General features: G+C 44.2%; 3 protein-coding genes across 4 annotated transcripts; 2 read left to right on the top strand and 1 right to left on the bottom strand.

Annotated features, from left to right (window-relative positions):
* The first annotated feature begins 5,405 nt into the window (after positions 1-5,405).
* Positions 5,406-92,401, top strand: LOC115460223 (factor VIII intron 22 protein-like). Of its 2 annotated transcripts, XM_030190036.1 has the most exons (12): positions 5,408-5,749; positions 17,044-17,090; positions 40,017-40,089; positions 50,623-50,782; positions 63,427-63,495; positions 65,097-65,217; positions 66,200-66,292; positions 73,877-73,941; positions 74,148-74,229; positions 79,198-79,244; positions 79,327-79,382; positions 91,137-92,401. In XM_030190036.1, the coding sequence occupies exons 1-12, from the start codon at positions 5,688-5,690 to the stop codon at positions 91,216-91,218; spliced, it is 957 nt and encodes a 318-aa protein (XP_030045896.1). In that variant the 5' UTR covers positions 5,408-5,687; the 3' UTR covers positions 91,219-92,401. The 2 variants fall into 2 exon arrangements, with proteins under 2 accessions (XP_030045897.1, XP_030045896.1); XM_030190037.1 differs by lacking the exon at positions 79,198-79,244 and having other exon boundaries at positions 5,406-5,749; positions 91,137-91,225.
* Positions 92,402-95,542: 3,141 nt separating this feature from the next.
* Positions 95,543-97,771, bottom strand: LOC115476588 (olfactory receptor 5V1-like; the record flags this gene model as incomplete). The annotated part of the gene is made up of 1 exon (XM_030213075.1): positions 95,543-97,771. A coding segment is annotated over one exon (1,035 nt), but the record flags the coding sequence as incomplete, so codon positions are not given.
* A 2,242-nt stretch (positions 97,772-100,013) lies between these two features.
* Positions 100,014-215,624, top strand: LOC115476511 (extracellular calcium-sensing receptor-like). The gene is made up of 8 exons (XM_030212958.1): positions 100,014-100,151; positions 115,769-115,915; positions 168,890-169,098; positions 174,637-174,931; positions 182,753-183,595; positions 184,749-184,976; positions 209,224-209,347; positions 214,705-215,624. Exons 1-8 carry the CDS (start codon positions 100,014-100,016, stop codon positions 215,622-215,624), a joined length of 2,904 nt encoding a protein of 967 aa, XP_030068818.1.
* The last annotated feature ends 27,917 nt before the right edge of the window (positions 215,625-243,541 follow it).

Genomic DNA, 243,541 nt, shown 5'->3' with positions numbered 1-243,541 from the left:
GGTATATAATACTACCTTTAAAGGACCCATTCCAGCGGCTACTGTAGGTTAGTATTACCTCGCTCCTCTGCATCGAAGGCAGGTATTCATGTATCCCTGGAGTTATTGATGCTGATTACACAGGCATTGTTAAAATTCAAGTATGGTCCTCATCACCTTTAACAATTTCTCCCGGGACTCGTGGGCACAATTATTATTTACCATATTTACAGCACCTATTCCTTCTACTGTCTCTCGTACAGGGGGCTTTGGATCTACGCGACAGGTAGTGCAGTTTTAAAACCGGTTTCTAATGCACGACCCACTGTCAATTTTTATTGCAACAAAGCCCTTGTTGTATATTAGATACCGGGGCGGATGTTTCTGTCATAGCTTATAAACAATGGCCTGTGGAATGGCCCATTGAAGATACTTCACATGTGACAGGAATAGGGGGAACTCAGTCAGCCTCCCAAAGTTCTCAATGGTTATCTATTACATATCTAACGATACCAAGGTTCTAGGACATATTAAGCCCTATTTACAAGTACCCTTTAATTTATGGGGTCGTGACCTTTTGGAACAATTAGATGCATCATTGATCCTACCTGATTAACAGTTCATAAATATGTCTTTTTCTCTTCCTTTGGAATGGAAACTGACAAAACCTGTTTGGGTAGAGCAGTGGCCGATTACCAGAGAAAAACTGTTGATTTTACATCAATTGGTGGAAGAACAATTACAATTAAATCACATTGAGCCTACCAATTCTCCATATAATACTCCGGTATTTGTGATCAAGAAAAAATCCGGAAAATGGAGATTTTTACATGACCTACGAGCTATTAATGCGATTTTAGAACCAATGGGCGTTACAAGTGGTTATTCCAAATCCTAATTTGATTCCTTATGATTATCAATTAGCTATTATAGATCTGAAGGATTGTTTTTTTCAATTCCTCTCCAGGGAAAAAGATTATAAACTTTGCTTTTACTGTACCTGTTTACAATAATGCACACCCTACTACTAGGTATTGTTGGAAAGTTTTGCCCCAGGGAATGTTAAATTCACCCTATTTGTCAATACTATGTTCATCAAGCCTTGCAACCATTTCGTGCCTATTTCCCTCAACTTTTGGTATATCATTATATGGATGATATACTAATTGCAGGGATAACTCTTCCCCCTTCTTGGAAATCTACTTTAATTTCTATCTTGGCCTCCTCAGGATTAACAATTGCCTCAGAGAAGGTTCAAGAAAAGGACCCTATTTATATCTAGGTTTCCGTATGACTAAAGCTGCAGCCCAACCTGTCGCTCCTCATCTCAATTTACAGTCTCCCACGACATTACATCAATTACAAGAGATTTTAGGAAATCTCAATTGGTTACGTCCCTACTTGAAACTTCCTACAGAATTTTTACAACCCCTGTTTCTCGCATTAAAAGGTCATAAAACCCTGCTGAATTAATTACACTCACTGCATCGCAACAAACAATTCTGTCACAATTGGATCAAATCTTACAAACAAAATGGACAGATAGACAGATGCATTTGCCCTTTTTTGTTTTTGCGTTCTCAAAGACCCCACCCACCGACAACCGTTTTGGTGTCTTATATCAAGATACAACTCCTCCGAAATTGATAGAATGGGTCTATTTACAGAATACTCTCCATTCTACTATTACACAATGGCCCCAGCAACTAGCCTTGCTGATTACTAAAGCTCGAGAGCGAGCAACATTCATGACTGGTTTCGACATTTAAACTCATCATCATTCCTCATTCTTTGTGGCAGTGGGAAAAAATGATTCAGTTCTCCGACGACTTGCAATTTATTTTAGCCACTTATGTTGGTATTATAGATTGCCACTATCCTAAAACCCTCGCATACAGGGCACATCCATTTTGCCAATCACTCTTCATGATCCCATTTCTTTACGTCCACTCCCTACTGCTCTCACCGTCTTTACAGATGGTAGTCCCACTCGTGGGGTGGTTACTTGGTACAATCTGAACAAATGGCACGTCAAATTTACCTCTCCACAAACCTCTGCTCAACGTTCAGAGCTTGCTGCCATCATCCTGGCTCTTTCTTTATTTTCAGATCAACCACTGAATCTTATTGTTGACAGTCAATATTGTGCTAATCTTGTCCGTCGCATGCCCGACAGTTATGTATCATTCAAAATGGATGCCTCTTTTTATGCTTTACTGTTAACCCTCCAAGGTTACTTGGAGAATCGCCTTTCTTCTCTCTTTATAGGTCATATCCGCAGTCATCAACCTTTTCCTGGTGGTCTGTCTGAAGGGAATGCTCGAGCGGATCGCCATCTTCATTTTTTCTCCACAGCACACTGCAGTCATGAACTTCATCATCAAAATGCACCTAGACTAGCTCGCCAGTTTCAAATTTCTTTAGAAGAAGCTAGAGCTATTATCAAAATTGTCCACAATGTTCCTTTCAGCTCCTACTACCTTTTTCCTGGAGTTAATCCTCGTGGTCTGGAAGTTAAAGCCTCTGGCAAATGGACGTTACTCACTTTCCCCTTTTGGTCAATGGTCTAAGCTTCATGTGGTTGTTGATACTCATTCTGGATTTTTGTGGGTCACTGCACAAAAGGGGAAACTACATCTCATGTCCGCTCTCATCTTCTCCAAGCTTTTGCGGTCATGGGTGTTCCTAAAACTCTCAAGACAGACAATGCCCTGCTTATACTTCCACCTCCTTACAGGAGTTCCTGACCCTCTGGCATATTGAGCACCTTTTTGGTATCCCCTATAACTCCACTGGTCAAGCTATTGTTGAACGTGCTAATCGCACACTGAAACTGCTTTAATCTGACTACAAAAAAAGACGGTATTCTCCGTCATAGAGTAAGCATTGATGAATGCTTAGCACAAATCCTTTACACACTGAATCATCTCAATCTCATCAATAATCCTGCTACAAAAACTTTTTCTTCCAGATTTGAACAACATTTTCGTACTTGCCCCACCTTTATCTCGTCCTTTGGTCATATACCGACAACTACCTTCTGATCAGTGGAGTTCCCCTGTGCCTCCCTTACCTGGGGTCGTGGTTACGCTGCTGTTCAAACAGATTCTGGCCCGGTGTGGATTCCAGCAAAGTGGGTGAAACCTCATGTCGTGGCATCAAGGTCTTCACAACCCAATTCCCAATTTCACACTCACCCTTCAAGGACCGCAGATGCAAACACGCAAACGGTCAGTGACTCGTCAACCTAATGCTCCTGTTACTTGGGACAAATTAAAGCCTTGAGTCAACAAGCTACAGAGACTTTAGAAAAAGCTCATATTGAAAAGACTGATGATAACTTCGTAGTGGCTATTATTGCAGCGCTTAATGCTAATTCCATTACATTGCTTCTACTGTGTTGTTGTTTGTACATACCTTGTGGACAGTCACAATTACTTCCCACAAAAACTATTTGGGAAGCGTTTGCAATTTCACTGAACCAAACTGATTTCTGTCTTTCTCATCAAAAGGCAGTTGGAGAAGTTTTGGCAACTTGCCTGATTCCAGTATGTCATGATCCTAAAGATATGCAAATGATACTTGGTTTTATTCACAGCTTCCTGTTAATTCATCCTATCGAAATGCTTCTTATGAATACCATAATTGGGGAACACAAACCCTGTTGCCGCCTACTTTGGCAATGCATGTGAGAACCAATCAAATAGCTAGTATCAATATGACATGTGCTCGTATGGTTAATTGTACCCGATCAAATTGTGTTAATTTTGGACCAACTTTGTTAAATTGTAGCTCCTACGAAAATGTTTCATATATTTTAAATTTACTCATTTACCCCCTGGCTGGTTTTGGTCATGTGGAATGTATACCTTTAATTATATTCCAGCTAATATATCTGATGGTACTACATGCTGTCTAAGTCGACTCACTATGGTACTTCCCAGTAAACATATTTTATTTTCTAACTCCTCACATATGCGATCCAAGCGTATGACCCTTGCTTCCAATTATAATGTTAAATTTCTGAGTCAAACTGAATATCTGGCACTTGCATTTTCATTAATAGGTGTCCCTGCATTGGCAGCGGCAAATGCAAAAAATTCGTGAATTAGCCTGTTGGGCAATTAAATCAATCAATGCAACCTCCACTGCTATTAGTTTACTTAATGCTGAGCAACAGCAATTACGTCATGGAGTTTTACAAATCGAGCAGCCATTGATTATCTTTTATTACTTAACCATCATGGTTGCGAAGAGTTTCAGGACATGTGCTGTTTTAATTTATCTGACAATTCAAAGGCCATTGACAAACAATTAGCTTTCCTACGGAATTTAACTACTCAATTACTATTCATAATAACCTACTCTCTGATGTATGGGATCAATTGTGGCAATGGATCCCTTGGACCTGGCTCCGCCCTATTATCCAGTATTTAGTCATTGGTATTTTTGTTTTCACTATTTTTTGCTGTTGTATACAATGCATTCCTAACCTTTTTTCTTTATGTTTTCCTCGTCCATTCGCTCCAACACGTCACTCTGCTCAATATGTTTATAAGCTATTACAACCATCTCCACCTCCATCTCCACCTGGCCCCCACGGAGATTTCATTAAAAAAAAAAAAAAAAAAGGTGGAGATGTAGATAGAATGTATTTGGATACAGGCAGCAGATGATGTTTTGTATATTCCTGAGAATCTAGCATGTGATGTTTTGTTCTTTCCTGAGAAAGTAGCAGAATAGCAGCTGATGTTTGTACATTCCTGAGCAGGTTCACGAGCTGTTCATGTAGAGTTGTTCTTGTAAGCAATGCATGATCATGGTTGTGTAAGCAAAATGTAACCAATAGTAATGATAATACATGTAATATCCATGAATATTCATAGAGTATATAAGAAGGGGATTGACTCCCAAATAAAGAGTTTTTTGCCCAGACACACGAGAGGAGAGTTATTTTGCAACACAATAAAGTCTGCACAGAGGTTTTTGGGCCGATGATGAGGAAGTCCAACCCGACTTTTCAGCTGTCATGAGGTTTCTGAGGCCTTTTCCTCTTTGAAGTAATAGATTTTTTGAGTACCTAATTAATCTTTGAATACAATTTCATCAGACATTTCTTAAGCGAAGCACTGGAAACTTTGTCAAACACAAGAGGTGCTTTCCTATTGCTCTCAGGTTAAAGGGCTTCAAATTAATGTACTGGCACAGGCTGTCGATTAAACTGGAAAACAGTTTTAAGCCAACCTGCAAATCTCTCATCTCCCGCCTCCCGCACTAATCTGCCACAGCCCAGAGTCTCTCTTTCAACCGGAAGACGCCACTCCGACCGAGCATGCGCAATATTGAGACACGAAGAACCCGGAAACTCTTGTCTTCTCCCCCCCCCCCAATACAGCAAGGTTTACCTCCTTGCAATACAACAGGGAAGCAGGCTGAGGGTGGCAGAAGCCCGTCTCCTTTTTCCCTAGTGGCGGTGGTGATGAACGTGGAAGCCAGAAGGGAGTGAATTGCGGGACATTATTTTAGTTACAGCACCGGGAATGATAACAATCAAAACAGTCTAGCATGTGCCCCAAGAGACTTAATAAGTCTTATTAAACTTCCTTTGTGCATGTGCCTGCCTGGCCCCAGCAATTCTGTTTCCGCTTTACGTCCTATCCGTCGGCTTTCTAATAACGGATGTGACGCAGTGACAGCACTCAGTTGCCATGGCGACAGCGGATGGAGACTTTCTACTGCGGTATCGGGCCGTATCCAGCAAATTGAAGAAGTGAGTGAGAGTTGCAACTGCAAGGGTATCCTCCTCGCCCTGTGGGCTTGTTTCAGTTAAGCGGCGTGCATCCCTTGAGCTCTGGCACATTGTCAGAGGCAGGGCCGGTCCTAGGGTCGCTGGTGCCCCCCTGCAGACTATCAGTTGGCACCCTCCCCCCCCCCCCCGTCTTGCATCTTCTTTCTCTCTTCTCCCACCCTGTCCCTTAAAAGGTGAAGAACAAGTTGAAGAACAGACTGTGCGACGCCACGTGCCTGAGGGCATAGGAGCTGACATTTCAAAACGATTGGGGATGCTGAATTTTTTTTTAACATGGTGCATTCCCCCCCTCCCTCTCTCTCCCCCCTCCCCTCTCTTCTGAGTTCCAGGCCCCCCTCCCTCTCCCTTCCTCCCTCCTCTGTTCCAGACCCCCTCCCTCTCACCCTCTTCCGTTCCAGACCCCCCTCACTCCCTCCGAGTTCCAGGCCCGGTGGCCTGCCCTCCCTCCGACTCGAGTTCCAGCCCGACCTCTTGTCCCACTCCCACAACAGTGCTTCGCCTGCCCCTCGCCTTCCTGCATGCCGCCCAGAATTTAAAAGTCATCTTACCGGGGTCCCGGCAGCAGCAGTGAAAGGCGAGCAGGCTCGGCTGCGAGTCGGCGCTTCAGCGGGCTGCCTTCTCTTCGCTTTCAGCTCTGCCTCTGGTCCCGCCCTCATTTCTTGTTTCTGCAAGGGCGGGACCAGAGGCAGAGCTGAGAGCGAAGAGAAGGGAAGGCAGCCCGCTGAAGCGCCGACTCGCCGAGCCTGCTCGCCTTTCACTGCTGCCGCCGGGACTCCGGTAAGATGACTTTTAAATTCTGGGCGGCATGCAAGAAGGTGAGGGGCAGGCGGACTGAGGGAGATGGGAGAAGAGGTCAGGCAGCGGGCTGGCTCCTGGCTGGGAACTTCCGGCTTCCGGTTCCGGCAGGGAAAATTGCATGATGTGGCGCCCTTGAAGGCAGGCGCCCCCCTGCGGTGCTTACCCCGCTTACCGGGTTGGGCCGGCCCTGGTCAGAGGAGTTGCTAACCGTTAGAGAAAAGAATACTGACAAACCTGACACATCAAAAAGCATTATGGGAGTAACTTTAGAAACCATTCTCTGTGTTTAAAGCATATGTGCACTTACAAAGACATATACTCATTTGTGTGGTTACTTGCTTATTGATTGGGCTGTATTAACTGCCTTAATGAAGAGATTTACCCAAGCTAGTGTACAGCAAATACAGTTTAACATAAAACTTACGATTTTGTTAACTGCATAACAATACTGAAATAATCACATGTAAACATAAATATAATCAATGAGGTAAACAAATGGCAATTGAATCCAAGAAAGAGGACTAACAGTATCAGAAATATACACAAACAGCAGAGTAGAATAATCATATAATGATACAAATCATAATAGCATGGAAAGCACATTCATAAAACTTATTATTATTCTCAGTGTCAGCATGCATTCCTGAGGGCATAGTTTGGGTGGAGCTACAACATACACTCATATGCTGCTTACATCTTCAGAACAGATATAAATTTGTGCAAGTGTTTGTGCTGTACTGGGAGTCATTGAAAGGTGTGGGTGCCTGTTATTTATTTATTATTGAGCCTTATGAACTGCCTTTAACAAAGAGATTTAGCAATGTTGTCTTTATAAAATATTATTCTAAAAATATTTCCAGTAAATATCACAATTTTTTCCATATCACTTAAAGAAATTCTTTAATAATAGACTGTATATTGGTTTACCACAAACATTGTTACAAGCTTTTTAAAAGTGATATGGAAATATGATATTTACTGGACGTGGTTCTTGAAGAATATTGTTTACAGTATCACTTCCTTTTTGACGTTTGGTTTGGTGTCTATAAAATAGACACCTTGCTACACCTTTCTGTTAATGCTTTATTATGAAATTTGGTCCCATGAGTAGTGAGGGCTTGTGTGACTGGTGCTGTAGATTCAGATTCTGCAAGAGTGGGGACCTAACTCTCAGTATGCAGGGTTAAATCTTGGCTTGGTAAGTTCAACTGTGTACAAAGTGGCAACAGTAAAACATGTCCCTACAATGTGAGATGGACAGTAAAAGTTTTGAAGGTTGCCAAAATCATTGAAATGTCTTGGCATCCATGGCTTCCAGATTCCTGTAGCTCTGTTTGTTTTCTTGTATAGTTTTCAGACCTTATTTTGGGTGGCAGCTAGCAGTAAACCAAAGTGAATTAGGTAATACTTATTCTACTACATCTTTTTGTCTATACATACTACTAGAAGTGTTTCTAAAATCAGGAAGGACTTAAAGCTTTGACTGTTCCACTAGTGCTTTACAAAGTTATGATATTTGAGATGGGGACAAGAGCAAACATCAGGGTGGAAAAATATTTAGAAAACATGGAGCTAGGGAATTTATATTTTGCTGTTTTTAAACTTGTTGTTATTTTTCTTCCATAAGAAATATAGAAAATGATGATAGATAAAAAGGTTATGGCCTATCCAGTCTGTCCATACACACTACAGTATTAAACTCTACAGTCCTCTCCCTCAGTGCTTGTCCCATGCTTTCTTAAATTCAAATAGTGTCCTCATTTCCATTACTCCACTACATTGGTGTCAGAACTGTGGGGGCGGGGGGGGGTGGGAAAAACCACACAGGTCCTGGCCTTCACCATTTTCCTGCCTTCTACCCCCTTTTCCTATTTTCCAGTCCTTTTAAATCACCTGCAAAGCAATGGGAGCTTATCTTCTGGCTGCCACTACTCTACCTGTCCTTAGCCAGCTGCGGCTGTTCATATTGCATGTTAGTTAAAATCAGAAATCAACTACTTCCTGTTTTTCAGGTGATTTACAAAAATTAGAATGGTCTGACGTTTGGCAGTTAAAATTTAATGCAAAGATGTGGAGAGTGATGCAATTAAGGTATAGAAATTCAAAGGAGCTATATGTGATAGGGATCAAGAGGCTGATATGTATGGACTGGGGAGGGACCTTGGGACAGTAGTGGCTGGGGATCTCAAGGTGGCGAAACAATGCGACAAGGCAGTGGCCAAAGTAGAAGGATGCCAGGCTGCATAAAGAGAGGCATAACCAGCAGAAGAAAGGTGCTGTAAGGGCCATTAGTGAGGCCCCACTTGGAATATTGTGTTTTATTTGGGAGGCTGTATCTCAGGACATAAATAGACTGGAACCTGCCGCTCAGTGTGCAGTGGCGGCTAAGAAAGCAAATAGAATGTTAGGTATTATTAGGAAAGAATAGAAAGCAAAATGAGAATGTTATAATGCCTTTGTTTTGCTCCATGGTGCGACCTCACTTCTCATACTGTGTGCAGTTCTGGTCACCGCATCTTAAAAAAATTAGATAAAGTACAGAGAAAGACAACAAAAACGATAAAAGGGATGGGATTTCTCCCTATGAGGAAAGGCTAAAGTGGCTAGGGCTCTTTGTCTTGGAGAAGATACTGCTGAGGGGAGATATGATAGAGGTCTATAAAATAGAGTGGAATGGGTGGACATGAATCGCTTGTTTACTCTTTCCAAAAATACTAGCACTGTTGGAAACAGGATACTGGGCTTGCTGGACCATTGGTCTGTCTTAGTATAGCAAAACTGATGTTCTTATGTTCAGTTTGGAGAAAGGTGACAAAAACGGTGTAGGATTTGTGCCAGAAGATGAATGAGAAACAGCTTGAAGATCTGACTATGTATACCCTAGAGTAGTGGGTCCCAAACCAGGTCCTGGAGGCACCCCAGCTAGTCAGGTTTTCAGGATACCCACAATGAATATTCATGAGATATGCATGCAGTGGAGGCAGTGCATGTAAATTTCTCTCATGAATATTCATTGTGGATACGCTGAAAACCTGGCTGGCTGGGGTGCCTCCAGGACCAGGTTTCGGAACCACTGCCCTAGAGCAGGGGTTTTCAACCCAGTCTTTGGGACACACCATGCCAGTCAATGAATTTGCATGAGAGAGATGTGCATACAATGGAGCCACTGCATGCAAATCTCGCTAATGCGTATTCATTGTAGCTATCCTGCAAATCTGACTGGCTTGTTGTGTCCCGAGGACTGGGTTGTGAACTCCTGCCCTAGAGGAAAGAAAGGGGAGATATGATACATATGCTTAAATATTTGAAAGTTATTAATATATAAACAGATTTGTTTCAGAGATAGGAAAGCAGTGAAACCAGAGTACATGAATTGAGGTTACTCCTAAATCTACCTTGTAACAACAGGAAATACTTTTTCATGGAGAGGGTGGTGGATGCTTGGAATCCCTCCTAATGGAGATAATGAGGACAAAACAGTGGCCAAAATCATATGGGATAAAAAAAAGGATCCCTGTATAGAAAGATGATGGAATCAGATAAAACTTAAATGACTTCAAACAGGGCATAGAGGAGATAAGCTGCACAGAGCAACAGGTAGAACTGGACAGACTGGATGGACCATACTGCTCTTTATCTGCCATTACTTACTATCTCCTTGTTGGAGTTTTATAATTGGTTGATTTCGGAATGTCATGTGAATGAATAATTATGCTGTATAAGATTTGACAAAATGTAAATCGGGGTGGAGTTTGGGCCCCGTAAACAGAAAGGTATACCATTGCCCCTGCTCCATGGGGAGGCCATTTCAGGCATCTCTCTGTAAAAAATTTTCTTAGATTACTCTGAGCCTACCCCTTTCATTCCTATTTTTGATCCCTTGTTCCATTAGCTTCCTTTCAATTGAATGAGGCCCACCTAATGCAAATTTATATTTTGGAAGTATTTAAATGTCTCTGTCATATCTCCCCTCTCTTTCCTTTCTTGAATTTATAAATGTAAAAAGGTGTACTGTAATCACTTAATAGCAGTAATTCAGCAGTCCTAAGCCAGTAATACCAGACGAGAAAAGCTTTATTCATAGATCACGATCTGGAAATGGAAATAATGAATGAGGTAATCCGATTTGATATTCAAAGTTGTTAAATCACAAGGGGCTTGTGAAAAATTGCAAGAGGACCTTATGAGACTTGGAAACTGGGTATCCAAATAGCAGATGATATTTAAAGTGAGCAAATGCAGTGACGCATGCAGGAAAGAGGAACCCAAATTATTACTACATGATGCAAAGTTCCACATTAGGAGTCACCGCCCAAGAAAAGGATCTAGGTGTCATCGTTGATGATACTTCGAAACCCACTATTCAGTGTGCAGTGGCGGCTAAGAAAGCAAATAGAATGTTAGGAATTATTAGGAAAGGAATGGAAAGCAAAAAGAGAATGTTATAATGCCATTGTATCACTCCATGGTGCGATCACACCTCAAATACTTTGTGCAATTCTAGTCAAAAAAGATTTGGAGGCATATTTTCAAAGCACTTAGACTTACAAAATTACATGGAGGGGCATAATGGAACAGAAACGCCTATCTCCATGGGCGTTTATCTCCGAGAACGGGTCTGTGAAGGGGCGGGGCGGATCGTATTTTTTAAAAGAAAAAGACGCCCATGTTTTATTCGTCAAGGTGTGAGCTGGGCGTTTTTGCTTTTCAGCGATAATGGAATATGAAATCGCCCAGCTCAAAAACGAATAAATCCAAGGCATTTGTTCGTGGGAGGGGCCAGGATTCATAGTGCACTGGTCCCCCTCACATGCCAGGACACCAACCGGGCACCCTAGGGGGCACTTTTACAAAAACCAAATAAAAGGTAAAAGAGCTCCCAGGTGCATAGCACCCTTCCCTTGGGTGTTGAGCCCCCCAAATCCCCCTCAAAACCCACTGCCCACAAGTCTACATCATTACTATAGCCCTAAGAGGTGAAGGGGGGCACCTACATGTGGGTACAGTGGGTTTGGGGGGGTTGGACGACTAGTAGCATTAAGCAGCACAATTGTAACAGGTAGGGGGGGGGATGGGCCTGGGTCCACCTGCCTGACGTCCACTGCACCCCCTAACAACTACTCCAGGGACCTGCATACTGCTGCTTGGGAGGAGGGTATGACATTTGAGGGTGAAAGTAAAAAGTTGTGAAACATCATTTGTTGTGGTGGGAGGGGGTTAGTGACCACTGGGGGAGTCAGGGGAGGTCATCCCCGACTCCCTCTGGGGGTCATCTGGTCATTTAGGGCACTTTTGGGGGCCTTATTCGTCAAAAAACAGGGTCCAGGAAAAGTGTCCTAAATTCTAGCTCAAAACTGTTCCATTATCGGCGAAGGGCGCCCATCTCTGTTCGCCCGATAACCACGCCCCAGTTCCGCCTTCGATACGCCCCCGTCAACTTTGTCCGCATCCGCGACGGAGTGCAGTTGAAAGCGTCCAAAGTTCGGCTTTCGATTATACCGCTTTATTTGTTTTGTGAGAAGAACGCCCATCTCCCGATTTAGGTCGGAACTTGGGCGTTATTCTCGTTCGATTATAAGCTGGATAGTAACCTATGGAACTTTGTAAGTCTAAGTGCTTTGAAAATGAGCCCCATAGCGGAATTATAACAGGTACAGAGAAGGGTGACGAAAATGATAAAGGGGATGGAACAGGTTCCTGTGAGGAAAGGCCAAAGAGGCTAGGACTCTTCAGCTTGGAGAAGAGATGACTGAGGGGAGATATGAGAGAGGTCTAAAAATACTAAGTGGAGTGAAATGGTAGATGTGAATCACTTGTTTACTCTTTCCAAAAATACAAGGACTTGGGGGCAGAGAACATATTTTGTCACTCAGAATGTAACTATACGCTGGAATTCATTGCCAGAGAATGTGTTAAAAGCAGTTAGCACAGCAGAGTTTAAAAAAGATTTAGACATGTTCCTTAAAAGAAAAGTCCATAAACCATTATTAAGATGGACTTCTGAAAATCCACTGCCTTTTCCCCAGACACTTGGCCGCAAGACAAGTGCAGAAGGGTAAATTCCCCTTCAGAGAGTGGCGCACCCCCCCCCCCCCCCCCCCTCCGTGGTCGGGCTGTGGGGATTCTGAGGGGTCTGGCAGGCCTTCGTGGTCTGAAGAGCCAGAGGAAGGTGTAGGATTGCCATTGGATCCAGATGATCCCACTGCGGTTAGGATTTTCCACCGCAAGGAGCTGCCAGCGCTTATTTCTGATGCCTTACAGGCCCTCTCTATTGAAGATCCTGTGATGGGCGAAGCCTCCTCTGGTTATCCGAGGATGGCAAGTACTAAGAAACCTGCTCGAGCCTTTCTTTTGCATGACTCCATCCAAGAGCTAATTTCGGCTCACTGGGCTGACCCTGAGGGGCCTTTGAAAGTTGCCAGGGCAATGGGGCACTTATACCCTCTCAGTGAAGAGCACTTGACACGCTTGGCCGTGCCTAAAGTGGATGCCCTAGTCACGCTGTGGCGAAAAAGACTACCCTCCCAGTAGAGGGAGGGGTCGCCCTGAAGAACATGCAGGACCGATGTCTGGAATCAGCAATCAAACGGTCCTTTGAGATTTCAGGCCTAGCCTTACGGGCATCTGTGTGCAGTTGTTATGCTGCTCGTGCCTGCCTCGCTTGGTTGCAACAGGCAGTGGAACAGCCCGGGGATGGAGCGGAGCCCCTTGCGGAGGTGGCACCGCGGATGGAGTCGGCCTTGTCATTTTTGTCTGGCGCCCTGTATGATCTGGTCAGAGCTTCGGCTAAACAGATGGCTGTGGTGGTGGCCACTCGCCGCCTTCTATGGCTACGGCATTGGCGGCTGACATGGCCTCTAAGCAAAGGTTGGTGAAGTTGCCCTTCCAGGGCCTTCTATTTGGTGAGGAGTTGGAGAAAATTGTTACCCCACGCTTACCCGAGGATAGGCTGTGGCCTTCTTCCAAGGGTCAGGCGGTTCCCTCCTCTTCCAGACCTCGCTTCCGTGAAGCTAGAAGGTACCGCCCGGGGCGTTCTGCTGGGTTTACTTCACGTGCCTGCTTTCAGCAGAGGAACTCCTTTCGCTCAGACAAACGTTCCGCAGCGGCCGGCTCAAGGCCTGGAGTGCAGGGGCGACTCTCTCAATGATGGTGCGCCGGCCCACTCCTCGATTCCTGCAGTTGGAGGACGTCTTTCCCTCTTTCTCGAGGAATGGGTCAAGATTACCTCAGATCAGTGGGCTTTGAACCTGATCAGAGATGGCTACAGAATAGAATTCAATGCCCCGGTGAGAGACGTGTTTGTGGAATCCTGATGCGGCACTGCCGTCAAACGGGCGGCGGTAGAGGAGACCTTGCAAGTCTTGTTGCACCTTGGGGCGGTGGTCCCTGTGCCTCCCGCCGCGATCAGCTACGGTCGTTACTCTATTTACTTTGTGGTGCCACAAAAAGGAGGGTCTTTTAGGCCCATACTCGATCTAAAGGAAGTCAACAAGTCACTAAGAGTGCGGCATTTTTGCATGGGAACCCTGCGCTCCATCATTGCGGCGGTACAGCCAGGAGAGTTTCTCACATCTCTGGACCTGAAAGAAGCTTACTTACACTTCCTATTTGGTCCCCACACCACCGGTTTCTCCGGTTTGCGATTTTGGGAAAACATTTCCAGTTTCGGGCCTTGTCTTTTGGCCTCGCCACAGCTCCCCGAACCTTTTCCAAGGTAATGGTGGTAGTAGCTGTCTTTCTCAGGCGAGAGGGTATCTGGGTTCTCCCGTACCTTGACGACTGGCTCATCAGAGCGGACTCTGCAGAAGAGAGTCATCATGTAACAGCCAGAGTGATCTCAGTACTTCAGTCTCTGGGCTGGGTTGTCATATACCCAAAAGTCACCTGACCCCCCCTCAATCTCTAGAATATTTGAGGGTCCGGTTCGACACAGCCTCGGGGTTTGTCTTTCTACTCGAGCAAAGGCGGTGCAAGCTTCAGAACCAGGTCCGTTTGCTCCTGAGGATGCCTCGCCAGCGAGCTTGGGACATTGTCCAGCTGTTGGGGTCGATGACGGCCACCTTGGAAGTGATGCCATGGGCGAGAGCGCACCTGAGACCTCTGCAGTGTTCCCTGCTTCAACGATGGTCTCCAATACCTCAGGATTACCAGCACAGACTCACGTGGCTCCCTGCGGCCTGGCTCAGTATGGAGTGGTGGCTCTCAGACAGCATGCTGCCCCGAGGAATGCCGCTGGTGCTTCCCGATTGGTGCCTGGTGGTAACAGATGCCAGCCTGCAGGGCTGGGGGCACATTGCCAGGGAAGGCATGCCCAGGGTCTCTGGACACCCGAGGAGTCGGAGTGGTCTATCAATCGCTTGGAGTTGAAAGCGATATTCTTCTGGCCTTTCACACGACCCTGGAGGGGCTGGCTGTCACAGTTCTGTCGGACAATATGATAGCAGTGACCTACATAAATCGACAAGGCGGCAGTCAGTGCAGAGCGCAGCCCGTGCAGATTTGCCACTGGGTCGAGCTACATCTGCAGTTTCTGTTAGCAGCTCACATTGCAGGTCAGAGCAACGTGCAAGCCATTATTTAAGCAGGCATCAAATTGACCCAGTGGAGTGCCAAATGGGGGACGCCTATAGCGGATCTTATGGTGTCAAGCGCAAATGCCAAAGTCCTGTGCTTTACAGCAGACGGAGGGATCCTTGCTCGGCGGGGTTGGATGCCTTGGCTCAACCCTGGCCTTAGGGCCTCCTGTATGTGTGCCCTCCTGGGCCCTTGATAGGCGAGTACTCCTACGGATTCGGCTACATCAAAGAGAGGTGGTTCTCATTGGCCCAAGTGACCGTGGTATGTGGACCCCCTTCCTTTGCCTCTGATACCGAACCTGTTGTCACAGGGGCCGGTAACCATGGAGGACGCCTGCCACTTTGGTCTTACGCCTGGCTATGAGAGGGCGCAATTGAGAGACAAGGGCTATTCCAACAAGGTCATCTCCACTCTCCTTCAGGCCCGCAAGCATTCCACTTCTGTTGGCTATGCTCGGATTTGGCGCCAGTTTGAAGCTTGGTGTGCTGCTAAAGCGATTACACCCATGCGGGCTTCGTCTCGCCGATACTTGACTTTTTGCAGGATGGTTTACAAAAAGGCTTGGCCTATAATTCCCTGCGTGTTCAAGTTGCAGCCTTAGCATGTTTTTGTGGGAAGGCGGCTGGCCTCTCCCTGGCTGCTTATCCGGAGGTGGCACGGGTTCTTAGAGGGGTGCTTCGGCTCCGTCCTCCCGTGCGGGCTCCGTGTCTGACCTGGAACCTGAGGTTAGTTTTAAAGGCCCTTCGGTGTTCGCCCTTCGAGCCGCTTAGGCGAGCTTCGGAGAAGGATGTGACCCTAAAGACGGTCTTTTGGTGGCCATTACATCGGCGAGACGGGTGTCTGAGCTCCAGGCGCTGTCCTGTCGAGACCCATTTCTGCAATTTCACCTTTTAGATGTGCGAAGGGCTCTATTGCAGTATCTGCGCATGTCAAATGCTTTCAGGACCTCTGATCACCTTTTTTGTTTGTTGTCAGGTGCTCGCAGAGGGTCTCCAGCGTCTAAAGCTATTTTTTCAGCATATCTGCTGTCTGGCCGGCCTTTGCCTGAAGTCTTTAAGGCACATTCCACAAGAGCGATATCCTCTTCTTGGGCTGAAAGTGGAGCACTCTCTCTTCAAGAGATATGCAGTGCAGCGACGTAGGCTTCTAAGCTCTCTTTTGCCCGACATTACAGGCTGGATGTGGCTGCTAGGAGGGATGCGCATTTTGGAGCACAAGTGCTGGCGCGTGGCGTGGCCTGTTCCCACCCTATCTAGGGATTGCTTTGATACATCCCATTCGTAATGGATTCATCTGCTTGGTGACAAAGAAGGGAAAATTAGGTTCTTACCTTGGTAATTTTCTTTCCTTTAGTCATAGCAGATCCATGAGCCCTCCTTGATTGATTGATTGATTGTTTGATTGATTAATGCTGTTTTGGGTTCAGTTTTTCCTGTAGATATGTTCCCTCATTGGGAGAAGTTGGAAAACAGTCTTCAGGATTTCTGTTCTGTTACAGGAGGTTGAGTTCGTCCCTCCTTTGAATTAATGCTCCTGTTCTGGGACGTTCGTTCGCTGTGAGGAAAGTTCATGTTATTCTACTTTGCGGTGTAACACTGCTTTGGAAGCTTCAAATACTGAGAGGCAGATGGAGCTAGCTGGCCAAGAGGCACTATGATTGTCAGTGCTCTCTATCTCCCCCTGCTGGTAGGTGGACACAACCCATTTGTAATGGATTCATCTGCTATGACTAAAGGAAAGAAAATTACCAAGGTAAGAACCTAATTTTCCCATAGTATCGTAAAGGCATTCGCCATGTCTGATAAAGAAACGGGGCACACGTATATACGCTGTATATTTGCTTATATTTTTGACCTAAATATGTTTTTTAATTTTTCTAGGAGATTTTTACGGAAGCCCAATGTTGCGGAAGCAAGTGAACAGTTTGGTAAGTTTCTGGTTCTATAAAGGCTTTCAACGCATTTTAACTGCCTGGTTAAATCATGCTGGCAGGCTCAGGAGCCTATTTTTCAGCTGCAGAATGTCTGCTCTGACTGGTGCAGCACTCTCCAGTTAGTACCAGGGCAATCAAGAGGCAGACTTGGGGCAGAGTCTGGAGTTATTTGGACACTGCCAATATTCATTGCCGTTTCCTAGATAGCTAACCTGGCAGACTGGACAGCGTAAAAAGCAGTCCTCACTTGCCCAGTTAGCTAGGTGGATATGGTGCTGAATATTGGTTTGTACCTTTCCAGGCACTCAGATATTCAGTGTTCATACTCTGATAGCTCTAGCGCTGAATGTTCAGATCTAATTTGCCACAGAATGAATATTGCCTTGAAAGTGGTAGCTTAGTGGTTCTGCTGGATGCTATCATGCAGCGGGTTCTTTGTCTTCTTATTGTTCTACAGTCCTAGCACTGGTTCTGATTGAACTGGAAGGAAAATAAGAAGGGCAGAAGTGCCATCCCCACCCCCTGAAACATCCCTGAAAAAATTAGAGCATAGATAAATGGCTGTATGATGGGATGTACATCCTGCCACTGGGAAATAGGTCCTCTGGATTAGAGAAGGTATCTTTAGCTGAGTATAGGAAGACCATTTGGGTTTAGTCCATACTATCATACTTAGGGTAAACTCCTGGGACCCTGCATGGGGTGGTGGTAGTCTGGTGGCAGGGAAAGTCTAACCCATTTCTAAAAGGCAGTGGAGTGGATTATTATCATGAGAGAAACTGAGGACATGTAGCGTTGACTTGAATAGTGATCTGCATTGTCATTTGCATACTCTTAATAACCAAGAGTTTGGACTACTTGAAAGTAATAAGAGAAAGGAAACTGGACTTATCTGGGGTGGCCCGGAAGAGTGTCCCAGAAATAGAGCTGTTTCACTCTGAGAGACAGGGACCTAATAAGAGTATTCAGAAACCAAAGAGGCCCAGAAAAAGCAGAACCCAATCTCTTTTTGGGGTCTGGATTTGTCTTGCACTTTCGGCAAGCAGCACTTTTGGATTCAGCAAGCAGTGGTTTGTAGATTCGGCTTGCACGTTTGGCAAGTGGTGCTTTTGACATGGGATCCCTCAGCCTACATTGTCAAGTAGGTGACATGGTTCACAGGCTGCTTACGTTCAGCAGTGAGATTCTTTTAAACCTCACAGCCTAGCAGTTTATCGGTTTTTTTTGGTTGTTGTTTCTTTGTACTGTTTATGAAGTACTGATAGAAATGTATCCAGATTCTTCCAGCATTTCACAGGCTGGTAGACAGGGTAATTTTGTACTTGATTAGACTACTAGTAAAGAAGGTCCTTTACTGAGACCAATGAAACGGGCGCTAGCAAGGTTTTCATCGTAGTGTGTATGTTTGAGAGAGTGTGTGTGAGAGTGATTGTGTGAGAGAGATAGAGTGAATGTGCGAGTGTGTGTGTGACATAGAGTGAGAGGCTGTATGTGTGAGAGTGTGTGGCAGGGGCCCCCCCTCCGTCTCCCGCTCCTTCCACCTCCCCCCTGTCTTCCCTCTCCTCTTTCCTTCCCTCCCCCCCAGCTCCCTCCATCCATATGCAATCTTCTGGTCTCGAGCGCGGCCCCCAAACACTGCCCTCTAGGCCTAGTGCCTGCCTCAGCTAACATACAGAACATAGCACCTCCAGTCCTCCCTGCATTCACCTCTCCCGCCACAAAACAAAACCTGAGCTGTGCCTTTTTCCTTGAAGCACTGGTCTGGACAGCTTCTTGAAAATGCTTTACTCTTGGCAGAGGGCATGAATGTTGCAGCTCGCTAGCAGTTCTCTTTATTTCTATTAAAGTTGTGTTATTTGTTGGGGGGGGGGAGAGAAAGTCGGGGAACATGGTGATCTGCATTGTGTGCTGTTGCTGGTAAGACTGTGCCTTCGTCTCGTATTTTTTTTTTTAAGTCCCCCCTTTTTGCTGCTTTCAATCTAATAATGTAGGCGACCTTGGCTTATGTTTTTGTGTTGTTTGGTTGGGGGGGGGGGGGTAGAGGGTTTTTAAATGATATGGACATCGTGTGTGTGAGTAATGTGAGCCGGCTGGCGGAGATCGTTAAAGAGCAAAGAAAGAGGTAGGGTCAGAAGTGATTGGTAACTTTTTCCGCGAAAGAGAGTGTCGCGTCGCCTGAACCTCTACACTTTGGCTTTTGGTTGACTTGCGAATTTGACTCACGGCTCACGCCAAAAGTGGGAGGGGAGGTGACTCTGTGAGGGCTTTGAATGGCTGGTGAAAGGAGAGGCACTGTAAGCAGGAGGCGGGTCTTAAATTGAATTTAGATTGGGTGTACTCTTGTTGAGTGTATTTGCTCCACCCTCGATGTCATCACGTTTGACGTGAGGGCGGGGCAAATGCTCATGTGCAAATTGTGGTTTCACCACCATGCAGTTAGAAACGTTGGGACTTGTGGAGGCCTCAGTATAACGTTGGAGGTGCGTTTTATATAGAGAGATTCTTGTGATATCAGAGAACTCCGCCAAAAGTTCATGACATAATGAAATCACAGAGGAAGTGGGAAAGTGGAGCATTATTCTTTAAGTTAAATGACATTCAGCAGAGCAAAAAAGAGATGCCTTAGGTTGGGAAAAATTGAATATAATTAATAAGCTTGGGAATTTGTTTCCAGCTGAATTTTACAGTCTGATTGTGGTGGTACCATCTTTGTTATGCACACTTGATGAAAACAGTATTTCCTTGTCATCAACAGCAGGGTTGTATCCGATGGTTGTATCTGCCTACCAGCAGGTGGAGATAGAGAATACTGAAAAGCACACGGTGTTTCCTGGGACGCCCAGCCCCCCCCTGCCTTCAGTATATCTCTATCTCCCAGCAGGTGTGGATGAAGTGGCGTACCAAGGGGGGGGGGGGCAGTGGGGGCGGTCCGTCCTGGTTGCACGCCGCTGGGGGGGGGTGCCACGCGTCTGTCGGCAACTCTCGTTCCCTGCTCCCTGTGGCCCGGAATGGGTTACTTGCTGTTCCAGGGCAGAGGGAGCAGGGAACGAACGAAGCCGACAGGCGTGCGGCACCCCCCCCCACCCCCAGCAGGTAAAGATGCACCCGGGGGGGGGTGTCCATCGTTTCGCCGTTGGGGGGGTGTTGCGCGTCTGTCGGCAATGCTCGTTCCCTGCTCCCTCTGCCCCGGAACAGGAAGTAACCCGTTCCGGGGCAGGGGGAGCAGGGAACAAGTGTTGCTGACAGACGCGCGCACCCCCCCCCCCCCCCCCAGCGATAAAGATGCACCCAGGGGGGGTGTCCGTCGTTTGCCGGGGGGGGGGGGGGGGGGTCGCGAGCTGCACCCAGGGGGGGGGCATCGGCGATCTGCCCCGGGTGTCAGCCACCCTAGGAACGCCACTGTGTGGATATCACTTCTCAGCTCCTGGATTCTGCCTCGGGTGGCTCCTGTGCTTTGCCAGTAGAACAGGGGGGTGTTGTGGCTGGTGGGTGCCCACTACAGGCATACTTGGTTTTCCCTGTCCCTGGCCTTGCCCATTCCCCCTCCTCCCGGAGTTCCTCTGTGGCTGCCTGCCTCGAATTTTCCTCACAGTAAAAAAAAAAATCTGAGGCTTTCTCCAGAGCTCCTGGTTCGGTGCAGCTTGACCGCAGCTCATTTGACTCGGTGGTCTGAGGTGAGAGTGGTGCCCAGCTCCTCCGGGGAGGTTCCCGCTGAGAGCGCTCTGTGCGGGGTAAGTTTTGGACTGGGTTGCCTCCAGTTCTTGATAGTCCAGCGTCTGCTGGAGACTTTATTCTTCCCCTGAGCTTTTGGCTGACGCTAAGCGTAGACGAGTGATACCCCGTCTGAGGGGGACTCTTCACTCTGTTCTCCCCCGTGGTCTAGTTTCGGGGGAGTCTGAGAGGTCTGGCAGGCCCTCACGGACTGATGATCCAGACGAGGGTGGCTGCTTGCCAAAGGAGGTGGATGACCCTAAGCGGTTCGGATTTTCCACCACGACGAGCTGCCAGCTCTCATTCTGATGCCTTACAGGCCCTTTGTATGAAGATCCTGACGAATGTGCTGCCTCTTCTATTATATCCTCGATTGCTAGTACTAAGAAGCCTTCTTGGGCTTTTCCCATACATGCGTCCATCCAGAGCTTATTTCAGCTCAGTGGTCCTGACCCTGATGGTCCCTTGAAGGTGGCCAGGGCTATTGTCACCTTTACCCTCTAAATGAAAGTCAGTTGGCCCTCTTTGGGATGCCTAAAGTGGATGCGTTAGTCACGGCTGCAACTAAAAAGACTACTCTCCCGGTGGAGGGAGGGGTCGCTTTGAAAGATATGCAGGACCAGCGGCTGGAATCCGCACTGAAGCGGTCCTTTGAAATCTCGGGCCTTTCCTTACGGGTGGCTATTTGCAGTTCCTATGCAGCCCAGGCCTGCCTTTCCTGATTGCAGTAGGCGGTTGAGCAGCCCGCCAATGGAGCGGGTTCCCTGGCTGAGGTCGGGCCGCGTATGGAGTCTGCACTGTCTTTTTGGCTGATGCTCCTTATGATCTGGTCAAGCTTCAGCTAAGCAGATGTCGGTGGCGGTTGCTGCCCACCGCCTTCTTTGACTCCGGCATTGAGCGGCTGACATGACTTCTAAACAAAGGCTGGTGAGGTTACCCTTTCGAGCCTTCTTTTATTTGGGGAGGATTTGGAGAAGATTGTTAAGGACCTAGGGGACTCTAAACCCAACGGTTGCCTGAGGATAGGCCGAGGCCTTCTTCCAAAAGTCCTTCTAATCCCTCCTCTTCCAGGCCACGGTCACTACTCCATCTATTTGTGGTGCCTCGAAAGGCGGGTCGTTTCAGACCTATCCTCGCCTTACGCAGAGTCTACGAGGCCTTAGGAGCACGACATTTCCGCATGGAACCCTGCGCTCCGTCATTGCGGCGGTACAGCCAGGAGAGTTTCTCACGTCTCTGGACCTCAAGGAAGCGTATTTGCATATTCCCATCTGGTCGCCGCTTCAGCGGTTTCTCCGGTTTGTGGTATTGAGCCAACATTTCCAGTTTCGCGCCTTGCCTCTTGGCCTGGCAATTGCCCCTCAGACTTTTTCTAAGGTGGATGGTAGTGGTGGCTGCCTTTCTCAGGCGAGAGGATATCAGAGTTCACCCTTATCTCGACAACTGGCTCATCAGTGCGGTTTTCGGCAGACGAAAGCCGACTTGCCACAGCCAGAGTTGTTACAGTTCTTCAGACTCTGGGCTGGGTAGTCAATATGCCCAAAAGTCACCTGACCCCCTCTCAGTCTCTCGAGTATTTGGCGGTCCAGTTCGACACGGCTTCAGGGTTCGCTTTTCTTCCCGACAACAGGCGTCTCAAGCTTCAGAATCAGGTCCGCCTGCTCCTGTGGATGCCTCACCCTCAAGCTTGGAACTTGTGTTTAGCTCCTGGCTCGATAACGGCCACCATAGAGGTGGTTCCCTGGGCGAGAGCTCACATGAGGCCGCTGCAGCTTGCTCTGCTTCAGCAATGGGTCTCGCGATTTCCAGGAATACCAAAGCAGTCTAAGGTGGCTTCCTGCGGCCCAGCGCAGTATGGATTGGTGGCTTTCCGACAGCATGCTGCGGCAAGGGATTGGTGTCTGGTGATAATGGATGCCAGCCTTTCGGGCTGGGGAGCTCATTGCCAGGGACACTATGCTCAGGGTCTGTGGTGCACCGCGGAAGCGGGATGGTCCATCAATCGCTTGGAACTTAGGGCGATATTCCAAGCTCTTCTGGCCTTCCACAGGACGCTGAAGGGTCTTCCTGTCTAAGTTCTGTCAGACAACACGGCAGCAGTGGCCTACAATCAATCGTCAGGGTGGCACTCAGTGCAGGGCCCTGGCTGCGGAGGCGTCTCAGATCTGCGATTGGCCCAAGCGCCACCTAGAGCTGCTGTCCACGGCTCACATAGCTGGTCAGAGCAACGTGCAAGCCGATTTCCTCAGCAGACATCAAATCGACCCCGGCGGAAATGGAACTGGCGGAAGACGTTTTTCTTCAGATTTGTGCCAAATGGGGGACCACAGACTTAGACCTCATGGCGTCAAGCGTAAACGCCAAGTCCCTTACTTTTTCAGCAGGAGAGATCCTTCGCTCGGTGGGGTTGGATGCCCTGGCTCAACCATGGGCCTTGGCCCTTGATAGGGCGAGTGATTCACCTGCAGCGAGGATTGGTGATTCTCAATCGCCCCGGTTTGGCCAAGGCGTCCATGGTACGCGGATCTCCGGCAGGTACATTTGTCCATTAGAATGTAAGCTCTTTGAGCAGGGACTGTCCTTCTATGTTAACTTGTACAGCGCTGCGTAACCCTAGTAGCGCTTTAGAAATGTTAAATAGTAGTAGTAGTAGTAGTAGTAGTAGGGCTGGTGGACCGCGCCTCTTCCTTTGCCTCGGATTCCGAACTTGTTAGTTCAGGGTCCGGTGATTATGGAAGATCCTTGTCGCTTTGGTCTTACGGGACAAGGGCTATTCTAATAAGGTTATTGCCATGCTCTTGCGGGCTTGCATGCGGTCTACCTCTGCGACTTATGCTCAGATCTGGCGCACTTTTGAGGCTTGGTGTACTCCAAAGGCTATCTCGCCGACTCTGGCGACAGTCTCGCTTTTGCTGGACTTTTTGCAGGACGGGCTACAAAAGGGCCTGGCCTACAATTCCCTTCGAGTTCAGGTGGCAGCACTGCTTCCAGGGGAAAGTCTCCGGCTTGTCCCTGCTGCTCATGCCGGATATTGTCCGATTTCTCAGAGGGGCGCCTCGTCTCCGTCCTCCTTTGCGGTCGCCCTGTCCAGCTTGAAACCTGGGGCTTGAGTCGAAGGCGCGCCAGCGATCTCCATTTGAGCCTTTTAAACGGGCTTCTGAGAAGGATGTGACTCTCAAGACAGTTTTTTTTAGTGACAATGACGTCGGCAAGGAGAGTGTCCTGAGCTTCAGGCTCTTCCTGTCAGGAATCCTTTTCTACAGTTCTCGGAATCTGGGGTGTCTGTTCGTACGGTGCCTTCCTTTCTGCCTAAGGTGGTTTCAGCTTTTCACCTGAACCAGCCCATTTTTCTTCCTTCCTTTTGTAAGGAGGAGTTTCCGGACTCCTTTGGGCAATTGCACCTTTTGGATGTCCGCAGGGCTCTGTGGCAGTATCTGCAGATGTCAAATGAGTTTAGGAATTCTGATCATTTATTTGTTCTGTTGGCAGGTTTCCAGCGTCTAAGGCCACTATAGCCCGCTGGGCTTAAGGAACCTCATTTTTTCTGCTTTCAGGGCGGGTCGCCGCCTGTAGCGTTTAAAGCACACTCTACGAGGGCAATGTCCTCTTCGTGGGCTGAAATGGTGTCTTTTCTCTTCAAGAGATCTGTCGTGCGAACTACCTGGGCTTCTCAGCTCTCTTTTGTGCAACATTACAGGCTGGATGTGGCAGCGTGGCAGGATGCGCATTTTGGAGCGCAAGTGCTTGCTCGCGGAGTTGCCTGTTCCCACCCTATTTAGGGAGTGCTTTGGTACATCCCATCGGTTATTGGATTCTTCTGCTGTTGATGACAAGGAAGGGAAAATTAGGTTCTTACCCTTGATAATTTCTTTCCTTTAGTCACAGCAGATGAATTCATGATCCCTCCCTGTCTGACTTTAGTTTTTGTACAGATGTTGCATACAGACATTGTGTCTCATCAGGAGTACTTGAAGACAAGCTATCAGTTACTACATGCTGTTTTATTGCAGGAGGTTGATAACGTCCCCTCCTTTGTTTGGTTATTGCTCTGGTTCAGGGGCGTTTGTTCGGTGTGAGGAAAGTTTATGTTATTTTGCCTTTCTTATTCACTCTGCTTTGGAAATTTCATATACTGAAGGCAGGTGGGGGCTGGGTGTCCAGGAACACCATGTGCTTTCAGTGTTCTCTATCTCCACTTGCTGGTAGGCGGATACAACCCATCAGTTAATGGATTCATCTGCTGGACTAAAGGAAAGAAAATTATCAAGGTAAGAAACCTAATTTTCCCATTTATGTCATGTATCACTTAATTGCAGGCAGAGTCTTGAATCACAATATCAAACCTGATGCAGTTAATTTCTAGCTATTTTGGGGGGAGGAAGGATGTAAGAGACGGAAAGTTGGAGTATAAACCAGGATTGGGCCGGTCCTGGTTTTATCACATTGGATCAAAGAAACCAAGTCTAGAAATTTCAGCTGGGGTTTTCATGTGATAGACATTTGCTTGGTGAATGGATTGTGCCTCTCACAATCCATGCAAGCACTTGAAAGGCTAACATGTATCTCCCCAATAGGCACCAAACCCCTTAATAGTGGGGAGAAGTTTCTGAGAGATCATTGGAAATAATTGTTCTTAAGTAAAAAGAAATAAATAAAGTAGATGTCATCCATGTCGCCCGGTGCAGAGCATTAAAAGGTATTTAATATGCCTTTAAGAGCACATGCTCGAATGCCTTCCCGCCCACTGAGAGAGTACAAGACCAGCAGTCTCTTCTCATTCGCTGTGAGGAGAGGACGTGCTATTCGCAGCTCCTCACATCGTCTGATGTATGAGTAGTCTTTTCAAGCATTTATGCCTTCCCTGGGAGATTTTCTTTTCTCCTGTTTTCTTTTTAGTTTTGTGTCTTTTTCTCCTTTCCCTTATTTTAGCTATTTTTTTCTGCCACTTTTTAGTTTTGTTATTTTTTCATGGGAGTCTGATGAGGATCACGGTACTTCTCGGAGAAAGAATCTTATGGTATTGCATCTGACCTCCCCCCCCCCCCCCCCCCAGGGAAAGAAAGAAGAAAATCACTATGTGAGAGCCTTTCCTTTCCATCTTTTTTCTGGGAAATGGTGGCTGCCATTCTTTCACAAGATCTGCGGGATGTTCAGGTGAAGAACTGAGAGTCCCCTCTGTAGGTCCCTGTCCTCCCTAAGAAGACAAACACGAGTACCGGATCCAGAGCTCCCCTGGGTTTGATAGATCCCAATTGCCTCATCATTCCTTGGTGGTGGAATCCATGCTCGAAAGAGCCAGAAAGTTCTGGAGACTTTGCTTCGATGCTTCCTGGTGGGGAAGCTAGAACCCTGGATTCTTTTGGGTGGAAGATGTAGCATAGTAGATGATGGCAGATAAAGACCTGTACGGTCCATCCAGTCTGCCCTTCAAGATAAATTCATTGTATGTGATACTTTATATGTGTACCTGTCCTTGATTAGTCCTTGCCATTTTCAGGGCACAGACCGTAGAAGTCTACCCAGCACTGGCTTTGCTTCCCCAATTACCAGTGTTTGCCACCCAATCTCCACTAAGCTTCTATGGATCCATGCCTTCTAAACAGGGTTCCTTTGTGTTTATCCTATTCATTTTTTAATTCTGTTACCGTTTTCATCTCCACCCCCCCCCCCCCCCCCCCCCCACAGGAGAGCATGCCAAGTATCTAACACCCTCTCCGTGAAAAAATACTTCCTAACATTATTTCTGAGTCTTCCCTTCTTCAGCTTCAATTTATATCCTCTAGTTCTGCAGCCTCCCCATCTCCGGAAAAGGTTTGCTTGCGGATTAATACCTTTCAAATATTTGAATGTTTCTATTATACCATCCCTGTTTCTCCTTTCCTCCAGGGTATACATGTGCAGGTCAGTAAGTCTCTCCTTGTATGTCTTGCAACACAAATTTCATACGATTAAAAAAAAAAAATTTATAATAATTTTACAAACTTTTTACAAGCCATACACTTGTCAAACAGGAACACAGCAGCTTCAAAAAGCAAATAAAGAAAACATCATATCACCAAATAAAGTCAGCTTTCTTAGACCACCATTAATTGGAGAGTGTGGCTGAATCATAGGAGATTATTCGTAAGGAACTTAAAATATAAACTTTATACAAAGGCTACGTGTGATTACCTCACCTATATTACTATTTCCAACATTATTATTATTATTTTTTTTAAATCAAGAAAAGCTTTTAGTTGTTTCTAGGGCCCTGATGGCGAACCTATGACACGCGTGTCAGTACTGACACGCGGCCGCATGTGGCCTCATACAGAGAAGCAGTGGCGTTCCTTGCTGACACCCGGGGCGGATCGCGCGACCCCCCCCACACGGTGCATGTTTACCCGCTGGGGGGGGTGCCATGTGCGCTTCTATTGGCTCCCTCCGAGTCCTCCGCTCATTCCATCCCTGCTGCTCCCTCTGCCCCCGCCTCCTGCACGGCCGTTAGGGGATCTTTGACCTCACTTCCGGCCAGCGGAGCAGAGAGCAGCGGAATGCCGTGGGGGACGCATCTCTGTGATCGCCATTACCAGCAACCACATAACCACAGCAACCATCATCCAATCTACTGTTCTGGGGTGTCGTGGATTTCTAATTGACCATCATTACTGAGATAAGTGAGGGGGAGGCTGGGAGAGGCGAGGGCATGTGCTATGGGTGCCGTTTCCCGCCATTAGAAATAGCGGCAGCCATCTTAATTTACATAAGGTGGTCAGTTAGGCTAGTTAACCCCTAATTGCCTGCAGGCTAACAGGCTATCTATAATTCTATCTTTCTGTCACTGCCCCCCTGATGGAGAACCAAAAAATAAAAACCAAGGTTAAGTAAAGGAAGTGGTAGTAGCAGTAGCCGACCCTTTCAAGAGACATGGACCGAGATGTATGGCATTATAGAAAAAAAATGGCAGATCATTTTGCGTTCTATGTACTGAAACGGTAGTAAGCAGAACGTGGAATATAAATAGACATTTTGAAACTAATCATTCCCAGCTCTTGAAAAAAAGTGAGGATTGAAAGGAAGGAATACATTTCCAGGCAGCTACACTTTTATAAGAGCCAATCTAATTCCATCCTTAAAATTTGTAAAAAGGTTCTACAAATTTAACATCTGCAAGTTTGAGCATTGCTCACTCCATAGCTCAGCATGGAAAAGCACTCAGTGAGGGAGAATTATTAAAGAAACTCTCCTAAGATGTGCACCCAGTTCTATTTCACAATATGCAGAATAAAGATGCAATTATAAGAGAATATCTGAGTTACACTCAGTAGAAATATCAATTGAAGATTTAGCCAATGAAATTCAGCAACAAAAAAGTCACTAATAGGCAGATTAGTAAAGAATTCCCCCTCCCCCTCACTTATCTTAGTTCCCTGCACCCCACACAAGTTAAATAATATCAAGACCAACAAAAGAAACCGACTGACAGATGAATAAAGAAGTCACTAAGCAGGTACGTTAAATAATTAGTTTTGGCTTTATTAAATACAGTTATATATTACAATTATTACATTTTTGTTATTTAAACTATAAATATCGCGAAATTAGGTTTTTTTTCTCGAAGTGACCACACCACCCGAGTTATGCTCGTTTTTTTTGGCGAATTTTGACACACCAAGCTCAAAAGGTTGCCCATCACTGTTCTAGGGAGTAAAAAAATATACTTCGTCTCTTCCAAATCGGACCCAAAACGTTTACATGGTTAAGCAAGGAAGAAAGTTTCTTCCCAGTTTCCTGTTTCATGGCCAAAAATATTTTTCTCCGTTCTGAGCAATTTGGTGACATCCGGATAAATCCAGATTTCCTCCTCCGAAGAACACATTTGGATGTTTTCTATTGATTGCTCCAAAATAGCAGATATATTATTCACATCAATATTTATATCTTCTCCGCCTCTGCCTTCTCCTTCTTTCTTCCTTGGATCTTAGGCAAATAAAAAATCTTATTAATATGAGGAATAGCGTCATGTGGTATTTTCCAAATTTCAACCTAATATCTTCTAAATAAATCCATAGGCAGAGTCTCAGGAACTTTAGGGAAATTCAAAAGGCGAAGATTCAAACGCCTATTAAAGTTCTCAGTCTTTTTTATGGAGAGCCAGTTTATCTTTAACCGTAGTGAACTTGAAATCTTGAAGCTGTTTCACTTCATTTTGAATTTGTTTGACCTGGATGGAGAGATCTTCTTTCACTGACTCAACTGTCTTGACCAAATTTTCAAATTTAAGATACAAAGCAGTTACCTCACCTGAGGATTTCTGGAGAGTTGAGTCCATCTTATTAAGCATTAACCAAATCTTTCCAAGATTTACCTCCATTGATGTATCTGAGACTCCAGTCAAACCTTGGGCCTCATTCTCCAGGCTCTTTCGCTGCAACGCGGGACCCTCGCCAGAGACCCTGCACGCCACACTTCCAGAAACATGTAGGCTATCTCCCGGCGAAGCAGCCGACGCCGGACATGGAGGAATGTTGGAAGCAGAGGGGGAAGAAAGAGATATTTCATGTCCCAGCAGAGGTTTCGCTCCTCTGATTTCCTCCGCAACGGGACTCACCTCCCTCAACTCACATGGAGAGGCTCCGGTGAGGAAACTATCCAATCTCTGCTGGATTGGGGATGATGCTGAGGTAGGCGGGGGAACAAACTTCACAGTCCCTTTTCTCTTTGTATGAGGCACTTTTCAAAGGTAAATTAACAGGAGAAAACCCAACAAGAGATCAGCGTCTCACACACCGCCATCTTGTCCACAAATCTCATACCATTTTAATAGCTTTTCTTTGCAGCGCTTCCAGTCTTTTTACATCCTTAGCAAGATACGGTCTCTAAAACTGAACACAATACTCCAAGTGGGGCCTCACTAACGACTTGTAGAGGGGCATCAACACCTCCTTTCTTCTGCTGATTATACCCCTCTCTATGCAGCCTAGCATCCTTTTGGCCGTGGCCACTCCTTTGTTGCATTGTTTCTTCACCCTCAGATCCTTGGACACGATCACACCGAGGTCCCTTTCCTGAGTCAAGCTTACCAGTCTCTCCCCACCTATCCTGTATATCTCTTTTGGTTTTCTGCACCCCAAGTGCATCACTCTGCACTTCTTCCATTAAATTTTAAATGCCAGATCGTTGACCATTCTTCTAACACTTGGAGATCCCGTCTCATGGTTTCTACTCCTTCCAGGGTATCTATTCTATTGGCTATCTTCGTGTCATACACAAAGAGGCAAACCTTTCCTTCTAACACTTCAGTAGTATCTCTCACAAATATATTAAACAGAATCGGCTCCAGCACCGACCCCTGAGGCACTGTACTACTCACCTTCCTTTCTTCCAAGCTGATTCCGTTTACCACCACCCTCTTTACCTGTTGGTCAACCAGTTTCCTATCCAGGTCACCACTTTGGTCCTAAATTCAGACCTCTCAGCTTATTCACGAGTCTTCGGTGCGGGACAGTATCAAAGGCTTTGCTGAAATCCAGGTAGATTACCTCTATCGCACGTCCTTCATCCAGGTCTTTGGTCACCCAGTCAAATAGGTCAATAAGATAAGTTTGGCAAATTTTTCCTTTGGTGAAGCCATGTTGCCTCGGTTCCTGTAACCCAAAGTCCACTATCCTTTCCTTCAGCAGTGATTCCATTATTTTTCCTACCACCATTGTGAGACTTACAGGCCTGTAGTTTCCCACTTCTTCCTTGTCTTCGCTTTTGTGAAGAGAAACCACATCCATTCATCTCCAATCCCGCGGAACCTCTCCCGTCTCTAAAGTTCTATTAAATCTTTAAGAGGTCCCACCAGGACTTCTCTGAGCTTCCTCAGTATCCTGGGATGTATCCCATCTGGCCCCATAGCTTTGTCCACCTTCAGATTCTCAAGCTGTTTATAAACGCTTTCCTCCGTGAATGGCGCAATATCCATTCCATAAGAAAAGCTTTCAGCTTAAACCACTGATTTTTCACTTCACCTACGCCTACCCACGCCATCAGTTCCTTCTTCAGGTATTCCCCCATTTTACCAAAATCAGTACGTCTGAAATCCAGTATTTTGAGTTTTGTGTATCCGCACTCTGCCTTTGCCCTTATATCAAACCATATTGTGTGATGATCACTATTACATAGGTGGGCATCCACCCAGATATTGGAAACACTTCCTTCATTTGTGAGCACTTGTTGTCTATAGACCCCGACACAATTGGAGGAACTAGATAAAGATCTGATCGCTGATATTCAAAAGTTGGGGAAGAAAAGAGAGGTGCTGTTGTTGGGAGATTTTAATCTGCCGGATGTAGATTGGAAGGTTCCGTCTGCGAAATCGGAAAGAAGTAGAGAGATTGTGGATGCTTTCCAAAATGCTCTGCTCAGACAAATTGTGACGGAACCCACAAGGGAGGGAGCCACGTTGGATCTGGTGCTCACGAATGGGGATAGTGTGTCAAATGTCCGAGTGGCTGCACACCTGAGAAGCAGTGACCATCAAACGGTTTGTTTTGATATAACGACTCATGTGGATGGCGGCCACTCAAAACTCAAAGTCTTGGATTTCAAGCGAGCTGACTTTAACAAAATGGGGGAATACCTGAGGAAGGAGCTGATGGGCTTGGAGGTCATACGAGAAGTGGAAGGACAGTGGTCCAGGCTGAAAGAAGTAATAAACAGGGCTACAGACCTTTATGTAAGGAGAGTAAATAAAAGCAAGAGAAAAAGGAAACCGATATGGTTCTCAAAGCAAGTGGCTGAGAAAATAAAGATTAAAGAGTTAGCGTTCCAGAAATATAGAAAATCTCAAGTGGAGGAACACGGGGAGGAATACCGGATGAAACTGAAAGAAGCCAAGAGAGAGCTACGTCTGGCGAAGGCGCAAGCGGAAGAACAAATGGCTAGAAATGTAAGGAGGGGAGACAAAACTTCTTCAGGTATATTAGTGAAAGGAGAAAGACTAAAAAGGGAATTGTGAGACTAAAAGATACAGCGAAACGCTATGTAGAAAATGATGAAGAAAAAGCCAATTTGCTAAATAGATACTTTTGTTCTGTTTTTCACTGAAGAAAATCCTGGGGAAGGACCGAGAGGGACTGGCAAAAGTACACCTGAGAATGAAGTGGATAGAGCACCGTTCAAGGAAGAGAGTGTGTATCAACAACTTGGAAAGCTAAAGGTGGACAAAGCCATGGGACCAGACGGGATCCACCCCAGAATTCTGAGGGAGCTCAGAGAGGTTCTGGCGGGTCCTCTTAAAGATTTGTTTAATAAATCCTTGGAGGCGGGAGAGGTTCCGAGGGACTGGAGAACGGCGGAGGTGGTCCCTCTTCACAAAAGTGGTGATAGGGAAGAAGCTGGAAACTACAGGCCGGTAAGCCTCACTTCGGTTATTGGAAAAGTAATGGAAGCGATGCTGAAGGAAAGAATAGTGAATTTCCTGGAAACCAATAAGTTACAAGATCCGAGACAACATGGTTTCACCAAAGGGAAATCGTGCCAAACGAATCTCATTGAATTCTTTGACTGGGTGACAGGAGAATTAAATCAAGGACGTGCTATAGACGTAATCTACTTAGATTTCAGCAAGGCTTTTGACACGGTTCCCCACAGGAGGCTCTTAAATAAACTAGACGGGCTGAAGATAGGACCCGAAGTGGTAAACTGGATTAGGAACTGGTTGACAGGCAGACGCCAGAGGGTGGTGGTGAATGGAGTTCGCTCGGAGGAGGGAAAGGTGAGTAGTGGAGTGCCTCAGGGATCGGTGCTGGGGCCCATTCTGTTCAATATATTTGTGAGTGACATTGCCGAAGGGTTACAAGGTAAAGTTTGCCTTTTTGCAGATGACACTAAGATTTGCAACAGAGTGGACACCCCGGAGGGAGTGGAAAACATGAAAAAAGATCTGAAGAAGCTAGAAGAATGGTCTAACGTTTGGCAATTAAAATTCAATGCGAAGAAATGCAAAGTGATGCACTTAGGGAGTAGAAATCCAAGGGAGACGTATGTGTTAGGCGGGGAGAGTCTGATAGGCACGGACGGGTAGAGGGATCTTGGGGTGATAGTATCTGAGGACCTGAAGGTGACGAAACAGTGCGACAAGGCGGTGGCTGTAGCTAGAAGATTGCTAGACTGTATAGAGAGAGGAGTGACCAGCAGAAGAAAGGAGGTTTTAATGCCCCTGTATAAGACGTTGGTGAGGCCCCACCTGGAGTATTGTGTTCAGTTTTGGAGGCCGTACCTTGCGAAGGATGTTAAAAAAATTGAAGCGGTGCAAAGAAAAGCTACGAGGATGGTATTGGATTTGCGTTCCAAGACGTATGAAGAGAGACTTGCTGACCTGAACATGTATACCCTGGAGGAAAGGAGAAACGGGTGATATGATGCAAACGTTCAAATATTTGAAAGGTATTAATCCGCAAACGAATCTTTTCCGGAGATGGGAAGACGGTAGAACGAGAGGACATGAAATGAGATTGAAGGGGGGCAGACTCAGGAAAGATGTCAGGAAGTATTTTTTCACAGAGAGGGTGGTGGACGCTTGGAATGCCCTCCCGTGGGAGGTGGTGGAGATGAAAATGGTAACGGAATTCAAACATGCGTGAGATATGCATAAAGGAATCCTGTGCAGAAGGAATGGATCCTCAGAAGCTTAGCTGAAATTGGGTGGCGGAGCAGGTGGGGGGGGAAGAGGGGTTGGTGGTTGGGAGGCTAGGATAGGGGAGAGCAGACTTATACGGTCTGTACCAGAGCCGGTGATGGGAGGCGGGACTGGTGGTTGGGAGGCGGGAAATACTGCTGGGCAGACTTATACGGTCTGTGCCCTGAAAAAGACAGGTACAAATTCAAGGTAAGGTATACACATACGAGTTTATCTTGGGCAGACTGGATGGACCATGCAGGTCTTTTTCTGCCGTCATCTACTATGTTAGTGTATTCCGTCACCATTTGTCTGAGCAAGGCACTTTGACAGGTGTCCACGATTGCCCTTCTTCCTTAGCGTATGCAGCAGATTAATCCAGGAACTGGTGGGTTGTGTCCATCTACCAGCAGGTGGAGATAGAGATTACAAAGCTGAAGGCAGTGATACCAGACGGTCAGCTCCTCCTTTACCTCACTATATCTCTATCTCTAGCAGGTGGTAGATGGTGTCTCTGCAGCTCCTGGATTCGTCTCTTGGACCTGCTCCTGGGCCTTTTGGCCAGTTGAGCTTAGGGGGTATTTGGGCTCTGTGCCAACTTTAGGGGTATACCTAGTGGCCTGGGTCCCTTCCTCACCCCGTGGTCCCTTTCCTCCCAGAGTTTGGACTGTAGCCTTCCTCATTAAAAAAGAAAGAAAAAAACCCCTGTAGTCCACAACACACCTCTGTTTGCTGCTGTTATCAGCTGTTAAAAAAACAAAAACAGCAATTTGGGACACAGGCTCTGCAGCTGTAACAAGGAAGCAGGTTGCTAAGAGGAGCCTTGGGGGCAGCGTCTCTGGAGTTGCTATGTGTGTGTGTAGCCTGCTGAGCCAGTTTGGTGGGAGGCTTGCCTAGGAGGTCCTGCTGTGGTGGTTATCCTTCAAATGAACCGTCCCATCCCAGACAGCTCTGATATAATGTTTTCTTGACCGAGGACTGGAGGATCTAACTTCAGACCCGGGTGCGCAGTCTGCTGGGGCGCCGAGTCCTCGGGCCTGGCAGTGCGTTCATGTCTTGGGCTCTGTGACGGCTACTTTGGAGGTAGTGCTGTGGGCTGTGCTCACATGTGATATCTACAGCTCTCGCTTCTCGGCAGGTGGTCGGTGTCCCAGGAGTGTCAGTGCTGTCTTCCATGGCTGTTCTTGGCACAGCTGTGCATGAACTGGTGGCTCCGTAATTCCTCCCTGTGAAAGGGATGCCTTAGCGCCTCTCCAGTGGATGGTGGTGGTCATGGATGCCTCTTTCTTACGCCTCCAAGGCGATGAATGACACAGGAGATGCTGTGGCTGATCTCCCGCCTGGACCTGTTTTTGGTGCTGTTCGTCCTGTAGCCTTCTAGGACTTGTTGTGGGCCAGGTGGTGCTTGTGCCATTGGAGAACACGACGGCGGTGGCTTCTTCTTCGACAGGGTGGGACTCAGAGTCAGGCCCTGGCCACCAGGGCATGTCAGCCCCATGGAGGGGGCAGAGGACCTTATGTTCCATTTCTCCATGGCCCACTTTGAGGGCTTTTCTTACGGTGAGCTCTCTCTTTCTGCCGTCTTCTGGTCTCAGCGGAATGGTTATTCCACACCAGTAGTGCTTCAGTTTGGGCTCAGGTAGAGAGCTCCAGAAGTACATCTGATGGTGTCCTGGCTGGACGCCGAGGTGCTTTTTTTCTTTTATCATCGGAAAGAGGGCGATTTGGCAGGGCTGGTTGTTCAGCTACTTCTTTAGCAGGAGGACGTTCTTCGATAATGTTTCCTCCATGGCCTCTCTACTACTCACAGAGGCGTAGGTATACTCCTTCTTGCCAGCCTCAGCAGACTCAGACCCAGAGCACTCATTCTTGTCAACAGCTTGCGCCCAAGGCCCAGACAACTCCCCAGTCAAAGCCAAGAATGAGCTTTTGACTGGCTCCAGCAGATCATAGCTGTAGTGAAGTGACCATCCCGGGTGACCTGCCGGTTGGGGGGGAGGGCTGAATTTTTTCCACTAAAGGTGGTCCCTTGTAACCTCCAACCGGTGGATTCTTCAAGTAGTCCGTCTTGATTATGCCATGCATTGGTGACAGAGACCACCAAATTGCCCACTGAGAGTGTCTTACTTAGCTGTCATCAGAAGGAGGTACTTGCAGAGGAACTCTCTCCCCTTCTAAATGTCCACTCAGTCAAGTCCATTCTACCAGGGGAAGAAGGGCAGGGATTCTGTTCCAGGTACTTGTGCCCAAGAAAACAGGGGGGATGTGTCCCATCCTAGACCTAAGGGCCCTGAACAATTTCCTGTTCAAAGAAAAGTTCAGGATGGTTTCCTTGGCACCCTTCTCCCCATGATTCATGATAACGATTGGCTATGCTCTCTGGACTTAAAGGATGTTTACACTCACATCCTGATACTTCCAGGTCACAGGAAGTATCTTTGATTTCGGCTGGGGACACATCAGTTCCAGTGCCGCGTGTTTCCTTTTGGCCCAGCGTCATCCACAAGGGTCTTCACCAAGTGTCTTCCAGTAGTCACAGTGTCACTACAGAGACTGGGAGTCCATGTGTTCTCCTATCTGGACAATTGGCTGGTGAAGAGCACATCGATGGTCAGTGCTCAGTAGTCCATTCTGAGAACTAGTTGGGTGTTAGAGCTACTGGGGGTTTGCTTTAAACTACTCCAAGTCCCATCTACATCCCGTTCAACACTTGGAGTTCATAGGAGCCTTCGTAGACACACAGCGGGCTTTTCTCCCTATGTTGAGGACAGACATTATCTTGTCGCTTTTGACACTCAGGTCCATGCCAGCCAGCTGGTCATAGCTTGACTAATGTTGAGATTGTTAGGTGTCATGGCCTCCCCCATCCATGTCAGACCCATGGCATGTTTTCACATGAGAAACGTCCAGTGGACCCTAGCTTCCCAGTGGTGTCAAGCCTCTGGGAATCTAGCGGATGTCATCTGAATGACACTAGAGTTGATTCAGTCTGCTTTGGTGGACGGTTAGATTCAATTTGACTGTGGGACTTCCATTCCTAATTCCTCAGTCCCAGAAGGTGCTCACAACTGGTGCATCCCACTTGGGCTGGGGAGCTCACCTAGACAGGCTTCACACTCAAGATGCTTAGTCAGCCCAGGAGACTGATCTCCACATCAACCTTCTGGAGCTACATGCAATCTGAAATGCTCTAAAGGTTTTTAGAGACTGGCTGTTCAACCAAACTGTACTCATTCAAACAGACAATCAGGTTGCAATGTACCACACCAACAAGCAGGGGGGTACTGGATCACGCCAGTTGTGTCAGGAGGCCGTCCATATGTGGCACTGGGCAGTCCAGCATGGGATGCTCCTGAAAGCCACTTACCTGGCAGGCAAATCCAACAGCCTGGCCGATAGACTGAGCAGGGTCATGCGACCGCACGAGTTGTCCCTCAGCATGGGCGTTGCCTGTGAGATCTTCTGAGTGTGGGGCACCCCCTCGGTGGATCTCTTTGGCACTTAGTTCAATCACAGAGCCCTTCAGCACTGTTCCAGGCTCCAAGCCCCAGGCCCGTGACAGACTAGTGTTGGATGTCTTCCTGCTTCATTGGGGGACTGATCTTCTGTATGCATATCCTCCCATCCCTCTTGTGGGGAAGACTTTGCTGAAACTCATTCAAGACCAAGGAACCATGATCCTGATTGTCCATACTGGCACCAGCAGATCTGGAGTTGTCCTCCGAAGAAACTTGGAGATTGGAGTGTTTTCCGACCTTCATCAGGCAAAACAAGGGATCTCGTCTACATCACAACCTCCATTTTCTGGCTCTCACAGCCTGGATGTTGAGAGTTTAGAATTTGCTTACTTGCATCTTCCTGAAGGTGTCGCCAAGGTCTTGCTGGCTTCCAGGAAAAATTCTACTAAGAGGTGTTACTTTTTCAAATGGAGGCAGTTTGCCGTCTGGTTTGAAGTCAAGGCCCTAGATCTCTTTCTTGCACTATACAGACCCTGCTTGAATATCTTATTTTTATTTATTTTATTACATTTGTACCCCACATTTTCCCACCTATTTGCAGGCTCAATGTGGCTTACACAGTACCGTAGAGGCTGTTGGCAATTCGGTTGATAACAGATACAAAGTTATATTGTAGTCAGATGAGGTAGGTGTGGATCAGTCATCAAGGGGGTGAAGGAAGTGAAGATTATAAATTGTCCAGTACGATCATTAGTTATGCTGGCCTTTTTAAAGAAGTGAGTTTTGAGTGATTTCCTGAAGTTTAAGTGGTCATGGATTGTTCTCACAGCGTTTGGGAGTCCGTTCCATAGTTGTGCGTTTATGTAGGAGAAGCTGGATGCGTAGGTTGTTTTGCATTTTAGTCCTTTACAGTTTGGATAATGTAGGTTTAGGTATGATCGTGATGATCTGATTCTGTTCCTGGTTGGTAGATCTATTAGGTCTATCATGTATCCTGGTACTACGCCGTAGATGATTTTTGGGCTCATTTTCAAAGCACTTAGCCTCCCAAAGTTCCATAGAAACCTATGGAACTTAGCCTCCCAAAGTGCTTTGAAAATATGCCTCTTTATGTACCAAGGTCTTAAGACCAACTCTGTAAAGGTTTACCTTAGTGCAATTAGTGCTTACCATCACCGTGTGAAGGGTAAGCCCATCTCTGGACAGCTTCTAGTTCTCTTCAAGAGAGGTTTGCTTTTGACAGTGCCCCCTGTCAAGCCTCCACCTGTGTCACAGGACCTCAACATCATCCTTACCCAACTGATGAAAGCGTCTTTTGAGCCACTCAATTCCTGTCATCTGAAGTACTTGACCTGGAAGGTCTTGTTTTTGGTGGCTGTTACTTCAGCTCGGGGATCCACCTTACACTAAGTTTCATCACAACAGAGTAGTTCTCCGCATGCATCCTAAGTTATTGCCTGAGTGGAGGAGTAGCCTTATAGTTAGTGCAGCGGGCTTTGATCCTGGTTTCAATTCCCACTGCAGCTCCTTGTGACCTTGAGCAAGTCACTTAGTTCTCCATTGCCTCAGGTACAAAAACTTAGATTGTAAGCCCTCTGGGGACAGATAAAGTACCTGCATATAATGTGTACAGTGCTGCATACATCTAGTAGCACTATAGAAATGATTATTAGTAGTAAGGTGGTGTCGGAGTTCCATCTGAACCAGTCGATTGTTCTGCCAACATTCTTTCCCAAGCCTTATGCCCATCTTGGCAAAGCGCACTACATACCTTGGACTGTAAGCATTGGTCTTTTACTTTTAGCAGCTACAATCCGTCTACCCAACTTTTTGTTTCTTTTGATCCCAACAGGATGGGGGTCACCATCAGGAAACACTCAATCTCTAATTGGATGGCAGATTGCATTTCTTTCACTTATTCCCAGCCTGGGCTGACTCTGGAGGGTCATGTCAAGGCTCATAATGTCAGAGCTATGGTGACATCAGTAGCCCTCTTGAGGTCAGTATCCATTGAAGAGATTTTCAAGGCTGCAACGTGGTCCATGCATTCACAGGATTCCTGATGCTATATTAGTCAAATTAGAAAGACAGTGCTGCAGAATTTGGGGTCTAGAATCCAACTCCACCCCCCTAGGGCCCGTTTTGTTGTGTTCCAGGCTGCATTCTCACATGGTTGCATATAGTTTATGGTTAATCAGTTCTTTTGCCCTCACCATTGCAAGGTCCAGTTGACCAATGGTGGTTGTTTTCTGTGAGCCTGGTAGCTAGGGATTCCCACATGTGAGGATATTTTCCTTCTTGTCCTTGGAAAAAGCAAAGATACTTACTTGTAGCAGGTATTCGCCGTAGACAGCAGGCCATTCATTCTCACATATCCTCCCACTTCCCCTTGGAGATGATTCCATGTTTTATTATTGTACTGCTGGTCCCACGCTCTCATGACAGCTGGGAAGTCACTCGTGCATGTACGGTGGGGATGCTATGCGTGCTCTTAAAGGCATATTAACATTTTAATTCTCCGCATGTGAGAATGAATGGCCTGCTGTCCTTGGAGAATACCTACTAACCTGCTACAGGTAAGTATCTTCGCTATCTGTTTTCATTCAACTTTGAAATTGCAATGCTTTGAGGCAAACTGGTATGGTTCCTGTTAGAAACCTGGGCAGCGTTGCCTGCCCCACACAGGTTAGAGGACTACAAGCTCCTCCTGGTGAGATTTTAATCTGTTCTAGATTAGTCTGGTCACTTGTTTCCTCTCTAGTGAGCAGAATGGTTAGCACTATTCTACTTCTGCTAGGAAGTCTGAGCCCCTACGTCTTGCCCCATCCTTGGCCACCTTTAAATCTAGACTGAAAGCCCACCTCTTTAACATTGCTTTTGACTCGTAACCACTTGTAACCACTCGCCTCCACCTACCCTCCTCTCTTCCTTCCCGTTCACATTAATTGATTTGACTTGCTTACTTTATTTATTTTTTGTCTGTTAGATTGTAAGCTCTTTGAGCAGGGACTGTCTTTCTTCTATGTTTGTGCAGCGTTGCGTACGCCTTGTAGCGCTATAGAAATGCTAAATAGTAGTAGTAGTAAGTCTGTCTCCATTTTTCAGGTCAGCTGGCAAAGGAGCTTAAACAACAGGACTGCCTTCAGTATTCTGGCTTCTGCAACCTTGCTATGGCTCGGTAAGTTTTTTTTAATTCTTTCCAACCCAATCCAAAGAATTATGCAAAATCAGTTAGTAAATGTGTGCCTGAGGGGGAGGGGCAAAAAAATTCTCACAAAATTTAATGGAATGGAATGTGGTAGCCGTGTTAAGGTTATCAATAGAAATCAAACAAAATAAAACATGGAAAAGAAAATAAGATGATACCTTTTTTATTGGACATGTATTAAGTTATGTCAAATAAAAAAGGTATCATTTTATTTTATTTTCCATGTTTTATTTTGTTTGATTTCTATGGAATGGAATGAAACCTGACTTGTGGGGAAAACTGGTAAAAAGACATATTCAGTTGGAAAATGGACTAAATTGAACCATCTGTACATAACCTTAAAGCTGTTTTCCTGGAGATTAGTAGCCATTAATATTTTAACTTGAGCCACCTCCATTTTCCCCCAATCAAGATCTTCAAAACATATGCTTAATTCACTGTGCCATGTTTGTCTATGCAATGTGTCTAGGTGTGGCTATCTCGTAATGATAGTTATATAAACTTGAGATTAATTTCTTAGTTCCCACAAAATCTTCACAAAAAATCCTCCCACAATATTTTTGATTTAATGGTTTTAGAAGTCGAAAGGTGCAGGAATTGAGTATAGATGTATTGGTTAATTGGTAACAGCTGATAAGTACATGACAAGCAGTCAAAAGAAACAATAACTTCCTTAGCCTCAGCAGCAGATGAATCCAGGAACTAGTGGGTTGTATCCGCCTACCAGCAGGTGAAGATAGAGAACACTAAAGAGAAAGCAGTGACTCTGGACATCCAGTCCCTTATCACTTCAGTATATCTCTATCTCCAGCAGGTGGTGGATGGATTTCTTCCAGCTCCTGGATTCCTGGGGGGAGGCACCTGCCAGTAGAGCTTGGGAGCATCTGGCTGATGGTGCCAACCTTGAGGACATACTTGTACTCCAGGTCCCTGTCCTACCCCGTCTACCCCTGCTCTCTGTGGGCTCCCTGGACTGCCTTTTCCAAGCTGCTCTTAAAAAAAAAAAAATTCTCACAATGCTGCAGCTTATAGCCTATTAAAAAAAAAAAAAAAAAAGTAAGCTCTAGGAAGAGCTGTTTGATCTCTTTGGTAAGAGGCTACCGGGCTGTGGGAGGGGAGTGGGAATGCAGTTTAGGCTCCCTCTGATAGCTGCCACTGCCTTCTATGACTTGGTTGCAGCCCCAGTGAGTAAATCCTTTTGTCTTTCCTGTTGGTAGGGTGAGTGTTCGGTTCTGGCGGGGTGGACCACGCTATGGCGGCGGAAGTAGTTAAAAGATGTTCCCGCTGTGGCTCTCGCCGTTCTTCAATGGGTGCCTGCATAGCTTAGTGCTCCATTGTGCTCTCCTTTGATGAGGGGCCTATGGACCCTGTGGGGGAGTCTTCTCGTGTATCGGAAGGTGCCACACATGTCGTGTTAGTCACGACTGAAGCGGTTGTGGAGCCCGTGCCTTTTTCTGCTTCTGAACCTTTCTGCCTTTCTAGTGCTGCAGACATGGCTTCTAGCATCAAGTTTATTTGATGAAGAGGGGATTTTGTTCTGTGCCCCCTCCCCTTCCTCAATCGTCCTTGGAGGGCAGAGAGACCCTGGTTAGTCAGGGTGACTTCGAGTCACCTCTACAAATTGAGGACCCGACTGTAAAACACAGAAGGTTAGCTTCTTTACCAGAGGGAGGGTCTTTGGGTCCCCATTCTCCTCTGCCTTCCATTTTGGCGGGATCTAGGGACTTAGCACACCCTTCTAGTGGTCTGACCCTGAGAGTGGATTGAAACTGGCTAGGGCTATGGTGTGTCTCTATCCGGTGTCTGCTGCTACTCTACATACCTTCTCTTTACCTAAGGTGGATGCTTTGTTTTTCTTTGTGACTGCAGTAACTATTCTTCTGGTGGAAGGGGGAGTTGCGCTTAAAGACATGCAGGATAGGCGTCTCAAAGCCTCTCTTAAACCTCTTTGAGGTGGCGGCCTTGGTCTTTCAGGCCTCTGTAGTTCCTATACAGCCAGAGCTTGTCTTTCCTGGTTTCAGCAGGGTTTGGAACAGGACCAGGATTCGACTTCTATTTCGGTTGCTGGTGCTCCGATGGAGTTGGCTGTCACCTATTTGGCTGACACCCTCTATGATTTGGTCAGGGCATCTGCTCAGTAGATGGCTCTGGCGGTTTCAACTCGCCGGCTGGTATGGTTGCACCACTGGTCAGCAGACATGGCTTCCAAGCAACATTTTATGAGGCTTCCCTTTAGGGGAAAGTTACTTTTCGGCAAGGATCTTGAAAAGATTGTGAAAGATTTGGGAGACTCGAAATCCCAGCATCTTCTGGAAGACAGGCCCAGGGCTAGTGCGAGGCCAGGTTCTTCAAGACTTCATTTCTACTACTACTACTACTTAACATTTCTAGAGCGCTACTAGGGTTACGCAGCGCTGTACAATTTAACAAAGAGAGACAGTCCCTGCTCAAAGAGCTTACAGGGCTTTAAGCAAAGACTTGAAGACGGGCAGGGAGGGGGCTTGGCGTAAGGGTTCAGGAAGGTTGTTCCAAGCATAGGGTGAGGCGAGGCAGAATGAGCGGAGCCTGGAGTTGGCGGTGGTGGAGAAGGGTACTGAGAGGAGGGATTTATCCTGTGAACGGAGGTTACGGGCGGGAACGTAAGGGGAGATGAGGGTAGAGAGGTAGTGAGGGGCAGCAGACTGAGTGCATTTGTAGGTAAGAAGGAGAAGCTTGAATTGAATGCGGTATCTGATCGGAAGCCAGTGAAGTGACCTGAGGAGAGGGGTGATATGAGTATATCGGTTCTGGCGGAATATGAGACGTGCAGCAGAGTTCTGAACAGACTGAAGGGGGGATAGATGGCTAAGTGGGAGGCCGGTGAGGAGTAAGTTGCAGTAGTCCAGGCGAGAGGTAGAGCGTGGACGAGAGTTCGGGTGGTGTGTTCAGAGAGGAAAGGGCGAATTTTGCTGATGTTAAAGAGGAAGAAGCGACAGGTCTTGGCTATCTGCTGGATATGCTCGCGGTCATAGTTTGTCCTTCCAGCATCCTAGATTCCAGCAGAGGTCATCCTTTCGGAGTGACAAGCGGGTGTCGGGAGCTGGAGCCAGACCTCAGGCTCCAGGACGTTCTGCCCAATCATAGGGCGCAGGTTCACTCTTCAGTTGTTTATGAAGTGGGCCAAGATTACGTCAGATCAGTGGGTCTTGGATCTCATCAGAGATGGCTACAGGCTATTTGTATTGCTCGTCAGAGACTCCTTTTTGGAATCTCAATGTGCCACGGTGGCCAGAAGAGCGGACGTAGAATCCACGTTGCAGATGTTGCTAGATCTTGGGGCGGTGGTTCCTGTACCGCAGACTGAGGTGCACACTGGGCGCTATTCAATTTACTTTGTAGTTCCTCGAAAAGGGGTTCCTTCAGACCTATTGACCTTAGGAAGGTGAATGAGTGTCTCCAGGTGCCCCATTTCCGCATGGAGACTGTGCGGTCGGGGAAAGTGTCTGTCCAGCTGGGACAGTTTCTCAAGGCTTTGGATTTGAAAGAGGCGTACTTACACATCCCTATTTGGCCTCCTCATCAGAGATTTCTATGGTTTGCCGTATTAGGCCGTCATTTTCAGTTTTGCACTCTGCCCTCTGGGCTACCTACGACCCCTCGCACATTTTACAAAGTGATGGTAGGCCTTCCTCTGAAAAGGGGATCAAAGTTCATCTTTATGTCGACGATTGGTTGATTCGAGCAGACTCAGAGCAGGACAGCTAAAATATGCAGGGTCATGCACTTGAGTCACAAGAATCCGAGGGACTGGTACAATATAGGGGGTGAAGTGCTTCTGTGTATAAAGGCAAAATTTCAACCCTTGAACTAAAGTCACTATACAGTTTTACAATTTTCATCCCTCCACCTTCCACCCTCCCCATTACCCAACTCTCACCCCATACTAATTTGATGTCCAACATTTTATGGCTCTACATTACATATGTTACTCTGTTTGTTACAGTATAAGAAAATGTCATCAACAAGGCACCCAACATCATATCACATGAGACATAATATTAATCAATACAGCATACCGCAAAGGGCCTTGTTTCTTATAGCCCTTCACCGGTTGCTATCGCCTCTGCTGGAGCTCGCTTATGTTTAGTATGGTTTAACATTTTATTGATGACTCCACAAGGAAAATACAGCCAATAACATGAATACCTTGATAGACAATGAGAACCAGACACTCACCGTCTCCAAAGCCAATCGTCCAATACTTTCAAAGCCAATCGCCCAATACTTTACACCCCCTATCCCCCCCCCCCCCAAAACCACAAAAAAAAAAAAAAAAAATCAAAGACGATTCAAAATAAAACTTGCTGCTTTAGGTGATAGTGATTGTATATATGGATCCCATATCTCCAAGAATGCTTTCCGTCTTCTCGGGGAGGATCCCACCACCCTACGCTCCTGTAAGAGCAGCTCATGCAGGCGATTCCTCCAATGCCAAAAATCTGGTGGCTCCGTCTGCAGCCACACAGACATGATAAGCTTCTTCCCTATAATACCTGCTTTGTGAATAAATTGCCTAGCCCCTCTAGAATGTTGCCCAAAAACCTCGTACCTATCCAGTAGAAACCCCTGTGGAGAGGGGTGGACCCTACCATGCACCATTGACTCCAAATATTTTATGATTTGCCCTCAGAAAGTTTTTATTTTTGGACATTTCCAGAAGGAGTGGAACCACGTGCCTTCTCCCAGCCCACATTTGGAGCACAATGGGTCTGGGACTCCTCCAAAGTGAAACACCTGATTTTTCGTCATGTATGCCCTATATAATATTCGATATTGACATTCACGCAAGGTGGCACTGCCTGATATAGAGAGTATTCTTGCTGTCAATTTCTGGAAGTCTACATTCAAGTTAGGTCTCTGGAGATCCTGAGGCCAGCATTGCATATATTAAGCATTTTAATAAACATAAACATATGATCCCAATCCCCAAAAAGGTTGACATGATAGAAGGACACAGGACAGGAGGTTGCCCCCCTGGCCCAACGAGGCAACCAAAGCAGTTAACCCAAGGGCACGGAGCCAACCATTGACTGCTCAAGACCCACCCATAATTTAATTGGGGAGTTTTGAAGCCACTCTATAGCTGCTCTATAGTAGAGCACTATGTTAGGGACATCCAGGCCTCTCTTCTTTCTATCTCTGTAGAGTAAGTTTCTATGTAACCTTGGCTTTTAGTTTTGCCAAACAGATTTAAGTAAAACACCCTGTAGTTTATTTAAATATGCTCTAGGTATCAAAAGAGGTAGGGCATGAAAGAGCGATAGTAAACAGGGTACTACATTCATCTTGAGGACAGCTATCCTGCCAAACCAGGAGAGGTAAGTGATCCCATTGAGCTAATCATTCCTAATAGGACAGACCAAAGGAGAATAGTTGGCTGTAAAAAATCCTTCATATGAGTCAGTGAGAAAGAACACCAGATATCGAGGAGGTCCCTGAACCCATCTAAAAGAGAAGCAGGCAGCAAGGTTCTGTCTAGTAGTTTCTAAAAGACTGATGTCCATAATCTCAGTCATAGATATGTTGAACTTAAAGCCAGAGACATCTGAATATTTACAGATCTTATGCATCATGTTAAGAAAAGATACCAAGGGCCAGGTGACAGAGAGAAGGACATTTGTCAGCAAATAAAGAAATTTTAAATTCAGCCATCCACACGGGCCCTAATAGTTGCTACAAAAGGCTCCATTACAAAGGCAAAAAGTAATGGCTAGAGAGGATACCCCCACCTAGTTCCCCTTCGCAGCTCAAACATGGCTGAATTACTCCCTGTGACAGAACAGTGTGTTTTAAACCTGTGATAATTGTTTTGCTATTTTCCTGCAATGTATTTCTCTAGTTTGGCCAGCAGGAGGTACATGTTTATGCTTAAAGCTGTTACAGAGAACTGGCCTTTCCGTCTTTAGTTAACACAGAGAAAGGGGAAGTGCCTGCAGTGATGTAGCCAGCTATTTTCAAATGTTGTTCTAGGGTCTGATTGGCTTGGAGTTTGAAGTTACCCAGGTGCTACTTGCTTTTGCTCCAGTTTCAGCCCGGGAAAAAAGAGAGAGAGAGAGAGAGAGAGCTCTTTGCTGAATTCCTGTAAAAACAGTTATATTTGATAACTGGTGAGCAGCTATATGTCCTGATTTCTCCAGGTACTACTTAGATAGTAAACAAATGTTTAGTTAGTGTTCTTTTTTTTTTTTTCCAAACGTCATACAAAGCATTAAAAAAAATAGTGAGCACATTAAATCAGCAAGTTACTGTCAGAATCAAAGGAGAAAAAACAAAATGCCCCAGATTGAGATCTTGCAGCCAAAGGCAGCTTAGTAATGACTTTTCCTTTTTTTCTTTATAGTTAGTGTTCTAATTGATCCATATTTCAGTTACCTGTTACTGTTTTGCTGATTGCACTTTTTCTGTTTCACTGTTCAATTTTTCAGATAATAAGCACTGTTAATTTGTTGACTCTGCTTGTTTGGACTGATAAAGAATCCTGGTGGTTTGTGTGTTGGGTCTCTGAGTGCTTTCTGGGAACTGTGGGACCACTGGGAATGTGGTCTCCAGTAACCTAGAAATCACGGGGGATAATTTGAGGGAGACTCGCCCAGAGGCGGTTGTGACCCAGTCGATGGGAGGAGGGTGCTAGTGTGGAGCACAAGTGGCAGGTGCAAGCTGACCTGAGCTGTGCTGGGGCTAGACACTCTAAGTGACTGCGGGGTAGCCCAGCGGGTGGCTAGGCATTTCGTGACACTGCACTTGAGTTCTAGGTGACTGATAAAGAGCGTGTACCCACTTCTGGAAACTTGCCTATCCTATCTTCTTCTTGAGTCATAAAGGGCCATTGAACTCGGTTGAAGATTTTTTTCTGCATCAGTGCTCACTAGGTAGGCTACCAACTTTTGGGTGCATGCCAGATGAATAAGATCTATCATCCTTCATATGTTATCTGAGGCCTGGCGTTTTATAATAAAACCCACCTGATCTGGGTGAATCAAGTCTGGAAGAGCTAGAGAAAGCCTTTTAGCTAAGAATTTGCCCAGGTAGAGTTTTAATAGCAGACAAAATCACTTTGATAGTAGTACTGGCTTCCAAATATGCTTGCTGAGCAGGGGATACAGAGTGAAGGGCCACCCCTTCTGAATATTCGCACATGTCAGAGTCCTGAATGGCTTGGTCTGCCTGACACAAAGATTGATATTCTCGAAACCTCTCCCTAATTAAGAGGGTGATGGTCATCAGTTGCCCACTAGCATCTTTAAGCTGAAAGACTTGCTAAATGAGCAGTTACAGTGTCTCTTGATGAGCACTGTATAAAGGGACGGCCAGTTATATATAATGGTAACATTCTGTTCTCCACAAGAGTGGAAGTAAGGAGGAGGTTGGGAATTACAGACCTGTCTCAGTGGTGAGTAAACTAATGGAAACACTTCTAAAGCGGAGGATTGTGAGGTTTCTTGAATTGAATGGAATGCAGGACCTGAGGCAGCATGTCTTCACTAGAGGTAGGTTGTGTCAGACAAATCTGATTGATTTCTTTGACTGGGTGAGCAAACAGTTGGACATGGGAGAGGTGCTAGATGTGTTGTACTTACATTTCAGCAAAGCCTTCGACATGGTTCCACACAGGCAACTCATAAATAAACTGAGTACCCTTGGTATGTGACCTAGAGTAACTGACTGGGTTAAAAATTGGTTGAATGGAAGGAGAAAGAGGGTAGTAGTAAATGGAGCTTGCTCTGAAGACAGGGATGTTATCAGTGGAGTGCCGCAGGGATCGGTCCTAGGATCGTCTCTTTTTAACATCTTGTGGGTGATAAGGTTTGTCTGTTTGTGGATGGTACCAAACTGCAACAGGATGGACACCCCGGAAGATGTGGATGACATGAGGAAGGACTTGAGGAATGGTCCAATATTTGGCAACTGAGAATTAATGCTAAAATATGCAGGGTCATGCACTTGAGTCACAAGAATCCGAGGGACTGGTACAATATAGGGGGTGAAGTGCTTCTGTATACAAAGGAAGAGCAGGACTTGGGGACTGATTGTGTCAGATGACCTTAAAGTTTCCAAGCAGGTAGAAAAAGCGACGGTCATAGCCAGAAGGATGCTTGGCCCTGTGTTTGCTATTATGATTTTTGTGTGTGTGTGGTATTTTTTCTAAATTTTGAACTTACTAAGAAAATAAGTTGGTAAAAAGTAATAATAAAACTATGAAAAGTATGAAAGTCTCTGGTGAGGCCCCGTTTAGAGTACTGTGTGCAATTCTGGAGACCTCACCTACAAAAGGATATAAACAGGATCGAGTCTGTCCAGAGGGCGGCTACAAAATTGGTAAGTGGTCTTGGATATAAAACATATAGGGACAGTCTCAGAAACCTCAACATGTATACGCTGAAAGGAGAGAGGGAGGGAGGGAGGAGATATATGATAGAGATGTTTAAATATCTCAGGGGCATTAGTGTACAGGAAGGGAGCCTTTTTCAAATGAAGGAAAAATATGGAATGAGGGGGCATACAATGAAGTTAAGATGAAATAGGCTTAGGAGGATCTAAGAAAGTATTCATTCACGAAAAGGGAGGTGGCAGCGTGGAATGGCCTCCTGGTAGAGGTCGTGGAGACGAAGATTGTGTCAATTTAAGAAAGCATGTTACAAGCACATGGGATCCCTTAGGAAAAGGAAGAGTTAGTGTTTACAGAGGATGGGCAGACTGGATGGGCCATTTGGCCTTTATCTGCCGTCATGTTTCTAGGCTGTTTCTCCACTAAGTATGCAAATCTGAGTTCTTAGCTCCTGCAAGCAACTGACACAAGACCCAAATATTATAAAAATAGAAGCTGCTTTCTTTACATGCAAGTGAAGCAATCGAATAAAACAGAAGTAATTAGTGTGTGAGACTGCTATGCACTTGCTAGATGGTTCATAGCAGAATAATACACAAACTTTCTTTGAACCTTTCCTGATAAGGGTTCACACATTCACATGTAAAGTAAGCACACAGCTTCCCTTAGGCCCACAACTATTGGACCACCTGCTTACTTCCCAATGGCAATAGCAGAGCTTGTGTTTATACAACCTGACAGTGCAGTGGACTTCACCTCTGTCAGGATGCAGGAGCGGGTGGCAGGACAGCAAATGAACAGCTGGCAGGGGAGCTCTGAGGTGTCCCGAGAGAGAGCAGGACAGTGCAGAGAGGTTCAGCAGAGTGGTGGTTTTACGAGCTGAGGAGACACTTCAGATAACAGCTTGGATCTGATGAGGTCACCAGATAATTTTTGATCTCTGGGGATACCTCTTTTATCTAGTTCTGGCCAAGGCACTGACCCCGAAGATAAGATAAACAATTAATTTTGTTCTGGACATTCTGACTTCACAAACCACAAACTTTTCCATTTTACATCGTTGAAGATGCAGTTCCTGGAATTCAGCAAAGGTCTCTGAACTAGAGAGTTGCACAGAAGCAGGGATAGCAGGAATCCTGGGGGATCCCCTCCAGGTCTGTGGGGATCCCAAGGGGATGGACCCAGGTCCTACTGGATCCCTGCGGAAGTGCCTTCCCTCCTCCGAGCTGCAGGGTGCCCTCCCGGCATATATCTCAAGGCACCCTGGTGGTCTAGTGGATTCTTTGGAGCAGGAAAGATCCCCACTCTTTCCTGGCCGCTACTGTTGATCCTCTTGCTGTCTCTGCTTTATTTAAATGGCTGCCAAGACTTCCAGTGGCGGCCTCACAAGACTCCAGTTGACATTGGAGATTCTGTCATCTAGTTGTAACCAACAGGTTGGTTCATATACACAAAAATATTTTTTTATTCATGTGTACTTCTCTAATTAAATGTATATTACTCTCATTGTTTTATACATACGTTGTGTTTGTTCATATTTTCAGCTTCTATTATTGTCCTTTTTAGATACATTGTTTTCCATCATTTTACATTTTAGTACTATTGTTTATGTTATAATACCATTATTTATATTGTTTGTTTATTGTTCTTTATATATTTACTTTTAAGACTCCTGAAGCAGACCATAGGCTGAAACACAGTGCTGTGTCGAGTCTTTTTATCAATAAATCTTTTCTAAAGTATCAAGGTTGTGCTTCTCATTTCTGGAGTCCACGGTTGATTTCCCACTTGTCTTCTGCTGCTCGTTTTCTTGACTCCATGCAATTAGGATGTTCCAATAATGTGGGCTAGTTGCCTTAACAATTGGATGAATGTTTTTCTTTATTATATGTTATTTATTACTTGTATGCATTTTCTCCAGTATGCTTTATTGCTATATTATATGTTTGTTTAAAGAAAACAAACAACTCAGCAGAATGACAGAGCTTATTGGAATGGTCATTTATTTGGAACTACCAGCTCACCCTGCTCTTCACCTTCCATGGAGTTATGTGGCCCAGATAACCTTTTTCTTTTCATTAGTGAAATCTAATTTCTCTCTACCTTGTGTTCCTTTATTGTGTTGCTGCCTGTGCTAGCTGTGAGCAAACCTTGTTTAACGCCCCTGGGGAAGCAATGGCTTTGACAGAAGCCGCACGTCTCTTCCTACAAGAGGAGCAAGGGACCCAGTGCCTGCAATGTCCCAGCTTTGAAGAACACTTGCAGGCAGCAATCAACTGCTTCAGTTTTGCCATCAAAGTAAGTTTTATATTTTCTTTTTCTTTCTTAAAATTTCAAAACATTTTATCTGTTTGACACATTCAAATAGAATCTCAAGCCAAATATATAAAAAAGAATAAATGAACATTAAACCATTTTCTTAGGAAAACTTGTGGCATACAGAAGACAGAACCTATATGTCATTTCTGAATTAAAGTAAAATTGAATTTTATGGGCCCTGTTTACTAAGCTGCACTAGAGGCACGTTAGACAAACTTTTTAGTGACGCTAACCATGTAGATGCCCATAATATCCCCATGGGCTTCTACACAGAACACGCTAAAAACGCTAGCACACCTTAGTAAACATGGCCCTGTGTTTGCTATTATGATTTTTGTGTGTGTGTGGTATTTTTTCTAAATTTTGAACTTACTAAGAAAATAAGTTGGTAAAAAGTAATAATAAAACTATGAAAAGTATGAAAGAGGTAAGAAACATAAGTATTTCCATACTGGGAAAGACCAAAGGTCAACATCCTGTTTCCAACAGTGGCCAATCCAGGTCACAAATACCTGACAATATTCCAAAATAGTACAAAACATTTTATACTGCTTTTCCCAGAAATAGTGGATTTTCCCCAAGTCCATTTAATAGTAGTCTATGGACTTTTCCTTTAGGAAGCTGGCCAAACCTTTTTAAAACTGCTAAGCTAACCACCTTTACCACTTTCTCTGGCAACGAATTCCAGAGTTTAATTACACGTTGAGTGAAGAAACATTTTCTCCGATTCGTTTTAAATTTACTACATTGTAGCTTCATCGCCCCCTAGTCCTAGTATTTTTGGAAAGCGTAAACAGACGCTTCACATCTATCTGTTCAACTCCACTTATTATTTTATAGACCTCTATCATATCTCCCCTCAGCCGCCTTTTCTCCAAGCTGAAGAACCCTAGCCGCTTTAGCCTTTCCTCATAGGAAAGTCGTCCCATCCCCTTTATCATTTTCGTCGCCCTTCTCTGCACCTTTTCTAATTCCACTATATCTTTTTTGAGATGCAGCGACCAGAATTGAACACAATATTCAAGGTGCGGTCGCACCATGGAGTGATACAAAGGCATTATAACATCCTCATTTTTGTTTTTCATTCCATAATACCTAACATTCTGTTTCCTTTCTTAGCCGCAGCAGCACACTGAGCAGAAGGTTTCAACGTATCATCAACAAAGACACCTAGATCCCTTTCTTGGTTGGTGACTCCTAACGTGGAACCTTGCATGACGTAGCTATAATTCGGGTTCCTCTTTCCCACATGCATCACTTTGCAGTTGCTCACATTAAACGTCATCTGCCAGTTTGACACCCAGTCTCGTAAGGTCCTCTTGTAATTTTTCACAGTCCTCCCCCGATTTAACGACTTGGAATAACTTTGTGTCATCAGCAAATTTAATTATCTCACTAGTTACTCCCATCTCTCCCATCTCTAGGTCATTTATAAATATGTTAAAAAACAGCGGTCCCAGCACAGACCCCTGGGGAACCCCACTAATTACCCTTCTCCATTGAGAATACTGACTATTTAACCCTACTCTCTGTTTTCTATCTTTCAACCAGTTTTTAATCCACAATAGAACACTACCTCCTATCCCATGACTCTCCAATTTCCTCTGCAGTCTTTCATGAGGTACTTTGTCAAACGCCTTTTGAAAATCCAGATACACAATATCAACTGGCTCACCTTTATCCACATGTTTGTTCACCCCTTCAAAGAAATGTAGTAGATTGGTGAGGCAAGATTTTCCTTCACTAAATCCATGTTGACTTCGTCTCATTAATCCATGCTTTTGAATATGCGCTGTAATTTTGTTCTTAATAATAGTCTCTACCATTTTGCCCGGCACCGACGTCAGACTCATTGGTCTATAATTTCCCGGATCTCCTCTGGAACTTTTTTTTAAAAACGGCATTACATTGGCCACCCTCCAATCTGCTTGATTTTAAGGATATATTACATATTAGTAACACTAGCTCTGCAAGCTCATTTTTCAGTTCTGTCAGTACTCTGAGATGAATACCATTCGGTCCAGGACATTTGCTACTCTTCAGTTTGTAGAACTGCCCCATTACATCCTCCAGGTTTACAGAGGATTCATTAAGTTTCTCTGACTCGTCAGCTTTGAATACCATTTCTGGCACCGGTATTTCAACCAAGTCTTCCTCAGTGAAGACCGAAGCAAAGAATTCATTTAATCTCTCCGGTACGGCTTTGTCTTCCCTGATCGCCCCTTTTACTCCTCGGTCATCTAGCGGTCCAACCGATTCTTTTGCCGGCTTCCTGCTTTTAATATATCGAAACGAAAGATGGATGCCCATCTTGTTTCGATAATATGGGTTTCCCCGCCCCTTCGCGGGGCATCCTGCGAGGACGCCCTCTTGAAAACCTGGGTGCTCTGTTCGATTATGCCCCTCTATGTGAATATGATGAGCAAGAGAGTTCTTGTGTCTTTCTGTGGTAGAGCTAGTGTCTTCTCAATAGAATTTTCCTTTAAAATGTTTTGCATAAGTCCACTGAGGTTTCTGTGTGCATACCAAGTGGAAGGAAGTTTTCAGTCTAGGAGCTATACCCAGCTATTTAATTACTTAGGTAAATTCCTTAGAAAATTGCCCTAATACTGTCTTTCAGAGACACCAAAGAAAGCTGAATATCATTTTGTGTTGTTTCTCCCATTTATGAAGCTTTTTTCACACTTACATCTTTCTAGATTTATACCTCGTAAATGTCATTCTTTGGCCTTTAATCTCACTCTTTGGGGCAGTCCCCTTTTAGTATCTCTCTGGTTTCTACTAAAGGAAACGGGATGAAAATGATTTGCTCAACTTCCCTGATTCTCGGTCCTGCTTCTGCTTAACAAAGGTCAGAGCAGTGTACAATAAAAAAAAAGTGTTAAATAGAAAGGAACTCCATAAAAATAGGGCAGAACATTCACAAATAAACAAGAGGATAGAGGGAAAGGAAAGGAGGAGGAGAAGGAATTAACTAGGTAAGTAGGTCTCTGCTTTTTCCCAAAGGGCTAGTGCTGAGTTAGGGTCAAAACCAAAGGCCTTCTGAAAAATATAAGTTTTGAGTTTTATTTTAAATTTAGACAGGGGAAATTCCAATCTAATATCTTCAGGCAAGCTGTTCCACAGAAAAGGGGCCAAGAAAAAGAATGCAGAATGACTTGTAGACTTATAATGGGCTTGCTTGGGAGAGGGTAATACTGATACGCTGTTTCTGGAGAGATAAAGTGTTGAGGGAAGGGGTCTTGAACAAAGATCACGGTGAGGAGGAGTGGACAATGGAAGAGTAAATGAGAGTAAATGGGGGTCCATGGTAGAGGTCCTCAAATGTATGACGCAATATAGTGATTTGTAAAAGCTATCCTTTGAAATCTGTTGTCACTGACATCTAATGGTTTGCAATATTATTACACTTGGTTTAATTTTGTTATTGTTTCCAGAAAATTTGGATACCACACCATTTAAGCAAACCCCCTCTCCTCTGTCTTTGATGTCAAAAACCAAAGACAACAGAACTATATACATGCATGGGTTAGAAAGAATTCCTTAGCGTACTGATCAGACCAGTCCAGAACCTTAGAATAGAAACAGAGAATACAGACTTGTGGTCTGCCTCATAAGGGTACTGTGCATACAGAGCACCTCAGTATTTCTCTGCCGCAAGTGTATGGTAGTAAACAAACCATGCAGCTTCTGGAGGGCTTGATTAGGCAGGCTTCTGGACCAGATGGAGAACTGGCACACAGTAGAGTAGGGAGATACTAATAGCAGTTTCAATAGAGGGTATCCAGTCATTCTCTCTGTTCTCATTTTTGACAGCTAAAAGGAAATACTGTTATAATTGGATGAGAGAGGGCATACTTCAAGTGTGTGCCCTTTTGAATCCTTTGCAACTATCCCTGCTGAATTGGTGCTTGATACAGTCTCGGTCTTATGATATTTGGTGGCCTTTATCAGCTCAACTTTGGGTTAAATTAAGTTGCTGTGTCAGTCTGCTCCAGTGCTGGGGGTGCTTGTGCCCTTGGTACCATCGATGGAAGCGGCAGCTGGCTCTATGCCTGTGGTGAGGTCCCCGACACCAGTACCGCCTGCGGCATCGGCGTCGGCTGCCACCCAGGTCAACTCCCCGTTGACATCGCTGGAGGGAGCTTCATCGCCGTCGGCATGGGAGTCGACTTCTCGCCATCGAGGACATGGTTCCTCGCAGGGGCGTATCTGGAATCCGGCGGTAGGGGGGGCCAGAGCCAGAGAGGGGGGGCACATTTTTGCCTCCCTCCCCCCGCCGTCAACCCTCCCCCGTTGCTTACTTTTGCTGGCGGGGGGCCCCAACCCCCGCCAGCCGAGGTCCGACCCGCAATCTCCATATTTCGTCTTCCTCCGTGGCCATGTGCTTCAAGGAAGTAACGCTGCAGTGCTGATTGGTTGAATCCAGTTCGGCGTCTGACTTAGAAAGAATGGAAGACTGCCTCTTTTATATAAGTGTATTCCTGAAATCAGATGTCTGAGAACTTGAGGGTGATAGTAGAAAGATGTATTTATTGATTTGAGTACATCAAACACAGTGAGGAAGCGGAGCCACTCTGTGGAACCAATGGATCTTTATTATAAATCTAGCAATCTAGCAATCACTTCATCTCTTCTCAGGAAATCTCATCTACCCCAACTTTTCATTTCATCTTTTAGATTGTAAGCTCTTCCGAGCAGGGACAGTCCTTATTCGTTAATTTGTACAGCGCTGCGTAACCCTTGTAGCGCTCTAGAAATGTTAAGTAGTAGTAGTAGTAGTAGAGGGGGGCCAGGGCGAAATCTGCGGGGGCCCAGGCCCCTGTGGCCCCACGCAGATACGCCCCTGGTTCCTCGGCGTCAAGACGGGCCCAGTTTCGGACTGCAGTTAAGGAACTCTTGTCCAATACTGATGAGGATGCCTCGTGGAATAAAGGGCAAGATCCCAGGTATTTCTCTTCCGAGGAGTCTTGTGGTCTTCCCTCTGATCCTACTCCTTCGCCGGAAAGAAAGCTTTCTCCCCCGGAGTGTCTTGCTTTCTCTTCGTTTGTCCGGGAAATGTCTGTGGCTATTCCCTTCCCTGTGGTATCTGAGGATGAGCCCAGGACTGAGATGCTCGAGGTCCTTGACTATCCTTCGCCACCTAAGGAGTCATCCACTGTTCCTTTGCATAATGTGCTCAAGGAGACACTTACGCGGAACTGAATGAAACCGCTAAGTAATCCCACCATTCCCAAGAAAGCTGAGTCCCAATATCGGATTCACGGAGAACCTGAGCTGATGAAGTCGCAGTTACCTCACGACTTTATGGTTGTGGATTCCGCTCTCAAGAGAGCCAGGAGTTCTAGAGATTTTGCCTCGGCGCCCCTGGGACGAGAACCTAGAAGCCTGGACTCTTTTGGGAGAAAGGCCTATCAGTCCTCTATGCTTGTGGCCACAATTCAATCCTACCAGCTCTAAACGAGCATTCACTTGAGGAACACAGTGAAGCAAATGGCGGACTTGGTTGATAAGCTCCCTCCAGAGCAGGCCAAGCCTTTTCAGGAGGTGGTCAGGCAGCAGAAGGCTTGTCGTAAATTCCTGTCCAGGGGTGCTTACGATTCTTTTGATGTTGCATCCAGAACCGCTGCCCAAGGTATAGTGATGCACAGACTCTCATGGCTGCGTGCCTTTGACCTGGACAATAGAGTCCAGCAGCGGATTGGGGATGTCCCTTGCCGGGGGGGGGGGGGGATAATATTTTTGGTGAGAAAGACGAGGAAGTGGTTGATCAGATCATGCAGCGAGAAACCGCTATGGACAATCTCTCCTGCCGTGCGCCTTCTGCTACTACCTCATCAGGTAGACGTTTTTTCCGGGGAAGGAAGAATGCTTCCTTTGCTTATAGCGAGCGTAGGTACAATCCTCCTTCTCGACAGCCTTCTCAGGCTCAACCCCAGTGCGCTCGTTCTCGTCAACAGCATGCACCAAGGCCGGCCCCTGTGGCTCCCCAGCAAAAACAAGGGACGGGCTTTTGACTGGCTCCAGCTGAGCATAGCCGCTATAAAGGTGTCCGTGACGGACGACTTGCCGGTCGGGGGGAGGTTAACATTTTTTCACCAAAGGTGGCCTCTCATAACCTCCGATCGGTGGGTTGTTCAAATAGTCTGGTTAGGATACTCCCTCAATTTGGTCTCCAGACCTCCAAATTGCCCACCGGGAGCTCAGTCCTTCAGCTTCCAGCACAGGCAGGTACTTGCAGAGGAACTCTTCACCCTTCTCAGCGCCATTGTGGTTGAGCCCGTTCCACCAGGGCAAGAAGGGCTGGGATTCTATTCCAGGTACTTCCTTGTGCAAAAGAAAACAGGGGGGATGCGTCCCATCCTAGACCTAAGGGCCCTGAATAAATTCCTTGTCTGAGAAAAGTTCAGGATGGTTTCCCTGGGCACCCTTCTTCCCATAATTCAGGAAAACGATTGGCTATGCTCTCTGGACTTAAAGGATGCCCATACACACATCCTGGTACTTCCAGTTCACAGGATGTGTCTTTGATTCCGTCTGGGAGCGCAGCACTTCCAGTATTGTATGCTGCCCTTTGGTCTGGCGTCTGTGCCCAGAGTCTTTATAAAATGCCTGGCAGTAGCAGCGTCGCTACGCAGACTGGGAGTGCATGTGTTCCCTTATCTCGACGATTGGCTGGTGAAGAACACCTCAGAGGCAGGAGCTCTACAGTCAATGCAGATGTCTATTCAACTGCTGGAGCTACTCGGGTTTGTTATAAATTACCCCAAGTCCCATCTTTTCCCCGTTCAGCAACTCGAATTTTTAGGAGCTCTGCTGGATTCACAGACGGCTCGTGCCTATCTTCCCGAGGTGAGAGCAGACAATCTTCTGTCTCTAGTTTCCATGGCCAGAGCGTCTCAGCAGATCACAGCTCGGCAGATGTTGAGACTTCTAGGCTATATGGCCTCCACAGTCCATGTGACGCCCATGGCCTGTCTTCACATGAGATCAGCTCAATAGACCCTAGCTTCCCAGTGGTATCAAGCTGCAGGGAATCTAGAGGATGCAGTCCGGCTGTCCACCAATTTTCACAATTCCCTTCAGTGGTGGACAGTTCAATCCAATTTGACCTTGGGACGTCATTTTCAAATTCCTCAGCCACAAAAAGTGCTGACCACAGATGCATCTCTCCTGGGGTGGGAAGCTCATGTCGATGGGCTTCACACTCAAGGAGTTTGGTCCCTCCAGGAAAAAGGTCTTCAGATCAATCTCCTGGAGTTGCGAGCGGTCTGGAACGCTCTAAAGGCTTTCAGAGATCGGCTGTCCAATCAAGTCATCCAAATTTAGACAATCAGGTTGCCATGTACTACATCAACAAGCAGGGGGGCACCAGATCCATGTTTAGGGAAGCCGTCCAGATGTGGCTTTGGACTCGCCGTCACGGCATGTTTCTCCAGGCTACTTATCTGGCAGGCGTAAACAACAGTCTGGCCGACAGATTGAGCAGGATTATGCAACCTCAAGAGTAGGCGCTCAATCCGGGCGTCGTAATCAAGGTCTTCTGAGAGTTGGGCACCCCCTCGGTGGATCTTTTTGCCACTCAGCTCAATCACGAGGTCCCTCAGTTCTGTTCCAGACTTCAGGCCCATGACAGACTAGCGTCAGATGCCTTTCTCCTTCATTGGGGGAATGGCCTTCTGTATGCATATCCTCCCATACCTCTGGTCGGGAAGACTTTGCTGAAACTCAAGCAAGACCGCGGAACCATGATTATGATTGCTCCCTTCTGGCCGCGTCAGATTTGGTTCCCTCTTCTTCTGGAGTTGTCCTCCAAAGAACCGTGGAGATTGGAGTGTTTTCCAACCCTCATAACTAAGAACGAGGGGGCGCTTCTGCATCCCAGCCTCCAGTCTCTGGCTCTCACGGCCTGGATGTTGAGAGCGTAGAATTCACTTCCTTGGGTCTTTCTGAGGGTGTCTCCCGGGTTCTGTTTGTTTCCAGGAAAGATTCCACAAAGAGGTGCTACTTTTTCAAATGGAGGAGGTTTGCCGTCTGGTCTGATAGCAAGGCCCTAGATCCTCGCTTTTGTCCTACACAGACCCTGCTTGAATACCTTCTGCATTTGTCAGAGTCTGGTCTCAAGACCAACTCCGTAAGGTTCATCTTAGCACAATTAGTGCTTTTCATTCTCGTGTGGAAGGTAAACCTATCTCTGGACAGCCTTTAGTCGTTCGCTTCATGAGAGGTTTGCTTTTGTCAAAGCCCCCTGTCAAACCTCCACTAGTGTCATGGGATCTCAACGTCTCAACGCCTCCTTTTGAGCCACTGAATTCCTGCCATCTGAAGTACTTGGCCTGGAAGGTCATTTTCTTGGTGGCTGTTACTTCAGCTCGTAGAGTCAGTGAGCTTCAAGCCTTGGTAGTGCATGCTCCTTATCTCAAGTTTCATCACAACAGAGTAATCCTCAGCACGCACCCTAAGTTCTTGCCGAAGGTGGTGTCAGAGTTCCATCTGAACCATTCAGTTGTCTTGCCAACATTTTTTCCCCGTCCTCATACCCGCCCTGCTGAATGTCAGTTGCACACCTTGGACTGCAAGAGAGCATTGGCTTTTTATGTGGAGCGGACAAGCCCTTCAGACCATCCGCTCAAATGTTTGTTTCTTTTGATCCCAACAGAAGGGGAGTTGCAGTCGGGAAACGCACCATCTCCAGTTGGCTAGCAGATTGCATTTCCTTCACTTATGCCCAAGCTGGGCTGACACTTGAGGGTCATGTCACGGCTCATAGTGTTAGAGCCATGGCAGCGTCGGTGGCCCACTTGAAGTCAGCCACTATAGAAGAGATTTGCAAAGCTGCAACATGGTCATCAATCCACACATTCACATCTCACTACTGCCTTCAGCAGAATACCCGACGCAACAGTCAGTTTGGGTAGTCGGTGCTGCATAATCTGTTCGGGGTTTAGAATCCAACTCCATCCCCCTAGGCCCATTTTTATTCTGTTCCAGGCTGCACTCTCAGATGTTCTAGTTCGTAGGTCAATCCTTCTTATGTCCTCGCCGTTGTGAGGCCCAATTGACCTTTCTTTGTTGTTTTGAGTGAGACTGGGAGCCCAGTCTTGAGAACAAGCAGCCTGCTTGTCCTCGGAGAAAGCGAAGATACATACCTATAGCAGGTATTCTCCGAGTACAGCAGGCTGTTTGTTCTCACAAACCCGTCCACCTCCCCTTTGGAGTTGTTTTCCTTTACTTCTTGCTTTTGGATATAACTGAGCGGGACTCTCGCATGACGGGCGGGAAGATGGCCGCGCATGTGCGGTGCGCGCACCCCGTGCACCAGAAGGTTCTCTCAAAGCTTTGAGATATTTTTGCTATGTTCAATGGTGGTGCCTGGACATGGCTTGGCATTGGATATCTGGGAATAATGCTGATAGCGGCTAAAAAAAAATGCTCACCACTGCCAGCTGAATACCAGCCCCCTAATGTCTGGAACCTCTAATTTGGATAGTTTGGCAGAGTAGGCTAGCCTGTTCTGTAGCAGGGTTTACGGTCACAGTGTTGTTACACAGGAGTTATGAGTAGTGTCAGTATCTTCCTTCAACCATCTGGAGTTGAAATACTACTACTACTACTACTACTTATCATTTCTATAGCGCTACCGGACGTACGCAGCGCTTCACACTTGAACATGGAGAGACAGTCCAAATCTGTTAGAAAGGCGCCCCTCACCTTCACTGCTGTCCTTCAAAGCAAGGTGGTGAGAATGTTTGCTTCAGAGGTTACTTATATCAACAGTCACGATGCCATGAAATACATAGCAGTGACCTGGGAGTCACTGCCTCTTCTTCTACTTTTTTTTTTTTTATTGGGCCATGCTGTAATGACTCAAAAAAATTGGATCTTTATCTTTGTTAATAAAGATAAAGATGTAACTTTTAAAAAATTGTATAAAAATATTAGGGGTAATAATCAGCTGCGGAGGTCAGTGTTTGCTTTAAATGCCAACTGCCACAGTTATTGAATACCTAGATATCCACACTAATTATCTGGGTATGACTTCACTGCCGGTACTTATGGGTACCAGTGATACTCAGACCGGTACCTGGATAGAACAGCTTTTTTATTTTCCTTTTTTTATCCAGGCAGTTCCCTGGTTAGTGGACTGAAATTAGCTGCTAATTGAGTGAATTCACACCCTGCACATGCTCAGCCACCAGACAGCCCTGGCACTACCCAGATAGTACATTTTTAAAATTTTTTTCTAAAAAACTAACTATACCTAATCTCAGTGCACTGAGATTAGGTATAGTTAGTTTTTTTAGAAAAAAGTAAAAAAAAGGTTTCATGATGTAGGTCTTAGAAACAAGTTGGTAGAAACCGGACAGCATTTAGCTGCCCAGGAAGAGTGTATTTGAACTACCCAGATAGTGCCAAGGCAGTCTGCTGGATTTTTAGCAGCATTATCCGGGTAGTGCCACTGAAATCCAGGCATGAGCCTCGTGGAAGGGAGTTACCTAGATAGGATCTGCTGCATCAACCTCATAATTTCTTGGGTTCCCACTTTATTTGGTTCTTTATTGATAGGAGAGTGAGGTTTGTAAGTGATTGGTGCTGGGAAGGAAACAGGGAAATAGTGAATAGGGGAAGGGATCTGGGTGATGGAGAGGGAATCTCAGAGGAAAAAAATGGAGAAGTGCCATCAGGGAGGATGGATAGAGGTCTCCCCACTTCCTTATTTAGATTCCCATCACTCTCTCATGACATATTCTCCCTCCCACATACAACCCAGAGTCCTAAGATACCCTCATTCACTAATTTGTCCCCTTGCTGTTGATTTTTTCTCTCTCAAATTCTGTTTTGCTTCCCTCATCCCTTTAGTTATTATTTTGTCCCTTCTCACTGAGTGGAGGAGCAGCTTAATGGTTAGTGTAGTGGCCTGAGAACCAGGGGAACTGGGTTCAATTCCCATTACAGCTCTTTGAAGAAATAGTGTGTTTTAAGCCTGTAAAATGTATAGGATATTTTCCTGTCTTAAATATGTCTGAAGTTTTGGCCAGCAGATGGTGCATGTTTATGCTTAAAGTTGTTACAGAGGACTGACTTCTCTTTCTTTTAGTTGGCACACAGATAATAGGAAGTGCCTTGCAGTGATGAAACCAGTTTTTATTTGAAACTTGACTGTTCTGGGCTCTGATTGGCCTGGAGTTTTGAAATTACCCACAGATACTGGCTGTTGCTTCAGTTTCAGTGTGGGAGGTGAGAGAGAGAGAGCTCTTTGCTGAAGTCCTGTGAAAAACAGTTATATTTGATAACAGGTGAACAGCTATGTATGTCCTGATCTCCCTAGGTACTTTCTAGGAAGTATGAAATATTTAGTTAGTTTTCTAATTGACCCATTTTTCCGTTACTTGTTACTGTTTGCTAATTGCTCATTTTTTGTCCACTGTTCAAATTCTGAGAATAAACATGTTTGTTTGTTCTGCCTGTCTGGACTGATAAAGAATCCTGGTGGTTTGTGTATTGGGTTTGTGAGTGCTTTCTGGGAACTGTGGGACCACTGGGAATGTGGTCTCCAGTAACCTAGAAATCACTGGGGGTAGTTTGAGAGTGAGAGACTTGCCCAGAGGCATTTGTCACCCATTTGGTGGGAGGAGGGTGCTAGTGTAGAGCATGAGCGGCAGGAGCAGGCGGACCTGAGCTGTGTTGGGGATAGACCCTCTAAGTGGCTGCGGGGTAATCCTAGGTGGGTGGCTAGGTGTTTCGTGAGAAGCTCCTTGTGACTTTGGGCAAGCTACTTAATCTTTCATTGCCCCAGGTATAAAGCAAGTACCTGTATATAATATGTAAATTGCTTTGACAGTAACCAAAGACATTCGGTATGTCAAATCCCAACCCCTTTCCCTTTCTTCCCCTCTGAACTCTCATTCATGCAGCATATGAGGAGGAAGAGGAGGACGATAGCGCCAGTGCAGCATCTCAGCTGTGTCCTTCCTGTGACTGGTGTGTCATATTTTGAACTGTGCAGGACACAATAGTGCTGTGCAAGCCAAAGTGTGACACTCTGGACCAGCAGAAGAGGGGGGAGGAGGTGGCCTGAGGAGCTTTACTGCTGCTTATTGTCATCTTCACAAGATGGATCGATGCAGGGAGGAGGAGGAAAGCAAAGGATTGCAGCAGCTACTGTTGCTGCTGCACACAGAAACTTGACACCAACCTTACCATGCCCCAGACCTTCAGTCTACCATGGAGGTTGGGGAATTCTATAAGGGCTGGATTTTACAGCTGATGCAGAAGACCAATTGCTGTGCCTGCCTCCACAGACCTAAAAGAAACTAGCATGTTTTTGTTTTCTGACTTTCTCTTAACTTTACAAACCACAAGACCACAGCAGATGCAGTTCTGTGTATATTTGTATGATTTTCTTGATGTTCTCTTCCTCCTCCTCCTCCCTCCCCCACATCTCTAGGTTGTGGCATATAGTGAGGAGCATCTAGTATGGCCTGACTCTTCACTGTAGGCATGCACTTAGCAAGGAGGATGCTTCTCCTCTGGGACATATGTATACAAATTGTAATTTGTGTTTATATGGAAGCACTTCCTTGTTGTTTTTATATGTTTGTTCTATTTGTTTCTACCCCTAGGTTTATATTGAACTTAACCAGCCTGTGATGGCAGCCAGCCTGTGCTTAGAGTTGGGAAATGCCCTGAAGGTTTGTATGAGACACACTATTTTTTAAATCCACCATTATTGTATTTCTACCTGCTGCTTCTTGTATCAAAATCCTTCTTCACAGTTTCTGGTACTCTTTCCTTCACTCCTAATGAGTCATACAGTAGCATTCTTTAGTGAGGCAAAAATAATGTTTCTTCATGAACTATATTGAACACTACTCTTTTGTTAGAGAATTTCTCTATTTATTCATTTAGTCACACTTGGAAACTGCATCTCTGAACCACTCTACAGGTGTATGGCATACAAACATTACAATTACAATCAGCCAGTGAACAGCCTCCCATCTGACAGGTCTCAGAACTAATGGATATTCATGTCTAAATTTTCTGCCATGTTTTTTTTCCTCACCAATTCCCTGCAATCCAGGTTGAATATCAATATTTTCTTTAATTAGGCACACAAATGGATGATATAGTCACATGGTGCCAGGATGAAACAGTTCTCCTGGAACTTGGGGCTTAAAGTTCTTAGCATGTACATGTCATCAGTATATCAATTTTTATAATACATCATTACTGACATGGTTTCTCTTTCTTATTTGTTTTCCATTGTTGTTTTTATTTGTCAAAAAAAAAAGAAATACAATCTGGTCCATATTTAAAATGATTTAACTGGCCAGAAATGGCCACTAACCAGTTAAGCCGCTTTTTTGGGGATATCCAGTAATTTTCAACCAGTTATCATTGCTGAAAATTAGCAGTTAGCACCTAAGTGAAAACCAGCTATTTTGGGGGTGTTGCTGGGCAGAGTCAGCACTTAACTGGCCAGGGTAACCGCATAAAACACAGTCTTGTCTTTATGCAGCCACCATGACCAGTTAAGTTCTGAATATCGACTTAACCAACTATGTGTTAGTTGGTGCAACATAAACTGGATATTCAGTTCCGAAGCCCAGACATGGCCTGGCATTGAATATCCTGGAGTAACTCCAGCAGTGGTCAGCAAAATGCTTACCACCACCAGCTAAATATTTACAATATTTTTGTCTTTTAGTTTATATTTATTTTTCTTGTGAAGAAGTTGTAGCAGATGAAGTCCAGTGTTTAACCATTCCTTCAATGTAGTAGAAAGCGCCAGAATGTTGACATGCACTCCATGTGCCTGGGCGCAGACTGTAACCAGGTTGAATGTAAACACTATGAACAGTTGCTCTGTGAGCTTGGAATTATTACCTTGATCGACTCTACAATCTTGAGGTGGAGAAGATAAGGAAGGAAGGAGAAAAAGAGCAGAGAAGGTCATCATCTGCATAGAAATCAGCTGACTGTGCATACTCTGGTAGCTTCTCCTCTGCGGATGTTGCCTCTCCCTTTTTGCATAGTTCTTCCTTGAAGGAGAGAGAGAGCTCTAAGCCGGCTAAGAATCATTTGATTGTAAACTTTTTCTAGTCTGAAAGTTAATTGAGGAGGGAGGGGCATTAGGCGGAAAGTCTGCCTAGAGCACTCAATACTCTTGCACCGGTGCTGGACCAGGAGCCGCCTTCCTCTAATAAATGCTTCCTGCTTAGTGTAGTTTCTAGCTCATACACTTGCTTCCTAATACCCTGCTCCAACAACAGATTTCCTGTTGTCTTGGCAGGAGATGAATAAGCTGGGAGAAGCAGTGGTGTACTTTCAGAGAGCTGCGGAGTTGCAGTCCCAGGTCCCTATCGAGTGCTTACTGTCTCTGGGATATGTGGCTTCCTGCAAAATAATGACACGTAAGTAGAGGTGTGGCTCGGTCTTTAAAAGTACAGGTGTAGCAGGAAAATTTTGCTGCTGGTATTTCTGCTGTTTTTCATAAATACCCTGCATTGTTCAGTGTGTCACTGGGTACAGTGACACACCAAGTGAATGTGATTACATGAAACCAAGCTTTCTGATGGATGGATTGATTGTTTTTATGTTAAACCATCTTTATTAAAGCATACAGTAATAGCATTCAAACAACAGCACAACCAATACAAAGATTTTCTTATATAACAGTATAGTATGTCCCTTAATCCTCCCTTCCTCTCTCATTCCCTGTCAAATTTTGCTCATCTGCTTTGGATGTTAAGGAGTACATTGTGCAACCATGTTGTTAATAAACCCAAATAGCCAAAACCCTTTTAGTCACTTTCTTTCCAACTTGTAGAACTGTTAATCATGCCATACGTAAAATAAATCATGCATAACATGCCTCCACAGTGCTACCATAGGGGAATCTGGTTTTTGATTATTTTTTAATTTGCACCAGCAGAGTTATTTCTATTAAAAAAAAAAAACCCTCAACACCAATGGGGATCAGCAAGCTAAGTTGTTAAAATTCTGAAGACTCTGCTGCCCTTTTCCTTTCTCTGAATTCCCTGCTCAGTTTGTCTGATCTGTGCATATTATTAAAGCTGGCATTACTATTAAAGTGTTTCACTAAATAATGGAAGCAGAAAACCGATAGCGAGCAGACTGTTTTTGCAGAAGACAGTGCAAAGTTTGAACTTGAATGGTGATGACAGTTACTTCTACATAAAGTACCCTGAAGTCTTCAACAGTGCCTGTGTGAATCAGGTTAAAGAGAACTGACAATGAGAATCTGAAACAAAACCGAATTGACATTATAGTTTGGCAGAGTCTGGATGTTTGTTCTGGTGATATGTTCAGGTGTCAGATGAAGGGCTCACAGTTGCAATGTGGGTAATTATTCCACCTCTTCTTTGCGTACAGGGGATTATGATGGTGCACTGGCGGTGTTCACAGAAATGCAGCTGTTGGCGCAAGACAAAGGACTTCATACATCTGGTAGTAATACCCCTGTAGGTAAGCAGTTTATTTGGATGATTTCAAGGACATAAGATTTCTTGATGAAATCAAGGACAGCTTCATGGAACAGCTAGTTCAGGAGCCGACAAGAGAAGGAAAAATACTAGACTTAGTCCTTAGTGGTGCTCATGATCTAGTGCAGGGGGTAACGATACGAGGGCCGCTTGATAACAGTGATCATAATATGATCGGTTTTGATATTGGCATTGAAGGAAGTGAAACTAGGAAATCAAGTACGCTAGCGTTTAACTATAGAAAAGGTGATTACGACAAAATGAGAAAAATGGTGAAAAAAAGACTGAAAGGAGCAGCTCGCAGAGTAAAAAACTTGCATCAGGCGTGGATGCTGTTTAAAAACACCATCCTGGAGGTTCAGGACAAATATATTCCACGTATTAGAAAAAAGGGAAAAAAGACTAAACGTCAGCCGGCGTGGCTAAACAGTAAGATAAAGGAAATCATTAGAGCCAAAAAACAATCCTTCAGAAAGTGGAGAAGAGAACCAACTGAAAGTAACAGGATAGATCATAAGGAATGCCAAGCCAAATGCAAAGCGGAGATAAGGAGGGCAAAAAAGGACTTTGAGAAGAAATTAGCGTTGGAAGCAAAAATACATAGTAAAAACTTTTTTAGATACATTAAAAGCAGGAAACCGGCCAAAGAGTCGGTTGGGCCGCTGGACGAAAATGGTGTTAAAGGGGCGATCAAGGAGGACAAAGCCGTAGCGGAGAAATTAAATGAATTCTTTGCTTCGGTCTTCACCGAGGAGGATTTGGGGGGGACACCGGTGCCGGAAAGAATATTTGAAGCGGGGGAGTCGGAGAAACTAAACAAATTCTCTGTAACCTTGGAGGATGTAATGGGTCAGTTCAGCAAGCTGAAGAGTAGTAAATCACCGGGACCTGATGGTATTCATCCCAGAGTATTAATAGAACTAAAAAATGAACTTGCGGAGCTACTGTTAGAAATATGCAATCTGTCCCTAAAATCGAGTGTAATACCGGAAGACTGGAGGGTAGCCAATGTTACTCCGATTTTTAAGAAAGGTTCCAGAGGAGATCCGGGAAATTATAGACCGGTGAGTCTGACGTCGGTGCCGGGCAAGATGGTGGAGGCTATTATTAAGAATAAAATTGCAGAGCATATACAAAAACATGGACTGATGAGACAAAGTCAGCACGGATTTAGTGAAGGGAAGTCTTGCCTCACCAATCTAATGCATTTTTTTGAGGGGGTAAGCAAACATGTGGACAATGGGGAGCCGGTTGATATTGTATATCTGGATTTTCAGAAGGCGTTTGACAAAGTGCCGCACGAAAGACTCCTGAAGAAATTGCAGAGTCATGGAATCGGAGGTAGGGTATTATTATGGATTAAGAACTGGTTGAAAGATAGGAAGCAGAGAGTAGGATTGCGTGGCCAGTATTCTCAGTGGAGGAGGGTAGTTAGTGGGGTCCCGCAGGGGTCTGTGCTGGGTCCGTTGCTTTTTAATGTATTTATAAATGACCTAGAGATGGGAATAACTAGTGAGGTAATTAAATTCGCCGATGACACAAAATTATTCAGGGTCGTCAAGTCGCAGGAGGAATGTGAACGATTACAGGAGGACCTTGCGAGACTGGGAGAATGGGCGTGCAAGTGGCAGATGAAGTTCAATGTTGACAAGTGCAAAGTGATGCATGTGGGTAAGAGGAACCCGAATTATAGCTACGTCTTGCAAGGTTCCGCGTTAGGAGTTACGGATCAAGAAAGGGATCTGGGTGTCGTCGTCGATGATACGCTGAAACCTTCTGCTCAGTGTGCTGCTGCGGCTAGGAAAGCGAATAGAATGTTGGGTGTTATTAGGAAGGGTATGGAGTCCAGGTGTGCGGATGTTATAATGCCGTTGTATCGCTCCATGGTGCGACCGCACCTGGAGTATTGTGTTCAGTACTGGTCTCCGTATCTCAAAAAAGATATAGTAGAATTGGAAAAGGTACAGCGAAGGGCGACGAAAATGATAGTGGGGATGGGACGACTTTCCTATGAAGAGAGGCTGAGAAGGCTAGGGCTTTTCAGCTTGGAGAAGAGACGGCTGAGGGGAGATATGATAGAAGTGTATAAAATAATGAGTGGAATGGATCGGGTGGATGTGAAGCGACTGTTCACGCTATCCAAAAATACTAGGACTAGAGGGCATGAGTTGAAGCTACAGTGTGGTAAATTTAAAACGAATCGGAGAAAATTTTTCTTCACCCAACGTGTAATTAGACTCTGGAATTCATTGCCGGAGAACGTGGTACGGGCGGTTAGCTTGACGGAGTTTAAAAAGGGGTTAGATAGATTCCTAAAGGACAAGTCCATAGACCGCTATTAAATGGACTGGAAAAATTCCTCATTTTTAGGTATAACTTGTCTGGAATGTTTTTACGTTTGGGGAGCGTGCCAGGTGCCCTTGACCTGGATTGGCCACTGTCGGTGACAGGATGCTGGGCTAGATGGACCTTTGGTCTTTCCCAGTATGGCACTACTTATGTACTTATGTACTAATAGGTGTGATCCATCATAGTTGCTGGCATTTTGCAGAGTTTATTTTTCACATGTGAATCAGGTATTTTTTTCTGGCTTTTCTTTTGTAGTTCTTGTCTTGTTCGTGAATTTGATAAAGTTCTCAGCATCATCCACTTCGACATTGACAGGTCTCAGAACTAATGGATATTCATGTCTAAATTTTCTGCCATGTTTTTTTTCCTCACCAGTTCCCTGCAATCCAGGTTGAATATCAATATTTTCTTTAATTAGGCACACAAATGGATGATGTAGTCACATGGTGCCAGGATGAAACAGTTCTCCTGGAACTTGGGGCTTAAAGTTCTTAGCATGTACATGTCATCAGTATATCAATTTTTATAATACATCATTACTGACATGGTTTCTCTTTCTTATTTGTTTTCCAATGTTGTTTTTATTTGTCAAAAAAAAAAAAGAAATACAATTTGGTCCATATTTAAAATGATTTAACTGGCCAGAAATGGCCACTGACCAGTTAAGCCGCTTTTTTGGGGATATCCAGTAATTTTCAACCAGTTATCATTGCTGAAAATTAGCAGTTAGCACCTAAGTGAAAACCAGCTATTTTGGGGGTGTTGCTGGGCAGAGTCAGCACTTAACTGACCAGGGTAACAGCATAAAACACAGTCTTGTCTTTATGCAGCCACCATGACCAGTTAAGTTCTGAATATCGACTTAACCAACTATGTGTTAGTTGGTGCAACATAAACTGGATATTCAGTTCCGAAGCCCGGACATGGCCTGGCATTGAATATCCTGGAGTAACTCCAGCAGTGGTCAGCAAAATGCTTACCACCACCAGCTAGATATTTACAATATTTTTGTCTTTTTAGTTTATATTTATTTTTCTTGTGAAGAAGATGTAGCAGATGAAGTCCAGTTTTTAACCATTCCTTCAATGTAGTAGAAAGCGCCAAAATGTTGACATGCACTCCATGTGCCTGGGCGCAGACTGTAACCAGGTTGAATGTAAACACTGTGAACAGTTGCTCTGTGAGCTTGGAATTATTACCTTGATCGACTCTACAATCTTGAGGTGGAGAAGATAAGGAAGGAGAAAAAGAGCAGAGAAGGTCATCATCTGCATAGAAATCAGCTGACTGTGCATACTCTGGTAGCTTCTCCTCTGCGGATGTTGCTTCTCCCTCCTTGCATTGTTCTTCCTTGAAGGAGCAGCCCCTGGGATCTTCTAAAGCATTGTGAATCTCTGTCAAGACTTCCAGGTCTAAAGCACAGTTGTCTTCAACACCCTCGCAGGTTTGAGTTTAATGACATTTCAAAACTGCCCTCTAAAGTGCTGGAAATGCAAACACCTAAGCGCAGCTGATCGTCAGTGCATAGTCTCTAAATGCAAATTAAGACAGATTTCTTCTGTGCTATCTAAGAAGCTTAGACAACATCATATTGCCAACCTAAGTCTTACAATCTCCATGCAGACACCTCTGCTGTCTCTCAGCTTAGAAAAAAAGTGCACTGCACACCAGATAATGATGTTCCAGTGCAACGCACACCAGTGCAAATTGTGATAGTTCCAGCGCAGTGCAGGAATCATTGCACACAAATCTGTCCAGCACTGAGCCAGTGCAGATGACATCTTGTTCTCCAGACATTGGGCAGGCATCTAAATTGATGATCATCACAACAGTCATCAACCTGACTTCTGCTGGCACCCACTCCAGTTGGTCACAGTAGCTGATGCATCTTCTCCCATCAGTTTTGCTGCCTCTACCAGAGCAGCCACAGTCATTTCAATAGAAGATGTTGTAACAGTTTTGTCAAGGACTACTGAAAAGATCTTACACTGGTCCAGGATTAGGAACTGAGTATAGCATGAGTGTCCCAATTCACAGGCATTACCCATGAGAGACTCATATTCAAGATCCTATAGTGTCTTTTCTATAGGGACCTGCTGTATCTCCTCCTTCACCACATTTGGAAATTTCTCAGTATGAGCTTGAGGTTTACCCAGATCCTGATTTCATGAGAATCTGATCTAGCATGTCTTCCTCCTCACAGTGAATCTCCCTATAAGTATCTCCTTTAGCCGAGATTCGTTTAGCACATGTCCAGAAAGATGCGGTTTCTGTTACAGCTGAAAGTATAAGATTATAAGTACATAAGTATTGCCGTACTGGGAAAGACCAAAGGTCCATCAAGCCCAGCCCTTCTGGAGAGAAGGTGGAGGAGGCTGTGGACCTCATCAAAAAGCACACTGATACCATCAACACACTCTCCTGGTAAGCACCTTCTGCACCCTTCTCAACCAGGAGGTTTTTGGGCAAGTCAAACAGGGTTCCCTATTACAGAGTCGTAAGTACACTCCTTCTGGCCCCATCAGTAAGCTTAGTCCCAGTGCGCTTGTTCTCATTAACACCTAAGCCTCAGCCAGCTCCCCAGTCAAAGCAAGGGATGAGTTTTTGACTGGCTCCAGTAGATCATAGCCACATTCACAGTGACTGTCCCAGATGACCTGCTGGTGGGAGGGAGGCTGAGTTTTTTTTCCCAAGAAAAGTGGCCACTTATAACCTCCGGCCCATGGGTTCTTCAAATAGTCCATCTCAGTTATGCCCTTCATTGGCATCACAGACCACCAAATTGCCCTCCAAGAGCATCTTACTTCAGCACTCATCACAAAGAGGTTCTTGCAGAGGAACTCCATCCTTCTAAAGGCCCATGCGGTTGACCCCATTCCACCAGAGCAAGAAGAAAAGGAATTCTATTCCAAGTACTACTTATCCCAAAGAAGATGGGGAGAAGGGATGTGCCTCTTTTTTATGTTGTGCCTGCCAGAGTGCCCTCAAACTCATTGTGTATGAGGTAGAATTGTTTATGTGTTGTTGATATTTTATTCTACCTATTCCGGATATTTGCAGAGAGGGGATGTGTCCCATCCTAGACCTAAGGACCCTGAACAAATTCAGGATAGTTTCCCTGGGCACTCTTCTTCCAATGATTTGGGCTCAGGATTGGCTATGCTGTCTGGACTTAAAGGATGCCTACACGCATATCCTGATACTTACAGGTCACAGGAGGTATATTCAATTTCAGTTTGGAACACATCACTTTCAGTACCATATGTTGCCTTTTGGCAGCTCCCAGGGTGTTCACCAATGTCTAGCGGTAGTCACACCATTGCTATGCAGACTAGGAGTTCATGTGATCCCCTACCTGGACGATTGGCTGGTGAAAAGCACGTAGAAGAATGGTGCTCAGGAGTCCATGCAGAGAACTATTTGGGTGCTTTTAGTGGGCTTCGACAGCAACTCCAGCAGTTGGAACATAAGCACTGGGCTGGGCGGACTTCTATGGTTTATGTCCCAGAGATGCCAATGAAAGACCATAATCACATTCATTGTTGTTTTAATCATGAATTGATAATGACTTTGACTGTTGGGCAGATGGACCGTTCAGGTCTATATTTACCATTACTTACTGTGTTACTATTAATCCTCTCTGCTCCCAGGCTGATGCGCAGACCTCAGCTCTGACACAGGCATGAGTATCAGAGGTCACCTGGCATGTGCATGTGGCAACCTCTTAGCACACTGTGCCAGTGAATCAGAGACAAGTCTTGCATGTGCGCACCAGAGTGTTCCAAGGTCCAACTTCCGTTCCATCCTTGCCTGCAGTGCTGCAGCTTGAACCCAGAAAGAGACTGAGAGAGCTGACCAGAATTTTTTTTTAATGTACCATTAAATTCTTGAAGGGACGGGTGGGGACAGGTTAAATTCTTGTGGGGATGGGTAAGATTCCAGCGGGGACAGATGGGGATGGGTAAGATTCTAGCATGGATGGGCGAAGACGGGTTACATTTCTGTCCCACATGCAACTCTCTACTCCTAAAATGGACCCTAGCATCAGGTAACTATGATTTGGATTATTTTTCCCAATGTGCATCAATTTATATTTGGCCATATTAAATTTCATCTGCCATTTGGATGCCCAGTCTTTCAGTTTCCTAGGGTCTTCATACAATTTTTCACAATGTCATGTGTTTTGACAACTTTGAATAGTTTTGTGTCATCTGCGAATATAATCACTCGCTCATCATTTCGATTTCCAGATCATTTATAAATATGTTAACTATCACCAGTCCCAGTACAGATCCCTGCGGCACTCCACCATTCATTTAACCCTACCCTCTATTTTCTGTCCAATAACCAGTTCCTAATTCACAGAAGTCATTGCATAATTTTATAAAAGCTTTATAACATAATGCCACTCCACTTATTTTATCTGGCCTATCATTTTAATGTAGTTTGTACCCTGATATCACAGTATTCCACTGGTTATCCTCCAGGTCTCTAAGATATCTGTTCTAGGTATATCATCATTTTATGCTATATATTCTAACTTTCTAGTCTTATGTTTTAGACTTCTTGCATTCACATACAGACAATTCATAGTATATTTTAAAAATTATATTCACATCAAAGGCAATTCTATAAGCTGGCACTTAAATTTTGGCATCAATAATGCAAGTAGGCTATAGAATATTAGTTCTTGTGTGATTAGTGCCAATATTTGAAAGCTTCGTGAATAAGTGCTAGGCGTTGTTCTTTAACTGATATGTGTAGTGTGCAAAGAGGGCATACATGTGAGCATGTTATAGGCATACTATTATTTCTATGAAATTTCCCACTGTGATAATATTCCTAACGATAGTACTTCCAATTACATATTTTTTTTCATCATTGCATTCACTAATACAGAATACTTTCTTTCTTTAATTCAGGGGTAGGAAAAGCCTCAGTGATATCAAGTAGCTTAAATTCAGCTCCCTTTCCTTCTAATCATCGGCTCAAAAACCTCCCCTTGTTTTATTTTTAAAAAATTTATTTTATAACTCTTCGGAACGGCTTTCCAATTATGTCAACCAGCTCAGTCATTACTTATTAAAATATATTGTCCATTTTGTATCACTTATATGCCATGGGAGAAGAAGTAGGAAAAAAAGCTCAGGACAAATAGAAAAAAAGAAATGAAAAAATAATCTAAGCCTCTTTCACCAATCTGTGTCTTTCTTTCCAGGGGCTTTCCTGGATGTCATTGTGAAGTGTGAAGTGTCTCGGGTACTGCTTCTCATGCTGTTGCAGGTAAGAGGCTCATTCACTTTTTTGTGACTCACTTAGAATGGGGATTCTTTAATATGAACCCCAGAAATGAGTTTAGTGTGGAAAGAGGAACATAAAGTTATAGAAAACTTGCACTTTGGTCAAGCAGCAATATAATTCAGCACATAGGTAGGAAAGCGCATGTATCTCAACCATTTTTCTTACCTATAACTATGTGTTTTCTTTAGCCGCCACCTCAAAAGTTGCTGCCAGAGCATGCCCAGACACTGGAAAAATATGACTGGGAGTCTTTTGATAATCATAGCCATGGTAAGCTCGCAAATCATTAGGTAATTTAAATATTTTTAGCATACTATGGCAGCCTTTTTAGAAGGATTGGGCAGAATTTGCACATGTAAATAACCTACTAATGTAAGTAGCAATTCTAGAAAAGCCACTGTTTACACATGTATATCCATAACATGCACGGAGAAGAGGCCTGAAAAGTATGCATCTATTTCTTGTTTTGCAATGGGAATACATGTATATTTTTTTGAAAATTGCCTTTTTACACCTGCTCTAAGTCACACGTAAGTTTCAGCTAACTGCTTGGTTGGACGTGGATTTGGAGGAGCCATTCAAAGTCACACGTAAGTTACAGCCAACTGGTTGGTTGGATGTGGATGTGAACTTGGAGGAATCATTCAGGGACTATTTTGCTTACCTCTAAGAGGTTTAAAAACCACCTCAGAAAACCAAAAATTAAAGTTTTGGAGCTCAACCCATTATTTGGCTTTCTTGATGTCCAGTTTTTTTTTTTAATCCAGCACTTATGTATGTAATTGCTGATACATACACATTTACTCTTTAAGTCTGTAAACTTAGCTCTTAAATGTAAACCCCATTTGTGCTCTAAAATTATAGAATACCAGTACTTACTCACGTGAATGTTATCTTTATGTGCATAATTGCTAGGTTCATGCTCGATGGTATTCTATAATATGAACTCACAAGTCGCATAGTGCTTAAATGCAAGGGGGCATGCACAGGAGAGGTGCAAGGGGGGGGGGGGATAGGTCATTTTGAACATTTATACACGCAGGCTATCAAATACTTGAATTTACATGCTAAAGTGCTACATTGAGGTATGCACAATTACCCCTGCTGTTGACATGATGTTTACAGAGCTGGGGCCACAGATGACCTAGATAGGGCCATAGCTCATGCTTCTTTACATTACTCTTATGCAAGATACAAACAGATCCTTAGCTTTATATTAGCAGTTGGTGATTTCATGCAGGTGCAGCCAATCATTCATCAGCAAACAATTAGATAAACAGGTCACAGAATTCAGGTGGACATAGCTATTTTGTAAATAATCACAAAGGTAATCACAGCAGACAGATACGTGTAGAAACAGTGGGGACTGTCGTCTGCCCCTGCCCAAGGGAATACAAGGGCAGCTGCTGATTAGACATCAGCTCTGATGTCGCAAGGCCATACCCAAGTCTCAGCACTGATGTTGGGAAAGTTCTGAGTCCCTGCAGCAAATGTTGTTGCAGGCAACCTAAGATGGGGTCTTGAATGAATCTCCCAAATGGAATGTCCCAACAAAAAGTCCCAGTAGGCAAAATCTTGCATTCCATTTTGTCACCAAAGGATCAGTCCAGACTAATGGGTTATGCCCATCTGCCAGCAGGTGGAGATAGAGAACACGTGTAAACCATTCTGGTTTGCTATGCAATAAGTGACAAATAAACAGTAATGAGATGTGCCATATAATGACCTGTGCAGTATAGCTCAGCCAGTATTCTCTATCTCCAGCAGGCGAATAGACGTTCCCTGTGCAGCTTTGTGACTTTTCTCTGTGGTCTCCTCCCCTGTTGCCAGGCTGTGCCTTGGGTGTGTGGTTCTAGGTCCCTGCCTGTGGTGCTGAATTTTTTTTTTTTTTTTAACAGGTGGGGCATTCCCCCCTCCCCCTCATCCCCGCCCCCTCCACCTCTCTCCGAGTTCCAGGCCCCCTTCCCTCCCAGTTCCAGTCCCTCCGAATTCCAGGCCCCCCTCCCTCCCCTCTCTCTCTCCCTCCCTCCCCTCCCTCCCTCCTAGTTCCAGGGTCCCCGTCCTCCCTCCCTTCCAGTTCCAGGGTCCTCCCTTCCTCCCAGTTCCAGGGTCTCCCCCCTCCCAGTTCCATGGTCCCCCCCTCTCTCCCTCCCAGTTCCAGGGTCCCCTCCCTCCCAGTTTCAGGGCCCTCCCTCCCAGTTCCATGGTCCCCCCTCCCTTCTTCCCAGTTCCAGGGTCGTCGTCCCTCCCTCCCTTCAAGTTCCAGGCCCCCTCCCTCCGAATTTTAAAAGTCATCCTGACTTACCTTGTCGGGGTTACGGCGGCCGGCAGCAACGTTAAAAAGCGTGCAAGCTCGGCACTTACTTCAGTTTTCCCTTCTCTGTCTCTCAGCTCTGGTCCCGCCCTCATTTCCTGTTTCCGCAAGGGTGGGACCAGAGCTGAGAGACAGAGAAGGGAAAACTGAAGTAAGTGCCGAGCCTGCACACTTTTTACCGTGCGAAGTAAGTCAGGATGACTTTTAAAATTCAGAGGGAGGGGGCCTAGAACTGGAAGGGAGGGAGGAACGACGACCCTGGAACTGAGAGGAAGGGGGGACCCTGGAATTGGGAGGGAGGGGCTTCCCGCCTCCCTGCTTCGAATAGTAACATCTCCTGACGTCAGGCAAGCAGGCTTCTACTGCGGGAGAGTGACGTCAGGTGATGGTAATGAACGCAGTGAGACACATTGGAATGTTGCAGGAGCAAATTATTATATTAGATTAGTTGAGAATTAAAAATTAACTCCCCCATCAAAATATAAATAAAAATCATAGCAATATTTACAGCAGCCGGCTTCAAACTTATGTATATGTACACTTTCTCACCATAGAAACATGACGGCAGATAAAGGCCATATGACCCATCCAGTCTGCCCATCCTCTGTAACCCCTAATTCTTCCTGTTCCTAAGTGATCCCACATGCTTATCCCATGCCTTTTTAAATTCTGGAGCATTTATACTGGTGGACTGCACCATTATACAGCCTGTGGTATTTTCCTTGCAATGTGCAGGAGGCTCAACTCATCTACGGAGGCAAATACAAATACTTACAAGTCCACTCTCTCAATCACCTTATACATGAATCATCGGCGGCACCAGTCAGTGTCTCTGTCTCCTCACACTGGACCGTCTGCATTCGCGGTCATCTGCACACCTTTCTTCAGTGCTGCAGGCACCACCCAGTTAAGGACTGGTCGGGACGTTCTATTCCATGTCCTCCACAGAATTGAAGGTCTACCGCCTGAGGCAATATCCCCTATCCCAATTGCTCCTTATATGGGGCACCAAAATGTATTATCAACCCTTTTGCCTCTAAAGGGAAGCTAAACAAAACAGAAGACTGAAAGAAAGCCCTTCTGGCAAAGGAAACACTCTAAAGATTAGTTTTTCTCTTTTATAATAATGCTAAAATTTATTAGAGTAAATAAATAGTTACAATAAAAGTTCTTTTATCCCAGTATTACAGAAAATTGAATTCTTATTTGTATCAGTCCAAATTTCAGTATAAGGAAAATAAAATCTCTCTCTCTTTCTCTCTCTGTGTTTCCTTTGGAAGCTATCAGACTCTGACTTGTACAAAACGTGCATAGCCAGAATACTGAAGCTTAATTTTGTCCAATCACTTAATGCCTTATATTTTCTCTCGTACTTATCTGGTATTCTTCAACTCTGACCTCTAAGGTCACCTTCACATAATTCAGCTTTTTATTTTTGGTATTTTTCCCAATTATCCATCATTTGCCCTTTGTAACCTCCCTCCCTCGAATACTTATCACTCGTCCTTCACTGAAAATGTCTCTGTGTTAATTCAGAGTCTGTTTAAAACAAACGGAGGTTTTAAAGTTTATGGCCTATTATTTTAGGCCAAGCAAACCTGTCTGTTAACTTGGCCCTGAGAAAGCCAAAAAGACACAGGCTATAGCTATAGATCATAGATAAGGGAATAAGTTATATGTACAAAGTTGACCGATCTGCAAAACCAGACAGCTTTATACTAAACAGTTTCCAGCGTTAAAGGCAGCAGTTGTTCTTGAGATGTTCTCCGAGCATTGGGAGGGAATACCAAATGACCTCGTTTACATCCATTTGACTACATTTGAATATGATTTGCAGCCATCTTTGACAAGCATGTTTCCTGCACTAGTACTCTCTGCCCACATTAATGCTGGCACTAGTCCAGTGCTAATTGCCTCTAGTGCCAGCGTTAGGTTTTGAGCATTGGGGCCTTAGATTGTAAACCCTCTAAGAACAGGAAGATGCCTACTGTACCTAAATGTAACTCTTTGAGCTACTAATGAAAACGGTGTGAGCTGAATCTAAATAAATAAATCCAGTAGTACAAGCTTATTGACGTTTGATAACTGTTACTTTATAGTGTTCATTCACTACAGACTCTTAGGAAAGAAATACTCTTTTGGAATCAGCTCCACTTTCTTTAGAATCTGATGTTTGTTTATTTATTGGGATTTATTAACCGCCTTTATGAAGAGATTCACCCGAGGCAGTGTACAGCAGGTACAGTTTAACATAAAACTTACAATATTGTTAACAGTATAACAATAGTAAAATGATTAATATAAATATAAATTAGTTAAACTTAAAAACAGGAAACTGAAACCTAATAATAGGACTACCATAAAACTGGATCAAAAATATACACATTTAAAAGCACTGGAATTCAAATAACAGAGATATAATACGATGTCAGCATAATACTAATTAAATATCTAATAAGCACACAATTAGAACATTCAAACAACACTGCTGTGATACTTATGCTTTTCTACAATACAGTTTACCATGTAGCCAAGGGGCCAAATGTCAATATATAGATGGGATCAAGATTTGTGGTACTTAGTCGGTTGGGATAAATAGATGGGTGGCTAAACTCAATGCAAGTTCTTTGTACAATTAAACAAGATATAAGGAACTGATCTAAGTTGCAGTGTGTGTAGCAAGCTAGTCCAAGTGCAGAATGAGTGTATTGTCAGTCACCCTATGTTCCTTGAAGGCCTTTCATCAGGGTGCTGATCATGCGATGAGAGCCTGCTTTAGCTCATAAGATCTCATAAGAGCGTGTTTCAGAGTTGTTGGGGTTCACTGCTGGAAGCGGAGTCCGCCTTTTGTGATGATGTCTGAATTTTTTTTTCTTTTCCTTCATTAGTTGTTTATTAATAGTTTGGTTATTTGCTTTTACTAGTGAACTATCTGCCAGAAGGCGTGTTTCTGCTGTTACAGTCTGTAGTGGTAAGTCTTGCAGTGTAATTTCTTCAGTGTTTTTGCTATTGTTTTACAGAACTTACATTTTCCTTCATAATTTTTTATTCAGATGGCCTGCCAGGAAAAGGATATTGAGTCACTAAAGGTTCTGCAAGTGGAACTCTGGTACGTGTTGTCACTTTAGCTACTTGCTACAAATGGAACACCTAAACATGTAACTCTTTCCCAGATTGAAACCACTTGTGATCAGCATGCATTACAAGACCCAATTAGGTATAGTATCATTCTCCTTTGACAAGCAGGATGTATGTAAACACACAAGTGGAGATGTCTTTTAACAAGCAGGATGAACTTCTCTCTCCCAGAGCTGTAAAACGTTTCTGGGTATGTGTGGGGAGTTTCTTCTGGACTCCAAGCCCCAAGGACAGTAAATGAGTATAGTCAGTGGCGTACCAAATGGGGGGCGGTGGGGGTGGTCCGCCCCTGGTGCACGCCGCTGGGGGGGGTGTCGCACGCCTGTCGGCTCTTCGTTTTCATGCTCCCTTTGCCCCGGAACAGGTTACTTCCTGTTCCGGGGCAGAGGGAGCATGAAAACGAAGAGCCGGCAGGCGCACGGCACCCACCCCCCCCAGCGGCGTGCACTCGGGGGGGGGGGGGTTCTTTGGCCAAGGGGGGGGGCATCGCGCTGTTCTGGGGGGGTGCTGCACCCGGGGGGTGGGGCGCATCGGCAATCCGCCCCGGGTGTCAGCCCCCCTAGGAACAAAGTACAGTATCGATTATCTGACCTTCGCTAATCCAACCATCCAGCATATCCGACAGATCCTCTGGTGACATCATCGCATTTCTATGAAAAATATTTGTTTTAGAACAAGCAGATATATAGTAATTATGTTTAGGGCTCCAATCATGCTGCAGAATGTGCTATAGTGTTATTAATAAACAATTTTTGAAAATTGGGAACTCTAAACATGAGTTATGTTACTGCCTTTACGGAGAGATTTTTGCATTGCTGAGCAGTAGCGTAGTAGCGGTTGTTTCAAACACGGGCAAAGTGATTTACACAGCAAAGGACACTGTAATCTTTGGATTCAAGTTTCCTTTTTGTCAACTTTGGCCTGACAGGCTTGTTAACCCCTGAGGCAGGCTCATACACAGAAACACGGCCGTGTCGGTTCCTTCTATCTGATAGCTACAGTAAAGGTCCTTGAGTATTGGATATCCTCTTGGTGTTCGCCTCATTCTTTTGTTTGGTATATAAAATATATTACATTTAATTCTAGAAGATTGTATTTTTAATGGTACCATTTATTTTGTAGTAAGTGTATTTGGACAATTTTGTTTCTCCGAGGACAAGCGGACCTTCCTATTCTCACATGTGGGTGATGTCATCCCGACAGAGCCCAGTGTGGACGCTGATTAGCTTAAAGTGTAGAAATTCTAGCAGGGTACCACTGTGCATGTGCTGATGCTTTCTTACCCAACGCGGGAGCCCGGGTCCTCCAGTCTTTATTTTTCCACGGAGCTGTGAGGACGTGCATTGTGTTCTCTCCTTTATGCTGCGCTCTTGATTTCAGTGCCTTCCCATGCGGGTGTTTTTTTGTTTTTCCCTCTTCAGGTACCTTCCTGCTACTTTTTTTTAAAGTTCTTTTTCTGCATTTTTAGGTTTCCTTTCTTTTTCATGAGTGACTGTGTGGTTAGGCTGCAGCCCCATCCTCGTTTTTTTGTGGCTCAAGATTGAGAAGCTTAATCTAGCTGACATTCTTTTTTCGATGTCCAAGAAGACTCCCAGTGGCTTCAAGCAGTACTCCAAGTGTAGGTGCGTGATTTCTGTCGCTGACGTGTACAATTGGTGCATCAAATGCCTTGGGCCATATCACCCTCTGTGATCTCTGTTTGCATTTGCAGGTGAGAACCCAGAGTGCATCTTTTTCGCTCTTCGAAGGCTAGACCATTGTCTTCGGCACTGGTGGCATTGACCTCCATGGCTGTTCCAACATTGGCATCGAGTGTGTCTCCACCTGCCTCGATACCGGGCGCTGTTAGCAGGCCCTTGGTCTGGTCAACATCAGACCTTACACCAAGGAGATGCTGGATTCGGCGGCATCCTCATTGGCACCGGGAGGAGGGGGGTGCCAAAGTTCTGTTTATCAGGGAAAGACCAAGAAGCATAAGCATTGGTCATCCTCAATGCATAGTGCCGAGAGCACCAAGGCATCAGATTCTCCAATGCCCTAGAATCGCTGGCATAGGGAGGACTTCTTTCTCTCTGTGGAAGTGGTGCCGGTATGCCTATCATCAAGCAGCCAGGTCCCCGCTTCTAGTTTGGCACTGACACCTTCTCAGACTGCCTGTGCCCCGGCTCCCATGCCTTTGCGGATACCAGCCTTCGATGAGCGGTTCCAGAGCATGTTCTGAGAGGAGCTGGCGCAGTTGCTGCAGGGAGCTCCTGCTTTAGGCATTGAGGGCATTTGAACCCTCAGCAGAACAGCCCCAGGCCCTCTCCAAGGCTCTGTCAATGTCAGCACTCAGATCCTCGACGCCAATGCCTCACAGTTGAGGTCTGGGCATGCAGTGCCCCCTCCTACAATGGGGGAAGAAGCTTCCTTGGAGTCTGATGGAAGGACTGCATCTTGAGGCTCTTCAGAGTGTGGATTTTGTTCCACTAGGTCGTGGCTGGTGCAGACTCAATTCCCTGATCCTTAATATGAGGAGTCGTCTGACTGGGACCATTCTTGGGACTCGGATGAGGATCCACATTACTTCTCGGAGAAGTCATATGGAATACCTTCTGAACCCTCACCTCCTCAAGATAGATGAAAATCTCCTCCAGAGGTGCTCTTTCACTAGTTTTTTGAGGGAGATGGCTGCGGCTGTCCCATTTAAGTTGGAGACAGAGGAGGAGTCCAGGGTAGAGATACTATCTGTTCTGGGCTATAAGTCTCCTCCTAAAGAAGGGGTTACTGTGCCATTGCTTCCTATCCTTAAGGAGAAGAACTGGGAATCTCCCCTCACAATGCAGGTTGTGCCCAAGAAGGTGGATATGCGGTACCTTATCCAAAAGGCTTCCAGATTTGAGAGGGCCCAGTTGCTTCACCCACTCTATGGTAGTCAAATCCGCTCTCAAATGTACCAAGAGTTCTCAGTCTTATGCCTCGGCGCCCTGGGGGCGAAAGGCCAGAACTTTGGATTTGTTTGGGAGGAAAACTTTTCAGGCCTTGATGCTCGTTGTCTGCATCTAGTCCTACCAGCTCTACATGAGCATGTACTTGTAGTCTCTGATAAAAAATATACTTAGACTGCCGGACTCTGTCCCTTCAGAACAGGCTGCTGAGCTTTGCCAGTTGGCCAACAAGCAGATGGAGTGCAGGCATTACCTGGACAGGGACGCCTATGATACTTTTGATGTCGTGTCCAGGCTCACTGCTATGTGAGTGGGGATGTGCAGACTCTCTTGGCTGTGTGTCTCTGACCTCAAACAGGCTGTTTAAGAGAAACTAGCAGTGCTGTGCCGAGGGGACAACTTGTTTGGAGAGAATTGGAGAAGGTCATTGACCTCATTAAGAAGCGTACAATCCACAGTCTTTCTCAGCATCCTCCATCTGCATGTTCTTCTACTAGAAGATTTTTGACCAGTCAGAGGGGTTGGTCCTACTACTCTCAAAAGGCATAGGTACCAGCCTCCTGATCACTCAGCTTGGGCAACTCAGGGCCAGCAACCCAGGCCTCGCTATCGCCGTCCCTAGAAGTCCCAGCCAGCTCCCCAGTCAAAGCAGGGCATGGGCTTTTGACTGGCTCCAGCAGAGCATAGCCGCTCAAAGAATATCCATCCCAGATGGCTTACCGGTCAGAGGGAGGCTCACTTTTTCCAACATAAATTGCTCTTTGTAACCTCTGACCAGTGGGTTCTTCAAATAGTCCGTCGTGTGGGTGCTCTGAATTGGCGTCAACAAGCTCCAAATTGCCCACCGAGAGCATCTTGCATCAGCTCTCAGCACAAGCAGGTGCTTGTAGAGGAAATCTCTGCCCTTCTGCAGGCCCAAGCGGTCGAACCCGTTCCACCAGGGGAAGAAGGGAAGAGATTCTATTCCAGGTACTTTCTTGTTATCAAGAAAACAGGGGGATTCTGCCCCATCCTTGACCTAAGGGCCCTGAACAAATTTTTGGTAAAGGAAAAGTTCAGGATGATTTCCCTGGGCACCCTGCTCCCTCTAATTCAGGAAAAAGATTGGCTGTTCTGTCTGGATTTAAAAAATGCCTATACCCACATTTCAATACTTACAAGTTACAGGAGGTATCCCTGATTTTGAGTGGGAAAATGCCACTACCAGTATCGCGTTCTGTCATTTGGCTTGGCGTCTGCCCCCAGAGTTTTCACCAAGTGTCTGCTGGTAGTTGCAGCGTGTACCTACTCAGACTGGGAGTGTGTGTTTCCCTACCTGGACGATTGGTTGGTCAAGAGCACACCTCAGGAGGGAGCAGAAGAGTCAGTGCAGATCATTATTCAGGTGCTAGAACTACTGGGGTTTGTCATAAATTATCCCAAGTTCCATCTTCAACCAGTTCACCAATTGGAGTACATAGGAGCCCTGCTAGATACAGTGCAAGCTCGAGCCTTCCTTCCTCAGGCGAGAGCAGATACCTTGGTAACGCTTGCCCCGCAGGTTTCAGCTTGGCAACTGTTAGATTCATGAGCCACATGGCCTCCACAGTTCATGTCACACCCATGGCACGGCTCCATTTGAGAGCAGCCCAGTGGACCCTAGCTTCTCAATGGTCTCAGGGAACCTAACGGATGTCTTTCACATTCGACAGGAGCTGGCTCATGCCCTTCTCTGGTGGACAATCCAGTCCAATTTGACTGGGATTTCCATTCCTAATTACATCTCCTCAGAAGGTGTTGACTATGGATGCGTTCAACCTGGGTTGGGGAGCTCATGTGTATGGGCTTCACACTCTGGGACCAGTGGTCCACTCAGGAGGTTCAGTTCCACATCAATCTCCTCGAGCTCTGGGCCATTTTGAACGCTCTAAAAGCTTTCAGAATTCGACTCTAGAAACAAATTGTTAACTTTCAAACCGACAGCCAAGTTGCGATGTTCTATGTCAGCAATAAGGGGGGGTACGGGATCCTACCTCCTGTGTCAGTGGGCTCTTCTTCATGGGATGGACCTCCATGCCACTTACCTGCCCGGTGGACAGACTGAGCAGGATATTGCAACCACATGAGTGGTCTCTCAACATAGGTGTAGCCTGGAAGATCTTTCAAGAGTGGGGCACCCCCTCGGTGAATCTTTTCACCACTCACCTCAACAACAAGGTCCCTCAGTTCTGCTCCAAGCTTGGGTCATATGGCAGACTAGCGGCAGATGCCTTTCTCCTGCATTGGGGACAGGTCTTCTGTATGCGTATCCTCCCATTCCTCTTTTAGAGAAGACTTTGCTAAAACTCAAGCAAGTTGGAGGCACCGTGATTCTGATCGTGCCCTACTGGCTGCAGCAGATCTGGTTCCCTCTTCTTTTGGAGTTGTTCTCCAAAGATCCGTGGAGATTGGACTGTTTTCCAACCTTCATCATGTAGAAAGTAGGGTCCCTTTTATATCCCAACTTCCAATCTCTGGCCCTCATGACTTGGATGTTGAGAGCATAGAATTTGGGTCTCTCAGATTGCCTGAGGGTGTCTCCCATATCTTGCTGGCTTCCAGGAAAGATTCAACTAAGAGATGTTACTCTTTTAGATCCCTTTTCTTTCCCTACACAAAAACTGAGTACCTTCTGCACCTTTCTGAGTCTGGTTTAAAAACCAACTCTGTAAGGGTCCATCTTGGTGCACTTTGCACTTATCATCATCATGTAGGAGATGAGTCCATCTCTGTACAGCCTTCAGTTGTTCATGAGAGGTTTGTTGTTTACAAAGCCCTCTACCAAACCTCCCATTGCATCATGGAATCTCGTTTTCTTCACCCAGCTGATGAACGCTTGTTTTGAGCCTCTGGATACCTGCCATCTGCAGCTTTTGACCTGGAAAGTTGTATTTCTGGTGGTGTTCACTTCAACTTGCAGGGTCAGTGAGCTTCAGGCCCTGGTAGTTCATCCATTTATTAAGTTCCATCACAACAGAGTAATCCTCCACACACACCCTAAGTTCTTCTTAAGGCAGTTTCAGAGTTCCATCTTAACCAGGCAGTTGTTCTTCCAATATTTTTTTCTGAGACCTCATGCCCATCCTGGCGAAAGTGTACTGCATACCTTAGACTGCAAGTGAGCCTTAGCCTTCTATCTGGAGTGGACTGAAGCCCATAGACAGTCCACTCAGCTTTTTGTTTCTTTTGGCACCAATAGGTTGGGGTGGCCAACAGCAATCACACACTTTGGATATCAGACTGCATCTCCTTTGCTTATACCCAGGCTGTCTGACTCTTGAGAGACAGGTCACGGCTCACAATGTTAGAGCCATGGCGGTGATGGTAGCCCACAAGATTAGCCTCCATAGAGTACTCCTGCAGGAATTCTGCACAAAAAAATTCAAAATTCTGCAACAAAGTTTACAAATTTTGCAAGTTTATTTGGCATAATTTAACCAATATTACAGCCATTCATATTTTTTCCAGACCCCCCCTGCACCCACACATAGCATCCTCCCTGTCTTCCTCCCTCCCTCCCCCCACAGAGCATCCCCCTTTTTTTGCAGCCCCCCTCCCACCCACTGCATTCTTTTTTATTTACAGCCACCCACAGCATCCCCCTTTTTGCAGCCCCTCCCACCCCTACAGCAGTCCTCCCTTTTATATAGACCCTCCCTCCCTCACACATAACATCCCCCTTTTATTGCAGCCCCTCCCACCCACAGCATCCCTTTTTTACAGCCACCCACAGCATCCTCCCTTTTTTTTTTTACAGCCTCTCCCTCCCCCATATCATCCCTCTTTTTTATACAGACCCTCCCTCCCCCACACTTTGCAGCCCACCCACCCACACCATCCTTTTTTTTTTTTACAGCCACCCACAGCATCCCCCCATTTTTTTTTTACAGCCCCACCCTCCAGCCACTGCCACACTCACCTGTGAAGGAGGAGCTGCAGTGGGAAAGCCACTTCGGGGCAGGAAAGAACCCCACTCTTTACCCTGCTGTCGCAGCTCTCTCGCTAGTGCCATGCTTTTTCCAAATGGCCACCAATGAGACTAGTCTCACGAGATTACCGCTTAAAGTCTTGGCAGCCATTTTGAAAAAGCACAGCACCAGCGAGAGAGTGGAAGCCACGGGGCAGGAAAGAGGGGAGTTCTTTCCTGCCACTCAAGAGGCCACTAGACTGCCAGGGCATGCTGTGCTCAGGTAGGCTGGGTCATAGCAGCGGGCGGGGGAGGTAGGCGGTAGCAGGTGTGGGGGGTCAGGCAAGCAAACGAGCGGGCATGTGGGGGTGAGCGCATATTCTGTGCAGAAATGTTGAACTCTGTGCAAATTCTGCGCTCTTCAGTCGCATAGAGTTCTGGCAGGAGTAATAATGGAGATATACAAGGCTTTGATATGGTCTTCAGTCCACACATAGTCGGTTCGGACAGGCAGTTCTGCAGTCTGTTCGGTGTCGAGTCCAACTCCACCTTCCTAGCCCCTGTTTTATTCTGTTCCAGGCTGAACATCCACACCTAGTATGTATATAGTTTTAGGTTGACCGAAGTTTTGGTCTTGACATTTCAAAACTCAATTATCCTAGCTTTCTTGTTTTCAGTGAGCCTGGTAGCTAGGGATTTCCACATGTGAGAGAATAGGAAGGTCTGCTTGTCCTCGGAGAAAGCAAAAATACTTACTGGTAGCTGGTGTTCTCCGAGGACAGCAGGCCGACTATTCTCACCTACCCTCCCGCCTTCCCTAGGAATTGTCTTTAGTTTAGGCTTTTTGCTTTTTCACTCGACTGGAGGACCTGCGCTCCTGTGTTGGGTGGAAAGGCACCAGCACATGCGCAGTGGGACACTGCTAGAAAGTTCTACACTGTAAGCTAGTCAGCGTCCGCACTGGGCTCCATTAGGATGAAGTCACCCACATGTGAAAATAGTCGTCCTGATGTCCTCGGAGAACACCAGCTACAGGTAAGTATCTTTGTTTTACTTACAGTACATGATTTCATATTAGATGTGCTGCTTCAATCAGCAGTAGTTTTTTTTTAGTTGTGTTGTAAATATACTGTTTGAGGTAATATAAATATTTGGGTCAGTGCTGTGTAATTATGTTATGATGATATTGCCTTAACTGTTTAAGGGATCCTTTTACTAAGCTGCAGTAAGCACAAAAGGGCTTACCATGAGATGTGCTGAGATGTCCCGTAGTGTTTCAAATGTGCGTGCACTACCCACGCACTAAAAAATATTTATTTTTTTAACAAGGGGGCGTGTCTGGGGGGTGGAGCAGAGAGTGCCGCACACTAACTGATTAGCACAGGATTAGTGCATGAATCCCTATCGCCTACAAAATAGGTAGCAGTAAGGGCTCACATGCTAATTTTTGTTAATGGCCATGAGCTAATAGCAACATTAGTGCATGGCCAATAATTCAGAAAATAGAAAATCGGCCATTTTCTGGCTGCAGCAGAAATGGCTTTAGTGCATCCTTACATGGGTCTTTCCTGCATGCTTTGTAAAAGGGCCCCTTAGAGAAGTATGCAGTGAATGCCATGTGTTATGTGTTCATTAATTTGTTTGTATGTCTTGGGCCTCTCCTAGAATTGAAGTGAGTTCCAAAACTTAAGTACATTTTTTTTTTTCCAAAAATGAGTTCATACTGGAAACACTGCCTTTATGGGAAGCCATAGGATGTGTGAAATTTGCACTAAAAGACATTTATTTATAAGGAATATAATACTGTATTTAGGGGCCCTTTTATAAAGGCGCACTGAAAAATGGCCTGCGGTAGTGTAGACACATGTTTTGGGTGCATGCAGAATCATTTTTCAGCGCACCTGTTGCCTTTTATTTACTTTTGCCAAAAATGGACATGTGGCAAAATGAAAATTGCCACGTGTCCTTTTTGGGGCTGAGACCTTACCACCAAGCATTGACCTAGTGGTAAAGTCTCACGCGGTAAGCAAGCAGTAATGGTCTATGCGCATAAAATGCCGATTACCACCCGTGCGCCAGAAAATAAAAATATTTTCCGGCATGCGTAGCAGATGTGCGTCAAAAATGAAATTACCACAAGGGCCACTCGGTAGCCGGGCGGTAACTGTACGTGGCTTAGTAAAAGGGCCCCTTAATGAAAAAGAAAGTTCTTATGTTGGATAGAATTCTTGAAAACAAAAACGTTCATTTATCCAGAAAATATCTTTTCATGTTTAACAGGTTTTGGAACTCATCTCTTCAGTTCTAGATAATGCAAGTAATACTTTGTTTAAAATAAGTAAATAAATGTTTAATAACATCTGCTTTGAGTCCTCCTTTGTCCCTAGGCACAAGTGAAGTGTATTTTTATTTTAGTAAGCTCTTTAAGCTGGAAACAAGTTAAAACCAGTTCACTTAACATAGAAACATAAGGGGTAATATTCAGCCTGAGGCAGTTAGCGGTTTTAAGCTGCAGGCCACCATAGGTTAAACTCAGCCCAGTTATTCAATGCCAGGCTATGTCCGGGCACCAACATTGAAAATCTAGGTCATAGCGGCCACTCAAAAGCTAACTGCAAACTGGTTGATATTCAGACTGATGCGCAGTTAGCTTGGCAGATAAAGTTAGGACAGTGTTTTTGCTCTCCTAACTTTATCCTCTTACTTAAACAGTCAGGGGACTGAATATTGATGCAAACTGGTTAAGTACCAGCGCTAACCAGACATGCTGCAGTGATCAGAGCCAATATTACATAAGTACATAAGTATTGCCATAGCCCAGCATCCTGTTTCCAACAGTGGCCAATCCAGGTCACAAATACCCGGCAAGATTCCAAAAATATACAAAACATTTTAGACTGCTTTCCCCAGAAATAGTGGATTTTCCCCAAGTCCATTTAATAATGGTCTATGGACTTTTCCTTTAGGAAGCCGTCCAAACCTTTTTAAAACTCCGCAAAGCTAACCGCCTTTACCACATTCTCTGGCAATGAATTCCAGAGTTTAATTACACGTTGAGTGAAGAAAATTTTTCTCCGATTCGTTTTAAATTTACTACATTGTAGCTTCATCGCATGCCCCCTAGTCCTAATATTTTTGGAAAGCATGAACAGATGCTTCACATCTACCCGTTCAACTGTCCAGCTAAGTGCTGCTGAATATCAGTGGTCGGAGCACTGAGCACAATTAAACCCAGAGAGGAGCCTCTCCTGCCCAGTTAAGTGACTTTGAGTATCAATGCCCATCAAAATGTGACTGCAGATTAAAATCAGGTGGTCTCTCTAGTCTGCCTATCAACACTTGCTCTCTCTCAGAGGTCTTCTGTGCTTGTCCCATGCTTTGTCCTCATCTCTGAAGTACATTAATTTTAGCTCAACAGGTTGAGCTCATGAACGACCATCTGTTTCTGTCTTTTCCCTCAAACCTCCCACGAGTCTACATCTCCTCTTAATAGGTTAGATATACTAAATGGATTTTCCCATTTTCTGGAAATCTGTAGCACTTGCCCCATGGAGAGCTAGTGTACTTAATGTGAGTTACATTACCCTGTATTCCCTAGGCACTGGGAGGGTTCCCATAGAGCAGTGATTTTCAAACTTTTTCACCTCATGGCACACTAACAAGGTGCAAAAATTGTCAAGGCATTATATCAGGTTTTTAAGGAGATTATATATATAATTTAACAAATGAGTATTAAGATTGTGTTTATAGTTCAGTAATTAAAAATGTAAATGTTATGTTATCTTTATAGCCACAAATAACATGCATTCAAAAACAACAGTTTTAAAGCGAATCCCTCCACCCACCTACGTATCACCCTCTTATCTTTAAAAAGAAAAATCAGTGGGAAATCTGTGCTTGGTGATGTTTCATGATGCCTCTTGTCTGAGGGCGGATGGTTGACAAGCATACCCTCAAATTCTCCTCCAGTGTTTGAAGCTGTGATCTGTTCTTGCTCTTCATTGTGTTCATAGCAGAGAACCCAGCCTCACACAGATAAGATGTTGCAAAAGGAAGAAGTGCTTTAATCGACATTTTTGTGATGTTGGGGTATTCTGTTCTGAGAGACGACCAGAATGAGGCCATATCTGTGGATGAGTGTTTCAGTTTCAGTGTTCTATTTCCGTCAGCTCATTTTCTTCTACACTAGTTAATTCTGCTGACTCGCATGCACTTAACATAAACGGATCTCTTACCCAGTCCAAGGAAGATATGTCAAGTGACAAAATTGACAAGATTTGTGTCCAGTCTGCAACTTTTTGTCAGTTCAAACATTTCAACTTTGTTTTCTTTTTTGATTCTGGCTCCCCACAGTGATGATTTTTCCTTAAAGGAGATAACTTTGTCAGTACAAGTAAGAATATTTTCATTCCTTCCCTGCATACTCTTATTAAGAGCGTTCAAGGCTTGGAAAATTACAGTTAGGAATGCAACTCTGTTGCACCAGTTCTCATTATAAGCACGTCAGCCAGGTCAGATTGTTCTGAGGTTAGAAGCTCTTCCCTCAGTTCATACAACCTTGAAAGCACCTGCCCTTGAAATAGCCATCTCACTTCCACATGCAGTAGAAGTTGTGTGTGAGCAGCTTCCATGGCATAACACAGTGCTGAAAACAACCTTGATTTTAATGGCCTACTCTTGATGTAGTTAACCATTTTGATTTCCTCAGCCAGTATTTTTTGGAGTTTAGGTACTATTGAGTTTGAAATGAGGGCCTCTCTGTGCAGGAAACAATGTGTGAAAACAATGTTAGGGTTAATATTCATTTATTGGTGATTGTTAATCCTGCTTCTTTCCATAGTATTGAGATTTTCTGCCTTTCTCTTCTCCTTAGGCCTCTTTTGACAGCAGAACAGAACCACTTGCTACACCTTGTGTTGCAGGAGATGATCATGCCTTCTGGGCAAGGCATTTGAATTTGCAAGAAGACTTTACCTTCTCTCCACACTTTATACTGTCCAACCACTGGAGAAAGATGGTTGTGAGTTATCTGAGTAGGACCTTGGTGCTAGAACATCTCACATAGTACCATTGTAGTGGCTCTGTGAGTATTTCCACAAGTCCTTTCTCAGAGGGGGAAAACTCAGCTTTAGTGAGTCTTTCTGTCACTAAGGTGAAAAGGAGAAAATGATGATATTGTAATGAAAATAGCACTTAAAATGGCACCCTCTCAAACCTCTTTAATTATAAATTGCATATAGTGCATATTTGAAAATCACAGTTACATTAATAAAAACTTGAAGTAATATGAATCCATACACAACATATACTTGCTGCAGTGTCTGTTCATTTTTGCATGTTTTAGACACTCGGGAAGCACTTTTTCTTTCCTGATACATTTAAAGTTCTGTGGCAATTAATCAAAAATGTTTCACTGTACTTAGTCATTCAAATGAAATATGAAATCTGACTTTTCAGTAGGGACTAAGTCAAAGGAATCATTTATAAATTATTCCATTAACATTCCAGGACTAGCCTGGCTGGGAGAATTGGATCATTTTGTGAATTACATTTGTATAAAATCATCTGACTGCATATAAAAAAATGTCTTAGACTTTGAGGGAAATATGAAACTAAAAACTTCTAAACTTTGTTTTATGTATTATTCAGAAAATGAAATAAAGTATTTTACTGTATTGTGCATTGCTAGTTTATAGGACTGGTTATTGCTTTCCATAAGAACTGAAAGATATTTTTAAAAATCCCTTCTGAAACAGATGGGAAAAAATTGCTGTAGTAGAATATATTTAAAACAGTACTTAGATTATGAGCCCACTAGGGAAATGTGCCTGTATTTAATATGTAAACCACTTGTGTTATATTACAGAAAGGCAGTATATCAAATACGTGACCTATACCTATATCTATATTTTCTTTCTTCATTGTTTTAAGGTTTGTGTTTGATCAATCATTTGTATTACACTCTTTGGGAATTTCTGCTTTGTAGAATGCAAACATATGACTTAAGAGACTTGTCTGTTTGTCTTTACTGTACAATTAGTAGACACCTTTCACCAGGATTTGTTTTTCAGAAGTCTACAATAAAAACAAAGTAAAGCAAAATGTTTGATCACTCAGAATCAGGGCATACCGAAGTAGCAAAAAAAGAGCCTGTGTCTATAAGAGGTATTCTGCTAGGTATATCTGTAGCTTCAAGATCCATCTTCCAGTGTAAGAACAAGTCTCATAATTTGTTTTCTTGTCCCCATGAAAACATATTTGGTTATTTTCTGTACTTTTCAGCATGGAGTGTAAATTGAAATGATGAAGTAAATGAAATTTTATCACAGACTAGTTTCCAGCTAAATCCAATGCTAGACTAGTGATATAGCTTAATACTTTGTAATTTTATATAAGATTTTCCAGTGTATAGCCAGTTTTATGCACAGAAAAGGGTATTTTATTAAATTGTGTAGTCATTTACGCATGTAGAATTTCACCTGTTTATACACATACTACCTTCTAGGCATTCCTAAGATGATAGTTTGAGCAGGGAGGAGGCAGAGTTGCAATGTATATCCATATGTTTTATAAAATACATAGGTACATAAGGTAGGGTACATGAACATATTTACAACAGCTTTGGAGCAGGTGTCAATATTTGCACAGTACTGTGCGTGGGTCTGGGAGCATATTTTAATAGAGGGGAATTTTGAAAGGACATCCAAATCAGAACACATTGAGCCTGCAAATAGGTGGGAAAATGTGGGATACAAATGCAATAAATAAATAAAACATCCCAGACAGATGTCCATCTCGCATGTATTTGCGAACAGGATATAGCCTGTTTGAAAATACGTGAGATGGATGTACATGCACCGGAAAAGTCCAGCATGAACATCCATTTTACAAACTGAAATGTTCAAATTTTGAACAGGTTAAAACAAGGGACATGGATGTCTGTATAGAAACATTCTTAGAAAATGGACACACAGACATATGTGCAGAACAGAGGGTCAGCCTAGTAGTTAGTGCAGTGGACTGTAAACCAAGGGACCCATGTTCAAATCCCAATTTAGCTCTTTGTTTTTGTAAATCTGAGGTCTCAAGGAACAGAACAATACCTACTGTACTTAAATGTACACCACTTCAATAGCCATTGGGCTTGTTGGTGGCTTATATATTTAGGTACAGTAGATAATTTTCTGTTTCTGAATGGCTCACAAAAAAGGAAAAAAAGCCAAAGTAGAATTTGAATCTGGGTCCCATGGTTTACAGTCCACTGCACTAACCACTAGGTTACTCCTCAGATCTGCTTCCCGTTCTGTTAAGAATGCCCATAATACCCGAAGCTGTCCTGGTGATCCCCTCCTGGTTTCACTTTCAGGAAGAGGGAAGGGGACAGCAACCATTGGGGGATTAAGGAGGTGTCATGCCTTAATCCCTCAAGTGGTCAGCTGCTCAATCAGAACACTATTCTGTATCCTGGGCATTCCTAAAACAGTTCTAAATAAGGATGCCCTTCTTTGTAGACATGAACATTTCTTCCCTTTCGGTAATTGCTGTTGGATGTCCAGATTTCAGGCCCTCCCTAATCCTGCCCAAAACATGCCCCCTTGCTATTTGGACATACTGCAATGTTGGACAGCCTTTGCAAAATCGGGATTTGAATGTTTCAAGCACATGGATGGCCCTTTTGTCCTTTTGTGACATCCATGTGCTTTGAAATTGAACACCATAGCTTTCCATCTTCCTTTTACAAAATAGAGATAAAATAGGCACTTTCTTGGACTTTCATCTTAAGAATACATTTGAAATTATCTGCCACATATAGATTAGGGTACTAAAATCCTGATGTTCTTATCCTGAGGAAAAAAAGGATTTAGAAAGTAAAAGTAAAATGTTTCTCTGCAAGAATATTCCCAATAACAATGTTTCATTTTATTGGAGGGTGTGAAGAAGGAATTTCTATCTGAGACTCTATTCCCATTCACTTACCAACAAATGGTTCTTGTTACCAGAATGTCAAAGGGAAAGTGGTTTCTGTCAAGCCTGTAATTATCAGGTTTGTGTGACATCTTTTTGCATTTAAAACTTTCCCTGAAAGTCCCTGTGGTTTTATTTGGCTGATGAAAGCCCTGACCTAACCTAGAGGATCACATTTTGATGGCAATCACTGTAGCCTGTAGTTGGTAATGACTGGATCATCATACCAAATTCCATCACGATGAAACATTCTCACCTAATACAGTGCTAGATTTCCACTGTAACCCTTCTATTGATCAACCAACATGTTCCCTTATTGTACCCAAGGGAAGAAACTGCCTTCAATAAGTGGGACTGAAAAAGAGCTGTCACTTTCTACTTAGAGTTGACAAGCTAGATGTACTTCTCAGTCCTCCCCTAGAGGCACACCTAGTGAGTCAGATTTTCAGGAATACCATAATGAATATGCATGAGATAGATTTGCATAACGTAGCTTTCTAACATATGCAAATATATCTGATGCATATTCCTTATGGTAATTCTGAAAACTCAACTGGCTAGGTGTTCTTCCAGAAGATTTTGTATAGCTGCAAAGGGGCTTATTCAATAAGCTTTCATTTCACATTAAAGCCCTCATATGCATGCTACAACATACATACTAAAAAATGCAGTAAAGTGGTGTGGAAATCCATTCACTTATCTGTATATGTAAATGAAGGAAAATCATGTGCAAACGAGGCTTTAGCATGTATAGAGTACAGAGCATATATTGACTTCTGATATGTTTTTCTGCTTGTTAGAAAATTATACCATACTATATTTTTATTGTTTTCATAATTATGATATATATTGTAATGTTGTCGTTATAATGTATTCTGTGTTGGATGTTTTTGAATTTCACTATAGGTTCTTGGGGTGTGGTGAAACATAAATGTGAGTATTTGTTAATGGCACGCTATTTAATCCTGATCTCATAGCAGGTGATAACTTCTTTATATGGCTCAGCTAACTACAAACAGAGGACCTGAAAAATGAAGGCAGTGAACAGGAGATATAAAAGTATAGCCATAGGCCCGTGAGGATTAATACAGTTTGAATCTCAAAACTTCTATTACATCACCAGTTGTTTTGGTTAGAGTGCAGAGCTCATTTTATGAGCTTTGAGGCAGTAGTAGACTGTTCTGATGCTTACACTACAGGGGATCAAGAGGGGGATTTGTCAGATGCTGCTAGTAGGCCTTCTGACTTAGGGTAACTTCTTCTTCTTTGGTGCACCAGTATCCCTTCTGTTCCCAGCCATGTCCCTATCATATTGCTCCTTATTGTTCCTTAAGGATACAGAAGACAGAAGGCTGTAAACATGCACTCACTTCAGTTTTTGTTTTCACTTCACTTCCTCTCCTCAAATGTAGTAGCTTTCTAATTTCTTCTCTCACCCCCCCCCCCCCCAATCTGCCAAAATTATATGCATAGCCTTACGAAGAAAGGAGGAGGAGGAGCCAAGAAGAAAAGAGAACCGAGCATGCACAGTTTAACATGGTCATACTACATATTTTATCTCCTCTTAGTAAGAAACATGGTCTTGTTATTTAATAAATACATTGTAGGGTTTCCATGTATGATAGGTATGGGTCATACATTTGATATACCACCTTCCTATATATAACCAAAGCAGTTTGCATGTTATATACAGGCACATTCTGTGAGCAATGCTATCGGAGACATTTTAATCTTATTGAATCACTGTTTGGTGGCACTTTAATATCAACTTTATTTTTATTTTTGTAAGGGAACAATTTTGTACAGGTTTTATTGCATAGGTCCTAGAATGAGAATAGCTCTTTAATACATCTAGCTGTAAAGCCCTGAAAACATTCACCTTATATTTAATTTTGTTTCTTTTGACACCAGTAAACCTGGCATTTTTGTGGGGAAATGTACCTTTTACAATGGTTTACAGATTACATTTCTCATTGGAAGGCTTGAAGGAAATGTCACAGCTCATGTTGCTTCAGTAATGATAACATTGGTAGTGAACCTTAAATTTTTATCTTCTGTTGAATAGCCAAAAAATGTTGTCATTTTTTTCTGGATTTGTTTTTCATTCCAGAATGAATGTCAGCAAGAGTGTGTGCTCTTTGAAAAAGAATCCATTCTGTCCCCCAGATTCTATGTAAGTCACCCAGATTTGGGCATGAATCTGAGATCTGCATGCAAACTAATTAGTACCATTGGCTGAATCTGGCCTTATGTGTAAAGAGGGTACGCTTTTCTTAAACAGTGCATACTGTGTGAAAGAAGGCTCACTCTTCTTAGAGCATGCACTCTTACCTTGATTGAGCTACATCTTAATCTGTACACACTTTAATCCTAAGAAATGATCTGCAAGATAGCTTTCATGCACTGGACAACTAATGATGGAGTCAGAACCGTTCAAGGAGAAGGGTGTTCAATATTATATAAACGTCAAAATGATATTAGTAATAGGAAAATGCTCTGTGTTGTATTTTATTTAATATCTTTGCATTTAAAGTGGTATATATTTGCAATCTTTATGGTCTTTGATATGATAGGTTTTCTGCACAATATTTTCTTGAGTGCACCTTTCACATCTTTGTTCCTCAGAGTATATATAATAGGGTTTAGCATAGGTGTAACAACTGCATAGAATATTGTTATAAACCTGTTATTGAATGATGAATAGATGGACATTGGTTGTATGTACACAAAGACACCTGTTCCATAAAATACCGTAACTACAATGACATGGGAGGCACATGTTGAGAAGGTTTTCTGCCTCCCCTCAGCTGAGTTAATCTTTAGTATGTTGTTGATGATGTAGCTGTAGGAAATGAGTATCAACAGAAAACAACTGGGTCCTAAAATTCCTGGGGTAGTAAGAAGCAAAATCTGATCTAAAGAAGTATCTGAGCAAGACAACTTTAAGAGCGGAAGTGCATCACAAAAGAAGTGATTTATCTCATTTGGCCCACAGAAGGACAATCTTAATATTAGCATTGTATGTAGAGTTGAGTGGATGAATCCACCTAGCCATGCAGCTGCTGCAAGCCGAACACCTGTCATCTTGTTCATAATTACTGGATATCGCAAAGGATTACAGATAGCAACATAACGATCGTAAGCCATTACAACAAGGAGGAACATCTCAGAACTAGCCAAGATATGGAAAACGTACATTTGGGCAATGCATCCACCAAAAGATATCAGTTTCTTCTCAGCCAAAAGGTTTACCAGCATCTTTGGCACAGTGACAGAAGAGTAGCAGATATCGATGAAGGAGAGGTTGCTTAGAAAAAAGTACATTGGTGTTTGGAGATGAGGTTCTACTCTGATAATTATGATAATGGAGGCATTACCTACCACAGTGATGAGATAGAAGAGGAGAAATATCAGGTAGAACAGAATTTGCAGCTGGTAGATATCAGATATTCCTAAGAGAATAAATTCTTCTACATTTTTCTGGCTATTGTTTTTCAGAGATGGGATGCCTGCTACCTGTAGAAGACAGATTAATGATGTCTGTTAAAGTGGGGTCTCTGAAATAAGTTCTTTAGGAAAAGGAAACATTCTGGTTGCCTACATGGAGTAACTTTATATCTTCCAGGTCCTACCTGGTCAGTTTACTGTTTCAGAATCCATTTTTTTTGTTTGTTTAATTTAATAAGAAACCTATACACCACCCTTCCATGTAAAAATCAGGTTAAAGTGGGTTACATTTCAAAACAGAATATCCCACAAAAGAACAAAATGAAATCAACTGGCTAATACAAGTTCCAGCATACAATCATAGAAAAAAAAACCAAGATATGTAAAGTACATTAAAAAATCTGTACATATTCCTTTACAGGGCCCTTTCTGTGCACATTCAGGTGATACACAGAAAGCAAAGTTACTTACCTGTAGCAGGTGTTCTCCGAGGTCAGCAGGACCGGTATCCTTATACATGGGTGACATCATCCCAATAGAGCCTGGTGTGGACCCTGCCCAGTGCAATATATTTTTAAGAGGCTTTTGGCAGCGATCCCACCGTGCATGTGCCTTCCCACCCTCAGTAACATAAAATAGCTAAAAAAGAATTCAGCTCTAAGGGAAGATGGGAGGGGTGTAAGGATACCTGTCCTATTGTCCTTGGAGAACACCTGCTACAGGTAAGTAACTTTGTTTTCTCTGAGGACAAGCAGGACAGATCTATCCTTACACTTGGGACTCCCTAGCTACCAGGCTAACCAAAAGCAACAACAGTAGGACAATAGTGCAATTCAAGACTAACTCGAATCCAATTAACCTCACACTATATAAAAAAAACTGGTTGTGGAGGTGCAGCGTGGAACAGAATAAAAAGGGCCTAGAAGGGTGGAATTGGATTCTAGCCACCAAACAAATCTGCATGACTGTCTGGCCATATGCTGCGCGAGGAAATAATGAGATGTGAATGTGTGGCCCAAAGACCATGTTGCAGCCTTGCATGTCTCCTCGATGGAAGCCGACCTCAAGTGGGTTACCGATGCAGCCATGGCCTTGACGTGAGCCTGACAGCCCTCAAGAGTCAGCACAGCTTAGGTATAAGAGAAGGAAATGCAATCTGCAATTGAACAAAGTGCATTTACCGATGGCTGACCCCATTCTGTTAGGATCAAACCCCCCCCAAAAAGCTGGGTAGACTGGGCTTTAGACCCCTCCAGATAGAAGGCTAAGACTCGTTTGCAGTCCAAGGTGTGCAGTGCACTTTCGCCAGGATGGGCATGTGGTTTGGGGAAGATGTTGGCAGAACAATTGACTGGTTAAGATGGAACTCTGACACCTCCTTAGGTTATGTGCTGAGAACTACCCCGTTATGATGGAATCTAGTGTACAGTGGATTACCTATTAAGGCCTGAAGCTCACTCACTCTGCGAGCTGAAGTGACTGCCACCAAAAACAAGACCTTCCAGGTCAGGTACTTCAGATGACAGGAGTCGGTTGGCTCAAAAGGTGCTTTCATCTTCTGGTTAAGGACAGCATTGAGATCCCATTACACAGCAGGAGATTTGAGAGGGGGCTTTGTCAGCATCAAACCTCTCATAAACTGTACAGAGATGGGCGCCCCCCCACCACCACCACCACCATCACACACACACACATGATGGTGATAAGCACTTATTGCAGAAAATTGAACCCTTACAGAGTCGGTTTTCAAACCAGACGCAGAAAGGTGTAGGACAAGAAATTGGAGCTAGGGCCTTGCCCCTCACACCAGATGGCAAACCTCCTCTACTTAAAGGTGTAATACCTCTTGGTGAAAATTTTACTGGAAGCCAGCAAAATCTTGGAAACACCCTCAGGCACTTGCAAATTCTATGCTCTCAATATCCAGGCCATGAGAGCCAGAGTCTGGAGGCTGGGGTACAGAAGAGACCTCTCGTTCTGTATGATGAGGGTCAGAAAACAGTCCATCCTCCACAGTCTATCGGAATTTAACTCCAGAAGCAGAGGGAACCAGATCTGTCTCAGCCAGTAGGGTGCAGTTAGAATCATGGTCCCCTAATCTTGTTTGAGTTTCAGCAAAATCTTCCTTATTAAAGGTGTAGGAGGATATGCATATAGGAGAGCCTCTTCCCACTTCAGGAGAATGGCATCTGATGTTAGTCTGTCGTGTGATCTGAATCTGGAGTGTAACTGAGGGACCTTGTTGAGGTGAATGACAAAGAGGTCCACAGGGGTGATGCCCTACACTTGGAAAATCCTGTGGGCTATGCCCATGTTGAGAGACCACTCATGCAGTTGCATGACCCTGCTCAGCCTGACTGCCAGACTGTGTGTTCCAAATCGCCTGAAGTTTCAGGAGATTGATATGAAGTGTTACCTCCTGGGAGGACCATGTCCTCTGAGTGTGGAGCCCATCTACATGAGCTCTCCAGTCCAGGTGGGATGCACCTGTGGTCAGAATTTGGAAAGGGAGTTCCAGGGTCAAATTGAACCAAATCAACCACTAGCAGAGAGACTAAGCTGTGTTATGACCTCAGCGACATCCGCCAGATTCCCTGTGGCCTGATGCCACTGAGAAGCCAGAGTCCACTGGGCTCTTCTGAAATGAAAATGTGCCATGGGAGTAACATGCACAGTGGAGGCCATATGGCCTAGCAATTTCTCTCGCTCTCTCTTTATTTATTTATAAGGATTTACAAATACCATTCCAAGATATAAACTCTTGCCACAGAAAAATATAGCAACCATATGTCACAATAATAAGGAAAATAAAGTCAAAATCAATTTATTCTATGGTGCTACATTCAAGCCCACAGGCATTGGAGGGCAAGTACACAATTCAAAGAAATTAAGTTAAATAGAAAAAAGAAAGGAAGTATTCTACAATAACAGCTACTTCTATGGAGTGGAAGTTGACATAAGAGGAACCGATCTAGGTAGTGAAATAGGCAATTTTGAATCCAAAAAAGTCTTTAAATGTTCAGGATCAAAAAAATATGTTTGAGTGAATTCCTTTTTATAACACACTTACATGGAAAATTCAACCAAAATAAAGCTCCCAACTGTTGAACATGTGGTCTTAGTTCCAAAAATTGTTTATTCCTTTTTTGGGGTATTTTATGAAAAGTAAATCACGGAGGAAGTGATGTCATCACCTCGGACAAAAGCTTGATTTCAGGCCTCTAGCCAAGTGATTTAATAATCAAACCTAATCCCCAGCTAGGCTGCATGCATTTCGAATATTGAACCTGCATTGGGTGTTGGAAATCATCAGCTCTCTGCCAGTACCTGATTCATAGACTGTGGGTGCGCCTGCCATTGTTTTCCTGGTGTCTGGCATTTCAGTGTGTGATTGAGGCTTCCATATGGTGCTGACCCACTTGGAGAAGTTGGAAGGAGACTCTAGTACTGATGCAGAGAAGAGAGATATTCTGCATGGACCTCTCCAAATGGCTCGATGGATGGCAGAGCTAAAAAAAAAAAAAAAAGAATTCTCCCTGATTCAGCAGGATATCTGTGCAGCAGTAAAGAACATTAAACAAGAGATTGCTGTGCTCAAGGAGCAGTAGGATGAGTTGGAACAAAGAGAAGTTATATGTGAGGAACAGGTGGATGATATTCGCACCCAGGGTGATTCACTAAGGGTGTTCATGCACTGCTGGGAGAAAACTGAGGACCTCAAAAACAGGTCCCGTAGGAATAACATCAGAGTGCAGACCAGCCCTGAGGACTCAAATCTATGCTAATTGTCAGCGAGTAATCCTGGATCTCTTTGGTTTCATCTGGGGTCTGGGAGGTTCAGATGGTGGAAACTGCGCAGGCCAGAGATATTGTGTATCTTCATGACTTTGCAGTGAAGGAAAGGCTGTTGGCCATATCTCGGGAGAAAGGGGTGCTTAATTGGAAAGACTTGATTGTTGAGTTCTACCCTGATTTATCACCATTAGCATTGCAGAAAAGGCGGGCGTTTCAAGGAGTAACTTTTTCTCAGAAATGAGCACCTTTAGTATAAATAGGGGTTCCCTGCAGGATTACTTTTTACTGTGCAAGGGGCAACACATTTGGTCAAGGATGCCAATGAGTCTTGGGATATTGTTCGTCACTTACAGGGGCTAAATCTTTCAGAAGAGATCTCATCAACTAAGGACAACTGTACATCTGCCTCGGCACAGCTCACGAAATGACGTGTGGACAAAGGTTACCGCCTATCTTGACTCTCGGATGACATCAAGGGGCATAAGGAAATCAGTTCAGTTCTCTCTAAGACTTGACACTGAACCTGAGGAGAGGTGTGTTTAGTGCACTGGTGACTATTACCTCACAGTTCTTTTGCTATTGGAATAAAGATGTCCTCTCTGAGACAGGATATATATTTTAGTGCTTACAATTGTGGTTCATGTATAATGCCTACTATCTATATATTCTCAAGGGGGGTTGGTTTATGTTTAATGTTATTAGATTAAAATGCAGGTTGGGTGGTGGTGCTCACCACCTCATGTGCTATTGCTGCTGTTGGTTGTGGATGCACAGAGGAGATATGGGGGATTGTGGGTTATAAGGATTCAGCGTTCACGGCATTCTGTTGAGGAATGAATATTGGGGTGTGTAAATTAGGGGGAGTGGTATTGAGTCTCCATATGGTCAGATTACGGCCTAGTGTGGTGACCACCCACGAGGGACATCATGTTGGAGACTTAAGAGAGTCTGCTTAAAGACGTGAAGGTCAGAGCTCATGTGCAGAAGATCTCTACGTATTTAGAATTTAACGATACAGGGAAGTGTCACCTTCACTCATGGGAAGGATTGAAGGTGGTTATCAGAAAGTTTCTTATTAAATGGAGCTTCAAAGAAAAGAAACAGTGATTGGAAAAAGAGCAATCCTTGATAACGCAATTAGAGGGGTTATAACAGTAGTATCAGAGGACTCTGCGAAGGGCGGATAGAAAGTTAATAGATAAAGATGGGAATTACAGAATCTTAGGTTAGCAGATGGGTTCCAATTGTGAAAACTTCAGCATCAATACTATGAACATAGTAATAAATCTTGTAGGCTTTTAGTACAGAAACTCGGGGAAACAGCAGGTGCAAGCTCAAGAGTCTTAAAATTCAGGATGGCAGGGGAGAGCTGGTCTAGCAAGAGCAGCAAATCCCAGAGCATTTTTTAGCCTTTTATTAAAATTTATATGCTCATGACTCTAACATTAGGGATGAGGATATTCATTCCTATCTTAGTGAAGTGGTGTTACTCTCTATTCCTGGAGACACTAAACAAGCTGTAGACATGGGTATTTTGCCCCAAGAAGATGTGGGAGTACTTAAGGGTCTGCTTGCAGGTAAGGCTCCAGGAATCGATGGCTTTTCTAATCTATCTCTTTTATAAAAGTTATAAGGTCTATTTGGCCCCCGTTTTAGCTAAATGTAATTTTTTAAGGGATGGAGGCTCTATCGCCTCTCATAGTAATACTGCAGGAATAACCATCTTATGTAAACCAGGGAGAGATAACACCGTTTGTGGGTCCTACCTGCCTATCTCATTGATCAATGTAGATTTAAAAAATAGTGGCTAAGATTTTGGCCAATAGGCTGCCCCCCCTGGTTACTGGGAGTTATTAATTCTGATCAGGTGGGGTTTGTAATGGGGCGGCAGACCATGGACAGTCTTAAAATAATTCTTCATATAGTGTGATTGGTGCATGCTCAATGGATCCCAGCCATGTTAGAAGGCTTTTGATCGCGTGCATTGGCCTTTCATGTTTGCTTCCTTTCAGACATCATCTTGCCCCATGGCCTAGCAATCTCAACATCTGCTGAGCTACTGGGCAGCAATTGTAATGAGATCGTCAACCCGATATTAGGTGAGAAAGGCTTGAGCTTGCACTGTGCCTAGCAGGGATCCTATATACTCCAATTGCTGAACAGGCTGGAGATCTTATCTTAGGTTTATATACCGCATAATCCAAAAAAGATCCTAGGTGGTTTACATAATTGAATTAAAGCCAAGGCAAATATACAAATACAAAAAGAAAATTACAATATTACAAAAGAATAATAAAAAGTGTTAAACAATTTACAATGTTAGCAATCCTACTATACTTAGTATAAATCATTGCAAAAAAAAATTATTATTATAAATAGGAAATTACTTTTACTAAATAAAATTATAAAGCAAAATATTTCTCAAAAAGATGAGTCTTCAATCTTTTCCTAAAAGAATAATAGGAACTCTCTAACCTTAATTCCAGTGGAGACAAAAAAAATAGAAAAGGAAGCCTTCCAATGCTTGCTGTATTTCAGACCTCTGGGAGAAGGAAAAAAAACATACATTGATTCTTGGAGTGGCATACATTCTCTGAAGAAGAGGAAGAATAAGTCAACTGGACAGACAGAGGAAGAGGTGCAAGACCATGTGTTACCTTGTAGATAAAACAAAGGATCTAAAGCATCACTCTAGCATGCACCGGAAGTAGTTGCAATCTGGCCATTAACCTCTGTGACTGGCCAATATATAGAGAGTTACAGCAAAACTTGGGTAGTTTATAATGAACCCTAGTAGCTCCAGCATCCAGATAGTTCTCCGCATTGATTCTTGAGCACCCTCCTGCAATGTACTGTTGACTAGCCAATCATCCAGGTAGGGAAATACATGCACTCTGTCTGTGAAGCAATATTGCAACTACTGAAAGACATTTTGTAAACTCCCTGGGCATGGACGTGAGGCCAAATAGCAGGACATTGTACTGGTAGTGGTATTTCCCTACTAGAAATCTGAGGTACTTCCAGTGATTGGGAAGTATCTGTATGTGGGTATATTTATCCTTCAAGTCCAGACAACATAGCTAGTCTTTTTTCCTGAATCATGGGGAGGAGGGTACTTAGGGAAACCATCCTGAACTTTTCTTTAACCAGATATCTATTCAGGCCCCTGAAGTCTAAGGTGGGACAAAATCCCCTTGTCTTTTTGACCATTGGTGTGTGCTCCCTGGTAGGATGGGCTCAACCAATTGGGCCTGGAGAAGAGTGGAGAGTTCCTCTGCATGTACCTGCTGATGCTGGACACCGAGGAATGATGCCCGTGGAGAACAATTTGGAGGTTTCCTTTGTCAATGAAGGGTGTATCTCATCCAGATTATTTGGAGAACCCACCGGTCTGAGGTTACAAGGGGCCACCTGTTTTGGAAAACATTCAGCCTCCCTCCTACTTGGCAGGTCATCCAGAACGAACACTTTGATGGCAGCTATGCTGTCCTGGAGTCAGTCAAAAACTCGTCCCCATTTTTAGCCAGCGTATATGCTGTGACCTTTGTTGACATTGCTGGTGGGCCCGGGGATGTTGGGGCTGGGTCTGTTGCTGACATTAGGCAGAAGGAGTGTATCTATGCCTTTGAGAGTAGTAGGAACTTCTTTGGGACCCACAGAGGGCGCAGAAGGTCGTCAGGAGAGAGACTGGATGGTATTAGTATGTCTCCACCTTGTACCCAAAGGGTTGTCACCCTGGCAGGGAGTGTCCGCTAATTTCTCCTGAATCAGAGGTTCAAGGTCAGAGACACACAACCATGAGAGTCTACATATCCCTCACATCTAAAGTGGAGAGTCTGGACGCAATGTCAAAAGTATCATATGCGCTTCTAGACAAATATTTCCAACACTCCTCCTTCTTTTTGGCTAGCTGGCAAAGCTTGCAGCCTGATCCAGTTGGAGAGAGTCTGTAAAGGCTAGTACATTGTGTACCAAAGACTGCAAGTATATCCTCGTGTAGAGCTGGTAGTCTGGATTCCTTTGGGAAGAAGATCCATCAACCCTTGATGCTCCTTTTCCACATCCAGAAGTCTGGGCCCTCTCTACCTGGGGCTGCCAAGGCATGAAACCTGGAACTCCTGGCTCTTTTGAGATCAGATTCGACCATCAGGGAGTGGTGCAGCAACTGGGCCTTTTCGAATCTGGGAGCCTTTTCGATTCGGTACATAGAATCTAAATTCATGGGTACCACTTGCACGGAGAGAGCGGTCTCCCAGTTCTTCATCTGTGTATCCCGGAGAACCCAATGCAGAGGGACAGTCACAGCGTCTCTGGGTGAAGAATCAAACTCTAGGACCTGGAACAACTCAGCCCTAGGTTCAACCTCCGTTTCCAACTTAAAGGGAATGGCATCTGCCATTTTTTGTTTTTTACAAAACGAATGAAGGAGAGGGGTTCTGGTGGAAATTTCCTCTGCTCATCAAGTGAAGAGGGATCTGAGGATGTGCCATAAGACTCCTCCTCTGAGAGATAGTCTAGCTTTGCCCCAGACTCCCATGAATGGTCCGTATCAGACTCACAAAATAGTCATCATGAGACATCTGAGTCTGCACCTGCCTTGTTCGGCTGGAATGATGTCCAGGTCTTGGGCCCAGGCACTTGCTCACATTAAACGTCATCTGCTATTGCTGGAAAAAAGAGGAGTTGGAGACCTCGCTTCCAGAAGGGGAGACGGATTTTGCAAGACCTGGGCTCCATACTGGGACACCCTGACGCCAGTTGCAAGAAGCAGACTTTTAAACTGTTAAAACTTATACTAGTAGGCAGGAGTATGTGTATATTTTTGAATTGAAATGCTTTGGTGTAAGGTTTTTATTTGTGTATACGAGAATCCACCATCCCGACGATTGAATAGTTTCCTAAAGAGAGGGAGGGGGGAGGGGAGGATTGGGGGATGGAGGTAAAAGAGGGGAAAACACTAGCAACGGTTGAGGACTGTATTGATTGTATGGATCGTGTCAACTACATTGTGTTACCATTATGACTGTATGTTTATTATTGTTGCTAATAAACAAGATTAAAAAAAAAAAAAAAAAAAAAAGGTCATTCTGCTATTTGGATGCCCAGTCTCCCAGTCTCATAAGGTCCTCTTTCAATTTCACAGTCCTCTTGTGATTGAACAACTGTGTGTCATCAACAAATTTAATTACCTCACTAGTTATTCTCATCTCTAGATCATTTATAAATATGTTAAAAAGCAGCGATCGTCACAGACCTCTGGGGAAACCCATCCTTCTCCATTGAGAATACAGACCATTGAACCCTACTCTCAGCTTTAACCAGTTTTCAATCCACAATATGACATTACTTCCTATCCCATGACTTTTTAATGTCCTCAGGAGTCTTTCATGAGGTACTTTGTCAAATGCCTTTTGAAAATCCAGATACACAATATTGACTGGCTTACTTTTATCCACATGTTTATTCACCCCTTCAAAGAAATGTAATAGATCGGTGAGGCAAGATGTCCCTTGACTAAATCCATGTTGGCTTTATTTGTTACATTTGTACCCCGCGCTTTCCCACTCATGGCAGGTTCAATGCGGCTTACATGGGGCAATGGAGGGTTAAGTGACTTGCCCAGAGTCACAAGGAGCTGCCTGTGCCTGAAGTGGGAATTGAACTCAGTTCCTCAGTTCCCCAGGACCAAAGTCCACCACCCTAACCACTAGGCCACTCCTCCACACCACTTTGTTTTTCTGTGTTCTTTTCTGCATTTGTAAACAAAGAACACAGGTAGTGGGGTCATGGTCAGGCCCCAGACACTCCACACAAAAATTGTGTGCATTTGTGCTGGAAGTCACCTGATTGCACTGGGTGCGCTGCTTGAAACCACTGGGGGGCCCTCTGGGGCATGTGAAAAAGAAGACAGGCTAAATCAAGAGGCTCGATGATGAGGCAAAAAAAAAGGGCTTACCTCAAATTGAGCTTGATGCTTGTGGCTAAGAGGGCCCCAGTAGCCATGAAAAAGGAAATACATCTTAAAAGTGCCGAAAAACCCCCCTAAAAGTGTAAAAGGAAGGAGAAAAAATAAAACCATGAGTGAAAAATATGAAAGAGATCCTCACAGGAAGGCACAGTTGTTGAAAAAGAAATGCTGAGGGGGAGATCCACTAGGCCATTGCTTGGCCCCATGGAAAAAACTAGACTGAAGGTCGTGCGTCGGGCAGGAAGGCACTCTCGCATACACAGTGGGACAGCTAGAAAAAGTCTCTTAAAGATATAGTGAGCTGGTCAGTGTGCACATCGGGCTTTGTCGGGATGACTTCACTCAAGTGTAAGGATACACCTATCCTGCTTGTCTTCAGAGAAGAACATTTACAGACATGCAGGATAGTTCTTTCTGGAACTGACATCATTGAACAATGTCCATTCTTTTGCCTGCTGATGTCAGTTCCTTCCAGAATCATCTGGAGGCTTGTATTCTGTTACATTAGAGGTTCCTTATCTCATGGAAGGGTTACTTAAGTTTTCTTATGCTTATTAATGGGCATTGTCTTGATGTTTTGATGTAAGGTACAGGGAAGTGATTTGTAATGCATTTCAGGTTTCAATGCCAGCTTTGACTGAAAAGCAACAATGCATTGACAACTGTTTTACATATAATTGCAAAAATCATTTAGATTCTAGCACACTAGCTGTTGATGAGGTGGTCTGCTGAGTTTCTGTATAACTTACTGTAAAGGGAGAAGAAAAAACTTCCAATGGCATATGGCATGGTAAGAGCTGAAAGGGTTACATTACCCTGTATTCCCTAGGCACTGGGAGGGTTCCCATAGAGCAGTGATTTTCAACCTTTTTCACCTCATGGCACACTTACAAGGTGCAAAAATTGTCAAGGCATACCATCAGTTTTTTAAGGAGATTATATATATAATTTTACAAATGAGTATTGTGTTTATAGTTCAATAATTAAGATTTTAAATGTTATGTTATCTGCAACTTTTTGTCAGTTCAAACATTTCAACTTTGTTTTCTTTTTTTATTCTGGCTCCCCACAGTGATGATTTTTCCTTATAGGAGATAATTTTGTCAGTACAAGTAAGAATATTTTCATTCCTTCCCTGCATACTCTTGTTAAGAGCATTCAAGGCTTGGAAAATGTCAGCTAGGAATGCAACTCTATTGCACCAGTTCTCATTAATAAGCACGTCAGCCAGGTCAGATTGTTCTGAGGTTAGAAGCTCTTCCCTCAGTTCATACAACCTTGAAAGCACCTGCCCTTGAAATAGCCATCTCACTTCCACGTGCAGTAGAAGTTGTGTGTGAGCAGCTTCCATGGCATAACACAGTGCTGAAAACAACCTCGATTTTAATGGTCTTCTCTTGATGTAGTTAACCATTTTGATTTCCTCAGCCAGTATTTTTTGGAGTTTAGGTACTATTGAGTTTGAAATGAGGGCCTCTCTGTGCAGGAAACAATGTGTAAAAACAATGTCAGGATTCTTTTGTTTGGCCAGTGCGACGAATCCTTTTAGGCTTTCCGCCATAGAGGGAGTCCATGCAGATGCTGATGCATGATTTACATGACAAATTATGAGAACTGAAATCGATGTTGACAACATCAACAATGTCTTGGCCTCTTGTTTCTGGAAGTGACTTGAAAAATAGCAGTTGTTCAATCTCCCTTACACACAAACCTGCTGAATGCTAGGAGTTGAGCTTGTCCAGTGATATCAGTCGATGGCAAAGGAATCGGCATCTTTAATGTTAGCTATCACTTGTGACTCAATGTCTTCAGACATGTATATACGCCAACTAACAATGTTATCAGAAATAGGGATTTTTAAGATCTCTTGTTCATATGTTTCGCTAAACATATTCACAATTTTGGAGCACACTGGCAAAATTACTGACTCAGCAATTGTATGTGATTTCATCTTTTTGCCATGATTTCAGCAATGGCATAGCTTGCTTCTTAAGCTTTGACAGAAATAGTTGTTATTTTGGTAAATTGTTCAGCCTGACATGTTCGATCAGCTCCAATCCTTTTAAAATAATCAACTGGTTTCTCACATAAATGTGAATGCTTTGTGTGAAGGTGTCTCTTCAGCTTACTTGGAACCATAGCTTGGTTTGCCAGTTTCTCATAGCAAACAACGCACTCAGGATGTGGCATTTCTTCTCCAGATAAAATTAATCCAAAGGACAAGTAGTTTTCATTATACTGGCGCGCAACAGTTTAAGAACTAACACTGACAGTACTAATGTGCATGACCCTCTGAACTAGTACCAGCCACACCAAATTCATTGCCTTCATCTAACTTACGTTTTTTATTTACAAATCTACCATGACTAAGAAGCCTTGGGGAAAAAAAATGTAATTAGGAAATAAATTCAGACCCTCACCAAATACAGGTCATAAATTAGAAATAGAAATAATAAAACAAAAATTGAACTGGTAACCCCATGAAGAACAAGGGTCCTGGCTCCCACCCAACGTCCAGGCAACTCAGAAATACCATTCAGCCATGAGGAACAGAAGCTAGAGCACCAAGAACAATTCAAGCCCCTGAATGTAATAATGTCAGCACCAGAACAGAATTTACTGAAATACTCCAGCTCTCAGCATTTTGCATAAAGAGGAATAGGACGGTTAGGGTGGTGGACTTTGGTCCTGGGGAACTGAGGAACTGAGTTTGATTCCCTGACTACTTCCGCGACAAGGTCCAGAAGATCAACCTTGAATTCACCACTAAACCTTCTCCTCCTCCTCATCCTATCACCAACTCCCTCAACCAATCAACCCTGGCCTCCTTCTCCTCTTTTCCTGATATCACCGAGGAGGAAACCGCCCATCTTCTCTCCTCCTCGAAATCCACCACCTGTTCCTCAGACCCCATCCCCACCAACCTACTTATCACCATCTCTCCTACTATCACCCCCCCCCCCCATCTGTCATATCCTCAACCTCTCTCCACCGCAACTGTCCCTGACACCTTCAAGCATGCTGTTGTCACACCTCTCCTCAAAAAACCCTCACTTGACCCTACCAGTCCCTCCAACTACCGCCCCATCTCCCTCCTACCCTTCCTCTCCAAAATACTTGAACGCGCCGTTCACAGCCGTTGCATTGATTTTCTCGCCTCTCATACCATCCTCGATCCGCTTCAATCTGGCTTTCGCCCACTTCACTCGATAGAAACAGCACTATCCAAAGTCTGTAATGACCTGTTCCTCGCCAAATCCAAAGGTCATTACTCCATCCTCATTCTCCTTGACCTATCTGCCGCTTTTGACACTGTCAATCACAACTTACTTCTTGACACACTGTCCTCTTTTGGGTTCCAGGGCTCTGTCCTCTCCTGGTTCTCCTCTTATCTCTCCCATCGTACCTTCAGAGTACACTCTCATGGTTCTTCCTCCACCCCTATCCCGCTCTCTGTTGGAGTCCCTCAGGGTTCCGTCCTTGGACCCCTTCTTTTCTCTATTTACACCTCTTCCCTGGGCTCCCTAATCTCGTCTCATGGCTTCCAGTATCATCTTTATGCTGACGACACCCAGCTCTGTCTCTCCACACCTGACATCACTGCGGAAACCCAGGCCAAAGTATCGGCCTGCTTATCCGACATTGCTGCCTGGATGTCCAACCGCCACCTGAAACTGAACATGGCCAAGACCGAACTTCTTGTCTTCCCACCCAAACCCACTTCTCCTCTACCTCCACTCTCTATTTTGGTTGATAACACCCTCATCGTCCCCGTCTCATCTGCCCGCAACCTCGGTGTCATCTTCGACTCCTCCCTCTCCTTCTCTGCGCATATCCAGCAGATAGCCAAGACCTGTCGCTTCTTCCTCTATAACATTAGCAAAATCCGCCCTTTCCTCTCTGAGCACACCACCCGTACTCTCATCCACTCTCTCGTTACCTCTCGCCTTGACTACTGCAACCTACTCCTCACTGGTCTCCCACTTAGCCACCTATCCCCCCTTCAATCCGTTCAGAACTCTGCTGCATGTCTTATCTTCCGCCTGAACCAATACACTCATATCTCCCCTCTCCTCAGGTCGCTTCACTGGCTTCTGATCAGATACCGCATTCAATTCAAGCTTCTGCTCCTCACCTACAAATGTACTCGATCTGCAGCCCCTCCTTACCTCTCAACCCTCATCTCCCCTTACATTCCTACCCGTAACCTCCGCTCTCAAGACAAATCCCTCCTTTCAGTACCCTTCTCCACCATCGCCAACTCCAGGCTCCGCCCTTTCTGCCTTGCCTCACCCCACGCGTGGAACAAACTCCCCGTGCACATACGCCAAGCCCCCTCCCTGCCCATCTTCAAATCTCTGCTTAAAGCCCACCTCTTCAATGTCGCCTTCGGCACCTAACCTCTACACCTCTACCCAGGAAATCTAGACTGCCCCAACTTGACATTTGTTCTTTAGATTGTAAGCTCCTTTGAGCAGGGACCGTCCTTCGTTATTATGTACAGCGCTGCGTAACACTAGTAGCGCTCTATAAATGTCAAGTAGTAGTAGTAGTAGGCACAGGCAGCTCCTTGTGACTCTGGGCAAGTCACTTAACCCTCCATTGCCCCAGGTACAAATAAGTACCTGTATACAATATGTAAGCTGCATTGAGCCTGCCATGAGTGGGAAAGCACGGGGTACAAATGTAACAAAAAAAATACTATTATTTCAGTATAGCACAGGCGTTCTCAATAATATTGTTTTACTTTGAATCATATATTTAATTTGTAGTCACTCTAATAATTGACTGCATTTTTCACTACACCAAAATATAGAAATCTTCATGCAAGCAAGGTGGATCATATATAAAAGGAAAGAAAATTCAAAAGAGAAAAGTGGAAGCAAAATTAAGTCATAGTACAACAAAGTGGAGAACATAGTACCAGAATAACCCACCGGAAAGCTCTGAATATCCAACACAAAATCTATACCATGTGTATGCCCCACCAAAACTATATCTGATGCATTCCACCTGCACAACATCAATGCCAAAAAAGAGCCTCGTCCCCGCAAGCTTTGTCCCCATCCATAGAAGCCTCAAATAGTTATGATATTATATTTAAATCTTTTTATTAAAGTATAAAAAGGAACAATATTATGTAGTAACTGTCATTTATAAATCACAAATAGAAAAAAAAAAAGATCAAGGATCAACATCCCCCTGTCTCCCCTCCTCCCCCTTCACAAACATCTGCTCCCCTATACTCCCTCCCTGCCCCACTTACAAAGGTGCCAAAAAGAGCCTGAGCTGTTATAGCTAGACTAGAGAATGACACCTAGGGTCACAAGGAGCTGAAGTCAGAATCAAAGCCCAAAATATTTAAAGAAACCACGATCACAGTTGGGGATAGGGCTGGGGGGGGGGGGGCTGCCTATGACAGAGCCATTTTGAATACAGATTACAGAAGAATAGATCACTCACTGTAAGGAAGCCTTAGTGTCAGGTCTCCAAGATAAAGCCCAATATTTAAACTACACAATCCTTAAGAGCAGGAAGATCACATTTGGAGGAAAGGCTGTTGAGGGGGGGGAGGGTCCTATGACAGATCCATTTTAGAGAGAGTACAGAAAAATAGGATACTATGTAGGACTAGAACAGCCTTATTGTCAGTCTCCAACCACGATCCTCCCAGCTCTGTCCTCCTTCAATTATGCTTCTCTCTGCTCACACACAGTTTGCCTAGCACTTACTGAAAAATATTTGCACTAAATATATCACTAATCACCCACCACTCTCCGCCACACACTACTAAACCCCACAAAATGGCCCATCCTTAAAGGCACAGATGTAGGAAAATGGCTAGCTGGGAACCTTCGTTAAAGGGCAAGGACAATGTTTCTGTCCTTGCCCTTTAATGCAGGTTTAGAGCTCTGGTTTGTTTTTCTTTTTGCCATGTCGGGTCTAAAAAGCACTTGGAGGAAGCGGCACAAAAAGGTTGGTGGAGGACTGGGTAGGTAGGTAGGTGGTAAGAGGTTCGTGAACCCCACAGGAACTACTTCTATGCCTGCGGGATTCCCGTGGACTCAGCTGCTGATCACAGTAAGGAGGTTCGTGCACACTTGGGGAGGGGAGGTCCCCAGTTGAGGGACAAGAAGTACACTGGGGGGAGGGGTGGTCCTGAGAGAAGGGAGGGTGGAACCTCACCTAACAGCATAGGAGCCAACTTTTCAAAATGATTGGGAGTGTAAACCCAATGGAAATTGCCCCTCCGTAGATACAGTTGCTCAATAGTGGGGATGCTCAAGCACCCACAGAGCTGACTTCTATGCCAAACAGCATAGCACTTATGCATAAGTGCAGCTATTAGAGCAACTGGTAGAAATGGAGGTGAAGCAGAGTACTTAAAAACTTTGTCTATTTAGAAAAGAATTTAGCGTGATAGGCAGGCAACAATTCTCTTTAAAAAGTAAGATAGACAACAAGGTAGATAAAATGTGTATTTAAAAAGTACGCTAAACAGCACAGTAAGTATAAAATCTCAGGTCAATATTTAGAGCTGTGGTACCAAACATTTTCAAACACTGACTGCAGCATTATAAAAAATCTTTACATTCCACACCACAGTACAGACAGATGGCAGTGCTGAATATACATAGAATACAGTTACCACTATGTATGAAGAGCAGTTCTATAAAGAGTGCTTATTTTAATGGGAGCATGCCTAAATGGCAGTTCAAAATGTACCATACATTCTTTAAAAGACAGGTGGGTGAACCCTTTACAAAACAGCTGTTCATACAGTAACAAATGTAAGCACACATTTATGGTACGGCATCTAGTGCTCGGCGAACCCACTCACAGGTGCATGCATGTATGTGATATTGCACTGACATTGCAGATGCAGGGACGCTCACAAAATGGCTACCACCATGAGAATCCCCAACTTTGGGGCAGAAGACACCCTCTTCCTAGCCAGATTGTTCCCTGTACCTTTCCAGAATAGTACATGAGGAGAACCTGGGAAAGGCTCCAAAACAAATTCAACAGGCAGTTATAATTTCCTAGAGAGGTAAGTGGCAAAATAGGGGTGGAGCTGAGAGGAGAGCACTACACAGATGTATCTGGCACTGAATCTATGCAAAAAATTGGCACACATGACATTGATTGGCAGATGGGCCAGAGGCATATCAACATACTTAGAGCAGGATAGGATTGGGGCTGGGAAAGGGATATGTCAAGGGTGCGCAAATGTCAGTCCTGGAGGGCCACAGTGCATGCAAATAGATCCCATGCATATTCATTGGGGAAATCCTGAAACCCCAACTGGGTTGCGACCTTTGAAGACCAACATTGAGCCCCCCTGTTATATGTGGATAGGTGAATGCAGCTGGGTCATACGCCCCAAGGGCACATCCCATCTCACCTGTCTAAATACAAGTTCCCACATGCAGTCACTCCATATACAGGTGCAGTCTGACAGCACACATAACCCTACACAGAGAGAGCAAGGAACCAGGAAGCACTGCTCAGATGTCTGCCATCTGCATGGTTAACTAGCCAGCACTATGCCCACACATCCCTCTAAATAAATAATAGGAAACACAGCACTGGTCCAGTGCCATACACGAATGATAGAGGAGGGTGACAAACTGGGAAAAAGGTCAACAACTTAGAGGACAAATGTGATGCATAGCAAAACCCTGATCTGGAGGAAGAGAAGGAGATGTCAGTGCCCTTGAGATGAAGGGGAGGATAGGTGAAAGTGGAGCACATAAGCTCGCAGAGACTACAAATGTGAACATGGCGATGAAGCACACGATCCATGTAGGGGCTGGCCGCAACCCCCCCCCCCCCCCCCCCCCCCCCCATGTTGCACCACAACCCCCTCTTCCCCCACTATCATGTAAGCAGTGTGTAAAAGCAAAACACACTGAGATAGATGGACCAAAAGGTACACATCAGAGGAATGTAGCTGGACAGGCTGCCAAGTCAATTCACCATGGCCAGGCCACCAGAGCCATCCCTGTACCACACATTGGAGCCGACTCTGTGGGTGCTGTGAGTGCTTGAGCACCCACAATATTGAGAAAATTCCTTGTATGTGTCCAGGGAGGGGTTATTTCCATTGGGCTTAGCACCCCCAATAATTTTGAAAAGTTGGCTCCTATGGTACCACATATGCACCAATGAGCTCCCTAGAAGACAGCACTAGGAGGCTGAGCCTGTACTTCTGCTATGATGTGACGCACTCTCTGTCAAGCACCAAAGTTCAGGGTGGGCCCAGCAAGGTTGCAGAAAGGAAACTGTGAGGTGTGAGTCGCTTAACCTCTCTCTCCTTTTCTGGACAGATTGCAGACCTGAAGAAGAGTGCCAGAAACCTGCACCATAGGAGACTGGAGCCATACCCAGATGCTAGTAGAAGCAAGTCAGTACCAAGCATTCACATATGCTACCACAATGATGTCACCACAGCTGACCTAGTCCTAGCACCATCTGTAATAGATACAGTGACTAATGATGCATTCTGCATCTTCTCGTGCTGTAGGAGATTAGGCACATGCATTGGCAAAGGAGATGGCCCAGCAACATAAGACTCTGAACTGAAGGCTAAGTGTCATAGAGGAACATACTGAGAGGATGGAGCAAGCTCTAGGATACTTGCTGGGTATGCTTGTGGACCTGACATTTGCCTTTGAGCACACTGCCATCATGTAAATGCCCTCCTCTCATCCCTCTTAGACCAACTGCCTCTGATACCTGTCCTCCTCTTCTCCTTGGGATGGCTGCCCTCCCTACTGTGACTTGTCCCCTCTCCCAAACAGATTTTATACTTTGGAGATAAATATTTATAAACATTTACAATTACAGTTGTCAAGTGTAGTTATAGCTAGCAAATTCTATTCTATTTCAATTTTATATTCCGCTAAATTCCACGATGGGATTTGAAGTGGATCACAAGAAAAGAGACCTCAACAATAGAAGGAATTACAGTATAGCCAGTAACAGAATAACAAAATCAACAATTGGACACAGTTTACAGTAGATTTATACTGCTTTATTTATATTGTGCAAAGTGCTGGGCACTTTTTCTATTTTTCTTCTCTAGTGTAGTGTTCTCTAGTGCTTGCACAATGTGGCTTCTGGGGGGGGGGGGGGGTTCAAGTTTCATTTCTGTCTACATATTCATCTTTTAAGCTTGTCACTTATTCTGTACTTGGCAAGAGTCAATTTGCGTTCAGTATTTGTGACCAAGACCAGGAATTCTGTATGGAGTTTCTATTTAAGCATCTATAATAATTCAGCTTGTTCAGTTTACCAATAAGCAATTGTTGTTCTAGGTCCCACTGCAATATTTACTGTTGCTTTTTCCTAGGTAGGGTCCTAATTCTGTTACTTCTGTAAGTTAGTGGTGTTGTGGTGAACTAGATTAGTTCTAAAGGTCCTGAGTGATTTTTATAGGTTTTATATTACAGGTACTTCACAATATACTTGGGATTAAAGAGGGTTTATATTTTTATGGAGATTACACCACAGTCAGAACTTATTTTGTAAGGTGAGATCCTGGGGAATAAAGCATTTATATTTGTTATAAAGCAAACTTGAAGAATATGTGCCATTGTAGTAATTATTTTGCAGGATACTTTGATGTGTGTTGAGATGTTGACCAGACACAAGTCTACTATAACGGCAAAGTTTACATTATGGGATAATTTGACTTTATTTAAAAATATCAGTGAACTCCCAAGTTTCTATAAGTGTGTATGTAGTTTATGTTGATGTAGGACAGTTTACTTAGAAATCCGTCATCAAGTGCACTCTAAGGCATTATTTAGGAGTATACCAAGCACTACTCATACCTATATACCTAGTGTCCCCCATGGTAACTCTGCTCCCCCCCTCAAATGTCAGGTCTGGTTCTTATGGTCTTATAATCTAGAAAAAAATTGATGTCCTCAGTGTTGATAGATAGATAGATAGATAGATAGATAGATAGATAGATAGATAGATAGATAGATAGATAGATAGATAGATAGATAGATAGATATGGAAGTTAATTAGTTGTCTTTAAAGCAAGAAGTGTTTATACCTGGGAGACAAACAGAAGAACAAAGAGGTAAATCCCATGTGATTGTAAGAAGAAGTGAGAGATGTGATCTGAAAAGTTAATATGAAAGAGGAAGAGATAGAGGGATCTCTAATTAAACTATAAAACAGATAAGGAGGAAAATCAGCTCAGCTAAAAGTAATACTAGAAAAGGATACTATTAAAAATTCATGAACTTGTACCACATAATCCTTGAAATGTTTTTTGGGTTGTTTTTTTTTAGTATATTGATAAAAACAGATCACAAAGGATTTGGGAGTTCACTGTGGGGGTCATTTTCAGAAGAGAAAAACATCTAAAATATATTATAAAGTGGTATTTGGACGTATTTCTTCTCAAAACATTAATTACTATTTTTGAAACCTGTTGTTCAGACGTTTATCTATTCAGGTCATCTGCAGTGCATCCAAATCACAAGGAGACGTGTTGGGGGCGAGATTAAGGAGTTCCTAACACTTGGACATTTTTGTGTCATAATGAAACAAAACAAAAACATTCAGGGCTACAATTTCAACGTTTTGGTCTATACCTGTTTTTCAGCATGACTAAGTCAGAAAAAGTGCCCTAAATGACCAGATGATCACTGGAGAGATTAAGGTACATAAGTACATAAGTAATGCCACACTGGGAAAAGACCAAGGGTCCATCGAGCCCAGCATCCTGTCCATGACAGCGGCCAATCCAGGACAAGGGCACCTGGCAAGCTTCCCAAATGTACAAACATTCTATACATGTTATTCCTGGAATTGTGGATTTTTCCCAAGTCCATTTAGTAGTGGTTTATGGACTTGTCCTTTAGGAAACCGTCTAACCCCTTCTTAAACTCTGCCAAGCTAACCGCTTCACCATGTTCTCCGGCAACCAATTCCAGAGTTTAATTACGCGTTGACTGAAGAAAAAGTTTCTCTGATTTGTTTTAAACTTACTACACTGTAGTTTCATCACATGCCCCCTAGTGCTAGTATTTTTGGAAAGCGTGAACAGACACTTCACATCCACCTGTTCCACTCCACTCATTATTTTATATACCTCTATCATGTCTCCCCTCAGCCGTCTCTTCTCCAAGCTGAAAAGCCCTAGCCTCCTTAGTCTTTCTTCATAGGGAAGTTGTCCCATCCCCGCTATCATTTTAGTCGCCCTTCGCTGCACCTTTTCCAATTCTACTATATGTTTCTTGAGATGCGGCGACCAGAATTGAACACAATACTCAAGGTGCGGTCGCACCATGGAGCGATACAACAGCATTATAACATCCTCACACCTGTTTTCCATACCTTTCCTAATACCCAACATTCTATTTGCTTTCCTAGCCGCAGGTATGACCTTCCTTACTCCCCCAGTGGCCACTGACCCCCTCCCACCCACCCCAAAGATGTAAAAGAAACAGTACATACCAGCCTCTATGACAGCCTCAGATGTCCTACTGGAGCAGCAAGCAGGTCCCTGGAGATGCCTAGTGGTCAGTGCAGTGCACTATAGAGAAGGGAACCCAGGCCCATATCCCACTCTAACTAGTACACTTTTGGTGGAAAGTGTAAGCCTCCCAAAACTCACCAAAAACATACTGTACCCACATATAGGTGACCCCTGCAGCCATAAGGACTATTGTAGTGGTGTACAGTTGGGTATAGTAGGTTTTTGGAGGGCTCACCATAACAGTGTAATAGTGAGATGTGTACCTGGGACCTTTTATGTGATGTCCACTGCAGCACCCCCTAGGGTGCCCCACTGCTGTGCTGTGATGACTGTGTGGCCAGTCTACTAAGAATACTGACTCCTCCTACATCCCAGTGGTTTGATTTTATGCATTTTTCACTTGTATGTGGGGGGGGGGGGGGGGTTGGAACCGGACCAAAAAGATATATACATAAAGCACAAAAACATCCACCATGTGTCCATTTTTGGGGAAAAAAAGATAGATGTTTTGATGTTTTGAAAATGCTATATTTGCCACTTGAATTCTGGACATTTTGAGTAAAATGTCCAAAGTCAGACTTAGACATAATATCAAAATACCCCTCTTTGTGAATGATATGGGGAACACAGTTATCAAGGACAAGAGCAAAGTATAAAACTTACATGGTTATTTTGCTTCAGTATTTATGGTGGCAATTCCATTTGAGGGAGGCAATCCAGCAAGGTTTTCTAGGCTTGAATATTAGGCACAAAGAAGTCTGCATAACCTAGGACTAGGGGACATGCTTATGCATTTGTATTTGAAGGTTTCAAAAAGAACTTGACAAAGAAAGGAGTGAACCATACAAAAACTATTAAGACACAAGAGTCAGATAAAAATCTTTCAAAAGTTTACCAATATCTATATCAGGAATCAGATACAGAGGAGAGGAATGGGTGAAGGGCATGTGGAATGGCCATATTTAAAAATAAATTTAAAAAACAGGTGTGACACTTGTAGTAGATCTGCACATAATGAGTTTTATTGGATGTGGGCACACAGATTTGCATATCAGTCTATAATTGAGATAAAGGGTGGAGATCTTGTTTGTAATTTTTGCTGTAGATTGCTATCTGGGATCATGGTTTCAAGATCTATTTTCTGCCAGACCAGAGAATAAAACATATGCTGGTTTTGTTGGCTAAGCCTTAAGGAAGAATCACAGAATCCCTTTCTATGCAGAACTGGGAGATTGGAGTCTTGGGAAAGAAAAATGAAAGGCAAAATTTAATATGACTGCAAACATTCACCATATCTGCACACAGGCACTCTCCGTTCTGTCCAAAAGTTGAAAGGAGGTACCAAAGTGTTATTTCTTGCTGAAAGAGCTTAAACAAAAGCTTAATTAAACATGATTTTCCATAAAGAATAGTCATGCGCCCAAACTTACCATGACTCCAGTTCCTGATTGCAGGGTTTTAAGGGTAAAACTCGTGTCTGTTACCCCAGAGGCAGGCAAATTAAACGTTCTATGTAACACCTAACAGTTAATAAAGTACGTTACACAGCTCAAATCCACTTCCTACAAGATAAAAGCTGAAGTCTAAACATGGTGATGGATGAAACAAAGGGTTGATGATCTCATTAGGTGGAAATATTTATACCTGCCGGAGATCACACAGGGCCTAATCTCTGGAGCACCTCAAACCAGAGCTTTAATTTGGGGACTGGCAATCAATACAGTGAATGCTAATTTGTTCAGATTAAAATAAGGATCACAAAGGGTATATCAACTTTCTTTTGCTAATTGATCAAACAGTATTACTCCAAACACCTAATACTAAATTACATGGTAGTGGCCAGCCTAAGGAAGAGTAATGGCCAATTCATCACTGCAGCCTACATAAACTGGACAGTTTTTTTCACAAATATTTGAGACTCAGCTAGCTGGGTGCGGCCAGTTTTGCGTAGGCTGCAGACTCTTCAGCCCATAAGAGGTTTACCAGTAATGTCATGGACAAGTATGAATTCTAAGGTACAATGGTGGAATGGGTAGTCTGCGGGTGGCTACTTTGAATGTGGATGGTATTCACTCTCCCATAAACAGGAAACCTTTTTTACAGTATTGCAAGCGTCTTAAAGTGGATGTCCTCCTGGCTCAGGAAACCCATCTTTCCCCTTTGGAGCACACTAAGCTAAAACAAGAGTGGGTGGGAGAGATTGCTTTTGCTTCTTTCAACAACAGGCAGCGGGGTGTAGCGGTTTTTATTCACAAAGCTTTGGATTTCACTAGGCATAAGTTAATGCAAGACCCAGAAGGGAGATTTGTAATATGGGTGGGGGTGTTGCAGGGTCAGTGGGTTGCCCTGTGTTCGGTATACGCCCCAAATGTGTATTCTCAGAAATTCTTCTCACTTTTGACAGCTCTAGTACCTCTGTGAGAATACCAACTAGTGGTAGGTGGAGATTTCAATATCACAGCAGATCCCACTGTTGATTGTAACCCGTCAAAGAAGAGACCCAAAGGGACAGGAGACAGGGGGATAGGCTTACTGCAGTCTGAACTAGGCCTGATCTATATTTGGCGGGTGCTCCACCCTGATATGAGAATATACATTCTACTCACATGTCCACAAAGTGCACGCTAGGCTCGATTACATTTTAATAGCCCCTCCCTTTTTTGACAGCCCGTTCTGCTGACATTGAGGCAGGGGCGTGGTTGGACCATACTATGGTATGGGTAAACTTAGGACTAATGGGAAGGAAGACCTCGGCAGGGTGGCGTATGAGTCCGACATTGTATCTGGACCCCGAGTTCAAGACCTTTCTCGTGGAGGAGTGGCAACATTATCTGCAGGACAATAAGCCTAGTGACATGTCCCCAATCAACTTCTGGGAAGCTGGAAAGGCGGTCATGAGAGGGAAAATCATAGAATACACTGCTTGAATGCACACAAAAAAAAAGATGAGGAACTATTATCCCTGCTTAATCAACTCCAAGCCTCTAGGGGGAATGCAGCCAGCAGGGGTCTGGGCAACAGAGACACCTATAATAATCTGAAAGGCCGCATAAATGAGATTTTAAACCAACGCACCCCGAGGGATATCCAACTATATAATTTGTATAGGTGGGGAAATAAAGCGGGCAGATTATTGGCAACGTTAGTCCGCAACCGGCCGGCAAGATAGGTGATCTCCCGTATTAAGTCAGTGTTGGGACAGCAATCCACACAAGAGAAAGAGATTCAAGAAGCATTCATAGACTTTTATAGATCTTTATATGACTCGGGTAATTGCGACGTTGCCCAGCGGGAGGCCTTTTTTAGGGGACTCCACCTCCTGTCTTTGACACAGGAACAATTGGATTCCCTAAATGCTCCTTTTAGGGGGGAAGAAATTCAAACTGCTATTAAAAAACTTAAATTGTCCAAGGCGCCGGGACCAGATGGGTTAGGCCCTGAATTCTACAAGGTGCCAGGAGCTCAGGTCATTGGCTCGTTTTGTGACCTGGGTCACACATTATGAACTCCTGGCCAACCTATAGGTTCTTTGACTCATGCCTCCATAATAGTATTGCCCAAGCCAGGACGGGATCCTGAGAATTTGGGTTCCTACCACCCTATTTCACTGTTAAATCAAGATATCAAGCTCTTTGCAGGAGTTATGACTGCTAGGCTAGGGAAAGGTCTCCCAAACTTAATACAAGATGACCAGACCAGTTTTGTGCCAGGAAGATATGCCTCTACGAACATTCTCTGAGCTCTAAACATACTTCATACCAAGGGGGGGCAAACTGGGAGATGACATAATTGTGAGCTTAGATGCGGAAAAAGCTTTTGATAAAATCCTATTGGATCACTTGTTTTGAATATTGCCACAGTTTGGCATTTTTGGGGAGTTTCTAACAGGGGTGAGAGCCTTGTACAGTAAGCCCACGGCTCAACCACCTAAACTGTGTCCTATTCTACAGACCACCATGTAACTTGAACGAAAGCCAGGCAGACTTCATGGACTTCGTTTTAAATATATGTGTATCTAACTCCAATACACTAGTATTAGGAGACATTAACCTTCACCTTGAAGACCCAAACTCTACCAACACACGAGATTGCAAGGACATCCTTCATCTATGTGACCTTACATGGCCACACATGCAAACAACCCATGTGAAGGGTCACACAATCGACCTCATCGCATACAAACCGTCCACTGATCAGAACCAAACCATAACACAAACTAGATGGACAGAAACACCATGGACTGACCATTACAAACTAAACCTATCCCTAAAATGGCGAAAAAGGGGTTCTCTCCACACAAGAGAACACATAACTTATACCACGAGAGGCCAAATAGACCCAGATACTTTCTGGCAACAGATATACAACAACGACTGGACAGCACAAACGGAATCCATATATTACCTCTCAGAATGGGACAAAAGATGCAGACACATACTAGACGAAATAGCACCCTTACAAATAAGAACTTGGCGTAGACACAACTCGACACCGTGGTTCAATGAAGAACTGAAAAAACTAAAAACACAATCTAGAAAACTGGAACGCGCATGGGAAAAAAAAGATGAACACACACTCAATGCATGGAAACAACTACAAAGGAAATACAAATGCACAGTAAGACAGACCAAAAGGTCGTACTACAAAACTAAAATTAGGCTGGACTACAAAAACACGAAGAAACTATACCATCTCGTGAACAAACTACTAGACACAACACCGGTCACCACAACCAACACTGACATCCCATCTGTAGAAAACCTTGCTAAATATTTAAATGAAAAAATCGTAAACCTGCGCAAAACCCTACCTCAGAACAACATGGACATAGAAAACTTCATTAATGGTCTAGACCCAACCCCTGGTGAATACCCTGCTGACCGAATATGGTCAAATTTTGCTCTACTCAGCGCCGACACAGTTACCCAGGTGATTAAACAATACTCAAACAGCCTTTGTCAACTGGACACCTGCCCCAGCCACCTAATACAATCTGCCCCCCACCGCTTCATAATAGATCTCACATCCCACTTAAATTTCATGCTTCAACAGGGTATCTACCCTCAAGAAAAAGGCAACATCCTGCTCACCCCAAAACCAAAAGACACCAAGAAAAAAACAAACGACATTACCAACTACCGCCCAGTAGCATCTATCCCATTAGTAGTCAAACTAATGGAAGGACTGGTGAACAAACAACTCAATGACTACATAAACAAATTCACTATACTACATGAGTCACAATCAGGATTTCGACCCCTACACAGCAACAAAACAGTACTAATTACTCTCCTAACCAAATTCAAGCAGGAAATAGCAATAGGCAAGAGCATTCTCCTCCTCCAATATGACATGTCAAGTGCATTCGACATGGTTAACAATAACATATTGCTAAGACTCCTAGACTACTTCGGAATCAGTGGTGGCACTCTCAATTGGATTAAGGGTTTTCTAACCACAACAATATATCAAGTGAAATCAAAAACAAACATATCGTCACCCTGGAAACCAGGCTGCGGAGTACCGCAAGGATCACCACCACTATCACCGATCCTTTTCAACCTTATAATAACTCCACTAGGGAGGTGGGAGTTAGGGGTAAATTAGGGACAGGGAGTAACATGGAGACGGACTGTTGTAATAGGTACCTATGTAAGTCATGTATTATTGTTCAACTAATAATAAAAAGAATTAAACATAATAACTCCACTAGCCAAGACCCTATCCACCCAAGGCCTTAACCCATTTATCTACGCTGATGACGTTACACTATACATCCCATACAAACATTATCTGGCGGAAATCACCAACGAAATCAAGCTAAGCTTAAACATCATGAACACATGGGCAAATGCATTCCAACTAAAACTCAATATAGAAAAAGCACAGTCTCATCATATCATCCCAATACAATACATACAAACCCACAAACATTAACACCCCAGGATACACCCTCCCTGTCTCAGACAGCCTGAAAATTCTCAGAGTAACAATCGACCGTAACCTATCACTAGAGACCCAAGCAAAATCCACCATAAAGAAAATGTTTCTCACAGTGTGGAAACTCAAACGCATAAAACCATTCTTCCCAAGGGAAATATTTTGTAACCTGGTACAGTCCATGGTACTAAGACATGCAGATTACTGTAATGGAATCTATGCGGGATGCAAGGATCAAATCATAAAGAAACTTCAGACTGCCCAAAACACTGCAGCCAGGCTTATATTTGGAAAAACACATTTTGACAGCACCAAACCACTCTGAGAAAAATTGCACTGGCTACCAATCAAAGAATGTATCACTTTCAAAATCTGCCCGACTGTTCATAAAATTATTTACGGCGAGGCACCAGGATACATGACAGACCTCATCAACCTGCCAACCAGAAACACCACAAAATCTGCAGATCATACCTAAACCTCCACTACCCAAGCAGCAAAGGACTCAAATACAAATCCACCTATGCAACCAGCTTTTCCTACCTGAGAGCACAATTATGGAACGCATTGCCAAAAGCAGTAAAAACTACGCTCGACCACCTAAATTTTCGGAAAACACTAAAGACAGACCTGTTCAGAAGAGCATACCCCACCGACCCAACATAAAAATACCTGGACACTTGCGACACAATGTAACCAAAGACCGTAACGAATATTACCATATAAAATCAATCTGTTTGCAGATGACATGCTAATATTTTTGAGCCAGGCGACGTGGGGGGGGGGGGGGGGGGGGGATCCCGGTCCTCATTGCTCTCATTCAGAAGTTCGGGGCTTTTTTGGAGCTCAAGATTAATTTTGAAAAATCAGAAGCAATGGCGATCTCTATTAATTGTGCATGTAAGCGACTACCTGATTTCCCTTTAGCCTGGACTTCAGGTCCTATCTAGGCGTATTTCTGCACTTGGATCAATATGTCATTTATAGGAAGAACGTCTGGCAAAAACTAGAGGCCATTCGGGGTCTGTGCCAGTGGCTGTGTCTCTCGGCGGCCCTGTGCGCCTGCACCAGCGCAGGCCACTTTTAGTAAAAAGGCCCCTCAAGCTCCACAGGGTTAGGTGTGGTGGGTGAGCAGTAGGTATGGTGGGAATTCTAGTCTATTTTATTTTGTGACTTATTTTCTGCTTTTATCTCAACAATTCAAAGCAGATCACAAAATGGCAACACAATCCTAATCAGAAAGAATTACCTCAGATATAACAACAAATTCAGTACATATTTCATAAAGAATAATTGAATCATTAATATAATATTCTTTATAAGACAAAAATAAGTAAGTTTTAAGAACTTTCCTAAATAAAAGACAAGGCATAATCAATTGAATCTCAACAGGCAAGGTGTTCCACATTCTTGCACAGTGAAATGAAAAAGAACGCTCCAGTAGTATTTTCTAATTTACTCTTCTGAGGGAAGATCGAGCAATAATGTATTTGAGCTTCTGAAATCAATTCTAATTTTTGGAAATAATAATAAGCCACCTCTCATACATGAATTTAATCTGTGGAAACATTTATAAATCAAACAGACTATTTTAAAATAAACAGAAAATTCTATTCTCAGCCAATGCAATTCTTTAAGAAGAGGACTAACCTTGCTATATTTATTCATTTTAAAAATCAACTTAGCTGAGGTATTTTGTAAGAGTTTAAGGGCCCTGTTTACTAAGGTGTGCTAGCGTTTTTAGCGACCGCTAAAAATTAGCATGCACTAACACTAGAGACACCCTTAACTAGACATCTTTTTTTTCTTCAGTGATTTAGCAATGCGATAACAAGGAATCTTTACCTTTAAAACATGCAACAGGCATAAGTTTCTTCTAAGGCAATACAAAAGGTGAGATAACAGCTAATTAAGTGGGAGGTGAGGGGAAAATACTTCACTCTTTACTCCATCCCTGGAGATTGCTCTTTCCCTGCTGTAAACTCCTCTGCTATAACCTTTGTATTTGGTACCCCTTTGAAGACAGACTTATGGATGACCCAGAGAAACCTCACCTTCCCCCTTCAGAGCAAATCTGACTACCTCCATCTCTCAAAGGGTCAACCTCTCTTTTCATTCTATTTTCCCAGGCCTCAGGAAGGTATCAGGTATCTCCCTTCTTGAGGAAGAATTTAATGTGAGTTTTTCAAATCTGCCTGCTTCTGGTTTGTACCTGTTTGCTGGGAGTTCTTGAAGTCTCCTCTGGAGTCTTCTCTGACTTTCCATTTGGCTACTAAAAAGGAGTTAGAAATAACACTGGTAATATGCCACTGGGTTTTCCATACCTGACAGATTCCTAAACACCTGCAACAGGTAACTTATATAACTCTGAAATTTTCTGTGGACTTGGACTTTCAGGGAAGACAGCACAGTGATCCATTCTGTATACCCTTGTACAATGGGAGGCACAAGTGAATTACACATTTCTCACAAATGGCGGGCATTCTCACTCCTGCTTCGGGAATTGGAGTTCATGATTGAATTTAGAACTCAAGGCCAAATTGAAAAGGGGAATCCACTGGGTAGGCAGCAGCTGTTTATACGATTTTAAATAGACAGCTGCCCATGTTACTGGATCAAGAAATCAAGTTCAAGATCTAACACACTGAGTAAGGAGTCTGATATGCCACTGATTGTTGCAATCTATTGCACTTGCTAATTAGGGACTGCACCTAGATCTGACTATGACCCAAGCACACTGTGTGTAAAGCAGCTTGCAGTCTCTGGAACTTTGAGAAAGCCTCCCCTCAAAGTATCCTGGTCCAGCTGAATCTCCACCCAAAGTTTCGTCTGGGCTAGCATCTCTAGATCTGACCCAGTTTCTAATGTAAGGCTCCACAAATGCTCCAAGGTTTCAAAGAACACTTGAACTACCTGATCAGTTTCTCTCTTTATGGAACAGTGTAGATCCTGTTCCTTAGCATACTCAATCTGCACTTGGGCCAATAAAGCCTGGGTTTTCCCTAACTCTTGCTGTTTCCTGTCTAGCCATAACACACACTATTCCTTCCTAAGCTGTAGCTCTGTGAGGCTAACCATAACCCATGTATAGTGATCTGCATTCAAAATGCTATCTACCATGGCTCTGTAGCCCACTCAGCTGCCAAAGGTTGTTCAAAACAACAGCTTTTAAAAGAAAGCTTATTAATGCTTCACCTAGTGCAAACTCTGAAAGCAATTAAACAACTCTGCCAGAGCAGAGAAGAAAAACAGATGGCATGCATGCCACTGAAAGCAAACCTTCAGAGTACAGATGTTATGCAAGGAACAGCTATATCAGTAAATTCCTCTGCCAAAGCACAGAAGGCACATGACTGAAATATCATAGCCAAGCAACACAGAATAGACAAACAAACAGCCCATGACATGGCCAGATCAGCACGGCTGTTTCAAAAGTGTTATAATGGCAGAAAACCAAGATAAAGCTCCAAAGAATGATACTTAAACACTCAGCTAAACCGTGCCATAACAAATCATTAAAGAGGGGAAAAATATACAAGAAGCACCATCCTTGAGTGGAGGAGTGGAGTGGAGGAAGAGTGGAGTGGAGGAGTGGCCTAGTGGTTAGAGCACTGGTCTTGCAATCCAGAGGTGGCTGGTTCAAATCCCACTGCTGCTCCTTGTGATCTTGGGCAAGTCACTTAACCCTCCATTGCCTCAGGTACAAACTTAGATTGTGAGCCCTCAAGGGACAGAGAAATATCCAATGTACCTGAATGTAACTCACTTTGAGCTACTAATGAAAAAGGTGTGAGCAAATAAATAAATAATATCTTGGTGGAACCTCCAAGTTGTGGGGACTAAACACTATTTCCAGGTCTTAGTACAGGACTGGCAATGAGTGAGAACCACAAATAAGATAATAAAGATATATTTAGCACTCTAGAATGAGATCACACACACTTCCTACTCACACAATCCAACTTCAGAACAGTCCAAAGTATAAACACTAAGAGGAAAGGACACAAGTCTCCTTGTGACTCTTAACCCTCCATTGCCCCATGTAAGCTGCATTGAGCCTGCCATGAGTGGGAAAGCGCGGGGTACAAATGTAACAAAAATAAAATAAAAATATTAGAAAAATAGAAAAGCTGTTTTATTAGATAATGGCAACAATTGTAATCAGAGACAATGTATTATGCAGAATCACCCAAAATGATGGTAAATTACTGAGCTTAAGTACCTGTCAGGGGAGTAAAGATAATGCACACTATTCCCTAATCCTGAACTAGATAGGATACCTGACACCTCAAGCACCACCAGGTAATGAGAGCAGTTCAATCTGACAGATGATAACTCAAACAATGGATCCATAGAAGAAGTCAGGAACTGGAACCAGAGGCTCAAGATCAGGCAGGTCAGCCCTAGGAACTCAGGATGGCCAGCAGGTAAGCTCTTCCCAGCTGGGCAAGAGCATGCAGGTAGGGGGCCACATGTCTTTAATGAGCCTTCATCATGTGGACAGCTTGGAGCCAGCTGATAGCAGCTCTCATATGAACTGCACAAGATAACAGCCAGCTAGCTGATAACAGTTTCAAGAAAGGGAGTCTTATACTCTTTCCTCTAGCTTGGTGCTGAGTTGATTAGAATAACAAAGTCTGAGGTTTTCAACATGTTGTGGCTTTCAGACCTAAGGACCCTGCTCTTGCCGTCATAGAGTTTTCCTTCTTATCCATGATGGTCTCCGGTAGCTTAAACAAAGGTTGTGGTTCCCTAGATTTTTTTGACTCTGTTAGCCTTGACTTAACCTTGATATATCGGCACTTAAGGCTCATTACAGTACCAAGCCTCTGCATGACACTGACACAGCCTAACTCTGCAGAAGTCAGGTTCACAAGTTAGAGTAGTGCTTCATGGTAGTACTATATACAAATAGGATCATGTTTAAAGTTACACTCTTTGTTCAAGTTAGTATTAGTGTAGCACCCCTAGTGGCTGGGTAAGAAATTACCATTTTTGTATTGTTATTAAATATGTCTTGATTGATGGTAACTAGGTCTCCAAAGTAAAAAAAAAATCATTACCAACCAGGGACTAGAAAAATTATTCTTCATTATAATTATTAGTATAAAAATATTAAAAGTTATCATCAGTCTTCACAAATCAAGTGGATATCAGCAATTCAAAAAATGATAATTCTAGCATAAACTTTCCAATTAGAATTCTATAGTTAGATGTTTCAATTAAAGAATTATAGATATGTTTCTTTTTGCTAGATTCTCAACTTATGTCTAATCTATAATCTCCCCTCTCTCCAAAGTATTTTCACCGTGGATCAGAAATTATGAGTACTGTATGTTGAATAAGTATCTTTAATATTGTCTCAGGAATTCTATACCTTAGAAATAATTTCAATGTGAATTTGATAATTTAAAGTGTTTTTCTCTGTTCCAGGTGTATATTCCCTTCTCTTAAACCACCAAAGTCTTTGTTCTGTTAAGCATATTCTCAGTGAAGAAGGGTAAATAGTGAGGTTCCCCAGGGATCTGTGCTGGGATCACTGCTTTTTATCATATTTATAAATGACCTGGAAACAGGAGTAATGAGTGAAGTGATCAAATTTGTTGATGAAACAAAGTTATTAAAAGTTGTTAAATCACAAAAATATTGTGAGAAATTATGTGAGGACCTTACAAGATTGGGAGACTGGGCATCCAAATAGGAGATGAAATTTTATATGAGCAAGTACAAAGTGATGCATGTAGGGGAGAGTCGTCTAAATTATAGTAACATGATACAAAATTCCACATTAGGAGTCATTGCCCAGAACATGGATTTAAGAAATTATATAGAATGTTAGGAATTATTAGAAAATGAAGGAGAGCAAAACAGAGAATGTTATAATGGCTATGTATTGCTCCATGGTGTGATTGCACTTCAAATATTGTATACAATTCTAGTCAATGCATCTCAAAAGATATAGTTGAATTAGAAAAGGTACAGAAAAACACAACCAAAATGAAAAAAGGGATGGGGCAAACATCTGTAAGAGGAAAGAATAAAGAGACTTGGGCTTGTGAGCCTACTCCTTAATACGCTGTCCTCACTTGAATTTCAGGGCTCTGTTCTTTCCTAGTTTTCTTCTTATCTCTCCCAGTGTACTTTTAGTGTATACTCTGGTGGATCCTCCTCTACTTCTAGCCCACTGTCAGTTGGTGTACCTTAGGGATCTGTCCTGGGACCTCTTCTTTTCTCCATCTATACTTCTTCTCTTGGTACTCTGATCTCATCCCATGGTTTTCAGTATCATCTTTATGCTGACGACTCCCAGATCTACCTCTCCACACCAGAAATCTCAGCAGGAATCCAGGTCAAAGTATCAGCCTGCCTGTCTGACATTGCTGACTGGATATCTTAGTGCCATCTGAAACTAAACATGACCAAGACTGAGCTTATTATCTTTCCACCCAAACCAACCTCTCCTCTTCCCCCATTCTCTATTTCTGTGGATAACACTCTCATCCTTCCTGTCTCATCAGCTCATAACCTTGGGGTCATCTTTGACTCCTCCCTCTCCTTCTATGCACATATTCAGCAGACTGCTAAAACCTGTCGTTTCTGTCTCTATAATATCACCAAAATTCGCCCTTTCCTTTCTGAGCACACTACCAGAACCCTCATCCACGCTCTTATCACCTCTCGCTTAGACTATTGCAACTTGCTTCTCTCAGGTCTCCCACTTAGCCATCTCTCTCCTCTTCAATCTGTTCAAAATTCTGCTGCACGACTTATATTCCACCAATGTCGCTATGCTCATATTAGCCCTCTCCTCAAGTCACTTTACTGACTCCCTATCCGTTTCATACAGTTCAAACTCCTCTTATTGATTTATAAGTGCATTCACTCTGCAGCTCCTCAGTACTTCTCACTCTCATCTCTCCCTACATTCCTCCCCGGGAACTCCGTTCACTGGGTAAATCTCTCTTATCTGCATCCTTCTCCTCCACCGCTAACTCCATACTCCGTTCCTTTTATCTTGCTGCACCATATGCCTGGAATAGACTTCCTGAGCCGGTACGTCAAGCTCCATCTCTGGCTGTCTTCAAATGTAAGCTAAAAGCCCACCTTTTTGATGCTGCTTTTAACTCCTAACCCTTATTTTAACATCCTCACTTTAATATTCCCTTATCTCTTATTTGTCCTGTTTGTCTGTCCTAATTAGATTGTAAGCTCTGTCGAGCAGGGACTGTCTCTTCATGTTCAAGTGTACAGTGCTGCGTACATCTAGTAGCGCTATAGAAATGATAAGTAGTAGTAGTTGTTTTATCTTTCCAGGGCCGTTCATGCATTGGCCTGCTTTATCTTCCATTTAGAGGTGCCTTCTTCGGAATGTTTACCTACTATCCTACCTTTAAGCAAATTAATAAAAAATACCTAACTCCCTAGAGCAGTGATGGCGAACCTTTCAGAGACCGAGTGCCCAAACAGCAACCCAAAATCGAATTATTTATCGCAAAGTGCCGGTACTCATTATGGGTGGGGTCACCACATATGACTCCACCCCTGTGATAGCCACACCCCTTACACCAGCCATGGCGCATATAAACAGACATCATTGAAAATATTATACTAGTATAGGAGAAAAAAATAACATGATAGTAGTAGATTTTCTTCCATTATAAATCATTTCTGTAAGCTGTTACGGCTCCAGTATACCCAGTGCAAAATAAGACAGCAGATGTAAATTCTCAAATTCAACATATTCCAAACACTAAAATGAAAATAAAATGATTTTTCCTACCTTTGTTGTCTGGTGATTTTGTTTTTCTATCCATATTGGTTCTAGTCGCTGATTCTGCTGCTCTCTATCTGTTCTCTTAACTCCATTTCCAGGGCTTCCTTTCCATTTATTTCTTTACTTTCCTCCTTTCTTCTTCATTTCTTGCCCTCCATCCATGTCCAGCAACCATCCTCTCCCCTCCAGCCACAAATGTCCAGCAACCCTCCTCTCCCCTCCAGCCACAAATGTCCAGCCACACTCCTCTCCCCCCTGCCCTCCCTCCCAGCACCCGGCAGCACCCAGCACCAGGCCTCCCTCCCACCCAGCACCCACCATCAGGCCTCCCTCCCACCCAGCACCCACCATCAGGCTTCCCTCCCACCCAGCACCCAACACCAGGCCTCCCTCCCACCCAGCACCCACCATCAGGCTTCCCTCCCACCCAGCACCAGGCCTCCCTCCCACCCAGCACCCACCATCAGGCCTCCCTCCCACCCAGCACCCAACATCAGGCCCCCCTCCCACCCAGCAGCACCCAGCACCAGGCCTGCCTCCCTCCCTCCCAGCACCAGGCCTGCCTCCCGCCCTCCCTCCAACCAAACAAGCAACCATCAACCCGCCCGCCCGCCCATCCTCCCTCCCTCCCTCCCAGCACCAGGAACCCCCCCTTCTCCTCTTAAATTTTAAAAGCGTACCTCCTCGGAGTTCATTCAGGCGGCGTGCGTCAGCAGCGGCAGCGAAGCATGTGTTCTTCGCTCGGTGCGCCTTCTCTTCTGTCCCTCAAGCTCTGGTCCTGAAAAGACAGCGCTGCTTCCCACTGCGCATAAATGTTCCAGCATTCCCCTGCAGCCGGCCTGAAATGGACCAAACATACCAGATCACCCCCCCGAAGGCCCGAGACCGTGCTCCTCTCCCTTCCGCCAACTTAAAACAACCATCCCCGTCCTCAGGCAAGCCGTCTCCCACCTCCAGGATGCCCAGAACCCCAGCCCAACGGAAAAAGACGGCGCTGCTTCCCACAGCACATTTCTCTTCCAGCGTTCCCCTACAGCAGCCCTGGAACGGCCAAAAAATACAGACAGACTAAGAATGTGCTCCTCTACCTTCCACCCATCTAAAACAACACTGCTGCCTCAGCACAACACAACCCCCCCCCCCCCCGAAAAAAACAATCCACCACTCAGCAAAGGCTGACCCCCCTACAACCACATTTACATTTCACCAACAGAAAGACCCCCCTCCACAAACCTCCTTGACAGACAAAGCCACACACACACAATACAACAGAAACACACCCTCAAAGCCACACAAGCAGAGCACAGCACATCCCCCAACCCCCCAAGCAAAAAACAAAACAAACAAACAAAAAAAAGACACACAACAACATGCACACACACCCCACCCTCACACACTCACACACAAAATAACTCTGTGACACATATACACACACAAAAAAAAAGCCACATGCTAGCACCCATTTCATTGGTTTCGGAAATGGGCTTGATGTAAATCCCGACACCTAAATTAAGCGCAGACTGGTTGTATTCTATAACAACACGCATAGATTTGAGAAATAATATTGGGTCATTTAAATCGCAAAACGGACCAATACTGTGCATATACGCCTTGGCTGTATATTTGAGGTGGGTGAGAGCATGTTAAAAAAATTATCCATTTTTGTGGCAGATTTATATCTGACCCTCCTGCCAAGCTGTTTGCCAAAGCATCCTTTCCGATCTCTAAAGAGGAGAATCAACCTTAGAAGGTCAAAAGGACAGTTTAAAATAAGGAAATCAAGGGTACCAGTTAAGGATTTGTTTAAACCTGTTCACGTAACTGAGGTGGTCTATAGTTTTAACCATCTGCTTCAGGTTTCACAAAAATAGAAGTTATTGTTCAGTAAGGTAAACATCATCATGTGCACATATTGTGTTTATCACAATTGGCTCCTTTGGACAATATTATTTATACAGTGTTTTGAAATTGGTAGAGTTAATTGTATTGGGAGACTAGACTCCACTGGGCATTATTAGTTGGTATTAAAGGCTTGTAATCATGAATCCTGCAAATAGGAAGCCATGGGAGTTATTAAAAGTTTGTGTTCAAGAGGGAACGGTGTAACAGAAACTTTTCATCATTGCTACTGTTTGTCCTGCCTAAGGTTGCCAACTGGATCCAGATTTTCAGGACAGGCCAATCCAGTCCTGGTTTTATCCCAAGGCCTGCATAGTGAATTTGTAACCTTGTTTTTCTTAGGGATATCCAAGAGGAACAGCAGGACTGGATCAACCTGTCATGAAAATCTAGATAGAAAAATAATACCTGGGAGTATACAAACTTAAATATTATCTGGTATGCTTATATGTAAACATCTCTAAACCAGAACTTTCATAATAAATTCTTTAAAAATTGTGTATAATTATATCTCAGAAACTTATATATAAGTTAACTAACATAAATGTGAAAAACACATTTCCAGCCACCAGTATCTATCATCGCACATTAGGCTTTGCTGAATGTAAAGTTCAAGAACTGTTCTCAAAAACAATCTGTGCAATGCATTCTTGAAGTGACTTATCTGTATCATGTAGTTCATAGATGACAAAAACTTCTCTCTTCAAAATCTTCTTCCAAGAATACAAGAACCTTGTCCACCAATAGATACTGGCTGTACTGCTACTTCTAAATATCAATCTCCAAAAAGCATATTCAATAGCCCAACTCAGATCCAAGTTTCACCACCTGAGTAGCTTCATCAGTGGAAAACTATAACAAATAAACCTTCAATATACTACTAAATAAACAAAATCGTCCAATTAATTATCCATAAATTAATTCACAGCAAAGGAGGCACTCCGTTACTTCAAGATGGCGGCTGGGACCCGGAGACATAAGAACATAAGTGTTGCCATACTGGGACAGATCAAAGGTCTGTTAAGCCCAGCATCCTGTTTCAAACAGTGGCCAATCCAGGTTACAAGTTACCTGGCAAGATACCCAAAACAGTGCAATACATTTTATGCTGCTTACCCTAGTAATAAGTAGTGGATTTCCCCCCAAGTCCATCTTAATAATGGCTTATGGATTTTTCTTTTAGGAAGTTATCCAAACTTTTTTTAAACCCACTAAGCTAACTGCTTTTACCACATTTTCTGGCAACATATTCCAGAGTTTAATTACATGTTGAGCAAAGAAATATTTTCTCTGATTTGTTTTAAATTTACTACTTTATAGCTTTATTGTGTGCCCCCTAGTCCTAGTATTTTTGGAAGGAGTAAACAAGCGATTCATGTCTACCCGTTCCACTCCAATCATTATTTTATAGACCTCTATCACATCTCCCTTCAGCCATCTTTTCTCCAAGTTCCTTTCCTCATAGGGAAGTCATCCCATCCCCTTTATCATTTTCGTCACCCTTCTCTGTACCTTTTCTAATTCTATTATATCTTTTTTGAGATGCAGTGACCAGAATTGCACAACGTATTTGAGGTGTGGTCACACCATGGAACAATACAAAGGCATTATAACATCCTCATTTTTGTTTTCCATTCCTTTCCTAATAATACCTAACATTCTATTTGCTTTCTTAGCCACTGCTGCACACTGAGCAGAGGGTTTCAATGTATCATCAACGATGACACCTATATCCCTTTCCTGGTCGGTGACAACTAATGTGGAACTTTGCATCATGTAGCTATTGTTTGGGTTCCTGTTTCCCACATGCATCACTTTGCATTTACTCACATTAAACATCATCTGTCATTTGAATGCCCAATCTCCCAGTCTAGTAAGGTCCTCTAGTAATTTTTCACAATCCTCTTAACGACTTAACAACTTTGAATAGCTTTGTGTCATCAGCAAATTTAATTACCTCACTAGTTACTCCCATCTCTAGATCATATTAAAAAGCAGCGGTCCCAGCACAGATCCCTGGGAAATCCCACTTTCTACCCTTCTCCATTGAGAATACTGACCGTTTAACCCTAATTTCTATTTTCTATCCTTTAATCAGTTTTTAATACACAATAGAACACTACCTCCTATCCATGACTCTCCAGTTTCCCCTGGAGTGTTTCTTGAGGAACTTTGTCAAATGCCTTTTGAAAATCCAGATACACAATTCTGTTTATTTTCGAACGAGAAGACCAGCCATCTTCCGACACAAATCGGGAGATGGCCGGCCTTCTCCTAAAGCCGGCCAAATCGGTATAATCGAAAGCCGATTTTGGCCGGCTTCAACTGCTTTCCGTCGCGGAGCCTGCAAAAGTTCAAGGGGGCATTTCGGTGGGGTACGGAAGGCGGGATGGGGGCATGGTTACGAGATGGCCGGCTCCGGCCGATAATGGAAAAAAGAAGGCCGGCTCTGACGAGCACTTGGCCGGCTTTACTTGGTCCATTTATTTTTAGGACCAAGCCTCAAAAAAGTGCCCCAACTGACCAGATGATCACCGGAGGGAATCGGGGATCACCTCCCCTTACTCCTCCAGTGGTCACCAATCCCCTCCCACCCAAAAAAACTTAATTAGTTAATGAGCTAATCAGTGCTGATAAATGGATGTTAACAAGCAATTATCAGCACTAATTGGCATTAGTTAGAATTTACGCATACTACCCGCCAAGCATATTCTGCAAAGGGATGCGTGTAAATTCTAATACGTGCTGCTGAAAAGGCTGTGTGGCTATAGGTGGGTCATGGGCAGTCTGGAAAACTACATGCAGGGTTATAAAATACACCTGCTCTGCACCTAACTTAGCCGCAGGTACTGTATTTACACCAAGTTTTACTTGGCATAAATGGCCACACCTGGGACCCTGTTTACTAAGGTGTGCTAGTGTTTTTAGCACGCACTAAAAATGCTAGCATGCCTACAGGGCGGGCACCTAGAGTTAGGCGCTGTCATGGCCGCTCAACATATTCAATATTCCAAGCGGAAATTTAGGCTTATTCTATAATGTACAGCTAAATTAAGGGGTACTTTATAGAATGCGATTAGGTGAATTTCATTTCGGCACTAAATTTTTAGGCATGATATAAAGAATCTTGTCCAAATTGTGTAAGATGTGCTCAGATTGCTATCACCTCACATGACGACATGAGACCGTTGCTGGATATACCCGTTTGAGCCAAACCAGGGATCTTCCCTACCCAGTATACAGCTATTTAATATATTTATTTATTATTCTGTTGGGTATATTTTGTATGGATTAGGATATATAAGGAATTGAATGAAGGTGTTATATTAAAAAGAAGTCTAGATTTGATATTTCAGTTGTGTTGGTAGAATAGGTGAGTCCTCCTGAAGAAGTAACTGACAAAACCCAAACCTGAGTTGGGGAATGCCATGAGGAACTGGTTTTATTGAATTGAAACATGTCTGACACAGTGGTGACACACTGGCTCCATGAGACACTTGATCTTACAAGCTTGCTACAGGAAACCACTCATTATTTGAACATCTGGACAGGGGTGTGCTGGTAAATTTTTAACAACAGACTCTTTCTCCAGACGTAGCCAGCTCTGCAGTTGGAAGGGCCAAGGGTGGTGGTGGTGGGGGGGGGGGGGGGGGAGCCAGGGCCGGTCCTAGGGTTTCTGGCGCCCTCCTGCAGCCCCTACCCCAGTGGCGGAATCACTATGGCTCCACCCCTACAGTAGCCACACCCCTTTTACCAGCCATGGCATCAATGAAAATATTAAACCAGTATAGAAGAAAAATTTTCATTGTAAATAATTTCTGTAAGCTGTTACAGCTCCATTATACTCAAAATGACACAAACCAAATTAGCATACAGACCATGAATTATGAGAACAGACAGTCTTTCCAACTCTGAAAAACAATGTGTTAGCAAAATCTCTGAATCTAACAAACAGTAGCACATATGACTTTATCTTGTTGGGTAGACTGGATGGACCGTGGAGGTCTTTTTCTGCCGTCATCTACTATGTTACTATTCAGACACTTGACCTTGCAGTCACACATGCAGAACAGAGATAGCCCTTCTTCAAATTCTTCAAAAATTAACCTGAAATCCTAAGAAGTTAGACTTTGCATGCAGCACAATATCAGAAAAACAGAAAGAAACACATTGCTATACATTGCAAAATAAGATAGCAGATGTAAATTCTCAAAGTGGACATATTCCAAACACTAAAATGAAAATAAAATGATTTTTTTTCTACCTTTATTGTTTGGTGACTTTGTTTTTCTGATCATGCTGGCCCAGTATCTGATTCTGCTGCTATTCCAGGGCTTCCTTTCCATTTATTTCTTTACTTTCCTCCTTTGTTAATTTCTTGCTCTATATCCATACGTAAAAGCTGGGTCCTCCGCAGACTTGACTGTCCAGTGGATCCAGCTTCTGCCTATTTTCTCCATCCATGTGCAGTTTTTCTCCTCTCTTCCTTTTCCCTCATCTCATCTCCTTCCTCTCTCTTCCCTCCCCTCCATCCATTTCTTCTCTCTCCCTTCCCCTCCATCCATGTGCATCTCCTCCCTCTGTCTTACCTCCCCTTCATCCATGTCCCCTGCCCTCCATTCATCTATCCATCCATATCCAGCAATTCTCCTCTCTCTCCCCTGCCCTCCCCTCCATGTCCAGCAATTTCTCCTCTCTCCCTGGGCCCTGTCCTCCCATCCATGTCCATCCTTGTCCATCGATGCTCCTCTCTCCCCTTCCCTCCTCCATCCATCCATCCATCCATATCCAGCAATTCTCCTCTCTCCAATGCCCTCCCCTCCATGTCCAGCAATTTATCCTCTCTCCTGAGCCCTGCCCTCCCATTCATGTCCATCGATGCTCCTCTCTCCCCTGCCCTCCCATTCATGTCCATCAATGCTCCTCTCTCCCCTGCCCCCCTCCATCCATCCATATCCAGCAATTCTCCTCCCTCCCCTCCATGTCCAGCAATTTCTCCTTTCTCCCTGGGCCTTGTCCTCCCATCCATGTCCATCGATCAATGCTCCTCTCTCCCCTGCCCTCCAGCTCCCATGTCCACCTGCCCGCCCTCTTCTCTGGTTCAAATCTTGTATTTAAATTTACCTCCGCCTTCGCAAAGAAATGACGTCAGAAGAAGGCGGGACACTGAGGGAACGAATGAGCGAAGGGAAGGTTAGAGACGTTAGGCAGCGCTTTCACTGACGCTGCGCAGCTGCTGCGACATCGGAGGTAAATTTAAATACAAGATTTAAATCCCCCAGGGCGGCGCAGGTACCGGAGCAGCCAGGAAACCAAAGACTGGGCTGCTGTCGGGGTCCGGGAGGTAAGCGGCGAGGGTAAGCATGGCGTGGCGGCGCCCTCCTGCCATGCTTACATCGCTTACTGGGTTGGACCGGCCCTGTGGGGAGCAACTCTTGCCTCTCTCTCCTCCCTCCCTTCGTGCGGGCACACTAGGCATACCTTTGCTGGCAGCCAACAAATGGACAGCTACCACTCCTAACGTCTTGCTCTGAGCAGCATGCTAAAACTTCTCTCTCATGCTGGAGAAGTCCCAGCCTGCTGCCCAGAGCTGGAAACAAGGAGCGGGGAGCAGCAGTAGTCTATTTACTTGGCTGGAAGGGCTCAGCATCCCCACCAGCAAAGCAAAAGATAATTCAGCAGGGGGCCCAAGCCCACATTTTGGGAGCCAGTTGTTAAAGTAGCCATGGAGGGCCCTACTTTAACAACCGGCTCCCAAAATTCTTAAAAACTTAACCGGCTCTTGCAAGCCTGTGAAAGCCTGCTCCAGTACACCACTGCATCTGGATATATTTGCATCATATGTATGTGTAATGGGGAATATTGATGTACTATGATGATTCCCTTTTCAAGTCTCATTTATCATGTGAGGTGATAGCAATCTGAGCACAACTTGGACACTTTATTTATTGATTATTAGGATTACATATGTTATTTTCTGTGCTATTTGTTGTATCGATTAGATGTTAGCCAAAATATGCACAGTTTATAGAATACTGTAATTTAACTACATATTTGTGTGCTCTGCCCAAACTGCACCCATGTGCATGCCCACTGGCAAAATACACACCATCAAATCATGGCATGTACTTTTCTACTAGGCAGTGTTCTATAAGAGGTCATTTACACATTTAAGTGACTAGAATACTGCCATTTACAAGTGTTTCTGCCACCTAAAACTAGGAGGCTCCTTATGGAATTACCTTCCCTGATGATTCCACATGGGATCTCCAAACCCATAGTACTTTCATCCTAGATGGTTATATGACTATATGTTATCCATTCTCAGATGAATTGCAGTCACTGATTTTCAGTTCCTACTGCAATTTGATGCTTGAAATGAACAGATAGTATAGCTTGATATCAGAATAAATACAGAAGTTCTGAAGAAGCTAATAATGTCAACCAGTGGTAGCTTATACATTAAATATTAAAGAAAATTGGGGATAATGAAAACATGTATTGGAAACCACACCTTACCAGTATAGAGCTGGAACAAGAGTTTTCACAAGTAACTATCAGATGAATAGTGAATGGAGCCAGCTTGCTACTCAGACAACTTCTACAGCAAGACCTCAAATTCAGCAGTGTGAAAGGCTGCTGAGAAACTGAGAAATACAAACATTGCTGAAATCTCTTTATTTTATTTATTTATGTTTTCTATACTGTATTCCCATCCTAGGACAATCAATGCAGTTTACAACCAATAAAATAAACTTTAAAACATAACAAAATTTTATAAAAGTACATCAAATATAATAAAAACAAATAAAAATACATTTTCCCTTCTCCTGATCTTCTACCAGGTCGTCACCCCAACATGCTTATCTATCTGCTGAAAAAAATAATGCCTTTAATTGTAAACTTTAAATACTCTTGTTCTATTTGCAACTCCACTGGGATAGAACCCACCACTGAGAACATCCCTACTCTGATCCTTACTTTCCCTACATCTCTAAATACAGTTATCTAGGACAAGAAAAGCTGATTTGATCTTAAGTTCCTCTTTGGTTGGAACTACATAATTTTCTCCTGCAAATAAATGGACCCTAGCCCCCTTGAAGCAAAAAACAATAGGCCTCCTATCTGAAATAGGGACCTAGTTTTCTAGAAGGCTAGTGTAAAGCCCATAGAAATAGTATACACAGTGCCTATCTACAGCCCCATGAACCCCCATAGCCATAGTATTTTGAACCATCTGTGGGTCAGTCTTTGGGTCAGTTCTACCCATAAAGCATTACAATAATCTAATTTTGGAAATGACTAGGGCAGTGGTTCTTAACCTTTTTTCAGTTGGGACACACCTGACAGACGATGCTCATGTATATGACACTGCATACATGAACCTCATGTTTCAGTATGGCAGTTCTTATGAATTAAATGCAAACATACTCTGCATCCACAAAAACCCTATGCCCCACCCCCAGCCAGGTGCAGATCATAACTAGTACATTTTCTTCATAGAAGATATCATACAAAAAATTCTGCTTCTCATTTCATCTGAGTAATAGAAGAGCAAACCACAGAAGATCAAATCTTCACAGGAAATACAAAGTACAATGGCACAGTTGAGAAAGCAAAAAATAGGATGTAGTTGGTGCCAAAAAATCTTTATTCAACTTTGTTCTGTCCTGGTTTTACAGCCTGCTTTACTGACACAGACTACTCAGTAATTACTGTGGATTCTTTTGGATTTGTATTAGGTAAATAAGACTTTTATTAGAGATTCTAAGATCTAAGATACACAATGATATATATATATATACACACACACACACACAGAGTACAGACCTGTGGTGAAGAGGTGCTGAAAGGAGAGCTGCTGTACCCTGTGGCTGCTGAACAATGCAGAGGGGAGGGGGCCCCCCTGCAGGAGGGCCCCAGGCTGAAAGGCCTAGCACACTTGGAGCTGAGAAACACTATGAAGGGGAGGCTTCCTCCACCCAAGCCCCAAGCATGCAACCAGGAGAACCAGGAGAGCCCAGGCCTGTGGACGGAGGAAGGACCAGAGCCCAGCAGCGCTTGCTGAGGAGCCAGCTCACCCTGACTGTAAGTCCTGGCCATAACATTCCTAAGCTGGGTGAAGAACAGGGGGCAAGAAGGCAGGGCCCGGGTTCCAGAGCAGGGTTCTCTGCATCCAGTATCAGAGGAGAGGTGGTGGAAGAGAATAGCGGAGAGTCTGAAGAGGACGTTAGTGAGGAAGAAGAGGAGGAGAAGGAATCCAGGCCTAGGGCCTGGCAGAAGAAAGAGGCCCAGCATATGACTCCTGAAGAGGTTATTAGATCAGTGAAGAAAATGAATCGAGTAGAAGGTGAAATAGAGGTACTGAGGAAGCGGCTGAAGCTAGCAAAAACTATGTGTAACCTGGCTTCCACTGGCCCACGAGACAAGTATGTTAAGGGAGTTGAAGCACTCCAGAAGCGGCTTACAGCAAAACAAAGGCAGCTGCAAAAACTAAAGAACTGCAGAGATAATCCCCTTCGTGAGGTTTTCCTGAACAGGGAACGCATGCAGCAGACCCAGACGCAGTCCCAGATCCAGCAGGAAGCAGAACCCAGAGACACACATGACTCCGTGGTTCCAGACACCCCAGAGGCTATGCTGGAAGGGACAGCAGGGGAAGAGAAACAGCAGCAGCCAGAAGGAGGGAAAGACAAGACTGACACAAATAATTCCCAGTTATCACCAGTATTTTATTTCCTACAGGATTCCCAAGAGCTAGGTGCTCCATCCACTTACCAGCCTTGTAGAACAGAGGCTCCTAGTCCAGTTGTGGCAGGTACTGTGGATAAGGAGGGGCTCCAGCACTGCATGCAGCAAGAGAGCCTGGCAAGTTTGGAACACAAAAGAGCTATGAAACTGAAAAAAATTCAAAAACGTCCCTTATACTTAGAGAGCTGGCAGGGCATAGCCGAACCCACAGAGAAGAGCTCAGGTTTGCTGGGAGAGACAGAGAAGAAAGACAGCCTGGAGAATCAGAACAGTTTGAATGCTGAGGAGAATCAGAACAGTTTGAATGCTGAGGTAGGAGAAGAATCACTACACACTGAGCAAGTACAGAAGTTACCAGGAACAACGGGAGGGAAAGTAGAGCAAAAACAAGGGGTTTTGCAGATGGAGACAGAGACTAAAGAGGATGGGAAAGTACAGGAATGGAGTAGTGGAGTACTACAAGAGATGGAAGAAGCTGAGAGCAAATATGGTGGACAGAGGGTGGGAACACCACAGTCACTCATGGACAGAATTGATAGGGCAGACCTCTGAGCAGGGCTGTCCAAGAGCTGCCATCCAATCTCAATCAGAAGTGCTGATGACATCATGGGGGAAGCTCAGTGACAGGCAGGGGCTCCCAATAGATTCTTCCACTCAGAAACAAGAAGAAAGAGCAGAAGGGAGCTTCTCAGAAACTCATGCCCATCAAAGCAGGAGTCCCAGAAAGGAGAGAGAGAATTGTGGAGAGTGTCAGCTGCACCAGGAGGCGGAGCCAAGACCCAGATCGAGTAAGACAGGGCATGGAGGAGAGTGTCAGCTGCACCAGGAGGTGGAGCCAAGACCCAGACTGAGTAAGACAGTGCCAGATACAGAGAGAGTACATGAAGGAGAGTGTCAGTTGCACCAGGGGGCGGAGCCAAGTCCCAGACCCAGTAAGACAGTGCATGGAGGAGAGTGTCAGCTGCACCAGGAGGCAGAGCCAAGACCCAGACTGAGTAAGACAGTGCCAGATACAGAGAGAGTACATGAAGGAGAGTGTCAGCTGCACCAGGAGGCGGAGCCAAGACTCAGACTGAGTATGACAGTGTCAGAAACAGAGAAAGTGCATGGAGGAGAGTGTCAGCTACAAGAGGAGACAGATCCCAGACCTGGTCTGAGTGGGACAGTTGCAGAGCAAGGGAACGAGTGCTGGTTGGGAACAGCAGCAACTGGCAAAGGACTGGAAGTAGAATATTGCAGAGGGGGAAGAGACAGAAACAGCACAAGTGAACTGAACATAGTGGGGTTAGTGGACATGGGAGAGGAGGGAGGGGAAGAGAGGGGGAGTGGAGGAAGGCAGGATGGGAGTGGGGAAGGGGGGAGCATACTGGTATCAGCCCCTTTATCCTTTGCAGCAGTAGTACGGGGAGGAGGGGCAGAGACAGGGAAGGAGGAGGGGAGGCAGGAGTCAGACATGGAGACAAGGGGAAATCCATTTTCTGGTCCGTTGCGGGGTCCCGGGAGCGGTGTTACCCCAAAACGTCGAAATGTTGTCCAGCTGCGTTGGGTGGGCACAGGGGTAGCACCACCTAGAGAGGTTGTTTTAAGAATGGTATTCTCCCTTGGCTTTATCCCTGAAGATTTGTATGCATGCATACACCCTGTGGGAATCCCTGAATATGATATTAGTTTCTTAACAGGGCGAGGTTTGGACCTGTTTTGGGAAAAGTACACAGAGGTGCAGCATCAGGGTAGATGGGTGGATTTTAAGGCTGTCCCCATCAGTAGACAGGACGCAGTCCAGATTACCATTTTGGTACGTAATGAGTCTCTTATGGCTGCAGACCTGTCATACTGGTTGGGACGGTATGCCGAAATTAGGACCCCATTAAGCAAAATACCAGACCAGAGTCGTGTGTGGGCGGGGGGGTGGAGTGCCCTTGTAAAATTAAAACAGGCAGGCTATGTCACCCAACATATACCTTCAGCCGCATACATTGGAAGGGATCGAATTCAATGCTTTTATGCAGGACAACCCAGACAGTGCTACAGGTGCGGATCTTTCCGTCACTTAAGCATGTCATGTACAGTGTTAAAGTGCTCACGATGTGGTAGTACAGATCATGACACCAGCGACTGCACTACCATACGCTGTAACCTGTGTGGAAGCTTGGGGCACCCTTTTAGCAAGTGCCCACAAGCATCGCACAATCAGGTAGAGGAAGAGAGGAGGGGGGAGGAAGGGGCACAAGCAGAAACTACAAGGATACAAGGACAGAAGCGGGAAGCATTAAAGGGATTAATGGATAAATCAAATACCGCTATTCATACAGAGGCAGGCACTAAGGGAAAGGGGGAGAAAAGGGCATCAGGTTTGGATCACATTCAAAGAAGGGGTATTTGTGAAAGGATGGAAGAAGGAGGTGGGGAGAAGGGGGGAGAAGAAGGGGAAGCATGGACCCTGGTAGGGAAACATGGAGGGAAGGGGGGTCGGAGGAAGGAGGGGAGGGGGCTAGCCCGAGCGGGGAGAACAGATATTCTGGAGAAGAGCCAGAGTAATCGATATGCAGTGTTTCAGGTTTCAGGTGAAGGAGAGGGTGATCTTGAGATGAATCCACCCCAAAGGGAGATTTTGGAGGAGAAGAGGAGGGAGGGGAGGGGAGCGAGGAATGAATCATCTGAAAGACTTAACAGAGAGGAGCCAGCAGTGTTACCCCCAAGTCTAACATCACATCCTACTAGTTTAACGAAGGGCCTCATGCAGGAAATAGAGGAGGGTAAGGAAGGGATGAAAGGGGAAAGGGCTGGTCCAGAGGAAACCAAGAAAAAAAAGGGTAGAAAGAAAGCCGGGGAAGATGACTCAGAGTGGGAGGATTTGGAATTAGAAGAAATTATAGAGGATCCTGAAGAAATGATGGGGGCAGGAATATCTGTGAAGAGGGATTGCGGTGAAGAGATGAGGAGGGGTAAGAAATTTAAGAAATAAACCATGGCTGCCTTGTCCTTAATCTTTGCAACTCTGAATGTAGCCAGCATAAAGGCAGAGAGAACTAGATTTGTCGCCTTTAGCGATTTGACCCAGTGCAAGGTAGACTGCATCCTGTTGCAGGAGACTCATTTGGATTCTTTGCAGCTCCTGCACCGGGCCAAGAGAGATTGGAAAGGGGGGCCCTCATTCTGGTCTCTGGCCAAAGAAAGATGCGCAGGGGTGGCTATTCTTTTTGCCACCCGAGAAGTGGAGATTACGAGGGAAATAGAGGTGGAGATAGGGAGGTGTGTTGTCTTAGACGTTTTCATTAGAGGGGTAGCAGTGCGAATCATTAACTTTTATGGGCCCCAGATTAGTTGGGAACGCAAGCAGCTGTTGCTCCGGGTGAAACCGTATTTATATACAAGCAAATTGGTGGTATTTGGAGGAGACTTTAATATGGTCTTACAGCAAGCAGATAGAAAGGGGTCCAGGCGTCAGGTGGGTTATGACAGCCTCCAGCTGGCAGCAATTGTAAAACAGGCAAGACTGGAGGTGGCGGGAGGGAAGGGGTTCACTTTTAGAAGGGGAGACACGGAGAGCCGTATTGACTGGCTCTTTGTAGGCGGGTTGGCTAGGTTTCAGGGGCAGCCGAATAGATGGACGGAATATTCAGATCATGCCTTAGTTTCCACAGTCTTAACAATATGCGAAGGGGCGCAGAAAGGCCCAGGATTTTGGAAACTGAGTGCAAAGTTATTAGAAGTAGAGGAAAACAGACAAATATTTGAGGGTTTTTTAGCAGACCAAGAAACACTATGGGAGGTGATGGATGATAAGGGAGCCTGGTGGGACATGGTAAAGGGGCGAGTCAAGGCCCTTTTCCGGTCCCTAGCCAGGAAGCAGAGTCAGGGGTTACAGGCACAGTGCTGTCGTCTTCGTAAGCAATTGGACCACGTGGTCTCCAACCATCTAGAGAAGGGAGAGATAGAAGCTTTGCAGGCCCAGTTGAGGCTGTTGCAATATGATCGATACGCTGCTTTGCTTCTGGAAAGGGAATATGGGCATCGGTATTCCCCGGATCCTTTCCAGAATTGCAAGGTAGCAGTAGGACACAAGGTCATTTATGCTATGAGAGATGAAGCAGGGCAGCGATTGACGAACCAACGTTCAATCGAGGCCAGGGTCATTCGGTTTTACACCCAATTGTGGGGGAAAGAGAGCTTGGTTTCTAACTTCATGCTATCATACGTGCAGAGTGCCCCAGGCTTGGAAAAGGTTTCGGAGGGGGAGATGGAACAACTGCTTAGGCCCATTACCACAGGAGAGGTAGATGATGCTATTGATACGCTATCAGCACGTACAACTCCGGGTCCCGATGGGCTGACCCCAGAGTTCTACAAAAAATTCCGTGTGGTCCTGATTCCAGTGTTAGCTGCAATTTTTAATAATTGTTTGCAGAACGGGCGTTTGGCCCCTTCACAGCAGTGTTCTATTTTGGTTCTCCTCGCAAAGAAGGGAAATCTGGAACTTATCGAGAACTGGAGACCCATAAGTCTTCTGAATGTAGATAGGAAAATAATGGCCAGGATTATTTACAACCGCCTGGCTGGGGCAGTGGGTGGTCTCTTGTCATCAGCACAGTTTTGCTCGGTGAAGGGGAAAGGGGCAGTGGAAGCAGTTTGTACCATCCGTGAAATAGTGGAAAGGAGTCAAGGTGGGACAAAGGGAAAGTATTTGCTGACCCTTGATCAGTCTAAGGCTTTTGACAGGGTGTCCCAGGAGTACCTATGGCTAGTGCTTCGGTGCTATGGGATACCCGACCAGTTTATAGGGTGGATCCAGACTTTGTATCGCAATGCAAGGAGTAGCACTCTAATAAATGGTTGGGTGGGCAAGAGCTTTGCAGTGAGGTCAGGGGTACGGCAGGGGTGTCCCCTCAGCCCCTTGCTGTACGTCCTTTCCTTAGATCCTTTCCTCAGAAGGTTGAGTGGAGGGTTTAGCGGTCAACTAGAGGGCATCTCTTTGGGTTCACACACATGGCGATGTGTCGCCTACGCAGATGATGTCACAGTAGTAATCAGTAGCAAGGAGGAAGCCGAGCGAGTTCAGACCTGGATGGCAGAATACACACAGGCTGCGGGGGCCCAGATAAACCAGGATAACAACTCCGCAATTTGGGTAGGACAGGGCAGACCAGCTTTCAAACTTCCCAGTCAGTACCCAGTAGCAAGGGATGAAGTACGGATCCTGGGTCTCTGGGTAGGCAGACAGGACTATGATACGATCAACTGGGAGAAGGGGCTGGGGAGAGTCGAGGAAAGGGTGGCCCAGTGGAAATCATATAAGTTGCGGTTTGTGGAAAAACTGCATGTCATTAAGACCTATCTGATACCCCTTCTCCTGTTCATATCCAAGGTCTGTTTACTGCCTATATCGTTACATGCCAGAGTATACAGCTTGTTTTTCCAACAGCTATGGGGGAACAGGATGAATATTATCCGGAGGGAGGTGACCTATTTGCCCAAAAGGGAGGGGGGGTTGGGAATGGTCAACCCTGTGGTACATTTTAGTTGTTTCTTTTTCCAACAAAATCTGGGAGGGGTCTTGCGGGAAGGGAGGCCGGCTTGGGCAGACTGCATGGCCTCCTGGCTTCAGCGGTACTTGAGGGATTGGGTGAGGGGAGGTCAGGCAATGCCCCTGCGAGGGAAGGCGGGATACTTGCCACAGTACATCTCACCTCTGTTGAGATTGGTGAAGAGATGGGGTATCACAGTACAGGAAATCCAGAAGGAGGACAGGAGGCAGCTACAACACCGCATTATTCAGACACACTTTTCAACACGTCTAGCCTTGAGGGACTGCCCAGGTCCAATACAGGAGGAAGGTCTGGCTTTCCTCAATTCATCACGCCTCCCCCGGAAGATTGCGGACATGGCCTGGCTGACTTTCCACAGCCGGCTTTATGTTCGAGCTAACATGAAAAATAGAAACAGCAATGATCGTAAGTGCCCGAGGGGGGAGTGCGTGACGGAGGATGAAACAATGGACCACTTCCTCCTCAAGTGCCCGTTCAATCAACAAGTCTGTCAGGCAGTAGCCCGCCAATTAGGGATTCCTTTCTTCCACCAGCTATCTTATGCAGAATGGGCCTATGGAGGGTTTCCAAAAGGAAAGGGGTGGTGTAGGGAGACACTGTATATCATCGCTGCAGCCCTTTGTTACTTCCTGTGGCAGGCACGCTGCCAAGCTTCATTATATCGGAAGTGGCTGTCTGTACAGGAGGTGGCAGGGGATGTGGTACATTTTGTCCAGCAGCTGGCAGTGAGGGAGAAGGAGCATTGTTCTGGACTACAGTGGGCAAGGCATTGGAGGGGTTTTTCGTTTCAGCCTCCCTGAGTGGGAGGGTTTGTTGAGGGGCGGGGGTATTGGCCAGTAAGGTTTTATTTATGTATTAGTTAGCGGGTTTTATTGCTTGTTTTATCGCTTGTTTGTATGCTTGGTTTGTCTTGTTGCAAGTTTCAATAAAGACAATATGACACACACAATGATTATAACTGAAAAGAAACAATACCTATAAACAATTATTACATCACTGGTCCCTACATCCAAACAATGCTAGGAGTTTCTAGACTAGGAAAAGAAGCAATAAACAATCATTATACATACATCCATCACTGGTCCTTACATCATCCAGGCTTTTTACATCAGCTGAGAGAAGCCCTTTTTTCAGCAAAACCGGAGTCTCATGACCAGAAGTCTGGTTCTATGTGATGCGTCCACCCATAGATGAGCTTCCAGCTTCACTATAAGAGGCTCCCCTTTTTTATTAGGCTTAGAACTCATGTTCAGAGCTAAGGACATGTTTTGGTAAACAAGCAATACTGTGGGAATGTGGTCACATGTTTCTCAGTCCAGGTGGACAGTCTGAACTTGAAACAGGCTCCACCTCTCCCTTCACATACCAAATTAATTAGAGCTGTGTCTTATCTTCTACATTCCAACTTATTTTCACACAATCAAAGTTAAACAATCATTTTAAAACAGAATTACTTCTAATCAAAAACAATCTTTAAATTTCACTTCTATTACAAACTTCTAGATGAATCGATATGAGCTGTGTTTCAGCTTCAATGCCTGTATCAGGAGTCTATGAATAAAATTGATCACAAACCATAAATAAATACAAACATATTAAGGCCCCCCCCCCTTTTTCAAAGCTGCACTAGCGGCTAACGGTAGGTTAATGCTGATACAGCCCATTTACTTTGAATGGGCTGTGTCAGCATTGCTTTGTGGTAGCTGCTAGCACTGCTTTGTAAAAGAGGGCCTAAAAAAACAATAAAATAAAAATTCTAAAAAATTATATATAAAAAACATTATAGTTAAAAATTAAACAATAAATAGCAATTAATAAAAACTAATAATAATATAATTAAAGAGGTGTCAATAAGTATCAACTAATAAATATATGTAAAATATGAAATGCCAATCATTGAGTAATATAATGAGGGATAACAAAATTAATGAGTAGCCCAAACAAAACAGAATAGGAAAGGCAGCACATGTGGATCCAAACCCTAAAAATCTTACATTAAAAGTCCTAAAAGATCTATGGAATGCCCAATGTGATCACCTAAATTCATAATAAACAATGCAATAAAAGCTATAAAATTATATGATATAGCCTATTGTTAAACTTCATAAAATCAAAATAGTAGGTAAGATATGCAATAAATATGATTCAGCTATAACATTTGGGGTGTGTAATCCACTCCTACCCTAGCTGAGATAATATTAAACCATCTCCGACCTCATGTGCAACTTTCTTTAAATTAATCACCTTACTTTCTAATTCTTCTTACTCTCTTACCTATCTATATGCTCCATCTTCACTTTACCCTTCACTATCAATTAAAATGTTCTATTATGTATTATGTTGACATTGTAAGTAGTATACTATACCATATTATTTGAATATTTTTACTGCTGTAATTGTCTATTGCTCATGTTTGATCTGTTCTTACTGTATACCAACTTGAGTGAATTCCTTCAAAAAGACGGTAAATAAATCCTAATAAATAAATCAAATAAATTAAATAAATGTGATATAATTATAAAATTTGGGATTTAAGCTATTACCTAACTCAGGGGGCTTTTACTCAGGTGCGCTAAAAATCAGCTGGTTCTAAATGCTGGGACACCCATAGGAACATAATGGGTATCTCAGTGTTTAGCGCCAGCTGATTTTTAGTGCGCGCTAAAAACCTTAGTAAATGTCAGGTTTCCCGGCAAACCTCTGGAAAGTGAGCCCTTGGACCACTGCCGAGAGGCGGCAGCGGCAGGAGAATCACCCAAACACAAGACAAGGCAAAACGGAACTGGAGCAAGACTTCACCTACACTTAGCCGCCCTTCACCAGGAGTTGAGCTCCTGGCTGCAAGCGGCAGGCAGGACTTACTGGACAGGATAGGAAGGCGGAACTGCAGGACACAGCAGTCGGCTGACAAACAGCAGGTCACGCTAGAAACACACTGGGATCCCAAGTAGGCAGCAAGCAGACAAATAGTCCAGAAACAAGCCGGGTCTGGGCAGGCAGCAGGCACAAGAATAATCCAACAACAAACCAGGTCTGGGCAGGCAGCAGGCAGGAGAATAATTCAACAACAAACCAGGTCTGGGCAGGCAGCAGGCAGTAGAATAATCCAGGAGACAAGCAGGGTCAAAGGCACAAAAGGGAAAAAATAACACAGACGCACTGCAACTACTCTCACCAAAGGAAACACCTCTGAGGACCTCTGTTGCAAGGCAAACTAGAGACCTACCCAGGTGGTTAATAAAGGCAACCTACAAGGGAGTTCACTAAGTACGGGTACTGCTTGGCTCCAAAAAACTCCCAAAACACTCTGGAAGGCTGGAAGATCCAGACTGGACCAGCATATCTTCTGGAACATGGGAAACGGTAAGCCATCAGTTCCCAGCATCCGCCAGGTTTAACCACCGGGGGCCGAGGTGTCTGTAAGCAAGGAACCTGGGCACAACCATGATAGTAAAAGACCCCCTCCGTAATATAAAGTTAAAAAGGTTAAAGAACAGGGGTGCATAGAGTACAGAAAGAGTCCAGAATAAATGACGTTACTAATGCTTATCTGACTGACAGAGGGAAAGAGTAACAAAGAGGAAAAGGAGAACCCACACCTAAAAATATAACAAACAGAATTCACCAAATTGCATCCAATGCTCAAAAACACACCAGTGCAAACATACACCTAAATATTCCAAAAAAATGCACATTTCAAAAGAGAATGAATACTATGTTCTAAAACCTCAAATGTGTCATAAAATATAAAAAAAGAGAAGCAAATATATTACATTGCAGTGTATTTCCAATAGAAACATATAAACCAATTAGTACAGTACAAAAAGCTAGCACCATATATGTAAAATAGAATATGAATATATAAAAGATGAAAAATAGTATATTTCTAAAGGTGTGACACAGAAACCAATCAGCACAGTACAAAAAGCAACCAATGCATTTCAGATAATAATAATTGCAATGTTCTAATGCCTCAAGTGTGGCCAGTTAACTAAGAATGATGGCCTCCAGACATCCTTTTGGTCGTTTTTCTCTTGGACTTTTTTTCAAAATGGTCCGAAAAGAAAAACAGACTGAACACAAAACTTCTAGAGAAAGGCATTCTTTGAAGCAAAAGGTAGATGTTTTTCAGTTACAAAAATGGCTATGTTTGCCACTCAGTTGCTGGAGGTTTTTAGCAAAATGTCCAAAATTGGATTTAGACATTTTATTTTTTAAAAAAACCCTCCATGGATCAGGGTTGGAATTATGTTTCCAATTAGGATTGCACTTAAGTTGGGTTTAGGACTGGATTTACCTTTAAGACTGAAAGTAACATAGTAACATAGTAGATGACGGCAGAAAAAGACCTGCACGGTCCATCCAGTCTGCCCAACAAGATAAACTCATATGTGTATACCTTACCTTGATTTGTACTTGCCTTTTTCAGGGCACAGACCGTACAAGTCTGCCCAGCAGTATTTCCCACCTCCCAACCACCAGTCCCGCCTCCCATCACCGGCTCTGGCATGGACCGTATAAGTCTGCCCTCCACTATCCTCGCCTCCCAACCACCAACCTCTCTTCAGAATTTGGAAATGTTTATAAAAGAACCACAACAATGTTATTTCAGCAAGCTTATAATGTTGAATGATGTGTTGTTTTAAGGATTTTTTTAGGGCCCTGCTTACTAAGGTGCACTAGCATTTTTAGCGCATGCTAATGCTAGAGACACGCATATATTCCTGTGGGTGTCACTAGCATTAGTGCGAGCTAAAAACACTAGCGTGCCTATAGCGCAGCTTAGTTAAAAAGGGCCCTTAATGTTATGAGTCTTATTGTAATGCTGGAGACAGTTATAAAAGATTTTAAAATGATGCTATTCTAGAAGATTTATAATGAATGAGAAGTTTTTTCTGAGCTTTTAAATTTGATTTTAATAATGTACATAAGTACATAAGTACATAAGTAGTGCCATACTGGGAAAGACCAAAGGTCCATCTAGCCCAGCATCCTGTCACCGACAGTGGCCAATCCAGGTCAAGGGCACCTGGCACGCTCCCCAAACGTAAAAACATTCCAGACAAGTTATACCTAAAAATGCGGAATTTTTCCAAGTCCATTTAATAGCGGTCTATGGACTTGTCCTTTAGGAATCTATCTAGCCCCTTTTTAAACTCCGTCAAGCTAACCGCCCGTACCACGTTCTCCGGCAACGAATTCCAGAGTCTAATTACACGTTGGGTGAAGAAAAATTTTCTCCGATTTGTTTTAAATTTACCACACTGTAGCTTCAACTCATGCCCTCTAGTCCTAGTATTTTTGGATAGCGTGAACAGTCGCTTCACATCCACCCGATCCATTCCACTCATTATTTTATACACTTCTATCATATCTCCCCTCAGCCGTAACTGTTTTATTTGTTTTAAAATGTTTTCAGAACTTATTGTCTTTTATGTTGCTATATATTCAATTATGAATGCATTACTTGTAATCCGCTAAGAATGTTTAGATCATGTGGACTATAAATAGTTTAAACAAATAAATAAAAATTTGCAGTTACACTTAGGTTTGGTCTTTAACAATTAAGGTAGGTGCTGGGTTAAGTTTCAGGTTAGGATTATGGTTATGGTTAAGGTCGCTCAGGATTACAGTTAGGTTTATGATTAGTGTTGGGGTTATTGTTATTCTTAGGGTAAAATTTAGGGTTATGTTTTTGTTAGTTTTAAGGTTTTAATACGGGTTTTATCTGAGTTACGGTATGAATAAGGTTCACAGTCAGACTTATGGTTTGAGTTAGGGATAACATTATGGTCATACTGAGGGTTTCAGTTAGGGTTAGATTTTCACTTATGCATCCACTTACTACTGCCAAATAGGAGAGAGTTATGAATTGATCAACCTGTTTTTATCTGTTGGATATTTCTCTCAAGCAATCCAGATTCTACAGTGTGGAAGATAGGATGCTAGTCTTGATGGCTATTGATCTGACCCTTTATGACATTTCTTATATTTTTATGTTCTTCTCCATAAACATTATAGTTATCAATTCTCTATTTATTTTAATTGTATTATTCAGCATTGCGAAGCCCCATGACAGAATTGCATCTCCAAGTTCTAAGACACTTGGGATGAACGTACCACTTGTACTTAATTTACTTGTCAACTTATTTCAATCATATGGTATGTTTACAATATAACGGTTTCAAGAGGTGGGCTTTGCAATTTAGGTTTGCATAGTGTGTAATTTCAAAAATGTTCTTTCCCTTTAATAAAACCCTAATGCATCAATTGCATCAGGCCTCCAAACCTATAATTATCCTTCCCCCTATTATTAACTGAATGACAGGTATGAAAAATAGGTTACAGCAACAACCCATAGGGCAGGAATGATTAATCAAAGATAACAGTGCCCCTGAGTCCCAAGCACTAACCACTCACAGCAAAAAGTACTATAAAAACCTCTACTATTTTCAATAACACTCATCAAAACCAAGCACTACTGCTGCCTCTGAATAACTGGAGGAAATTCACAGCTGGAGAATTTGGATTAATTTTTAACAAGCAGGTTACTCTGGGAGGGTTTTAACAAAAAAGCCATTTTCTTCCCTTCTCAAATTGTAAGTAGTCTTCTCATTTGACTGTCTCACTTCCTTAGTGTAAGGTTGCTGGTATATGCCATCGCTGCTATGGGTAGAACACATAACAAGACTCATCCATCGGTTTTTAGAGAAAAAAAGAATAATATACAGAAAACATTAAACGATGTTTTCTAATAATGTTACATTTACTTATGTTTTTTGATTTATTAACCACTTTTATGAAGAGATTCACCCAAGCTGGTGTACAGCAGGTACAGCTTAACATAAAACGTACAATTTTGTTAACAGCATAACAATAGTAAGAAAAGCAAATATAAATACAATGAGGGGTTCTTTTACTAAGGCACGGAGGTAACTACACGCACCCAATATGCGTCAAATTGGCACTACCGCCTGGCTACTGTGTGCCCCAGGTGGTGAGTCCATTTTGGCACATGCCCAAAACACGCAGTAGAAATTATTTTCTATTTTCTAACCTGTGGCACTTACCCAGCGGTAACTGGCAGTTTACATGCATAGAACGCTTACTGCCCAGTTAGCGCGTGAGACTTACCGCTAAGTCAATGGGTGGCAGTAAGGCCTCAGGCCAAAAATGGATGCACACCGGTTTTAATTTTGCTGCACGTCCATTTTCCAGGACAAGAAAATGCCTTTTTTTTTCCAGGTGCACTGAGGAAATGGACCAGTGTTCGTGCAGCGCAGGCCACTTTTAGGAGTGCCTTAGTAAAAGGGCCCCTGAATAAGGTAAACTTGGGGATAGCAAATTGAATCCTAGTAATAGGACTAATATGATAGAGTATCAGAAATATACACATTTAATAGCACTGTAGAACAATCATATAACAGAAATATGATAAACATACAAATAATACCATAATAGGCAGCACGGAATAGTATTTTTATAACATAGATACGATGTGATATTCAAGATATCAACGCAATACGAATGAAACACCTTAATAAGGCGTACATTAGAACATTCATATAACGGATATGATGCTGACACTGTTCATACAATACAATAAAACACTTTAATAGGTAGCTGAGGGGGGCACTTACAGTTCAGATTTATAAGAACAAAGTCATTGGGATAAATAGATGGGTGGTTAAACTGAAGACAAATTACATGTACAGTTTCAAGGTGTGCAGCAAGCATATCCAGGTGTGGAGTGAGTGGCTAGTCAGTTCCCACATATATTAAAGGCTTGGGAGAAGAGCCAGGCTTTCACCTGCTTCCCGAAGGAGAAGCAGTGTTAATTATGTGTAGTCCCTCTGAGAGTGAGTTCCAGAGCATGGGGGCTGCTCCTGAGAAACCTTGCTGGTGGGGATCACATAGTGCAATTTACTTTGATGAGGGTTTGGACAGTGATGCTCTAAAAACACCTAGCAGTTTATTCAGAATGGCCATAATACCTGCAGCTGACATAAAGGCTAAAGGTTTCCTTTCCAGTTTCTCTTTCAAGGGAGAGAGAGGGGGCTATGAGGAAAGGCTAAAGCGGTTAGGGCTCTTCAGGTTGGAGAAAAGGCGGCTGAGGGGAGATATGATAGAGGTCTATAAAATAATGAGTGGAGTGGAACGGGTAGACATGAAGCGTCTGTTTACGCTTTCCAAAAATACTAGGACTATGGGGCATGCGATAAAGCTACGAAGTAGTAAATTTAAAACAAATCGGAGAAACCTTTTCTTCACTCAACGTGTAATTAGACTCTGGAATTCATTGCCAGAGAATGTGGTAAAGGTGGTTAGCTTAGCAGTTTTAAAAAGGTTTGGACGGCTTCCTAAAGGAAAAGTCCATAGACCATTATTAAATTGGACTTGGGGAAAATCCACTATTTCTGGGATAAGCAGTCCAAAATGTTTTGTACTTTTTTGGGATCTTGCCAGGTATTTGTGACCTGGATTGGCCACTGTTGGAGACAAGATGCTGGGCTTCATGGACCTTTGCTCTGTCCCAGTATGGCAATACTTATGTACTTATAAGGAGGGCCATGCCTTAATCCCTCTAGTGGTCAGCTGCTCAATCAGAGCACCATTTTGTAACTTGGACATGACTGAAACAGGTCTAGGTAAAAACATCCATCTTTTTAGCCATAGACGTTTCTTCCCATTCAAAAATCGCTGTTGGATGTCCTACTTTTGGGCCCTCCCTAGTCCTGCCCAAAACATGCCCACAACAAGCCCCCTTGCTATTTGGAAGAGCTGCAGTGTGAAACATCCAAATTCTGATTTTCCATAGTAAAGACCTGCATAGTCCATCCCATCTGCCCAACAAGGTAGCCAGAGTTGAATCAGGCACTCTGCACAGGTTCCACTTCTTCATTATTCTTTGTCTCTCCAGTTATCATGTATCACGCTTATTCTTTCTGTCCTTTGCCTATTTTCCCCCTTTCTTCTTATACTTTCATCAGGTTTTCTATCTGTTTTCTCTCCATCAAAATGTTCCAGTTAACTGTCCAAGAAGGATTAAAGAAGAAATAGAGAAAATGACAACAGATCAGACTATAAGGCTCATGTGGTCTGCCCAATGTCATTGCTCGTATGTTGTCCTAGATCCCAGATGATCTCAGGTTTTCCCAAGGAGAAAATCAACCAGGAAGAAAATAAGGCGGGCATGAGAGGCTACTGCTGTTCAAAAGAGGAAATCCAATAGCTCAGTAACAGTGCTATGTGCTGGCACATGAGTTACCTGAGAATAATTTCCAAGCCCAGCATCTTCCCCTTCCCACCCAGCTGGATCTGTAGATGCTGCTAAGGCAGCATTCATAGTTCCTAGAGGGAGAGGGTCCCAGGCATTGGGAACAACATTGCGCACTAGCTAACAGAAGGGTAGACGTGCTGAGATCCAGCTTTGGCTTGTCTCTCTCAGATGCACAAGGCCAGATTTACTTATTGTATTAGGTAAACAAGCTAAAGCTAAAGGTCTCACATTACGAGGGACTTCACAATTTGCTAAAACACACACAAAAATTTTTTTTTAATGCATTTGTAAACGATCAAAATTACAATATAAAATCATCATAATTATTCTTTTTATTAATTATCAGCCATTGTTAGTACATAAGTACATAAGTAATGCCACACTGGGAAAAGACCAAGGGTCCATCGAGCCCAGCATTCTGTCCATGACAGCGGCCAATCCAGGCCAAGGGCACCTGGCAAGCTTCCCAAACGTACAAACATTCTATACATGTTATTCCTGGAACTGTGGGTTTTTTCCAAGTCCATTTAGTAGTGGTTTATGGACTTGGCCTTTAGGAAACCGTCTAACCCCTTTTTAAACTCTGCAAAGCTAACCGCCTTCGCCACGTTCTCTGGCAACGAATTCCAGAGTTTAATTATGCGTTGGGTGAAGAAACATTTTCTCCAATTTGTTTTAAATTTACTACACTGTAGTTTCATCGCATGCCCCCTAGTCCTAGTACTTTTGGAAAGCGTGAACAGACGCTTCACATCCACCTGTTCTACTCCACTCATTATTTTATATACCTCTATCATGTCTCCCCTCAGCTGTCTCTTCTCCAAGCTGAAAAGCCCTAGCCTCCTTAGTTTTTCTTCACAGTGTACACACACTGATGATTACTGCCCGGTTAACGTGTGAGACCTTACTGCTAAGTCTATGGGTGGTGTTAAGGTCTCAGGCCCAAAATGGACATGAACCAATTTAAATTTTGCTGCACACCCCAACTCTCCCTCTTCCTCTCTACCATACGTGAACCTTATTCTTCCACTATTACACCTTGTATTTGTTCATACCGGAACTGGCGAATGCTGTTACGGTACTATGTAAGCCACATTGAGCCTGCAAATAGGTGGGAAAATGTGGGATACAAATGTAACAAATAAGTAAATAAAATCAAATAGTTTTCACACATGTATGTGATCACTTAACTTTTTTATTACTTTTACATAAGTACAACAACTGAACACAAGAAGAAAGAGAAATAAAAACATCCAAAGCTATTAAGACATGAGTTACAGCGTTACATTATTCTGCATTAAAAAAAATATTCTTCCATAAACAGAAAATTAACTATCTTTTTCACATTGAATGGGGACTGGACACCAAATAAAGTCTGATTGTTTCCCAAACATGGGAGGCTGCTTTCCCCTGCCATAGATCTTGCACCATTGCCAGTTCAAACTTATGGGTCTTTAGCATTGAGTTTCACCAGAAGAGCATTGTAAAGGGATGTTTCTCCTTCCATAATCTTATAACCAACATGAGGGCAATAGTAACTTATCAAAAAATTTGGCTTGTCCAGCCAAAAGGACCACATCCAAGGCATGAGATTTTAGGATTATATGAGAAAGTGTATGGAAATATCTAATTTAGAGGTGATGATATTGGAAGGGTCATCACCACTAAATTAGGTATTTCCAATATCATTCCAGAAAGATTAACCTTTGTCACAAAAGTATAACATATGTGACAGAGTTCTCTGCTCTATCCACATATCCTACATGGGAGAGAAGACGAGAGACCCACTCTGTATTTCCTAAGTGGGGTCATAGAAACAGAGGGAAACTGCATGGAGAGGGGGAGATGCTGAATGGATAGGGGGAAGGTGGGAAGATGTTGGAGCTGGGAAATTATAGACCGGTAAGCCTGATGTTGGTGCTGGGCAAAATAGTGGAAACTATTCTAAAGAATAAAATTATAGAACACATAGACAAATGTGGTTTAATGGGACAGAGTCTGCATGGGTTCAGCCAAGGGAAGTCTTGCCTCACCAATTTGCTTCATTTCTTTGAAGGCGTGAATTGGCAAGAATCTCTGTTTATTTTTATTTTATTTTTGGCATTGTTTATATCTTGATATTATAGAGAACCAGTGAAGCACTGAGAACAAGGCTGGTAGAGACTGTTCAGGTGATTTTGCATAAATTAAAATTTCATCTGCATTAGCAACTTTTGATATCTAAATCCCGGAGTTTAATCCATAAATATGAGAGTTTTGCTTAATGGCCAAAAGTAAAGGTTTGACAGCTAATAAAAAAAGGAGTGACTAAAGGGGGCAACCTTGACATATGCCTTAGGATAATAAAAAGGAGTCAGGTAGCCCTACTGACCAAGATTCTGGCAGAGGGTTTAGTATATAACACTTGTCCTTTATCAATAAAAATTTGCAGGCACTCAAACCAGTCCATAACTCTAAAAAGAAAGCTCCATTCAACTCTGTCGAAAACTTTTTCATGGCGTCCGTTGCCAAAGCAAAGGCAGGAACCTCCAAAGTCTTTGCCAGATGTGATGAAAAAGACAGCATTATCCAAAATATAACTGTCAAGGCCTTTCAAAACGTAATATCTGTGAAGCTTTAATATCCTAGAAGTATAACCTCGGCACATCAGCACACACCTGAAACCTCTTTATGTTCTGAAATTTACTTTATTGAATACATATAGATAGTTTACTCACAGCAGTAGATCTTCAGAAGTATTGCCCCAAGGCAAGAGACTCCGTAATTCTGCGCTTTATCAGTGGTTGGAGATAGCAATCTGAAGAAAGGAAGCTTGTTGCAGAGGTGGAAGAATAGCTAAACAGATGTAAGCAGTTCAGAGTTGGGTGGCTGGAATATGCAATATCTTATGAGAAAGAATGAACGAGATAAAAATGAGTTTGTTACAAGGGGGGAGGGGTAGCAGGATATATGCTGTCTAAAGCAAGATGGAGAATGTCTTGTGGAGAAGGGGAGGCCAAGAAAGGGCTCACACAAGCCCAGGGAGGAAGAAGTAAAGCGACCAATAGGGACAGAACCTGTCATCAGGTAGCAGGGGTGGTGCCAGGAGGCAGTCCTCAATTGGAGGTAAATGTCATACCCAGCTGACCTCTCAGCAAAGAGATAGTAAGAATGATCAGGAAATGATAGCAGGTAGACAAAAGAGCCAAGCTTGGCTGAGAAAGAGAGGAGTTCTTTGCAGGAGAATAGACTGATAGTAACAGACTTTAAAAACCATTTTGAATAATCTTGGGGAGAATCCTCCCTAACTTTCTACCAGAATCTTAGCATATGCCAGGTATTTTGTAATCAACACTAAACAATGAAATAGGTCTGTAGTTGTAAACTAACAAGGGATCTCGGCCTAGCTTAGGTAACACCACTATAATTGCATTTGCAATATTCCCTTTCAAAGAATCTGAATGCTCCAAATATTGATAAAACTGTAACAGTCATAGAGATAGTGTCTTAAAAAAGAGTATATAAAATTCAACAAGCAGTCCATCTGGGCCAGGAGTTTTATTTTTTGCCAGTGATTGAATACCCTATTGGACATTTTCAATAGTCAAAGGAGCACTCAGTATCTTCTCACCATTTTGATCCAAATGACAGAGTGCAGAAGTCCTGATTAAAAAAAAGAAAAAAAATCATCTGTTTTGGCCTGACTGTCTACTACTTCAGATGTATAAAGAGAAGCACAAAACCTTCCAGAACTGCTCCAAAATACCTGGAAGAGATACAAGAAGCCTACAAGAAACTCCCCTAAGGGCCAATACTTTTGACTTATCTCACTTCCTTTTGAGATAGGAAGCCAAAATTATTTTCAAAATAAAAGCGTGCATTCTCCAAAAAAAGATTAAGAAACGCTTTGCCTGCACATTCACTTAAGAGTTGATAAGAGTGCTTATGGCACAGCTGCTCAAACAAATTATGCTGCAATAGTCTATCCCACGCAGTGGTGTGGTGGAATGGGCTCTCACAGGCTCACAAGAGCCATTTGTTAAGTTTTTAAGAATTTCAGGACCCGGTTGTTAAAGTAGGACCCCCCCCCCCCCAACCCATGGCTACTTTAACAACTGGCTCCCAAAATGTGTGCTCGGGGCTCCTCCTGAATTTTCTTTTACTTTGCTGGCAGGGATGCTGAGCCCTGTCAGCCAAGTAAATAGACTGCTGCAGCTCCCCGCTCCTTGTTTCTACTACTACTACTACTATTTAGCATTTCTATAGCGCTACAAGGCGTACGCAGCGCTGCACAAACATAGAAGAAAGACAGTCCCTGCTCAAAGAGCTTACAATCTACTACTACTACTATTTAGCATTTCTATAGCGCTACAAGGCGTACGCAGCGCTGTACAAACATAGAAGAAAGACAGTCCCTGCTCAAAGAGCTTACAATCTACTACTACTACTATTTAGCATTTCTATAGCGCTACAAGGCGTACGCAGCGCTGTACAAACATAGAAGAAAGACAGTCCCTGCTCAAAGAGCTTACAATCTAATAGACAAAAAATAAATAAAGTAAGCAAATCAAATCAATTAATGTGAACGGGAAGGAAGAGAGGAGGGTAGGTGGAGGCGAGTGGTTACAAGTGGTTACGAGTCAAAAGCAATGTTAAAGAGGTGGGTTTTCAGTCTAGATTTAAAGGTGGCCAAGGATGGGGCAAGACGTAGGGGCTCAGGAAGTTTATTCCAGGCGTAGGGTGCAGCGAGACAGAAGGCGCGAAGTCTGGAGTTGGCAGTCTAATAGACAAAAAATAAAGTAAGCAAATCAAATCAATTAATGTGTACAGGAAGGAGGTCTGCATGTGCAAGTCATCCCAGCGTGTTGCTCAGAGCCATAAACAAGCAGTGGGGAGTTGTGGTAGTCCATTTATTGGCTGCCAGTAAAGTTATGCCTAGCTTGCCCGCATGAGGAGGGGAGAGAGAGGCATGCGTTGCCCCCTCCCAGTCCACCCCTGGCTCTGCCAAATTGCAGGGCTGGCTACACCGGAAGAGAGAACCCTTTGTTAAAAATTTACCAGCACACCCCTGATCCCACCTAACACAGTGGTCTCCAAAACCTATTGAAAAGCTGACCTAGGTAACAAAGATTTCAAATTGCTCAACATTCATAATTTAAATTACGAATTACAAATCAACAATTGTATCTGTGGTCTGAAAGAGAGCCCTGAATATAATACAATCCCTATGGTTACAACACACATAAGCTGAGTCTTCTGTACATTCAATTTCAATCTGTTCTGAGTTAACCACATGAGAAAGGCATCAAACACTCCTTGCAATTTATGAATTGAATTGTCATCAAAATTAATTAATGGAAAAAAACCCTGAATATCGTCAGCATACAACTGGTATGACACACCCAACAACTGTAACAAGTGACACAACAAGAGCCAATAGATGTTAAATAACTATGCTGAGAGTGCTGAACCCTGTGGCACCCCTGCACATAATGGGTGCCACAGGATGTAATGCTGACGTGGTGTCTCACAAACAGACCACTTGCTTCTAATTCTGCAAAAAGGACTCAAACCATTTCAGGATGGTGTCCCCAAGGCCCAAAAGAATGGAGGCGTTGGATCAAAATTACATGATCCAGCATATGAAACGCTGCAGAAATATCCAACGAACAAAACAAGAATTTTTTCAACTATCCAATCCCAACAGTAGCAGCAATCAATGCCATAATATGAAGTATTATGTTCCCATTGATGACAACCTGCAAGTAGCCACACAGCTATATTCTGTATTATCTGCAAGACCATGAGATATATTTTTGGGGAGTTCAATAAACAGGTTACTGCAGTAGTCAAGGGTTACTGATTGCACTATTAATCTCTCAATATGATCAAATATTTTAACCTCCAAATTGGTCTTATTTAATAAAAGGCCATACGTACCATCTTAGCAAAATGACCCTTCATAGAAAGTTGATCATCCAGCAACACTCCCTAATTTTTAATTCCCTTTGCACCTCATAACCATTTCCTCAAAGTAAGGGCTCCACTCTGAGCCCATCCTGCTGATCAAATTTTAACCACACTTTCTTAGTTTTCTCTATATATAAGACCAGCCATTTCCCTGAACCACCCCTGCTTTTGTTCCACTACTTTCCCAAAACTCAACAACTCTGTATCAATTAGCTCTTCTTTCTTTGCTCAAGAGGAGGCAGTGAGCTATCAGGTTAGGTGCTGTGGTGTACTCCCCCCTTTCATATCCCTTCCCTGATCCCTCTAGTCATATATGCTAACCCCCTCTCAATGCTATCCAATCCTTACCCTTGCACTCCTCGATGAAAATATTCCTTATATGGAAGGATGACCCCTAGTGGTATTACTGCGAGACTACCACCAGAAGTAACTGGTGTCATTTTGGATTCCTGCACTTACCCGGATAGCAGTGAAGAGGGATTGCTGCCACCTGGGACCACTGGCCACCAATGCAGACCCCCAGAGTGAATCCTGGGGGGGATGGAGGGCTGGGGTGCTGAGGGAAAAGTAGACAGGGGGTAGACTTTTACTGGCAGGGGTCAAGGTGTTCCAGAAAAGGGACAGGGTTTATGTGTCACAAGGCTGGTTGTTGAGAGGAGGGACGATCTCCTGATCAGGGGAGCGGGAGGGTCTTTATGTTTGGATTTGGAGTGCAGGAAAGTTGGTATGTTAAGATTGGAGGTTGGGGGTTAGTATGTATTCATTGGGGGGGGGTGCGGGGGGGGGATTGGGTTCTGTTTAGGGAGTAGCATGACTGGGGGGATTGGGGGGAATGATGCAGAATGGTAGGAGAGCATCACTGCACCAGAACTATTTATACATTTATGTACAGCTGTCTCCGTCCTACATTGCATGCAGGGGCAGGTAGCATAGATACTCACCTACTATCTGCAACTACACATAATGCAGTACCATGCGGTGTGGTATAGCAAACCCAAATAAACAAACACAAGCGTCTGCCCTGTGCAGTAAATGCAGGGTTGAACATGTCTCCTGCATTAACCACAAAGACTTTGCAGTTAACATGTGTTAATTTTTGTGTAATATGTGTGGTAACTGCAAAAGCTACTGTACTTTAGTTAAAGGGCCCCTTAATGCATAAGTTAACATACATTAAGTTGATTTTGCATGCACTAATGTTTTAAAGACACATTACTGGACCAAATGCCCATTAGAGAATGTACATTCCTAATAATTAGGATGATTTTCAAAAGTCTAATATCCTAAACTTAAGAGATAGTTTCTACTTTTTTTTTAATTAAAAAATTACCCACATCTCAGTGCCTAATGTAGGGGCTCATTTTTGAAACACAAAAATGTCCAAAAAGCAGCGCAGAGCGGCAGATGGACTCTTTTCTTGCAAAAACATCCGCATCGCTATTTTTGAAATACATTTTAAAGAGGTTTTTCTAGTCATTTCAGTTCATCTGCGGTGTGTCCAAACCACAAGGGGGCATGTTGGGCGTGTTTGGGGGTGGGATTTCAGGCTTCCCTAAACTTAGACATATTTCTGCCATGTTGGATGTTTTAGTATGGACTCATTTAAATCACGACAAAGTCTTTAAAAAAATGCCCTAAAGTTACCAGATGACCACTAGAGGGATTATAGCATGACCCCCCCTTACTCCCCCAGTGGTCAATGATCCCCTCCTACCCCCTAAAGATGTAAAAGAAACAGTACATACCAGCCTCTATGACAGCTTCAGATGTTATAGCCAGTCCTATTAGAGCAGTAAGCAAGTCCGTGGAGTAGCCTAGTGGTCAGCGCAGTGCACTGTAGAGAAAGGGACCCAGGCCCATATCCCACTCTGTTACACTTGTGGTGGAAAGTGTGAGCCCTCCAAAACCCACCCAAAACCTACTGTACTCACACATAGGTGACACCTGCAGGCTTAAGGGCTATTGTAGTGATATATAGTTGGGTATAGTAGGTGTTTGGTGGGTTTTGGAGGACTCACTATCAAACATATAAACAGCAAGTGACCGACTCACCTGCAATTGCAAATGCGTAGTAGAGACTTCCCTCTCTGTCCCGCCCTCGTGTCAAGATGTGATGACGTCAGAGGGCGGAACAGAGAGGGAAACGGAGTCAGAGTCACTGTTGGATGCTGCCGCCTGGAAACGAACATCGCGCGCACCAACCTCCACCCTCCCCCCATCCCCGCCACCGCTCCTGCCCTCCTCCGCATCGGGCCCCCTGCACTGACCTGTCAGCGCCTCTCACCTTGAGAGGCGCTGTCAGGTCAGTGCAGGGGGCCCGGCACGGAGGGGGAGGGAGCGGCGGCGAGGAGGGTAGCTGGAAATCTCGTCCGTTTTTACGAGCTTAATGGCTAGTACAATATAAGAGGGCAACAGTGAGACGTGTACCTGGGACCTTTTATGTGACATGCACTGCAGTGCCCCCTAGGATGCCCCACTGCCCTGCTGGGATGCCTGAGTGGCCAGTCTACTAAGATGCTGGCACCCCATAGGTCCCAATGCCTTTTTTTGTCCGTTTTCCTTTAGTATATATATATATATTTTTTAAACGGTCACAAAAGAAAAATACACTGAGCACAAAATGTCTAAAAACATCTAGGAAATGGCCATTTTTGAAACAAAACGATAGACTTTTTTCAGGTTTGAAAATGGCCATGTTTGCCACTTGATTTTTGAACATGTTCAGCAAAACATCCATAGTTAGATTTAGACATATCTAAAATGCTCCTTATAGTCACCTTAATGGAATTTCTATATTTAGTCTAATTTTGGGAGTCTCAGATGTAGACTCATAAAATGAAATTTAAGTACCAATTTTCAACCTAAGATTTAGGTTCCTAAATTTGACTGAAAATAGCTGCTACATTACCTTCCTTAGATGTCTTAACTGAGGCCTCTCAGCTTCCTTTCAGTATCAGGCTCAATGTGATTATTTCTAAGAGGCAGACTTTGGCAAATGCATTTATTTTGGAAACATTGAACTTAGATGACTTGAGCACGGTATGAATGCTTATTCATCTAATACAGTCCTCTCTACTCTTTTTTTTTTTATTATTTATTTATAGTTTTATTATACATTTAACAAGGTAATCCTTGCTAGAAACACAGACAAATGATTTTTTACACCATTACATTCTCATCCAATGTTTTGCCAATAGATAATAAAAGGAAAAACTTAGAAGAAATTAAATCTTGCAATGGACAAGAAACTTATACATTTAAAGAAGAAAAATAATTTAACCTTCCTTAGACCTCTAAATTGAGGGGGGAGTGATAGAATCAGAGAAGTTACAGGAAATAAAAATCAACATTGTTACCAGGTAAAAGCTGCTATTACTCCAGGTTATAAATCATTTCAACTGTTTCGCTTCTAGGAATGATTTCAGTTGTTCCGGTGAAAAGAAAGTATATTTAGTTTGACCTAACTTAACCACACATTTTGCTGGATATGCCAAGAAAAAAGAACCTCCAATATCAATTGTTCTCTGTTTCAAAATAAGAAAAGCTTTTCTTTTTTGTTGTGTCTGTTTGGTTACGTCTGGAAAAATCCAGACCTTAGAACCACAAAATTGAGCCTTAGCATTACGAAAATACAATCTTAATATATTATTATAGTCTTGTTCAAAGACAAGAGAAATCAATAATGTGGCTCTATCAAGTATTGTTTCAGAGGATTGTTCCAAAATGTCAGAAATATCTTGAAAATCTGAAATGATATTTTCTGTTCCTCGCATCTCCCCTTTTGGTTTAGGAATGAAGTAAATTTTATTCACCGGAGGAATAGCTTCCAGGGGAATTTTGAGGATCTCATTTAGATATCTTCTGAATGTTTCTATCGGAGTTGCCCCCGAAAGCTTAGGAAAATTTAACAGACGGAGATTAAGCCGTCTGTTATAATTCTCTAATTGTTCAATTTTTCTTCTTATGTCCATATTGTCTTTAATAAACATAGTCTTAAATTCCTTAAATGATTCAACTTCTTTACCAAGATCAGAAACTTGCTTTGTTAAATTATCTTTGAGAGAGTCAACGTTAACTTTTAGCTCTTCCAGCTTGGCATTTAGATTTAACACATCACCTGAGGTTTTTTGTAGTGTGGAGTTCATCAGGTTCAACATCACCCCAATCGATTCCAATGTCACCTCCGGATTTTTTGCTGAGGAAAGATAAACTCCCTCAGACATCAGCGTCGACTTTTCCATGCCTGGGTCCTCGCTGGTTACCCCTGCCGATACACTTCCGGAATCGGCGGGGTTTCCCTCCAGGGACGCCGTCGACGCTGGACACGGAGGAGTCCGAAGTGTTGATGGTGGTGAAAGAGAGGTTTCCTCTCCCAGCGGGGATCGCGCTTCTCCGGGAACTCCCGCGACGGGATCCTCCTCCCTATGGAACCTGGAGAAACCGGTGAAGTAGCGCTCGAGAGACGCTTGGACCGGGGAAGACGTCGAGGTAGGCTGAGGATCTAACTTTAGCTTCCCCTTTCTTTTAGAATGAGGCATTATTAGAAATAGGAATAAGTTTTTCTCTCCAAACGCTCAGAGCTCTCTATCATTCAACTGGTTAGGCAGCCATCTTGACACGCCCCCGCCATCCAGTCCTCTCTACTCTAATAGACATGGGGCTATTAATTCCATATTGTTCCACCAGAACTTCTATCTGATGTCTTCAGAGGATTATTTGGGTTTTTAGTTTGGTTTGGGGGAAGAGGTTCATCTTTTGTTGTTGCTGCTGGTTTGCTTTTATTAACCCATTTATATCCTCTGGTTTTAGAAGATGAGTCTGTGTTTGGTGGAAATCCTTGTGATCCTCGTCACTGATTTTCTTGAAGTGGTGCCTGGATGCCAACTATCCATGTTCCATCCCCAGGCCTATTCCTACGAAGGAGATGTTGTCTTTGGTGGGATTGTTCCTGTCCATGCAAAATCTGTTAAATCCTTACAAACCTTCAGAACCTGGCCTCTGTATAGGGTTTGTGAAAAGTAAGTTTCTCACTCTTTTGTTTTATTTTCCTTTTGCTGGATATTGTAAAGGCTACAAGTTAACTCTCTGGAAGGAGTTGTGTTCCACATATATACATCTTTACTTCCAGTACTCTCTAGATAGGAATAAGAGGTTTTCAGCATGACCATTACACTACTTCAACAAGTCAGTCAATTTCCAGATTTCCTTATTAGTAATTCTTGGTCTCTGTTTTGCTTTGAATGATGTTGGGTTTAGAATGTGTTGAGGTAGGGGATTGGTAGGTAATGGGTGTGCAGTATGTTGGTATTGATGTGTGGACACTGAGAGCAGTTATATTCTGTAACCTGTGAGCAACTATAGTTCCTGTACTTCCCAGCAGTGGCGAAGCTGGGGGGGGCGCAGGGGGAGCGGTTGCTCCTTAAACAGATTTTTAGAAAAAATGGCGCCTATGCGCCACATGCAATATTTTTCTCTACCCCCCCCCCCCCCACGTCTTGCATCTGTTCTCCTGTCTCTTCTGCCCGTTCTCTCCCGTCCGCGTGTTTTTTTTTTTACTGCCCTGAAGTCTCCTCCCTCTGGCACCGGCGATTGACACAGTCAGCCCTTTGTCAGCATCAGGGCCTCTCCTCAGGAGCGTCCCACCTCTGCGTAAAACAGGAAGTTGCATTAGAGTAGGCAGGATGCGCCTGAGGAGAGGCCTCGACGCTGGCAGAAGGCTGACAGTGAATCACCGGTGACGGAGGGAGGACGCTTCAGGGCAGTGAAAATAACCATGCAGATGGTAGACAGCGGGCTGAAGAGAGGGAGAAAGATGTAAGACCCGGGTGGGGGGGGGGGGGGGGGGGAGTGGAGAAAGGAGAAAAAGCTGCCCAAGGAAGTTTAATAGACAGGAATGGAAGTGAGCCATCTAGTCTACTGTAAGCAAGGAAGCCAGTTTGGTTAATTTGTTTCTACTCCCCTGCGCAGCCATCAATGCCATTCAGTCAAAACAAAGCAAGCCAAACGTATGAGCTGCTGTATCCATGCTGGCGTTCTTTATTGTTGGTCCATCTGTAACAAGTCTAAAGTTGCTTCAGTTAGATAGGCAGTGCCTTAAAAGCTGGACGAGAAAAGTAGTAACAATTGAATATCCCTAAAACAGCTTCAAAAATTATTGTAGATGGTAGAAACTGCAATTATAAACTCCATAGTTTGATTTTTTCTTCACTGTGCTTCTATACAATACAAATATCCAGATTTCAGTGAGGATATCCTGTTTTCTGATGGGTTCATCATTTTAACTGTTGTTGTAATCTGCCATGGGAAGATAGAATATATTGAAATTAAGTGGAAGTAGAATTAAACTCTCCTTTCATTGGGGCACATGGAATCACATCTTCATCTGTTTTGTAGTTTACCTTTTAGGTACACAAATGGATTATTCTGTTTTGAACATGTTTCAGGGGCAAGTGGTTTTATAAGTCAAAATAAAAATAAATATTTATTTTTCATGCAGATCTCTTTTGGTTAAACATAAATGGGCTATAAGCCCCTAATGCAGTCCATTGTTTTTTTTTTTTTTAATATTTTGTTCTTGTGATGACTTATACTGTGCCAAAACTAAAAACTCTCTATTTGGTCGATAGTAAAAGGAATACTATCCACCCTAAAAAGTTGTTTTGTGGCTGTGCATGAGGAATTATGATACTGAATAAATAAATGTATGTTAGCGTTCCTAGTCATGCATCCTACATTTATATAATCCTTTCAAGAAATCCAGTTAGTCATTTAACATTAGTGGAACATATAGAGGCATGGTATAGTCGCATTTTTAATATGGTAATACTAGGGCCCAATTAAGGAACAGGTTATTTTTAGTTAGTCTTCACTGGACCAAACTTGCTTTCCTTGTGCCATTACTATCTAGCAGGATATGCAGTGTCTTAAAAGGTGGAGGATAAAGGTGGGTTAGGGCTGTTATGGTGTGGTAAGTTTTCAGTATAAGTTTTGAGTGTCTTTTTGCAGGGGTTTGTGTTATTTCACAAAGTGTCTAGCCCTATTTGAAAGTAGGCTCTGGGGCAAGGGCCACTTTTGGTGGCCCTTGTAACCCAATATAAATATGCTCAAGACTAGTGTTCTTCACATCCTGTAGAATCACAACACAAACGTCCATCTGATTTAAACAAGGTGTCTAGCAGTGGAAGGAATGTGTGTGCTGTTCCTGAGGTGATGGTCACGATTTGAATATTTTTACTTTGTAATTACGAAGATAGGTTGCCTACTCTGGCCAGTCTAGGGATCTCTTCTGCGTCCTGCCTCCTGATGTAATTTACTGTTTCCTTGGAGGCAGGACACAACAGAGACAGCCTCCTGTCTCTGTCCCGCTACAGCCCCTGAGCAACAACACAGACACTGCTGTGTAGCTGACACCAACCAGCGCCTATTTTATAAAAGTCTGCTCCCCCTGAGATCAAAACCTGGCTACGCCTCTGCTTCCCAGGCACTATTCAGGTAGTGATAACATGTTTAGATAGTTTTATAATTGATCCTTATTCAGTTACCTGTTATTTGCCTGTTATTTTCCATCTGTTTTTATGGTTCACTGTTCAATATTTTTATGACAATAAACCTTTTTCAGTTTATTAACTCTGCTTGTCTGGAGTAACTAAGAATCCTGGTGGTTTGTGTGTTGGATATGTGAGTGCTTTCTAGGAACTGTGGGACTACTGGGAGTGTGGCCCCAGTAACATAGAAATCACTGGGAATAACTTGAGAGCAGGAGACTTGCCCTGAGGAGGTTGGGACCCAGTCAGTGGGAGGAGGGTGCTAGTGTAGAGCACATGCCCAGGTGCAGGAGGACCTGAGCTGTGCTGTGGATAGACCCTCTAAGTGGCTGCATGGTTAGCCCCAGGCGGGTAGCTAGGCGTTTTGTGACACTAGCGCACTGCTACCACTGTAAACCCTATGGCAGCTCAGAGTTGGCATTAGGCTTTACAGAGCATTGGGGAGGAATTGGAAGCCCTGTCCAGTATGCATCTGCATACTAGCAGGCCCCCCATCCCCCCAACAGAGGACCTGGACCCAAACCTGAAAAGAGACCCCCAACACAGAAGCCAGTGACACGGGGGCTGGAGTCCCCCTGCCTCCCCAACACAAGGGCAAAGGGGCTGGAGATCCAGTGGACATGGGCATCTCAGGGTGTTAAAGAAAGTTGTGCATAAAATTACAGAATAATGCCTACATTTGCTTAATTTGGGCGCCAGCATTAACACCAGGTTTCAGCAGGCGTAACTCCAGCATCAAAAGTTAGGTGTGGGATCCACACTAACCCCTGGATTCTATTTATTTAGATTTTGCTCACACTTTTTTCAGTAGTAGGTCAAGGTGAGTTACATTCAGGTACTCTGGATATTTCTCTGTCCCAGGAGGGCTCACAATCTAAGTTTGTACCTGAGGCAATGGAGGGTTAGGTGACTTGCCCAAGATCCCAAGGAGCAGCAGTGGGATTTGAACTGGCCACCCCTGGATTGCAAGACTGGTGCTTTAACCACTAGGCCACTCCTCCACTCTGCTCCATTCTAGAGATACATGCCAAAATCCAATCATATTCTGTAACAACGTGTGTAACTTAATTAGCTTAAGCCAATCAGTGTTGTTAACAGCACTTAAGAAGCAATAATGAACACTAATTGGCAATAATTAGAATTTGCAAGCATAACTTGCAAAGCATATTCTATAAAGCACTGCTCCTAAATTTTAATGTGCGCAGGCAAAAAGGGAGGTGGTTATGGGTGGGAAAATGGGCATTTCATGGGCATTCCAAAATGTATGCGCATCCTTTATAATAAAAAGCACCTCCAACGTTCTGAAGCTGACTCCGTGGCAGTGAAAGGTTGAAGGGTTCGTGCTACCTCTAACGCTGTATCCATCTCCTAAACTGACGTCACGTACTTCCAGATTCGTCACAAACAGCACTGACCAACCACAGGATAGCAGCACGAGGCACAACCTCAACATCTATAGCCTTCCCTTCCAGTTCGTTCCCTCAGAGTCCTGTCCTCACGGAAAGAGGAACTGATGTCAGCAGGTGGGACTCAGAGGGAAGGGAAGGCTACAGACAGGCAGGGCAGCCGCTTCGACGGAGCCGCTTCGACGGAGGTAAACAGGGGAACGAGGAGAATCTCTGGGTGGCTGGAGGGGGAGCAGGGGAGAGAGGACAATCGCTGGGTGCCTGGAAGGGGGGGGCAGGGGAGAGAGGACAATCGCAGGGTGGCTGGAGGGGGGCAGGGGAGATAGGACAATCACTGGGTGGCTGGAGGGGGGGCAGGGGAGAGGAGAATCGCAGGGTGGCTGGAAGGGGGCAGGGGAGAGAGGACAATCACTGGGTGACTGGAGGGGGCAGGGGAGAGAGGAGAATCGCAGGGTGGCTGGAGGGGGGCAGGGGAGAAAAGAGCATCAGTGGGTGGCTGGAGGGGGGCAAGGGAAAAAGGAGAATCACTGGGTGGCTGGAGGGGGAGCAGGGGACAGAGAAGACTCACTGGGTGGCTACAGGGAGGGCAGGGGACAGAGGAGAATCGCTGGGTGGCTGGAGGGAAAGCAGGGGACAGAGGAGAATCGCTGGGTGGCTGGAGGGGGGCAGGGGAGAGAGGAGACAAACTCGCACCCAGCGGTCTCACTCTCTCTCTGTCACACACACACACTCGCACATTCACTCTCTCTCTCTCTCACACACAGTCACTCTCACACATACAAACTCCGAGAAAAACCTTGCTAGCGCCCGTTTCATTTGTGTCAGAAACAGGCCTGTTTTACTAGTTGTTATAGAATATGGTCCTCTGCATCTAAATCTATGTGCCGCGATTTATGTTATGTTTTCATTGGTATAAATGGAGGAATGTAGTTTTAGGCACTAGGATATTAACTAAACGTATTCTATATACAGCGCCTAAATCTTAGTGCTGCTTATAGAATATACTTAGGTGGAAATGTTTTCCACACAGATTTTCTAGGCACCATATATAGTATCTAGCCCTAAGCACTGTTCTATATAAGGCACATACCCATTATACATAGGAGCCAACTTTTCAAAATTATTGGGGGTGCTAAGCCCAGTGGAAATAATCCTTCCTTGGATACATACAAGGAATATTCTCAATATTGGGGGTGCTCAAGCACCCACAGCACCCACAGAGTTGGCTCCTATGCCATTATAGAATAGCACTTAGCACTGATTTTTTTCAACACCCACATTTGGGTACTGTTTATAAAATTCTCTCCAATATGTATGACACTTATAGAGTTCTACACATATATTCAGTATCATCAACTACAAGTGTAGCACCACTGAATATGCATATTTTTTTAAAGCTGCAACCGGTGTTTTAAAAAAAACCCTGTCAGTATTGACCCGAATATTTTTGTGGATTTTTAAATTGTATTTTATAACTGGAAATGGTAAATAGTTCATATCTAAAAAAACATAAATCTCTATAGTGGAGTGTAAAGCACTAAGACCAAGATTTAGACCTTAAGAATGTTCTGTCATTAATCATCCTCCTATTTTTTTTTTTTTTTAGATTTTATATTGAAAAATACCAATCTGTACTTGCCATGGTTTTTGCCACTGAAGAAATCAACCAAAATTCCCAGCTATTACCAAATCTGACTCTAGGCTTTAAGATTTATGATTCCTGCTATTCAGAATCAGCTGCCATTGAGAGTACAATGGGCTTTTTATCCAGAAACCAAGGCATGGTGCCAAACTACATGTGTGGTCATGAGAAGGCCAAGCTAGCAGCAGTGGTGGGAGATTCGCCATCGTCGTCTTCAGTCTCCATGGCCAGAATCCTTGGCCTCAGCATGTTCCCACAGGTATGAGAAAAAGAACTGAATGTGGGATAAAAGAAAAGGAATAAAGAAAATAATTAGGGGATAAGGACTCGATTCACCCAAATTTAGGACCTACAGAAAGTATGGTCAAAAGCTGTTCTCTCATATAAACAAATACAAACATTCACATCCTATATATACAAAATTGCAACTCAGAGGCCAAGCAAGTAGGGTTAATTCTATAACAGGGTGCCTATCTTGAAAGTCCAAATAGGTACCTATTTTAAGCTTATTTTATTAATAGAAATCAAACAAAATAAAACATGGAAAAGAAAATAAGATGATACCTTTTTTATTGGACATAACTTAATACATTTCTTGATTAGCTTTCGAAGGTTACCCTTCTTTGTCAGATCGGAAATAAGCAAATGTGCTATCTGACAGTGTATATAAGTGAAAACATTCAAGCATTACTATGACAGTCTGACAGGGAGGGAGGGTGGGGGTGGGTAGGAGGTATGCATGGGGACATCAAAGCATATCATTGATATTCTAACAGGTTGGGTGTGGATAGGTGAGGGGAGGGGAGGGGTGATCAACAGAGACTTACAGCTTTATGGTGTATAATGGGCTAGGAAACCCAGATCATTGTTAAGTCCTTTCTGTTGGGTGTTAAAATATTCAATCATTCTGACTTCAAAGGTCTTATGTTCTTGTATGGTTTTAAAGTTACCTTTCAGGATTCTCACTGTGAAATCACTGGTACAGTGTCCTGGTCCTGTAAAATGCTGACCAACAGGGGTGGGAGCCCTACTGGCACCAGTATTGTTCATGTGATGTCTATGTAAATTGAATCTTGTCTTAAGCATCTGGCCTGTTTCTCCAATATAACATCCTTCGTTACATTTTTTACACTGAATGATATATACCACATTGGAAGATAAGCAAGTGAAAGATTCCTTTATGTTAAATATCTTTCCTTTGTGGATGACTGTGGATGTGGACTGTGGATGACGAAGAAGGGCAACCTTCGAAAGCTAATCAAGAAATGTATTAAGTTATGTCCAATAAAAAAGGTATCATCTTATTTTCTTTTCCATGTTTTATTTTGTTTGATTTCTATTGATAACCTTAAGAGTGGACTAACACGGCTACCACACTCCTCTGCTTAAGCTTATTTTATAAAGGTAAGATAAGGAGTATTGACCACCAAAGTGGAGGAACGAGGACCTCTACGCATGGAGCAGATCAAACAAAGGACTAATGTGGTCAACAAGACTCTTCCAAACACACCAGAACAACAGCTTGCACAGTTATCACAGCAATACACTGCATTGCTTGTGCTTTAAACTAAATAGTCTTTTTAATGACTGTATGCATTTTTATCATCTTCATGAAGCTTCTTAGTCACACTTGGGCATCTTATTTAAGTAAGACTCCTGAGGCAGGCATTCTGGCTGAAACATGGTGCCATATTGAGCCAATACATTGTATGAAATAAACTGAATATAACTTATACCGTTGTCCTGGTGTGTTTGGAAGAGTCTTGTTGACCCACATTACTCCTTTGTTTGACCGTAAAGATAAGCACCTATGTGTCTTTTTATAAAGTAGGCACTCAAACCAGTCCCTGTAGTGTTCAAATACTGACACACCAAGGACGTAGCCAGCATTGGATTTTTAGGGACATGCCCAGGGGGATTGGGGGGGCAATGCATTTCCTCCCCTCCTCAGTGCCGCCACATTAATCTTACCTTTGTTGACAGGGATGCCCAATCTCCACCAGCAGACAAAATTCACTGCCCGAACTGCCCAAGAAGGAACAAGTCAGCAGGCCCCTTTCTAGCTGTGTGTTGAGGCCACTTTTAGCACAGCAGTAAAATGGCTGCATTTTCTATTTTCCCATCAATGGCCACATGCTAATTTCCCAATTAGCGCATGGCCAATAGTACGTGATCTCTTACCGTCACCTATTTACTAGGTGGTAAGGGGTCATGCGCTAACCACACGCTAATTGGTTAGCAAATGGCGGTGCAACTGCACTTACCGATTAGCACTGGACACGCCTACTCTCTGCCTCAAACATGCCCCCCAGCACTATAAAAATATTTTCTATTTTTTTTTTAGCATGTGGAAAGTGTACACTGATCTGAAAACTACCGTGGGATGTCTGAGTGCATCTCACAGTAGTGGTTTTAAACTGCAGTAAGCACCAATTAGTGCTTACCACAGCTTAGTAAAAGGACTCCTTTATAATTTTTAGATATTAAAGTAATTAGATTGTGAATTCATTATTTTAAAAAGCCATTTTGGATGCCCAGATAAAATATATTCCACGCATCAAAAATGGTGAAAAAAAGGCCAAACAGTGGCCAGAGAGGCTTAATGGTAAGGTGAACGAGGCAGTAAAAAGTCCTTTTTACTAACCTTAGCGTGCCCTTGTGCTGGTTTTTCCAGCACACTGAGGCCATTTTTACCCCAGCAGTAAAATGGCCGAAATTCCATTTCTTGTATTAATGGCCATGCGCTAATCTTCCCTCACTTTCACCCATGTTGTTTCTACTTGACTTTTTGTGAAAGTTGTGAGGACCCCTCTTCTTTTTTTAATGCGTTAATCTTGCTATTAGTGCACAGCCATTTAAAAAATTACCGCATAAGCCCTTATCAACACCTGTTTTGTAGGCGGTAAAGGCTCATGCAGTAATCCTGCACTAACTAGTTAGTATGCGGTAATACATCCACACTGATTAGCACAGGAACACCTACTCTCTACCCACCATGCCCCCTCTAAGCAAAAATTATTTTTTAACATTTGATTATCACGCACACATTTTGGAGTTACTGCAGGACGCCTCAGCATGGCACACATTAGCACCACAGCTTAGTAAAAGGACCTCTTAAGAGGTAATTGTATAAATAAGGTGCTAACCTTTGTGATCTGATTATTGTGTAAATGAGTAGAATACTGGCATATATGCACTTATGTGTGCACATATGCATATAAATGCCAAAAATCCAGCTAAGGTCTATTTTGTAAATATGTACATATCTTACATAGAGCATATTTAACAGCTTAACATACACATGGGACTCTGGGCAGAGCATGGTCAGGACTCACACTGCAGTGACTGTCTCTCTTCATGTTTAACTGTACAGCGCTGCGTAAGTCTGGTAGCGCTTCAGAAATGTTGAGTAGTAGTAGTAGTAGTTATTCATATTACAAGTTAGATGCACATCTCCAGCTTTTAAGTGCAAGCACTTACCCCCCCTGCTCTATGGCTGGCATAAGTGCTCATACCTAAATTCTACACAAGTATCTAACCTGTTATGCTAATCAATATATATAAAAGGCGAGTGTCGTACTCACTCGCAAATGCGCAGTAGAGACCTTCTCTGCCCCGCCCCCGTGTCAATACGTGATGACGGGGGGCGGAACAGAGAGGGTCTGTACTGCGCATTTCTGAGGGAGGGACACCGCCGTCTAATGCTCCCCCCACCCGAGTCGCCGCCGCCATCCACCTTCTACCCGGTTGGGCCCTCGCTCCACTATTGAAACAGCGAGGGTCCGGGAATGCAGCACTGAGCTCTGCTGAGCTGCCGACATCGCCCTTCCTTCTTCTTCTCTGCCTCTGTCCCGCCCTCGGTGACGTTACATCACACGAGGGCGGGACAGGCAGAGAAGAAAAACAAAGGCCGACGTCGGCAGCTCAGCAGAGCTCAGTGCTGCGTTCCCGGACCCTCGCTGTTTCAATAGCGGAGCGAGGGCCCGGCCGGGTAGAAGGTGGGTGGTGACGGCTCGGGGGGGGGGCCCTTTCAACCCCCCCTTCCTATAATAGCCCGTTTTTACAGGCTCAAAGGCTAGTGTTCTATAAAGGAAAGGAAGTGCCTGCTTTCTTTTACGGAATATGCTCCAATCAGGCACCCTGGAGGCATCTATATTTAGGCACAATGTTAGAGAATTGCCTTTTGAAAGCCATCTTTCTGAAAATGGAAAACAAACCTAGCGCCCTGTTTACTAAGCCGTGCTAGAGGCACGCTAGTGTTTTTAGCGCGTGCTAAGCATTAGCACTTGCTAACCGTGTATATGCCTATAATATTCCTATGGACGTCTACATGGTTAGTGCGAGCTAATTTTAGAACACTCTAAAAATGCTAGTGCACCTTAGTAAACAGGGCCCCTAATGAAGAAAACAGAGATGAGTACAAGCACTGGCAAGACAGATGTAAAAAGTAATAAAGCAGGAAATTTGTTATAGAGGCAAGAACTTACACTAAATATTCTTTCAAAAAACCCATGTGGAAGTCAGTTGGATTTCTGGACAGCCAAGGGGAAAAATAAGTGCTCAGGGAGATTAAGGTAATAACAGAAAAACTAAGGGGCCCTTTTACTAAGCTGCGTTAGGCGCTAATGCGCACCTAATATAGGAAGCACTAAAGCATTTTATGTTAGTTTTGCCATCTGCACATGCTAACCTCCTGATTCTATAAACTGTGGCTAAAGTTCTGCGTTAACTGAAAAATACATTTGTATTCTCTTTAAGGCATGATTGCCACCTCTTAGACCAAGGGTGGACAACCTCAGTGGGCCTTTTACAAAGCTGTGCTAGCATTTTTGGCTCGCAGAGACGCCCATAGGAATATAATGAATATAAAATTGATAAATGAATACACACTAAATAATAATAATATATATACAGTGCAATCCGCTTAAGTGTAAGGGTCTGGGACCAAAGAAATACATGCAGTTAACTGGAGCGTGCACTTAACCGTTGTGACCCAAAGAAGCTTGACATCTGATAAACATATGTACAGTACTGTTTATTATACGTGCAGTATATAGTCTCCGTTAACTGACATTATACAGTCTCCGTTAACTGACGTTAGGCTTACTTGAAGTAATCAGACATAGTCCTCTGTACACACTTGTGTCTGTGAGTTCCATAGACTACGTCTGCCAGAAGGTAAAAACTGTCATAGCACTGACATCCAGTGGCCTCCAGATAGGCCTGCATGGTGATGAGACTCTCCAGCGCTCTTGCAAAAGTGACAGGAGGTTGTTGAATTTTGTCAGCATGTGCCTCGCTGCTCATTTCATCATCTGTTTCATCATCAGCCATTGCCTGCGTGTAAGTGCATATCTCGACATCAATGCTATCGTCAGCTGTTTGTAGATCGTAATCAACTGCTACGTAGTGATGAAACTCCTCTTCAGTAACACCGGCTGGGATGTCAATAGCCTGTTCATCTGACGTGTTTGCAACAGCTGCATCTGTTTCGTCCCTCTCCACATCCCTAACAAAGCTTGCCCACTTGTAGCAGTTCACAATGGTTGCCTGTGTAACATGATTCCAGGCTTCTTTCTGCATATGTAGGGAATCCAACAGTGATAGATTACGAGCCAGTTCAACAGCACGTTTATCCTTGCCAGTCTGGTCATCCATAACGCTCATCAGACGACGTAGCACAAGGGCCTGATAATGTTGTTTGAAATTGGCTATTATGCCCTGATCCATAGGTTGGATCAGAGAGGTAGTGTTTGGTGGCACATGTAGGTCATTACTGCCCAGTTACCGTGTGAGTCTTTACCGCTAGGTCAATGGCTGGCGGTAAGGTCTCAGACCCAAAATGGACGCATGGCAATTTTGATTTTGCCGCACGTCCATTTTCGGCAAACATTTTAAAAAGACCTTTTTTACAGGTGCACTGAAAAATGATTCTGTGTGCATCCAAAACTTGCGCCTACACTACCGCAGGCCATTTTTCAGTGCACCTTAGTAAAAGGACCCCTTATTGCAGCTTAAAATGGCTTATCGCGGAACGCACTCAGTCATTACTACTACTACTACTACTACTTAGCATTTCTATAGCGCTGCCAGGGTTACGCAGCGCTGTACAAGTTTAACATGGGGAAGGACCGTCCCTGCTCAAAAGAGCTTACAATCTAAAGGTTACAAACTATGTAGTCAGTGTAGTTATCATGAGTGGGGAAGGTGGTTATGCACCAAAAGCAAGGGAGAAGAGATGGGCTTTGAGTAAGGACTTGAAGATGGGCAGGGAGGGCGCATGACGTATGGGCTCGGGAAGGCTGTTCCAGGCATATGGTGATGCGAGGCAGAAGGGGCGGAGTCTGGAGAAGGGTACAGATAGGAGTGATTTGTCCTGAGAGCGGAGGTTACGGGTGGGAACATACGGGGAGAGGAGTGTAGAGAGGTACTGGGGGGCTGTAGATTGAGTGCATTTGAAGGTTAAAAGGAGAAGCTTGAACTGTATACGGTAGTGGATCGGGAGCCAGTGAAGTGACTTGAGGAGAGGGGTGATATGAGAGTATCGGTTCACGCGGTAGATAAGACGTGCTGCAGAATTTTGGACAGATTGAAAGGGGGATAGATGGTTAAGCAGGAGGCCAGTGAGAAGAAGGTTGCAATAGTCAAGACGAGAGGTGACGAGCGAGTGGACGAGGGTTCGGGTGGTCTGTTCAGAGAGGAATGGGCGAATTTTGCTAATATTATAGAGGAAGAAGCGACAGGTCTTTGCTGTCTGCTGGATATGGGCAGAGAAGGAGAGAGAGGAGTCGAAGATGACTCCGAGATTGCGGGCTGAAGCAACGGGGAGGATGAGGGCGTTGTCAACAGAGACGGAAAGTGGGAGAAGAGGAGAAGAGGGTTTGGGTGGAAAGACAAGGAGCTCAGTCTTTGCCATATTCAGTTTCAGATGCCGGTTGGACATCCAGGCAGCGATGTCTGAAAGGCAGGCCGAAACTTTGGCCTGGGTTTTGACCGTGATGTCGGGAGTGGAGAGATAAAGCTGGGTGTCATCAGCATAGAGATGGTACTGGAAACCATGTGATGAGATCAGCGAGCCCAGGGAAGAGGTGTAGATCGAGAAAAGGTGGTGGAGAAGTTTTCCTTATGTACCACCCTAATCTTTCCCTGTCTTGGGATGTATGCATCGCATTAGTGATACAAAAATTTGTGCATATCTATATTGATATTGCAGGCTTTTTCAGGGTATATAATTAATACGAAAATTGTTTTCATCAGATTCCACGTGTCATTCTGTCTGTAACATAAACTTCACTGTTCTATATACACTGTAACCAACTTATGCTGCTCCTGTAAGCCACATTGAACCTACCAATAGGTATGAGGGATACAAATGCATAAATAAGTAAAATAAAATAAATAAATAAATAAACAGTCATCTTGTAAGAAGTTCCAAATCTGAGTGGACTAACCATGCACTAAAAACAGTTTAAAATGTTTGTTAGAGGTGATGTGTCAGGGGGGCGGAGAGCGGACATTCCTGTGCTAATCAGTTAGCTTGGCTACATTGCTGCCCGATAACTGGTTAGCGCAGGATTACTGTGTGAGCTCTTACTACCTGCAAAAGAGGTGTCAGTAAGTGCTCACGTGGTAATTTTTTTATGGCCACGTGCTAATGGCAACATTAACTCATGGCCATTAATTTGAAAAAATGGAAATTGACCATTTTATTGCTGTAGTAAAATGGCCTTAGCAACTGGGAAAAACCTGCGCGCACTGAGGCCAGTTCTTACCGCAGCTTAGTAAAAGGACCTCTTTATGAACAACTTGTCAATACCTAGGGTGCTGCATTCTGTACCATCTGTAAGATGTGTAAAAGAGAATTTGACAGGCCAATCAATGAAAGATTACAATCATCTAAAGTAGGGGAAATCATTGCTTGACGTATAGAGTACAATTCCTCCAGTGCTAACAATGGGCGAAGGTGCCGTTATATTCTCAGTTCCTGCTTCCACTTTTGTTCAGCGTCCATAGCGGTGGTATAATACACCTCCTGATTTTTTTTACGTCAGACTTTGTGTTTGTTTTCTTTCTCTTCTAGATTAGTTATGGATCAGCTCTTCCATCACTTGCTGACAAATTACAATTCCCCTCTTTTGTTCGTACTATTGGAACAGTAGACTCCCAACCCATTGCAGTTGTCCAGCTGCTAATGCATTTCAACTGGACATGGGTAGGGCTAATAGCTTCCAATAATGATTATGGAGAACAGGGTAGCCATAAATTGAAGGAAGAGATGGCAAAGAATGGCATTTGTGTCTCTTTTGCCAAAACCCTGCTCAGCCAGCCCAGTAAGGAGCACCTTGTCTACCTTGCCAATGTCATAAAGACATCAACGGCCAACATTATCATTCTTTATGCTTATGCGAGTGAGTTGGCTGCACTCCTGGAGGAAGTCAAGGCCAAGATGATAACTGGAAAAGTCTGGATCGCAATTGGAAGTTGGCTGCCCTCTGATGTGTTTTCTAACAGGGATTTGTGGGATATATTAAATGGAACATTGGGGCTGGCAAAGTACAGTTCAGATATCCCTGGTTTCAGAGATTTTTTGCACAGTGTCCACCCCTCCAAATATCCAAAGGATATCTTTATCAAATTGTTTTGGGAAAAGGCATTTAACTGCAAGTGGAGGGAAAATGGAAATCAGAGCGATATGGAACAATTACTGAGGGAGGGCAATGTTCCATTCTGTAATGGGAAAGAAGAACTGGTTGGACTGGATAGCTCCGTGTATCATGTTTCCAATTTCAGGTTTGCCTGTGCAGTATCCAATGCAGTATATGCGGTGGCCCATGCCATACACAGCATGATGTCCTGTAGATCAGGTTTGGGACCGTTCTTCAATGGAACATGTGCCAGTATCCATGATTTCCAGCCCTGGCAAGTGAGAAGAATGTATTTCTTGATGTTAATTCTTGATTTATTTACTTGCAATTCATAAAAACACCTTGGTTTTTTTATGTTAGCAACTGGTTGATTTCCTGTAGGTAATTGCTATAAAATAAAACTTAAGAAATGAAAATGTATAGAAAATATCAATTTGTGGCTGACATGACTCAAACAACAGATATATGAAGTTGCATATTAGCACATTTAAAACAAACAGTGGTAAATGAAATTAATGTAGTTGGGTTAAAAAAAAAAGGTTTAGAGAGATTCCTGGAGGAAAAGTCCATAAACTGTTATTAAGGTAGACTCTTGGAGGAAGCCACTGCTTATGCCACTTAGCCCATCTCTCTCCTCTTCAATCTGTTCAAAATTCTGCTGCACGACTAATATTCCACCAGGGTCGTTATGCTCATATTAGCCCTCTCCTCAAGTCACTTCACTGGCTTCTTATCCATTTCCGCATACAGTTCAAACTCCTCTTATTGACCTATAAGTGCATTCACTCTGCAGCTCCTCAGTACCTCTCCACTCTCATCTCTCCCTACATTCCTCCCTGGAACTCCGTTCATTGGGTAAATCTCTCTTATCTGCACCCTTCTCCTCCACTGCTAACTCCAGACTCCGTTCCTTTTATCTTGCTGCACCATATGCCTGGAATAGACTTCCTGAGCCAGTACATCAAGCTCCATCTCTGACTGTCTTCAAATCTAAGCTAAAAGCCCACCTTTTTGATGCTGCTTTTAACTCCTAACCCTTGTTCACTTGTTCAGAACCCTTATTTTATCACCCTCACTTTAATATTCCCTTATCTCTTGTTTGTCCTGTTTGTCTGTCCTAATGTTCAAGTGTACAGCACTGCGTACATCTAGTAGCGCTATAGAAATGATAAGTAGTAGTAGTATTATCCCTGAGGTTAAATGGCGTAGAATCTTCCTACTTTTTGGGACTCTGCCAGGTACTTGTGATCTGGGCCTGGTCCCTGTTGGAAACATGATACTGGGCTAGAAGGATCCTTAGTTTGACTCAATAGGGCAACTCTTATGTTCATATGATAACTACTGATGAGCTTAGCTGTGCTACTTGCAGAAAGTTGACTTCTTAAATTATTTTCTCTCTCTCTCTCTTTTTTTTTTTGTTTTGCTTTGTAGCTTTTATACCATATCAAAAACGTCAATTTCTGGAATACAGGAGGAGAGAGAGTTGCTTTTGATGAACAGGGAGAGCTGAAAGGGTTGTATGACGTTTTAAACTGGCAGGTCTCTTCAGATGGGAAAGGCAGTTTTGTAAAGGTTGGCATCTTTGATGACTGGGGTCCCAAGGGACAAAAGCTGATGTTTGAAAAACATGCCATTTTCTGGGGTAAGCTGCATACACAGGTAAGAATCGCTGAATAGAATAAATAAATTAAGATATCATTGCATTAATATGACACTAGTAGTTGACAGAACACCACTATGCTCAAACTGTCTTGCTGCCACAATTGGATTAATGTAATTCACTTGATTCTTGTGTTTCGGTAAAGCAGTTAAAACGCCTACAGTTGATGCAGAATACAGCTATTAGATTGATTAGTGGGATTGGACGTTTTGATAGTGTGTCTCTCATCTATCGAGATTTTCATTGGCTAATGATAAGTACACGGATTGACTTTAAAACTCTTTGATTTTTAAGTCAATCTTTGACTTGAACTCTGAGGGTTTAACTGAGTTATTGACTTTTCCATCTGCAGAGAGGACTTTCGGCTTTTTGAGAACTCTGAAGTTGGACGGTTTAATTTTAATAAAGAGTCAAAAAGTACTTATCTTCAGGGCCTCTTCTTTCCATAGTCAGCTTTGTTAAAACTGGAAAGAAGAGACCCTGAAGCTAAGTACTTTTTGACTCTTTATTAAAATTAAACCGTTCAACGCTGGTCATTCAATATCATTTAATGTTTAAGGAGGTTTTTTTGTGTCAATGATGAAGAAGTCCCGCTCTTGCAGCTTGTTGCTGGGAGCTTCTTGAGGCTTTTTTCCTCCGTATATATAACTACCCTGTATGGTAGCTTACAATTTTGGTTTATCTAGAGGACGCATTTCATTTTGTTACTCTCTACCTATTGCCATCAGAACAGAAAACAGCTACCTTAGCTTCAGGAAGAGGCTAAAAACCTTTCTCTTCCCAAAGACTGCTTCAGAACAATCCATTGACTTCTACCTCCTAATCCATTATCCTTTCCTATAATGTTTTTGGTCTCATGCATTACACCAATGGTCTCTAATTGTTCTCATACCTCACACTAACATTATCAGCTTTTGTCTCACCTAGAATGTAAACCGCACTGTACATAACTACATAAGTATTGCCATACTGGGAAAGACCAAAGGTCCATCGAGCCCAGCATCTTGTCTCCAACAGTGGCCAATCCAGGTCACAAATACCTGGCAAGATCCCAAAAATGTACAAAACATTTTATACTGCTTATCCCAGAAACAGTGGATTTTCCCCAAGTCCATTTAATAACGGTCTATGGACTTTTCCTTTAGGAAGCCGTCCAAACCTTTTTAAAACTCTGCTAAGCTAACCACCTTTACCACATTCTCTGGCAACGAATTCCAGAGTTTAATTACACATTGAGTGAAGAAACATTTTCTCCAATTCATTTTAAATTTACTACATTGTAGCTTCATCGCATGCCCTCTAGTCCTAGTATTTTTGGAAAGCGTAAACAGACGCTTCACATCTACCCGCTCAACTCCACTCATTATTTTATAGATCTCTATCATATCTCCCCTCAGCCACCTTTTCTCCAAGCTGAAGAGCCCTAGCCGCTTTAGCCTTTCCTCATAGGGAAGTCATCCCATCCCTTTATCATTTTTGTCGCCCTTCTCTGCACCTTTTCTAATTCTACTATATCTTTTTTAAGATGCGGCGACCAGAATTGAACACAATATTCGAGGTGCAGTCGCACCATGGAGCAATACAATGGCATTATAACATCCTCATTTTTGTTTTCCATTCCTTTCCTAATAATACCTAACATTCTATTTGCTTTCTTAGCCGCAGCAGCACACTGAGCAGAAGGTTTCAACGTATCATCAACGACGAAACCTAGATCCCTTTCTTGGTCCATGACTCCTAACATGGAACCTTGCATGACAAAGCTATAATTCGGATTCCTCTTTCCCATATGCATCACTTTGAACTTGCTCACATTAAACGCCATCTGCCATTTAGACGCCCAGTCTCCCAGTCTCATAAGATCCGCTTGTAATTTTTCACAATCCTCCCGCGATTTAACAACTTTGAATAACTTTGTGCCATCAGCAAATTTAATTACCTCACTAGTTACTCCCATCTCTAGGTCATTTATAAATATGTTAAAAAGCAACGGTCCCAGCACAGAGCCCTGGGGAACCCCACTAACTAACCTTCTCCATTGAGAATACTGACCTTTTAACCCTACTCTCTGTTTTCTATCTTTTAACCAGTTTGTAATCCACAATAGAACACTACCTCCTATCCCATGACTCTCCAATTTCCTCTGGAGTCTTTCATGAGCTACTTTGTCAAACGCCTTCTGAAAATCCAGATACACAATATCAACCGGCTCCCCTTTATCCATATGTTTGTTCACCCCTTCAAAGAAATGTAGTAGATTGGTGAGGCAAGATTTCCCTTCACTAAATCCATGTTGACTTTGTCTCATTAATCCATGCTTTTGAATATGCTCTGTAATTTTGTTCTTAATAATAGTCTCTACCATTTTGCCTGGCACCGACGTCAGACTCACCGGTCTATAATTTCCCGGATCTCCTCTGGAACCTTTTTTTAAAAATCGCTGTTACATTGGCCACCATCCAATCTTCCAGTACCCCTTGGAAAACCGATATTAGCGGTATACAAGAATTGAATTGATTTGAATCCTTTGGGAATGACAGAAGTATAGAAAACTCCAATGGTATAGTAAGGAGTGGAGGAGTGGCCTAGTGGTTAGAGCACCGGTCTTGTAATCCAGAGGTGGCTGTTTCAAATCCCACTGCTGCTCCTTGTGATCTTGGTCAACTCACTTAACCCTCCATTGCCTCAGGTACAAATTTAGATTGTGAGCCCTCCTGGGAAGAGAAATATCCAGTGTACCTGAATGTAACTAACCTTGAGCTACTACTGAAAAAGTTGTGAGCAAAATCTAAATAAATAACATATAAAAATATACTATGTACTATAAACACAGCATTGATATACAGAAAATGCTTGACCAAGATTGTATTACCATCATTAATACAGAAACATACTGGCCAATATTAAAAGCAATTTGTTGTTGAGGGCATCTTTTTTCATGGAAAGAAGGGATGTAAATTTGTGGGGGGGGGGGGGGAGGAATTGGAGTCAAATACTGAGGTTAGTCTATTGATTGGGGAGGGGTCTGGGTGAGGTTGTGTGGGAGGGTATTGGTGGTGTACTGTTGTGTGTGGGGGTGGGGGAATTGAAGGCTGGAGGGGGATTGTGAACCAGTGCCATCAAAACGCCTCTGAGGTGGTGGTGTCTGTGTTATCGGCAGTTGGGACAGCTAACACACGGTAAAGACTTGTACGTTACCTGTCACAGCCAGCCAACTTCTTTTTGCCCCTGTCATGCGCAGACCCAGCCCACTCTTGTGTTACCCAGCTAAAGCAGTGTTTCTAATGCAAAGGCCCCTGTTTAAGGACAGTAGACAGTAGCGTGAGCCTGCACGACTGTCTACCGCACTAACGCTGTATTTGCTGCTTAATGTAGCTTAGTAAAAGGACCCTTAAGTTATTTGCTTGGGATCCAAAACATACCCCTAATAAATAAATACATTTAGAATCAAGTATAATTCCCAAAACTTTCGCCAATTTTTCCAAGAACTTAAAATGATGTTTGAAGGATTATCAACTGGAAGAAAGCTAAACCCTAAGAGAAGAGCTTGATTTTTAATCTATTAAGCTTCAACAGTTGTGCCCGGGCCCAACTATCGACAAGTTTGAAAGCAGACTTCATGTTTTCCAAAGACTGAAAGATTGTATCTAATACTGAAATACCATGAAAATGTTACCAGCTTTGTAATTTATAACTCAAATAACATTAGACCAATGATCTCAGGTAAATATGAAAAAGTAGAGGGAAAAGGGAAGATCCCTAAGGAACTCCAAAGGCGGAAAACCAGGTGACAGATCATTTCTATGGGGACCTTTTACCAAACTGCAGTAAAAAGTGGCCTTAACGTGCTTACGTGGGTCATTTCTGCATCCATTTTACCACATTTACTTATTTTGTTTGTGTATTCTTGTATCCCACTGTTATCCAAAAACAAGTTTTGGTTCAAAGTGGCTTACAATTTATGTTTTAGGTGAGAATTACAATAGTATTTTACCAACATTGGTAGCTTACGTAGTTATCTTTAGAATTTTCGGAGAAGTAGTTTTGAAGAGATTGGATGATAGTTTATGTAGTTATCTGAAGAGATTTGGTTAGATAGATTTGTACAGGTTGGATGTTGATAGAGGTAGGACAATAGTTCATGTGGTTATCTGAAGAGTTAGTGATAGACTCTTTTTCTATTTTTTGAATGAATGGCCATGCACTAATTTTCCCATTAGCCTGTGACCATTAGTGTGTGAGGCCCTGCTGCCACCCATTTTGTAGGTGATAAGGGCTCATGCGCTGCTCACACATTAATCAGTTAGCATGTGGCAGTGTAGCTGCGCTAACCGATTAGCACAGAACACGCCTACTCTCCACCCCAATCCACCCCAGCGCTAAAAAATGAAATCTATTGTTTAGTGCATGGGAAGCATGCACCAACGTCAAAATTCATCACAAGATGCCTGAGCGCGCCCTGTGGTAAATCATTTTAAGCTGCAGTATGCACAGCTTAGAAAAAGGGCCCCCTATGTTTTTGAAAATAATAATTCCTTTTACTAAAAAAGTCTTTCAACCAATTTAAAACCACACCTGACAACTAAGTTCACTTATCCTCATTTTGTCATAGTCTCCCTTTTTAAAATTAAGTAAGTTTTTTTTTAGCTATCTTTGTTCCAGTTAGGAGAAAAGTAATTGCAATGTGATAACTACTGCCTAACGGCCTCACCAGTAAGGATTAGATCTAAAGTGCTTTCTCCTCTGCTCAGATCCTGGACCAGCTGCTCCATGAAGCAGTCATTTATGGCATCTTGAAATTTTACTTCCCTTGCATGTCCTGACAAGACATTTACCCAATCAATATTGGGATAATTGAAATTTCTATCTGCTTTTTAAACATTAGTGCCAACAGCCAAGTTCAGCCTTTGTAATAGGCTCTCCGTTCCCTAAAATGTTGCTCAGTTCCTAACAAATCTAAAGCCTCCTTTCCTATACCACCATCTCATTCACACATTTAAACCCCAGAGCTCAATCCACATCTGTGCATGGAAAACAGAGCATTTCTGAGAATGCTACCCTGCTAGTAGTGGCTCCAATCCCACAATGGCTGACGTGACCTCCAGTGGCAATCTCGTGAGACTGCCACTGGAAGGCATAGCAGCCATTTTCAATGAGGAAGACAGCGGAGGCAGGAGCGCATGAGAATAGATCCTGCCCCTGACTCTCCACTGGATCATCAGGCAAAACGGTAGGCCTGAGGGGAGGAGGCAGGTAGGCAGGCAGGACTATGGGTGTGTCAGGAAGGGACATTCTCTGTTCAGGGGTTGGGGAGGAGGGAGAGAAAGAAAGGGAAGGAAGGGGAAGGGAGTAATTCTAGACACCATAGGGGAGGGGAAGGAGACGACTACTTAAATATAAACCCTTGGTTTACATTCAAGTCAACATTTTTCCTCCCTTTTTTGGGGAAAAATGTTATCAGTTTATATTCGTATGGGTTTATATTCAAGTATATATGGTACTGCTCTTTATATAATGGTCTCACAGTACTTAAAAAGATGATAAAACATTCATATGAACTATCATCATTAGAAGTCTATTTTGAGTAGTAGGAGTTTTTTGTTTTTTTATTGTCGTTGTTTAATTATTATATGGCTGGGTTGTTTTAGAGATTTTTGTGATATTCAAGCCTTCACTTTTCTTAAGATGAGAGATATATATTTTATAAAGCAAACATAAGGGCAGTTACAAAAAATGGGGAAAGAAGCAGATCATGGGTCATGTAATTATTTCCAGCCCTTCTGTGACTACGTATATTTCTGTTCTGTATGTTTAATTTGTGTGACTGGGTGATGAATGCTCTATATATACGAGTTTGTATTTGTGTGTGCGTATGCATCTATATCTGTGTTGGCTTTCTTGTGTCTGTGATCAGGAGAGGAGATTAGATGGGAGGATAGTTTGAAAACTGCAGTTCCTTAATTAGGGGCCTTTTTACTAAAGCTTAGAGCACGCTAAAAGCTGAGCAGCCTAATTTAGACCTATGGGCCAGGTGGCACTTAGTGCTTGCTAATGTCCAATAGTGTACACTAAGCTTTAGTAAAAGGCCCCCTTACTATGTCACAATGAATTGGTCTATGTATCCTGCAGTTGCTGGAACTAGTTCTCCCATAGCTATTGGTTGGAGCATGGGGGGGGGGGGGGGGGGGCTAATTTCTCTTCCACTCGCCACCACAAGCAGAACATTTATTTGTAGAGCACAAGAACTTCCTCTAACTCACCCTCCTCCCTTTCTGTAACTACAGCTGCCTTCCAGTGCTCCACCCCCCCCACCTCCCCACCCCAGTTCCTTGGCATTAACTGAACCCTTCCCATAGTCTGTGCTGCTTGTTGTATTGGAAGCAGGCAAGGCAGGCTCACTCATACAGCCGGGAGGATTAGAGAACTGGAGATAGAGATTTTAAACTCAGAAGAGTGCCTAGATATATTAGCCCCCCCCCCCCCCCCTTCTACATTCTGGACAGTATTGTAAAATATGTTGACATCTCAAAAATAGCCAGACAATGGACAATGTTGAGACCTAAGAACATGTGCGTATTTTGCCAATGTGTTAATCTGACACTGCCAGGGAAACAGATATTAGCTGGCAGTGAACAAAGCAGCCAATAAGAGAATGATTCAGTCATGAATTTTCACAGTACAGGTAACAAAGAAAGACAAAGCAGAATGAATACAAATGTATTTCATAAGGGACAGGGAATAATTTATGTATTTCTTATACACCACCTGCAAGTCCAAAAGTTATTGAAGTAGTGTACACTCAGGTGCAGTAGGTATTTTTCTGTCCCTTGAGGACTCGGATTCTGGGTTTGTACCTGAGGCAACGGGCATGTAGATGGGTGTAGTTTGGGTGGATTGTGGGCAGTATGAGCAAGTATGCACATGGATTACAGAATACTATAATTTAGGTGAGTTCTTGCAAACTGTGGGTATGGTAATTTACACCAGTTCTAAGTTTGGTATGTTTATGTTTATTAAGATTTGATAAACCTGCCCTTATTACATAGCAAATCAGAGCAATGAACAATCAAAATATTAACAGCAGGAAGAGGAACTCCATAAAATACAGGATAGAGTATTAATCAAGCTGTCGCAAAAATACCAAGAGAGAGAGAGGGGGAAATTGCCCTTAAAATGAAAAACATGTCAGCCAACTGCGAATCATCTGCAAATCATAAACAGCTATCAGCTCCAGTGCTAAAGAGAAGAGATGATCATGAAAATGAAGGCACATTTTCAGCTCTTAAGCTGCTATTTTATAATGAAAAGTAGGTGCCAATTGTTTCTTTATAAAAGCAGGTTGAAATAGGCACACTATCCAGCTCATTTTCGAAAGAGAAGGGCGCCCATCTTTCGACACAAATTGGAAGATGGGCGCCCTTCTCTCAGAGGCGCCAGAATCGGCATAATCGAAAGCCGATTTTGGGCATCCCCAACTGCTTTCCGTCGCTGGGACAGCCGAAGTTCCCGGGGACGTGTTGGAAGGGTAACGAAGGCAGGACAGGGGCGTGCCGGGGCGTGGTTAAGAGATAGCCAGCTGCGGCCGATAATAGAAAAAAATGGGCATCCCTGGCGAGAATTTGGTCCGCTTTTTTTGGTCCCTTTTTTTTTTTAGGTCCAAGTCACAAAAAAAGTGCCTGGAAAGAGGCAAGATGGCGGATTAGAGCGGAAGCGTGAGAGAGAGCTCTTGACTTCGCAAGGAAATCGTTGGGCGAGTAATTCCTACCCCAGGATATGGGGAAGAGGAAGGGGAAACCCAAAGGACCGTCCTCCTCGGTACCTGGAATTATTCCCGCTCCCCGGCAGTTGACCCTGGAGCAAGTCGGCATTCTCCCACAAGTTATGCAAGCACTCACCTTGGATGGACCCGCGGATGCTTCCCTGGGTCACAGCGAAGGAGTGGTCTCGTTGAGCCCGCTCGAAAACACAGCACCTCCGCGACCCGGAAGTAGTTTTATCTCCGAGGCAGGAACGCCTCGTTCGGCTCCCAGAGAGGAGAGTAGCAAAGCCCTCCTAGGAGGTACCTCGGCGACATTTGCCCCAATAGCGGGAACAACGGAAAGTTGGAGGGTTAATGCCACCTCGACCCCCACGCTTGCGGGAACTGCTACCATTGGTGGTTCGGAGATGATAAAACCTGCTGTTGTAACTTTGGATTCCCTATGGGACGTGCTTCAGGGGATGAATTCTCTACTAACAAAGGTAACTAACTCTTTCACTAAAGAAATTTCGGATTTAAAACAATCACACCAGAATTTAGTGGAGAAAATTCAAGCTCAAGATAATCAAGTTGGCAATTTAAAGGCTGAACTCTCTACTTTGCAGTTGTTTTCAGGAGAGGTCTCTAAAGAAAGGGATATATTGAAGAGGAAAATAGAATATTTGGACAACCAGGGGAGGAAGAACAACTTACGGTTTATAAATTTTCCTAAAGCTCCTTTGACCTCACCTATAGACATGCTTCGCAGATATTTCCAGGAAATACTTAAAATTCCTGTAGAGGCTTTTCCACCTATTAATAAGGTCCAATATTTAACTGGGATTAAGAAGCCGGACCCCTTGGCTGCCCAAAGTCAGCTTGAAAATTTAACAGCTTTTTTGGAGAACTCACTGGACACTGTGACAGAGAGGACAACCCTTCTGGTATCATTTGCGATAGAGCTCGATAGAAATAATATTTTCAAATTATATTTTAAACATTTAAATGAGAAATTTCTTGGAGAACAAGTTCACATATATCCAGATTTAAACAAAGATACTCAATTGCGGAGACGAGAATTTATGAGTTTGAGACCTAGAGCAATTGCCCTAGGTGCTTTATTTGTTTTAAAATTTCCATGTCGCTGCATTATATCTATGGATTCAGTCACATATATGTTTCTTGAACCCCAAAAAATGAAGGTTTTTATTAGTTCTAGAGAAAGTAGAGAAACTCAACCTTGAATGTTCAATAGGTTGATACGCTGATATTCGGCTGTGAGTAATTGCATGACACCGCTCTTTGACTATGTTGTATATTTCCTTCTTTTTTTTTTCCTTGTTTCTTGCCCGATAAATTGTGGTCTAAATGTATTTTGGATTATTTCATGATTTGTAATATTCTGACAATTTTTATTTCTTTTTTTCCGACATTTATGTTGTATGACTAAATGTATTATAAAATTCAATAAAAATAAAATTAAAAAAAAAAAAAAAAAAAAGTGCCTGAACTGCCCAGATGACCACCAGAGGGAATCAGGGATCACCTCCCCTGACTCCCCCAGTGGTCACTAACCCCCTCCCACCCTCAAAAAATAACTTTAAGAACTTTTTTTGCCAGCCTCTATGCCAGCCTCAAATGTCATAATCCGGTCCATGACAGCAGTATGCAGGTCCCTGGAACAGGTTTAGTGGGTGTAGTATACCTCAGGCAGGCGGACCCAGGCCCATCCCCCCCACCTGTTACACTTGTGGTGGAAAATGGGAGCCCTTCAAAACCCACCAGAAACCCACTGTACCCACATGTGGGTGCCCCCCTTAGGGCTATGGTAGTGGTGTATAGTTGTGGGGAGTGGGTTTTGGGGGGGGGGGGGGGTTGGGAGGCTCAGCACCCAAGGTTAGGGAGCTATGCACCTGGGTCCAATTTGCCAAGTCCACTGTAGTGCCCCCTAGAGTGCCCGGTTGGTGCTCTGGCATTTGAGAGGAACCAGTGCACTACAAATCCTGGCCCCTCCCATGATCAAATGCCTTGGTCTGGTTCGTTTTTGAGATTGGCGCCATCGGTTTCCATTAAGGGGGAAAATCGAGGGCGCCCACCTCTAAATCCAGTGATCTCAGCATTTAGGTCGAGATTTGGGCGCCCACAACCGTATTTTCAAAATGAAAGATGGATGCCCATCTTGTTCGAAAATACGGTTGACCCAGCCCCTTCGCTGTGCCGTCCTCGGAGATGGGCGCCCTTAGCGATGGGCGTCCCCATTCGAAAATGCCCCTCTATGCCTTCGCATAGGCTCTCAGTTATAAAATTACCCTCAAAATGCTATGCTTTATACATTTTCTTCCACCTCTTATATGATTCTGACCAAACAAATTCACTGTGAATCTGATTCCCCTAGCCTTCACATATTCCCAGTGCTTTTTTTTGTAGGAAAAAAGGTACCGGTACTCATTATGGGTGGGGCCACAACATATGGCTCTGCCCCTATGATAGCCACACCCCTTATACCAACCATGGCGCATATAAACAGGAATCATTGAAAATATTATACCAGTATAGGAGAAAAAAATAACTTGAATTTTTTCATTATAATTTCTATAAGATGTTACAGCTCCATTATACCCAGTGCAAAATAAGACAGCAGATGTAAATTCTCAAATTGGACATATTCCAAACACAAAAATGAAAATAAAATTATTTTTTTCTACCTTTGTTGTCTGGTGACTTTGTTTTTCTGATCATGTCGGTCCCAGTCTCTGATTCTGCTGCCCCCTATCTGTTCCCTTAACTCTGTTTCCAGGGATTCCTTTCCATTTATTTCTTTACTTTCCTCCTTTCTTCTTCATTTCTTGCTCTACATCCATAGGTGAAAGCTGGGTCCTCCGCAAACTTGACTGGAGGAGGTATAAAGTGGATCCAGTTTTTGCCTATTTTCTCCATCCATGTGCAGTTTTTCTCCTCTTTTCCCTTTCCCTCATCTCCGTCAGTATGCATCTCCTTCCTATTCTTCCCTCCTCTCCATCCATATGCATCTCCCGTCCTTCCTCTCTCTTCCTTCCTATCCATCCATGTCCAGCATTTCTCCTCTCTCCTCCCCTCCATCCATGTTCATCTCACTTTTTCTCTTTCCCTCTCCTCCAACCATGCTCATCTCACTTCTGCTCTCTTCCCTCCCCTCCATCCATGTCCAGCATTTCAACTTTCTCCCCTCCATCCGTGTCCAGAATTTCTCATCTCCCCTAAATCCATGTGCATCTCCTCCTCTGTCTTCCCTCCCCTCCATCCATGTGCAGCATTTCTTCTCTCCCCCTCCCCTCCATCCATGTTCATCTCAATTCCTCTCTCTTTCCTCCTCTCCATCCATGTCCAGCATTTCAACTCTCTCCCCTCCCCATCATCCATGTGCATCTCCTTCCTCTGTCTTCCCTCTCCTTCATCCAGCATTTCTCCTCTCTCCCTTCCCCTCCATCCGTGTGCATCTCCTTCCTCTGTCTTTCCTTCCCTTCAACATTTCTCTTCCCTGCCCTCCCCTCCATCCATGTCCAGCATTTCTCCTCTCTCCCCTCCCCTCCATCCATGTGTATCTCCTTCCTGTCTTCCCTCTCCTCCATCCATGTCCAGCATTTCTCCTGCCCTCTCCTCCATCCATCTACGTCCAGCAACTCTCCTCTCTCCCTTGCCCTCCCCTGCCATCCATGTCCAGCGATTCTCCTTTGCCCCTATTCTTCCTTCCCATCCATGTCCAGCATTTCTACTATCTCCCCTCCCCTCCATCCATGTGCATCTCCTTCCTGTCTTCCCTCTCCTCCATTCATGTCCAACAGTTCTCCTGCCCGCCCCTCCATCCATCCATGTCCAGCAACTCTCCTCTCTCTCCTGCCCTCCCATCCCATCCATGTCCAGGATTCTCCTCTGCCCTCCCCTCCCATCTATGTCCAGCGATTCTCCTCTCTCCCCTGCCTCTCCCCTCCATGTCCAGCGATTCTCCTTTCCCCCTATCCACCCCCTCCCTTCCATGTCCTGTGACTCGCCCCAGCCTCCACCTGCCCCCGAGATCGTTCCAACCCCATCCCCACCTGCCAACCCTCAGCTCACCAACTTTTCGTTCTGCCCCCTACAAATCTAATATTTACTGAAGTCACAGCGCGAACCGGCGGTAGTGAAGACAGCAAGCAGGCAGGCTTGCCTCCTCATCGCTTCCCTGCCCTCTTAGCACAGCTCAGGCTCAGCGTCCCGCCTTCGTCGCTTCCCTGCCCTCTCAGCGTCCCGCCCTCGCGGAAAGGAAATTGATGTAATCAGCGGGACGCTGAGCCTGAGCTGTGCTGAGAGGGCAGGGAAGCGACGAGGAGGCGAGCCTGCCTGCTTGCTGTCTTCACTACCGCCGGTTCGTGCTGTGACTTCAGTAAATATTAGATTTGCAGGGGGCAGAACAGAAAGTTGGTGAGCTGAGGGCCGGCAGGTGAGCCGGCCCTCAGAAAAAAAAGGTGCCGGTATGTGCGTACCGGCACGAAAAAAGCACTGCATCAGTGGCGTTCCTAGGGGGGGCGGTGGGTGCGGTCCGCCCCGGGTGCACGCCGCTGGGGGGAGGGTGCCACGTGCCTGTCTGCTCCTCTCGTTCCGGGGCAGAGGGAGCATGGAACGAGCGAAGCAGACAGGCGCGCGGCACACCCCCAGCAGGTAAAAATGCACCCAGGGGGGTGTCCTTTCGCGGGGGGGGGGGAGGTGGCCTTTCGCTGGGGGGGGGGGGTCACGCTGCAGCGGGGTGGGGGTGCATCGGCGATCCGCCCCGGGTGTCAGCCACCCTAGAAACGCTACTGCACTGCATATTCCAAAAACAAACACTTCTGCAAACTTTCCATTCTCTGAGGCCCATATCATAGCTGCTAGATTAAAGCCTTTGAAAACTGACCGAACGTGAATATGTTTAACTGTACAAATTTTACTATTCAGCTAAATTTAACTTTTCCAAATTTCAGATAGGATAGAGCAGGACATGAAATTTAGGGGCCCTTTTACCAAGCAATGCTAGAAAGTGGCCTGCGGTAGCCCCAATGTGGGTCTTTCCCACACACTGAGGCTGAGTGCTGCTGGTAAAAGATAGCTTTTTCTATTTTTCTGATAAGGGCCTTGTGTTCATTTCCCCATTACCACATGAGCCGTTACCGCCACCTATTTTGTAGGTGGTAAAGGCTCACGCGCTAATCAGCATGTGACAATGCCCACACACTAACCAATTAGCATAGCTGCACCCACTGTCTACCCCCCAAAATGCCCCAGCACAAAAAAATACATTTTCATTTTTAGCGCATGGGTAGCACAAGGTGATTCCAAAACTACTGTGGGACACCTGAGTGCATCGCCCAGTACTGCATTTTAACTACGCTAACAGGTAAGCAAGCATGAATAAAAGGGTCCCTAAATATGTCCAGCCACTCTCCATCTTGGTTTTTTCAAGTAAAAAAAAAATACCTTCTGCAGCTTGACTCCTTATCTCCCTCTCTCCTGTTTTTAAAATTTACAAAAAAGATTTTCTCCATTGCTGTTTGATCCTTTCTTTTTTTTCCCTCTGAATTTTTAAACTAAAAAACAAATATATATATATGTATATATATATATATATATATATATATATATATATATATATATATATATATATCCTCAGCATTTTCCAAACGTTTCCCTCCTTTCCTCTGGCTTTGGAAATTGTAACAAAGTCTTGAGCTTTGCTCAACCCCTCCTCCCTCTTCTTGTGGTATTAAAATTAAAATAAAATTGTCCCATGGTCAGGAGACCCCTTTCCTCCCTCCATTCTTACCTTCAAAAATATTGAAAATGATCCTGCAACCAAGGACCTTTTTTCCTTTCCCTTCCCACCTGGTATTTGTAAAGCTTATGGAGTTTAACTTAATGATGGCTTTTCATGTCTGTAGAACTGATACGGTTTTATATGTGCTCATCATTTTATATTGACTATAAAGACATTTTTGGGCTATACGCCAGTATATGTGCATATAAGCCCACAAGGGTGACCAGCTTCCCTGGAGCCTGAAATTTAACAGGGGGTGAGCTTTACCCCACGTCGGCCTGTGTGACTATGGTGGGCTTCAGAAGAGGTCTTGTTTGCCCAGGCTGGAGTGGGGGAGTGGCTTAGGAAGAGCATAGTTAGGGGGCATGGAAGGGCCAGTAGCTGTGGTCTGCTCAGGCTCTTGATTGGCAAAAAATTTGAAAAATGTGGTTTGGCAGGAAGCACTCCCCTACTCACTGCAGTCAACTGTGTTTTCCATGTGCTGCCATTGTGCCGGCCTCCCCAATCCCATGCATGCTCAGTTTTCATGCATGTGAAGGAGGGGCAGGCTGGCAACAGCATATGGACAGTGCCACTGGCTGCAGCGAGTAGGGGAGTGACTTGTTCTGGCTGCCAGAGGACCTCTTCAGCTTGCAGAGATGGAGGATCCCACCAGCTATAACAAAGAGTGCCAGAAGTTTGGGTAGGCTTGAGCCCAAAGTGAGTGGGCCCAGGCCTACCCGGGCCCTCTGCTGTCAGGGACTTATTGTTTTGCTTTGACTGTGGCTGCTCGTTGCTGCCCCTAAAAAAGCTATTGCCCTAGATTACCACCTAGTCTTACCTAATGTTTAGGCCAGCTAAGTATCTGTCTTTTTAAAATAGGCAAAGTGGGGGTCACGTGATGCTGTGAGCAGCAGCGGACGTATCTCAGACCGCTGCGAGAACCAGCACCCCTCTCAACAACTTTTTATACCGATGGAAAAATCTTTTTGAACAACAAACTCGCTGCGCGGATCGAGGAGCCTATGGACAAATATCTGAGCGCACCAGCGTCGCAAATGTTGGCCAAACCGCTACGCCGAGGGCACGATCAGACTAAGCAGGGAGAAGACAAGATGGCGCCTACTTCCCCATCCATGCCGACCTCCGCGGAGTTCATTCCGGAGCTCAAGGAGGCGGTAGCGAAAGCTTTAGACTCTCGATTTGCACAATTATCGGAACAGATAGCAGGCATTGCACAAAGCACCTCCGAACTAACTCGCAGAACTGGAGAGCTGGAATGCAGGGTCTCGGACGTGGAAGATTTGTTACAAACTCAGAGCGAAAAGTTAGAACAGCTCGAGGCCCTGACCCGCACCCAGCAGGACAAGTTGGAAGATCTAGAAAACAGAGCACGACGAGAGAACCTAAGATTTGTGAGCTTCCCTGAATCTATACCAAAGTCTTCTTTACCTACCACGTTGGAGACTTGGCTGCTCATACGTTTTCCCACAGCGAGTGCCCAGGGACCAGTACATCTGGATAGAGTCCACAGGGTGGGCCCCTTGAGACTCAATGCAGATAAACCAAGGGTGGTGATTGCAAAATTCCAACGATACTCTCAGAAAGCCCAAATACTACATTTATACAAAAGCAAAACGCAAGACGCACAATTTGAGGGGCAAGCAATCAGAATTTTTCAAGATTATTCGCCGATGCTCGCCACCAAACGAAGGGCCTTTTCTACAATATGCACACAACTAGTGGAGAAGAGGCTTTGCTTCTCGCTACAATATCCTGCAACTTTGAAGATCCAGCATAACAATCGGTGGCTATCCTTTTGCAAATCAGAGGAAGCAGTGGCTTGGCTACAAACTTTGGAAACGACATGAACCAGTGTCTCAATAGAGTTGAGAGTTATTTGAAGTTGTTCATACAGGTTGGAAAATAATGTTAATATTATTTACTATCAGTCTCAATGGAAACTAATGATGACCGTTTTGCTAAGAGGGGGGAGGGTTCTTCCGCTCCTTGGCATCTTTACGTCCCCTAGACCTATCCTTCATAGAGAGAGATAGTTCTTGAAAGTTAGTTCAAGGGGTTAAGGGGGTTCAAAAGGGGGGTATGGGGGGAAGGAGGGATACGGAGCGCGGGTGGAGAGAGGGAGGGAGCAATAAGAGGGAGGGGCTTCAGGAATTTGGGAAATATGTGTGTAACGGAGACCACAAGACAGGGGAATGCTCTTGCAGGCCACTAACTTTTAAGATTCAACTATTAGGGCCTTTAATAAGAGAAAAAAGAGATCTTGACTTCTTAAAGGTGTGTATATTTCCCGAGGAGGGGGGCTGGGCTCCTGGGGAGAACGACATGATAGCTCAGGGAACAGTTGGCTTTTTCCCAGAATATAGCTTGGATGAATAAATCAGCCATTCGCCTCATTTCTTGGAACGTTTCTGGTACATCATCTTCAATAAAGCGATCTAAGATTCTATCACAGCTTAAACACCATAACGCTTCCATTGCCTGTATTCAGGAAACTAAATTATCAGACTCAGCATAGGCGCCCCGTATAAGAGGCTTGGGGAGGCTAAGCCTCCCCAGCCCAAATATTACCTTCACCTGCCTCCTTCTCAAATTCGGTGCAGGAAAGAAGTTCGTTGTCAGAACAATTACAAAACCTCCCCCTGTAACTGCGATGCACTTCCTGCTGCCCTTCCATTCCGGTGGCAGAGCCTCGCTGTGACTGTGAGCCTGCCTGAGTGTTGCAGCACGTGGCTCCACTATTTACAGTCAGTTACCGACCGAGACAGGGAGGGAGGGAGCGGAGGCAGCAGCAGATCGAGCAAGTGCCGAAGAAGCGGGTAAATGTTGAGGGGGAAGAGTATTTGGGTCCAGTGGCGTTCCTAGGCTGCCTGACACCCGGAGTGGATCGCCGATGCGCCCCCCCCCCCCGGGTGCAGCGCAGCCCCCCCCCCCCCCACTGGCGAAATTACCCCCCCCCCCCGGGTGCATTTTTTACCTGCTGGGGGGTGCCGCGCGCCTGTTGGCCGAGTCTGCTCGTTCCCTCCCTGCTGCTCCCTCTGCCCCGGAACAGGAAGTAACCTGTTCCGCGCAGAGGGAGCAGCAGGGAGGGAACGAGTGGACTCAGCCAACAGGCGCACAGCACCCCCCCAGCGGTGTGCACCCGGGGCATACCGCCCCCACCGCTCCCCCCTTGGTACTCCACTGTTTGGGTCTCTTATTTATTGCTTTGCTTTGCTTAACTGAGAGGGGGGGGCAAGACACTGGGGCAATGTTGGATTGGGGCAGAGAGAGAGAGAGAGAGAGGGGGTTTATAAGTCAAAATAAAAATAAATGTTTTGTTTCATGCAGATCTCTTTTGTTTAAATATAACTAAATGGGCTATAAGCCCCTAATGCAGTCCATTTTGTTCTTGTGATGACTTATACTGTGCCAAAATTGAAAACTCTTATCTCTGTCTGGTCATTAATAAAAGAGCTCGTTGTGAACGCTATCCACCCTAAAAGGCTGTTTGTACATAGTGTTTTGCAGTTGAAGGATTGTGTGTTGGCCTTACTGAAGTGACATCAACACTTTAATTTAATTTTAGTTTGTTTGTCATAACATCAGACATGATTTTAGAATATTTTGGAGGATATGATGTCGAATTGTTCCTTAGATGTGTATGTGATTTAGTGATGGTAAGTGCTTAAAATAATTGAGCTTAAAATATGATATGTCATTTATGATATATAAATCCATTTTTACATGCACATAGAAGCATTTCTTGTCAATAACCAGCAGCCCTTCCTTGGGACTCAGTCTCTTCTCCACCATGACAAAATTATATATCGAATACACTGCAAGAAACCTTTCACTTGCTAACCTTCAATCTCACTAATTAGGGTGGTGCTTGTAACTTTTCACATTTGGGATGTTGTACTTATTTTTTTTTCTGTGTGTTGACAATTATGGATGTAACCCCACCCCCTTTAGCCTCCCCAAACAGTTGGGCTACCGACCGCCTGTGAGACTCAGAACATGAGAAATTAAAGCAGCAATGGGTGGGGGAGTGTTTTTACTCCTCTTCCGATAAGAGAAGAAGTGGGGTAGCGATTCTGATTAAAAAAAGCCTCCCATGTCACCCTAAGCTCATCTACAAAGACGCAGAAGGGAGGATGGTCCTGCTCCATATGAATATGTTTGGGCAAAGCTTTTACCTATGCGCAGTGTATGGTCCCAATACCTACTCACCTCAATTTTTCCAGACTTTAATTTCCTTGGGACTTCAGCACTCGGACGCACCTTGGGTATAGGCAGGAGATTTTAACCAGACCCTAGATCCAGAGTTGGACCGTTCAAAGAATAGAACCCAGGGGCGTAGCTATGGGTGGGCCCAGGCCCACCCAATCTTGGCTCAGGCCCGCCCAAACGACAACGACTGGAACGGCAACTTTTACCCGAAGTCGCAACGACGAACAGGCAGGCAGCGCTGCGGTAGTAAAAGCAACAAGTCAACTGGTTCGACTCTCCGTCCTTCACTTCCCTCCCTCTGCGTCCCGCCTGAAAGGAAATGACGTCAGAGGAAGGTGGGACGCAGAGGGAGGGAAGTGAAGGACGGAGAGTCGAACCAGTCGACTTGTTGCTTTTACTACCGCAGCGCTGCCTGCCCGTTCGTCGCTGCGACTTCGGGAGTACAATGGAACGGAAGTGAGCCAGCGGCCAGCCTATCGCATCCACTCACTGTAAGTAAAGATCACTGTCTGCACTCCCCCGCACAGCCGTCGCCGTTCACTTACACAGCAAGCAAACCTGTGAGCTGCTGCATCCACGTTGTCATTCTTTATAGGTGGCTGGGAGATGCTGTGAAGGGGGAGGGGGAGACGCTGGATAGAAGGGGGAAGGGGATGGACAGAAACAGGATGGGCAGGGGAGAGAGGAGAATTGCTGGACAACAGGGATGGATGGAGGGGAAAGGGGAGAGAGGAAATTTGCTGGAGATGGATGGCTGGAGGAGAGGGCATGGGAGAATGGAGAGTTGCTGGACATGGAGCGGAGGGCAGGGGAAAGAAGAAAATTGCTGGACGTGAATGGATGGAGCGGAAAGGGGAAAGAGGAAATTTGCTGGAGATGGATGGAGGAGAGGGCAGGGGAGAATGGAGAGTTGCTGGACATGGATGGATCGAGGGGAGGTCAGGGGAGACAGGAGAATTGCTGAACATGGATGGATGAATGGAGGGGGCAGGGGACAGAGGACATTTGCTGGATAGGGGAGAATGGAGAGTTGCTGGACGAATGGATGGAGGGAGGGGAGAGAAGTCAGGAAGGAGGTGCACATGGATAGAGGGGATGGAAGAGAGGAGAAATGCTGGACATGGATGGAGTGGAGGGCAGGGAAGAGAGGAGAAATGTTGGACAAGGATGGAGGTAAGGAAAGACAAAGGAAGGAGATGCACATGGATGGAGGGGAAGGGAGAGAGGAGAAATGCTGGACATGGATGGAGGGAAGGGAAGACAGAGGAAGTAGATGCACATGGATAGAGGGGAGTGAGGAGAAATGCTGGCTATGGATGGAGGGGAAACAGCTGAGTTTAAGGGCTGGTTTGGAACACGTTGAGGGCAGATACTGAAACTCGAGGAAGGATAGGGGCAGGGCTACAGATGGTAGACAGGACGCATAAGGACACAGGAGGATGGTGGACATGGTGAGTGAAAAAATATCAAATGGAAAGAAGACACTGCGTAAAACAGAAGACACTGGGACCAAAGCGAATAGATCAGACAACAAAGGTAGAAAAAAGTATTTTATTCAGAATTTATTAATTGGAATATGTCAGCTTTTGGAAATGTGGATCTGTGATATTTTGCATGTAAGTTTCAATTTTTCTGGTATTGCTGCATGCTGAGTCTGACTTCTTGAATTAACTTTCCAGTTCAGTATTTTGCCTTCATATTTTTTGATTTCTAGTTCCTTGTGTCATGTCTGTTGTGTCATGTGTTTTTCAAGTGTGATCAAGGTGCAGTATTCTGCTAGCATGTAGTATTCGCAGCCCTTTTTGTTTTGCTTTTTTTCACGAGGTAGTGTATTGGTGTTTTAGAGCCTATTGTAATTACAGTTCTGCCTTTTCAAGCATAAGGTTGTAGCTCATCCTGTCCTTGGAATTAGTGCTGTTATGGTTTTAAAGATATGAGTGTGTTTTTGCACAAGTTTGTGTATAGAATTTTGCAGTGGAGAGATTGTGGGATAATGTAATTATATTTAAAAATATCAATTTTTCCTTTAAGTATGTATGTGGTTATACTGATGCAGGGCAGCTGTTGGGCAGAATACTTAGAAATCCATCATCAAGTGAATTCTTAGGCATTATTTTGTAGGATCCCAAGAGACACTATTCATACTTATATAGACAGTGCGTGCCCACCCATATTAGCTCTGGGCCCACCCAAAATCTCAGGTCTGGCTACGCCACAGATAGAACCAGAACGGGGTTGAGAAGAGACAGAGGCTTGCCTTTTATGTGTAAATCTTTACAATTAGTGGACCCCTGGCACCTTTTACACCCAACCACGAGAGACTATACTCATCAATCTAAAGTTCATCAGTCTTGGTCTCGAGTAGATTATATCCTAGTGGCACAGGACTGGTTTTTCAGAGTCTCATAAGCAGAGATAGGCCTGCTAGAAGTCTCAGACCACTCACTGATTTGGTTAGATTTAACATTTAACATACTGGGAGAATCGGGCTATTTTTCTGTCTTGGGACCTGTCTTTCTCTACTTACATCAAAGAACAGTGGGAGCGTTATGTAGACACTAAAGCAGAATCCTGCAACTCCCCAATTATATTTTGGGAAGCCTCGAAAGCTGTTTTGAGAGGGGGGATCATAGCCTACATGAGTGCCAGGTCTAAGAAACTCTCAGCAGGTATAATTCGCTTAGAATGAGAACTGCGGCTAGCAAAAAAAACCCAAAAAAACCTATCACAGCCAAATCAGCATAACCATGACTATGTCGGCGGCCGCTGTGGCATTAAACTCATTAATACACGAACAAACTAAGAAACGCCTTTTAGTGAGACGCTTGCAATTCCATCGTTTCGGGAACAAATCAGGGAGGCTGCTGGCTCAGGTGACCCGAGCTTGGACTCAACGAAGTTGATCCCATCGATTATGATTTATCTTTTTTATTGAAGACAAATTATCCTGTACAACAAAAAAATACTAAGCGATAGTTATACACTCAGATTTGTAAGTCTATATCACAACAGGAATAAAGAACATCATCCATGTCCACAACTTAATAAGTTTTTAATAAATTTCCCTACCTCCCCAAGATCCCATCGATTATATCATCAGCAGGGAACAGGATACATAGGCCAGATGGGATAACGCAGGCATTTCACTCATACTTTTCCAAGATATTTGCGGGAGAGAGCGGGACAGATGATATGTCGGTCCGAGACTACTTGGAAGACACGGGCCTCCTCCGTTTATCTCAGGCTATTCAGAATCAGCTCTCGTTACCACTACAAGCCCAAAAACTACAACAAGTCCTTAAATCCCTCCCTATAGGCTTGGCTCCAGGACCAGATGGCTTCCCTGCCGAATATTATAAAATGTTACCCTCCCAGTTTTGTGGTCCACTCATTGAATACTATGACACGGTAGTGCAAAGAGGGTTCTTCTCACCCCAGGAAAATGAGGCACTAATCACATTGATCCCTAAACCGGGCAAACCTCGAGATCGGGTTGAGTCTTATAGACCTATCTCCATGATCAATGTAGACCTAAAGATCTTGGCTCGAGTACTGGCGGACCGTTTGGCCCCCCACATCCCGACCCTAGTAGGGGACTACCAGGTAGGGTTTGTGCGGGGCAGACACTCGGTAATCAATGTTCGAAAGGTTCTGCTCTTGATAGCCTAATGCCGCTCTTCAAAGACACAGCTATTATTGGTTAGTCTAACGCAGAAAAGGCATTCGACAAAGTACGGTGGGATTATTTGTTCCAAGTCTTATGTGGGCATGAAGGGTTGGTTTCCTCAAGCCATTGAAACTTTATATAAAGGACCGACTGCGAGGTTGTTGGTAAATACAATTAATCCCCTCCCTTGGAAGTTCGGACAGGTTCGAGGCAGGGTTGCCCTCTTTCCCCCTTGCTATTCCTGTTGTATTTGGAGCCATTGCTGCGCTCTATAGAGGCATACCCCAACATTTCTGGAGTGCTGCTGCCCACCCAACCGGTAAAAGTGCTGGCGTTTGCAGATGATTTGTTCCTAACCCTAACTCATCCACAGGGCTCATTGCCTAGATTATTGTCAGTTATAGATGAGTTCGGGTTTTTTTCAGGCTTCATACTTAATTTGCAAAAGTCCATGGCCCTCCCAGAGATAAAGGAGGAATGGGAGGGAACATTCCCACTACAATGGGACTCGCGAGTGGTGACCTATTTGGGTGTCAGAATCCCAGTGGACCTAACCACACTCTACTCAATTAATATGGAATTTTTGAAAAATCGAGTGGCAACGGTCTTACAAGGCTGGCAATCCTTACCCATATCTCTATTCGGGAGAGTAGCATTGTACAATATGGTTCTGTTCCCGATTTGGATATATGCATATCAAACATTACCCATGTTTTTACAGCATAAGGACGAGAGATGGCTGCACAAACAGTTAAATAAATTTCTCTGGCAGGGCAAGAAGGCCCGCATGACTATCTTGAGAGCAGCTCTCCCATGTGATAAGGGAGGTCTGGGTCTACTGGACCTACGCCTCTTCTCAGTGGCAAGCTGTATGCGCCATCTCTCGGATTGGTTACACAATTCCCAGTATTTCTCCAACACCCTCACAGAGACCCGATGGTTTGAACCCCTGCACTTTGCCAGTTGGCTCCAAGCCCTAGCAGGCCAAGAGACAAATTTAGGTCCAGTCTCTCCCATTTTCCATCCTCTGCGTCAGACATGGCGATGGTTGTGTAAGTTCTTTGCCCTGATCAATACAGTCTCTTCCTTACTACCTATAGGAGGGAATCCCACCTTCCCTGTGGGTGGTACTTCGAGGGTATTCCAGCGATGGGTTTCCCGGGGGGTCCACTATTTATAACATGTGGTAACAGAACAGGGAACAATAAATCCTTTTCAGACCTATGTGAGGAATTTAAATTGTAAAAGCAAGATATTTTTGCCTATTTACAGATAAGACATTATGTTCAATCTCTGCCAAGAGGCTCGCTGACAACGGAAACTTGGGACTGTTATAACTCGATGCTTGGACTCGATGCACAATCACGCATCCCTTTGAAATTCTTCCACTCACATCTCAGAGAGTTTACAAAACAGTATGACCAGTGCATTTTTTCTAACTAAAAAGGTGCCGGTACTCAAATGCTAGGCCACCCTTCAGGGGTGGGGTGATCACTGAGGGACTCATCCCACAATAGCCAGGGCCCCTGCAACCAGTCACAGAATCTATGACAAGGCAGAATTGGTATGTAGAGTCTGAGCTCTTTCATTAAAACTTGGGGTCCATGGGTCAATTTTAGCAGACAATGGAAAAGGTGCCAGTACTCAGTACCCCCAAGTACCCCCTCAAAAAAAGCCCTGAGTACGACTATGAAAAGGTGACCCAACAATGGAATACGGACTTGGGCATTTACCTTATGCAAGAGCAACTCCGGACCAGTCTTTTGAGGACCTATCAACTGACAGAGAATGCTGGTTGGTGAGAGTTACAGTTTAAATTCATCTTCCGATTATATATTTCTCCTAGCAGAGCCCACCACGCTACCTTATGAAGTTCTGACAATTGCCCTAAATGCGAGGGCGCGGGTGCACACTTGGGCCACATGTTCTGGATGTGCCCCCCAGTGCAAATGTTTTGGAAAGACTTGGCTCTACACGTATCAAGTTTATGGAAGGTCACCTGGCATCATTCCCTGAAACGACTATTCAATGGATATACACATCAAGGATAGACACCGGCAGATATGAAGGCCTTTTTACAGTGATCAACCTTCATGGCAAAAAAAGCAATTTTACAAGAATGGCTTCGTCCGGAGGCCCCAACGGTGGCCCAGTGGCTCTCATTAATGATACACGTGTGCTTTTTAGAGTGCAGGAGCACACCGGACTTAGTCTCTAAAGAGGGAGACTTGTACTGCAAGACTTGGGCTCCATTCTGGGACTCACCCCTGTGACACGTAGCCATGTGCTAAATTCCTGAAGCAGGTGGGACAGGGGTGGGATGGGATGTGAGGCTGAGGAAGGGGGGGGTGTCAAAGAAGATAGATATTAAGTGTTAGTCGAGTTAAAGAACTGTTCATCTATATCATATGACAAGGTACTGTATTACATAAGTTATATGCTATTGGAAAATTTAATAAACAATAATGGGGAAAAAATAGGCAAAGTGGTGTGGTAGCCGTGTTAATCCACTTTTAAAGGTAATAAATATAAATAAATCAAAACATAGAAAATAAGACGATACCTTTTTTATTGGACTAACTTACTACATTTTTTTATTAGCTTTCCTAATCAATAAAAAAGGTATCATCTTATTTTCTTTTCTATGTTTTGATTTATTTCTATTTTTAACCTAAAACAGGAACAAACAGGCACCTGCTTGACGTCTCAATCTGGGCAACCTGTTATAAAAATACTCCTCCACTTATCTAAAATAAATAGAAGCATTTTTGAAAGAATATTTCTCTCTATATTACACAGTCCAACCCTTCCTGTGATTTCTCATAGGTTCCTCGTTCTGTATGTAGTGAGAGTTGCCCTCAAGGATACAGGAAAGTAGCCAGAAAAGGACAGCCTGTGTGTTGTTATGACTGCATCCCCTGCCCAGAAGGAGAAATCTCCAACCAGACAGGTGGGTCTGAAATGAGCTATCAATGTATCAGTAGATGAATGGAGTCACCAGCTGGTTGACAGAATTACACAATGATTGCTTCCTTAATGGCAGACACTCAGGGCTTCTTTTACAAAGCCAAACTAGAGCTTCCCACACGGCAAATGAGAGGAAGTCGATAGGAATTGAATGGGCTTCCTCTCATTTGCCTCACGGGGAATCAGTAGAGCAGCTTTATAAAGTACATAATTACATAAGTATTGCCATACTGGGACAGACTGAAGGTCCATCAAGCCCAGCATCCTGTTTCCAACGTGGCCAATCCAGGTCACAAGTACCTGACAAGATCTCAAAAAAGTACTATACATTTTATGCTGCTTATCATAGAAATAAGCAGTGGATTTTCCCCAAGTCCATTTTAATAATGGTCTATGGACTTTTCCTTTTGGAAGCTATCCAAACCTTTTTTAAACCCCGCTAAGCTAACTGCTTTTACTACATTCTCTGGCAACGAATTCCAGAGTTTAATTACATGTTGAGTGAAGAAAAATTTTCTCTGCTTTGTTTTAAATTTACTACTTTGTAGCTTCATTGCATGCCCCCAAGTCCAAGTATTTTTGGAAAGAGTAAACAATCAATTCACTTCTACCCATTCCACTCCACTCATTATTTTATAGACCTCAATTCAGAAACCTCATTTCCAAAGGGAAAGTAGCTGCACACTTTCCTTTTGAAAATCACCATGGAATCAATCCGGTCGATGCCTACGTCCCGCGATTGGTGCTAAGCCAAGATATTCAATACCGAGCCATTTCCAGTGACCAGCATTGAATATCCAGGGTTTTTTTTGGCCATTTTAATCTTATTCGGCTATATCAATATTCAGCGCTGGCTGATTAAGTTTATAGCAGCCAAAAATAGGACTGCTATTTAGACAGTCTGCTTTAGCTGCTTAACTTAACCAGCAAAACACTGAATGTTTGCAGCTAGCCAGTTATATTGTATATTTTATTTACATTTGTACCCCGCACTTTTTCCCACTAATGGCAGGCTATGGAGGGTTAGGTGACTTGCCCAGAGTCACAAGGAGCTGCCTGTGCTAGGAATCGAACTCAGTTCCTCAGGACCAAAGTCCACCACCCTAACCACTAGGCCACTCCTCCAGTTAGCCTTTATGTGCTAACCATGAATATTCAGTGGTGATAACCGGCTATCTTGTACTGAATATTAGTGCTTAGCCAGTTAAGTGCTATTTAACCGGCCAGAAGCTATTCAGTTAGAATGTATCTGCAGACATGTGCAACTTCTTTTTGTGTTTCTGAAATTTCCCTGAAAAATGCTGAGGGTAACCTCAAACCCAGCAACCAGGGATCTATGGGCCAATGCCAACTCTTCGCTACTCATCCACCAAATTGTTCCACTTGTTATTTGTCTATAAAGTTAAATTACATACTGGTTATTTATCAATATTTAAGTCAATTTTTTTGCAGCAGCCATGATCACATTTTTTTAAATGTCAGCTGTAATTTTTAAAAAACTATTTAAATTCAACACTGCTCTATGGATAGATGAATATATGTAGCGTTCTTTTCTGCAGGCCTAAATTAATCCACTTAGCTATACATTAGAAGGATGTATACTGGGCACCTGCACTTACACACCCCTTGTGCACATAAATGTACAGAACACTAACACATGTATTAAGTGCATGCCTAGCCGTGAATGTGCCAGCACGGTGCCTAAGCGCTATTCTGTAAGGGCATGCTTAAGTGCCATAGGGCCAGATTCAGTAAATGATACCGAAAAACAGATGCTGTGAAAAATTTGCGCTCTGGGCTGAGCGCTCTATATAGAATAGTGCTTAGCATGTATTCCAGTGCCCAACTTTGGGTGCAAGGACTTAACACCAATGGAAACCAGGTGTAAATCCTGGCATGCAACTTGGGCACGCATCTGCCAAATCCTATAACACTGTTCATAATTCTTTGGAATGTCCCTGACCACGCCCCTTATAAAGCTACATCCCCTTTTGGGTTGCACGTGAGAGGATTTGGGCATGGCTCTTTATAGAATCACACGCAAGCAGATCCACATACAAATCCAAATGAGAGCAATGAACATCAATAATTGATTGTTGACAGAAAATTATTGATTGTTAATGGCTCATTAACTTATTTGTGCATGGATCTCCGAATCATATGCAATTTTGGGCATCCAAATTTGGTCCCATTTATAGAATCTGGGGAATAGTTCATAAATACAACAGAAAATATGCTTGGGTGGAGCATTGGCAGGACATAGGCATGTCTCCCACTTACACACATAAATTGCAGAATACTATAAGCTGTGTGTGTCCTTGCACGATCACAGTTACACCAGGCCTATGGCTAGTGCAACTGCAGGCACACCGATAGTGGATTACATTAGTAGAGGGGTGGGCAACCACAGTCCTCAAGGGGCAAAACCCAATCAAGTTTTCAAGATTTCCATAATGAACATACATCAGATTGATTTGCATGGACTGCTTCCATTGTTTGCAAAGAGATCTCATGCACATTCATTTTGGAAATCTTGAAAACCCAACTGGGTCGTGGCCCTCGAAGACTGTGGTTGCCCACCCCTGGTGATTCTACGTGGATTACAATAATTAGACGGACAATACCAGAGAGATACAATTTTTGCTCAAAAAGTCAAGCAATAAAAATGTGAAATCAAGATACTTACATATATGGAAAAGGAAATCATAAATAAAGGATTCAAGATTATTGACTGACTTAAATATCTTATTTTAGTTTTTATATATTGATTTTTTTTTTAATTTATATGTTTTATAGCATTACCCCTGACGCAGCCTTCGGCCAAAACGTGGCCATGTCAGGTTATTTTTAAATAAATATTTGCTGTATGACCTTCATCTGGGACCTGTTCTGTTCTTTGGAACTAAGGGGTTAATCCTATATGGGGGCACCTAAGGTTTTGGCCCTAGGGAAGCATTTATTTGGAGCCTATTCTACAAAGAAAAGCTAGCGCCCATCTTTCTTTATAGAATGCTAGTACCTGCCTTGCAGGTGTGGATATTTACACCAGCGATAGAGCTGGTATAAATGCTTATGCTTAGATTGCAAAAGAATATCCACATCTATCAAATCTCGAGACTCAGCATAGTTCAGCCGATGAGAATTTGGATAGATTGCAAAAGAATGCATAAAGATGATTTTATAATCTACATGTTGTGTAAGTGTGCATCCACCAATGCTCTAACCAAACTCCACCCATGTGAACACCCCCTGCAAAATACACACCATCGCCTCTTGACATGCACTTACAGAACACCATACAGCCGGGAAATAGTCATTATGTGCCTCTACGTCCAAATACACGCATCAATGACTACAATACCAGCATTTACATGTATTCTTTATAGAATTACCCCCTGGCAAGCTGCTTCCGGCCACGGACTAAACAGATCCTGGATATTCAATGCTGAGGCATGCGCAGCTCCCAGCAATATCCAGGTATGACAGCCGACCAGTGCAAGGCCAGCCTACCTATCCTTTCCTTGTGCCATGGCAATTATAATATCAATAGTACCAATGACTTTCTTCAAAGGAGGAGGCAATACATATAAATCTGAACCAAATATCCTATAGTTTTCACATATTCCTTAAACAATACAGTTTTTTTAAATAGCAGTATTGGATCTATCAGATGCGCATGACTCCACTTCTATGGTTCAACAGATGAACCATAGAAGTGGGCTTAACAGATTGAGCCATAAAAGTGGAGTCATGCACATCTGATAGATCCAATACTGCTATTTAAAAAACTGTATTGTTTAAGGAATATATGAAAAATAGGAGCTGGTGATGGCAATTATATTAGCATGGATATGGTTGATAGCATTGAGATCCCCATAAAACACTGAGAGGGGAAGTTATCAACATGGCCTACTGTTAAGTTTAGTTATTTTACCACAAGTTGGGTTATTTTAGCACAGGGGACGGGAAGGAATGGAGGAGATTACTTGCGGGGACAGGCGGGGGTGGAAATTACTTGAAAGGATGAGCAGGGGTGGAAGAATGACTTGCAGAGACAGGCAGGGATGGACAAGATTACTTGCAGGGATGGGCGGGATGGAGGAGATTCCAGTAGGGATGGGTGGGAATGAGTTAGATTCCAGCGGGGACAGGTGAAGTTTCTGTCCCTGTGCAACTCTCAACTCTGCCCCCAGCCTGTCCCTAACCTAGCCAGTTACGGAATGGCCAGTTAGCAGAGATATTCCACAACACTAACTTGTTATGTGGCACTGAATATCGGGGGGCCAGCTTGCTCAGTTGGGTTTAACCGAGCAGGAGCCTCTTGTCTGGTTAAACCCTTTTGAATATCAATCCCTAAATGTATGTCCATTTGAACATTAGGCCTGATGTTTTTATTACTTCCACAATGGAGTTCTTTTCAAACTCCAATTCTTCATTGTAGAAGTGAAATTTGCTCTTGTGCCAAAGAATAATTCCCCTTACGACTCACCATACAAAACAATATTCAAAATAATACACTCTTTCCACTGCCAGTCACCTTGCAAAATAACACAAAACCCTGCAAAAAGACACTCAGGACCTATATGGCAAACATAAGTGTTTGGTGACTCAGAAATCCTTCCCCCTGACTTGTGGGCCACAACCAGGAGTGACCAAGTAATCATAATCTGCAATATGATTGGGGATTATGTTTAAACATCAATTTTCTATAACCTTGACATAAACTCACTCCAACAATTTCAGCCAGAGGGTAACTTTCAGTATTAGGGTTGAATATTTTTATTGTAATTGGAGAGCATGATTTGGTGACCCACCTGTAGCCATAGCCTCTTACCTTTCTCCATCCTCCCTTGTGAGTCAGGTCAAACCAAGACAATCTGAGCTTAATTGTGAAGACTTCTTGTAGATCAGCTCATCAAATCAGATCAACGTCTAAGCTCCTACCCTAGCTAGGATCATTTGCAGTCACCTTTCTGACTTCACATGCAACCTTCTTCAAGTTAGTCTTCTTATTCTGTAACCCCTGGTACTCCATCTTCTCTGTCTAAATGATCCACCTTCGCTTACTTCCTAGTGTCTACTAAGATGTTTTATTGTGCATTGTTTTGGCATTGGCATTATGGGATACTATGCCATAATATGTACTGTTATTTGAGTATTTTTTCTATTGATATGTCCATTGCATATGTCCAGATTGATCTTGTTGTACATTGCCTTGGGTGAACTTCTTCAAAAAGGTGGTAAATAAAGCCTAATAAATAAATAAGCTGATTAATGCCAAAACAAGTCTAGTCAAGCAGCTTTGCTCACCTATTAAATTATTTGATTTCTTTTGTCTAGATACACATGAATGCTTGAAATGCCCAGAGGATCAGTGGTCTAATGAAAATCTCAACAAATGCATTCCCAAAGTCATTGAGTTTCTTGCCTTCGAAGAACCCTTGGGCATGGCTTTGACCAGTTTGTCCAGTATTTTCTCTCTGCTCACTGTGTCCGTGCTCTGTGTTTTCATTAAATATAGTGACACAGCAATTGTAAAAGCCAATAACAGGAATTTGAGTTACCTTCTCCTCTTGGCTCTCCTGCTGTGCTTCCTCTGTTCCTTTCTCTTCATTGGACATCCCTGGAAGATAAAGTGCCTCATTCGACAAGCAGTGCTTGGCATCAGTTTCTCTCTCTCTCTGTCATGTGTTCTGGCCAAGACTATTACCGTCGTCATTGCTTTCAATGCAACAAAGCCCAATAGCTCGTTAAAGAGATGGGTTGGATCATCCATCCCCAATGCAATAGTCCTCATCTGTTCAGGGCTTCAGGTATTGATTTGTATTTCCTGGGTAATCATTTATCCTTCTTCTCCAGAACTGAACAGAAATGTTTCCAAAGATCGGATAATCATAGAATGCAAAGAAGGATCCATAGTATTTTTCTATGTCATGTTGGCCTTCATGGGTCTTTTAGCCACTATCACCTTGGTGGTTGCTTTCCTAGCAAGGAAATTGCCTGATGGTTTTAATGAAGCCAAATTTATCACTTTCAGCATGTTAGTTTTCACAAGTGTTTGGATATCCTTCATCCCTGCTTACATGAGCATTAAAGGGAAATATACGGTTACTGTGGAGCTGTTTGCAATCCTGGCATCTAGTTTTGGTTTACTGTGCTGCATTTTCTTTCCTAAGTGTCACATTATTATCCTAAGACCCGAGATGAACTCCAGAGAATACTTAATAGCCAGGAATAAGCTAACTGGCAAGAAAAAGTAGCTTCACATATTCAGGTTTTTGCACAGAAGGATCTACTTCAGATGTTAGCAATTAATATGTCCATCATAGAAATTTAATTTGATTTCCGCTCATTTTACACATACATTACATTTAAGGAAATGGTGTACGTGATTTTAGTTGAATAACTGTACAAAGAAATAAAATGGCAAGTGTGACTAAAAGATTAAGGGGTGTAGTTATCAATGTGGACTACTGTTAAAACTTGTTATTTCACCACTTACTTGTACTATTTTAGCATAGGTCCCATTTTATGCAATGAGACCTAGTTACTAATGGCTCAGGTGGTCAGATAGAGGGATTTTATAAAAGGAGCTTAAAGGTAGGCACCCTAAATCTAGGCACTAAGCTCATATTCTATACAGCAGAGTTTGGTACGGGGTGGACTGACCATTTGGGCAACCGGATTGTGCCCAAGGCCCAGTGCCTCCTCCCCCACATGTCCAACATCTTGCACTCCCCCTCTCTCACCTCCCCATGTTTACCTCAAAGGTCCTTTTCTCCATATAGGGCCCTGGCTGTTTGCCCTGACCGGAACCTTCTCTCTGCTATGGTCCATCCCTTTCTGACGTTAATTCCTGCTTCCACAAGGGTGAGACTGCCTCCTCTTTTATCTCTACTGAATGTAACCTACCCTGTTGCTTGTGCATTCCAGGATCGATCTAGCTACCCTATGCCTCCAGTCCCACTGCAAACACGGCGGCCCGTGACTGCCAGTCTGCCCACCCAGAAGTGACCTAATCTGTGAGCACCTTATCGGCGCATGCTGCTTCTTAGTGTGCTCCTTCATGCATACCCCCTTTGCATTTTTTAACCATTGTTTCAGGTATGGCTGCTCTTCTCTTAGCCTCGTGACCCTCTCTGTCCCCTCTTACCTTGCTCTTCACTATGTGCTTGGTGCAGCAAATTCCTGTTCTCTGGAGTCATAGGCCCACACCTGTTCATCACTACTCCCTGATCCCATGGACTAGATGCCTCTCCCTCCTCCGCCCACTGATTTCCTCCCCACAGTCCACTACTACTCACACTACTCCAGTCTTCATAGGATTGCTTAATTTCTGTTTAATATGGAGTAAAAGTAAATCAATTTAGTACATGACCTTATTTTAGCACATAACTTACACATTCTTTGCCTCACAGAAACTTGGCTGACTGACGCTGACACTGCCCATAGTAATCAAGCCACTCCACCAGGTTTCCACAGTTATTTCAGTAACCATCCAAATTGTTGTGTTGGAGGACTGACAGTAATTTGTTCCTCCCAGTTGCAATTATCACATTTCTCGTACTTCCAGCATCCTCTTTTAGAATCTGTTCGCTTCCAGATTGCTACCTCATCAACTACTGCTTTCCTTCCCCTCTACCATCCCCCTCCTCTGACTGCATCCTCCATTCAGCTTCTCTACACCTCAATTTCAGACCACTGTTTAGACTACCCTATTGTCCTGGGAGATGCTAACATCTACTTAGATGAGCTCTCTTCCACCTCTGCTCTTGACTTCTTGCAATTTGTATCAGACTTAGGTTTAGAATAGCATGTCTGAGGTCCCATGCACATTGGTGGCCATACCTTGGACCTGATACTCTCCCATGCAAACATATCACACTTCCTTAGCCTTCTTTTCCATTGCCATGGATTGACCACTTCTTGCTCATTCTTTCTCTTACCGAGGCTGCCCCCTTTGCTACTCGACTGCTCTCAAACTTTCCCTCTAGGGGCCTTGGTAATGTTACACCTGTCTCCTTTTTTGCAGAAACTAAATTAAACTTTGATAGGTTTTTTCATTTACCCCTAGAGAACAGATTGGCTCAGAGGACCAGTTCATTACATACTGCCCTCAACTCCGTTGTCCCACTTTCTGTAAACAGTCCACTCATCCTGTTAGGTTTAAAGAGCCTTGGTTCACAGCTAGCTTGCATCAACTGAAACACCAACTCAGGCAGGCAGGACTCAAATGGAGACGCCTTCGCAGTCCGGCATCACTTGCAACATTTAAAAGTACTGCTGCTGCCTACAAGGCAGCCCTCTTAATTGCTAAGAAGAAAAATTACAGTGACAAGATTTCCAGGGCACCTAACTTTGCTGTACTTTACAAAGTTCTTAAAACACTATCCCTATTACTTCCAAAGACCAACTAGACACCTAATGCTCATGCACTAGCCACACATTTCAAACATAGAATTCTCAACCTGCACCAGAAGTTGCCCATCCACCCAACACTAATCACTAGATCCACTGCCTCTATCACTGACTCACCTGGTAATACACTTAACATAAGAATAGCCATACTGGGTCAGACCAATGGTCCATCTAGCCCAGTATCCTGCTTCCAACAGTGGCCAATCCAGGTCACAAGATCCTGGCAGAAACCCAATTAGTAGCAACATTCCATGCTACCAATCCCGAGGCAGGCAGTGGCTTCCCTCATGTCCACCTCAATAACAGACTATGGACTTTTTCTCCAGAAACTTGTCCAAACCATTTTTAAACCCAGATATGCTAACCACTGTTACCATAAGTGAAAAAATATTTCCTCCTATTTGTTTTAAAAGTATTTCCATGTAATTTCATTGAGTGTTGCTTGGTCTTTGTACTTTTTGAAAGAGCGATAAATCCATTCACTTTTACCCATTCTACACAACTCAGGATTTTATAGACCTCAATCATATCCCCCCCCCCCCCCCCCCAGCCATCTATCTTTCTAATTTCTGTCTCCCAACAAGTTCTAGCCTTTCCTCAGTCCTCAGGTCTTTGAAGTTCACCACTGCCCCCCAAGACCCTCTCCCCTCCCACCTTTTAAAAAAGTGCTCAGAAGTCCTTCTTCTCTTCCTTCTGTCCATGTTGACCTCTAGCCTCTCAGCCTACCACTGGCCTGAAAAGCAGCAACAATACAGCCCAAACTTAACGATTCTACTAAATTGTTGGTTGACTGTGACAACTATTGCCCCATCACCAACCTTGCATTCACAACAAAAATTGCTGAATTGATAGTTCACACACAGCTGCTGGACTACTTGGACAGTGCTTGTGTATTACATCCCAACTAGACCAGGTTTAGACTCAATCAAAACACCAAAATGACTCTACTAGGCATTACTACTTACATCTACTACCATCTTGATCATGGTAAATCAGTTCTCCTCCTTTCTCTTGACCTCATTGCTGCGTTCAATCTAATTGATCATTCACTCCTCCGTCATCTGCTCTTTCAGATAGGTTTACAGGATATTGCACTTGCCTGGTTTTCCTCCTTTCTCTCTGGCCATGTTTATATGTTCTGTAATAATATGTCTACCTCTACAACTTTTCCCCTAGTTTCTAGAGTACCACAAGGATCCATCCTTTCTTCTACACTTTTCAATATCTTCCTGACACCGTTGCTCACTTTATTCATTCCTTGGGTCTCACAGCTTTTGTATATGCTGATGCCATTCAGATACTCAGTATTATAGACTCCACTGATTCATCACAAATAACCGCTCTCAATCAGAAACTTGCTCAAATCACGTCCTGGCTTGAAGCCAACAAGCTTCTTCTTAACCCCAGAAAATCTCAGGTAGTCATTTTTTTACTAAACACACAGATAAATCAAGATACCCATTTTGCCTTCTTCTATCCATATTGCTCAAGTAGCTAACACAAGGATCCTTGGGGGTTCTCATCAATAGTTTTCCTACCTTCACACTTCAAATATCCGCAGTTGTGAAGTGCTCCTTCCACAGACTCAGGATGATACATTCTATTTGGCCTCTCCTGCACCCCCCAAGCTTGAACATACATATCCATTCCTTTTTCATCAGCTGCCTGGATTACTGTAATGCCCTATACAGGGGTATTAGAGTAAGGGATCTCAAGCACCTTCAGCTCATGCAAAATACTGCCATCAAACTCATCACCGGACACAAGAAATTTGATCGTTACACTTCTTCTGAAGTAAGCACACTGGTTGCCTGTATCATATGATGCCACCTACAAACTCCTTCTTTTTCTTTTAAGATTCAGCGTGCAGGTGAACCCTCTTTCCTCTCTGATGACTTGACCCCTTACTGCCCCTCTAGGATGCTACTGTTCTCACAGCAACATAGACTTATAGTTCCTTCTCCACGAGATATTGTCCATAATTCCACCAGGCACACTATCTTCTCAGTTCAGGGGCCAGAACTTTGGAACATGCTGCTGAATGCTACAATCCTCTCTATCACAATTCAAGTGCAGCCTTAAACCTTTCTCTTCACTGAAGCATATTCCTGAGGCTAGATCCTGTTAGTAGTGAACCAAAATTGCGTAACTCATGTGTTTTTCCCTCCCCTTCTTTCTCTCACAGCATTATAGTTATCCCCTCCTTCCCTCTCTGCTTTCATGTCTCATGTCACCCCCCCTCTTTTCTCTATTTTAGCCTGTAAACTGCCTAGGCACCTATCTATAGGGTGAGAAAGTAAATGACTTGAATAAACTTGGAAACTTGGTGAGGTTCTGGTCAGCGGTAGACAGCCAGGGCCTTGCAAGGAGAAAGGGACTTTTGAGGTAAATGTGAGGGGAGAAAGCCAGATCCAGGGACAAAGAGGAGAGAGGGGGGATGTTGATCAAAGGATGGGGAAAGAGATGTTGGACCTAGGAAAGAGAAGGAGGGGGCAGAAATAGTGGAGCTGCAGAGGGGGGCAGAGATAGTGCATTGAGGGGAGGGAGAAAGAATGAGAAGGAGACGTCATCTACTTAGATTTCAGCAAGGCTTTTGACACGGTTCCCCACAGGAGGCTCTTGAATAAACTAGAAGGGCTGAAGATAGGACCCGAAGTGGTGAACTGGATTAGGAACTTGTTGACGGGCAGACGCCAGAGGGTGGTGGTAAATGGAGTTCGCTCGGAGGAGGGAAAGGTGAGTAGTGGAGTGCCTCAGGGATCGGTGCTGGGGCCCATTCTGTTCAATATATTTGTGAGTGACATTGCCGAAGGGTTACAAGGTAAAGTTTGCCTTTTTGCGGATGATACCAAGATTTGCAACAGAGTGGACACCCTGGAGGGAGTGGAAAACATGAAAAAAGATCTGAAGAAGCTGGAAGAATGGTCTAACATTTGGCAATTAAAATTCAATGCGAAGAAAGGCAAAGTGATGCACTTAGGGAGTAGAAATCCAAGGGAGGCGTATGTGTTAGGTGGGGAGAGCCTGATAGACACGGTCGGGGAGAGGGATCTTGGGGTGATAGTATCTGAGGACCTGAAGGCGATGAAACAGTGCAACAAAGCGGTGGCCGTAGCGAGAAGGTTGCTAGGCTGTATAGAGAGAGGTGTGACCAGCAGAAGAAAGGAGGTTTTAATGCCCCTGTATAAGACGTTGGTGAGGCCCCACCTGGAGTATTGTGTTCAGTTTTGGAGGCCGTACCTTGCGAAGGATGTTAAAAAAATGGAAGCGGTACAAAGAAAAGCTACGAGGATGGTATGGGAGTTGCGTTCCAAGACGTATGAAGAGAGACTTACTGACCTGAACATGTATACTCTGGAGGAAACGTTCAAATATTTGAAAGGTATTAATCCGCAAACGAATCTTTTCCGGAGATGGGAAGGCGGTAGAAAGAGAGGACATGAAATGAGATTGAAGGGGGGCAGACTCAGGAAAGATGTCAGGAAGTATTTCTTCACGGAGAGGGTGGTGAACGCTTGGAATGCCCTCCCGCGGGAGGTGGTGGACATGAAAACGGTAACGGAATTCAAACATGCGTGGGATAGGCATAAAGGAATCCTGTGCAGAAGGAATTGATCCACAGAAGCTTAGCTGAAATTGGGTGGCGGGGGGAAGAGGGGTTGGTGGTTGAGAGGCTAGGATAGGGGAGGGCAGACTTATACGGGGTCTGTGCCAGAGCCGGTGATGGGAGGCGGGACTGGTGTTTGGGAGGCGGGAAATACTGCTGGACAGACTTCTACGGTCTGTGCCCTGAAAAAGACAGGTACAAAGCAAGGTAAGGTATACACATATGAGTTTATCGTGGGCAGACTAGATGGACCGTACAGGTCTTTTTCTGCCGTCATCTACTATGTTACTATGTTACTATGAGAGATATTGCAGCTGGGGGGAGGGGGAGAAAATGTTAGATCTGGGGAGGGGGAGAGATGTGGGACCCGGGGTAGAGGGGAAGAGATATAGGGAACCAGGGGTGGGGGAACCTAGGATCCTCTTATTGCCCGGGGGCCCAGATCCCTGTCATTCCACCGTAGTTGGGCACCAAATCTGTTTTAGAATACTAGCTGAAGTTCACAGTTACACGCCAAACTTTAAGCACAACTACTTAAGCCATGTCTATGGCTGGTGTAAATGCTGGTGCCTAAAATCAGCAGTTGGGCACATACAGTGGTACAGTGGAGGTGTAGCTAGTGGTTAGTGCAGTGAACTGGGTTTGATTCTCCCTGCAGCTCCTTCTGACTCTGAACAAGTCACTTAATCTTCCGTTGCCCCAGGTACAAATAAATACCTGTATATACTATGTAAACCTCTTTGAAGGTAGTTACAAAAAACACAGAAAAGCGGTATATCAAGTCCAATTTCCCTTCCATTAACTCCCTATTCTATAAACCGTGGACTAAAACCCACTACCCACAGATGTACACCACTACCACAGCCCTTACAGGTGAAGGGGGGCACCTAGATGTGGGTACAGTGGATTTGTAGTGGATTTTGGAGGACTCGCTGTTTCCTTCACAAGTGTAACAGGTAGGGGGGGATGGGCCTGGGCCCGCCTGCCTGAAGTGCACTGCACCCACTAAAACTGCTCCAGAGACCTGCATACTGCTGTCATGGAGCTGGGTATGACATTTGAGGCTGGCATAGAGGCAGGCAAAAAATATTTAAAAAGTTTTTTTTAGGATGGGAGGGGGTTAGTGACCACTGGGGAGTAAGGGGAAGTCATCCCCAATTCTCTTCGGTGGTTATCTGGTCATTTTTGGCACCTTTTTGTTGCTTGGTTGTAAGAAAATCACAACCAGGTAAATTCGTCCAAGTGTTCGTCAGGGCCATCCTTGTTTCTTTCAATTATGGGTCGAGGACGTCCTAGTGTTAGGCACGCCCAAGTCCCACCTTCGCTACGCCTCCAATATGCCCCCTTGAACTTTGGCCGTCCCTGCGATGGAAAGCAGTTGGGGATGTCCAAAATTGTCTTTCAATTATACTGATTTGGATGGCCCTGTGAGAAGGACGCCCAGCTTCCAATTTATGTCGAAAGATGAGCATCCTTCTCTTTCGAAAATGAGCCCATTAGGCACCAAGTGATAGAATAGCACCTAAGTGTACTGTGATGCCTGACTGCCAATGCAGCCTCGTTTTGAGGCCTAACATCTGTTAACTCCCATTGCCATGCCAAAATTTGACATCTAATTTGCGCCTAGCTTTTGGTGCACTATATAGAATTACCTCCATAGTGCCTAGGTGGTTGCTTACAAGTCCATTGTACATAACTTTATTTATCTCAGGACCTGGGTTGGGACTGGAATACTCTCCAGGAGGCTGAGAGGGCTGGATTCAACTTGTTCTTTGCACATTCTAAGAATGCAGAGCACACAGTTGGATGTGTTCTGAACCAAAAATGACCTTTTCTTAAAGCCTTGAGGGGTCCTTTTACAAAGGTGCGCTAGTGTTTTTAGTGTGCGCTAAAAATAAACGTGCGCTAAATATTAAAGATGCCCATATATTCCTATGGGCGTCTCTAGCATGCGCTAATGATTAGCGTGCACTAAAAATGCTAACTTGTCTTTGTAAAAGACCCCTTTAGTCATTTAAATTAAGGGATATATTATCAGAGGCAGTATTACAGCAGAATTTTTCCAACTATGTTCAAGTTCAATTTATTTTGATATACCAATTTATGCAAATTGATATATGCAAATTTTTGAAAAGAAATCTAAGTGGTTTATAATTACTGTTCTCTCTAAGCTGCAGTGCTGCCAATGGGAGGGGGGGTGGTAATTCGATATTGTGTTTACAATTGCTAGGGTCTGGCAGGTTCCCTGGAATCCTGCAGAGCTTACCTGTCCCTCATTATTGAAAACGTGATAGTGAAACAGCACCCCACCTGGTAGGACTGTAGGTGGAGGACTCTCGCTCAGTTTTAGAGGGAACAGTGGTTATAATATCTAAAATAATTGGGGGAGAGAAAGGGAAGGAACACAAAGTAACACGACACAACACAGGCACAAGAGGATAATGGGAGGAGGAAAGTTTGCACAGTAATAAGAGGGTAAAAATAGGATGGGGGAATAGAATAGGAGGCTTGGAACTGTCTCATTCATATGCCAGGAATCAGATATCTAGAGGAAGGAAAATTAGGAATCAGTTATAATTAGGTGGAAAAGCCAAAGTAATAGGCTTTTAACTGAGATTTAAAGTTGTTGAATGACCGCTCAAGGTATAGGTACTAAGGAAAGGTATTCCACAATGTGGGAGTGGCTTCGCTAAAACAGGGACTTCTAGTTCCAGCTAGAAAAACCTGACAAAAGGATGGAATTACTAATAGGCCCTGGCAGCCAACCAAAGGGATCTTGTGGGGGAGTAGGGAATCAAGAGGCTAGCTAAAAAGGAAGGTAAGCTGGTGGATTGAATCTGATGAGATAAGACATTAATCTTAAAAGGGATCCTATAAGTGTTATGATTCTGCCGGTTTGGCTGAGGGGGAGGGGGGACGTCTCTTCTGATTGGCTGCCAGGGGTTGTGCTGACGTCAGGGGATAGTACTTTAGCCTGCAGCTGAGGAGTTTCTCTGCTTTTGAGTTACTTCTTAGTAGTAACAGGAAAGCCTGATAGGTTTCTCTCAGAACGTGCTCTAGGTTCTGACAGGGATCTGTGTTGATTTAGAGTATTCTTTTCCTTCCCTCTGGGTTAGCTGCTGCTGTGTGTGTGTGTGTACTTAGCTCTGTAATCAGGGTCAGCTGCTCGGTTGTTTAGTGGGGGCTGGGCATTGCTCAGCCTCTGGGCTCTGGGCTGAGTGAGAGCTGTTTGTTTGTTTTAAGGATTTCTCTTCCCAGTGTCCCTGCTGGCTCAGTGAGTTTAACCCTTTGTGTACTGTGTGTATTGTATTCCTGCCTCTGCCAGTGTGTTTGTTGGATGGGCCCCACTCCCTCTCTGCTTCTCTCTGATTGTTTGTTGATTTATGGCACTCTCTCTCTGCTGGCTCTACAAGCTTAACCCTTTGTGTTCTGTGTGCCTCTGTCTACAGTGGGTTTGAGGCAAAGGCTTTCTGCCTTCCTTTTGTGTTTGGTTCCTCTGGCTTCTGCCTGGGGCGCCTACCCTGGTGGGAGGGGTTGCTGTGTTAGTTCCCCTGTCCTGCGCTAGTCTCCTGCGTGGGCGTGGCCCGCTCTGGTCCTTTGTTTCCCCCTCTGCCCTATTGCTGGTGTTCAGCGCGTGTCTGGCATCTTGGGGCCCTCTGGGTTCTTTCACCCCTCCCTGTGTGTGATTGGGTTCCAGTTCAGCCGTGAGGCTCGCACGAGTGGCTCTGTCTGCGTGGGTTCCGGTTCGGCCGCGAGGCCCGCCTATATGCCTATTTCCCTTCTTCCTGAGGGACTGGGGGGAGGGGTAGCTTAGGGGGTATTGTGTAGCTGGGGTGTGCGGTGGTGGGTCGGTCTCCCCTTGGCCTGGGTCGGCGCCCTGCTGGCCTCGGCCAGGGCCCAAGGGCTCACGACCAACCCAACGGATTACAGAACGCAAAAGCCATGAGCTCGACAGATCCATCCCCCATGCAGCTGCTCCAGCAATTGCATGCTCAGCTACAACAGGTATCGGGAGTCGTGAACGAACTGTCTCAACGGGTAGACACGCTGACTGTCACAGGGGCTGCGGAGGGCCCGCCAGCAGCTACTCCGCCGGGTTCCCACGCATGCGGCCGAGGGATTCGGGTGGCTACGCCCCCGAGTTACGAGGGCGACAGTAAGACCTGCCGGGGGTTCCTCAATCAATGCCAAATTGTCTTCGAGTTGCAGGCCCAGGATTTTCCTTCGGATCGGGCGAAGGTGGCTTATATTATCTCTCTACTGGCAGGCCCCGCTCTGGCCTGGGCCTCGCCCTTATGGGAGAAGAAGGATCCCCTCCTGGATAATTTGGCAGAGTTCTTGAAACAATTTCGGCTCATCTTTGAGGAACCCGGGAAGCCCTCTTCGGCGGCGACTCAGCTGTTGAACCTACATCAGGGGCGACTCTCTCTGGGTGAGTACACCATCCAGTTTCGGACTTTGGCCGCAGAGCTAGGTTGGGATAACCCAAGCCTGACTGCGGTATTCTGGCATGGGGTCTCGGCCAACATTAAGGACGAACTCACAGGCCGGGAGCTGCCCTCAGATCTGAACGACCTCATCCGTCTCTGCACCCAGGAGCTCGCACAAGAGCCCTGCTTCCCCGTCGCTGGGTGTGCCCGATGGGTCTGAACCTATGCAGGTTGACCGGGCGGCCCAGGAGAGACAGCGGAGACGCTCTAAGGGGCTGTGCCTGCATTGTGGAGTGAAGGGACACTTTGTCCGTGAGTGCCCGAAGAGAAAGAAGTCGGGAAACCAGCAGCCCTGATACCGGCTAGGGAGACCAGGTCAGGGCCCAAGTCCTTCTCCCCTTGGATGCAGGTTTTGGTGCCAGTTCTACTGGCGATTAAGGATACCCCTTGTTTTGAGGCGCTAGTCGACTCGGGGGCGGGAGGCAACTTTATCAGCGCGGACCTGGTGCGGGTTCATCAAATTCCTACGATGGAGATACCTCAGTCCATCACTGTCTCAGCGGCTTGGGGACTTGTTCGGGGAGTTCTCCGCTCCAGGACCGTGCCTATGACCATACGGGTAGGAGTCTTACACAAAGAAGTTATCTCCTTCTATGTCCTTCCGTCGGCCACTGAGGCCATAATCCTGGGATTACCCTGGCTTCGCCTGCATAACCCTTGTATTGATTGGGCCCGAGGTGAATTGATGGCGTGGGACCCGGGCTGCCAGAAGGTCTGTTTGGATAAGGTCTCGCCAGCCCCAGTGACGCTTCCTTTGGATCGAGCCAATGTTATGTTACCGGGGCCCTGCAGATTCTTTGGAGATGTTTTTTCCAAACAGCAAGCAGAGATTCTGCCTCCTCATCGCTCCTATGACTGTGCCATAGAGCTACTACCTGGCACTGAACCTCCCCGTGGCCGCGTATACCCGCTATCCTGGCCAGAGACGGAAGCCATGTCCCAGTATATTCGAGAGAACCTAGCTCGAGGCTTCATCCAGCCCTCTAAATCGCCCGCGGGGGCTGGATTCTTCTTCGTGGAGAAGAAGGATGGGGGGTTGCGCCCCTGTATTGACTACAGGGGACTCAATGCCATCACGCGGAAGGACAAATACCCCCTTCCCTTGATTTCTGAGATGTTTGACCGCCTCCAGGGGGCCCAGATCTTTTCCAAGCTCGATCTCAGGGGGGCCTACAACCTTGTGCGGATCAAGGAGGGGGATGAGTGGAAGACGGCATTTAACACCCGCGACGGGCATTACGAATATCTGGTAATGCCATTTGGACTTGCTAATGCGCCAGCCGTCTTCCAAGCCTTCATGAATGACATCTTCAGGGATCTCCTGTATAAGTTTGTGATGGTCTACTTGGACGATATTTTGATTTTTTCAAGGGCTGAGGAAGAGCACCAGGAGCACTTGAAGACCGTATTGCAGCGGTTGAGGGAGAACCACCTCTATGTGGAATTGGGAAAATGTGAATTTCATCGCTCCGAACTGCTCTTCCTGGGGTACATCATTTCTAACCACGGGCTGCGTATGGACCCCAGTAAGCTGACAGCCATCCTGCACTGGCAGCAACCTACGGGGCGTAAGGCTCTACAGCGCTTCTTAGGTTTTGCAAACTACTATAGGCAGTTTATTTGGAATTACTCGTCCCTGACTGCCCCTCTTACTGCCTTGACTAAGAAGAACGCTGACGCTCGCAACTGGTCGCCTGAGGCGTGTCAGGCCTTTGAGAATCTGAAACAGGCATTTGTTGGAGCTTCAGTGTTGCGCCATCCCAACCCGACAAATAAATTTTTCGTGGAAGTGGATGCATCATCGGTTGGCGTAGGAGCAGTGCTGTCCCAGGCCCACCCCAGTGGGAAACTTCTCCCATGTGCATTCTTCTCTAAAAAGTATACCCCTGCCGAGAAGAATTATGCCATCGGGGATCAGGAGCTATTAGCCATTAAATTGGCCCTGGAAGAATGGCGTCATCTGATGGAAGGGGCGCAGGAGCCCTTCACGGTGTTCACGGACCATAAAAACCTGACTTATTTACGAGAAGCGAGAAGGCTGAATCCTCGCCAGGCCCGGTGGGCACTATTCTTCTCCCGCTTTGATTTCATTCTGACTTATCGTCCAGCGGAGAAGAACATCAAGGCAGACGCCCTCTCCAGGTCCATGGAGGCTGACCTGGAGGAAGAACCCCTGCAGTATGTAATTAAACCCGATGTCATTGTGCCCGCAATGACGCTAGCAGTACCTGCAGGTATGACCTTTGTGCCACCCCGGCTGAGAGAAAAGACACTCCAATGGGGGCATGCCTCTCGAATGGCAGGACATCCCGGGATCCTGGGAACCAAGCGGTTCATCTCCCAGCAGTATTGGTGGCCTTCACTTGATCGGGATGTGCAGGAGTTCGTGGCTGCGTGTCCTGAGTGCGCCCAGCATAAAGCGGACCGTCGGAGACCCCAGGGGTTGCTGATGCCTTTACCGGTACCTGAGAGACCGTGGACCCACATTGCCATGGACTTTGTTACGGATCTGCCTAACTCTGAAGGGCACACAGTTGTCTGGGTAGTGGTGGACCGGTTTTCTAAAATGGCCCACTTCATACCCATGCCTATCCTTCCTTCGGCGGTGAAGCTGGCACAGTATTTCATCAGCGTTATGTTTCGTCTCCATGGTCTGCCAGAATCTATTACCTCTGATCGAGGAGTACAGTTTGTCTCAAAGTTCTGGAGAGCCCTGAATCGGGCCCTTGAAATAAAGCTGAACTTTTCGTCGGGATATCACCCACAATCCAATGGCTAAACAGAACGAGTGAACCAATGCTTGAAGCAGTTCCTACGGATGTATGTCAATGAGCACCACAACGACTGGAGTCAGCTGCTGCCTTGGGCAGAATTCGCTCATAACAACCGAGTGAGCTCGGCCACAGGCGCTTCGCCCTTTTACATCGTATATGGACGACATCCGCGGATACCAGCCCCCTTGAAAACCAACTTGGATGTCCCGGCAGCGGCCGATGCGGTGACCTCGCTCCAAGCAATTTGGTCATCAGTTCAGAAAGCGCTGCGAGTGACCTGCGCTCGTATGAAACGCCAAGCGGATCGGTCTCGCAGAGTGGAACCGCGCTTCCAGCCTGGCGACTTGGTGTGGTTGTCCACGCGTAATCTTCGTCTGAAGATTCCCTCCTCCCGCTTTGCACCTCGATTTGTGGGCCCGTATCCCATTGTGAGGCAAGTGAATCGGGTCTGTTATCAGCTAAAGTTACCACCTACATTACGGGTACATAACACCTTTCATGTGTCCTTGCTGAAGCCTGTGATTCTGAGAAAAGGGGCTTTGCCCGCGTTGCCTGCTAGTCCAGCCATCTCAGCTTCCCAGGGGGAATACGAAGTCCGGGATGTCTTGGATGCAAGGCGCTTCCGGGGACATCTCCAGTATCTCATTGCGTGGAAGGGATATGGACCGGCAGACAACTCCTGGGAGGACGCTACTCATGTCCACGCGCCAGTCCTAGTCAGACGGTTCCATCGCCTTTTCCCTCACAAACCTAAACCTCGTGGACGGGGTAGGGGGGGGCCCTTGAAGGGGGGGTGATGTTATGATTCTGCCGGTTTGACTGAGGAGGAGGGGGGACGTCTCTTCTGATTGGCTGCCAGGGGTTGTGCTGACGTCAGGGGATAGTACTTTAGCCTGCAGCTGAGGAGTTTCTCTGCTTTTGCGTTACTTCTTGGTAGTAACAGGAAAGCCTGATAGGTTTCTCTCAGAACGTGCTCTAGGTTCTGACAGGGATCTGTGTTGATTTAGTGTATTCTTTTCCTTCCCTCTGGGTTAGCTGCTGCTGCTGTGTGTGTGTGTGTGTGTGTACGTAGCTCTGTAATCAGGGTCAGCTGCTCGGTTGTTTAGTGGGGGCTGGGCATTGCTCAGCCTCCGGGGAGTGGGGGGGGGGGGGGGGGCTCTGGGCTGAGTGAGAGAGTTCTCCCTTGTTTGTTTGTTTTAAGGATTTCTCTTCCCAGTGTCCCGGTCTGCAGACTCAGTGAGTTTAACCCTTTGTGTACTGTGTGTATTGTATTCCTGCCTCTGCCAGTGTGTTTGTTGGATGGGCCCCACTCCCTCTCGGGAGGGGAAGCGTTCTCTCTGATTGTTTGTTGATTTATGGCACTCTCTCTTGTTTTTGCTGAAATTTTTATTTTCACACTAGCTTTCTAAAACAATTTTGGAACACTGAGCAAGAACAGATTAAACATGGCACAGGCAACGCATGCAGCTGTGGATCTTAAAAAATTATGCCCAGACGGTGAACTACTGATTAGAAAGAAAGCAAGTCAGTGAAGTAGAAAGATGCAGTTGAAGAACCAAAGGACTTTTATTGCAACCAGCGTCTATGACACAAGCAAAAGACCCGACACAGCCGTGTTTCAGCAAACAATGCCTGAATCAGTGGTCATTCATGTCTAAAACAAATTGTCACAAGTCTCAGTAGGTAGGAGACACTGATCATAAGGCCTTGGGTGGGGACCTTATTCTTCTCTGGTATACTATGAACTACTGATTAGACACAGTTTCCCTTTCTCCTTCAGTCCTTAGCAAAAAAATTGAAGTGGATACTCCACTTCGACACACTTCATCATACCCAACAGATCCTGGAAGTTCTTTAGAATCACCTAATAGTATCCAAGCAAGAACATATATAATAATTTAAATAATAAAAAACCATATTTTACCTCCAAGCAAAATAGCCTCTCCATACATGGATCTCAGCTAATGAAAACTGAAACTAAAAGCCATAATGCGTTTACAATGGTTGAATTTACGCTACACTTGGTGGGTCAGTGATGTCATATCTCCACAGAGAGGCTAATTTCTAAGGAGCTTATCATCCAAAATTTATAGACTTAAATTCCTGCTAAACTTTTGTATCAAAAGCATTTATTCGAAGCACTCTATTTACCATATAAACTACTAAGCAAGATCATAACTGTATTACTTGAAATCACATTACACGACAAAAAAAAAGAATGGAAGAGTAGTCTAACACCCCCCTCCCCCACACACACACTACCTATAATCCCTGGTAGGGTTACCATATGGCTCCAGAAAAAGGAGGACGGATTGAGCCAGCCGGGTTTTACTTCCATTGCTTTCCATTGAAAGCAATGGAAGTAAAACCCGGCTGGCGCAATTGCTTTCCATGGAAAGCAATGGAAGTAAAACCCGGCTGGCTCAATCCGTCCTCCTTTTTCTGGAGCCATATGGTAACCTTAATCCCTGGTGGTCTAGCGGTGTAGTCAGGGCAGGAGTGATCCCCAGTCGCTTTTGCCTGTGTCAGCTCTACTCTCAAGATTGCTGCCATGAAATCTTGTTGCAGTCTCATGAGATTCACACTAGAGGTCATGGTAGCCATTTTGAAAGCAGAGCCAGTAAGGGCAGGAGTGACTGGAGATCGCTCCTGCCCTGACTACACCCCTAGACTTCCAGGGATTGTAAGATTGACCTGAGGGGGGCATCTACAGGTGGGCGAGGGAGGGGGAAGGAGAGAGGCAAAACAGGACAAAGCACAAATTTTTGGCTTACACCAAAAACACATGGTCATTTTCACCTGAAGCCAAAAATATGGCTGTAGCCTTTCAGCCAAAACCAAAACCAGGCAGAAAAAGGATTTTGGGCCAGTTTCAGCACCATAACTGAAACTGAAACCAAAACCAAAATTCAGTTGGCCTCTAGCACACACACTCTATTATATGCTGTAATGGCTGTTGTATTACAAAATATATTATAGAATTGAAAAAACACTGCTCTAGTAAATAAATATTTGTGGTAGAATTCAGTATGCCTCATATACAGGTATGAAGCAGCCATCATGAAGAAGCATGGACAGTTGGACACATACCGTGTTTCCCCGAAAATAAGACACTGTCTTATATTAATTTTTGCCCCCCAAAATACGCTAGGTCTTATTTACAGGGGCTGTCTTATTTTTCGGGGAAACATCAGGGTTGGATCAGGGTTGGCCCACCCGCCCTCCATCGCTCCCGGAACTAACCTTAAACGCCTCCTTTCACCTTCGAAGCAAGCAGCAGCAGGGCAGGCCACTCCTTCCTTCCGTGTCCCACCCTCGCCTGATGTAACATCCGCGAGGGGAGGGCAGGGCACGGAAGGAAGGAGAGGTCTGCCCTGCTGCTGCTTGCTGCGAAGGTGAAAGGAGGCGTTTAAGGTTAGTTCCGGGAGCGATGGAGGGCGGGTGGAGGGGGGGCCCAGCGACCTCGGGTGGGGGGGGGGGCGGCACGGGGGCGGCCTTGTCCGGCTCTCGGTGGCCCTGCTTTCAAACAAAAACTTGCTAGGTCTTACTTTCGGGGGAGGCCTTATATCTACCAATTCAGGAAAACCTCTACTAGGTCTTATTTTCGGGGGATGTCTTACTTTCGGGGAAACAGGGTAGGTCTGTTAAGCAATGACCTCCACTATAGAGATGTATTGAAGAGTCACAATTTTTTGTAGGGGGCAGTCCTTGAAGCAGCCCTGTTAAGGGCGAAACATGCATGTCGGGCAGTAACATCAACCCCTGAGCTTGATGTATTTTTCAAAGATGAGTATTGATAATTAAAAAATATAAAAGTGAAGAATAGTGCTAAATAAGTTAAAAAAAAGGGTGGATAAAGTGTACCGATGAAGAAAGGTGTGCAGGAACCATTGCCATTCAGTAATCTTGGTAATGTGCACAACTGAGGACACTAAGAGATAAAAATTATTGAAATGAAGGGTTGGATTTGAGAATTTAAGAACTGAGGGACTGTGGGAGCAAACATATTATTTCAATGGACAGTATAGCCAGATTTGTCAATCTCTTTGCTCATAGTTAATCAAAGAATACTTTTTATTCATTTTAATTTTGAAAAGTTTGATTACATGAAGCAACAGATATACAAATAGGAAAAGTCTTAAACATAGGATAAGTTTGGCACAGATTCATAAAAATCCCATTTCATAATAAATTCTAGAAATTGCAATATAGTCCAAGTCTTTGTTTCTTTGGGATTGATTCCAGTAGCTTTTAAATGTCTCTCCGTAGTCAAAAAAATTCCCACTAAAATATCTTCACCAGAAAACTCATCATAAACTTTAACTATATTTGGTAAAAACTTCTGAAGGTTTTCTTCTTCTGCAAAAATCAGAAAGAATAGTTGAATGATAGCAAACATTGATATTATTTGATCCATTGCTTTAGAACGAGTCTCCAGTTCTTGGTGATAATCAAAATAGTTATTTTGATTATCTAATGTAAGCCACATTGACAAAATTCCTTGGGATAATGTGGGATATAAATGTCATAAATAATAAAATAAATAAATAAATAAATAAAATGAATATGGCATTCAAATAGCCCTTTTGATTTCTTCTGGCAACGTAAGACCAGCCTCTTTTATTGTTTCTCCAGACATTCTTCTTCAAAATTTGATTCTTTTTTTCTACGTCAATGTCCATTTCCTTACATTTTGTTGTATAATTAATGGCCTTCTCCACAAATTCTGTGCACTGATCTTCAAGGAACAATTTTAAAACTTGCAGTTTCACTGTATATTGTTCAAGGCTGACTCCAAGTATTTGCAAATATTTTTGTATCTGATTAACCTCGTCTAAAACTTCACACCTGAAAAAAAGATAACTCAAAAAAGAAAAATCGCAAAAGCAACATCTGAGCTGATCTTATATCTACATTTTCTTTTGCATCACACAGTACTTCAAAGGTTGAGATTAACTTTTCAAAATGTACATAAGTACCAGTGCTTTTTTTGTGCCGGTACGCAACGGTACGGCGTACCGGCACCTTTTTTTGCCCCCCCCCCCCCCCCCGGCGACCCTCCCGACGAGACCTGCACTTACTTTTTTTTTTAAGACGCAGAGGCATGAACGATGCAGGCAGCGATTGAAAGAGGCTGTCTGCGTCGGAGCTTCCCTGTGCGAGTCCCGCCTACGTTGTTACAACTTCCTGTTTCCGCATAGGCGAGACTCGCACAGGGAAGCTCCGATGCAGACAGCCTCCTTCAATCGCTGCCTGCATCGCTCGTGCTGCTGACTAGTCCGGGAATTGCTGCACATGGGAGAGGGGAGGACAGGGAACGGACAACTGCTGGGAGGGCAGGGCAGAGAACGGAGAGCTGCTGGACAACGCTGGGAGGGGAGGGCAGGGAACGGAGAACTGCTGGACATCGCTGGGAGGGGAGAGCAGGGAACAGAATTGCTGGGCATGGGAGGGCATGGAAGGGAACAGAATTGCTGGACATGGGAGGGCAGGGAAAGGAACAGAATTGCTGGACATGGGAGGGCATGGAAGGGAACAGAGAATTGCTGGACATTGCTGGAAGGGGAGAGCAGGGAACGGAGAATTGCTGGACATGAATGGCAGGGGGAAGAGAAGAATCGCTGGACATGGATGGCAGGGGAGGACAGGACAGAGGAGAATCACTGGACATGGATGGAGGGGAGGGAAGAGAGGAAGGAGATGCACATGGATGGGAGGGCAGGGAAGAGAGGAGAAATGCTGGAAATGGATGGAGAGGGCGAGCAGGAGATAGAGGAGAATTGATGGACATGGAGGGGTTAGCGGGGAGTGAGGAGAAATGCTGGACTTGGATGGAGGAGAGGGGAGAGAGAATTATTGCTTTATATGGATACAGGGGAGGGAAGAGAGAGGAGAAGTGCTGGACATGGGTGGAGGGGAGGAGAGAGGAGAAGTGCTGGACATGGATGGAGGGGAGAAAAGAAAAAAGAAGAAGATACACATGGATGGAGATGAGGGAAAGGGAAGAGGAGAAAAACTGCACATGGATGGAGAAAATAGGCAAAAACTGGATCCATGTTATACCTCCTCCAGTCAATTCCACGGAGGAGGACCCAGCTTTTACTTATGGATGCAGGACAAGAAATGAAGAAGAAAGTAGGAAAGTAAAGAAATAAATGGAAAGGAAGCCCTGGAAAGGGAGTTAAGAGAACATATAGAGAGCAGCAGAATCAGAGACTGGGACCAACATGATCAGAAAAACAAAGACATCAGACAACAAAGGTAGAAAAAAATCATTTTATTTTCATTTTAGTGTTTGGAATATGTCCAATTTGAGAATTTACATCTGCTGTCTTATTTTGCACTGGGTATACTGGAGCTGTAAGAGCTTACAGAAATTATTTATAATGAAAATAATCATGTTATTTTTTTTCTTCTATACTAGTATAATATATTTTCAATGATATCTGTTTATATGCGCCATGGCTGGTATAAGGGATGTGGCTATCATAGGGGTGGAGCCATATGTGGTGGCCCCGCCCACAATGAGTACCGGCACCTTTTTTTCTACAAAAAAAGCACTGATAAGTACATAAGTAATGCCACGCTGGGAAAAGACCAAGGGTCCATCGAGCCCAGCATCCTATCCACGACAGCGGCCAATCCAGGCCAAGGGTCTTTCTGAATGCATAGCTTTATAATGAGCAATCCATCATGTCTGGGAAAGTCTTTTCACTGTTAGACCTACATTCTGCAGCATTTTCAATTGATGAGGTGAAACTGAAAAAAATGAATAAATTTTTTCCAAAGTTCCAAAAAAAAATTACACTTAAAGAAACACTTCCAAAAGAGTGAATTCCACAAGGTTCAGAGAATGATTTGCACAAGGCACAAATAAAGACTTGGGATTAATTTCTTTGATTTTTGCCTGAACACCACTGTGAATACAAGCCATAGTTGCAGCATTGCCATATGCTTGACCATGACAGAGGTTTATGTCCAGTCCATCACTATCCAGTTGTTTCAAGATCTTTCTTCCCAAAAATAGGAAAGAAGCCCAAGAATGATTCCTTTCTTTCAACTTTACTATCTTCACTATTGATCAGTGTGTGAAACATCAAGGGTGCTATCGAAAAGAATTCCAAAGTATTTTGCTTTTTAATATCTAAACAAAAAAAAACAAACAAAAAAAACAGCACCATGGGCCTTTAAAAATGGAACAGTTCTTTAATGAATGAGCCTTGACAAAAAGACCCGACACGGGCCGTGTTTCGGTGACTAGCACCTGCGTCAGGGGTCCCCATGTCTCATATAGTAAAAGCTACAAAGCACCAAGGCACTTTCACTTTCTGTATCCAAATGCTTTGTAGCTTTTACTATATGAGTGTCCTGTGTCGGTTATAGGTGAGCCCTTAGGTTCCCTGAGGCCCCGCAAGACCTCAGAGGACAGACGCGCACCCCGAATCTTCACCCGCGGCGACCGCCGTTCACCAAGGGTTGAGCCCCCAGCTGCAGGCGGCCAGCAGGACTGCTGGAACCGCGGGGTGACAGCCGGCCTGGCTGGTAGTCAGCAACTCAGTCTCTGAAGGACAGCTAGCAAGGACGGCTAGCACTGAAGAGGAACACAGTCTCTGAAGACAGCTAGCAAGGACGGCTAGCACTGAAAGGTCACAGTCTCTGCAGGTGGCTAGCAAGGGCGGCTAGCACTGAAAAGGAACACAGTCTCCGAGGGTGGCTAGCAAGGACGGCTAGCAATGAAAAGGAACACAGTCCCTGAAGGTGGCTAGCAAGGGCGGCCAGCACCGAAAAGAAACACAGTCTCTGGGGGCTAGCAAGGACGGCTAGCAATGAAGATGGAGCCAGTCTCTGAGGGTGGCTAGCAAGGACGGCTAGCAATGACGATGGAGCCAGTCTCTGAGGGTGGCTAGCAAGGACGGCTAGCAATGACGATGGAGCCAGTCTCTGAGGGTGGCTAGCAAGGACGGCTAGCAATGAAGATGGACCCTGTCTCTGAGAGTGGCTAGCAAGGACGGCTAGCAACGAAGATGGACCCAGTCTCCGAGGGTGGCTAGCAAGGACGGCTAGCAACGAAGATGGACCCAGTCTCTGAGGGTGGCTAGCAAGGACGGCTAGCAATGAAGATGGACTCAGTCTCTGGGGGTGGCTAGCAAGGACGGCTAGCAATGAAGATGGACTCAGTCTCTGAAGGTAGCTAGCAAGGACGGCTAGCAATGAAAAGGAACACAGTCCCTGAAGGTGGCTAGCAAGGGCGGCCAGCACCGAAAAGAAACACAGTCTCTGAGGGGGGCTAGCAAGGACGGCTAGCAATGACGATGGAGCCAGTCTCTGAGGGTGGCTAGCAAGGACAGCTAGCAATGACGATGGAGCCAGTCTCTGAGGGTGGCTAGCAAGGACGGCTAGCAATGACGATGGAGCCAGTCTCTGAGGGTGGCTAGCAAGGACGGCTAGCAATGAAGATGGACCCCGTCTCTGAGGGTGGCTAGCAAGGACGGCTAGCAATGAAGATGGACTCAGTCTCCGAGGGTGGCTAGCAAGGACGGCTAGCAACGAAGATGGACCCAGTCTCTGAGGGTGGCTAGCAAGGACGGCTAGCAATGAAGATGGACTCAGTCTCTGGGGGTGGCTAGCAAGGACGGCTAGCAATGAAGATGGACTCAGTCTCTGAAGGTAGCTAGCAAGGACGGCTAGCAATGAAAGAAGAACACAGTCTCTGAAGGGCAACACTCCGCGATCCACTGTGTCGGCTCCTGACATTAGAAACAGAAGCCCTGGACCCTTCCCGTTCCGAGGTTTAAATTCCCCGCCAGTCCATCCCCTCCCTGGAAGAAGGGCCAATCCCTCCGGCCCTGACAGGCAAGGAGCGCCTGGATTGGCAGGCCTGCCTAGCAGGCGGAGTCTCTCCTTCCATGCGCCAATCCGGCGTGTGTGGGCGGGGCTTGCCCGCTGGTCTGCTTTGGCCAGGGAGACGATGACGCCGGCGCCGCCATCTTGGCCGGCGTATTCCCTTCTCCGAGACCGGCGTTCACTCCAGCGGGTCGCCGGCCTCGGGCCGACCCGCGGCAGCGCCGGCCCCGTCGGCGGCTCGTCTTCGCCGCACTGGGCCCCGCGGGCTCCGTCGACCATCGCTTCCCGCCGCGGGAGCCCAGGTAAGGGCCCGGGACGGGACAATGAGACGTGGGGACCCCTGACGCAGGTGCTAGTCACCGAAACACGACCCGTGTCGGGTCTTTTTGTCAAGGCTCATTCATTAAAGAACTGTGTTCCATTTTTAAAGGCCCGTGGTGCTGTTTTGTTTTGTTTGGACTTTAGTTTGTACTTCGTTCCCTCGCTTTTTAATATCTGCCACTATTTTTTCTTTAATAAATTCAGTTCAAAGCAAACATATAATTCTTCAATCAGGATGAGGTAGAAAATCTCATAGCATCTCAAAACCTTATCTCCACAATATTCAGAACATAATTCAAGAAATGCAATATAGTATTATTGGATCCATCAGAATCACATATTTCAAGCCTCAGGCAATAACTTAGCCATTAGACAATAGGGAGAATATGTAATCATCATTGATCTAGCAATATAAATATCCAAGCTTTATCAAAATATGAGTGTGGCTTAATTTGTTTTTCTTTTTTCAGTTCAAGGCAGGAGACACATCCTTCCATCCAGCATCTACCCCTCCCCTTTAATTCGGCCTGTGCACATTCTCTCATCTTTTTAAATGATCCAGCACCTGCCCTCTATCTTTACTTTTGTATCTCCTCTCTCTGCCCCCCCCCCCCCCCCCCCCCCGATGCTGCTGCTGCTGCTCCTGCTTGAAACTAGCAGTGGCAAAACAAGTTAAATATATCATGAGTGCAGGCCTGCGGCTGCCGGCTCTGCTCCTGAACTGGAAGTGACATCAAAGAGGACAGGATCGGCAGCTGCGGGATATGGGTAGGCAGAGTGCAGACCCCACGATCATGATATCTTTAACTTGCTTTGCCCCTGATGCTGGTGCTGTTAGTCTGGAAGAAGAGAAGCAGCATCGGCGGGGGTTGAGGCTGGAATAAGGTGTGGAATGGAAGGCTTGGGGACCATACATTACAGTTAAAGGGAATGGTGCATTGGAACTGATTAAACACCACTTTATGATCTGCACCTAGGGCAAACCGCCCCCACCATCCTGCTCTTGGTACACCACTGGCAACAGCAGCAGTCAGCACAGGACCTTGTGCGTTAGTGTGCATTCACAGACCCCAGTGCTCGACATGGGTTTCCAGTCTAGCAGAAAGCCAATACAAAAGAAGGGAGCAGGGGCCTACAAACATTGACGGGTCCTTTTACTAAGCCGAGTAAGCGTCTATGCACGCCAAAATGCAGTTACCGCCCAACTACCACGTGGCTCTTGCAGTAATTTTTGGCGCGCATCTGATACGTGCGTCTGGAAGACATTTTTTATTTTCAGGTGTGCGTAATGGATGCGCGCCAAGTGGCATTTGGCGCACATAGGTCATTACCGCCCGGTTACCGCGCGAGTCTTTACTGCTAGGACAGTGGCTGGCGGTAAGGTCTCAGATCCAAAATGGACGCGCGGCAATTTTAATTTTGCCGCATGCCCATTCTCGTCAAAAATGTTAAAAAGGCCTTTTTCACAGGTGCGCTGAAAGATGAATTGGTGCGCGCCCAAAACCCGCACTTACACTACCGCAAGCCATTTTTCAGCACGCCTTTGTAAAAGGACCACTGAGTCACAGGTATTGTTCCCTCTAAGCTGGGCAGGAGTCTTCCATCTACACTCCTACCAGTAGGTGGTGCTTTTTCTCCAGGGAACCTGCCTGTCCCAAGAGATTGAAAACACAATATTGAAGCATTACCCCTCACTGGCAGCAATGCAGTTGGAAGACTCCCGTTCAGCTTAGAGGGGGAACAATCCTCACATGCCCTATACCGACTGCCACTACTGGACATAAGTCACAGTGGAAATCCAGAGGGAAGGGAACAGCCCAGTTTTTGTAACCCCATCCATGATGATATGACCCCATTTGGGGACTCAACTCACAGTTTGGGAACTACTGGCCTAAGCGATAACTGAAAGGCAGGTGATACAGAGCTGCTATTAAAGGTGTTCGCTCAGATCAAAACCTTGGTGAGATATCCAACAGCTGTCCTACAACCTTAATTTGTATCTGCCATTTTCAGGGCACAGACCGTAGAAGTCTGCCCAGTACTAGCCCCGCCTCTCAACCACCAGTGCTGCCACCCAATCTCTGCTAACCTTCTGAAGATCCATGCCTTCTGAACAGGATTCCTTTATGTTTATCCCACGCATTTTTTAATTCCGTTACCGTTTTCATCTCCACCACCTCCTGCGGGAGGGCATTCCAAGTATCCACCACTCTCTCCGTGAAAAAATAGTTCCTGGCATTTTTATTGAGTCTGCCCCCCTTCAACCTCATTTCATGTCCTCTAGTTCTACCGCCTTCCCGTCTCTGGAACAGGTTCGTTTGCAGATTAATATCTTTCAAATATTTGAATGTATGTATCATATCACCCTTGTTTCTCCTTTCCTCCAGGGTATACGTGTTCAAGTCAGTAAGTCTCTCCTCATACGTTTTGTAACGCAAATCCCACACCATTTTTGTAGCTTTTCTTTGCACCGCTTCAATTTTTTTTACATTCTTAGCAAGATATGGCCTCCAAAACTGAACACAATACTCCAGGTGGGACCTCACCAACGACTTGTACAAGGGCATCAACACCTCCTTTCTTCTTCTGGTCACACCTCCGTCTATATAGCCTAGCAACCTTCTGGCTATGGCCACCGCCTTGTCACACTGTTTTGTCGCCTTCAGATCCTCAGATATTATCACCCCAAGATCCCTCTCCCTGTCTGTACATAACAGACTCTCACCGCCTAACACATACGTCTCCCTTGGATTTCTACTCCCTAAGTGCATCACTTTGCATTTCTTCACATTGAATTTTAATTGCCAAACATTAGACCACTCTTCTAGCTTCTGCAGGTCTTTTTTCATGTTTTCCACGCCCTCCAGGGTGTCCACTCTGTTACAAATCTTGGTGTCATCCACAAAAAGGCAAACTTTACCTTCTAACCCTTTTGGCAATGTCACTCACAAATATATTGAACAGAATCGGCCCCAGCACCGATCCCTGAGGCACTCCACTACGCACCTTTCCCTCATCCAAGTGAATTCCATTTACCACCACCCTCTGGCGTCTGCCTGTCAACCAGTTCCTAATCCAGTTTACCATGTCGGGTCCTATCTTCAGCCTGTCAAGTTTATTCAAGAGCCTCCTGTGGGGAACAGTGTCAAAATCTTTGCTGAAATCTAAGTAGATTACATCTATAGCACGTTCCTGATTCAATTCTCTGGTCACCCAGTCAAAGAATTCAATGAGATTCGTTTGGCACGATTTACCTTTGGTAAAACCAATGTTGTCTCGGATCTTGCAACTTATTGGCTTCCAGGAAATTCACTATCCTTTCCTTCAGCATTGCTTCCATTACTTTTCCAATAACTGGAGTGAGGTTTACCGGCCTGTAGTTTCCAGCTTCTTCCCTATCACCACTTTTGTGAAGATGGACCACATCCACTGTTCTCCAATCCTACGGAACCTCTCCCGTCTCCAAGGATTTATTAAACAAATCTTTAAGAGAACCCGCCAGAACCTCTCTGAGCTCCCTCAGTATCCTGGGGTGGATCCCGTCCGGTCCCATGGCTTTGTCCACCTTTAGATTTTCAAGTTGTTCATACACACTTGCTTCAGTGAACGATGCTATATCCGCTCCATTCTCATATGTACTTTTGCCACTAAAAAGCATTACATTAGAACCGACACCAATCTGGAACATTTCACCATTGCACTGGAAACAATTGCCATTCAAAGCTAAGTGGAATCATTTATAATTGTAAAAATATTGCCATAGCTTTGTTGAAAGAAAACCAGGTAGGCAGGAATCGACAATGGTGCTATGATGGTGGATTGGTGGTATTACTAACAGATGACTTTGGTCAATGTAACGCACCAAAACTGAACACTTATCACAACATTTAGTATATTTGTTTTATTATTTTGTTATGTTAATATATAAAAAATACTAATAGGATTTCTCTTGTTGGTAGACTGTAGAACAACAGAAACAGGAAAGGATTATAACCCAGGATAATTTAATGATATGATTGTTAAGTGCCATAACAGGTTATATACTGGGTGTTCTGAGGCATTTCCTCCTTTTTCAGATATAGAGGGCAATTTTTGGTGGAGTTATATTATTATTGTGCTGAAGGTGGTCTTCACTTCCCCAATTGCAAAGGCCTAAAATATAAACTAATGCACGCATCAACCTTTTCCTATATGAGCACACAGTTCTGGAATGTGTTACCGCGCAACCTGAAAACGATCGATGAACTAGCCAGCTTCCGCAAACTACTGAAGACCTATCTTTTCGACAAGACATATCACAAAGATCAAAACATGTGAAACTCCATATGTATCCAGAACTGTCTTATAATGCTTTCTTGTTATTTCACTATTATGCTTTATCATTATCATGTAACCCCAAATCCTTCTGTAATACCAATTGTTTATTCTCTTCTCATTTCCACTATTCATGATGTATTGTAAGCCACATTGAGCCTGCAAAGAGGTGGGAAAACGTGGGATACAAATGCAACAAATAAATAAATACCATTATAAGAGAAGTATGAGGATGGAACCTAAGCAGGGGCTACATACATCTAACCTAATATCAATTTATTAATTCATCTTTTTGTAAGAAAATTCAAAACTAAAACCAATAAAGACATCCCAGTGTTTTGCTAAAGGCTCCCTTGCTGAGGTAGCTGAGGAACTGTTAAGTCAATTCACATAAGCAAATCAAACCCCTATTTGATCATTTATACATCAGTGCCCTCTAGTGATAAACCACAGAACTGAAGCAAGCAAGGAATATTCACAAAATTGAAAATCTTCATCCATAAATAAAAGCTAACTCTTGATAATGAAGTTCTGATATACTCAGTGGCGTAGCTAGGGTAGTTGACACCCAGGGTCGGTCATTTTTTAACACCCCCCCCCCCCCCCAAATCCAGTACTAGGCATACCGAGAATACAAAACACTCAGGACCTATAGAGCAATTCTACCATACCATAAGCAGTAATTTGTACGAGTCACACAAGGAAATGGAAAGCATCTTAAACTCTACAGTGTGCACTAGAACATCAATTCACCTATTGTAAAATGAAAACAGACAGATTAGTACAGATCATTGATCCTGCACAGTCAATGCCAACCGAAAGCCATGTCTTTTTCACAAATAGATACACCCTAATCCACTATAGAATAAGTAATCATAAACTTTCTATTTTGACAAAAATTAAACTGAACCCCCAAGATGCCAGACTCTGCATACAATGCAACACCACAGAAACAGAAAATGTCCTCTAGTACTGTGCAAAATATAAAGACAGCAGATGTAAATTTGCAAAAACTAACAAATACCAATCACCACTTTACAAATTAACAAATAGAAATAAAACAAATAATATCATTTTATTGGACTAATACATTTAGCTTTCAGAGACCAAAACCTCCTTCCTCAGGTCAATTCAGTATAGTACTGTTACAGTGTCCTATCCTGACCTGAGGAAGGGGGTTTTTTCTCCGAAAGTAAAATGTATTAAAATTAGTCCAATAAAAAGATTACCTTATTTACATGTTCTATTATAAACATTTATTAACACAGCTACAATACTACTTTATCCTAAAGCAAAAAAAATAAAAATATATATTTACAGTTCGTTGTCTCTGGTTTCTGCTTTCCTCATCTTTTCACTGTCTTCCTTCTATCCAGCATCTGTCTTTGCTCTCTCTCTGCCATCCAGTG

Source organism: Microcaecilia unicolor, chromosome 1 (genome assembly GCF_901765095.1).
Source record: "Microcaecilia unicolor chromosome 1, aMicUni1.1, whole genome shotgun sequence".
Lineage (NCBI taxonomy): Eukaryota > Metazoa > Chordata > Amphibia > Gymnophiona > Siphonopidae > Microcaecilia > Microcaecilia unicolor.
This window is presented reverse-complemented; position numbering and strand designations above follow the sequence as displayed.

Excerpts from the sequence above, each read along its gene's own strand:
- LOC115460223 (XM_030190036.1), top strand. The coding sequence starts at position 5,688 with ATGGCGACAGCGGATGGAGACTTTCTACTGCGGTATCGGGCCGTATCC. Across the intron at positions 63,496-65,096 it reads AGTTGGGAAATGCCCTGAAG|GAGATGAATAAGCTGGGAGA; the intron begins GTTTGTATGAGA and ends TTGTCTTGGCAG. Across the intron at positions 65,218-66,199 it reads TTCCTGCAAAATAATGACAC|GGGATTATGATGGTGCACTG; the intron begins GTAAGTAGAGGT and ends CTTTGCGTACAG.
- LOC115476511 (XM_030212958.1), top strand. The coding sequence starts at position 100,014 with ATGACCCTGCTCAGCCTGACTGCCAGACTGTGTGTTCCAAATCGCCTG. Across the intron at positions 115,916-168,889 it reads ACCTAGTCCTAGCACCATCT|AAGATGAGTCTGTGTTTGGT; the intron begins GTAATAGATACA and ends CTCTGGTTTTAG. Across the intron at positions 209,348-214,704 it reads AGAAATCTCCAACCAGACAG|ATACACATGAATGCTTGAAA; the intron begins GTGGGTCTGAAA and ends TCTTTTGTCTAG.